The sequence below is a fragment of the Patagioenas fasciata genome, chromosome 22 (genome assembly GCF_037038585.1).
Source record: "Patagioenas fasciata isolate bPatFas1 chromosome 22, bPatFas1.hap1, whole genome shotgun sequence".
In the NCBI taxonomy this organism is placed as follows: domain Eukaryota; kingdom Metazoa; phylum Chordata; class Aves; order Columbiformes; family Columbidae; genus Patagioenas; species Patagioenas fasciata.
This window is the reverse complement of record NC_092541.1, coordinates 7,533,080-7,813,785: the sequence shown is the minus strand read 5'-3', so window position 1 is coordinate 7,813,785 and position 280,706 is coordinate 7,533,080. Positions and strand designations below refer to the sequence as shown.

Sequence of the window (280,706 nt, the reverse complement as noted above, 5' to 3'; positions counted from 1 at the left end):
GGATGTCACAATGGGCCCGAGTGACAAATGGGGTCTCCATGGTGTCACAATGGGCCCTGAAGACAAAGGGGGTCCCCTGAATGTCACAATGGGCCCTGAGGACAATGGGGGTTCCTGGAACGTCACAATGGGCCCTGGGGAGAAAGGGAGGTCCCCAGGATGTCACAATGGGCCCTGGAGACAATTGGGGGTTTTGGGATGTCACGATGGGCTCTGACGACAAGGGGAGGTGCCCAAGGTGTCACAATGGGTCCTCAGTGACAAGGGGGGTCCCTATAGTGTCACAATGGGCTCTGCAGACAATGGGGGGTCCTGGGATGTCACAATGGGCACCAGTGACAAAGGGGGTCCTCATGGTGCCACAATGGGCCCTGGGGAGTAAGTGGGGTCCTGGGATGTCACAATGGGTCCTGGGGACAAAGGGTGATCCTTTGATGTCACAAGGGGCCCTGGAGGCAAGGGGGTCCCCAGGATGTTACAATGGGCCCTGGGCACAAAGGGGGGTCCCCATAGTGTCACAATGGGTCCCCAGTGACAAGGGGGTCCCCACGGTGCCACGATGGGCCCTGGGGACAAGAGGGGGTCCCCATGGTGTCACAATGGACCCTGGGGTCAAAGGGGGTTCCCAGGACATCACAATGGGCTCTGGGGACAATGGGGATCCTGGGACATCACAATGAGCCCTGGGGACAAGGGGGGGTCCTGGGACGTCACAATGGGTCCTGGGGACAAAGCGGTTCCCCAGGATGTCACAATGGGCCCCGGGGACAAAGCAGGGTCCCGGGACGTCACAATGAGCCCTGGAGACAAAGGGATTCCCCAGGATGTCACAATGGGCCCTGGGGACAAAGGAGGTCCCCACAGTGTCACAATGGTCCCTGGGGACAAAGGAGATCCCCACAGTGTCACAATGGGCCCAGGGGACAAAAGGGGGACCCCAGGATGTCACAATGGGCCCAGGGGACAATGGGGGGTCCTGGGACGTTATAATGGGCCCTCGGGAAAAAGGGGGTCCACATGGTGCCACAATGGGCCCTGGGGACAACGGGGGTCCCAGGATGCCACAATGGACACTGGGGACAAGGGGGTCCCCAGGATGTCACAATGGGCCCTGGGGACAACGGTGGCTCCTGGGATGTCACAATGTGCCCTGGGGACACAGGTGGTCCCCAGGATGTCACAATGGGCCCTGGGGACAAAGTGGGGTCCTAAGATGTCACAATGGGCACTGGGGACAAAGGGGGTCCCCATGGTGCCACAATGGGCCTTGGGGACAATGGGGTCTCCCCAGTATGTCACAATGGGCCTTGGGGACAAAGGGGTGGCCCCTGAATGTGCATAATGGGCCCTGGGGACAAAGGCTGGTCGCCGGGATGTCTCAGTGGGCCCTGGGGACAATGGGGTGTCCTGGGATGTCACAATGGGGCCCAGTGACAAATGGGGTCTCCACGGTGTCACAATGGGCCCTGGAGTAAAGGGGCGTCCCCTGAATGTCACAATAGTCCCTGGGGACAAAGAGGAGTCCCCTGAATGTCATAATGGGCCCTGAGGACAAGGAGGGTCTCCACGGTGTCACAATGGGCCCTGGGGACAATGGGGGGTCCTGGGATGTCACAATAGGCCCTGGGGACAAAGGGGGTCCCCATGATTTCACAATGGGCCCAGGGGACAATGGGGCATCCTGGGACGTCACAATGGGCCCTGGGGACAAAGGGGGTCCCCATGGTGTCACAATGGCCCTGGGGATAAAGGGGGACCCCAGGATGTGTATAATGGGGCGTGGGGACAATGGGGGGTCCTGGGATGTCACAATGGGCTCTGGGGACAATAGGGGGTCCTGGGACGTCACAATGGGCCCTGGAGAAAAGGGGGGGTCCTGGGATGTCACAATAGGCCCTGGGGACAAAGGGGGTCTTCAGGATGTCACAATGGGCCCAGGGGACAAAGGGGGTCCCCAGGATTTCACAATAGGCCCTGGGGAAAAAGAGGGGTCCACAGGATGTGCACAATGGGCCCTGGGGACAAAGGGGGCTCCCCAGGATATCACAATGGGCTCTGGTGACACAGGGGTCCCCAAGATGTCACAACGGGTCCTGGGGACAAGGGGGGTCCCAAGGATGTCACAATGGGCACTGGAGACAAAGGGGGGGTCCCCACGGTGCCACGATGGGCCCTGGGGACAAGGGGGTCCCCAGGATGTAACAATGTGCCCTTGGGACAATGGGGGCTCCTGCGATGTCACAATGGGCCCTGGGGACAAAGGGAGGCCCCAGGATGTCACAATGGACCCTGGGGACAAAAGGGGTCCCCGGGATGTCACAATGGGCCCAGGGGACAACGAAGCATCCTGGGATGCCACAATGGGCCCGGGGAAAAAGGGGGGTCCCCAGGTTGTTCACAATGGGCCCTGGGGACAATGGGGGTCCTGGGATGTCACAATGAACCCTAGGGACAAAGGGGGTCCCCAGGATGTCACAATGGGCCCTGGGGACAAAGAGGGGTCCACAGGATGTCACAATAGGCCCTGGGGACAAAGGGGGTCCCCAGGATGTCACAACGGGCCCTGGGTACAAGGGGGGTCCCACCCTGTCACAATGAGCACTGGGGACAAAGGGGGTCCCCAGGATGTCACAATGGGCACTGGAGACAAAGGGGGGGTCTCCACGGTGCCACAATGGGCCCTGGGGACAAGAGGGTCCCCACGGTTTCACAATGGGCCCTGGGGACAAGGGGGATCCCCGCCCTGTCACAATGGGCCCTGGGGCCAAAGGGATCCCCAGGATGTCACAATGGGCCCTGGGGACTGCGGGGGGTACTAGGATGTCACAATGGGTCCTGGGGACAAAGGGGGTACCCAGGATGTCACAATGGGCCCTGGGGACAATGGGGGGTCCCTTGAAGGTCACAATGGGCCCATGGGACAAAGAGGGTGCCCACGGTGTCACAGTGGGCCCTGGCGACAAAGGGGGATCCCCAGGATGTCACAATGGGCCCCGGGGACAAAGTAAAATCCTGGAATGTCACAATGGTCCCCAGTGACAAAGGCGCTCCCCATGGTGCCACAATGGGCCCTGGGGACAAAGTGGGTCCCCAGGATTTCACAATGAGCACTGGGGACAAAGGGGGGTCCCAGGATGTCACAATGGGCCCTGGGGACAAGGGGGGGTTCCCATGGAGTCACAATGGGTCCTGGGGACAACGAGGCGTCCTGGGACGTCACAATGGGACTTGGGGACAAAGGGGGTCTTCCACAGTCTCACAATGGGCCCTAGAGACAAGGGGAGATCCCCAGGATGACACAATAGGCCCTGGGGACAAAGAAAAGTCCCCCTGAATGTCACAATGGGCCCTGGGGACAAGGGGGGTCCCCATGGTATCACAATAAGCCCTGGGGACAAAGTGGGGTCCTGGGATGTCACAACTGGCCCCAGTGACAAAGGGTGTCCCCATGGTGTCACAATGGGCCCTGGGGACAAGGGGGTCCCCAGGATGTCACAATGGGCTCATGGGATAAAGGGGGTACCCACGGTGTCACTATAGGCCCTGGGGACAACGGGGGGTCCCCACGGTGCCACGATGGGTCGTGTGGACAAGGGGGTCCCCAGGATGTTCACAACGGGCCCTGAGGACAAAGGGGGTCCCCACGGTGTCACAATGGTCCCTGGGGACAACTTGGGGTCCTGGGATGTCACAATGGGCCCTGGGGACAAAGGCGGTCCCCAGGATGTCACAATAAGCCCTGGGGACAAGGGGGGTCCCCAGGATGTCACAATGGGCACTGGGGACAAAGGGGGTACCCACGGTGCCACGATGGGCCCTGGGGACAAGGGGGTCCCCAGGATGTTCACAATGGGCCCTGGAGACAATGGGGTGTCCCCAGGATGTCACAATGGGCCCTGGGGACAAAGGGCGTCCCCAGGATGTCACAGTGGGCCCTGGGGACAAAGTGGTCCCCATGGTATCAGAATGGGCCCTGGGGACAAAGAGGGGTGCCCTGAATGTCACAATGGGCCCTGAGGACAAAGGGGGGTCCCCAGGATGTCGCAATGGGCCTTGGGGACAATGGGGGGTCCTAGGATGTCACAATGGGCCCGAGTGACAAATGGGGTCTCCATGGTGTCACAATGGGCCCTGAAGACAAAGGGGGTCCCCTGAATGTCACAATGGGCCCTGAGGACAATGGGGGTTCCTGGAACGTCACAATGGGCCCTGGGGAGAAAGGGAGGTCCCCAGGATGTCACAATGGGCCCTGGAGACAATTGGGGGTTTTGGGATGTCACGATGGGCTCTGACGACAAGGGGAGGTGCCCAAGGTGTCACAATGGGTCCTCAGTGACAAGGGGGGTCCCTATAGTGTCACAATGGGCTCTGCAGACAATGGGGGGTCCTGGGATGTCACAATGGGCACCAGTGACAAAGGGGGTCCTCATGGTGCCACAATGGGCCCTGGGGAGTAAGTGGGGTCCTGGGATGTCACAATGGGTCCTGGGGACAAAGGGTGATCCTTTGATGTCACAAGGGGCCCTGGAGGCAAGGGGGTCCCCAGGATGTTACAATGGGCCCTGGGCACAAAGGGGGGTCCCCATAGTGTCACAATGGGTCCCCAGTGACAAGGGGGTCCCCACGGTGCCACGATGGGCCCTGGGGACAAGAGGGGGTCCCCATGGTGTCACAATGGACCCTGGGGTCAAAGGGGGTTCCCAGGACATCACAATGGGCTCTGGGGAAAATGGGGATCCTGGGACATCACAATGAGCCCTGGGGACAAGGGGGGGTCCTGGGACGTCACAATGGGTCCTGGGGACAAAGCGGTTCCCCAGGATGTCACAATGGGCCCCGGGGACAAAGCAGGGTCCCGGGACGTCACAATGAGCCCTGGAGACAAAGGGATTCCCCAGGATGTCACAATGGGCCCTGGGGACAAAGGGGGTCCCCACAGTGTCACAATGGTCCCTGGGGACAAAGGAGATCCCCACAGTGTCACAATGGGCCCAGGGGACAAAGGGGGACCCCAGGATGTCACAATGGGCCCAGGGGACAATGGGGGGTCCTGGGACGTTATAATGGGCCCTCGGGAAAAAGGGGGTCCACATGGTGCCACAATGGGCCCTGGGGACAACGGGGGTCCCAGGATGCCACAATGGACACTGGGGACAAGGGGGTCCCCAGGATGTCACAATGGGCCCTGGGGACAACGGTGGCTCCTGGGATGTCACAATGTGCCCTGGGGACACAGGTGGTCCCCAGGATGTCACAATGGGCCCTGGGGACAAAGTGGGGTCCTAAGATGTCACAATGGGCACTGGGGACAAAGGGGGTCCCCATGGTGCCACAATGGGCCTTGGGGACAATGGGGTCTCCCCAGTATGTCACAATGGGCCTTGGGGACAAAGGGGTGGCCCCTGAATGTGCATAATGGGCCCTGGGGACAAAGGGTGGTCGCCGGGATGTCTCAGTGGGCCCTGGGGACAATGGGGTGTCCTGGGATGTCACAATGGGCCCCAGTGACAAATGGGGTCTCCACGGTGTCACAATGGGCCCTGGAGTAAAGGGGCGTCCCCTGAATGTCACAATAGTCCCTGGGGACAAAGAGGAGTCCCCTGAATGTCATAATGGGCCCTGAGGACAAGGAGGGTCTCCACGGTGTCACAATGGGCCCTGGGGACAATGGGGGGTCCTGGGATGTCACAATAGGCCCTGGGGACAAAGGGGGTCCCCATGATTTCACAATGGGCCCAGGGGACAATGGGGCATCCTGGGACGTCACAATGGGCCCTGGGGACAAAGGGGGTCCCCATGGTGTCACAATGGCCCTGGGGATAAAGGGGGACCCCAGGATGTGTATAATGGGGCCTGGGGACAATGGGGGGTCCTGGGATGTCACAATGGGCTCTGGGGACAATAGGGGGTCCTGGGACGTCACAATGGGCCCTGGAGAAAAGGGGGGGTCCTGGGATGTCACAATAGGCCCTGGGGACAAAGGGGGTCTTCAGGATGTCACAATGGGCCCAGGGGACAAAGGGGGTCCCCAGGATTTCACAATAGGCCCTGGGGAAAAAGAGGGGTCCACAGGATGTGCACAATGGGCCCTGGGGACAAAGGGGGCTCCCCAGGATATAACAATGGGCTCTGGTGACATAGGGGTCCCCAAGATGTCACAACGGGTCCTGGGGACAAGGGGGGTCCCAAGGATGTCACAATGGGCACTGGAGACAAAGGGGGGGTCCCCACGGTGCCACGATGGGCCCTGGGGACAAGGGGGTCCCCAGGATGTAACAATGTGCCCTTGGGACAATGGGGGCTCCTGCGATGTCACAATGGGCCCTGGGGACAAAGGGAGGCCCCAGGATGTCACAATGGACCCTGGGGACAAAAGGGGTCCCCGGGATGTCACAATGGGCCCAGGGGACAACGAAGCATCCTGGGACGCCACAATGGGCCCGGGGAAAAAGGGGGGTCCCCAGGTTGTTCACAATGGGCCCTGGGGACAATGGGGGTCCTGGGATGTCACAATGAACCCTAGGGACAAAGGGGGTCCCCAGGATGTCACAATGGGCCCTGGGGACAAAGAGGGGTCCACAGGATGTCACAATAGGCCCTGGGGACAAAGGGGGTCCCCAGGATGTCACAACGGGCCCTGGGTACAAGGGGGGTCCCACCCTGTCACAATGAGCACTGGGGACAAAGGGGGTCCCCAGGATGTCACAATGGGCACTGGAGACAAAGGGGGGGTCTCCACGGTGCCACAATGGGCCCTGGGGACAAGAGGGTCCCCACGGTTTCACAATGGGCCCTGGGGACAAGGGGGATCCCCGCCCTGTCACAATGGGCCCTGGGGCCAAAGGGATCCCCAGGATGTCACAATGGGCCCTGGGGACTGCGGGGGGTACTAGGATGTCACAATGGGTCCTGGGGACAAAGGGGGTACCCAGGATGTCACAATGGGCCCTGGGGACAATGGGGGGTCCCTTGAAGGTCACAATGGGCCCATGGGACAAAGAGGGTGCCCACGGTGTCACAGTGGGCCCTGGCGACAAAGGGGGATCCCCAGGATGTCACAATGGGCCCCGGGGACAAAGTAAAATCCTGGAATGTCACAATGGTCCCCAGTGACAAAGGCGCTCCCCATGGTGCCACAATGGGCCCTGGGGACAAAGTGGGTCCCCAGGATTTCACAATGAGCACTGGGGACAAAGGGGGGTCCCAGGATGTCACAATGGGCCCTGGGGACAAGGGGGGGTTCCCATGGAGTCACAATGGGTCCTGGGGACAACGAGGCGTCCTGGGACGTCACAATGGGACTTGGGGACAAAGGGGGTCTTCCACAGTCTCACAATGGGCCCTAGAGACAAGGGGAGATCCCCAGGATGACACAATAGGCCCTGGGGACAAAGAAAAGTCCCCCTGAATGTCACAATGGGCCCTGGGGACAAGGGGGGTCCCCATGGTATCACAATAAGCCCTGGGGACAAAGTGGGGTCCTGGGATGTCACAACTGGCCCCAGTGACAAAGGGTGTCCCCATGGTGCCACAATGGGCCCTGGGGACAAAGAGGGTCCCCAGGATGTCACAATGGGCTTTGGGGACAAGGCGGGGTCCCCAGGATGTCACAATGGGGTCTTGGGACAAAGGGGGTCCCCAGGATGTCACAATGGTCCCTGGGGACAATGGGGGGTCCTGGGACGTCACAATGGGCCCTGGGGACAAAGGCGGTCCCAGGGTGTCACAATAAGCCATGGGGACAAGGGGGGTCCCCAGGATGTCACAATGGGCCCTGGGGACAAAGGCGGTCCCCAGGATGTCACAATGGGCCCATGGGACAAAGGGGGTACCCATGGTGTCACAATGGGCCCTGGGGACAACTTGGGGTCCTGGGATGTCACAATGGGCCCCGGTGACAAAGGGGGTCCCCGTGGTGCCACAATGTGCCCCTGGGACAAAGGGGTCCCCAGGATGTCATAATGGGCACTGGGGACAAGGGGGGTCCCCAGGATGTCACAAGTGGCCCTGGGGATAAAGGGGGTCCCCATGGTGCCACAATGTGCCCCTGGGACAAAGGGGTCCCCAGGATGTCACAATAAGCCCTGGGGACAAGGGGGGTCCCCAGGATGTCAGAATGGGCCCTGGGGACAACGCGGGGTCCTGGGATGTCACAATGGGCCACGGGGACAAAGGCGATCCCCATGGTGTCACAATGGGCCCTGGGGACAAGGGGGTCCCCAGGATGTCACAATGGGCTCATGGGATAAAGGGGGTACCCACGGTGTCACTATAGGCCCTGGGGACAACGGGGGGTCCCCACGGTGCCACGATGGGTCGTGTGGACAAGGGGGTCCCCAGGATGTTCACAACGGGCCCTGAGGACAAAGGGGGTCCCCACGGTGTCACAATGGTCCCTGGGGACAACTTGGGGTCCTGGGATGTCACAATGGGCCCTGGGGACAAAGGCGGTCCCCAGGATGTCACAATAAGCCCTGGGGACAAGGGGGGTCCCCAGGATGTCACAATGGGCACTGGGGACAAAGGGGGTACCCACGGTGTCACTATAGGCCCTGGGGACAACGGGGGGTCCCCACGGTGCCACGATGGGCCCTGGGGACAAGGGGGTCCCCAGGATGTTCACAATGGGCCCTGGAGACAATGGGGTGTCCCCAGGATGTCACAATGGGCCCTGGGGACAAAGAGGGTCCCCAGGATGTCACAATCGGCCCTGGGCACAAAGGGGGGTGCACATAGTGTCAAAATGGGCCCTGGGGACAAAGTGGTCCCCATGGTATCAGAATGGGCCCTGGGGACAAAGAGGGGTGCCCTGAATGTCACAATGGGCCCTGAGGACAAAGGGGGGTCCCCAGGATGTCGCAATGGGCCTTGGGGACAATGGGGGGTCCTAGGATGTCACAATGGGCCCGAGTGACAAATGGGGTCTCCATGGTGTCACAATGGGCCCTGAAGACAAAGGGGGTCCCCTGAATGTCACAATGGGCCCTGAGGACAATGGGGGTTCCTGGAACGTCACAATGGGCCCTGGGGAGAAAGGGAGGTCCCCAGGATGTCACAATGGGCCCTGGAGACAATTGGGGGTTTTGGGATGTCACGATGGGCTCTGACGACAAGGGGAGGTGCCCAAGGTGTCACAATGGGTCCTCAGTGACAAGGGGGGTCCCTATAGTGTCACAATGGGCTCTGCAGACAATGGGGGGTCCTGGGATGTCACAATGGGCACCAGTGACAAAGGGGGTCCTCATGGTGCCACAATGGGCCCTGGGGAGTAAGTGGGGTCCTGGGATGTCACAATGGGTCCTGGGGACAAAGGGTGATCCTTTGATGTCACAAGGGGCCGTGGAGGCAAGAGGGTCCCCAGGATGTTACAATGGGCCCTGGGCACAAAGGGGGTCCCCATAGTGTCACAATGGGTCCCCAGTGACAAGGGGGTCCCCACGGTGCCACGATGGGCCCTGGGGACAAGAGGGGGTCCCCATGGTGTCACAATGGACCCTGGGGTCAAAGGGGGTTCCCAGGACATCACAATGGGCTCTGGGGACAATGGGGATCCTGGGACATCACAATGAGCCCTGGGGACAAGGGGGGGTCCTGGGATGTCACAATGGGTCCTGGGGACAAAGCGGTTCCCCAGGATGTCACAATGGGCCCCGGGGACAAAGCAGGGTCCTGGGACGTCACAATGGGCCCTGGGGACAAAGGGATTCCCCAGGATGTCACAATGGGCCCTGGGGACAAAGGGGGTCCCCACAGTGTCACAATGGTCCCTGGGGACAAAGGAGATCCCCACAGTGTCACAATGGGCCCAGGGGACAAAAGGGGGACCCCAGGATGTCACAATGGGCCCAGGGGACAATGGGGGGTCCTGGGACGTTATAATGGGCCCTCGGGAAAAAGGGGGTCCACATGGTGCCACAATGGGCCCTGGGGACAACGGTGGTCCCCAGGATGTCACAATGGGCCCTGGGGACAAAGTGGGGTCCTAAGATGTCACAATGGGCACTGGGGACAAAGGGGGTCCCCATGGTGCCACAATGGGCCTTGGGGACAATGGGGTCTCCCCAGGCTGTCACAATGGGCCTTGGGGACAATGGGGTCTCCCCAGGATGTCACAATGGGCCTTGGGGACAAAGGGGTGTCCCCTGAATGTGCATAATGGGCCCTGGGGACAAAGGGTGGTCGCCGGGATGTCTCAGTGGGCCCTGGGGACAATGGGGTGTCCTGGGATGTCACAATGGGCCCCAGTGACAAATGGGGTCTCCACGGTGTCACAATGGGCCCTGGAGTAAAGGGGGGTCCCCAGGATGTCACAATAGTCCCTGGGGACAAAGAGGAGTCCCCTGAATGTCATAATGGGCCCTGAGGACAAGGAGGGTCTCCACGGTGTCACAATGGGCCCTGGGGACAATGGGGGGTCCTGGGATGTCACAATAGGCCCTGGGGACAAAGGGGGTCCCCATGATTTCACAACGGGCCCAGGGGACAATGGGGCATCCTGGGACGTCACAATGGGCCCTGGGGACAAAGGGGGTCCCCATGGTGTCACAATGGCCCTGGGGATAAAGGGGGACCCCAGGATGTGTATAATGGGGCCTGGGGACAATGGGGGGTCCTGGGATGTCACAATGGGCTCTGGGGACAATAGGGGGTCCTGGGACGTCACAATGGGCCCTGGAGAAAAGGGGGGGTCCTGGGATGTCACAATAGGCCCTGGGGACAAAGGGGGTCTTCAGGATGTCACAATGGGCCCGGGGGACAAAGGGGGTCCCCAGGATGTCACAATACGCCCTGGGGAAAAAGAGGGCTCCCCAGGATATCACAATGGGCCCTGGGGACAAAGACGCGTCCACAGGATGTGCACAATGGGCCCTGGGGACAAAGGGGGCTCCCCAGGATATCACAATGGGCTCTGGTGACATAGGGGTCCCCAAGATGTCACAACGGGTCCTGGGGACAAGGGGGGTCCCAAGGATGTCACAATGGGCACTGGAGACAAAGGGGGGGTCCCCACGGTGCCACGATGGGCCCTGGGGACAAGGGGGTCCCCAGGATGTAACAATGTGCCCTTGGGACAATGGGGGCTCCTGCGATGTCACAATGGGCCCTGGGGACAAAGGGAGGCCCCAGGATGTCACAATGGACCCTGGGGACAAAAGGGGTCCCCGGGATGTCACAATGGGCCCAGGGGACAACGAAGCATCCTGGGACGCCACAATGGGCCCGGGGAAAAAGGGGGGTCCCCAGGTTGTTCACAATGGGCCCTGGGGACAATGGGGGTCCTGGGATGTTACAATGAACCCTAGGGACAAAGGGGGTCCCCAGGATGTCACAACGGGCCCTGGGTACAAGGGGGGTCCCACCCTGTCACAATGAGCACTGGGGACAAAGGGGGTCCCCAGGATATCACAATGGGCACTGGAGACAAAGGGGGGGTCTCCACGGTGCCACAATGGGCCCTGGGGACAAGGGGGATCCCCGCCCTGTCACAATGGGCCCTGGGGCCAAAGGGATCCCCAGGATGTCACAATGGGCCCTGGGGACTGCGGGGGGGTACTAGGATGTCACAATGGGTCTTGGGGACAAAGGGGGTACCCAGGATGTCACAATGGGCCCTGGGGACAATGGGGGGTCCCTTGAAGGTCACAATGGGCCCATGGGACAAAGAGGGTGCCCACGGTGTCACAGTGGGCCCTGGCGACAAAGGGGGATCCCCAGGATGTCACAATGGGCCCCGGGGACAAAGTAAAATCCTGGAATGTCACAATGGTCCCCAGTGACAAAGGCGCTCCCCATGGTGCCACAATGGGCCCTGGGGACAAAGTGGGTCCCCAGGATTTCACAATGGGCACTGGGGACAAAGGGGGGGTCCCAGGATGTCACAATGGGCCCTGGGGACAAGGGGGGGTTCCCATGGAGTCACAATGGGTCCTGGGGACAACGAGGCGTCCTGGGACGTCACAATGGGACTTGGGGACAAAGGGGGTCTTCCACAGTCTCACAATGGGCCCTAGAGACAAGGGGAGATCCCCAGGATGACACAATAGGCCCTGGGGACAAAGAGGAGTCCCCCTGAATGTCACAATGGGCCCTGGGGACAAGGGGGGTCCCCATGGTATCACAATAAGCCCTGGGGACAAAGTGGGGTCCTGGGATGTCACAACTGGCCCCAGCGACAAAGGGTGTCCCCATGGTGCCACAATGGGCCCTGGGGACAAACAGGGTCCCCAGGATGTCACAATGGGCTTTGGGGACAAGGCGGGGTCCCCAGGATGTCACAATGGGGTCTTGGGACAAAGGGGGTCCCCAGGATGTCACAATGGTCCCTGGGGACAATGGGGGGTCCTGGGACGTCACAATGGGCCCTGGGGACAAAGGCGGTCCCAGGGTGTCACAATAAGCCATGGGGACAAGGGGGGTCCCCAGGATGTCACAATGGGCACTGGGGACAAAGGGGGGTCCCCACGGTGCCATGATGGGCCCTGGCGACAAGGGGGTCCCCAGGATGTCACAATGGGCCCATGGGACAAAGGGGGTACCCATGGTGTCACAATGGGCCCTGGGGACAACTTGGGGTCCTGGGATGTCACAATGGGCCCCGGTGACAAAGGGGGTCCCCGTGGTGCCACAATGTGCCCCTGGGACAAAGGGGGTCCCCAGAATGTCATAATGGGCACTGGGGACAAGGGGGGTCCCCAGGATGTCACAAGTGGCCCTGGGGATAAAGGGGGTCCCCATGGTGCCACAATGTGCCCCTGGGACAAAGGGGTCCCCAGGATGTCACAATAAGCCCTGGGGACAAGGGGGGTCCCCAGGATGTCAGAATGGGCCCTGGGGACAACGCGGGGTCCTGGGATGTCACAATGGGCCACGGGGACAAAGGCGATCCCCATGGTGTCACAATGGGCCCTGGGGACAAGGGGGTCCCCAGGATGTCACAATGGGCTCATGGGATAAAGGGGGTACCCACGGTGTCACTATAGGCCCTGGGGACAACGGGGGGTCCCCACGGTGCCACGATGGGTCGTGTGGACAAGGGGGTCCCCAGGATGTTCACAACGGGCCCTGAGGACAAAGGGGGTCCCCACGGTGTCACAATGGTCCCTGGGGACAACTTGGGGTCCTGGGATGTCACAATGGGCCCTGGGGACAAAGGCGGTCCCCAGGATGTCACAATAAGCCCTGGGGACAAGGGGGGTCCCCAGGATGTCACAATGGGCACTGGGGACAAAGGGGGTACCCACAGTGTCACTATAGGCCCTGGGGACAACGGGGGGTCCCCACGGTGCCACGATGGGCCCTGGGGACAAGGGGGTCCCCAGGATGTTCACAATGGGCCCTGGAGACAATGGGGTATCCCCAGGATGTCACAATGGGCCCTGGGGACAAAGAGGGTCCCCAGGATGTCACAATCGGCCCTGGGCACAAAGGGGGGTGCACATGGTGTCAAAATGGGCCCTGGGGACAAAGGGCGTCCCCAGGATGTCACAGTGGGCCCTGGGGACAAAGTGGTCCCCATGGTATCAGAATGGGCCCTGGGGACAAAGAGGGGTGCCCTGAATGTCACAATGGGCCCTGAGGACAAAGGGGGGTCCCCAGGATGTCGCAATGGGCCTTGGGGACAATGGGGGGTCCTAGGATGTCACAATGGGCCCGAGTGACAAATGGGGTCTCCATGGTGTCACAATGGGCCCTGAAGACAAAGGGGGTCCCCTGAATGTCACAATGGGCCCTGAGGACAATGGGGGTTCCTGGAACGTCACAATGGGCCCTGGGGAGAAAGGGAGGTCCCCAGGATGTCACAATGGGCCCTGGAGACAATTGGGGGTTTTGGGATGTCACGATGGGCTCTGACGACAAGGGGAGGTGCCCATGGTGTCACAATGGGTCCTCAGTGACAAGGGGGGTCCCTATAGTGTCACAATGGGCTCTGCAGACAATGGGGGGTCCTGGGATGTCACAATGGGCACCAGTGACAAAGGGGGTCCTCATGGTGCCACAATGGGCCCTGGGGAGTAAGTGGGGTCCTGGGATGTCACAATGGGTCCTGGGGACAAAGGGTGATCCTTTGATGTCACAAGGGGCCCTGGAGGCAAGGGGGTCCCCAGGATGTTACAATGGGCCCTGGGCACAAAGGGGGGTCCCCATAGTGTCACAATGGGTCCCCAGTGACAAGGGGGTCCCCACGGTGCCACGATGGGCCCTGGGGACAAGAGGGGGTCCCCATGGTGTCACAATGGACCCTGGGGTCAAAGGGGGTTCCCAGGACATCACAATGGGCTCTGGGGACAATGGGGATCCTGGGACATCACAATGAGCCCTGGGGACAAGGGGGGGTCCTGGGACGTCACAATGGGTCCTGGGGACAAAGCGGTTCCCCAGGATGTCACAATGGGCCCCGGGGACAAAGCAGGGTCCTGGGACGTCACAATGGGCCCTGGAGACAAAGGGATTCCCCAGGATGTCACAATGGGCCCTGGGGACAAAGGGGGTCCCCACAGTGTCACAATGGTCCCTGGGGACAAAGGAGATCCCCACAGTGTCACAATGGGCCCAGGGGACAAAAGGGGGACCCCAGGATGTCACAATGGGCCCAGGGGACAATGGGGAGTCCTGGGACGTTATAATGGGCCCTCGGGAAAAAGGGGTTCCACATGGTGCCACAATGGGCCCTGGGGACAACGGGGGTCCCAGGATGCCACAATGGACACTGGGGACAAGGGGGTCCCCAGGATGTCACAATGGGCCCTGGGGACAACGGTGGCTCCTGGGATGTCACAATGGGCCCTGGGGACACAGGTGGTCCCCAGGATGTCACAATGGGCCCTGGGGACAAAGTGGGGTCCTAAGATGTCACAATGGGCACTGGGGACAAAGGGGGTCCCCATGGTGCCACAATGGGCCTTGGGGACAATGGGGTCTCCCCAGGATGTCACAATGGGCCTTGGGGACAAAGGGGTGTCCCCTGAATGTGCATAATGGGCCCTGGGGACAAAGGGTGGTCGCCGGGATGTCTCAGTGGGCCCTGGGGACAATGGGGTGTCCTGGGATGTCACAATGGGCCCCAGTGACAAATGGGGTCTCCACGGTGTCACAATGGGCCCTGGAGTAAAGGGGCGTCCCCAGGATGTCACAATAGTCCCTGGGGACAAAGAGGAGTCCCCTGAATGTCATAATGGGCCCTGAGGACAAGGAGGGTCTCCACGGTGTCACAATGGGCCCTGGGGACAATGGGGGGTCCTGGGATGTCACAATAGGCCCTGGGGACAAAGGGGGTCCCCATGATTTCACAATGGGCCCAGGGGACAATGGGGCATCCTGGGACGTCACAATGGGCCCTGGAGACAAAGGGGGTCCCCATGGTGTCACAATGGCCCTGGGGATAAAGGGGGACCCCAGGATGTGTATAATGGGGCCTGGGGACAATGGGGGATCCTGGGATGTCACAATGGGCTCTGGGGACAATAGGGGGTCCTGGGACGTCACAATGGGCCCTGGAGAAAAGGGGGGGTCCTGGCATGTCACAATAGGCCCTGGGGACAAAGGGGGTCTTCAGGATGTCACAATGGGCCCAGGGGACAAAGGGGGTCCCCAGGATGTCACAATAGGCCCTGGGGAAAAAGAGGGCTCCCCAGGATATCACAATGGGCCCTGGGGACAAAGAGGGGTCCACAGGATGTGCACAATGGGCCCTGGGGACAAAGGGGGCTCCCCAGGATATCACAATGGGCTCTGGTTACATAGGGGTCCCCAAGATGTCACAACGGGTCCTGGGGACAAGGGGGGTCCCAAGGATGTCACAATGGGCACTGGAGACAAAGGGGGGGTCCCCACGGTGCCACGATGGGCCCTGGGGACAAAAGGGGTCCCCAGGATGTAACAATGTGCCCTTGGGACAATGGGGGCTCCTGCGATGTCACAATGGGCCCTGGGGACAAAGGGAGGCCCCAGGATGTCACAATGGACCCTGGGGACAAAAGGGGTCCCCAGGATGTCACAATGGGCCCAGGGGACAACGAAGCATCCTGAGACACCACGATGGGCCCGGGGAAAAAGGGGGGTCCCCAGGTTGTTCACAATGGGCCCTGGGGACAATGGGGGTCCTGGGATGTCACAATGAACCCTAGGGACAAAGGGGGTCCCCAGGATGTCACAATGGGCCCTGGGGACAAAGGGGGTCCCCAGGATGTCACAATGGGCCCTGGGTACAAGGGGGGTCCCAGCCTGTCACAATGAGCACTGGGGACAAAGGGGGTCCCCAGGATGTCACAATGGGCACTGGAGACAAAGGGGGGGTCTCCACGGTGCCACAATGGGCCCTGGGGACAAGAGGGTCCCCACGGTTTCACAATGGGCCCTGGGGACAAGGGGGATCCCCGCCCTGTCACAATGGGCCCTGGGGCCAAAGGGATCCCCAGGATGTCACAATGGGCCCTGGGGACTGCGGGGGGTACTAGGATGTCACAATGGGTCTTGGGGACAAAGCGGGTACCCAGGATGTCACAATGGGCCCTGGGGACAATGGGGGGTCCCTTGAAGGTCACAATGGGCCCATGGGACAAAGAGGGTGCCCACGGTGTCACAGTGGGCCCTGGCGACAAAGGGGGATCCCCAGGATGTCACAATGGGCCCCGGGGACAAAGTAAAATCCTGGAATGTCACAATGGTCCCCAGTGACAAAGGCGCTCCCCATGGTGCCACAATGGGCCCTGGGGACAAAGTGGGTCCCCAGGATTTCACAATGAGCACTGGGGACAAAGGGGGGTCCCAGGATGTCACAATGGGCCCTGGGGACAAGGGGGGGTTCCCATGGAGTCACAATGGGTCCTGGGGACAACGAGGCGTCCTGGGACGTCACAATGGGACTTGGGGACAAAGGGGGTCTTCCACAGTCTCACAATGGGCCCTAGAGACAAGGGGAGATCCCCAGGATGACACAATAGGCCCTGGGGACAAAGAGGAGTCCCCCTGAATGTCACAATGGGCCCTGGGGACAAGGGGGGTCCCCATGGTATCACAATAAGCCCTGGGGACAAAGTGGGGTCCTGGGATATCACAACTGGTACCAGTGACAAAGGGTGTCCCCATGGTGCCACAATGGGCCCTGGGGACAAAGAGGGTCCCCAGGATGTCACAATGGGCTTTGGGGACAAGGCGGGGTCCCCAGGATGTCACAATGGGGTCTTGGGACAAAGGGGGTCCCCAGGATGTCACAATGGTCCCTGGGGACAATGGGGGGTCCTGGGACGTCACAATGGGCCCTGGGGACAAAGGCGGTCCCAGGGTGTCACAATAAGCCATGGGGACAAGGGGGGTCCCCAGGATGTCACAATGGGCACTGGGGACAAAGGGGGGTCCCCACGGTGCCATGATGGGCCCTGGCGACAAGGGGGTCCCCAGGATGTCACAATGGGCCCATGGGACAAAGGGGGTACCCATGGTGTCACAATGGGCCCTGGGGACAACTTGGGGTCCTGGGATGTCACAATGGGCCCCGGTGACAAAGGGGGTCCCCGTGGTGCCACAATGTGCCCCTGGGACAAAGGGGGTCCCCAGAATGTCATAATGGGCACTGGGGACAAGGGGGGTCCCCAGGATGTCACAAGTGGCCCTGGGGATAAAGGGGGTCCCCATGGTGCCACAATGTGCCCCTGGGACAAAGGGGTCCCCAGGATGTCACAATAAGCCCTGGGGACAAGGGGGGTCCCCAGGATGTCAGAATGGGCCCTGGGGACAACGCGGGGTCCTGGGATGTCACAATGGGCCACGGGGACAAAGGCGATCCCCATGGTGTCACAATGGGCCCTGGGGACAAGGGAGGCCCCAGGATGTCACAATGGACCCTGGGGACAAAAGGGGGACCCCAGGATGTCACAATGGGCCCAGGGGACAATGGGGGGTCCTGGGACGTTATAATGGGCCCTCGGGAAAAAGGGGGTCCACATGGTGCCACAATGGGCCCTGGGGACAACGGGGGGTCCCAGGATGCCACAATGGACACTGGGGACAAGGGGGTCCCCAGGATGTCACAATGGGCCCTGGGGACAACGGTGGCTCCTGGGATGTCACAATGGGCCCTGGGGACACAGGTGGTCCCCAGGATGTCACAATGGGCCCTGGGGACAAAGTGGGGTCCTAAGATGTCACAATGGGCACTGGGGACAAAGGGGGTCCCCATGGTGCCACAATGGGCCTTGGGGACAATGGGGTCTCCCCAGGCTGTCACAATGGGCCTTGGGGACAAAGGGGTGTCCCCTGAATGTGCATAATGGGCCCTGGGGACAAAGGGTGGTCGCCGGGATGTCTCAGTGGGCCCTGGGGACAATGGGGTGTCCTGGGATGTCACAATGGGCCCCAGTGACAAATGGGGTCTCCACGGTGTCACAATGGGCCCTGGAGTAAAGGGGCGTCCCCTGAATGTCACAATAGTCCCTGGGGACAAAGAGGAGTCCCCTGAATGTCATAATGGGCCCTGAGGACAAGGAGGGTCTCCACGGTGTCACAATGGGCCCTGGGGACAATGGGGGGTCCTGGGATGTCACAATAGGCCCTGGGGACAAAGGGGGTCCCCATGATTTCACAATGGGCCCAGGGGACAATGGGGCATCCTGGGACGTCACAATGGGCCCTGGGGACAAAGGGGGTCCCCATGGTGTCACAATGGCCCTGGGGATAAAGGGGGACCCCAGGATGTGTATAATGGGGCCTGGGGACAATGGGGGGTCCTGGGATGTCACAATGGGCTCTGGGGACAATAGGGGGTCCTGGGACGTCACAATGGGCCCTGGAGAAAAGGGGGGGTCCTGGGATGTCACAATAGGCCCTGGGGACAAAGGGGGTCTTCAGGATGTCACAATGGGCCCAGGGGACAAAGGGGGTCCCCAGGATATAACAATGGGCTCTGGTGACATAGGGGTCCCCAAGATGTCACAACGGGTCCTGGGGACAAGGGGGGTCCCAAGGATGTCACAATGGGCACTGGAGACAAAGGGGGGGTCCCCACGGTGCCACGATGGGCCCTGGGGACAAGGGGGGTCCCCAGGATGTAACAATGTGCCCTTGGGACAATGGGGGCTCCTGCGATGTCACAATGGGCCCTGGGGACAAAGGGAGGCCCCAGGATGTCACAATGGACCCTGGGGACAAAAGGGGTCCCCGGGATGTCACAATGGGCCCAGGGGACAACGAAGCATCCTGGGACGCCACAATGGGCCCGGGGAAAAAGGGGGGTCCCCAGGTTGTTCACAATGGGCCCTGGGGACAATGGGGGTCCTGGGATGTCACAATGAACCCTAGGGACAAAGGGGGTCCCCAGGATGTCACAATGGGCCCTGGGGACAAAGAGGGGTCCACAGGATGTCACAATAGGCCCTGGGGACAAAGGGGGTCCCCAGGATGTCACAACGGGCCCTGGGTACAAGGGGGGTCCCACCCTGTCACAATGAGCACTGGGGACAAAGGGGGTCCCCAGGATGTCACAATGGGCACTGGAGACAAAGGGGGGGTCTCCACGGTGCCACAATGGGCCCTGGGGACAAGAGGGTCCCCACGGTTTCACAATGGGCCCTGGGGACAAGGGGGATCCCCGCCCTGTCACAATGGGCCCTGGGGCCAAAGGGATCCCCAGGATGTCACAATGGGCCCTGGGGACTGCGGGGGGTACTAGGATGTCACAATGGGTCCTGGGGACAAAGGGGGTACCCAGGATGTCACAATGGGCCCTGGGGACAATGGGGGGTCCCTTGAAGGTCACAATGGGCCCATGGGACAAAGAGGGTGCCCACGGTGTCACAGTGGGCCCTGGCGACAAAGGGGGATCCCCAGGATGTCACAATGGGCCCCGGGGACAAAGTAAAATCCTGGAATGTCACAATGGTCCCCAGTGACAAAGGCGCTCCCCATGGTGCCACAATGGGCCCTGGGGACAAAGTGGGTCCCCAGGATTTCACAATGAGCACTGGGGACAAAGGGGGGTCCCAGGATGTCACAATGGGCCCTGGGGACAAGGGGGGGTTTCCATGGAGTCACAATGGGTCCTGGGGACAACGAGGCGTCCTGGGACGTCACAATGGGACTTGGGGACAAAGGGGGTCCCCATGGTGCCACAATGGGCCTTGGGGACAATGGGGTCTCCCCAGGCTGTCACAATGGGCCTTGGGGACAAAGGGGTGTCCCCTGAATGTGCATAATGGGCCCTGGGGACAAAGGGTGGTCGCCGGGATGTCTCAGTGGGCCCTGGGGACAATGGGGTGTCCTGGGATGTCACAATGGGCCCCAGTGACAAATGGGGTCTCCACGGTGTCACAATGGGCCCTGGGGACAAGGGGGGGTTCCCATGGAGTCACAATGGGTCCTGGGGACAACGAGGCGTCCTGGGACGTCACAATGGGACTTGGGGACAAAGGGGGTCTTCCACAGTCTCACAATGGGCCCTAGAGACAAGGGGAGATCCCCAGGATGACACAATAGGCCCTGGGGACAAAGAGGAGTCCCCCTGAATGTCACAATGGGCCCTGGGGACAAGGGGGGTCCCCATGGTATCACAATAAGCCCTGGGGACAAAGTGGGGTCCTGTTATATCACAACTGGCCCCAGTGACAAAGGGTGTCCCCATGGTGCCACAATGGGCCCTGGGGACAAAGAGGGTCCCCAGGATGTCACAATGGGCTTTGGGGACAAGGCGGGGTCCCCAGGATGTCACAATGGGGTCTTGGGACAAAGGGGGTCCCCAGGATGTCACAATGGTCCCTGGGGACAATGGGGGGTCCTGGGACGTCACAATGGGCCCTGGGGACAAAGGCGGTCCCAGGGTGTCACAATAAGCCATGGGGACAAGGGGGGTCCCCAGGATGTCACAATGGGCACTAGGGACAAAGGGGGGTCCCCACGGTGCCATGATGGGCCCTGGCGACAAGGGGGTCCCCAGGATGTCACAATGGGCCCATGGGACAAAGGGGGTACCCATGGTGTCACAATGGGCCCTGGGGACAACTTGGGGTCCTGGGATGTCACAATGGGCCCCGGTGACAAAGGGGGTCCCCGTGGTGCCACAATGTGCCCCTGGGACAAAGGGGGTCCCCAGAATGTCATAATGGGCACTGGGGACAAGGGGGGTCCCCAGGATGTCACAAGTGGCCCTGGGGATAAAGGGGGTCCCCATGGTGCCACAATGTGCCCCTGGGACAAAGGGGTCCCCAGGATGTCACAATAAGCCCTGGGGACAAGGGGGGTCCCCAGGATGTCAGAATGGGCCCTGGGGACAACGCGGGGTCCTGGGATGTCACAATGGGCCACGGGGACAAAGGCGATCCCCATGGTGTCACAATGGGCCCTGGGGACAAGGGGGTCCCCAGGATGTCACAATGGGCTCATGGGATAAAGGGGGTACCCACGGTGTCACTATAGGCCCTGGGGACAACGGGGGGTCCCCACGGTGCCACGATGGGTCGTGTGGACAAGGGGGTCCCCAGGATGTTCACAACGGGCCCTGAGGACAAAGGGGGTCCCCACGGTGTCACAATGGTCCCTGGGGACAACTTGGGGTCCTGGGATGTCACAATGGGCCCTGGGGACAAAGGCGGTCCCCAGGATGTCACAATAAGCCCTGGGGACAAGTGGGGTCCCCAGGATGTCACAATGGGCACTGGGGACAAAGGGGGTACCCACGGTGTCACTATAGGCCCTGGGGACAATGGGGGGTCCCCACGGTGCCACGATGGGCCCTGGGGACAAGGGGGTCCCCAGGATGTTCACAATGGGCCCTGGAGACAATGGGGTGTCCCCAGGATGTCACAATGGGCCCTGGGGACAAAGAGGGTCCCCAGGATGTCACAATCGGCCCTGGGCACAAAGGGGGGTGCACATGGTGTCAAAATGGGCCCTGGGGACAAAGGGCGTCCCCAGGATGTCACAGTGGGCCCTGGGGACAAAGTGGTCCCCATGGTATCAGAATGGGCCCTGGGGACAAAGAGGGGTGCCCTGAATGTCACAATGGGCCCTGAGGACAAAGGGGGGTCCCCAGGATGTCGCAATGGGCCTTGGGGACAATGGGGGGTCCTAGGATGTCACAATGGGCCCGAGTGACAAATGGGGTCTCCATGGTGTCACAATGGGCCCTGAGGACAATGGGGGTTCCTGGAACGTCACAATGGGCCCTGGGGAGAAAGGGAGGTCCCCAGGATGTCACAATGGGCCCTGGAGACAATTGGGGGTTTTGGGATGTCACGATGGGCTCTGACGACAAGGGGAGGTGCCCAAGGTGTCACAATGGGTCCTCAGTGACAAGGGGGGTCCCTATAGTGTCACAATGGGCTCTGCAGACAATGGGGGGTCCTGGGATGTCACAATGGGCACCAGTGACAAAGGGGGTCCTCATGGTGCCACAATGGGCCCTGGGGAGTAAGTGGGGTCCTGGGATGCCACAATGGGTCCTGGGGACAAAGGGTGATCCTTTGATGTCACAAGGGGCCCTGGAGGCAAGGGGGTCCCCAGGATGTTACAATGGGCCCTGGGCACAAAGGGGGTCCCCATAGTGTCACAATGGGTCCCCAGTGACAAGGGGGTCCCCATGGTGCCACGATGGGCCCTGGGGACAAGAGGGGGTCCCCATGGTGTCACAATGGACCCTGGGGTCAAAGGGGGTTCCCAGGACATCACAATGGGCTCTGGGGACAATGGGGATCCTGGGACATCACAATGAGCCCTGGGGACAAGGGGGGGTCCTGGGACGTCACAATGGGTCCTGGGGACAAAGCGGTTCCCCAGGATGTCACAATGGGCCCCGAGGACAAAGCAGGGTCCTGGGACGTCACAATGGGCCCTGGAGACAAAGGGATTCCCCAGGATGTCACAATGGGCCCTGGGGACAAAGGGGGTCCCCACAGTGTCACAATGGTCCCTGGGGACAAAGGAGATCCCCACAGTGTCACAATGGGCCCAGGGGACAAAAGGGGGACCCCAGGATGTCACAATGGGCCCAGGGGACAATGGGGGGTCCTGGGACGTTATAATGGGCCCTCGGGAAAAAGGGGTTCCACATGGTGCCACAATGGGCCCTGGGGACAACGGGGGTCCCAGGATGCCACAATGGACACTGGGGACAAGGGGGTCCCCAGGATGTCACAATGGGCCCTGGGGACAACGGTGGCTCCTGGGATGTCACAATGGGCCCTGGGGACACAGGTGGTCCCCAGGATGTCACAATGGGCCCTGGGGACAAAGTGGGGTCCTAAGATGTCACAATGGGCACTGGGGACAAAGGGGGTCCCCATGGTGCCACAATGGGCCTTGGGGACAAAGGGGTGTCCCCTGAATGTGCATAATGGGCCCTGGGGACAAAGGGTGGTCGCCGGGATGTCTCAGTGGGCCCTGGGGACAATGGGGTGTCCTGGGATGTCACAATGGGCCCCAGTGACAAATGGGGTCTCCACGGTGTCACAATGGGCCCTGGGGATAAAGGGGGGTCTCCAGGATGTCACAATGGGCCCAAGTGATGAGTGCCCACAGTGCCACTATGGGCCCTGGAGACAAGGGGGGTCCCCACGGTGTCACAATGGGCCCTGGGGACAAAGTGGGGTCCTGGAATGTCACAATGGGCCCAGAGGACAAAGGGGGTCCCCATGATGTCACAATGGGCACTGGAGACAGTGGGGGGTCCTGGGATGTCACAATGGGCCCTGGGGACAAAGTAAGGTCCTCGGCTGTCACAATGAGCCCTGGGGACAAGGGGGGTCCCCCAGAATTTCACAATGAGCACTGTGGACAAAGTGGGGTCCTGGGATGTCAAAATGGGCCCTGGGGACAAAGGGGGTCCCTTAATTGTCACAATGGGCCCTGGGGACAAGGGGGGTCCCCACGGTGTCACAATGGGCCCTGGGGACAAAGTGGGGTCCTGGAATGTCACAATGGGCCCAGAGGACAAAGGGGGTCCCCATGGTGCCACAGTGGGCCCTGGGGACAAAGGGGGTCCTGAGACGTCACAATGGGCCCTGGGGAAAAGGCAGGGTCCCCACGGTGTCACAATGGGCCCTGGGGACAATGGGGGGTCCTGGGATGTCACAATGGGCCCCAGTGACAAAGGGGGTCCCCATGGTGCGACAACGAGCTCTGGGGTTAAAGGGGGTCTCCAGGATGTCACAATGGGCCCTGGGGACAAAGGAAGTCCCCAGAATGCCACAATGGGTCCTGGAAAGAAGTGGGGTCCCCACGGTGTCACAATGGGCCTTGGGGACAAAGGGGGGTCCCCAGGATGCCACAATGGGCCCCGGGGACAAAGGGGTCCCCAGGATGTCACAATGGGTACTGGGGACAAAGGCGGGGTCCCCATGGTGTCACAATGGACCCAAGTGACAGGACGAGTCCCCACGGTACCACTATGGGCCCTGGAGACCAGGGGGTTCCCCGGATTTCACAATGGGCCCTGGGGACAAGGGGGGTCCCCAGGATGTCACAATGGGCACTGGGGACAACGAGGGGTCCTGGGACGTCACAATGAGCCCTGGGGAGAAAGGGGGGTCCCCACCCTGTCAGAAGGGACCCTGGGGACAAGGTGGGGTCCTGGGATGTCACAATGGGCCCTGGGGACAAAGGGGGTGTCCATGGTGCCACAATGGGCCCTGGGGATTAGGGGGGGGGGGTCCCCTCGGTGCCACGATGGGCCCTGGGGACAAAGGGGGTCCCCAGAATGTCACAATGGGCCCTGGGGACATTTGGGGTCCCCAGAATGTCACAATGGGCCCTGGGGACAATGGGGGATCCTGAGACGTCACAATGGGCCCTGGGGACAAAGTGGGTCCCCATGGTGTCACAACACCATGGGGACAATGCAGGGTCCCCAGATGTCACAATGGCCCCTGGGGACATTAGGGGTCCCCACGGTTTCACGATCTTAACCCTTGACACCCCCCAACTACTGGGTCCTTAGGGTTACTCCCGGGTCCCTCCTGAACTGAATCCCCGCCCGAACTCCTGGGTCTGATAGAGGGCACGAACATTTTAAGGGTTAACAAAACATAATTGGGTGCCCACTAACGAGCCAACACTTTAGGGCTGAGCCACACGAGCCCTTAGTTCAGAGCTTTAGGTGAACTCATGGTAAGGAAACCAGAACCCAGCAGTGCCAGGATCAGGAGTTTTACGGCACCAGCTGTGAACTCGAGGGGACGAGAGAACCGAGATTTACAGCAAAAAGGGGGCGCCAGGCTGGGTTCAACCGACCTGGAGCTTGGGTCCCAGTCCATTCAACACAAGGAGCCAAACCTGAGGAAGCTGAAGGAGCCTTCATCCAAAGAGCCCTCCTCCAGAGCACCAGGTGGCGCCGCGCAGGCGAACAGGGGGCGTCCAGGCGGAGACTACGGCAGTGATGAGCGGGAAAGGTTCTGGATGTGTGCGGGCGCTCCGGGGTCGTTGGGACACGAGCACCTCGCTGTATTTAAACGCAGCTCCTGCCGCTCGGAGCGGCGCACGAGGGGTGGAACCATCGCTCCCCTTGCGCCCGACGGCGAAACGAACGCAGCTGCTCTGGAGCCCTGCGGGGTGTGGAGGTTCATGGCTCCGGAGGCTGTAAAGTTGTTTCTGCGCCTCCGTTCCCCTCATGGTCCCCCCATTCCCTTCACACCGACCCTCAATCCACCCCCCACCCGACCCCCAGCTCCCCCCAGCCCCGACCCCCAGCTCCCCCCCACCGACCCCCAAATGCCCCCCCAACCCCCAATTCCTCCCCAGACTGACCCCCAATGCCCCCTCACACCGACCCCCAAGGCCGCCCCCGCACACCAACCCCCCAGTTCCCCCCTCAAACACCGACCCCCAATCCCCCCCCGGACCCTAATTCCCCCTCGCACTGACCCCCAACGCCCCCCACACCAACCCCTAATGCCCCTCACATCGACCCCCAAATCCTCCCCAGACTGACCCCTCAAATCCTCCCCAGACCAACCCCCAACTTCCCCCCCACACCGACCCCCAATTCCCCCTCACACCGACCCCCAATGTCCCCCCCCCCCACACCAGACCCCAATTCCCCCCCACACCGACCCCCAATTCCCCCCACACTGATCCCCAATGCCCCCCCCCACACCGACCCCCAATTCCTCCCCAGACTGACCCCCAATGCCCCCTCACACCGACCCCCAAGGCCCCCCCTGCACTGACCCCCCCACACCGACCCCCCAATTCCCCCCTCAAACACCGACCCCCAGTGCCCCCCCACTGGACCCTAATTCCCCCTCGCACCGACCCCCAATGCCCCCCCACACACTGACCCCCAGTTCCTGCCCCCCACACCAACCCCTAATGCCCCTCACATCGACCCCCAAATCCTCCCCACACTGACCCCTCAAATCCTCCCCACACCAACCCCCAACTTCCCCCCCCACCGACCCCCAATTCCCCCTCACACCGACCCCCCAAGCCCCCCCCACCGATCCCCAATTCCTCCCCACACCGACCCCCAATGTCCCGCTCACACCGACCCCCAGTTCCTCCCCCACACCGCCCCCCAATTCCCCCCTCACACCGACCCCAAATCCCCACCCCCACACTGCCCCCCAAATCCCCCCCTCACACCGACCCCCAATGTCCCCCCCCGGCCCCCCAATGCCCCTCACACCGACCCCAATTCCTCCCCCCACACCGACCCCCAATGCCCCTCCCGCCGACCCCCAGCTCCCCTCACAACCTCCACCAAAACGGCGGCGCCTCCCTCTCCTCCCTCCCGCCTTTTCCCGCCACACACTCCCGGACGTGACGCCGGCGAGGGGGCGTGGCCGGCGGCGAGGGGGCGTGGCCGCGGCGCCGGCGGGCGGGAAGCACCGGGGCGGGAAACGCCGGGTTAGGAGATCGCGTCCCCTCGGGTCCCTCGTGTCTCTTCATGTCCCATCGCGTCCCCTCGGGTCCCTCGTGTCCCTTCATGTCCCATCGTGTCCCCTCGCGTCCCTCGGGTCCCTTCATCGTCCCCTCGTGTCCCTCGGGTCCCCTCGTGTCCCCTCATCTCCTCAGCACCCCCGCTGGAGCCCGCCCGTCCCTCCCCTCCAGGAGAGACCCCGGGGCTGGGGCAGATCCGCCATCAATCCCCCCACAGACTTTTTCCCTCTTTCCTCCCCCTCTTCCCTCTTTTGCCCCCTTTTCCCCCTTTATCCCTCTTTCCCCCCTTTTTCCCTTTCCCCCCCTTTTTCCCTCTTTTTCCTCTTTCCCCCCCTTTCTCCTCTTTCCCCTCTTGCCCCCCTTTTCTCTCTTCCCCCTTTATCCCTCTTCCCCTCTTTTTCCCTCTTTCCCCTCTTTTCCCCCCTTTTTCCTCTTTCCCCTCTTTCCCTTTTTCCCTCTTTCCCCTCTTTTCCCCCCTTTATCCCTCTTTCCCCTCTTTTTCCCTTCCCCCCCTTTCACCCCCTTTTCCGTCTTTTCCCCCTTTTCCCTCTTTCCCCCCTTTTTCCATATTTTTCCTCTTTCCCCCTTTATCCCTGTTTCCCCCTTTTTCCCTCTTTCCCCCTTTTTTCCTTCTTCCCCTCTTTCCCCCCTTTTCCCTCTTTTTCCTCTTTCCCCCCTTTTCCCCCCTCTTCCCCTCTTCCCCCCTTTCCCTCTTTCCTCCCTTTTTCCCTCTTCCCCTCTTTCCCCCCTTTTCCCTCTTTTTCCTCTTCCCCCCTTTCCCCCCCTTTTCCCTCTTTTTTCCTCTTCCCCCCTTTCCCCCCCTTTTTCCCTCTTCCCCCTTTTCCCCCTTTTTTCCTTCTTTCCCTCCTTTTCCCTCTTCCCCTCTTTCCCCCCTTTCCCCCTCTTTTTCCTCTTTCCCCCTTTCCCCCCTCTTCCCCTTTTCCCCCCTTTTTCCCTCTTTCCCCCCTTTCCCCCTCTTCCCCTCTTTCCTCCCTTTTTCCCCCTTTTCCCTCTTTCCCCCTTTTTCCCCCTTTTCCCCCCTTTTCCCTCTTTCCCCGTTTCCCTCTCCCGTTTTCCCGTCCCTCCTCCCATTCCCGTGCAGCCCAACCCCTTCCCCCCTTTTCCCCAGAGCAGTTTTCATACAGATCCCCCCTTTCCCCCCAGCCCCGAACCCCCGGGGGTTTCTCAGCATCAGCAGCCACTTCACTCCCCCCAATTTAACTCTTTGTGTCCCTTTTCCAGGCTCTTTGGGAGCCCGGGTGTCCTGGGGCTGCTCTGGTTTTTGCTCCGGGGTGTTTGGAGCCCGGTGACCATGGACCTGTTTCCCTTGGGCGACGAGCTGCGTGGCTTTGCCCAGAGCCCCGGGCTGCTCTGCGGGGAAGCGCTGGACCTGAGCCTGGAGCCCAGTCTGAGCCTGGAGCCCGACCTGGAGCCCGACCTGAGCCTGGAGCCCAACCTGAGCCTGGAGCCCAACCTGGAGCCCAACCTGAGCCTGGAGCCCAGTCTGAGCCTGGAGCCCGACCTGGAGCCCAGCCTGAGCCTGGAGCCCAACCTGAGCCTTGAGCTCAGTATTTACTACTGATCAGTATTTAGTAATGATGGTCAGTATTTATTAATGATGATCAGTATTTATTAATGGTGATCAGTAATTATTAATAACGGCTAGTATTTATTAATGACGCTCAGTATTTATTAATGATGGTCAGTATTTATTAATGACGATCAGTATTAGTGGTGATCAGTAATTATTAATAACGGTATTTATTAATGACGATCAGTATTTATTAATGATGGTCAGTATTTATTAGGGACAATCAGCATCTATTAATGATGGTCAGTATTTATTAATGAGGATCAGCATTATTAATAAGGATCAATATTTATTAATGGTGATCAGTATTTATTAATAACGACCAGTGTTTATTAGTGATGGTCAGTATTTATTAATGGTGATCAGTATTTATTAATGATGGTCAGTATTTATTAAGGACGATCAGTATTTATTAATGGTGATCAGTAATTATTAATAACAGTCAGTATTTATTAATGACGATCACTATTTATTAATGATGGTCAGTATTTATTAATGACGATCAGTATTATTAATGATGATCATTATTTATTAATGATGATCAGTATTTATTAATAACAATCAGTATTTATTAGTGACAGTCAGCATTTATTAAGGACAGTCAGTATTTATGAATGGTGGTTAGTATTTATTAAGGACAGTCAGTATTTATTAATGATAGTCAGTATTTATTAAGGACAATCAGTATTTATTAATGATGGTCAGTTTTTATTAATGGTGATCAGTATTTATTAATAAGGATCAGTATTAATGATGATCAGTATTAATGATGATCAGTATTTATTAATGATGGTCAGTATTTATTAATGACAATCGGCATTATTAATAAGGATCAATATTTATTAATGGTGATCATTTATTAATAACGATCAGTATTTATTAGTGATGGTCAGTATTTATTAATGGCGATCAGTATTTATTAATGATGGTCAGTATTTATTAATAGCGATCAGTATTTATTAATGACAATCAGTATTTATTAATGACGGTCAGTATTTATTAATAACGATTGGTATTTATTAATGATGATCAGTATTTATTAATGATGGTCAGTATTTATTAATGATGATCAGCAATATGAATAAGGATCAATATTTATTAATGGTGATCAGCATTTATTAATAATGATCAGTATGTATTAATAACGATCAGTATTAATGATAACCAGTATTTATTAATGATGGTCAGTATTTATTAATGGCGATCAGTATTTATTAATAACGATCAGTATTAATGATGATCAGTATTCATTAATGATGATCAGTATTTATTAATGACAATCAGCATTATTAATAAAGACCAATATTTATTAATGGTGATCAGCATTTATTAATAATGATCAGTATTTATTAATGATGGTCAGTATTTATTAACGGCGATCAGTATTTATTAAGGATGATCAGTATTTACTAATGACGGTCAGTATTTATTAACGGTAGCTGGTATTTATCAACAATCGGTGTTGATTAACGGTCGCTATCTATTAATGATGAGCATTTATTAACGGCAGAGCAACCCCTGCCCGCCACCGTTGCTTCTCTCGTGCAGGGTGGGAACATCTACCGCCTGCCGACCGCGGCGCGGAGGAAAACGCCTGCGCCGGGCGGTGAGTGAACCCGTGGGAGCTCGAGGGCACGTTTGCCTTAAATCCTTGTTATTTAACCCTTTTGGCTTGAAACCTTTGAGACCGAACGCCGATTGATTCCACCGGGCAAGCTCCACCTGCCTGGAGCTTCAGTGCCGACTACGCCATCTGTTCTAAAAGCGCCGCGACTTTATCATGTTGATTTTTTTAACTATTTATCCTGATTTTTGTCACTTTAGCCACTTGGCGGCTGCTCCGGTTGAGGATGGCGGCGTCTCCATGTGCCGGAACCACGGGTGGTCGGTGGACGCCGAGAGGGGGCAGGTAACGGGCACCCATGGGTGCTGCTCATTGAGCGGGGATCTGAGCGAAGGCGGCGGGGGGGTTGGCGGTGCCGTCGAAGCCCTTTGCGGGGGTCGTTACCAAATTGTGCGTAACTGGATGATTTGTGAAAGTCGCTGCCGATTGAGTGGAGACGACGGGGTGAGAAAACGAGAAACAGGGAATCGCTGCGGTGTAAAGATTCGCGTTGCGCGCTCCCGCCCGGTTCGGGTCGTGTTTAGCGTAGCGGGTTTTATTATCCTCGTTATATAATGGAGAAATAATTGGGAAGAGCAGTTTGCAAAGCGCTTTGATATCCTCCAGCGCCACCAACGCTCCCGGTTCCGTTTGTGCTCAGGTGCGCGACGCGGGCGATGCAAACACCGCAAAACCATCGTTGGGAGATGGAAACGGCGCCTCCGAACCCCCGACGCTGTCCGAAAACCCCCCTGGTGATCCCGGTGTTGGTTCCGGTGACAAGGAACAAGGTGGGTGAGGAGTACTTGGATGGTTGTGCGATGATTCGGCAACCGGCGGCGCGGAGTCGCTTCCCGGAGCACCCGTGTGTGTGTCCCTGGCTGAACCAAGGGTGCTACGTGCCCCAGAACCCCCCAAATTACACCCAAATAACGCTATGGGGACGCGCTCGGCGGCCGCTACCCCAGGGACGGGCTCTGGGAGGCTCCAGGCTCCCGCTGGGTTATTGATCCGAAATACGGAACCCGGCGATCGCCTCGAGTTGGGTGAAAGGGAGGAAGCATCAGCAGGACCGGAGGGTCCCCAGACCCCTCATTTTGGGGTTCGCCGCTTGCTTTTGAGCCAAAAAAGGAGGAAAAGCAGATAAACGCCCGTGTGATTTTGTGCGTTTTCCACCTTTAACCCTTTTCTCGTTCGATGTTGCCCAGGTCACCGAAAATGCGTCTCCGGATGGGAAGATCTCGCAGCAAAAAAGGCGACGGAGGCCGAAACCCCTCGTGATCCCGACACCGGGATTGAAGCGCTTTCGGCCGCCCCGCGGGGTTAATTCGGTGCGATGCGGATGTCCCCACGTAGCGCTTTGGGGGGAACACCCCGCTTTATGGTTGTGGTTTACGGGGGGTTTATCTCAACCCGGGCCGAGCGATCCCGGTGTAAAACCGCCCGGTGAACCCGGTTTGGGTTCGGCGTCCCCTCGCTGGTTTGTGGTGGCAAACGCAGAGCTTGTGCTCCCCAAAAACCCCCAAAATGGGTGATTTTGTGGAATATGGGATGGAAACAACCCCCCCAGGGTTTCGCTGTGATATCGGGTGTAAAAACCACCCGAGTGCTGCGATCGACTGCAAAACCCCATTGGGATGATCCATCAGCGACCGATTTCACCAAAACGATGGGAATTGGGACAATTTGTGGTTGTGACGCCGAGGAACGGTCTCGGCACGATGATTTTGATCCTGAGCGTTGCTTTTCCCCTCTATTTCTCAATATCCCGCAGGCAGAATGGACGGCGACTTGGGATTGTGCCTGGTGAAGGACGCCCCCAAAATCAGCGTCCGGCCGTGAGTCCCCAAACCACCAAAAACGGGCGCAAAACGGGTGCGTCGCGCTTTTCCTGCCCCTCATTTGGCCCGCCAGGACCCATTGACGTCCATTCCGAACGGAACACGAGGCGCTGATGTCACCGGCGGCGCTGATGTCGCGGCGGAACCCCGGCAACGCTTTGTTGTTCCGAGCCCTCGCAGGGCGTCTCTCCCGCTCTGCCGCGTCTCGGAGCGAATCCCTGTGGTTTTCGGCCGAACCGCGCGGTTTCGGTGCCGATCGGAGCACGATGATGCCGTGAGCGCTCAGAACGCCCCCGTCCCCCCCGCCGCGCCGCCGCGGTCCCCGTCACCGCCTCCCGTCCCCTCTCCAGGCAGATCAACGTGGGGAGCGGCTTCCAGGCGGAGCTGCCGGCCCTGCGCGACCCAGCGCAGGCGCAGCAGGACGAGGAGCGCGCGGAGCTGGTCTGGAAGCCCTGGGGGGACATGGACACCGACCCGCAGGCGCCCGACCCAGGTATCGCACGCATTGGGTGCCTGGCCCACCCCACCTGGGCCCCGGGGGGGTCGTCGCTGCTCTTGGGGCTCCCAACGCTGCCTTTTGGGTAGAAATAGTGACGTTTCTCCGTGTCTTTCTTGCTCTCCGCTCCACCTGGTTGGCTCGTTTTCCGCTGTCCCGTATCGCGCCTTTTGTCCCCAAAACCCAACTTTTCCTTCTTGTATCGTACCCATTATCATGTCGCACCTTTTCTTGACCAACCCCAACGTTTCCATTGTCCTATCGCACCTTTTCTTGACAAAACCCAACTTTTCCTTGTTGTAGCGCGTCTTTTCTTGACATAAACCCAACTTTTCCTTCTCGTATCGTACCCATTGTTGTATCGCACCTTTTCTTGACGAAACCTGACGTTTCCATTGTCCTATCGCATCTTTTCTCAACAAAACCCAACTTTTCCTTGTCCTATCGCATCTTTTCTCAACAAAACCCAACTTTTCCTTGTCTTATCACGTCTTTTCTTGACAGAACCCAACGTTTCTGTTGTCCTATTGCATCTTTTCTTGACATACACCCAACTTTTCCTTGTCCTATTGGTTCTTATCTTGACCAACTCCAACTTTTCCTTGACCTATCGTGTCTTTTCTTGATAAAAGCCAACTTTTCCTTGTCCTATTGTCTTTTCTTGACATAAACCCAACTTTTCCTTGTCCTATCGCGTCTTTTCTTGACAAAACCCAACTTTTCCTTGTCCTATTGTCTTTTCTTGACATAAACCCAACGTTTCCATTGTCCTATTGTCTTTTCTCAACAAAACCCAACTTTTCCTTGTCCTATTGCACCTTTTCTTGACAAACCCAACTTTTCCTTGTCCTATCGTGTCTTTTCTTGACATAAACCCAACTTTTGCTTGTCCTATCACGTCTTTTCTCAACAAAACCCAACTTTTCCTTGTCCTATCACACCTTTTCTTGACAAACCCCAACATTTCCTTTATCATATCGCATCTTTTCTTGACCAACTCCAACTTTTCCTTGAATCGTACCCATTGTCGTATCACGCTTTTCCTTGAAAAACCCCAGCTTTTCCTTGTTGGATCCCATATTTCCACCCCCAAACCCCAACACCCCCATGTCACATCCCCCTTTCCCCAAACCCCAACACCCCCATGTCACATCCCCCTTTCCCCAAACCCCAACACCCCCATGTCACATCCCCCTTTCCCCAAACCCCAACACCCCCATGTCACATCCCCCTTTCCCCCAACACCCCCATGTCACATCCCCCTTTCCCCAAACCCCAACACCCCCATGTCACATCCCCCTTTCCCCCCCAAACCCCAACATCCCCACCTCATATCACCCCATTTCCCCCCCGAACCCCAACATCCCCATGTCCCATCACCCCGTTTCCCCCACCCCGTGTCGGTTGCAGTGTTGACCCTGCTGTCCATGGCAAGCTCCAGCACCATCCCCGGGAGCTCCAGCACCGTCCCCGGGAGCTCCAGCGCCATCCCCAGGAGCTCCAACGCCATCCTCAGGAGCTCCAGTGCCATCCCTGGAAACTCCAGCGCCATCCCCAGGAGCTCCAGTGCCATCCCCAGGAGCTCCAGTGCCATCCCCGGGAGCTCCAGTGCCATCCCCGGGAGCTCCAGTGCCATCCCTGGGAGCTCCAGTGCCATCCCTGGAAACTCGAGCGCCATCCTCGGGAGCTCCAGTGCCATCCCCGGGAGCTCCAGTGCCATCCCCGGGAGCTCCAGTGCCATCCCTGGGAGCTCCAGTGCCATCCCCGGGAGCTCCAGTGCCATCCTCGGGAGCTCCAGTGCTGTTCCCGGGAGCTCCAGTGCCATCCCCGGGAGCTCCAGTGCCATCCTCGGGAGCTCCAGTGCTGTCCCCGGGAGCTCCAGTGCCATCCTCGGGAGTGTGTGTGAAGATTGAGGAGAAAGCAGCTGAAATGGAGATGCCGGAGCCAGAGCCGCAGGCCGGGACTGAGCCACCACCAAAGTGCCTGAATAGTGAGGAGAAACCAGCTAAAATGGAGATTGTGGTGCCAGCACCAGAGCCACCGGCCAGGACCGAGCCGCCCCCAAAATGCGTTAAAATTGAGGAGAAAGCAGCTGAAATGGTGATTGTGGCACTGGAGCTGCAGGTGGGGACCGAGCCGCCCCCAAAATGCTTTGAAATCAAGGAGAAACCAGGTGAAATGGCGATGCCGGAGTCGGAGCTGCAAGCTGGGATGGAGCCGCCCCCAAAGCGCCTGAAAATTGAGGAGGAACCAGCCGAAATGGGGATTGCGGCACCGGAGCTGCAGGACGGGACCGAGCCACCACCAAAATACCTGAAAATTGAGGAGGAACCAGCCGAAACGGTGATTGCGGCACCGGAGCCACGGGCCGGGACCGAGCCGCCCCTGAAGCACTTGGAAATTGAGAAACCAACCGAAATGGCGATTGTGACGCCGGAACCGCCGGCTGAGACCGAGCCACCACCAAAATGCATGAAAATAGAGGAGAAACCAACCGAAATGGCGATGCTGGAGCCGCAGGCCAGGACCAAGCCACCCCTGAAGCGCTTAAGAATTGAAGGGGAACCAGCCGAAATGGTGATCCCGGAGCCGCAGGCCGGGACCGAGCCGCCCCTGAAGCGCTTTAAAATTGAGGAGAAACCAGCTGAAATGGTGATTGCAGCGCTGGTGCTGGAGCCGCAGGCCGGGACCAAGCAGCCCCCAAAACGCTGGAGAATTGAGGACAAACCATCCGAAATGGCGATGCCGGAGCCGCAAGCCGGGACCGAGCCGCCCCCGAAGCGCCTTAAAATCGAGGAACCAGCCGAAATGGGGATCGCGGCGCCGGAGCAGCGCCCGGGGTAGGTTTGCGCCCTCAGGAAACCCCCGCGCCGAAACCACCGTCGGCTTTCCCACCGGACGGCGCATCCAGAGGGGGTTTTTGGGGAGAAAAGGGGTGAATCTGCGCGTGTTTGAAGAAGCGACCACGGGGGGTTTGGTTTCTCGGCATCGGGTTTGATGGGAAGAGCTGGCACCCGATCGTCATCTCCGGCACCAGGGGGCGCACGGAACGGGGCCGGAATTGGGCTGAAATCCTGTGAGATTGGGAAAAAACGCCGCTGTGAGATCAACGGGCAGCGGCTGCTCGCGGTGGGAAGAACCGGAAAGGGAAATGGTGGCAAAATGGTGCCGTAAAGCGCCCGGATCTGAGCCGAGAAACAGGGGTTTTGGTGTTTTTCTTTCTATTTAACGCGCTTTCTGCTTTGCTTAATAAACTGGGTTCTGGAATGAGTTGAAGTTCGTTAATGCAGCGATTTGTGACAACGGGGGGGTTGAGTTGTTTGATTAATGAAAAGTTAATTAAGGGTCTTGTTACACCAGGAGGGACGGAAGGGGGATTTATTTTGGGAGGTCTTGAGATTTATTGCTGTCACGATACCGGGGCCGTTGTCGCTGCCCATCGCGATACTGGGGCTGTCGGTGCTGCCGTCGCGATACTGGGACCATCAGTGCTGCCCGTCATGATACTGGAGATGTTCGTTCTGCCCATCACGATACCAGGGCCCCGGTCACTGCCCATCACAATATCAGGGCCGTCGGTGCTGCCGTCACGATACCGGCTCCATCACTGCTGCCCGTCGTGATACCGGGGCTGTCAGTGCTGCTGTCGCGATACCGGGGCTGTCGGTGCCACCCATCGCGATACCGGGGCTGTCGGTGCCACCCATCGCGATACCAGGGCTGTCGGTGCCACCCATCGCGATACCGGGGCGATACCGGCCCCTCCTGGGGCAGCAGGGGTCCAGTACCAGCACGGTTTGGGGGTGGACCCGCTGGAAAGCAGCTCTGCGAGAAGGACTTGGGAGTTCTGGGTGACATCAGGTTGGCCACAAGTCACCAATGTGTCCTTGTGGTCACGAGGCCGAGGGTACCTGGGGGATATTTATTAAGAAGAGTGTGAGCAGCAGGTGAGAGAGGTGAATCCTCCCCCTCTGCTCCACCCTGGGGAAGCTGCATCTGCAGTTCTGGGTCCAGTTCTGGGCTCCCCAGTTGAAGAAGGACAAGGAGTTACTGGAGGGAGTGCAGTGGAGGGACACAGAGATGCTGAGGGGTCTGGAGCATCATTCTGATCAGGAGAGACTGAGAGAGATGGGGCTGTTGAGCTGGAGAAGAGAAGCTGAGAGGGATGTGATCAATGGGATCAATATCTCAGGTGGGTGTCAGGATGGAGCAGACTCTGTTCAGTGGTGCCCAGCGCCGGGGTGAGGGGCATCGGGCACAGACTGAAACCCAGGAGGCTCCATCTGAACGTAAGGAGAAACTTGCTTGCTGGGAGGTGCCAGAGCGCGGCCCAGGCTGCCCAGAGCGGGTGTGGAGTCTCCTTCTGTGAGACATTCAGACCCCTGGGATCCTGTGTGATCTGCTCTGGGACCCCGCGGGAGCAGGGGGGTTGGACTGGATGATCTCCAGAGATCCCTTCATCCCAACCCAGAATGGGGTTCTGAGGGAAGGAAGGGGAGAGAAGAGAAGAGAAGAGAAGAGAAGAGAAGAGAAGAGAAGAGAAGAGAAGAGAAGAAGAAGAGAAGAAGAAGAGAAGAAGAAGAGAAGAAGAAGAGAAGGAGGGGAGGGGAGGGGAGGGGAGGGGAGGGGAGGGGAGGGGAGGGGAGGGGAGGGGAGGGGAGGGGAGGGGAGGGGAGGGGAGGGGAGGGGAGGGGAAGGGAGGGGAAGGGAAGGGAAGGGAAGGGAAGGGAAGGGAAGGGAAGGGAAGGGAAGGGAAGGGAAGGGAAGGGAAGGGAAGGGAAGGGAAGGGAAGGGAAGGGAAGGGAAGGGAAGGGAAGGGAAGGGAAGGGAAGGGAAGGGAAGGGAAGGGAAGGGAAGGGAAGGGAAGGGAAGGGAAGGGAAGGGAAGGGAAGGGAAGGGAAGGGAAGGGAAGGGAAGGGAAGGGAAGGGAAGGGAAGGGAAGGGAAGGTCCCCTTTCCCAGATGCCTGGGTCCCCTCTCCAGGACTCCTGGGTCCTCTCTCCCGAAATCCTGGGTCCCTTGGGGCACTCCTGGGTCCCCCCCCAACTACTGGGTCCTTAGGGGTACTCCTGGGTCCCCTCTCCAGGATTCCTGGGTCCCTTGGGGCACTCCTGGGTCCCTCCCCAAATACTGGGTCCTTAGGGGCACTCCTGGGTCCCCTTTCCCAAACTCCTGGGTCCCTCCTGACCTGAATCCCCGCCTGAACTCCTGGGTCCCTTTCCCAGACTCCTGGGTCCTCTCTCCTGAACTCCTGGGTCCCTTGGGGCACTCCTGGGTCCCCCCCCAACTACTGGGTCCATAGGGGTACTCCTGGGTCCCTCCTGAACTGAATCCCCACCTGAACTCCTGGGTCCTCTCTCCTGAACTCCTGGGTCCCTTTCCCGAACTCCTGGGTCCCTTGGGGCACTCCTGGGTCCCCCCCCAACTACTGGGTCCTTACGGGCACTCCTGGGTCCCCTTTCCCGAACTCCTGGGTCCCTCCTGACCTGAATCCCCTCCTGAACTCCTGGGTCCCTCTCCCAGACGCCTGGGTCCCCTCTCCAGGACTCCTGGGTCCTCTCTCCCGAACTCCTGGGTCCCTTGGGGCACTCCTGGGTCCCCCCGCAACTACTGGGTCCTTAGGGGTACACCTGGGTCCCCTTTCCCAAACTCCTGGGTCCCTCCTGAACTGAATCCCCACCTGAACTCCTGGGTCCTCTCTCCTGAACTCCTGGGTCCCTTTCCCGAACTCCTGGGTCCCCCCCAACTACTGGGTCCTTAGGGGCACTCCTGGGTCCCCTTTCCCGAACTCCTGGGTCCCTCCTGACCTGAATCCCCTCCTGAACTCCTGGGTCCCTTTCCCAGACGCCTGGGTCCCCTCTCCAGGACTCCTGGGTCCTCTCTCCCGAACTCCTGGATCCCTTGGGGCACTCCTGGGTCCCCCCCCAACTACTGGGTCCTTAGGGGTACTCCTGGGTCCCCTTTCCTGAACTCCTGGGTCCCTCCTGAACTGAATTCCCGCCTGAACTCCTGGGTCCGCTCTCCTGAATGCCTGGGTCCCTTTCCAGAACTCCTGGGTCCCTTTCTGGAACTCCTGGGTCCCTTTCCCGGAACTCCTGGGTCCTCTCTCCTGAAATCCTGGGTCCCTTGGGGCACTCCTGGGTCCCTCCCCAAATACTGGGTCCTTAGGGGCACTCCTGGGTCCCCTTTCCCAAACTCCTGGGTCCCTCCTGAACTGAATCCCCACCTGAACTCCTGGGTCCTCTCTCCCCAACTCCTGGGTCCCTTGGGGCACTCCTGGGTCCCCCCCCAACTACTGGGTCCTTAGGGGTACTCCTGGGTCTCCTTTCCTGAACTCCTGGGTCCTTAGGGGCACTCCTGGGTCCCTCCTGACCTGAATCCCCGCCTGAACTCCTGGGTCCCTTTCCCAGACTCCTGGGTCCTCTCTCCTGAACTCCTGGGTCCCCCCCCAACTACTGGGTCCATAGGGGTACTCCTGGGTCCCTCCTGAACTGAATCCCCACCTGAACTCCTGGGTCCTCTCTCCTGAACTCCTGGGTCCCTTTCCCGAACTCCTGGGTCCCTTGGGGCACTCCTGGGTCCCCCCCCAACTACTGGGTCCTTAGGGGCACTCCTGGGTCCCGTTTCCCGAACTCCTGGGTCCCTCCTGACCTGAATCCCCTCCTGAACTCCTGGGTCCCTCTCCCAGACGCCTGGGTCCCCTCTCCAGGACTCCTGGGTCCTCTCTCCCGAACTCCTGGGTCCCTTGGGGCAGTCCTGGGTCCCCCCTCAACTACTGGGTCCTTAGGGGTACTCCTGGGTCCCCTTTCCCAAACTCCTGGGTCCCTCCTGAACTGAATCCCCACCTGAACTCCTGGGTCCTCTCTCCCGAACTCGTGGGTCCCTTGGGGCACTCCTGGGTCCCCCCTCAACTACTGGGTCCTTAGGGGTACTCCTGGGTCCCCTTTCCCGAACTCCTGGGTCCCTTGGGGCACTCCTGGGTCCCCCCTCAACTACTGGGTCTTTAGGGGCACTCCTGGGTCCCCTTTCCCGAACTCCTGGGTCCCTCCTGACCTGAATCCCCACCTGAACTCCTGGGTCCCCTCTCCAGGACTCCTGGGTCCTCTCTCTCGAACGCCTGGGTCCCTTGGGGCACTCCTTGGTCCCCCCCCAACTACTGGGTCCATAGGGGTACTCCTGGGTCCCTCCTGAACTGAATCCCCACCTGAACTCCTGGGTCCTCTCTCCTGAACTCCTGGGTCCCTTTCCCGAACTCCTGGGTCCCCCCCCAACTACTGGGTCCTTAGGGGCACTCCTGGGTCCCTCCTGACCTGAATCCCCTCCTGAACTCCTGGGTCCCTTTCCCAGACGCCTGGGTCCCCTCTCCAGGACTCCTGGGTCCTCTCTCCCGAAGTCCTGGGTCCCTTGGGGCACTCCTGGGTCCCCCCCCAACTACTGGGTCCTTAGGGGTACTCCTGGGTCCCCTTTCCTGAACTCCTGGGTCCCTTTCTGGAACTCCTGGGTCCCTTTCCCGGAACTCCTAGGTCCTCTCTCCTGAAATCCTGGGTCCCTTGGGGCACTCCTGGGTCCCTCCCCAAATACTGGGTCCTTAGGGGCACTCCTGGGTCCCCTTTCCCGAACTCCTGGGTCCCTCCTGACCTGAATCCCCTCCTGAACTCCTGGGTCCCTTTCCCAGACGCCTGGGTCCCCTCTCCAGGACTCCTGGGTCCTCTCTCCCGAACTCCTGGGTCCCTTGGGGCACTCCTGGGTCCCCCCCCAAGTACTGGGTCCTTAGGGGCACTCCTGGGTCCCCTTTCCCAAACTCCTGGGTCCCTCCTGAACTGAATCCCCACCTGAACTCCTGGGTCCTCTCTCCTGAATTCCTGGGTCCCTTGGGGCACTCCTGGGTCCCCCCCCAACTCCTGGGTCCTTAGGGGCACTCCTGGGTCCCCTTTCCCGAACTCCTGGGTCCCTCCTGACCTGAATCCCCTCCTGAACTCCTGGGTCCTCTCTCCCGAACTCCTGGGTCCCTTGGGGCCCTCCTGGGTCCCCCCCCCAACTACTGGGTCATTAGGGGTACTCCTGGGTCCCCTTTCCCGAACTCCTGGGTCCCTCCTGAACTGAATTCCCGCCTGAACTCCTGGGTCCCCTTTCCCGAACTCCTGGGTCCCTTGGGGCACTCCTGGGTCCCCCCTCAACTACTGGGTCCTTAGGGGCACTCCTGGGTCCCCTTTCCCGAACTCCTGGGTCCCTCCTGACCTGAATCCCCACCTGAACTCCTGGGTCCCCTCTCCAGGACTCCTGGGTCCTCTCTCTCGAACGCCTGGGTCCCTTGGGGCACTCCTTGGTCCCCCCCCAACTACTGGGTCCATAGGGGTACTCCTGGGTCCCTTTTGAACTGAATCCCCACCTGAACTCCTGGGTCCTCTCTCCTGAACTCCTGGGTCCCTTTCCCGAACTCCTGGGTCCCCCCCCAACTATTGGGTCCTTAGGGGCACTCCTGGGTCCCTCCTGACCTGAATCCCCTCCTCAACTCCTGGGTCCCCTCTCCAGGACTCCTGGGTCCTCCCTCCCGAACTCCTGGGTCCCTTGGGGCACTCCTGGGTCCCCCTCCAACTACTGGGTCCTTAGGGGTACTCCTGGGTCCCTTTCCAGAACTCCTGGGTCCCTTTCTGGAACTCCTGGGTCCCTTTCCCGGAACTCCTGGGTCCTCTCTCCTGAACTCCTGCGTCCCCTTTCCCGAACTCCTGGGTCCTTTGGGGCACTCCTGGGTCCCCCCTCAACTACTGGGTCCTTAGGGGCACTCCTGGGTCCCCTCTCCAGGATTCCTGGGTCCCTTGGGGCACTCCTGGGTCCCTCCCCAAATACTGGGTCCTTAGGGGTACTCCTGGGTCCCCTTTCCCAAACTCCTGGGTCCCTCCTGAACTGAATCCCCACCTGAACTCCTGGGTCCTCTCTCCCAAACTCCTGGGTCCCTTGGGGCACTCCTGGGTCCCGCCCCAACTACTGGGTCCTTAGGGGTACTCCTGGGTCCCCTTTCCTGAACTCCTGGGTCCTTAGGGCACTCCTGGGTCCCTCCTGACCTGAATCCCCGCCTGAACTCCTGGGTCCCTTTCCCAGACTCCTGGGTCCTCTCTCCTGAATTCCTGGGTCCCTTGGGGCACTCCTGGGTCCCCCCCCAACTACTGGGTCCTTAGGGGCACTCCTGGGTCCCCTTTCCCAAACTCCTGGGTCCCTCCTGAACTGAATCCCCACCTGAACTCCTGGGTCCTCTCTCCCAAACTCGTGGGTCCCTTGGGGCACTCCTGGGTTCCCCCTCAACTACTGGGTCCTTAGGGGTACTCCTGGGTCCCCTTTCCCGAACTCCTGGTTCCCTTGGGGCACTCCTGGGTCCCCCCTCAACTACTGGGTCCTTAGGGGTACTCCTGGGTCCCCTTTCCCGAACTCCTGGTTCCCTTGGGGCACTCCTGGGTCCCCCCCCAACTAATGGGTCCTTAGGGGCACTCCTGGGTCCCCTTTCCCGAACTCCTGGGTCCCTCCTGACCTGAATCCCCTCCTGAACTCCTGGGTCCCTTTCCCAGACGCCTGGGTCCCCTCTCCAGGACTCCTGGGTCCTCTCTCCAGGACTCCTGGGTCCCTTGGGGCACTCTTGGGTCCCCCCCCAACTACCGGGTCCTTAGGGGTACTCCTGGGTCCCCTTTCCCGAACTCCTGGGTCTCTCCTGAACTGAATTCCCGCCTGAACTCCTGGGTCCGCTCTCCTGAATGCCTGGGTCCCTTTCCAGAACTCCTGGGTCCCTTTCTGGAACTCCTGGGTCCCTTTCTGGAACTCCTGGGTCCTCTCTCCTGAACTCCTGCGTCCCCTTTCCCGAACTCCTGGGTCCCTCCTGAACTGAATCCCCACATGAACTCCTGGGTCCCCCCTCAACTACTGGGTCCTTAAGGGTACTCCTGGGTCCCCTTTCCCAAACTCCTGGGTCCTTTGGGGCACTCCTGGGTCCCCCCTCAACTACTGGGTCCTTAGGGGCACTCCTGGGTCCCTCCTGACCTGAATCCCCGCCTGAACTCCTGGGTCCCTTTCCCAGACTCCTGGGTCCTCTCTTCTGAACTCCTGGGTCCTTAGGGGTACTCCTGGGTCCCCTCTCCAGGATTCCTGGGTCCCTTGGGGCACTCCTGGGTCCCTCCCCAAATACTGGGTCCTTAGGGGCACTCCTGGGTCCCCTTTCCCAAACTCCTGGGTCCCTCCTGAACTGAATCCCCACCTGAACTCCTGGGTCCTCTCTCCCCAACTCCTGGGTCCCTTGGGGCACTCCTGGGTCCCCCCCCAACTACTGGGTCCTTAGGGGTACTCCTGGGTCCCCTTTCCTGAACTCCTGGGTCCTTAGGGGCACTCCTGGGTCCCTCCTGACCTGAATCCCCGCCTGAACTCCTGGGTCCCTTTCCCAGACTCCTGGGTCCTCTCTCCTGAACTCCTGGGTCCCTTGGGGCACTCCTGGGTCCCCCCCCAACTACTGGGTCCATAGGGGTACTCCTGGGTCCCTCCTGAACTGAATCCGCACCTGAACTCCTGGGTCCTCTCTCCTGAACTCCTGGGTCCCTTTCCCGAACTCCTGGGTCCCTTGGGGCACTCCTGGGTCCTCCACCAACTACTGGGTCCTTACGGGCACTCCTGGGTCCCCTTTCCCGAACTCCTGGGTCCCTCCTGACCTGAATCCCCTCCTGAACTCCTGGGTCCCTCTCCCAGACGCCTGGGTCCCCTCTCCAGGACTCCTGGGTCCTCTCTCCCGAACTCCTGGGTCCCTTGGGGCACTCCTGGGTCCCCCCCCAACTACTGGGTCCTTAGGGGTACTCCTGGGTCCCCTTTCCCGAACTCCTGGGTTCCTCCTGAACTGAATCCCCACCTGAACTCCTGGGTCCCCTTTCCCGAACTCCTGGGTCCCTTGGGGCACTCCTGGGTCCCCCCTCAACTACTGGGTCCTTAGGGGTACTCCTGGGTCCCCTTTCCAGAACTCCTGGGTCCCTCCTGAACTGAATTCCCGCCTGAACTCCTGGGTCCGCTCTCCTGAATGCCTGGGTCCCTTTCTAGAACTCCTGGGCCCCTTTCCCGGAACTCCTGGGTCCTCTCTCCTGAACTCCTGGGTCCCCTTTCCCGAACTCCTGGGTCCCTCCTGAACTGAATCCCCACCTGAACTCCTGGGTCCTCTCTCCCAGACGCCTGGGTCCCTTGGGGCACTCCTGGGTTCCCCCTCAACTACTGGGTCTTTAGGGGTACTCCTGGGTCCCCTTTCCCGAACTCCTGGGTCCCTTGGGGCACTCCTGGGTCCCCCCTCAACTACTGGGTCCTTAGGGGCACTCCTGGGTCCCCTTTCCCGAACTCCTGGGTCCCTCCTGACCTGAATCCCCACCTGAACTCCTGGGTCCTCTCTCCCAAACTCGTGGGTCCCTTGGGGCACTCCTGGGTCCCCCCTCAACTACTGGGTCCTTAGGGGTACTCCTGGGTCCCCTTTCCTGAACTCCTGGGTCTCTCCTGAACTGAATTCCCGCCTGAACTCCTGGGTCCGCTCTCCTGAATGCCTGGGTCCCTTTCCAGAACTCCTGGGTCCCTTTCCCGGAACTCCTGGGTCCTCTCTCCTAAACTCCTGCGTCCCCTTTCCCGAACTCCTGGGTCCCTCCTGACCTGAATCCCCGCCTGAACTCCTGGGTCCCTTTCCCAGACTCCTGGGTCCCCTCTACAGGATTCCTGGGTCCCTTGGGGCACTCCTGGGTCCCTCCCCAAATACTGGGTCCTTAGGGGCACTCCTGGGTCCTCTCTCCCCAACTCCTGGGTCCCTTGGGGCACTCCTGGGTCCCCCCCCAACTACTGGGTCCTTAGGGGCACTCCTGGGTCCCCTTTCCCGAACTCCTGGGTCCCTCCTGACCTGAATCCCCTCCTGAACTCCTGGGTCCCTCTCCCAGACGCCTGGGTCCCCTCTCCAGGACTCCTGGGTCCTCTCTCCCGAACTCTTGGGTCCCTTGGGGCACTCCTGGGTCCCCCCCCAACTACTGGGTCATTAGGGGTACTCCTGGGTCCCCTTTCCCGAACTCCTGGGTCCCTCCTGAACTGAATCCCCACCTGAACTCCTGGGTCCTCTCTCCCGAACTCGTGGGTCCCTTGGGGCACTCCTGGGTCCCCCCCCAACTACTGGGTCCTTAGGGGTACTCCTGGGTCCCCTTTCCCTAACTCCTGGGTCCCTTGGGGCACTACTGGGTTCCCCCTCAACTACTGGTTTCTTAGGGGCACTCCTGGGTCCCCTTTCCCGAACTCCTGGGTCCCTTGGGGCACTCCTGGGTCCCCCCTCAACTACTGGGTCCTTAGGGGCACTCCTGGGTCCCCTTTCCCGAACTCCTGGGTCCCTCCTGAACTGAATCCCCACCTGAACTCCTGGGTTCCCTCTCCAGGACTCCTGGGTCCTCTCTCTCGAACGCCTGGGTCCCTTGGGGCACTCCTTGGTCCGCCCCCAACTACTGGGTCCATAGGGGTACTCCTGGGTCCCTCCTGAACTGAATCCCCACCTGAACTCCTGGGTCCTCTCTCCTGAACTCCTGGGTCCCTTTCCCGAACTCCTGGGTCCCCCCCCTACTACTGGGTCCTTAGGGGCACTCCTGGGTCCCCTTTCCCGAACTCCTGGGTCCCTCCTGACCTGAATCCCCTCCTGAACTCCTGGGTCCTTTCCCAGACGCCTGGGTCCCCTCTCCAGGACTCCTGGCTCCTCTCTCCCGAACTCCTGGGTCCCTTGGGGCACTCCTGGGTCCCCCCCCAACTACTGGGTCCTTAGGGGTACTCCTGGGTCCCTCCTGAACTGAATTCCCGCCTGAACTCCTGGGTCCGCTCTCCTGAATGCCTGGGTCCCTTTCCAGAACTCCTGGGTCCCTCTCTGGAACTCCTGGGTCCCTTTCCCGGAACTCCTGGGTCCTTTCTCCTGAACTCCTGGGTCCCTCCTGAACTGAATCCCCACCTGAACTCCTGGGTCCTCTCTCCTGAACTCGTGGGTCCCTTGGGGCACTCCTGGGTCCCCACTCAACTACTGGGTCCTTAAGGGTACTCCTGGGTCCCCTTTCCCGAACTCCTGGGTCCTTTGGGGCACTCCTGGGTCCCTCCTGACCTGAATCCCCGCCTGAACTCCTGGGTCCCTTTCCCAGACTCCTGGGTCCTCTCTCCTGAACTCCTGGGTCCCTTGGGGCACTCCTGGGTCCCCCTCCCAACTACTGGGTCCTTAGGGGTACTCCTGGGTCCCCTCTCCAGGATTCCTGGGTCCCTTGGGGCACTCCTGGGTCCCTCCCCAAATACTGGGTCCTTAGGGGCACTCCTGGGTCCCCTTTCCCAAACTCCTGGGTCCCTTGGGGCACTCCTGGGTCCCCCCCCAACTACTGGGTCCTTAGGGGTACTCCTGGGTCCCCTTTCCCGAACTCCTGGGTCCCTTGGGGCACTCCTGGGTCACCCCCCAACTACTGGGTCCTTAGGGGTACTCCTGGGTCCCCTTTCCCGAACTCCTGGGTCCCTCCTGAACTGAATCCCCACCTGAACTCCTGGGTCCTCTCTCCCGAACTCGTGGGTCCCTTGGGGCACTCCTGGGTCCCCCCTCAACTACTGGGTCCTTAGGGGTACCCCTGGGTCCCCTTTCCCGAAGTCCTGGGTCCCTTGGGGCACTCCTGGGTCCCCCCCCAACTACTGGGTCCTTAGGGGTACTCCTGGGTCCCCTTTCCCGAACTCCTGGGTCCCTCCTGAACTGAATTCCCGCCTGAACTCCTGGGTCCGCTTTCCTGAATACCTGGGTACCTTTCCAGAACTCCTGGGTCCCTTTCCCGGAACTCCTGGGTCCTCTCTCCTGAACTCCTGAGTCCCCTTTCCCGAACTCCTGGGTCCTTTCGGGCACTCCTGGGTCCCCCCTCAACTACTGGGTCCTTAGGGGCACTCCTGGGTCCCTCCTGACCTGAAACCCCGCCTGAACTCCTGGGTCCCTTTCCCAGACTCCTGGGTCCTCTCTCCTGAACTCCTGGGTCCCTTGGGGCACTCCTGGGTCCTCCCCCAACTACTGGGTCCTTACAGGCACTCCTGGGTCCCCTTTCCCGAACTCCTGGGTCCCTCCTGACCTGAATCCCCACCTGAACTCCTGGGTCCCCTCTCCAGGACTCCTGGGTCCTCTCTCTCGAACGCCTGGGTCCCTTGGGGCACTCCTTGGTCCCCCCCCAACTACTGGGTCCATAGGGGTACTCCTGGGTCCCTCCTGAACTGAATCCCCACCTGAACTCCTGGGTCCTCTCTCCTGAACTCCTGGGTCCCTTTCCCGAACTCCTGGGTCCCCCCCCTACTACTGGGTCCTTAGGGGCACTCCTGGGTCCCCTTTCCCGAACTCCTGGGTCCCTCCTGACCTGAATCCCCACCTGAACTCCTGGGTCCCTTTCCCAGACGCCTGGGTCCCCTCTCCAGGACTCCTGGCTCCTCTCTCCCGAACTCCTGGGTCCCTTGGGGCACTCCTGGGTCCCCCCCCAACTACTGGGTCCTTAGGGGTACTCCTGGGTCCCCTTTCCAGAACTCCTGGGTCCCTCCTGAACTGAATCCCCTCCTGAACTCCTGGGTCCCTTTCCCAGACTCCTGGGTCCTCTCTCCTGAACTCCTGGGTATCTTGGGGCACTCCTGGGTCCCCCTCCCAACTACTGGGTCCTTAGGGGTACTCCTGGGTCCCCTCTCCAGGATTCCTGGGTCCCTTGGGGCACTCCTGGGTCCCTCCCCAAATACTGGGTCCTTAGGGGCACTCCTGGGTCCTCTCTCCCCAAATCCTGGGTCCCTTGGGGTACTCCTGGGTCCCCCCCCAACTACTGGGTCATTAGGGGTACTCCTGGGTCCCCTTTCCCGAACTCCTGGGTCCCTCCTGAACTGAATTCCCGCCTGAACTCCTGGGTCCCTTTCCCAGACTCCTGGGTCCCCTCTCCAGGATTCCTGGGTCCCTTGGGGCACTCCTGGGTCCCTCCCCAAATACTGGGTCCTTAGGGGCACTCCTGGGTCCTCTCTCCTGAACTCGTGGGTCCCTTGGGGCACTCCTGGGTCCCCCCCCAACTACTGGGTCCTTAGGGGTACTCCTGGGTCCCCTTTCCCGAACTCCTGGGTCCCTTGGGGCACTCCTGGGTCCCCCCTCAACTACTGGGTCCTTAGGGGCACTCCTGGGTCCTTCCTGACCTGAATCCCCACCAGAACTTTAGGGTCCCCTCTCCAGGACTCCTGGGTCCTCTCTCCCGAACTCCTGGGTCCCTTGGGGCACTCCTGGGTCCCCCCCCAACTACTGGGTCCATAGGGGTACTCCTGGGTCCCTCCTGAACTGAATCCCCACCTGAACTCCTGGGTCCTCTCTCCTGAACTGCTGGGTCCCTTTCCCGAACTCCTGGGTCCCCCCCCAACTACTGGGTCTTTAGGGGTACTCCTGGGTCCCCTTTCCCGAACTCCTGGGTCCCTCCTGACCTGAATCCCCTTCTGAACTCCTGGGTCCCTTTCCCAGACGCCTGGGCCCCCTCTCCAGGACTCCTGGGTCCTCTCTCCCGAACTCCCGGGTCCCTTGGGGCACTCCTGGGTCCCCCCCCAACTACTGGGTCCTTAGGGGTACTCCTGGGTCCCCTTTCCCGAACTCCTGTGTCCCTTGGGGCACTCCTGGGCCCCCCCCCAACTACTGGGTCCTTAGGGGTACTCCTGGGTCCCCTTTCCCGAACTCCTGGGTCCCTCCTGAACTGAATCCCCACCTGAACTCCTGGGTCCTCTCTCCCGAACTCGTGGGTCCCTTGGGGCACTCCTGGGTCCCCCCTCAACTACTGGGTCCTTAGGGGTACTCCTGGGTCCCCTTTCCCGAACTCCTGGGTCCCTTGGGGCACTCCTGGGTCCCCCCCCAACTACTGGGTCCTTAGGGGTACTCCTGGGTCCCCTTTCCCGAACTCCTGGGTCCCTCCTGAACTGAATCCCCACCTGAACTCCTGGGTCCTCTCTCCCGAACTCCCGGGTCCCTTGGGGCACTCCTGGGTCCCCCCCCAACTACTGGGTCCTTAGGGGTACTCCTGGGTCCCCTTTCCCGAACTCCTGTGTCCCTTGGGGCACTCCTTGGTCCCCCCCCAACTACTGGGTCCATAGGGGTACTCCTGGGTCCCTCCTGAACTGAATCCCCACCTGAACTCAATCCCCACCTGAACTCCTGGGTCCCCTCTCCAGGACTCCTAGGTCCTCCCTCCCGAACTCCTGGGTCCCTTGGGGCACTCCTGGGTCCCCCCCCAACTACTGGGTCCTTAGGGGTACTCCTGGGTCCCCTTTCCTGAACTCCTGGGTCCCTCCTGAACTGAATTCCCGCCTGAACTCCTGGGTCCGCTTTCCTGAATACCTGGGTACCTTTCCAGAACTCCTGGGTCCCTTTCTGGAACTCCTGGGTCCCTTTCCCGGAACTCCTGGGTCCTCTCTCCTGAACTCCTGCGTCCCCTTTCCCGAACTCCTGGGTCCTTTCGGGCACTCCTGGGTCCCCCCTCAACTCCTGGGTCCTTAGGGGCACTCCTGGGTCCCTCCTGACCTGAAACCCCGCCTGAACTCCTGGGTCCCTTTCCCAGACTCCTGGGTCCTCTCTCCTGAACTCCTGGGTCCCTTGGGGCACTCCTGGGTCCCCCTCCCAACTACTGGGTCCTTAGGGGTACTCCTGGGTCCCCTCTCCAGGATTCCTGGGTCCCTCGGGGCACTCCTGGGTCCCTCCCCAAATACTGGGTCCTTAGGGGCACTCCTGGGTCCCCTTTCCCAAACTCCTGGGTCCCTCCTGAACTGAATCCCCACCTGAACTCCTGGGTCCTCTCTCCCCAACTCCTGGGTCCCTTGGGGCACTCCTGGGTCCCCCCCCAACTACTGGGTCCTTAGGGGTACTCCTGGGTCCCCTTTCCTGAACTCCTGGGTCCTTAGGGGCACTCCTGGGTCCCTCCTGACCTGAATCCCCGCCTGAACTCCTGGGTCCCTTTCCCAGACTCCTGGGTCCTCTCTCCTGAACTCCTGGGTCCCTTGGGGCACTCCTGGGTCCCCCCCCAACTACTGGGTCCATAGGGGTACTCCTGGGTCCCTCCTGAACTGAATCCCCACCTGAACTCCTGGGTTCTCTCTCCTGAACTCCTGGGTCCCTTTCCCGAACTCCTGGGTCCCTCCTGACCTGAAACCCTCCTGAACTCCTGGGTCACTCTCCCAGATGCCTGGGTCCCCTCTCCAGGACTCCTGGGTCCTCTCTCCCGAACTCCTGGGTCCCTTGGGGCACTCCTGGGTCCCCCCCCAACTACTGGGTCCTTAGGGGTACTCCTGGGTCCCCTTTCCCGAACTCCTGGGTCCCTCCTGAACTGAATCCCCACCTGAACTCCTGGGTCCTCTCTCCCGAACTCGTGGGTCCCTTGGGGCACTCCTGGGTCCCCCCTCAACTACTGGGTCCTTAGGGGTACTCCTGGGTCCCCTTTCCCGAACTCCTGGGTCCCTCCTGACCTGAATCCCCACCTGAACTCCTGGGTCCTCTCTCCCCAACTCCTGGGTCTCTTGGGGCACTCCTGGGTCCCCCCCCAACTACTGGGTCCATAGGGGTACTCCTGGGTCCCTCCTGAACTGAATCCCCACCTGAACTCCTGGGTCCTCTCTCCTGAACTCCTGGGTCCCATGGGGTACTCCTGGGTCCCCCCCCCAACTACTGGGTCCTTAGGGGCACTCCTGGGTCCCTTTCCCGAACTCCTGGGTCCCCCCCCAACTACTGGGTCCTTAGGGGCACTCCTGGGTCCCCTTTCCCGAACTCCTGGGTCCCTCCTGACCTGAAACCCTCCTGAACTCCTGGGTCACTCTCCCAGATGCCTGGGTCCCCTCTCCAGGACTCCTGGGTCCTCTCTCCCGAACTCCTGGGTCCCTTGGGGCACTCCTGGGTCCCCCCCCAACTACTGGGTCCTTAGGGGTACTCCTGGGTCCCCTTTCCCGAACTCCTGGGTCCCTCCTGAACTGAATCCCCACCTGAACTCCTGGGTCCTCTCTCCCGAACTCGTGGGTCCCTTGGGGCACTCCTGGGTCCCCCCTCAACTACTGGGTCCTTAGGGGTACTCCTGGGTCCCCTTTCCCGAACTCCTGGGTCCCTCCTGACCTGAATCCCCACCTGAACTCCTGGGTCCTCTCTCCCCAACTCCTGGGTCTCTTGGGGCACTCCTGGGTCCCCCCCCAACTACTGGGTCCATAGGGGTACTCCTGGGTCCCTCCTGAACTGAATCCCCACCTGAACTCCTGGGTCCTCTCTCCTGAACTCCTGGGTCCCATGGGGTACTCCTGGGTCCCCCCCCCAACTACTGGGTCCTTAGGGGCACTCCTGGGTCCCTTTCCCGAACTCCTGGGTCCCCCCCCAACTACTGGGTCCTTAGGGGCACTCCTGGGTCCCCTTTCCCGAACTCCTGGGTCCCTCCTGACCTGAATCCCCTCCTGAACTCCTGGGTCCCTTTCCCAGACGCCTGGGTCCCCTCTCCAGGACTCCTGGGTCCCCTTTCCCGAACTCCTGGGTCCATCCTGACCTGAATCCCTGCCTGAACTCCTGGGTCCGCTCTCCCGAACGCCTGGGTCCCCATTCCTGAAAACCTGGGTCCGCTATCCCGAACTCCTGGGTCCCTCCTGAACTGAATCCCCGCCCCAACACGTGGGTCCGCTTTCCCGAATGCCTGGGTCCTTTTTCGGAACTCCTGGGTCCCTTTCCCGAACTCCTGGGTCCCTTTCCGGAACTCCTGGGTCCTCTCTCCCGAACTGCTGGGTCCCTCCTGAACTGAATCCCCGCCCAACGTCCTGGGTCCTCTGTGCAGGACTCCTGGGTCCCCTCTCTCGAACTCCTGGGTCCCTTGGGGCACTCCTGGGTCCCCCCCCAACTACTGGGTCTTTAGGGGTACTCCTGGGTCCCTCCTGAACTGAAACCCAACCTGAACTCCTGGGTCTTCTCTCCAGAACTCCTGGGTCCCGTCCCAACTACTGGGTCCTTAGGGGTACTCCTGGGTCCCCTTTCCCGAACTCCTGGGTCCCTCCTGAACTGAATCCTTGCCTGAACTCCTGGGTCTGCTCTCCCGAAGCTTAAGGAGGAGGTTGAGACGCTGAGGTCCATCAGGGAGTGCGAAAGGGAGTTCGACTGGTGGAGTAACACCCTGACGTGCCGGTCGGAAAGGCCCCAGGGAGGTACCCCCGAAAAGGAGATGGACCTCCTGCCCTCCCGGACAGAGGCGGAGGTCCTGAGACAGCCCCACCCTTGTCGCTGTCGGGCAGAGGTAAACGACCTAAAAGAAGATGAGGGTTGGAAGCTTATTCCAGTTCGGCATCACAGGCAGCCCCCCTCCCTGCCTGATTTGCCTCCCCAGGTGCTCCTCCGTAATAGGTTTGAGGCCCTGGATCTTGAAGAAGAGGTAGGTGAGGAGGTGGTGCCAAGCCTGCCTACAAGATCACATAGGAAGAGGCGGTTGACTACACAACTGAAGACTGCCTCTGATAAGAAAGACAGAAGGGTGATTGTAATAGGAAATTCCGTTCTGAAAGGAACAGAGGGCCCAATATGCAGGGTTGACCCTCATCTTAGGGAAGTCTGTAGTCTACCTGGAGCCCGGATCAAGGACATTGCTAGAGAGCTCCCCAGACTGGTGCACCCGACAGACTACTACCCGCTGCTGGTCTTCCAGACAGATGGGGAGGAAGCTGCTTCCCGTAGTCTGAGGGGAATGAAGAATGACTTCAAGGTCTTGGGAAGGATGGTGAAAGATTCAGGGGCTCAAGTGATCTTCTCTTCACTCCTTCCCTCTTCAAGTGACGATGTGGGGTGGAATGGGAAAATTCAATCTCTAAATGGTTGCCTCCAAGACTGGTGCTACAGGCAGGGCTTTGGTTTTTTTGATAATGGCTGGTTTTATAAGACTCCAGTCCGGACAGTGTTATGCGGGAAAGGCTTATCTCGCAGGGGCAAAAGGATGCTGGGGCAGGAATTAGCTGGGCTCATTTGGAGAGCTTTAAACTAGGCTCGAAGGGGGATGGGGCTGTAGTTGGGCTTGCCCCAGTGGGGCAGCATTCTAAAACAGATGAGGACCGGGTGGCCTCCTGTGCCCCTAGGGAGAAATTGGTGTGCTCTGCTCACTCCCTGAAATGCCTGTGCACCAATGCACGCAGCATGGGGAATAAGCAGGAGGAGTTAGAATCCTATGTTCGGTCGGGAGATTATGATCTGGTGGCAATTACAGAAACGTGGTGGGACAGTTCACATGGCTGGAATGTGGTCATGGATGGCTACGCCCTTTTCAGGAAAGACAGGCCAGCCAGGCGTGGTGGTGGAGCTGCTCTCTATGTGAGAGAGCAACTGCAATGTACTAAATTCTGCCCAGGAGCGGATGAGGAACGAGTTGAGAGTGTATGGGTCAGGATCAAGGGGCAGGCTGGCAGGGGTGATACGGTTGTAGGTGTCTAATACAGGCCACCAGATCAGGCTGAGGAAGTTGATGAGGCCTTCTATGCGCAGCTGAGAGTGGCCTCGCAGTCACAGGCCCTGGTTGTTGTGGGTGATTTTAACTTCCCTGATGTTTGCTGGAAGGACCATTCAGCCAGCCAGCACAGCCCAGGAGGTTCCTCCAGCGCATTGATGATAACTTCCTCATGCAGATGGTGGAGGAGCCGACCAGGAGAGGTGCACTGCTGGATCTCATCCTCACTAACAAAGAGGGTCTGGTCGAAGCAGTAAAGGTCGAGGGCTGCCTGGGTTGCAGTGACCACGAGATGGTGGAGTTCAGCATCTCGTGTGGCAGGAACAGAACAGCAAGTAGAATTGCAACCCTGGACTTTGGCAGGGCTAATTTCGGCCTTTTCAAGCAATTGCTGGGGGAAATCCCATGGGCAAGACTGCTTGAAGGAAAAGGGGCCCAAGAGAGCTGGATTGCATTCAGAGATTGCTTCTTCCATGCTCAGGATCAGAGCATCCCCACACGTAGGAAGTCGAGGAAGGGAGCCAGGAGGCCTGCGTGGTTGAATAGGGATCTGTTGGGTATGCTCAAGCAGAAGAGGCGAGTTTACAGGTCATGGAAGCAGGGGCTGGCCACTTGGGAGGAATATAAGGCTGCTGTTAGAGGATGCAGGAAGGCAGCTAGGGTAGCCAAGGCCTCCTTAGAATTACAGCTGGCGAGAGGGGTCAAGGACAGCAAGAAGAACTTTTCCAAATACACAGCAGATAAAACTAATACCAGAGGCAATGTAGGCCCACTGATGAATGAGGTGGGTGCCCTGGTGGCAGAAGACACAGAGAAGGCAGAATTGCGGAATGCCTTCTTTGTCTCTGTCTACTCCGCTGGAGGCTGTCCTGGGGAACCCTGTACCCCTGAGACCCCGGATGAAGCCAGGTTAATGGAGGAGTTTGCTTTAGTCGATGAGGACTGGGTTAGGGAACAATTAAATAGTCTGGACGTCCATAAATCCATGGGTCCAGATGGGATGCATCCGCGGGTGCTGAGGGAGCTGGCTGAAGTCATTGCTGGACCGCTATCCATCATTTTTGCCAAGTCTCGGGAAACGGGAGAGGTGCCCGAGGATTGGAGGAAAGCAAATGTCACTGCAGGCTTCAAAAAGGGCAAGAAGGAGGACCCGGGTAATTATAGACCGGTCAGCCTCACCTCTGTCCCTGGGAAAGTAATGGAACAGCTTATCCTTGGTGTCATCTCAAGGCACATCAGGGATAAGAGGGTCATTAGGGGCAGTCAGCACGGCTTTACCAAGGGGAAGTCATGCTTGACCAACCTCATAGCCTTTTATGAGAATGTACCAAGGTGGATGGATGATGGCAGAGCGGTGGATGTGGTCTACCTTGACTTCAGTAAAGCCTTTGACACAGTCTGCACAGCATCCTCACAGCTAAATTGAGGAGGTGTGGTCTAGACAATAGAGTAGTGAGGTGGGTTGCAAACTGGCTTAAAGAGAGAAGACAGAGAGTGGTGGTCAATGGTGCAGAGTCCAGTTGGAGGCCAGTATCTAGTGGAGTGCCTCAGGGGTCAGTACTGGGGCCAATATTATTCAATATATTCATTAACGATTTAGACGAGGGAATTGAGTGTACCATCAGCAAGTTTGCTGATGACACTAAGCTGGGAGGAGTGGCTGACACTGGAAGCTGTGCTGCCATCCAGAGACCTGGACAGGCTGGAGAGTTGGGCGGGGGATAACCTGATGGAATTTAACAAGGGAAAGTGTAGAGTCCTGCATCTGGGCAGGAACAACCCCAGGGTCAGTATAGGTTGGGGAATGACCTATTAGAGAGCAGTGTAGGGGAAAGTGACCTGGGGGTCCTGGTGGACAACAGGATGCCCATGAGCCAGCACTGTGCCCTTGTGGCCAGGAAGGCAATGGCATCCTTGGGTGTATAACAAGGGGGGTGGTCAGTAGATCGAGAGAGGTCCTCCTTCCCCTCTACTCCGCCCTGGTGAGACCCCATCTGGGATATTGTGTCCAGTTCTGGGCCCCTCAGTTCCAGAAGGACAGGGAACTGCTGGAGAGAGTCCAGCGTAGGGCAACAAAGATGATTAAGGGAGTGGAGCATCTCCCTTATGAAGAAAGGCTGAGGGAGCTGGGGCTCTTTAGTTTGGAGAAGAGGAGACTGAGGGGTGACCTTATTAATGTTTATAAATATATAAAGGGTGAGTGGCACGAGGATGGAGCCGGGCTCTTCTCGGTGGCAAACAATGATAGGACAAGGGGCAATGGGATCAAGCTGGAACACAAGAGGTTCCACTTAAATTTGAGAAAGAACTTCTTCCCAGTGAGGGTGGCAGAGCACTGGAACAGGCTGCCCAGGGAGGTTGTGGAGTCTCCTTCCCTGGAGACATTCAAACCCGCCTGGACACCTTCCTGTGCGACCTCACCTAGGCGTTCCTGCTCCAGCAGGGGGATTGGACTGGATGATCTTTCGAGGTCCCTTCCAATCCCAAACATACTGTGATACTGTGATACTGTGACCACAGCCCCCACGCTCGCCCCATGATGCTGCTGCTGCCAAGACACAGCACAGCACGTCACCGTGGGGCTCTGACCTCACAGTCACATTGGAATCACCACATCTGCACACTGCTGCATGGCCTTGTGCTACACCAGCACGGAAGGAACAGAAGTGGAGAAGGGTGCACCTATTTTGGGAGGCAGCACTGCCTGTGGGAGTGCACAGGCTCTCACTTCTTGCTTCCCAGAAATCAATCAATCAATCAATCAATCAATCAATACCAAAAGCTACATATTAATAGTAAATTTAAAAAAAAAAAAAAAAAGCCAACTTCAAGGGTCTTTACTTGTAGCTGTTTTTGTCAGGCAGCTCTCTGGGAAGAAACCAGCTTTTCCTGCTAGTTTGACCACAGCTTCAATGCCTTTAAAGCCACCACTTCTGACCTCTGCTGCTCCAACACAGCCTCACAGCCCAGCAAAATCATAGTGCAGGCAGAAAGCTTCACCATACAGAGATGGAGACAGTCAGGAATACGTTCCTCTCAAAAGCAGACACTGCAAACCACGAGAAACCCTGCACAGAGTTGGAGAAGGGTGGAGGAAACGGTGAGGAAGAAGCAGAGAGGGGCAGAGACAGAAGAGATGAAGAGGAAGAAGGACAGAGTAGGAAAGAGGAGGGAGCAGGGAGGGACTGGAGCACAAAACAGGACGAAATGACCCCAAGGGCCCAGCACTCACCACAGTTCCTGCTCTCTGCACTGCCAGGCAAGCTGTGGAGTTCAGGCCCTTCTGTCTGCCTGCCTTTCCCTCCCCCTGTAGCTCCAGTCGTTTGTCCATCCTGCACCTAAGAGAACACATGGGTGTCTGACAGCTCTCACAGCACGAGGCTCCCCAGACGCACCCCACACACACACTCACTATACGGCCGGACAGTGATTTTCCCCACTTACACAGGCCCTGCGGTGCACGTTTGTGATCTGCTCTGCTGAGGCTGCTCACAGGGACTCTTCCTCACCCAGAGGGGCAGCTGTCTCTGGTGCAGCTGCAGCAGCAGCTGTGGGGATCCCCTGCACTTCACCCTCCAGCTGCTTCCCCTTCTCCTGCTCTCTCCAGCTCCAGCCCCAGCAGCTCCTCTCCAGAAAGTGCCCCCTGCCCCCTTCCCCGCCCAGGAGAACAAGGCCAGAGCAGCCCACACACACCTGGGCCAGAGGCAGCAAGACATCTCCAGGGCCCCAGAGGGAGGAAAAAGGGCCCCAGGGCTGGGCCGGGCGCCGCTCGGCCTCGGGCAGCTCCACGGGCGCCATGGCAAAGCTCACGCTGGCCGCCTGCAGAGCAACCGCCTGCTCAGCCTGGGCTGCGCCACCATTGGTCGGGAGGGCTGTCAGTCTCCTCCCCTGAGCTGATCCTGCAGCTCATTGGCTGCCTGGGCAGTGATTCTCTCCTGCTTTGGGGCTCGCCCTGCCCTGAGGTGATACTCTCTCTGATTGGCTGCCTGAGGGGTTACTCCCTCCACAGTGTCCGCCTTCCCTGAGCTGCTGTTTCCTCTGATTGGCTGTCTGGGATTTCCCCACTGGCTCCCCCCACCAAATGATTGGTCAGACTATTTGTCAATCATCCCTGTGCTGCACTCCCACCAGGTGAGATTGGTGCAGCCAGCACAGCCCGCCCCTGAGGGCTGCCCAGTTTGTTCAACTGTCGCCAACTGTCCTGCAGGTCTCAAATCTCGATTGGCTGCTTACGTTTCAATCACATGACTTACCCCGCCTCCTCAAATGTGATTGGCTGCATTTCATCCCCTGGCTGTCCACAGACTTCCGGGCGGCTGTTGCCAGGCAGCGAGCTCCACCTGAAAATGAAGCTGTGGGCCCTGACCAAAGGCCGTGGGTGATGAAAGACACGTTGGGACCCTAAACATGAGGATTTGGCCCCAAGAGGGAGGCTCTGGGCACTCAGAAGGACGGGCAGATGCTACAGATGGCGCTTTGGGCCCTGCACACGAGGGCACCCTCTTGGCTCCACCCGAGCTGGGTTTGGTGCCCGTGACCCCACGTTCCAGCTCTGCTGTGCTTTCTGACCTCATGGGCCCTCTTGTCCTGCCCAACTTCTGCTGCCAAACCCTGCTGTGGGAAACAATCCCCTTGCCAAGAGAACAGCCCCGGGCAGGATCTCTCAGCAAAGCGTATTTTATAAACGATTTGGCAAGACCAGGTGTTCTACCCAAAGACAGCACAGGGAATGGGACAAAAAGCCCCCGCTTACACATCCACCAACCCCAGCTGCACATTCCCTGCCCTGCTCTCCAGCGCTTGGCACTGCAGGGGTTACAGACTCCCCAGGGCTGGCCTCAGTTTACCTGTCTCATTCATCTAATTAACAACCCTCTCACCTTATTGATTTATTTGAAATATGGATTCCTGGCTCTTTGGTTGCCCTTCCCCCTCGATTATCTTTTTAAACACAGTAATCAGTTTGGACTGTGAGCACCTTGGTGCCACCCTCGGTGTGCACGTGGGGACAGGCACAGTGGGGCACAGAAGGTGCTAAGGAGCCATCGACTGCCCCGTTGGAGGCTCCGGATCACGGGGGATGTGCGACTGCCACAGTGGGCATTGTGACGTCACTGGTGATGTCACCAAGGGCCCCGCCCAGGCACCCCTATAAAAGCAGGGCCGTGGGTGCAAAGCGGCATCCTCTGGCAGCACAGGGCAGCAGCCACCCCACCATGGCCCGGAACCGGCGAAGCAGGAGCCGCAGCCGCAGCCGCCGCCACGGCCGGCGCCGCTACCGGAGCCGCTCTGGCCGCCGCTCTGGGCGGAGCCGACGCCGGCGGTACAGGAGCAGCCGCCGCCGCAGGGGGACACGGCACCGCCGCCGCTGAGCCAACCCCAGCACTGGCGTCTGCGGAACCGGCAGAGCCTTGGCCACCGCCACCGCCACACCAGTGACCACCACGGCTCCACCAATGAACTGGAATGATGGCACGGGGCGTGCGTGTGTCTCTGGGGTCCCTGTGGCCAGCTGTGTGTCCCACGGGTGTGTGTCTGTGCTGGGGCACGTATCCCATGGCTGGCATGGCCAGGACAAGCACGTCTGCAGGATGGAGCTGCCCCAGCCTCCCTGCTCCTGTGCTGGCTCTGACTCGTGCCCATGACCCAGCCCGTCTCCACATCCCAGCCAGTCTCTGTGACCCAGGCCATCCATGTCCCAGCCTATCTCTATGTCCCAGCCCACCCCCGTGTCCCAGTCCATCTCCATGTCTCAGCAGCCTCTGCGCCCCCACCTGTCCTGGTTTTGGTAAAAAACAAGTTTCTCTTTTAGTGAATTTTGCCTGTCAGCCAAAGCCTTCATGTCAGCTGCATTTTCCTGGAGAACCAGACACATGTTTTGGCAAACCCAGCAATGGAATGGAAACTTATTGACAAGCACAGATGGACATCTCGCGAGAGGGGCAACGAGAAACCGGTGACCAACTGTGTATAACATTCCGTTCACGTGAATACTTCATATAAAAGCGGGAGATCACGAGAATCTCGTCCCTTTCCCTTCCCTTTTGCCTTTTTCCTTCCCTTCTGCTCATGGCCGACATCAGGAGAGGACCTTGCTGGTCGTCCCTGCGAACTGAGGCCAGTGAGAGACTGAATCCAGCTCCGGTTGGCTGCAGAGTCCAGTCCAGGACTTTGGGTGCTGGCTCTGCAGTTGCTCAGACTTACAAGATGGGTTTTGTATATTTGTATTATTTTCTCTGTTCTCATCAGTAGCATCAGTAAAACATCTTGAACTTTTCCAACTCTCTCCCCTCTGTGCTTCTTCCCCTCCCGATCGCCTGTGCTGAGTGGGAAGGGGGGAGAGGGAGGGGCAAAAGGGGGAAGTGGGGGGCAGAGGAGGTTGACAACACATCTGCCAGGGTTTGATTGTCACCCCGCAATCTTAACCCTCGACAGGGACAAAGGGGGACCCAGGATGTCACAATGGGCCCTGGGGACAACGGGGGGTCCTGGGATGTCACAATGAGCCCCAGTGACAAAGGGGTTCACCATGGTGCCACAATGGGCCCTGGGGACAAAGGGGGTCCTCATGGTACAACAATGGGCCCTGGGGACAAACGAGGTCCCAAGGATGTCACAATAGGCCCTGGGGAAAAAGAGGGGGTCCCCTGAATATCACAATGGGCTCTGGGGACAAGGGGGGGTCCCCCGGATGTCACAATGGCCTCTGGGGACAAAGGGGGTCCCCAGGATGTAACAATGGGCCCTGGGCACAAACGGGATCCCCATGATGTCACAATGGGCCTTGGAGACAAGGGGTGTCCTGCCCTGTCACAATGGTGCCTGGGGACAAAGGGGTCCCCAGGATGTCACAATGGGCCCTGGGGACAAGGGGGGTCATGGGATGTCACAATGGGTCCTGGGGACAAAGGGGTCCCCACGGTGTCACAATGGGCCCTGGGGACAAAGTGGAGTCCTGGTATGCCACAATGGGCCCCAGTGACAAAGGGGGTCCCCACGGTGTCACAATGGGCCCTTGAGACAACAGGGTCCCCAGGATGTCACAATGGGCCTGGGGACAAAGGGGGCTGCCCAGGATGTCACAATGGACTCTGGGGACAAGGGTGGGTCCTGGTATGTCACAATGGCCCCTGGGGACAAAGGGGGTCCCCAGGATGTCACAATGCGCCCTGGGGAAAATGGGGGGTCCTGGGATGTCACAATGGGCCCTGGGGACAAAGGGGGCTCCCCAGGATGTCACAATGGGCCCTGAGGACAAGAGGGGTCCCAAAGATGTCACAATTGGCACTGGAGAAAAAGGGGAGGGTCCCCGCGGTGCCACGATGGGCCCTGGGGACAAGGGGGTTCCCAGGATGTCACAATGGGCCCTGGGTACAATGGGGGGTCCTGGGATGTCACAATGGGCCCTGGGGACAAAGGGAGTCCCCAGGATGTCACAATGGGCCCTGGGGACAAAGGGGGTTCCCAGGATGTCACAATGGGCCCTGGGGACAAGGGGGTTCCCAGGATGTCACAATGGGCCCTGGGTACAATGGGGGGTCCTGGGATGTCACAATGGGCCCTGGGGACAAAGGGAGTCCCCAGGATGTCACAATGGGCCCTGGGGACAAAGGGGGTTCCCCTGAACGTCACAATGGGCCCTAAAGACAAAGGGGGGTCCCCAGGATGTCACAATGGGCACTGGAGAAAAAGGGGGGGTCCCCACGGTGTCACAATGAGCCCTGGGGACAATGGGGGATTCTGGGATGTCACAATAGGCCCTGGGGACAAAGGGGGTCCCCAGGATGTCACAATGGGTCCTGGGGACAACGGGGGTCCCCACAGTGTCAGAATGGGGCCGGGGGATAAAGGGGGACCGCAGGATGTGCATAATGGGGCCTGGGGACAATGGGGGGTCGTGGGATGTCACAATGGGCCTTGGGGAAAAAGAGGGGGTCCCCAGGATTTCACAATGGGCCCGGGGAACAATAGGGGGTTCTGGGATGTCACAATGGGACCTAGAGAAAAGGGGGGTCCCCAGGATGTCACAATAGGCCCTGGGGACAAAGAGGAGTCCCCTGAATGTCATAATGGGCCCTGAGGACAAGGAGGGTCTCCACGGTGTCACAATGGGCCCTGGGGACAAAGGGAGTCCCCAGGATATCACAATGGGCCCTGGGGACAAAGGGGGTCCCCATGGTGTCAGAATGGGCCCTGGGAACAAAGTGGGGTCCCCAGAATGTCACAATGGGCCCTGGGGACAATGGGGGGTCCTGGGATGTCACAATAGGCCCTGGGGACAAAGGGGGTCCCCATGATTTCACAATGGGCCCAGGGGACAATGGGGCATCCTGGGACGTCACAATGGGCCCTGGGGACAAAGGGGGTCCCCATGGTGTCACAATGGCCCTGGGGATAAAGGGGAACCCCAGGATGTGTATAATGGGGCCTGGGGACAATGGGGGGTCCTGGGATGTCACAATGGGCTCTGGGGACAATAGGGGGTCCTGGGACGTCACAATGGGCCCTGGAGAAAAGGGGGGGTCCTGGGATGTCACAATAGGCCCTGGGGACAAAGGGGGTCTTCAGGATGTCACAATGGGCCCGGGGGACAAAGGGGGTCCCCAGGATGTCACAATAGGCCCTGGGGAAAAAGAGGGCTCCCCAGGATATCACAATGGGCCCTGGGGACAAAGAGGGGTCCACAGGATGTGCACAATGGGCCCTGGGGACAAAGGGGGCTCCCCAGGATATCACAATGGGCTCTGGTGACATAGGGGTCCCCAAGATGTCACAACGGGTCCTGGGGACAAGGGGGGTCCCAAGGATGTCACAATGGGCACTGGAGACACAGGGGGGGTCCCCACGGTGCCACGATGGGCCCTGGGGACAAGGGGGTCCCCAGGATGTAACAATGTGCCCTTGGGACAATGGGGGCTCCTGCGGTGTCACAATGGGCCCTGGGGACAAAGGGAGGCCCCAGGATGTCACAATGGGCCCAGGGGACAACGATGCATCCTGGGACGCCACAATGGGCCCGGGGAAAAAGGGGGTTCCCCAGGTTGTTCACAATGGGCCCTGGGGACAATGGGGGTCCTGGCATGTCACAATGAACCCTAGGGACAAAGGGGGTCCCCAGGATGTCACAATAGGCCCTGGGGACAAAGGGGGTCCCCAGGATGTCACAACGGGCCCTGGGTACAAGGGGGTCCCACCCTGTCACAATGAGCACTGGGGACAAAGGGGGTCCCCAGGATATCACAATGGGCACTGGAGACAAAGGGGGGGTCTCCACGGTGCCACAATGGGCCCTGGGGACAAGAGGGTCCCCACGGTTTCACAATGGGCCCTGGGGACAAGGGGGATCCCCGCCCTGTCACAATGGGCCCTGGGGCCAAAGGGATCCCCAGGATGTCACAATGGGCCCTGGGGACTGCGGGGGGTACTAGGATGTCACAATGGGTCTTGGGGACAAAGGGGGTACCCAGGATGTCACAATGGGCCCTGGGGACAATGGGGGGTCCCTTGAAGGTCACAATGGGCCCATGGGACAAAGAGGGTGCCCACGGTGTCACAGTGGGCCCTGGCGACAAAGGGGGATCCCCAGGATGTCACAATGGGCCCTGGGGACAAAGTAAAATCCTGGAATGTCACAATGGTCCCCAGTGACAAAGGCGCTCCCCATGGTGCCACAATGGGCCCTGGGGACAAAGTGGGTCCCCAGGATTTCACAATGAGCACTGGGGACAAAGGGGGGTCCCAGGATGTCACAATGGGCCCTGGGGACAAGGAGGGGTTCCCATGGAGTCACAATGGGACCTGGGGACAACGAGGCGTCCTGGGACGTCACAATGGGACTTGGGGACAAAGGGGGTCTTCCACAGTCTCACAATGGGCCCTAGAGACAAGGGGAGATCCCCAGGATGACACAATAGGCCCTGGGGACAAAGAGGAGTCCCCCTGAATGTCACAATGGGCCCTGGGGACAAGGGGGGTCCCCATGGTATCACAATAAGCCCTGGGGACAAAGTGGGGTCCTGGGATGTCACAACTGGCCCCAGTGACAAAGGGTGTCCCCATGGTGCCACAATGGGCCCTGGGGACAAAGAGGGTCCCCAGGATGTCACAATGGGCTTTGGGGACAAGGCGGGGTCCCCAGGATGTCACAATGGGCTTTGGGGACAAGGCGGGGTCCCCAGGATGTCACAATGGGCACTGGGGACAAAGGGGGGTCCCCACGGTGCCATGATGGGCCCTGGCGACAAGGGGGTCCCCAGGATGTCACAATGGGCCCATGGGACAAAGGGGGTACCCATGGTGTCACAATGGGCCCTGGGGACAACTTGGGGTCCTGGGATGTCACAATGGGCCCCGGTGACAAAGGGGGTCCCCGTGGTGCCACAATGTGCCCCTGGGACAAAGGGGGTCCCCAGAATGTCATAATGGGCACTGGGGACAAGGGGGGTCCCCAGGATGTCACAAGTGGCCCTGGGGATAAAGGGGGTCCCCATGGTGCCACAATGTGCCCCTGGGACAAAGGGGTCCCCAGGATGTCACAATAAGCCCTGGGGACAAGGGGGGTCCCCAGGATGTCAGAATGGGCCCTGGGGACAACGCGGGGTCCTGGGATGTCACAATGGGCCACGGGGACAAAGGCGATCCCCATGGTGTCACAATGGGCCCTGGGGACAAGGGGGTCCCCAGGATGTCACAATGGGCTCATGGGATAAAGGGGGTACCCACGGTGTCACTATAGGCCCTGGGGACAACGGGGGGTCCCCACGGTGCCACGATGGGTCGTGTGGACAAGGGGGTCCCCAGGATGTTCACAACGGGCCCTGAGGACAAAGGGGGTCCCCACGGTGTCACAATGGTCCCTGGGGACAACTTGGGGTCCTGGGATGTCACAATGGGCCCTGGGGACAAAGGCGGTCCCCAGGATGTCACAATAAGCCCTGGGGACAAGGGGGGTCCCCAGGATGTCACAATGGGCACTGGGGACAACTTGGGGTCCCCAGGATGTTCACAACGGGCCCTGAGGACAAAGGGGGTCCCCACGGTGTCACAATGGTCCCTGGGGACAACTTGGGGTCCTGGGATGTCACAATGGGCCCTGGGGACAAAGGCGGTCCCCAGGATGTCACAATAAGCCCTGGGGACAAGGGGGGTCCCCAGGATGTCACAATGGGCACTGGGGACAAAGGGGGTACCCACGGTGCCACGATGGGCCCTGGGGACAAGGGGGTCCCCAGGATGTTCACAATGGGCCCTGGAGACAATGGGGTGTCCCCAGGATGTCACAATGGGCCCTGGGGACAAAGAGGGTCCCCAGGATGTCACAATCGGCCCTGGGCACAAAGGGGGGTGCACATGGTGTCAAAATGGGCCCTGGGGACAAAGGGCGTCCCCAGGATGTCACAGTGGGCCCTGGGGACAAAGTGGTCCCTATGGTATCAGAATGGGCCCTGGGGACAAAGAGGGGTGCCCTGAATGTCACAATGGGCCCTGAGGACAAAGGGGGGTCCCCAGGATGTCGCAATGGGCCTTGGGGACAATGGGGGGTCCTAGGATGTCACAATGGGCCCGAGTGACAAATGGGGTCTCCATGGTGTCACAATGGGCCCTGAAGACAAAGGGGGTCCCCTGAATGTCACAATGGGCCCTGAGGACAATGGGGGTTCCTGGAACGTCACAATGGGCCCTGGGGAGAAAGGGAGGTCCCCAGGATGTCACAATGGGCCCTGGAGACAATTGGGGGTTTTGGGATGTCACGATGGGCTCTGACGACAAGGGGAGGTGCCCATGGTGTCACAATGGGTCCTCAGTGACAAGGGGGGTCCCTATAGTGTCACAATGGGCTCTGCAGACAATGGGGGGTCCTGGGATGTCACAATGGGCACCAGTGACAAAGGGGGTCCTCATGGTGCCACAATGGGCCCTGGGGAGTAAGTGGGGTCCTGGGATGTCACAATGGGTCCTGGGGACAAAGGGTGATCCTTTGATGTCACAAGGGGCCCTGGAGGCAAGGGGGTCCCCAGGATGTTACAATGGGCCCTGGGCACAAAGGGGGGTCCCCATAGTGTCACAATGGGTCCCCAGTGACAAGGGGGTCCCCACGGTGCCACGATGGGCCCTGGGGACAAGAGGGGGTCCCCATGGTGTCACAATGGACCCTGGGGTCAAAGGGGGTTCCCAGGACATCACAATGGGCTCTGGGGACAATGGGGATCCTGGGACATCACAATGAGCCCTGGGGACAAGGGGGGGTCCTGGGACGTCACAATGGGTCCTGGGGACAAAGCGGTTCCCCAGGATGTCACAATGGGCCCCGGGGACAAAGCAGGGTCCTGGGACGTCACAATGGGTCCTGGGGACAAAGCGGTTCCCCAGGATGTCACAATGGGCCCTGGGGACAAAGGGGGTCCCCACAGTGTCACAATGGTCCCTGGGGACAAAGGAGATCCCCACAGTGTCACAATGGGCCCAGGGGACAAAAGGGGGACCCCAGGATGTCACAATGGGCCCAGGGGACAATGGGGGGTCCTGGGACGTTATAATGGGCCCTCGGGAAAAAGGGGGTCCACATGGTGCCACAATGGGCCCTGGGGACAACGGGGGTCCCAGGATGCCACAATGGACACTGGGGACAAGGGGGTCCCCAGGATGTCACAATGGGCCCTGGGGACAACGGTGGCTCCTGGGATGTCACAATGTGCCCTGGGGACACAGGTGGTCCCCAGGATGTCACAATGGGCCCTGGGGAGAAAGTGGGGTCCTAAGATGTCACAATGGGCACTGGGGACAAAGGGGGTCCCCATGGTAGCACAATGGGCCTTGGGGACAATGGGGTCTCCCCAGGATATCACAATGGGCCTTGGGGACAAAGGGGTGTCCCCTGAATGTGCATAATGGGCCCTGGGGACAAAGGGTGGTCGCCGGGATGTCTCAGTGGGCCCTGGGGACAATGGGGTGTCCTGGGATGTCACAATGGGCCCCAGTGACAAATGGGGTCTCCACGGTGTCACAATGGGCCCTGGAGTAAAGGGGCGTCCCCTGAATGTCACAATAGTCCCTGGGGACAAAGAGGAGTCCCCTGAATGTCATAATGGGCCCTGAGGACAAGGAGGGTCTCCACGGTGTCACAATGGGCCCTGGGGACAATGGGGGGTCCTGGGATGTCACAATAGGCCCTGGGGACAAAGGGGGTCCCCATGATTTCACAATGGGCCCAGGGGACAATGGGGCATCCTGGGACGTCACAATGGGCCCTGGGGACAAAGGGGGTCCCCATGGTGTCACAATGGCCCTGGGGATAAAGGGGGACCCCAGGATGTGTATAATGGGGCCTGGGGACAATGGGGGGTCCTGGGATGTCACAATGGGCTCTGGGGACAATAGGGGGTCCTGGGACGTCACAATGGGCCCTGGAGAAAAGGCGGGGTCCCCAGGATGTCACAATAGGCCCTGGGGACAAAGGGGGTCTTCAGGATGTCACAATGGGCCCAGGGGACAAAGGGGGTCCTGGGACATCACAATGGGCCCTGGGGACAAAGGCGGTCCCAGGGTGTCACAATAAGCCATGGGGACAAGGGGGGTCCCCAGGATGTCACAATGGGCACTGGGGACAAAGGGGGGTCCCCACGGTGCCATGATGGGCCCTGGCGACAAGGGGGTCCCCAGGATGTCACAATGGGCCCATGGGACAAAGGGGGTACCCATGGTGTCACAATGGGCCCTGGGGACAACTTGGGGTCCTGGGATGTCACAATTGGCCCCAGTGACAAAGGGGGTCCCCGTGGTGCCACAATGTGCCCCTGGGACAAAGGGGGTCCCCAGAATGTCATAATGGGCACTGGGGACAAGGGGGGTCCCCAGGATGTCACAAGTGGCCCTGGGGATAAAGGGGGTCCCCATGGTGCCACAATGTGCCCCTGGGACAAAGGGGTCCCCAGGATGTCACAATAAGCCCTGGGGACAAGGGGGGTCCCCAGGATGTCAGAATGGGCCCTGGAGACAACGCGGGGTCCTGGGATGTCACAATGGGCCACGGGGACAAAGGCGATCCCCATGGTGTCACAATGGGCCCTGGGGACAAGGGGGTCCCCAGGATGTCACAATGGGCTCATGGGATAAAGGGGGTACCCACGGTGTCACTATAGGCCCTGGGGACAACGGGGGGTCCTGGGACATCACAATGGGCCCTGGGGACAAAGGCGGTCCCAGGGTGTCACAATAAGCCATGGGGACAAGGGGGGTCCCCAGGATGTCACAATGGGCACTGGGGACAAAGGGGGGTCCCCACGGTGCCATGATGGGCCCTGGCGACAAGGGGGTCCCCAGGATGTCACAATGGGCCCATGGGACAAAGGGGGTACCCATGGTGTCACAATGGGCCCTGGGGACAACTTGGGGTCCTGGGATGTCACAATTGGCCCCAGTGACAAAGGGGGTCCCCGTGGTGCCACAATGTGCCCCTGGGACAAAGGGGGTCCCCAGAATGTCATAATGGGCACTGGGGACAAGGGGGGTCCCCAGGATGTCACAAGTGGCCCTGGGGATAAAGGGGGTCCCCATGGTGCCACAATGTGCCCCTGGGACAAAGGGGTCCCCAGGATGTCACAATAAGCCCTGGGGACAAGGGGGGTCCCCAGGATGTCAGAATGGGCCCTGGAGACAACGCGGGGTCCTGGGATGTCACAATGGGCCACGGGGACAAAGGCGATCCCCATGGTGTCACAATGGGCCCTGGGGACAAGGGGGTCCCCAGGATGTCACAATGGGCTCATGGGATAAAGGGGGTACCCACGGTGTCACTATAGGCCCTGGGGACAACGGGGGGTCCCCACGGTGCCACGATGGGTCGTGTGGACAAGGGGGTCCCCAGGATGTTCACAACGGGCCCTGAGGACAAAGGGGGTCCCCACGGTGTCACAATGGTCCCTGGGGACAACTTGGGGTCCTGGGATGTCACAATGGGCCCTGGGGACAAAGGCGGTCCCCAGGATGTCACAATAAGCCCTGGGGACAAGGGGGGTCCCCAGGATGTCACAATGGGCACTGGGGACAAAGGGGGTACCCACGGTGCCACGATGGGCCCTGGGGACAAGGGGGTCCCCAGGATGTTCACAATGGGCCCTGGAGACAATGGGGTGTCCCCAGGATGTCACAATGGGCCCTGGGGACAAAGAGGGTCCCCAGGATGTCACAATCGGCCCTGGGCACAAAGGGGGGTGCACATGGTGTCAAAACGGGCCCTGGGGACAAAGGGCGTCCCCAGGATGTCACAGTGGGCCCTGGGGACAAAGTGGTCCCCATGGTATCAGAATGGGCCCTGGGGACAAAGAGGGGTGCCCTGAATGTCACAATGGGCCCTGAGGACAAAGGGGGGTCCCCAGGATGTCGCAATGGGCCTTGGGGACAATGGGGGGTCCTAGGATGTCACAATGGGCCCGAGTGACAAATGGGGTCTCCATGGTGTCACAATGGGCCCTGAAGACAAAGGGGGTCCCCTGAATGTCACAATGGGCCCTGAGGACAATGGGGGTTCCTGGAACGTCACAATGGGCCCTGGGGAGAAAGGGAGGTCCCCAGGATGTCACAATGGGCCCTGGAGACAATTGGGGGTTTTGGGATGTCACGATGGGCTCTGACGACAAGGGGAGGTGCCCAAGGTGTCACAATGGGTCCTCAGTGACAAGGGGGGTCCCTATAGTGTCACAATGGGCTCTGCAGACAATGGGGGGTCCTGGGATGTCACAATGGGCACCAGTGACAAAGGGGGTCCTCATGGTGCCACAATGGGCCCTGGGGAGTAAGTGGGGTCCTGGGATGTCACAATGGGTCCTGGGGACAAAGGGTGATCCTTTGATGTCACAAGGGGCCCTGGAGGCAAGGGGGTCCCCAGGATGTTACAATGGGCCCTGGGCACAAAGGGGGGTCCCCATAGTGTCACAATGGGTCCCCAGTGACAAGGGGGTCCCCACGGTGCCACGATGGGCCCTGGGGACAAGAGGGGGTCCCCATGGTGTCACAATGGACCCTGGGGTCAAAGGGGGTTCCCAGGACATCACAATGGGCTCTGGGGACAATGGGGATCCTGGGACATCACAATGAGCCCTGGGGACAAGGGGGGGTCCTGGGACGTCACAATGGGTCCTGGGGACAAAGCGGTTCCCCAGGATGTCACAATGGGCCCCGGGGACAAAGCAGGGTCCCGGGACGTCACAATGAGCCCTGGAGACAAAGGGATTCCCCAGGATGTCACAATGGGCCCTGGGGACAAAGCGGGGTCCTGGGATGTCACAATGGGCCACGGGGACAAAGGCGATCCCCATGGTGTCACAATGGGCCCTGGGGACAAGGGAGGCCCCAGGATGTCACAATGGACCCTGGGGACAAAAGGGGGACCCCAGGATGTCACAATGGGCCCAGGGGACAATGGGGGGTCCTGGGACGTTATAATGGGCCCTCGGGAAAAAGGGGGTCCACATGGTGCCACAATGGGCCCTGGGGACAACGGGGGTCCCAGGATGCCACAATGGACACTGGGAACAAGGGGGTCCCCAGGATGTCACAATGGGCCCTGGGGACAACGGTGGCTCCTGGGATGTCACAATGTGCCCTGGGGACACAGGTGGTCCCCAGGATGTCACAATGGGCCCTGGGGACAAAGTGGGGTCCTAAGATGTCACAATGGGCACTGGGGACAAAGGGGGTCCCCATGGTGCCACAATGGGCCTTGGGGACAATGGGGTCTCCCCAGGCTGTCACAATGGGCCTTGGGGACAAAGGGGTGTCCCCTGAATGTGCATAATGGGCCCTGGGGACAAAGGGTGGTCGCCGGGATGTCTCAGTGGGCCCTGGGGACAATGGGGTGTCCTGGGATGTCACAATGGGCCCCAGTGACAAATGGGGTCTCCACGGTGTCACAATGGGCCCTGGAGTAAAGGGGCGTCCCCTGAATGTCACAATAGTCCCTGGGGACAAAGAGGAGTCCCCTGAATGTCATAATGGGCCCTGAGGACAAGGAGGGTCTCCACGGTGTCACAATGGGCCCTGGGGACAATGGGGGGTCCTGGGATGTCACAATAGGCCCTGGGGACAAAGGGGGTCCCCATGATTTCACAATGGGCCCAGGGGACAATGGGGCATCCTGGGACGTCACAATGGGCCCTGGGGACAAAGGGGGTCCCCATGGTGTCACAATGGCCCTGGGGATAAAGGGGGACCCCAGGATGTGTATAATGGGGCGTGGGGACAATGGGGGGTCCTGGGATGTCACAATGGGCTCTGGGGACAATAGGGGGTCCTGGGACGTCACAATGGGCCCTGGAGAAAAGGGGGGGTCCTGGGATGTCACAATAGGCCCTGGGGACAAAGGGGGTCTTCAGGATGTCACAATGGGCCCAGGGGACAAAGGGGGTCCCCAGGATATAACAATGGGCTCTGGTGACATAGGGGTCCCCAAGATGTCACAACGGGTCCTGGGGACAAGGGGGGTCCCAAGGATGTCACAATGGGCACTGGAGACAAAGGGGGGGTCCCCACGGTGCCACGATGGGCCCTGGGGACAAGGGGGTCCCCAGGATGTAACAATGTGCCCTTGGGACAATGGGGGCTCCTGCGATGTCACAATGGGCCCTGGGGACAAAGGGAGGCCCCAGGATGTCACAATGGACCCTGGGGACAAAAGGGGTCCCCGGGATGTCACAATGGGCCCAGGGGACAACGAAGCATCCTGGGACGCCACAATGGGCCCGGGGAAAAAGGGGGGTCCCCAGGTTGTTCACAATGGGCCCTGGGGACAATGGGGGTCCTGGGATGTCACAATGAACCCTAGGGACAAAGGAGGTCCCCAGGATGTCACAATGGGCCCTGGGGACAAAGAGGGGTCCACAGGATGTCACAATAGGCCCTGGGGACAAAGGGGGTCCCCAGGATGTCACAACGGGCCCTGGGTACAAGGGGGGTCCCACCCTGTCACAATGAGCACTGGGGACAAAGGGGGTCCCCAGGATGTCACAATGGGCACTGGAGACAAAGGGGGGGTCTCCACGGTGCCACAATGGGCCCTGGGGACAAGAGGGTCCCCACGGTTTCACAATGGGCCCTGGGGACAAGGGGGATCCCCGCCCTGTCACAATGGGCCCTGGGGCCAAAGGGATCCCCAGGATGTCACAATGGGCCCTGGGGACTGCGGGGGGTACTAGGATGTCACAATGGGCCCTGGGGACAATGGGGGGTCCCTTGAAGGTCACAATGGGCCCATGGGACAAAGAGGGTGCCCACGGTGTCACAGTGGGCCCTGGCGACAAAGGGGGATCCCCAGGATGTCACAATGGGCCCCGGGGACAAAGTAAAATCCTGGAATGTCACAATGGTCCCCAGTGACAAAGGCGCTCCCCATGGTGCCACAATGGGCCCTGGGGACAAAGTGGGTCCCCAGGATTTCACAATGAGCACTGGGGACAAAGGGGGGTCCCAGGATGTCACAATGGGCCCTGGGGACAAGGGGGGGTTCCCATGGAGTCACAATGGGTCCTGGGGACAACGAGGCGTCCTGGGACGTCACAATGGGACTTGGGGACAAAGGGGGTCTTCCACAGTCTCACAATGGGCCCTAGAGACAAGGGGAGATCCCCAGGATGACACAATAGGCCCTGGGGACAAAGAAAAGTCCCCCTGAATGTCACAATGGGCCCTGGGGACACGGGGGGTCCCCATGGTATCACAATAAGCCCTGGGGACAAAGTGGGGTCCTGGGATGTCACAACTGGCCCCAGTGACAAAGGGTGTCCCCATGGTGCCACAATGGGCCCTGGGGACAAAGAGGGTCCCCAGGATGTCACAATGGGCTTTGGGGACAAGGCGGGGTCCCCAGGATGTCACAATGGGGTCTTGGGACAAAGGGGGTCCCCAGGATGTCACAATGGTCCCTGGGGACAATGGGGGGTCCTGGGATGTCACAATGGGCCCTGGGGACAAAGGCGGTCCCAGGGTGTCACAATAAGCCATGGGGACAAGGGGGGTCCCCAGGATGTCACAATGGGCCCTGGCGACAAGGGGGTCCCCAGGATGTCACAATGGGCCCATGGGACAAAGGGGGTACCCATGGTGTCACAATGGGCCCTGGGGACAACTTGGGGTCCTGGGATGTCACAATGGGCCCCGGTGACAAAGGGGATCCCCGTGGTGCCACAATGTGCCCCTGGGACAAAGGGGGTCCCCAGAATGTCATAATGGGCACTGGGGACAAGGGGAGTCCCCAGGATGTCACAAGTGGCCCTGGGGATAAAGGGGGTCCCCATGGTGCCACAATGTGCCCCTGCGACAAAGGGGTCCCCAGGATGTCACAATAAGCCCTGGGGAAAAGGGGGGTCCCCAGGATGTCAGAATGGGCCCTGGGGACAACTTGGGGTCCTGGGATGTCACCATGGGCCACGGGGACAAAGGCGATCCCCATGGTGTCACAATGGGCCCTGGGGACAAGGGGGTCCCCAGGATGTCACAATGGGCTCATGGGATAAAGGGGGTACCCACGGTGTCACTATAGGCCCTGGGGACAACGGGGGGTCCCCACGGTGCCACGATGGGTCGTGTGGACAAGGGGGTCCCCAGGATGTTCACAACGGGCCCTGAGGACAAAGGGGGTCCCCACGGTGTCACAATGGTCCCTGGGGACAACTTGGGGTCCTGGGATGTCACAATGGGCCCTGGGGACAAAGGCGGTCCCCAGGATGTCACAATAAGCCCTGGGGACAAGGGGGGTCCCCAGGATGTCACAATGGGCACTGGGGACAAAGGGGGTACCCACAGTGTCACTATAGGCCCTGGGGACAACGGGGGGTCCCCACGGTGCCACGATGGGCCCTGGGGACAAGGGGGTCCCCAGGATGTTCACAATGGGCCTTGGAGACAATGGGGTGTCCCCAGGATGTCACAATGGGCCCTGGGGACAAAGAGGGTCCCCAGGATGTCACAATCGGCCCTGGGCACAAAGGGGGGTGCACATGGTGTCAAAATGGGCCCTGGGGACAAAGGGCGTCCCCAGGATGTCACAGTGGGCCCTGGGGACAAAGTGGTCCCCATGGTATCAGAATGGGCCCTGGGGACAAAGAGGGGTGCCCTGAATGTCACAATGGGCCCTGAGGACAAAGGGGGGTCCCCAGGATGTCGCAATGGGCCTTGGGGACAATGGGGGGTCCTAGGATGTCACAATGGGCCCGAGTGACAAATGGGGTCTCCATGGTGTCACAATGGGCCCTGAAGACAAAGGGGGTCCCCTGAATGTCACAATGGGCCCTGAGGACAATGGGGGTTCCTGGAACGTCACAATGGGCCCTGGGGAGAAAGGGAGGTCCCCAGGATGTCACAATGGGCCCTGGAGACAATTGGGGGTTTTGGGATGTCACGATGGGCTCTGACGACAAGGGGAGGTGCCCATGGTGTCACAATGGGTCCTCAGTGACAAGGGGGGTCCCTATAGTGTCACAATGGGCTCTGCAGACAATGGGGGGTCCTGGGATGTCACAATGGGCACCAGTGACAAAGGGGGTCCTCATGGTGCCACAATGGGCCCTGGGGAGTAAGTGGGGTCCTGGGATGTCACAATGGGTCCTGGGGACAAAGGGTGATCCTTTGATGTCACAAGGGGCCCTGGAGGCAAGGGGGTCCCCAGGATGTTACAATGGGCCCTGGGCACAAAGGGGGGTCCCCATAGTGTCACAATGGGTCCCCAGTGACAAGGGGGTCCCCACGGTGCCACGATGGGCCCTGGGGACAAGAGGGGGTCCCCATGGTGTCACAATGGACCCTGGGGTCAAAGGGGGTTCCCAGGACATCACAATGGGCTCTGGGGACAATGGGGATCCTGGGACATCACAATGAGCCCTGGGGACAAGGGGGGGTCCTGGGACGTCACAATGGGTCCTGGGGACAAAGCGGTTCCCCAGGATGTCACAATGGGCCCCGGGGACAAAGCAGGGTCCTGGGACGTCACAATGGGCCCTGGAGACAAAGGGATTCCCCAGGATGTCACAATGGGCCCTGGGGACAAAGGGGGTCCCCACAGTGTCACAATGGTCCCTGGGGACAAAGGAGATCCCCACAGTGTCACAATGGGCCCAGGGGACAAAAGGGGGACCCCAGGATGTCACAATGGGCCCAGGGGACAATGGGGAGTCCTGGGACGTTATAATGGGCCCTCGGGAAAAAGGGGTTCCACATGGTGCCACAATGGGCCCTGGGGACAACGGGGGTCCCAGGATGCCACAATGGACACTGGGGACAAGGGGGTCCCCAGGATGTCACAATGGGCCCTGGGGACAACGGTGGCTCCTGGGATGTCACAATGGGCCCTGGGGACACAGGTGGTCCCCAGGATGTCACAATGGGCCCTGGGGACAAAGTGGGGTCCTAAGATGTCACAATGGGCACTGGGGACAAAGGGGGTCCCCATGGTGCCACAATGGGCCTTGGGGACAATGGGGTCTCCCCAGGATGTCACAATGGGCCTTGGGGACAAAGGGGTGTCCCCTGAATGTGCATAATGGGCCCTGGGGACAAAGGGTGGTCGCCGGGATGTCTCAGTGGGCCCTGGGGACAATGGGGTGTCCTGGGATGTCACAATGGGCCCCAGTGACAAATGGGGTCTCCACGGTGTCACAATGGGCCCTGGAGTAAAGGGGCGTCCCCTGAATGTCACAATAGTCCCTGGGGACAAAGAGGAGTCCCCTGAATGTCATAATGGGCCCTGAGGACAAGGAGGGTCTCCACGGTGTCACAATGGGCCCTGGGGACAATGGGGGGTCCTGGGATGTCACAATAGGCCCTGGGGACAAAGGGGGTCCCCATGATTTCACAATGGGCCCAGGGGACAATGGGGCATCCTGGGACGTCACAATGGGCCCTGGGGACAAAGGGGGTCCCCATGGTGTCACAATGGCCCTGGGGATAAAGGGGGACCCCAGGATGTGTATAATGGGGCCTGGGGACAATGGGGGGTCCTGGGATGTCACAATGGGCTCTGGGGACAATAGGGGGTCCTGGGACGTCACAATGGGCCCTGGAGAAAAGGGGGGGTCCTGGCATGTCACAATAGGCCCTGGGGACAAAGGGGGTCTTCAGGATGTCACAATGGGCCCGGGGGACAAAGGGGGTCCCCAGGATGTCACAATAGGCCCTGGGGAAAAAGAGGGCTCCCCAGGATATCACAATGGGCCCTGGGGACAAAGAGGGGTCCACAGGATGTGCACATTGGGCCCTGGGGACAAAGGGGGCTCCCCAGGATATCACAATGGGCTCTGGTGACATAGGGGTCCCCAAGATGTCACAACGGGTCCTGGGGACAAGGGGGGTCCCAAGGATGTCACAATGGGCACTGGAGACAAAGGGGGGGTCCCCACGGTGCCACGATGGGCCCTGGGGACAAGGGGGTCCCCAGGATGTAACAATGTGCCCTTGGGACAATGGGGGCTCCTGCGATGTCACAATGGGCCCTGGGGACAAAGGGAGGCCCCAGGATGTCACAATGGACCCTGGGGACAAAAGGGGTCCCCGGGATGTCACAATGGGCCCAGGGGACAACGAAGCATCCTGGGACACCACAATGGGCCCGGGGAAAAAGGGGGGTCCCCAGGTTGTTCACAATGGGCCCTGGGGACAATGGGGGTCCTGGGATGTCACAATGAACCCTAGGGACAAAGGGGGTCCCCAGGATGTCACAATGGGCCCTGGGGACAAAGGGGGTCCCCAGGATGTCACAATGGGCCCTGGGTACAAGGGGGGTCCCACCCTGTCACAATGAGCACTGGGGACAAAGGGGGTCCCCAGGATGTCACAATGGGCACTGGAGACAAAGGGGGGGTCTCCACGGTGCCACAATGGGCCCTGGGGACAAGAGGGTCCCCACGGTTTCACAATGGGCCCTGGGGACAAGGGGGATCCCCGCCCTGTCACAATGGGCCCTGGGGCCAAAGGGATCCCCAGGATGTCACAATGGGCCCTGGGGACTGCGGGGGGTACTAGGATGTCACAATGGGTCCTGGGGACAAAGCGGGTACCCAGGATGTCACAATGGGCCCTGGGGACAATGGGGGGTCCCTTGAAGGTCACAATGGGCCCATGGGACAAAGAGGGTGCCCACGGTGTCACAGTGGGCCCTGGCGACAAAGGGGGATCCCCAGGATGTCACAATGGGCCCCGGGGAGAAAGTAAAATCCTGGAATGTCACAATGGTCCCCAGTGACAAAGGCGCTCCCCATGGTGCCACAATGGGCCCTGGGGACAAAGTGGGTCCCCAGGATTTCACAATGAGCACTGGGGACAAAGGGGGGTCCCAGGATGTCACAATGGGCCCTGGGGACAACGAGGCGTCCTGGGACGTCACAATGGGACTTGGGGACAAAGGGGGTCTTCCACAGTCTCACAATGGGCCCTAGAGACAAGGGGAGATCCCCAGGATGACACAATAGGCCCTGGGGACAAAGAGGAGTCCCCCTGAATGTCACAATGGGCCCTGGGGACAAGGGGGGTCCCCATGGTATCACAATAAGCCCTGGGGACAAAGTGGGGTCCTGGGATATCACAACTGGTACCAGTGACAAAGGGTGTCCCCATGGTGCCACAATGGGCCCTGGGGACAAAGAGGGTCCCCAGGATGTCACAATGGGCTTTGGGGACAAGGCGGGGTCCCCAGGATGTCACAATGGGGTCTTGGGACAAAGGGGGTCCCCAGGATGTCACAATGGTCCCTGGGGACAATGGGGGGTCCTGGGACGTCACAATGGGCCCTGGGGACAAAGGCGGTCCCAGGGTGTCACAATAAGCCATGGGGACAAGGGGGGTCCCCAGGATGTCACAATGGGCACTGGGGACAAAGGGGGGTCCCCACGGTGCCATGATGGGCCCTGGCGACAAGGGGGTCCCCAGGATGTCACAATGGGCCCATGGGACAAAGGGGGTACCCATGGTGTCACAATGGGCCCTGGGGACAACTTGGGGTCCTGGGATGTCACAATGGGCCCGGTGACAAAGGGGGTCCCCGTGGTGCCACAATGTGCCCCTGGGACAAAGGGGGTCCCCAGAATGTCATAATGGGCACTGGGGACAAGGGGGGTCCCCAGGATGTCACAAGTGGCCCTGGGGATAAAGGGGGTCCCCATGGTGCCACAATGTGCCCCTGGGACAAAGGGGTCCCCAGGATGTCACAATAAGCCCTGGGGACAAGGGGGGTCCCCAGGATGTCAGAATGGGCCCTGGGGACAACGCGGGGTCCTGGGATGTCACAATGGGCCACGGGGACAAAGGCGATCCCCATGGTGTCACAATGGGCCCTGGGGACAAGGGAGGCCCCAGGATGTCACAATGGACCCTGGGGACAAAAGGGGGACCCCAGGATGTCACAATGGGCCCAGGGGACAATGGGGGGTCCTGGGACGTTATAATGGGCCCTCGGGAAAAAGGGGGTCCACATGGTGCCACAATGGGCCCTGGGGACAACGGGGGTCCCAGGATGCCACAATGGACACTGGGGACAAGGGGGTCCCCAGGATGTCACAATGGGCCCTGGGGACAACGGTGGCTCCTGGGATGTCACAATGGGCCCTGGGGACACAGGTGGTCCCCAGGATGTCACAATGGGCCCTGGGGACAAAGTGGGGTCCTAAGATGTCACAATGGGCACTGGGGACAAAGGGGGTCCCCATGGTGCCACAATGGGCCTTGGGGACAATGGGGTCTCCCCAGGCTGTCACAATGGGCCTTGGGGACAAAGGGGTGTCCCCTGAATGTGCATAATGGGCCCTGGGGACAAAGGGTGGTCGCCGGGATGTCTCAGTGGGCCCTGGGGACAATGGGGTGTCCTGGGATGTCACAATGGGCCCCAGTGACAAATGGGGTCTCCACGGTGTCACAATGGGCCCTGGAGTAAAGGGGCGTCCCCTGAATGTCACAATAGTCCCTGGGGACAAAGAGGAGTCCCCTGAATGTCATAATGGGCCCTGAGGACAAGGAGGGTCTCCACGGTGTCACAATGGGCCCTGGGGACAATGGGGGGTCCTGGGATGTCACAATAGGCCCTGGGGACAAAGGGGGTCCCCATGATTTCACAATGGGCCCAGGGGACAATGGGGCATCCTGGGACGTCACAATGGGCCCTGGGGACAAAGGGGGTCCCCATGGTGTCACAATGGCCCTGGGGATAAAGGGGGACCCCAGGATGTGTATAATGGGGCCTGGGGACAATGGGGGGTCCTGGGATGTCACAATGGGCTCTGGGGACAATAGGGGGTCCTGGGACGTCACAATGGGCCCTGGAGAAAAGGGGGGGTCCTGGGATGTCACAATAGGCCCTGGGGACAAAGGGGGTCTTCAGGATGTCACAATGGGCCCAGGGGACAAAGGGGGTCCCCAGGATATAACAATGGGCTCTGGTGACATAGGGGTCCCCAAGATGTCACAACGGGTCCTGGGGACAAGGGGGGTCCCAAGGATGTCACAATGGGCACTGGAGACAAAGGGGGGGTCCCCACGGTGCCACGATGGGCCCTGGGGACAAGGGGGTCCCCAGGATGTAACAATGTGCCCTTGGGACAATGGGGGCTCCTGCGATGTCACAATGGGCCCTGGGGACAAAGGGAGGCCCCAGGATGTCACAATGGACCCTGGGGACAAAAGGGGTCCCCGGGATGTCACAATGGGCCCAGGGGACAACGAAGCATCCTGGGACGCCACAATGGGCCCGGGGAAAAAGGGGGGTCCCCAGGTTGTTCACAATGGGCCCTGGGGACAATGGGGGTCCTGGGATGTCACAATGAACCCTAGGGACAAAAGGGGTCCCCGGGATGTCACAATGGGCCCAGGGGACAAAGAGGGGTCCACAGGATGTCACAATAGGCCCTGGGGACAAAGGGGGTCCCCAGGATGTCACAACGGGCCCTGGGTACAAGGGGGGTCCCACCCTGTCACAATGAGCACTGGGGACAAAGGGGGTCCCCAGGATGTCACAATGGGCACTGGAGACAAAGGGGGGGTCTCCACGGTGCCACAATGGGCCCTGGGGACAAGAGGGTCCCCACGGTTTCACAATGGGCCCTGGGGACAAGGGGGATCCCCGCCCTGTCACAATGGGCCCTGGGGCCAAAGGGATCCCCAGGATGTCACAATGGGCCCTGGGGACTGCGGGGGGTACTAGGATGTCACAATGGGTCCTGGGGACAAAGGGGGTACCCAGGATGTCACAATGGGCCCTGGGGACAATGGGGGGTCCCTTGAAGGTCACAATGGGCCCATGGGACAAAGAGGGTGCCCACGGTGTCACAGTGGGCCCTGGCGACAAAGGGGGATCCCCAGGATGTCACAATGGGCCCCGGGGACAAAGTAAAATCCTGGAATGTCACAATGGTCCCCAGTGACAAAGGCGCTCCCCATGGTGCCACAATGGGCCCTGGGGACAAAGTGGGTCCCCAGGATTTCACAATGAGCACTGGGGACAAAGGGGGGTCCCAGGATGTCACAATGGGCCCTGGGGACAAGGGGGGGTTCCCATGGAGTCACAATGGGTCCTGGGGACAACGAGGCGTCCTGGGACGTCACAATGGGACTTGGGGACAAAGGGGGTCTTCCACAGTCTCACAATGGGCCCTAGAGACAAGGGGAGATCCCCAGGATGACACAATAGGCCCTGGGGACAAAGAGGAGTCCCCCTGAATGTCACAATGGGCCCTGGGGACAAGGGGGGTCCCCATGGTATCACAATAAGCCCTGGGGACAAAGTGGGGTCCTGTTATATCACAACTGGTACCAGTGACAAAGGGTGTCCCCATGGTGCCACAATGGGCCCTGGGGACAAAGAGGGTCCCCAGGATGTCACAATGGGCTTTGGGGACAAGGCGGGGTCCCCAGGATGTCACAATGGGGTCTTGGGACAAAGGGGGTCCCCAGGATGTCACAATGGTCCCTGGGGACAATGGGGGGTCCTGGGACGTCACAATGGGCCCTGGGGACAAAGGCGGTCCCAGGGTGTCACAATAAGCCATGGGGACAAGGGGGGTCCCCAGGATGTCACAATGGGCACTGGGGACAAGGGGGGTCCCCACGGTGCCATGATGGGCCCTGGCGACAAGGGGGTCCCCAGGATGTCACAATGGGCCCATGGGACAAAGGGGGTACCCATGGTGTCACAATGGGCCCTGGGGACAACTTGGGGTCCTGGGATGTCACAATGGGCCCTGGTGACAAAGGGGGTCCCTGTGGTGCCACAATGTGCCCCTGGGACAAAGGGGGTCCCCAGAATGTCATAATGGGCACTGGGGACAAGGGGGGTCCCCAGGATGTCACAAGTGGCCCTTGGGATAAAGGGGGTCCCCATGGTGCCACAATGTGCCCCTGGGACAAAGGGGTCCCCAGGATGTCACAATAAGCCCTGGGGACAAGGGGGGTCCCCAGGATGTCAGAATGGGCCCTGGGGACAACGCGGGGTCCTGGGATGTCACAATGGGCCACGGGGACAAAGGCGATCCCCATGGTGTCACAATGGGCCCTGGGGACAAGGGGGTCCCCAGGATGTCACAATGGGCTCATGGGATAAAGGGGGTACCCACGGTGTCACTATAGGCCCTGGGGACAACGGGGGGTCCCCACGGTGCCACGATGGGTCGTGTGGACAAGGGGGTCCCCAGGATGTTCACAACGGGCCCTGAGGACAAAGGGGGTCCCCACGGTGTCACAATGGTCCCTGGGGACAACTTGGGGTCCTGGGATGTCACAATGGGCCCTGGGGACAAAGGCGGTCCCCAGGATGTCACAATAAGCCCTGGGGACAAGGGGGGTCCCCAGGATGTCACAATGGGCACTGGGGACAAAGGGGGTACCCACGGTGTCACTATAGGCCCTGGGGACAACGGGGGGTCCCCACGGTGCCACGATGGGCCCTGGGGACAAGGGGGTCCCCAGGATGTTCACAATGGGCCCTGGAGACAATGGGGTGTCCCCAGGATGTCACAATGGGCCCTGGGGACAAAGAGGGTCCCCAGGATGTCACAATCGGCCCTGGGCACAAAGGGGGGTGCACATGGTGTCAAAATGGGCCCTGGGGACAAAGGGCGTCCCCAGGATGTCACAGTGGGCCCTGGGGACAAAGTGGTCCCCATGGTATCAGAATGGGCCCTGGGGACAAAGAGGGGTGCCCTGAATGTCACAATGGGCCCTGAGGACAAAGGGGGGTCCCCAGGATGTCGCAATGGGCCTTGGGGACAATGGGGGGTCCTAGGATGTCACAATGGGCCCGAGTGACAAATGGGGTCTCCATGGTGTCACAATGGGCCCTGAAGACAAAGGGGGTCCCCTGAATGTCACAATGGGCCCTGAGGACAATGGGGGTTCCTGGAACGTCACAATGGGCCCTGGGGAGAAAGGGAGGTCCCCAGGATGTCACAATGGGCCCTGGAGACAATTGGGGGTTTTGGGATGTCACGATGGGCTCTGACGACAAGGGGAGGTGCCCAAGGTGTCACAATGGGTCCTCAGTGACAAGGGGGGTCCCTATAGTGTCACAATGGGCTCTGCAGACAATGGGGGGTCCTGGGATGTCACAATGGGCACCAGTGACAAAGGGGGTCCTCATGGTGCCACAATGGGCCCTGGGGAGTAAGTGGGGTCCTGGGATGTCACAATGGGTCCTGGGGACAAAGGGTGATCCTTTGATGTCACAAGGGGCCGTGGAGGCAAGAGGGTCCCCAGGATGTTACAATGGGCCCTGGGCACAAAGGGGGTCCCCATAGTGTCACAATGGGTCCCCAGTGACAAGGGGGTCCCCACGGTGCCACGATGGGCCCTGGGGACAAGAGGGGGTCCCCATGGTGTCACAATGGACCCTGGGGTCAAAGGGGGTTCCCAGGACATCACAATGGGCTCTGGGGACAATGGGGATCCTGGGACATCACAATGAGCCCTGGGGACAAGGGGGGGTCCTGGGACGTCACAATGGGTCCTGGGGACAAAGCGGTTCCCCAGGATGTCACAATGGGCCCCGGGGACAAAGCAGGGTCCTGGGACGTCACAATGGGCCCTGGGGACAAAGGGATTCCCCAGGATGTCACAATGGGCCCTGGGGACAAAGGGGGTCCCCACAGTGTCACAATGGTCCCTGGGGACAAAGGAGATCCCCACAGTGTCACAATGGGCCCAGGGGACAAAAGGGGGACCCCAGGATGTCACAATGGGCCCAGGGGACAATGGGGGGTCCTGGGACGTTATAATGGGCCCTCGGGAAAAAGGGGGTCCACATGGTGCCACAATGAGCCCTGGGGACAACGGTGGTCCCCAGGATGTCACAATGGGCCCTGGGGACAAAGTGGGGTCCTAAGATGTCACAATGGGCACTGGGGACAAAGGGGGTCCCCATGGTGCCACAATGGGCCTTGGGGACAATGGGGTCTCCCCAGGATGTCACAATGGGCCTTGGGGACAAAGGGGTGTCCCCTGAATGTGCATAATGGGCCCTGGGGACAAAGGGTGGTCGCCGGGATGTCTCAGTGGGCCCTGGGGACAATGGGGTGTCCTGGGATGTCACAATGGGCCCCAGTGACAAATGGGGTCTCCACGGTGTCACAATGGGCCCTGGAGTAAAGGGGGGTCCTGGGATGTCACAATAGGCCCTGGGGACAAAGGGGGTCCGCATGATTTCACAACGGGCCCAGGGGACAATGGGGCATCCTGGGACGTCACAATGGGCCCTGGGGACAAAGGGGGTCCCCATGGTGTCACAATGGCCCTGGGGATAAAGGGGGACCCCAGGATGTGTATAATGGGGCCTGGGGACAATGGGGGGTCCTGGGATGTCACAATGGGCTCTGGGGACAATAGGGGGTCCTGGGACGTCACAATGGGCCCTGGAGAAAAGGGGGGGTCCTGGCATGTCACAATAGGCCCTGGGGACAAAGGGGGTCTTCAGGATGTCACAATGGGCCCGGGGGACAAAGAGGGCTCCCCAGGATATCACAATGGGCCCTGGGGACAAAGAGGGGTCCACAGGATGTGCACAATGGGCCCTGGGGACAAAGGGGGCTCCCCAGGATATCACAATGGGCTCTGGTGACATAGGGGTCCCCAAGATGTCACAACGGGTCCTGGGGACAAGGGGGGTCCCAAGGATGTCACAATGGGCACTGGAGACAAAGGGGGGGTCCCCACGGTGCCACGATGGGCCCTGGGGACAAGGGGGTCCCCAGGATGTAACAATGTGCCCTTGGGACAATGGGGGCTCCTGCGATGTCACAATGGGCCCTGGGGACAAAGGGAGGCCCCAGGATGTCACAATGGACCCTGGGGACAAAAGGGGTCCCCGGGATGTCACAATGGGCCCAGGGGACAACGAAGCATCCTGGGACGCCACAATGGGCCCGGGGAAAAAGGGGGGTCCCCAGGTTGTTCACAATGGGCCCTGGGGACAATGGGGGTCCTGGGATGTCACAATGAACCCTAGGGACAAAGGGGGTCCCCAGGATGTCACAACGGGCCCTGGGTACAAGGGGGGTCCCACCCTGTCACAATGAGCACTGGGGACAAAGGGGGTCCCCAGGATGTCACAATGGGCACTGGAGACAAAGGGGGGGTCTCCACGGTGCCACAATGGGCCCTGGGGACAAGAGGGTCCCCACGGTTTCACAATGGGCCCTGGGGACAAGGGGGATCCCCGCCCTGTCACAATGGGCCCTGGGGCCAAAGGGATCCCCAGGATGTCACAATGGGCCCTGGGGACTGCGGGGGTACTAGGATGTCACAATGGGTCTTGGGGACAAAGGGGGTACCCAGGATGTCACAATGGGCCCTGGGGACAATGGGGGGTCCCTTGAAGGTCACAATGGGCCCATGGGACAAAGAGGGTGCCCACGGTGTCACAGTGGGCCCTGGTGACAAAGGGGGATCCCCAGGATGTCACAATGGGCCCTGGGGACAAAGTAAAATCCTGGAATGTCACAATGGTCCCCAGTGACAAAGGCGCTCCCCATGGTGCCACAATGGGCCCTGGGGACAAAGTGGGTCCCCAGGATTTCACAATGGGCACTGGGGACAAAGGGGGGTCCCAGGATGTCACAATGGGCCCTGGGGACAAGGGGGGGTTCCCATGGAGTCACAATGGGTCCTGGGGACAACGAGGCGTCCTGGGACGTCACAATGGGACTTGGGGACAAAGGGGGTCTTCCACAGTCTCACAATGGGCCCTAGAGACAAGGGGAGATCCCCAGGATGACACAATAGGCCCTGGGGACAAAGAGGAGTCCCCCTGAATGTCACAATGGGCCCTGGGGACAAGGGGGGTCCCCATGGTATCACAATAAGCCCTGGGGACAAAGTGGGGTCCTGTTATATCACAACTGGCCCCAGTGACAAAGGGTGTCCCCATGGTGCCACAATGGGCCCTGGGGACAAAGAGGGTCCCCAGGATGTCACAATGGGCTTTGGGGACAAGGCAGGGTCCCCAGGATGTCACAATGGGGTCTTGGGACAAAGGGGGTCCCCAGGATGTCACAATGGTCCCTGGGGACAATGGGGGGTCCTGGGACGTCACAATGGGCCCTGGGGACAAAGGCGGTCCCAGGGTGTCACAATAAGCCATGGGGACAAGGGGGGTCCCCAGGATGTCACAATGGGCACTGGGGACAAAGGGGGGTCCCCACGGTGCCATGATGGGCCCTGGCGACAAGGGGGTCCCCAGGATGTCACAATGGGCCCATGGGACAAAGGGGGTACCCATGGTGTCACAATGGGCCCTGGGGACAACTTGGGGTCCTGGGATGTCACAATGGGCCCCGGTGACAAAGGGGATCCCCGTGGTGCCACAATGTGCCCCTGGGACAAAGGGGGTCCCCAGAATGTCATAATGGGCACTGGGGACAAGGGGGTCCCCAGGATGTCACAATGGGCTCATGGGATAAAGGGGGTACCCACGGTGTCACTATAGGCACTGGGGACAACGGGGGGTCCCCACGGTGCCACGATGGGTCCTGTGGACAAGGGGGTCCCCAGGATGTTCACAACGGGCCCTGAGGACAAAGGGGGTCCCCACGGTGTCACAATGGTCCCTGGGGACAACTTGGGGTCCTGGGATGTCACAATGGGCCCTGGGGATAAAGGCGGTCCCCAGGATGTCACAATAAGCCCTGGGGACAAGGGGGGTCCCCAGGATGTCACAATGGGCACTGGGGACAAGGGGGTACCCACAGTGTCACTATAGGCCCTGGGGACAACGGGGGGTCCCCACGGTGCCACGATGGGCTCTGGGGACAAGGGGGTCCCCAGGATGTTCACAATGGGCCCTGGAGACAATGGGGTGTCCCCAGGATGTCACAATGGGCCCTGGGGACAAAGCGGTTCCCCAGGATGTCACAATGGGCCCCGGGGACAAAGCAGGGTCCTGGGACGTCACAATGGGCCCTGGAGACAAAGGGATTCCCCAGGATGTCACAATGGGCCCTGGGGACAAAGGGGGTCCCCACAGTGTCACAATGGTCCCTGGGGACAAAGGAGATCCCCACAGTGTCACAATGGGCCCAGGGGACAAAAGGGGGACCCCAGGATGTCACAATGGGCCCAGGGGACAATGGGGGGTCCTGGGACGTCACAATGGGCCCTGGGGACAAAGGCGGTCCCAGGGTGTCACAATAAGCCATGGGGACAAGGGGGGTCCCCAGGATGTCACAATGGGCACTGGGGACAAAGGGGGGTCCCCACGGTGCCATGATGGGCCCTGGCGACAAGGGGGTCCCCAGGATGTCACAATGGGCCCATGGGACAAAGGGGGTACCCATGGTGTCACAATGGGCCCTGGGGACAACTTGGGGTCCTGGGATGTCACAATGGGCCCCGGTGACAAAGGGGGTCCCCGTGGTGCCACAATGTGCCCCTGGGACAAAGGGGGTCCCCAGAATGTCATAATGGGCACTGGGGACAAGGGGGGTCCCCAGGATGTCACAAGTGGCCCTGGGGATAAAGGGGGTCCCCATGGTGCCACAATGTGCCCCTGGGACAAAGGGGTCCCCAGGATGTCACAATAAGCCCTGGGGACAAGGGGGGTCCCCAGGATGTCAGAATGGGCCCTGGGGACAACGCGGGGTCCTGGGATGTCACAATGGGCCACGGGGACAAAGGCGATCCCCATGGTGTCACAATGGGCCCTGGGGACAAGGGGGTCCCCAGGATGTCACAATGGGCTCATGGGATAAAGGGGGTACCCACGGTGTCACTATAGGCCCTGGGGACAACGGGGGGTCCCCACGGTGCCACGATGGGTCGTGTGGACAAGGGGGTCCCCAGGATGTTCACAACGGGCCCTGAGGACAAAGGGGGTCCCCACGGTGTCACAATGGTCCCTGGGGACAACTTGGGGTCCTGGGATGTCACAATGGGCCCTGGGGACAAAGGCGGTCCCCAGGATGTCACAATAAGCCCTGGGGACAAGGGGGGTCCCCAGGATGTCACAATGGGCACTGGGGACAAAGGGGGTACCCACAGTGTCACTATAGGCCCTGGGGACAACGGGGGGTCCCCACGGTGCCACGATGGGCCCTGGGGACAAGGGGGTCCCCAGGATGTTCACAATGGGCCCTGGAGACAATGGGGTGTCCCCAGGATGTCACAATGGGCCCTGGGGACAAAGAGGGTCCCCAGGATGTCACAATCGGCCCTGGGCACAAAGGGGGGTGCACATGGTGTCAAAATGGGCCCTGGGGACAAAGGGCGTCCCCAGGATGTCACAGTGGGCCCTGGGGACAAAGTGGTCCCCATGGTATCAGAATGGGCCCTGGGGACAAAGAGGGGTGCCCTGAATGTCACAATGGGCCCTGAGGACAAAGGGGGGTCCCCAGGATGTCGCAATGGGCCTTGGGGACAATGGGGGGTCCTAGGATGTCACAATGGGCCCGAGTGACAAATGGGGTCTCCATGGTGTCACAATGGGCCCTGAAGACAAAGGGGGTCCCCTGAATGTCACAATGGGCCCTGAGGACAATGGGGGTTCCTGGAACGTCACAATGGGCCCTGGGGAGAAAGGGAGGTCCCCAGGATGTCACAATGGGCCCTGGAAACAATTGGGGGTTTTGGGATGTCACGACGGGCTCTGACGACAAGGGGAGGTGCCCATGGTGTCACAATGGGTCCTCAGTGACAAGGGGGGTCCCTATAGTGTCACAATGGGCTCTGCAGACAATGGGGGGTCCTGGGATGTCACAATGGGCACCAGTGACAAAGGGGGTCCTCATGGTGCCACAATGGGCCCTGGGGAGTAAGTGGGGTCCTGGGATGCCACAATGGGTCCTGGGGACAAAGGGTGATCCTTTGATGTCACAAGGGGCCCTGGAGGCAAGGGGGTCCCCAGGATGTTACAATGGGCCCTGGGCACAAAGGGGGTCCCCATAGTGTCACAATGGGTCCCCAGTGACAAGGGGGTCCCCATGGTGCCACGATGGGCCCTGGGGACAAGAGGGGGTCCCCATGGTGTCACAATGGACCCTGGGGTCAAAGGGGGTTCCCAGGACATCACAATGGGCTCTGGGGACAATGGGGATCCTGGGACATCACAATGAGCCCTGGGGACAAGGGGGGGTCCTGGGACGTCACAATGGGTCCTGGGGACAAAGCGGTTCCCCAGGATGTCACAATGGGCCCCGAGGACAAACCAGGGTCCTGGGACGTCACAATGGGCCCTGGAGACAAAGGGATTCCCCAGGATGTCACAATGGGCCCTGGGGACAAAGGGGGTCCCCACAGTGTCACAATGGTCCCTGGGGACAAAGGAGATCCCCACAGTGTCACAATGGGCCCAGGGGACAAAAGGGGGACCCCAGGATGTCACAATGGGCCCAGGGGACAATGGGGGGTCCTGGGACGTTATAATGGGCCCTCGGGAAAAAGGGGTTCCACATGGTGCCACAATGGGCCCTGGGGACAACGGGGGTCCCAGGATGCCACAATGGACACTGGGGACAAGGGGGTCCCCAGGATGTCACAATGGGCCCTGGGGACAACGGTGGCTCCTGGGATGTCACAATGGGCCCTGGGGACACAGGTGGTCCCCAGGATGTCACAATGGGCCCTGGGGACAAAGTGGGGTCCTAAGATGTCACAATGGGCACTGGGGACAAAGGGGGTCCCCATGGTGCCACAATGGGCCTTGGGGACAATGGGGTCTCCCCAGGATGTCACAATGGGCCTTGGGGACAAAGGGGTGTCCCCTGAATGTGCATAATGGGCCCTGGGGACAAAGGGTGGTCGCCGGGATGTCTCAGTGGGCCCTGGGGACAATGGGGTGTCCTGGGATGTCACAATGGGCCCCAGTGACAAATGGGGTCTCCACGGTGTCACAATGGGCCCTGGGGATAAAGGGGGGTCTCCAGGATGTCACAATGGGCCCAAGTGATGAGTGCCCACAGTGCCACTATGGGCCCTGGAGACAAGGGGGGTCCCCACGGTGTCACAATGGGCCCTGGGGACAAAGTGGGGTCCTGGAATGTCACAATGGGCCCAGAGGACAAAGGGGGTCCCCATGATGTCACAATGGGCACTGGAGACAGTGGGGGGTCCTGGGATGTCACAATGGGCCCTGGGGACAAAGTAAGGTCCTCGGCTGTCACAATGAGCCCTGGGGACAAGGGGGGGTCCCCAGAATTTCACAATGAGCACTGTGGACAAAGTGGGGTCCTGGGATGTCAAAATGGGCCCTGGGGACAAAGGGGGTCCCTTAATTGTCACAATGGGCCCTGGGGACAAGGGGGGTCCCCACGGTGTCACAATGGGCCCTGGGGACAAAGTGGGGTCCTGGAATGTCACAATGGGCCCAGAGGACAAAGGGGGTCCCCATGGTGCCACAGTGGGCCCTGGGGACAAAGGGGGTCCTGAGACGTCACAATGGGCCCTGGGGAAAAGGCGGGGTCCCCACGGTGTCACAATGGGCCCTGGGGACAATGGGGGGTCCTGGGATGTCACAATGGGCCCCAGTGACAAAGGGGGTCCCCATGGTGCGACAACGAGCTCTGGGGTTAAAGGGGGTCTCCAGGATGTCACAATGGGCCCTGGGGACAAAGGAAGTCCCCAGAATGCCACAATGGGTCCTGGAAAGAAGTGGGGTCCCCACGGTGTCACAATGGGCCTTGGGGACAAAGGGGGGTCCCCAGGATGCCACAATGGGCCCCGGGGACAAAGGGGTCCCCAGGATGTCACAATGGGTACTGGGGACAAAGGCGGGGTCCCCATGGTGTCACAATGGACCCAAGTGACAGGACGAGTCCCCACGGTACCACTATGGGCCCTGGAGACCAGGGGGTTCCCCGGATTTCACAATGGGCCCTGGGGACAAGGGGGGTCCCCAGGATGTCACAATGGGCACTGGGGACAACGAGGGGTCCTGGGACGTCACAATGAGCCCTGGGGAGAAAGGGGGGTACCCACCCTGTCAGAAGGGACCCTGGGGACAAGGTGGGGTCCTGGGATGTCACAATGGGCCCTGGGGACAAAGGGGGTGTCCATGGTGCCACAATGGGCCCTGGGGACTAGGGGGGGGGGGTCCCCTCGGTGCCACGATGGGCCCTGGGGACAAAGGGGGTCCCCAGAATGTCACAATGGGCCCTGGGGACATTTGGGGTCCCCAGAATGTCACAATGGGCCCTGGGGACAATGGAGGATCCTGAGACGTCACAATGGGCCCTGGGGACAAAGTGGGTCCCCATGGTGTCACAACACCATGGGGACAATGCAGGGTCCCCAGATGTCACAATGGCCCCTGGGGACATTAGGGGTCCCCACGGTTTCACGATCTTAACCCTTGACACCCCCCAACTACTGGGTCCTTAGGGTTACTCCCGGGTCCCTCCTGAACTGAATCCCCGCCCGAACTCCTGGGTCTGATAGAGGGCACGAACATTTTAAGGGTTAACAAAACATAATTGGGTGCCCACTAACGAGCCAACACTTTAGGGCTGAGCCACACGAGCCCTTAGTTCAGAGCTTTAGGTGAACTCATGGTAAGGAAACCAGAACCCAGCAGTGCCAGGATCAGGAGTTTTACGGCACCAGCTGTGAACTCGAGGGGACGAGAGAACCGAGATTTACAGCAAAAAGGGGGCGCCAGGCTGGGTTCAACCGACCTGGAGCTTGGGTCCCAGTCCATTCAACACAAGGAGCCAAACCTGAGGAAGCTGAAGGAGCCTTCATCCAAAGACCCCTCCTCCAGAGCACCAGGTGGCGCCGCGCAGGCGAACAGGGGGCGTCCAGGCGGAGACTACGGCAGTGATGAGCGGGAAAGGTTCTGGATGTGTGCGGGCGCTCCGGGGTCGTTGGGACACGAGCACCTCGCTGTATTTAAACGCAGCTCCTGCCGCTCGGAGCGGCGCACGAGGGGTGGAACCATCGCTCCCCTTGCGCCCGACGGCGAAACGAACGCAGCTGCTCTGGAGCCCTGCGGGGTGTGGAGGTTCATGGCTCCGGAGGCTGTAAAGTTGTTTCTGCGCCTCCGTTCCCCTCATGGTCCCCCCATTCCCTTCACACCGACCCTCAATCCACCCCCCACCCGACCCCCAGCTCCCCCCAAACCCCGACCCCCAGCTCCCCCCCACCGACCCCCAAATGCCCCCCCGACCCCCAATTCCTCCCCAGACTGACCCCCAATGCCCCCTCACACCGACCCCCAAGGGCCCCCTGCACTGACCCCCCCACACCGACCCCCCAATTCCCCCCTCAAACACCGACCCCCAGTGCCCCCCCACTGGACCCTAATTCCCCCTCGCACCGACCCCCAATGCCCCCCCACACACTGACCCCCAGTTCCTGCCCCCCACACCAACCCCTAATGCCCCTCACATCGACCCCCAAATCCTCCCCACACTGACCCCTCAAATCCTCCCCACACCAACCCCCAACTTCCCCCCCCACCGACCCCCAATTCCCCCTCACACCGACCCCCCAAGCCCCCCCCACCGATCCCCAATTCCTCCCCACACCGACCCCCAATGTCCCGCTCACACCGACCCCCAGTTCCTCCCCCACACCGCCCCCCAATTCCCCCCTCACACCGACCCCAAATCCCCACCCCCACACTGCCCCCCAAATCCCCCCCTCACACCGACCCCCAATGTCCCCCCCCGGCCCCCCAATGCCCCTCACACCGACCCCAATTCCTCCCCCCACACCGACCCCCAATGCCCCTCCCGCCGACCCCCAGCTCCCCTCACAACCTCCACCAAAACGGCGGCGCCTCCCTCTCCTCCCTCCCGCCTTTTCCCGCCACACACCCCCGGCACGTGACGCCGGCGAGGGGGCGTGGCCGGCGGCGAGGGGGCGTGGCCGCGGCGCCGGCGGGCGGGAAGCGCCGGGGCGGGAAACGCCGGGTTAGGAGATCGCGTCCCCTCGGGTCCCTCGTGTCTCTTCATGTCCCATCGCGTCCCCTCGGGTCCCTCGTGTCCCTTCATGTCCCATCGCGTCCCCTCGGGTCCCTCGTGTCCCTTCATGTCCCATCGTGTCCCCTCGCGTCCCTCGGGTCCCTTCATCGTCCCCTCGTGTCCCTCGGGTCCCCTCGTGTCCCCTCATCTCCTCAGCACCCCCGCTGGAGCCCGCCCGTCCCTCCCCTCCAGGAGAGACCCCGGGGCTGGGGCGGATCCGCCATCAATCCCCCCACAGACTTTTTCCCTCTTTCCTCCCCCTCTTCCCTCTTTTGCCCCCTTTTCCCCCTTTATCCCTCTTTCCCCCCTTTTTCCCTTTCCCCCCCTTTTTCCCTCTTTTTCCTCTTTCCCCCCCTTTCTCCTCTTTCCCCTCTTGCCCCCCTTTTCTCTCTTCCCCCTTTATCCCTCTTCCCCTCTTTTTCCCTCTTTCCCCTCTTTTCCCCCCTTTTTCCTCTTTCCCCTCTTTCCCTTTTTCCCTCTTTCCCCTCTTTTCCCCCCTTTATCCCTCTTTCCCCTCTTTTTCCCTTCCCCCCCTTTCACCCCCTTTTCCGTCTTTTCCCCCTTTTCCCTCTTTCCCCCCTTTTTCCATATTTTTCCTCTTTCCCCCTTTATCCCTGTTTCCCCCTTTTTCCCTCTTTCCCCCTTTTTTCCTTCTTCCCCTCTTTCCCCCCTTTTCCCTCTTTTTCCTCTTTCCCCCCTTTTCCCCCCTCTTCCCCTCTTCCCCCCTTTTCCCTCTTTCCTCCCTTTTTCCCTCTTCCCCTCTTTCCCCCCTTTTCCCTCTTTTTCCTCTTCCCCCCCTTTCCCCCCCTTTTCCCTCTTTTTCCTCTTCCCCCCTTTCCCCCCCTTTTTCCCTCTTCCCCCTCTTCCCCCTTTTTTCCTTCTTTCCCTCCTTTTCCCTCTTCCCCTCTTTCCCCCCTTTCCCCCTCTTTTTCCTCTTTCCCCCTTTCCCCCCTCTTCCCCTTTTCCCCCCTTTTTCCCTCTTTCCCCCCTTTCCCCCTCTTCCCCTCTTTTCCCTTTTTCCCCCTTTTCCCCCTTTCCCCCCTTTTTCCCCCTTTTCCCCCTTTTCCCTCTTCCCCCGTTTCCCTCTCCCGTTTTCCCGTCCCTCCTCCCATTCCCGTGCAGCCCAACCCCTTCCCCCCTTTTCCCCAGAGCAGTTTTCATACAGATCCCCCCTTTCCCCCCAGCCCCGAACCCCCGGGGGTTTCTCAGCATCAGCAGCCACTTCACTCCCCCCAATTTAACTCTTTGTGTCCCTTTTCCAGGCTCTTTGGGAGCCCGGGTGTCCTGGGGCCGCTCTGGTTTTTGCTCCGGGGTGTTTGGAGCCCGGTGACCATGGACCTGTTTCCCTTGGGCGACGAGCTGCGTGGCTTTGCCCAGAGCCCCGGGCTGCTCTGCGGGGAAGCGCTGGACCTGAGCCTGGAGCCCAGTCTGAGCCTGGAGCCCGACCTGGAGCCCGACCTGAGCCTGGAGCCCGACCTGAGCCTGGAGCCCAACCTGAGCCTGGAGCCCGACCTGAGCCTGGAGCCCAACCTGAGCCTGGAGCCCAACCTGAGCCTGGAGCCCGACCTGAGCCTGGAGCCCGACCTGAGCCTGGAGCCCGACCTGAGCCTGGAGCCCAACCTGAGCCTGGAGTCCGACCTGAGCCTTGAGCTCAGTATTTACTACTGATCAGTATTTAGTAATGATGGTCAGTATTTATTAATGATGATCAGTATTTATTAATGGTGATCAGTAATTATTAATAACGGCTAGTATTTATTAATGACGCTCAGTATTTATTAATGATGGTCAGTATTTATTAATGACGATCAGTATTAGTGGTGATCAGTAATTATTAATAACCGTATTTATTAATGACGATCAGTATTTATTAATGATGGTCAGTATTTATTAGGGACAATCAGCATTTATTAATGATGGTCAGTATTTATTAATGACGATCAGCATTATTAATAAGGATCAATATTTATTAATGGTGATCAGTATTTATTAATAACGACCAGTGTTTATTAGTGATGGTCAGTATTTATTAATGGTGATCAGTATTTATTAATGATGGTCAGTATTTATTAAGGACGATCAGTATTTATTAATGGTGATCAGTAATTATTAATAACAGTCAGTATTTATTAATGACGATCACTATTTATTAATGATGGTCAGTATTTATTAATGACGATCAGTATTATTAATGATGATCATTATTTATTAATGATGATCAGTATTTATTAATAACAATCAGTATTTATTAGTGACAGTCAGCATTTATTAAGGACAGTCAGTATTTATGAATGGTGGTTAGTATTTATTAAGGACAGTCAGTATTTATTAATGATAGTCAGTATTTATTAAGGACAATCAGTATTTATTAATGATGGTCAGTTTTTATTAATGGTGATCAGTATTTATTAATAAGGATCAGTATTAATGATGATCAGTATTTATTAATGATGGTCAGTATTTATTAATGACAATCGGCATTATTAATAAGGATCAATATTTATTAATGGTGATCATTTATTAATAACGATCAGTATTTATTAGTGATGGTCAGTATTTATTAATGGCGATCAGTATTTATTAATGATGGTCAGTATTTATTAATAGCGATCAGTATTTATTAATGACAATCAGTATTTATTAATGACGGTCAGTATTTATTAATAACGATTGGTATTTATTAATGATGATCAGTATTTATTAATGATGGTCAGTATTTATTAATGATGATCAGCAATATGAATAAGGATCAATATTTATTAATGGTGATCAGCATTTATTAATAATGATCAGTATGTATTAATAACGATCAGTATTAATGATAACCAGTATTTATTAATGATGGTCAGTATTTATTAATGGCGATCAGTATTTATTAATAACGATCAGTATTAATGATGATCAGTATTCATTAATGATGATCAGTATTTATTAATGACAATCAGCATTATTAATAAAGACCAATATTTATTAATGGTGATCAGCATTTATTAATAATGATCAGTATTTATTAATGATGGTCAGTATTTATTAACGGCGATCAGTATTTATTAAGGATGATCAGTATTTACTAATGACGGTCAGTATTTATTAACGGTGGCTGGTATTTATCAACAATCGGTATTGATTAACGGTCGCTATCTATTAATGATGAGCATTTATTAACGGCAGAACAACCCCTGCCCGCCACCGTTGCTTCTCTCGTGCAGGGTGGGAACATCTACCGCCTGCCGACCGCGGCGCGGAGGAAAACGCCTGCGCCGGGCGGTGAGTGAACCCGTGGGAGCTCGAGGGCACGTTTGCCTTAAATCCTTGTTATTTAACCCTTTTGGCTTGAAACCTTTGAGACCGAACGCCGATTGATTCCACCGGGCAAGCTCCACCTGCCTGGAGCTTCAGTGCCGACTACGCCATCTGTTCTAAAAGCGCCGCGACTTTATAATGTTGATTTTTTTACCTATTTATCCTGATTTTTGTCACTTTAGCCACTTGGCGGCTGCTCCGGTTGAGGATGGCGGCGTCTCCATGTGCCGGAACCACGGGTGGTCGGTGGACGCCGAGAGGGGGCAGGTAACGGGCACCCATGGGTGCTGCTCATTGAGCGGGGATCTGAGCGAAGGCGGCGAGGGGGACGGCGGTGCCGTCGAAGCCCTTTGCGGGGGTCGTTACCAAATTGTGCGTAATTGGATGATTTGTGAAAGTCGCTGCCGATTGAGTGGAGATGACGGGGTGAGAAAACGAGAAACAGGGAATCGCTGCGGTGTAAAGATTCGCGTTGCGCGCTCCCGCCCGGTTCGGGTCGTGTTTAGCGTAGCGGGTTTTATTATCCTCGTTATATAATGGAGAAATAATTGGGAAGAGCAGTTTGCAAAGCGCTTTGATATCCTCCAGCGCCACCGACGCTCCCGGTTCCGTTTGTGCTCAGGTGCGCGACGCGGGCGATGCAAACACCGCGAAACCATCGTTGGGAGATGGAAACGGCGCCTCCGAACCCCCGACGCTGTCCGAAAACACCCCCCTGGTGATCCCGGTGTTGGTTCCAGTGACAAGAAACAAGGTGGGTGAGGAGTACTTGGATGGTTGTGCGATGATTCGGCAACCGGCGGCGCCGGAGTCGCTTCCCGGAGCACCCGTGTGTGTGTCCCTGGCTGAACCAAGGGTGCTACGTGCCCCAGAACCCCCCAAATTACACCCAAATAACGCTATGGGGACGCGCTCGGCGGCCGCTACCCCAGGGACGGGCTCTGGGAGGCTCCAGGCTCCCGCTGGGTTATTGATCCGAAATACGGAACCCGGCGATCGCCTCGAGTTGGGTGAAAGGGAGGAAGCATCAGCAGGACCGGAGGGTCCCCAGACCCCTCATTTTGGGGTTCGCTGCTTGCTTTTGAGCCAAAAAAGGAGGAAAAGCAGATAAACGCCCGTGTGATTTTGTGCGTTTTCCACCTTTAACCCTTTTCTCGTTCGATGTTGCCCAGGTCACCGAAAATGCGTCTCCGGATGGGAAGATCTCGCAGCAAAAAAGGCGACGGAGGCCGAAACCCCTCGTGATCCCGACACCGGGATTGAAGCGCTTTCGGCCGCCCCGCGGGGTTAATTCGGTGCGATGCGGATGTCCCCACGTAGCGCTTTGGGGGGAACACCCCGCTTTATGGTTGTGGTTTACGGGGGGTTTATCTCAACCCGGGCCGAGCGATCCCGGTGTAAAACCGCCCGTTGAACCCGGTTTGGGTTCGGCGTCCCCTCGCTGGTTTGTGGTGGCAAACGCAGAGCTTGTGCTCCCCAAAAACCCCCAAAATGGGTGATTTTGTGGAATATGGGATGGAAACAACCCCCCCAGGGATTCGCTGTGATATCGGGTGTAAAAACCACCCGAGTGCTGCGATCGACTGCAAAACCCCATTGGGATGATCCATCAGCGACCGATTTCACCAAAACGATGGGAATTGGGACAATTTGTGGTTGTGACGCCGAGGAACGGTCTCGGCACGATGATTTTGATCCTGAGCGTTGCTTTTCCCCTCTATTTCTCAATATCCCGCAGGCAGAATGGACGGCGACTTGGGATTGTGCCTGGTGAAGGACGCCCCCAAAATCAGCGTCCGGCCGTGAGTCCCCAAACCACCAAAAACGGGCGCAAAACGGGTGCGTCGCGCTTTTCCTGCCCCTCGTTTGGCCCGCCAGGACCCATTGACGTCCATTCCGAACGGAACACGAGGCGCTGATGTCACCGGCGGCGCTGATGTCGCGGCGGAACCCCGGCAACGCTTTGTTGTTCCGAGCCCTCGCAGGGCGTCTCTCCCACTCTGCCGCGTCTCGGAGCGAATCCCTGTGGTTTTCGGCCGAACCGCGCGGTTTCGGTGCCGATCGGAGCACGATGATGCCGTGAGCGCTCAGAACGCCCCCGTCCCCCCCGCCGCGCCGCCGCGGTCCCCGTCACCGCCTCCCGTCCCCTCTCCAGGCAGATCAACGTGGGGAGCGGCTTCCAGGCGGAGCTGCCGGCCCTGCGCGACCCAGCGCAGGCGCAGCAGGACGAGGAGCGCGCGGAGCTGGTCTGGAAGCCCTGGGGGGACATGGACACCGACCCGCAGGCGCCCGACCCAGGTATCGCACGCATTGGGTGCCTGGCCCACCCCACCTGGGCCCCGGGGGGGTCGTCGCTGCTCTTGGGGCTCCCAACGCTGCCTTTTGGGTAGAAATAGTGACGTTTCTCCGTGTCTTTCTTGCTCTCCGCTCCACCTGGTTGGCTCGTTTTCCGCTGTCCCGTATCGCGCCTTTTGTCCCCAAAACCCAACTTTTCCTTCTCGTATCGTACCCATTATCATGTCGCACCTTTTCTTGACCAAACCCAACGTTTCCATTGTCCTATCGCACCTTTTCTTGACAAAACCCAACTTTTCCTTGTTGTAGCGCGTCTTTTCTTGACATAAACCCAACTTTTCCTTCTCGTATCGTACCCATTGTTGTATCGCACCTTTTCTTGACGAAACCTGACGTTTCCATTGTCCTATCGCATCTTTTCTCAACAAAACCCAACTTTTCCTTGTCCTATCGCATCTTTTCTCAACAAAACCCAACTTTTCCTTGTCTTATCACGTCTTTTCTTGACAGAACCCAACGTTTCTGTTGTCCTATTGCATCTTTTCTTGACATACACCCAACTTTTCCTTGTCCTATTGCGTCTTATCTTGACCAACTCCAACTTTTCCTTGACCTATCGTGTCTTTTCTTGATAAAAGCCAACTTTTCCTTGTCCTATTGTCTTTTCTTGACATAAACCCAACGTTTCCATTGTCCTATCACGTCTTTTCTCAACAAAACCCAACTTTTCCTTGTCCTATTGCACCTTTTCTTGACAAACCCAACTTTTCCTTGTCCTATCGTGTCTTTTCTTGACATAAACCCAACTTTTGCTTGTCCTATCGTGTCTTTTCTTGACAAAACCCAACGTTTCCATTGTCCTATCGTGTCTTTTCTTGACAAAACCCAACTTTTCCTTGTCCTATTGTCTTTTCTTGACATAAACCCAACGTTTCCATTGTCCTATCACGTCTTTTCTCAACAAAACCCAACTTTTCCTTGTCCTATTGCACCTTTTCTTGACAAACCCAACTTTTCCTTGTCCTATCGTGTCTTTTCTTGACATAAACCCAACTTTTGCTTGTCCTATCACGTCTTTTCTCAACAAAACCCAACTTTTCCTTGTCCTATCACACCTTTTCTTGACAAACCCCAACATTTCCTTTATCATATCGCATCTTTTCTTGACCAACTCCAACTTTTCCTTGAATCGTACCCATTGTCGTATCACGCTTTTCCTTGAAAAACCCCAGCTTTTCCTTGTTGGATCCCATATTTCCACCCCCAAACCCCAACACCCCCATGTCACATCCCCCTTTCCCCAAACCCCAACACCCCCATGTCACATCCCCCTTTCCCCAAACCCCAACACCCCCATGTCACATCCCCCTTTCCCCCAACACCCCCATGTCACATCCCCCTTTCCCCAAACCCCAACACCCCCATGTCACATCCCCCTTTCCCCCCCAAACCCCAACATCCCCACCTCATATCACCCCATTTCCCCCCCGAACCCCAACATCCCCATGTCCCATCACCCCGTTTCCCCCACCCCGTGTCGGTTGCAGTGTTGACCCTGCTGTCCATGGCGAGCTCCAGCACCGTCCCCGGGAGCTCCAGCGCCATCCCCGGGAGCTCCAGCACCGTCCCCGGGAGCTCCAGCGCCATCCCCAGGAGCTCCAACGCCATCCTCGGGAGCTCCAGTGCCGTCCCTGGGAGCTCCAGTGCCGTCCCTGGGAGCTCCAGTGCCATCCCCGGGAGCTCCAGTGCCATCCCCGGGAGCTCCAGTGCCATCCCCGGGAGCTCCAGTGCCGTCCCTGGGAGCTCCAGTGCCATCCCCAGGAGCTCCAGTGCCATCCCTGGGAGCTCCAGTGCCATCCCTGGAAACTCGAGCGCCATCCCCGGGAGCTCCAGTGCCATCCCTGGGAGCTCCAGTGCCATTCCTGGAAACTCGAGCGCCATCCTCGGGAGCTCCAGTGCCATCCTCGGGAGCTCCAGTGCCATCCCTGGGAGCTCCAGTGCCATTCCTGGAAACTCGAGCGCCATCCCCGGGAGCTCCAGTGCCATCCTCGGGAGCTCCAGTGCCATCCCTGGGAGCTCCAGTGCTGTTCCTGGGAGCTCCAGTGCTGTCCCCGGGAGCTCCAGTGCTGTCCCCGGGAGCTCCAGTGCCATCCCCGGGAGCTCCAGTGCCATCCTCGGGAGCTCCAGTGCTGTCCCCGGGAGCTCCAGTGCCGTCCCCGGAAGCTCCAGTGCCATCCTCGGGAGTGTGTGTGAAGATTGAGGAGAAAGCAGCTGAAATGGAGATGCCGGAGCCAGAGCCGCAGGCCGGGACTGAGCCACCACCAAAGTGCCTGAATATTGAGGAGAAACCAGCTAAAATGGAGATTGTGGTGCCAGCACCAGAGCCACCGGCCGGGACCGAGCCGCCCCCAAAATGCCTTAAAATTGAGGAGAAAGCAGCTGAAATGGTGATTGTGGCACTGGAGCTGCAGGTGGGGACCGAGCCGCCCCCAAAATGCTTTGAAATCAAGGAGAAACCAGGTGAAATGGCCATGCCGGAGTCGGAGCTGCAAGCTGGGATGGAGCCGCCCCCAAAGCGCCTGAAAATTGAGGAGGAACCAGCCGAAACGGTGATTGCGGCACCGGAGCTGCAGGACGGGACCGAGCCACCACCAAAATACCTGAAAATTGAGGAGGAACCAGCCGAAACGGTGATTGCGGCACCAGAGCCACGGGCCGGGACCGAGCCGCCCCTGAAGCACTTGGAAATTGAGAAACCAACCGAAATGGCGATTGTGACGCCGGAACCGCCGGCTGAGACCGAGCCACCACCAAAATGCATGAAAATAGAGGAGAAACCAACCGAAATGGCGATGCTGGAGCCGCAGGCCGGGACCAAGCCACCCCTGAAGCGCTTAAGAATTGAAGGGGAACCAGCCGAAATGGTGATCCCGGAGCCGCAGGCCGGGACCGAGCCGCCCCTGAAGCGCTTTAAAATTGAGGAGAAACCAGCTGAAATGGTGATTGCAGCGCTGGTGCTGGAGCCGCAGGCCGGGACCAAGCAGCCCCCAAAACGCTGGAGAATTGAGGACAAACCATCCGAAATGGCGATGCTGGAGCCGCAAGCCGGGACCGAGCCGCCCCCGAAGCGCCTTAAAATCGAGGAACCAGCCGAAATGGGGATCGCGGCGCCGGAGCAGCGCCCGGGGTAGGTTTGCGCCCTCAGGAAACCCCCGCGCCGAAACCACCGTCGGCTTTCCCACCGGACGGCGCATCCAGAGGGGGTTTTTGGGGAGAAAAGGGGTGAATCTGCGCGTGTTTGAAGAAGCGACCACGGGGGGTTTGGTTTCTCGGCATCGGGTTTGATGGGAAGAGCTGGCGCCCGATCGTCATCTCCGGCACCAGGGGGCGCACGGAACGGGGCCGGAATTGGGCTGAAATCCTGCGAGATTGGGAAAAAACGCCGCTGTGAGATCAACGGGCAGCGGCTGCTCGCGGTGGGAAGAACCGGAAAGGGAAATGGTGGCAAAATGGTGCCGTAAAGCGCCCCGATCTGAGCCGAGAAACAGGGGTTTTGGTGTTTTTCTTTCTATTTAACGCGCTTTCTGCTTTGCTTAATAAACTGGGTCTGGAATGAGTTGAAGTTCGTTAATGCAGCGATTTGTGACAACGGGGGGGTTGAGTTGTTTGATTAATGAAATGTTAATTAAGGGTCTTGTCACACCAGGAGGGATGGAAGGGGGATTTATTTTGGGAGGTCTTGAGATTTATTGCTGTCACGATACCGGGGCCGTCGGTGCCACCCATCACGATACCGGGGCTGTCGGTGCCACCCATCGCGCTACCAGGACCATCGTTGCTGCCCATCACGATACTGGGGCCGTCGTCACTGCTGTTGTGACGATACCAGCGCTGTTGTTGCCACCTGTCGCGATACCAGGACCATCAGTGCTCCCTATTGCGATACCGGGGCCGTCGGTGCCACCCTTCGCAATACCGGGGTCGTTGTTGCTGCCCATTGCGATACCGGGGCTGTCAGTGCTGCCCATCACGATACTGGAGCTGTTGGTTCTGCCCATCACGATACCAGGGCCCCTGTCACTGCCCATCACAATATCAGGGCCGTCAGTGCTGCCATCGCAATACCAGCTCCATCACTGCTGCCCGTCGCGATACCGGGGCTGTCGGTGCTGCTGTCGCGATACCGGGGCTGTTGGTGCTGCTGTCGCGATACCGGGGCCGTCGGTGCTGCTGTCGCGATACCGGGGCTGTTGTCGCTGCCCAACGGTGAGAGGAAAGCTGCGCTTGGAAGGGATTTCCTGTCCAGAGTCCTCATCATCTTGGCCATGCACAGCACAGTGAGATGTTCCCCATCGGAACAGAAACGGTAACTGGGGTCTGTGGAGAGCGCAGGGGGTAAAAGGGGTCTGGGAGGAAACTCTGCCTGAGGAAAAGTGAGACATCCCTTTTCCCTCTGTTTTAGAAACCCCAGCCAACTCGAGAGCATCTTGGGAGGGGTCGAGCTGCACTTACCCAGAGGACACAGCAGCTGGAGGAAGCCAGGAGAGATCGGCGTGGAGAGGACGAGCGCAAGGAGGCTGCAAAAGGGAGAGGAAAGAAATCACTGCCGCGGCCACTGCTGTTGCTGGGATGGGAGACGTGAGGGCCTGGGGAGCTGCGGTGGGGCAGCCGTGGCTGGCAGAGCAGCCCCACGCACCCCTCAGTAGGATGGGAATGAAGAATATGAGGAGCAAAAGTAAGAAAACTCATGGGCTAAGATAAAAAAACACAAGTGAGATAAGTAATTGAAAGAGGAAGAGAGAATAAAACGCAAGGCGTGATGCAAAGACTCGTGGGCTCCCACAAGCACAGGGAGATCCCGCAGACCCCGAGCAATGGCTGCCCTGCAACCCCCTTCCCTCCCTTCTTACTGATGAGCACCACGTTAGGGCGCTGTTGGTGCCACCCATCGCGATACCGGGGCTGTCGGTGCCACCCATCACGATACCGGGGCCGTCGGTGCCACCCATCGCGATACCGGGGCCGTCGGTGCCACCCATCGCGATACCGGGGCTGTCGGTGCCACCCATCGCGATACCGGGGCCGTCAGTGCCACCCATCGCGATACTGGGGCCATCATTGCTGCCCATCACGATACTGGGGCCGTCGTCACTGCTGTTGTGACGATACCAGCGCTGTTGTTGCCACCTGTCGCAATACCAGGACCATCAGTGCTCGCTATTGCGATACCGGGGCTGTCGGTGCCACCCATCGCGATACCGGGGCTGTCGGTGCCACCCATCGCGATACCGGGGCGATACCGGCCCCTCCTGGGGCAGCAGGGGTCCAGTACCAGCACGGTTTGGGGGTGGACCCGCTGGAAAGCAGCTCTGCGAGAAGGACTTGGGAGTTCTGGGTGACATCAGGTTGGCCACAAGTCACCAATGTGTCCTTGTGGTCACGAGGCCGAGGGTACCTGGGGGATATTTATTAAGAAGAGTGTGAGCAGCAGGTGAGAGAGGTGAATCCTCCCCCTCTGCTCCACCCTGGGGAAGCTGCATCTGCAGTTCTGGGTCCAGTTCTGGGCTCCCCAGTTGAAGAAGGACAAGGAGTTACTGGAGGGAGTCCAGTGGAGGGACACAGAGATGCTGAGGGGTCTGGAGCATCATTCTGATCAGGAGAGACTGAGAGAGATGGGGCTGTTGAGCTGGAGAAGAGAAGCTGAGAGGGATGTGATCAATGGGATCAATATCTCAGGTGGGTGTCAGGATGGAGCAGACTCTGTTCAGTGGTGCCCAGCGCCGGGGTGAGGGGCATCGGGCACAGACTGAAACCCAGGAGGCTCCATCTGAACGTAAGGAGAAACTTGCTTGCTGGGAGGTGCCAGAGCGCGGCCCAGGCTGCCCAGAGCGGGTGTGGAGTCTCCTTCTGTGAGACATTCAGACCCCTGGGATCCTGTGTGATCTGCTCTGGGACCCCGCGGGAGCAGGGGGGTTGGACTGGATGATCTCCAGAGGTCCCTTCATCCCAAACCAGAATGGGGTTCTGAGGGAAGGGGAGAGGAGGAAGGGGAGAGGAGGAAGGGGAGAGGAGGAAGGGGAGAGGAGGAAGGGCAGAGAAGAGAAGCTGGGGCTGTGAAACAGAGGGAAAAGGGATGTTTCACTCTTCCCCTCACAAAGTTCCCTGCCAGCCTCCAAATTCTTTTTGATCTCAGGGACCCCCCAGGGATCCCAGAAACCACTGAGACCCCCCCAGACCCACTCGCAAGAACCCCTGGGACCCCCCCCAAACCCAGGTTTTCCCCTTTCTCCCCTCCAGCCCCCCAGGGACCTCACAACCCACCCAGGACCCCCGAGGGGCAGCTGCATGGGGGGGGCTCTGACACCCCAAAAGTGATGGGGCGCATGGGGTGATGTGGACCCCCCTGTGGTGGTTTGGGGGTCCCCAAGTTGCCGTTCCCCCCACTTTACAGCTTTTGTACAAATTGTCTCTATATTCGTAGCTGGGGGAAAAAGCGCCCCCTCCCCAGTGCTGCTCCCACAAACCTGGGGGGGCCTGGGTGGGTCCTCTGGGTCCCCCCCACTGGCACGGGGGGAAAGGAAAGGATTTAGCACAGAAATCACAGCATCACAGTATCACGGTGTGTTTGGGATTGGAAGGGACCTCGAAAGCTCATCCAGTGCAATCCCCTGCTGGAGCAGGAACACCCAGGAGAGGTCGCACAGGAACATGTCCAGGGGGTTTGAACGTCTGCAGGGAAGGAGACCCCACAGCCCCCTGGGCAGCCTGGGCCAGGCTCTGCCACCCTCACTGAGAAGAAGTTCTTTCTCAAATTTAAGTGGAACCTCTTGTGTTCCAGCTTGATCCCATTGCCCCTCGTCCTATAATTGTTTGCCACCGAGAAGAGCCCGGCTCCATCCTCCTGGCACTCACCCTTTATATATTTATAAATATTAATGAGGTCACCCCTCAGTCTCCTCTTCTCCAAACTAAAGAGCCCAGCTCCCTCAGCCTTTCCTCACACGGGAGATGCTCCACTCCCTCCAGCATCTTGGTGGCTGCGCTGGACTCTCTCCAGCAGTTCCCTGTCCTTCTGGAGCTGAGGGGCCACAACTGGACACAATATTCCAGGTGTGGTCTCCCCAGGGCAGAGCAGAGGGGCAGGAGAACCTCTCTGACCCACTGACCACCCCCTTCTAACCCACCCCAGGTCCCATTGGCTTCCTGGCCACAAGGGCCCAGTGCTGGCTCATGGTCACCCTGCTGTGCCCAGGACCCCAGCTCCCTTTCCCTACCCTGCTCTCTAACAGCTCATTCCCCAGCCTATACTGACCCTGGGGTTGTTCCTGCCCAGGTGCAGCACTCTGCACTTCCCCTTGTTAAATCTCACCAGGTTATCCCCCCCAGCTCTCCAGCCTGTCCAGGTCTCTGATGGCAGCACAGCTTCCAGGGTCACCCACTCCTCCCAGCTTGGTGTCCCCAGCAAACCTGCTGACAGTCACTCAATTCCCTCATCCGAATCGTTAACGAATATATTGAATAATATTGGCCCCTGAGGCCCTGCACTGGATCCAGGCCTCAACCGGACTCTGCCCATTGACCACCACTCTCTGGCTTCTCCCTCTCAGCCAGTTTGCACCCCCCACTCCCCACTGCCCAGAGCACCCCTCCCCAGCTCAGCTGTGCGGATGCTGTGCAGACGGTGTCAGAGGCTTTGCTGAAGCCCAGGGAGCCCACACCCACCGCCCGCCCCCTCCATCCACCCGGGTACGTTCCCATGAACGGCGACGGGGTTGGTGGGGATGAACTGAGCTGAATCAAGAGATTGAGCCACGCGCTCAGAGCGATATCGGCTGTTCAACCGCTCAGTCACCGCATTTTTAAACTACAGAATGTAGATCACAGGGGTTTAATTACGGGAAATATTTAACTGTTTAATGATGGATTTTGAATGCGGAGAGGGACCAATGCAGTGGGGTTTAAGCACCACTGCCTCTGACGGACGTTTAATCCCAAGAAATTTAATGGGAAATTAATTTAATTTGGAATGTTCTTTAGCAAACTGTTCAGGTCACTTCTGAGATACAAAAAGTTTTTAAAGCAAAACATTAATCGCAGTAAATTTCCAACAACGCTCCCTTCCGTGAAACCAAAATTCAACAAAAACCTCTAAGAAACGTCAACATTTGTTGGTTTTTAGTTAACGCTCAAATGTCGCGTTTAATGTTACACATTTAATTTATACACTGGAGGCCTCGGTGCGGGGGAACTGGGGGGAGGGTGTGTTAAAGGGACATTGGGGGGCACATTTGGGGCTGTTTTGGGGTCAAAAAGGGGCATTGAGGTTCAGGGGGACTTGAGGGAGTCGCGGGGGGCGGGGACCGATCGGGGGTCCGGGGGGAGCCCCGCAGGGGGATTTGCTGGGGGAGGCAGGGTCAGCAGGGCCTCCCCTCCCCCGCAAAGGGACCCAGGGCCCCCCAAACCTGGTCCCTCCTGCCGGCTGCACCCCAACCCCCACAGCTCCCCTGCACCCCCAGACCCGCCCCGCGCCCCCCACAACCCCCGCACCAACCAAATCCGGCCCCGCCGCTCACCCGGGACGGAACTGGCGGCGATCGCGGTCCCAGCGCGGTGTGAGGAGGATTTTCAACCGCGGAACTGCGGGGGCGACCAGCGGGACCCCCCCACTGCCGCCCGGGGGCAACACGGCGACCGCCCGGGGGCAACACGGCGACCGCCCGGGGGCAACACGGCGACCGCCCGGCCCCGGCCAGCGGGGCCGCAGCCCCGGGCCCCCCGCCCGCCCCCGCAGCCGCTGCAGCCGCAGGAGCCGCCCGTGGCAGCGGCGCTCCGGCGGCAGCAGGGGACGAACCGCCACGGCCGGGCCGCCGCTCCCGGGGCGGGCTGCATGGTCACGCCCCCGGCACCGCCATTGGCCACACAGCCGGCCCGTCACCGTCCCTCGCACCCGTCCCGAGCCGCCATTGGCCTGGAGGCGGCCTCCTGATGCCCATTGGCTGTGCCGCTTCCAGCGGGAAGTCCCTCCCCTTCCCGACACGGCTCCGCGCCTGCGCAGTGCAGCCCCTGCGCAGCCCCGCGGTGGCGCCGTCGCCCCTTGCGGGCTCTCGCTGCTGTTTAATCCAATTCTTTAATTGTGTTCTTTAAACGCGGGATCATGAGAGCACAAGCGAAACAGCGCTGGGTGCGCGGGAGATTCGCTCGGCCCAACACGCACACCTTTAACAACAGGAAGTGTGTTAATTACAGTAAGTGTTCATAATGACCCCAGAACTGTGCATGTTCATGAGGTGATCTCAGAACCGTTTCCACAGCCCTGAGCCCCCTGTTCTCCTGCGCAGTGGCACTGGGTGCATTTGAGGAGGGGTCCTTGGGGTCTTTGGATGAAGGCTCCTCAGCCTCCTCACAGTGGGCTTTGCCCCTTTGGCTCATTGTGAGGAACTGGTGGGACCCAAGCGGCCAAGGCGGTTGAACCCGGCCTGGCGCCCCCTTTTTGCTGGAAATCTTGGCGATCTCGTCTCCTCAAGGTTGCAGCTGGTGCCGTGAAACTTCTGATCTCGGCATTTGATGAAGTTCAGCCGCAGGTGTTAGTGACGGGATCGGTTTTACAAGGTGTTCCCTTCTGGAACAGGTATGGGATGGGCCTTGGCTGGCTCTGCCCTGGGTACCACTGATCTGTTACAGTTGGATCCCTGGGTATCACTGATCTGTTACAGTTGGATCCCTGGGTATCACTGATCTGTTACAGCTGGATCCCTGGGTATCACTGACCTGTTACAGTTGGATCCCTGGGTATCACTGATCTGTTACGGTTGGATCCCTGGGTATCACTGACCTGTTACAGTTGGATCCCTGGGTATCACTGATCTGTTACGGTTGGATCCCTGGGTATCACTGATCTGTTACAGTTGGATCCCTGGGTGTCACTGATCTGTTACAGTTGGATCCCTGGGTGTCACTGATCTGTTACAGTTGGATCCCTGGGTATCACTGACCTGTTACGGTTGGATCCCTGGGTATCACTGACCTGTTACGGTTGGATCCCTGGGTATCACTGACCTGTTACGGTTGGATCCCTGGGTAACACTGACCTGTTACGGTTGGATCCCTGGGTATCACTGACCTGTTACGGTTGGATCCCTGGGTATCACTGACCTGTTACGGTTGGATCCCTGGGTATCACTGATCTGTTACGGTTGGATCCCTGGGTATCACTGATCTGTTACGGTTGGATCCCTGGGTATCACTGACCTGTTACGGTTGGATCCCTGGGTATCACTGACCTGTTACGGTTGGATCCCTGGGTATCACTGACCTGTTACGGTTGGATCCCTGGGTATCACTGATCTGTTACGGTTGGATCCCTGGGTATCACTGATCTGTTACGGTTGGATCCCTGGGTGTCACTGATCTGTTACGGTTGGATCCCTGGGTATCACTGACCTGTTACAGTTGGATCCCTGGGTGTCACTGATCTGTTACGGTTGGATCCCTGGGTATCACTGATCTGTTACGGTTGGATCCCTGGGTATCACTGACCTGTTACGGTTGGATCCCTGGGTATCACTGACCTGTTACGGTTGGATCCCTGGGTATCACTGACCTGTTACGGTTGGATCCCTGGGTATCACTGACCTGTTACGGTTGGATCCCTGGGTGTCACTGATCTGTTACGGTTGGATCCCTGGGTGTCACTGATCTGTTACGGTTGGATCCCTGGGTATCACTGACCTGTTACGGTTGGATCCCTGGGTATCACTGACCTGTTACGGTTGGATCCCTGGGTGTCACTGACCTGTTACGGCTGGATCCCTGGGTGTCACTGACCTGTTACAGCTGGATCCCTGGGTATCACTGACCTGTTACGGTTGGATCCCTGGGTATCACTGATCTGTTACGGTTGGATCCCTGGGTATCACTGACCTGTTACAGTTGGATCCCTGGGTGTCACTGATCTGTTACGGTTGGATCCCTGGGTATCACTGACCTGTTACGGTTGGATCCCTGTGTATCACTGACCTGTTACAGTTGGATCCCTGTGTATCACTGACCTGTTACGGTTGGATCCCTGTGTATCACTGACCTGTTACGGCTGGATCCCTGGGTATCACTGACCTGTTACGGTTGGATCCCTGGGTGTCACTGATCTGTTACAGTTGGATCCCTGGGTATCACTGATCTGTTACGGTTGGATCCCTTGGTATCACTGACCTGTTACAGTTGGATCCCTGGGTGTCACTGACCTGTTACGGTTGGATCCCTGGGTATCACTGATCTGTTACGGTTGGATCCCTGGGTATCACTGACCTGTTACGGTTGGATCCCTGGGTATCACTGACCTGTTACGGTTGGATCCCTGGGTATCACTGACCTGTTACGGTTGGATCCCTGGGTATCACTGACCTGTTACGGTTGGATCCCTGGGTATCACTGACCTGTTACGGTTGGATCCCTGGGTATCACTGACCTGTTACGGTTGGATCCCTGGGTATCACTGACCTGTTACGGTTGGATCCCTGGGTGTCACTGATCTGTTACGGTTGGATCCCTGGGTATCACTGACCTGTTACGGTTGGATCCCTGGGTGTCACTGACCTGTTACAGCTGGATCCCTGGGTGTCACTGACCTGTTACAGCTGGATCCCTGGGTATCACTGACCTGTTACGGTTGGATCCCTGGGTATCACTGATCTGTTACGGTTGGATCCCTGGGTATCACTGACCTGTTACGGTTGGATCCCTGTGTATCACTGACCTGTTACGGTTGGATCCCTGGGTATCACTGACCTGTTACGGTTGGATCCCTGTGTATCACTGACCTGTTACGGTTGGATCCCTGGGTATCACTGACCTGTTACGGTTGGATCCCTGGGTGTCACTGATCTGTTACGGTTGGATCCCTGGGTATCACTGATCTGTTACGGTTGGATCCCTGGGTATCACTGATCTGTTACGGTTGGATCCCTGGGTATCACTGACCTGTTACGGTTGGATCCCTGGGTGTCACTGACCTGTTACGGTTGGATCCCTGGGTGTCACTGATCTGTTACGGTTGGATCCCTGGGTATCACTGATCTGTTACGGTTGGATCCCTGGGTATCACTGATCTGTTACGGTTGGATTAACTTTAAGACAGTAACCAAACCTTATTCTTAAAGTTGATGTAGATTTACGATATATTCTTTTAAAGGTAGCTGTAACCAAGCCTTATTCTTAAAGTTGACATACATTTATGATATATTCTTCTAAAGCAGGTAGCTGTAGCCAAGCCTTATTCTTAAGGTTGACATACATTTACGATATATTCTTTATAGGTAGCTGTAACCAAGCCTTATTCTTAAAGCTGACATACATTTATGATATATTCTTCTAAAGCAGGTAGCTGTAGCCAAGCCTTATTCTTAAGGTTGACATACATTTACGATATATTCTTTATAGGTAGCTGTAACCAAGCCTTATTCTTAAAGCTGACATACATTTATGATATATTCTTCTAAAGCAGGTAGCTGTAGCCAAGCCTTATTCTTAAGGTTGACATACATTTACGATATATTCTTTATAGGTAGCTGTAACCAAGCCTTATTCTTAAAGCTGACATACATTTATGATATATTCTTCTAAAGCAGGTAGCTGTAACCAAGCTTTATTCTTAAGGTTGACATACATTTATGATATATTCTTTTAAAGCAGGTAGCTGTAACCAAGCTTTATTCTTAAGGTTGACATACATTTATGATTTATTCTTTTCAAGTTGGTACCTTAGAAATAACTGATAAACATGTGAATGTTGCTTAACATCTCTTAGACAGACAGTTTGTGTTAGAATAGGTGTGGGATGTGCTCATGGTTGTCAGGGGTTATAAGGAATATGTGTGTGACCAACTTGTATAAATAAGGTGCAGTCTGAATCAGCTGTTGGAAGCTCTGGGTGCGAACCCCGGGTTTCCCAGCGCTGGAATAAAGCACCGCATGGAGCTGCGCCCGTGGTTCCGTGTCCTGATCACTGACACCGCTGTCATCGCTGTCACAATGGGCCGTGGGGACAAAGGGGGTCCCCATGGTACAACAATGGGCCTTGGGGACAAATGAGGTCCCAAGGATGTCACAATGGGCCCTGGGGACAAAGCGAGGGTCCCTAGGATATCACAATGGGCTCTGGTGACAAAGGGGTCCCCAGAATGTCACAATGGGCTCTGGGGACAAGGGGGGTCCCACCCTGTCACAATGGGCCCTGGGGACAAAGAGGGGTCCCCAGGATGTCACAATAGGCTCTGGGGACAAAGGGGGCTCCCCAGGATGTCACAATGGGCTCTGCGGACAAAGGGGGTCCCCAGGATGTCACAATGGGCCCTGGGGACAAGGGGGGGTCCTGGGATGTCACAATGGGCCCTGGGGACAAAGGGCATCCTAAGGATGTCACAATGGGCCCTGGGGACAATGGGGGATCCCCAGGATGTCACAATGGGCCCTGGGAACAAGGGGGGTCCCACCCTGTCACAATGGGCCCTGGGGACAAAGGTGGGATCCCCATGGTGCCACGATGGGCCCTGGGGACAAAGGGGGGGTCCCCAGGATTTCATAATGGGCCCTGGGAACAATGGGGGGTCCTGGGACGTCACAATGGGCCCTGGGGACAAAGGGGGTGTCCCAGGATGTCACAATAGGCCCTGGGGACAAAGGTGGTTCCCCTGAACGTCACAATGGGCCCTGGGGACAAAGGGGGGTCCCCAGGACGTCACAATGGGCCCTGAGGAGAAAGGGGGGGTTCCCCCGGATTTCACAATGGGCCCTAAGGAAAATGGGGGGTCCTGGGACATCACAATGGGACTGGAGACAAGGGGGTTCCCCAGGATGTCACAATAGGCCCTGGGGACAAAGAGAGGTCCCCTGAATGTCACAATGGGCCCTGAGGACAAGCGGGGTCCCCACGGTGTCACAATGGGCCCTGGGGACAAAGGGGGTCCCCAGGATGTTCACAATGGACCCTGGGGACAAGGGGGGGTCCTCGGACATCACAATGGGCCCTGGAGACAAGGGGGGGTCCCCAGTATGTCACAATAGGCCCTGGGGACAAAGAGGGGTCTTGATGGTGTCACAATGGGCCCTGGGGACAAAGACGGTCCCCACGATATCACAATGGGCCCCGGGGGCCAAAGGTGGGTCCCCTGAATGTCACAATGCGCCCTGGGGACAATGGGGGGTCCAGGGATGTCACAATGGGCCCTGGGGACAAAGGGGGTCCCCAGGATGTTCACAATGGGCCCTGGGGACAAAGCGGGGGTCGCCAGGATATCACAATGGGCCCTGGGGACAAAGAGAGTCCCCAGGATGGCACAATGGGCCCTGGGGACAGGGGGGTCCCCACTGTGTCACAACGGGCCCTGGGGACAAAGGGGCGTCCTGTGATGTCACAATGAGCCCTGGAGACAAGGGGGGGTCCTGGAATGTCACAATGGGCCCTGGGACAATTGGGGGTCCCCAGGATGTCACAATGGACACTGGGGACAAGGGGATACCCAAGATGTCACAATGGGCCCTGGGGACAAAAAAGGTCCCCACCCTGTCACAATGGGCCCTTGGGACAAAGGGTGATCCCCAGGATGTCACAATGGGCCCTGGGGACAATGGGGGTCCCCACGGTGTCAGAACGGGCCCTGGGGACAAAGTGGAATCCTGGAATGTCACAATGGTCCCCAGTGACAAAGGCGGTCCCATGGTGCCACAATGGACCCTCGGGACAAAGGGAATCCCCAGGATTTCACAATGAACACTGGGGACAAGGGGGTCCTGGGACATTACTATGGACCCAGGGGACAAAGGGGGATCCCCAGGATGTCACAATGGGCTCTGGGGAAAATGGGGAGTCCTAGAATGTCACAATGGGCCCTGGGCACATAGTGGGTCCCCATGGTGTCACAATGGGCCCAAGTGACAAGAGTGGTCCCCAAGGTGACACTATGGGCCCTGGGGACAAGGGGGTCCCTCGGATATCACAATGGGCCCTGGGGACGAAGGAGGTCCCCATGGTGCCACAGTGGGTCCTGGGAAAAAACAGGGTCCCCAAGATGTCACTATGGGCCCTCGGGACAACGGGGGGTCCTGGGACGTCGCAATGGGCCCTGGGGACAAAGGGGATCCCTATGGTGTCACAATGGGCCCTTGGGACAATGGGGGGGTCCACAGGATGTCACAATGGGGTCTTGGGACAAAGAGGGTCCCCAGGATGTCACAATGGGCCCTGGGGACCACGGTGGGTCCTGGGATGTCACAATGGGCCCCAGTGACAAAGAGGGTCCCCATGGTGCCACAATGGACCCTGGGGACAAAGGGGGTCCCCAGGATGTCCCAATGGGCCCTGGGGACAAGGAGGGTCCCCACAGTGCCACGATGGGCCCTGCGGACAAGGGTGTCCACATGGTGTCACAATGGGTCCTGGGGACAAAGTGGGGTCCTGGGATGCCACAGTGGGCCCCAGTGACAAAGGGGGTCCCCATGGTGCCACGATGGGCCCTGCGGACAAGGGGTGTCCCTGAATGTCACAATGGGCCCTGGGGACAAGGGAGGTCCCCACAGTGTCACAATGGGCCCTGGGGACAAAGAGGCGTCCTGTGATGTCACAAGGGGCCCTGGAGACAAAGGGGGTCCACATGGTGCCACAATGGGCCCTGGGGACTAAGTGGGGTCCTGGGATGTCACAATGGGCCCTGGGGACAAAGGAGGTCCCCATGGTGCCACAATGGGCCTTGGGAACAATGGGGTCTCCCCAGGAGGTCACAATGGGCCCTGGGGACCTGGGGTATCCTGACGGTTTCACCATGGGCCATGGGGACAAACGGAGTCCCTAGAATGCCACAATGGGTCCTGGGAACAAGTGGCGTCCCCATGGTGTCGCAATGGGCCCTGGGGACAAAGGGGGGTCCCCAGGATGTCACAATGGGCCCTGGAGACAATGGGGGGTTTTGGGATGTCACGATGGGCTCTGAGGACAAGGGGGTTCCTGGGATGCCACAATGGGCACCAGTGACAAAGGGGGTCCCCATGGTGCCACAATGGGCCTTGGGGACAATGGGGTCTCCCCAGGAGGTCACAACGGGCCCTGGGGACATGAGTAACCTGACGGTGTCACAATGGGCCCTGGGGACAAAGGGGTGTCCCCTGAATGTCACAATGGGCCCTGGGGACAATGGGGGGTCCTGGGATGTCACAATGGGCCCCAGTGACAAATGGGGTCCCCATGGTGTCACCATGGGCCATGGGGACAAAGGGAGTCCCCAGAATGCCACAATGGGTCCTGGGAACAAGTGGGGTCCCCATGGTGTCACAATGGGCCCTGGGGACAAAGGGGGTCCCCAGAATGTCACAATGGGCACTGGGAACATAGGGGGGGTCCCCATGGTGTCACAACGGGCCCTGGAGACAAACGGGGTCCCCAAAATGTCACAATGGACCCTGGGAACAATGGGGGGTCCTGGGATGTCACAATGGGCCCCAGGGACAAATGTGGTCCCCCTGGTGTCTACAATGGGCCCTCGGGACAAAGTGGAGTCCTGGGATGTCACAATGGGCCCCAGTGACAAAGGGGGTCCCTATGGTGCCACAGTGAGTCCTGGGGACAAAGGGGGTGCCCAGAATGTCACAATGGGCCCTGCAGACAATGAGGGTTCCTGGGACGTCACAATGGGCCCCAGGAACAATAGGGTCCCTAAGATGTCACAATGGTCCCTGGGGTCCCCCGTCATCCCCAGGGCCCATTGTGACATCCTGGGGACGCCCTTGTCCCCAGTGCCTATTGTGACATCCTGGGGACCCCCTTTGTCCCCAGGGCCCATTGTGACGTCCCAGGACCCCCCATTGTCTCCAGGGCGCATTGTGACATCCAAGGACCCCCCCTTGTCCTCAGGGCCCATTGTGACATCCTGGGGACCCCTTTGTCCCCAGGGTCCATTGTGACATCCCAGGACCCCCCTTTTACCCCAGGGCCCATTGTGACACCATGGGGAACCCCCTTGTCACTGGGGACGCATTGTCACACAATGGGGACCCCCCCTTTGTCTCAGGTGCCCATTGTGACATCCTGGGGACCCCCTTTATCCCCAGGACCCATTGTGACGTCCCAGGACCCTCCATAGTCCCCAGAGCCCATTGTGACATCCTGGGGTCCCCCCTTTCCCCCAGGGCCCATTGTGACATCCTGGGGACCCCGTTTGTCCCCAGGGCCCATTGTGACATCCCAGGGCCCCACTTTGTCCCCAGGGCCCATTGTGACATCCTGGTGACTCCCTTTGTCCCCAGGGCCCATTGTGGCACCATGGGGACCCTCTTCGTCACTGGGGCCCATTGTCACATCCCAGGACCCCACTTTGTCTTAGAAGGTCACTGATCGGACTACTGGTACATCCTGACTCTGCTTTCTCAATAAACATTGAAGAACACCTGGGGTTTGTTTGCTCCAAGGGAAAACTTCCCTGCCACGGTTCCTGGTTCCCGGTCCTGTTTCCCGGTCCGGTTTGGCTTCGCTATCAGAACAGCTGCTGCCTCCACAGCCGCGCTCAGAGTCCCCGTTGTGACACTGGGATGGCGGGAGAAGGGGGGTGGCGGGGGCGGCAGCGGCGGCGATTGGGGGGGGGCAGTCGGGGCTGGGCGGACAAGCGGCGGCTGCTGCGGCTCCTCAGGCAGCGACAGCAGCAGCGATCGGGGGGACGTGGGGGGCGGACAAGCGGCGGCTGCTGCGGCTCCTCAGGCAGCGACAGCAGCAGCGATCGGGGGGACGTGGGGGGCGGACAAGCGGCGGCTCCTGCGGCTCCTCAGGCAGCGACAGCAGCAGCGATCGGGGGGACGTGGGGGGCGGACAAGCGGCGGCTGCTGCGGCTCCTCAGGCAGCGACAGCAGCAGCGATCGGGGGGACGTGGGGGGCGGACAAGCGGCGGCTCCTGCGGCTCCTCAGGCAGCGACAGCAGCAGCGATCGGGGGGACGTGGGGGGCGGACAAGCGGCGGCTCCTCCGGCCGCGGCCAGGACGTGGCTTCGCCGGCACCGGGGCCCGAGACCGCGCGCTGTGGGGCTGCGGGGCGGCTGTGGGGCCGGGGGTCTCCGGGGGTCCCGCAGCGGCCGCTGTGGGGCGGGATGGGGCGGCTGTGGAATTACCTGTGGGGCACTCATGGGGCTGCTGTAGGGGTCTTAAGAGGCATGTCTGGAGCACTTATGGGGCGACTATGGGGCAGGTGCTGGGCTGCTACAGCGGGACCTGTGGGGCAGCCATAGGGCTGCTATGGGGTTGGTTATGGGTCACAGATGGGAGGGGGCAGCTGGGTGTGGCCCCGCCTACATGGGGTGGGGTCAGTGCCGAGGGGCGGGTACTGAGAGGGCACGCCCACGGGGAGCCCCTCGGGGGGGCGGAGCCTCTGTGTCACGCCCCATGGGAGGTGGTCTGGGGGTGGGCATTCTCTGGGGCACGCCCCCATGGGAGGAGCCTCTTGGGGTAGGGAGAGGGTGCGGTCAACATGGCACGGCCCCAAGGGGGCGTGGCTTAGCTCGGGAAGAGGTGGAGCCGAGAAGGGGCTGCCCGACCCGGCTCTCCAGGCGGCTCTGAGACGGAGCGGAGCGGGCCGGGCGGGGCCGGGCCGGGCACTCCCCGGGGCCTCGCAGAAACAGCGGCGCAGCGAGTCCGCTCCGGGCTCCAACGGTGCGCGCACGTGGCCGCCGAGAGCGCCCCGTGCACCTCGCAGCGCCCATTTCTGCGCATGCGCATTGGGAAGCCCTCGAGACAACCCTTCCCCCGCGGCCCGCCCCTTCTCTTCCCTCTCCGCAATCTGATTGGCCAGCTAAGCACGTCAATTTCCATTCTCTCCGCCTATCATCACCCGTCCCCGTTTGTCCCGCGCTGCGCTCTGATCCGGTGTCTATTTACACTTAAATACATTTAAACTTCCATTTTAACACTCAGGTATCTTTTCAAATTTACAGATTTTGACATATTTACAATTATATATATTTAGACTGGGATATCGATTTACATTTATTAATAAATTAAAGGTATGTATACGGCTGTGAGTGGATATATATAGATGATATTTATTACCTTTTTAGACTATGTAACACGTAGTAATTATACAGAGCTCTGCCTACTCACACTTTTTTCTATTTTAAGTTCCTATCTAGATATTTTTTTCTTTTTCAAGTCCTTCACTTTTTAATCTACAAATAGATAAGATGTTTGTATTCTTAAAACCATCAACAGAAATTTTTTACATTCTAAAATCCTTTATATAACAGAGTAGAAAAGGGGTTTTATTTTAAAATCATTTTATATCTACATGAATACCATTCTGCAATATATAAATACAAACGACAGACTTCTCTCTGTTTGAAATTCTCACGCTCATATTTACAGGGTTTAATAAGTTTTATCCTCCCCCAGGAATTTTCAGGCATTTTTGGACTGTGACCCCCTCTTTTCAGGGGGACTCCCTTTTGAGCCCCACATTGTGGGGGATTTGAGGGATTTTCTTGCAGTCAGTGAACATTGTATGGAACTGAACTGAACTGAACAGGGCTCTGAGGCCTCTGTGTCCTGCAAGAGAGCAGGAGAGCAGGAGTGGAGCAGCCCCCGTGTCTACGTGACTGTGCAGCCTTCTTCAGTGTTGGAACCGAGCTGCTTCGCCTTCTGTTTGTCCACGTGCACACACACCATTCCTCACTGGAAAACAGGCAGAAACCTTTCCACACGCACCCAGGTCTGTGCACCCAGGCCTTGTCTATTCCTGTCGGGTTTGCTGGGCTCTGTCAGGCTCCTCTGGCTCTGTCGTGCTGTGACAGCCTCTGTCAGGCCCTGCCAGACTCCACTGTTCGCTGTCAGGCGCTGTCGGGATTTGTCGGCCCCTGTTGAGTTCTATCAGGCTCTGTCAAGCCCTGTTGGGCTCTGTCGCGCTTTGTCAGGCTCTGCCTGGCTTTATCATGTTCCATAAGTGCTCCAAAAACTGGATGCTCTTGCGATGCTTGTATTCACACAATTATCGCATATTCATCACAATTTGGGGGAATTTTTAGCATCAAACGCATCTATAGTAAGAAAAAATGTCATAAACCTAGGGTTAGACTGAGGTTAATAATTTCATGGTCTTTGCTGCCATCTAGCGTCCCTTAAGAGAATGCACAGAACACACATTCGGAGGTGCCTGCAGGTATGTGCCTGTTCTTGGACGAACCTGTGCGCGAAAGCCTTAGTGCCTATAAACGTTGGTCTGTCCACATGTGAGTGCCTTGATGTCAGCTCCATTTATGCTAAAGCTGGAGCATCATCGTTCAGACGTGTGCGTGTGTGCAGTGTGCCAAACATCCACGCACGTGTTTACCCTCAAGCATGTCAGTACATTTCACGTACGCCTTTCTGTCAATAGATGGGACTGGGCACGCTTGTGGAAGTGTGCGTGTGTGTGGCCACGTGTTTGCTTACACATCAGTGTGTAGCTGCGTGTGCGTGCACGCGGTGCTGGGTGCACATACCTGGGTGCCCCACAGGTCCCGCTGTAGCAGCCCAGCACCTGCCCCATAGTCGCCCCATAAGTGCTCCAGACATGCCTCTTAAGAGCCCCTACAGCAGCCCCATGAGTGCCCCACAGGTAATTCCACAGCCGCCCCATCCCGCCCCACAGCGGCCGCTGCGGGACCCCCGGAGACCCCCGGCCCCACACCCGCCCCGCAGCCCCACAGCGCGCGGTCTCGGGCCCCGGTGCCGGCGAAGCCACGTCCTGGCCGCGGCCGGAGGAGCCGCCGCTTGTCCGCCCCCCACGTCCCCCCGATCGCTGCTGCTGTCGCTGCCTGAGGAGCCGCAGCAGCCGCCGCTTGTCCGCCCCCCACGTCCCCCCGATCCCTGCTGCTGTCGCTGCCTGAGGAGCCGCAGCAGCCGCCGCTTGTCCGCCCCCCACGTCCCCCCGATCGCTGCTGCTGTCGCTGCCTGAGGAGCCGCAGCAGCCGCCGCTTGTCCGCCCCCCACGTCCCCCCGATCGCTGCTGCTGTCGCTGCCTGAGGAGCCGCAGCAGCCGCCGCTTGTCCGCCCCTCACGTCCCCCCGATCGCTGCTGCTGTCGCTGCCTGAGGAGCCGCAGCAGCCGCCGCTTGTCCGCCCCCCACGTCCCCCCGATCGCTGCTGCTGTCGCTGCCTGAGGAGCCGCAGCAGCCGCCGCTTGTCCGCCCCCCACGTCCCCCCGATCGCTGCTGCTGTCGCTGCCTGAGGAGCCGCAGCAGCCGCCGCTTGTCCGCCCCTCCACGTCCCCCCGATCGCTGCTGCTGTCGCTGCCTGAGGAGCCGCAGCAGCCGCCGCTTGTCCGCCCCCCACGTCCCGCCGATCGCTGCTGCTGTCGCTGCCTGAGGAGCCGCAGCAGCCGCCGCTTGTCCGCCCCCCCACGTCCCCCCGATCGCTGCTGCTGTCGCTGCCTGAGGAGCTGCAGCAGCCGCCGCTTGTCCGCCCCGCCACGTCCCCCCGATCGCTGCTGCTGTCGCTGCCTGAGGAGCCGCAGCAGCCGCCGCTTGTCCGCCCCCCACGTCCCCCCGATCGCTGCTGCTGTCGCTGCCTGAGGAGCCGCAGCAGCCGCCGCTTGTCCGCCCCCCCACGTCCCCCCGATCGCTGCTGCTGTCGCTGCCTGAGGAGCCGCAGCAGCCGCCGCTTGTCCGCCCAGCCCCGACTGCCCCCCCCCAATCGCCGCCGCTGCCGCCCCCGCCACCCCCCTTCTCCCGCCATCCCGGTGTCACAACGGGGACTTTGAGCGCGGCTGTGGAGGCAGCAGCTGTTCTGATAGCGAAGCCAAACCGGACCGGGAAACAGGACCGGGAACCAGGAACCGTGGCAGGGAAGTTTTCCCTTGGAGCAAACAAACCCCAGGTGTTCTTCAATGTTTATTGAGAAAGCAGAGTCAGGATGTACCAGTAATCTGATCAGTGACCTTCTAAGACAAAGTGGGGTCCTGGGATGTCACAATGGGCCCCAGTGACAAAGAGGGTCCCCATGGTGCCACAATGGGCCCTGGGGACAAAGGGAGTCACCAGGATGTCACAATGGGCCCTGGGGACAAGGGGGGTCCCACCCTGTAACAATGGGCCCTGGGGACAAAGTGGGGCCCTGGGATGTCACAATGGGCCCTGGGGACAAACGGGGTCCTGGGACGTCACAATGGGTCCTGGGGACAAAGAGGGGTCCCCAGGATGTCACAATGGGCACTTGAGAGAAAGGTGGGGTCCCCATTGTGTCACAATGCGTCCCCAGTGACAAGAGGGTTCCCCATGGTGTCACAATGGGCCCTGGGGACAAGGGGGGTCCCACCCTGTAACAATGGGCCCTGGGGACAAAGTGGGGCCCTGGGATGTCACAATGGGCCCTGGGGACAAACGGGGTCCTGGGACGTCACAATGGGCCCTGGGGACAAAGAGGGGTCCCCAGGATGTCACAATGGGCACTTGAGACAAAGGTGGGGTCCCCATTGTGTCACAATGCGTCCCCAGTGACAAGAGGGTTCCCCATGGTGTCACAATGGGCCCTGGGGACAATTGGGGGTCCTGGGATGTCACAATGGGCCGTGAGGACAACAGGGGGTCCCCACGGTGTCAAAATGGGCCCTGGTGACATACGGGGCAGCCCAGGATGTCACAATGGGCCCTGGGGACAAAGAGGGGTCCCCAGGATGTTCACAATGGGCCCTGGAGACAGTGGGGGGTCCAGAAGTGTCACAATGGGCCCTGGGGACAAAGGGGGCTCCCCAGGATGTCACAATGGGCTCTGGGGACAAAGGGGGTCCCCACGGTGTCACAATGCACCCTGGGGACAATGGGGGGTCCTGGGACATCACAATGGGCCCTGGGGACACAGGGGTCCCAAGGATGTGATAATGGGCTCTGGGGACAAGTGGGGTCCCCAGGATGTCACAATGGGCCCTGGGGAGAAAGGGGTGGTCCCCATGGTGTCACAATGGGCCCTAGTGACAAGGAGGGTCCCCACGGTTCCACGATGGGCCCTGGGGACAAGGGGGTCCACCAGATGTCACAATGGGCCCTGGGGAAAACAGGGGGTCCCCACGGTGTCACAATGGGCCCTGGGGACAAAGGGAGGTCCTAGGACGTCACAGTGGGCCCTGGGGACAAAGTGGGGTCCCCTGAATGTCACATTGGGACCTGCAGACAAAGGGGGGTCCTGGGATGTCACAATGGGCCCCAGTGACAAAGGGGGTCCCCAGGATGTCACAACAGGCCCTGGGGACAAAGAGGGCTCTCCTGAATGTCAAAATGGGCCCTGGGGACAAGGGGGGACCCCAGGATGCAACAACGGGCCCTGGGGACAAAGAGGGGTCCCCTGAATGTCACAAAGGGCCCTGGAGACAAGGGGTGTCCTGGGATGTCACAATGGGCCCCAGTGACAAAGGGCGTCCCTGTGGTGCCAAAATGGGCCCTGGGGACAAAGGGGGTCCCCAGGATGTCACAATGGGTCCTGGGGACAAAGGGAATCCCCATGGTGCCACAATGGACCCTAGTGACAAACGAGGTCCCCAGGATGTCACAACGGGCCCTGGGGACAAAGGGGGGTCCTGGGATGTCACAATGGGCCCTGGGGACAAAGATGAGTCCCCTAAATGTCACAATGGGCCCTGGAGACAGAGGGGCTCCCCATGGTGCCACAATGGGCCCTGAGGAAAAAGCGGGGTCGCCAGGATGTCACAATGGGCTCTTGGAAAAATGGAGGGTCCAGGGACGTCACAATGGGCCCTGGGGACAAAGGAGGTCCCCAGTATGTCACAATGACCCCTTGGGACAACGGGGCCATTGTGGACATCACAATGGGTCCTGGGAACAAAGTGGGGTCCCCAGGATGTCACAATGGGCCCTGGGGACAAAGGGGGTCCCCAGAATTTCACAATGGACCCTGGGGACAAAGGGAGTCCCCACACTGTCACAATAGGCCCTGGGGACAAAGGGTGTGCCCAGGATGTCACAATGGGTCCTGGGGACAAAGGGGGTCCCCAGGATTTCACAATGGGCCCTGGGGACAAAGGGGGTCCCCATGGTGCCACAATGGACCCTGGGGACAAAGGGCATCCCCATGGTGCCACAATGGACCCTAGTGACAAACGAGGTCCCCAGGATGTCACAACGGGCCCTAGGGACAAAGGGGGGTCCCCAGGATGTCAAAATAGGCCCTGGGGACAAAGGGGGGGCCTGGGACATCACAATGGGCCCTGGGGACAATGGGGGGTCCTGGGATGTCACAATGAGCCCTGGGCACAATTGGGGGGTCCTTAGATGTCACAACGGGCTCTGGGGACAAAGGGCGTCTCCAGGATGTCACAATGGGCCCTGGGGACAAAGTGGGGTCCTGAAATGTCACAATGGGCCCTGGGCACAAAGGGGGTTCCCAGGATGTCACAATGGGCTCTGAGGACAACGGGGATTCCAACGGTGTCACAATGGGCCCTTGGGACAAAGGCTGTCCCCTGAATGTCACAATGGGCCCTGGGGAACAAGGGGGTTCCCAAGATGTCACAATGGGCTCTGGGGACAAGGGGGGGTCCTGGGACATCACAGTGGGCCATGGGGAACAAGGGGGTCCCCAGGATGTCACAATGGGCTCTGGGGACAAAGGGGGGTCCCCATGGTGTCACAATGGGTCCCCAGTGACAAGGAGGTGTCCCCATGGTGTCACAATAGGCCCTGGGGACAAAGTGGGGTCCAAGAATGTCACAATGGGCCCTGGGGACAAAAGGGCTTGCCATGGTGCCACAATGGGCCCTGGGGTCAAAGGGGGTGTCCCCATGGTGCCACAACGGGCCCTGGGAGCAAGGGGGTGGCCAGGATGTCACAATGGGTCCTGGGGAAAATGGGGGGTGCCCAGGATGTCACAATGGACCCTGAGGACAATGAGGGTCCCCAGGATGTCACAATGGGCCCCAGGGACAATGGCGGGTGCCCAGGATGTGAGAATGAGTCCTGAGGACAAGGAGGGGTCCCCATGGTGTCACAATAGGCCCTGGGGACAAAGTGGGGTCCTAGAATGTCACAATGGGCCCTGGGGACAAAAGTGGTCCCCATGGTGCTACAATGGCTCCTGGGGACAAAGGGGGGTCCTGGGATGTCACAATGGGCACCGGGGACAATGGGGTGTCCCCATGGTGCCACAATGGGCCCTGGGAGCAAGGGGGTGGCCAGGATGTCACAATAGGTCCTGGGGACAATGGGGGGTCCTGGGACGTCACAATAGGCCCTGGGGTCAAGGAGGGATCCCCAGGATGTCACAATGGGCCCTGGGGACAAAGAGGGGTCACCTGAATGTCACAATGGGCCCTGGGGACAATGGGGGGTCCTGGGATGTCACAATGGGCCCTGGGGACAAGGGTGGGTCCCCAGGATGTCACAATGGGCCTTGGGAACAAGGGGTTCCCCCAGATAACACAATGGGCCCTGGGGACAATGTAAGGTCCTGGGCTGTCACAATGGACCCTGAGGACAAGGGGGGTCCCCAGGATGTCACAATGAAGTCCTGGGACAAAGGGGGTCCACAGGATGTCACAATGGGGCCTGGGGACCAGGGGGGGTCCTGGGATGTCACAATGGGCCCCAGTGACAAAGGGGGTCCCTATGGTGCCACAATGGGCCCTGGGGACAAAGGGGGTCCCCAGGATGTCACAATGGGCCCTGGGGACAAAGAGGGGTCCCCTGAATGTCACAATGGGCCCTGGGGACAAGGGGGTGCCGAGGATGTCACAATGGGCCCTGGGGACAATGGGGGGTCCTGGGATGTCACAATGGGCCCTGGGGACAAGGGTGGGTCCCCAGGATGTCACAATGGGCCTTGGGAACAAGGGGTTCCCCCAGATAACACAATGGGCCCTGGGGACAATGTAAGGTCCTGGGCTGTCACAATGGACCCTGAGGACAAGGGGGGTCCCCAGGATGTCACAATGAAGTCCTGGGACAAAGGGGGTCCCCAGGATGTCACAATGGGGCCTGGGGACCAGGGGGGGTCCTGGGATGTCACAATGGGCCCCAGTGACAAAGGGGGTCCCTATGGTGCCACAATGGGCCCTGGGGACAAAGGGGGTCCCCAGGATGTCACAATGGGCCCTGGGGACAAAGAGCGTCCCCAGCATGTCACAATGGGCTCTGGGGACAAAGGGGGTCCCCTGAATGTCACAATGGGCCCTGGGGACAATGGGGGGTCCTGGGATGTCACAATGAGCCCTGCAGACAAGGGTGGTACCCACGGTGTCACTATGGGCCCTGGGCACAACGGGGGGTCCCCATAGTGTCACAATGGGCCCTGGGGACAAGTGGGGTCCCCACGATGTCACAATGGGCCCTGGGGACAATGGGGGGTACCCAGGATGTGAGAATGAGTCCTGAGGACAAGGAGGGGTCCCCATGGTGTCACAATAGGCCCTGGGGACAAAGTGGGGTCCTAGAATGTCACAATGGGCCCTGGGGACAAGGGGGTATCCCCATGGTGCCACAATGACCCCCTGGGAGCAAGGGGGTGCCCAGGATGTCACAATGGACCCTGAGGACAAGCAGGGGTCTCCATGGTGTCACAATGGGCCCCCAGTGACAAGGGGGAGTCCCCATGGTGCCACAATACGCCGTGGGGAGAAACGGGTCCCCAGGATGTCACAATGGGCCCTGGGGACCAGGGGGGGTCCTGGGATGTCACAATGGGCCCCAGTGACAAAGTGGGTCCCTATGGTGCCACAATGGGCCCTGGGGACAAAGGGGGTCCCCTGGATGTCACAATGGGCCCTGGGGACAATGGGGGGTCCTGGGATGTCACAATGGGCCCTGGGGACAATGGGGTTGCCCAGGATGTCACAATGGGCCCTGGGGACAATGGGAGTCCCCAAGGTGTCAGAACGAGCCCTGGGGACAAAGTGAAATCCTGGAATGTCACAATGGCCCCCAGTGACAAAGGGGTTCCCCACGGTGTCACAATGGGCCCTGGGGACAAAAGGGGTCCCCAGGATTTCACAATAGCACTGGGGACAAAGGGGGGTCATGGGATGTCACAATGGGCCCTGGGGACAAGGGAGATCCCCATGGTGTCACAATAAGCCCTGGGGACAAAGTGGGGTCCTGGGATGTCACAATGGGCTCTGGGGACAAGGAGGGTCCCCAGGATGTCACAATGGGCCCTGGGGACAAAGGGCGTCCCCACGGTATCAGAATGGGCCCTGGGGACAAAGGGGGTCCCCTGAATATCACAATGGGCCCTGGGGACAGTGGGGGGTCCTGGGACGTCTCAATGGGCCCTGGGGACAAGGGGGGGTCCCCAGGATGTCACAATGGGCCCTGGGGACAAAGAGGGGTCCCCTGAATGTCACAATGGGCCCTGGGGACAAAGGGGGTCCCCTGGATGTCACAATGGGCCCTGGGGACAATGGGGGGTGTCCAGGATGTGAGAATGAGTCCTGAGGACAAGGGGGGGTGCCCATGGTGTCACAATGGGTCCCCAGTGACAAGGAGGGGTCCCCATGGTGTCACAATAGGCCCTGGGGACAAAGTGGGGTCCAAGAATGTCACAATGGGCCCTGGGGACAAAAGGGCTTGCCATGGTGCCACAATGGGCCCTGGGGTCAAAGGGGGTCCCCATGGTGCTACAATGGCCCTGGGGACAAAGGGGGGTCCAAGAATGTCACAATGGGTCCTGGGGACAAAGGGGGTGTCCCCATGGTGCCACAACGGGCCCTGGGAGCAAGGGCGTGGCCAGGATGTCACAATGGGTCCTGCGGAAAATGGGGGGTGCCCAGGAAGTCACAATGGACCCTGGGTACAAAGAGGCGTCCCCGGAATGTCACAATGGGCCCTGGGGACAAGGGGGTGCCCTGAATGTCACAATGGGCCCTGGGGACAATGGGGGTTCCTAAGACGTCACAATGGGCCCTGGGGACAAGGAGGGATCCCCAGGATGTCACAATGGGCCCTGGGGACAATGGGGGGTCCTGGGACGTCACAATGGGCCCCAGTGACAAGGGGGGGTCCCCAGGATGTCACAATGGGCCCTGGGGACAAAGGGGGTCCCCACGGTATCAGAATGGGCCCTGGGGACAAAGGGGGTCCCCTGAATATCACAATGGGCCCTGGGGACAGTGGGGGGTCCTGGGACGTCTCAATGGGCCCTGGGGACAAGGGGGGGTCCCCAGGATGTCACAATGGGCCCTGGGGACAAAGAGGGGTCCCCTGAATGTCACAATGACCCTGGGGACAAGGGGGTGCAGTGGATGTCACAATGGGCCCTGGGGACAATGGGGGGTGTCCAGGATGTGAGAATGAGTCCTGAGGACAAGGGGGGGTCCCCATGGTGTCACAATGGGTCCCCAGTGACAAGGAGGGGTCCCCATGGTGTCACAATAGGCCCTGGGGACAAAGTGGGGTCCAAGAATGTCACAATGGGCCCTGGGGACAAAAGGGCTTGCCATGGTGCCACAATGGGCCCTGGGGTCAAAGGGGGTCCCCATGGTGCTACAATGGCCCTGGGGACAAAGGGGGGTCCAAGAATGTCACAATGGGTCCTGGGGACAAAGGGGGTGTCCCCATGGTGCCACAACGGGCCCTGGGAGCAAGGGCGTGGCCAGGATGTCACAATGGGTCCTGCGGAAAATGGGGGGTGCCCAGGAAGTCACAATGGACCCTGGGTACAAAGAGGCGTCCCCGGAATGTCACAATGGGCCCTGGGGACAAGGGGGTGCCCTGAATGTCACAATGGGCCCTGGGGACAATGGGGGTTCCTAAGACGTCACAATGGGCCCTGGGGACAAGGAGGGATCCCCAGGATGTCACAATGGGCCCTGGGGACAATGGGGGGTCCTGGGACGTCACAATGGGCCCCAGTGACAAGGGGGGGTCCCCAGGATGTCACAATGGGCCCTGGGGACAAAGAGGGGTCCCCTGAATGTCACAATGGGCCCTGGGGACAAGGGGGTGCAGTGGATGTCACAATGGGCCCTGGGGACAATGGGGGGTCCTGGAATGTCACAATGGGCCCTGGGGACAATGGGGGTCCCCAAGATGTCACAATGGGCCCTGGGGACAATGGGAGTCCCCAAGGTGTCAGAACGAGCCCTGGGGACAAAGTGGAATCCTGGAATGTCACAATGGCCCCCAGTGACAAAGGGGTTCCCCATGGTGTCACAATGGGCCCTAGGGACATAAGGGGTCCCCAGGATTTCACAATAGCACTGGGGACAAAGGGGGGTCCTGGGATGTCACAATGGGCCCTGGGGACAAAGGGGGGTCCTGGGATGTCACAATGGGGCCCAGTGACAAAGAGGGTCCTCATGGTGCCACAATGGGCCCTGGGGACAAAGGGGGTCCCCTGGATGTCACGATGGGCCCTGGGGACAAAGAGCGTCCCCAGCATGTCACAATGGGCCCTTGGGACAAAGAGGGGTCCCCTGAATGTCACAATGGGCCCTGGGGACAAGGGGGTGCAGTGGATGTCTCAATGGGCCCTGGGGACAATGGGGGGTGTCCAGGATGTGAGAATGAGTCCTGAGGACAAGGGGGGGTCCCCATGGTGTCACAATGGGTCCCCAGTGACAAGGAGGTGTCCCCACGGTGTTACAATAGGCCCTGGGGACAAAGTGGGGTCCAAGAATGTCACAATGGGTCCTGGGGACAAAGGGGGTGTCCCCATGGTGCCACAACGGGCCCTGGGAGCAAGGGCGTGGCCAGGATGTCACAATGGGTCCTGCGGAAAATGGGGGGTGCCCAGGAAGTCACAATGGACCCTGGGTACAAAGAGGCGTCCCCGGAATGTCACAATGGGCCCTGGGGACAAGGGGGTGCCCTGAATGTCACAATGGGCCCTGGGGACAATGGGGGGTCCTAAGACGTCACAATGGGCCCTGGGGACAAGGAGGGATCCCCAGGATGTCACAATGGGCCCTGGGGACAATGGGGGGTCCTGGGACGTCACAATGGGCCCCAGTGACAAGGGGGGGTCCCCAGGATGTCACAATGGGCCCTGGGGACAAAGGGGGTCCCCACGGTATCAGAATGGGCCCTGGGGACAAAGGGGGTCCCCTGAATGTCACAATGGGCCCTGGGGACAGTGGGGGGTCCTGGGACGTCTCAATGGGCCCTGGGGACAAGGGGGGGTCCCCAGGATGTCACAATGGGCCCTGGGGACAAAGAGGGGTCCCCTGAATGTCACAATGACCCTGGGGACAAGGGGGTGCAGTGGATGTCACAATGGGCCCTGGGGACAATGGGGGGTGTCCAGGATGTGAGAATGAGTCCTGAGGACAAGGGGGGGTCCCCATGGTGTCACAATGGGTACCCAGTGACAAGGAGGGGTCCCCATGGTGTCACAATAGGCCCTGGGGACAAAGTGGGGTCCAAGAATGTCACAATGGGCCCTGGGGACAAAAGGGGTTGCCATGGTGCCACAATGGGCCCTGGGGTCAAAGGGGGTCCCCATGGTGCTACAATGGCCCTGGGGACAAAGGGGGGTCCTGGGATGTCACAATGGGTCCTGGGGACAAAGGGGGTGTCCCCATGGTGCCACAACGGACCCTGGGAGCAAGGGGGTGGCCCGGATGTCACAATGGGTCCTGCGGAAAATGGGGGGTGCCCAGGAAGTCACAATGGACCCTGGGTACAAAGAGGCGTCCCCGGAATGTCACAATGGGCCCTGGGGACAAGGGGGTGCCCTGAATGTCACAATGGGCCCTGGGGACAATGGGGGTCCTAAGACGTCACAATGGGCCCTGGGGACAAGGAGGGATCCCCAGGATGTCACAATGGGCCCTGGGGACAATGGGGGGTCCTGGGACGTCACAATGGGCCCCAGTGACAAGGGGGGGTCCCCAGGATGTCACAATGGGCCCTGGGGACAAAGAGGGGTCCCCTGAATGTCACAATGGGCCCTGGGGACAAGGGGGTGCAGTGGATGTCACAATGGGCCCTGGGGACAATGGGGGGTCCTGGAATGTCACAATGGGCCCTGGGGACAATGGGGGTCCCCAAGATGTCACAATGGGCCCTGGGGACAATGGGAGTCCCCAAGGTGTCAGAACGAGCCCTGGGGACAAAGTGGAATCCTGGAATGTCACAATGGCCCCCAGTGACAAAGGGGTTCCCCATGGTGTCACAATGGGCCCTAGGGACATAAGGGGTCCCCAGGATTTCACAATAGCACTGGGGACAAAGGGGGGTCCTGGGATGTCACAATGGGCCCTGGGGACAAAGGGGGGTCCTGGGATGTCACAATGGGGCCCAGTGACAAAGAGGGTCCTCATGGTGCCACAATGGGCCCTGGGGACAAAGGGGGTCCCCTGGATGTCACAATGGGCCCTGGGGACAAAGAGCGTCTCCAGCATGTCACAATGGGCCCTTGGGACAAAGAGGGGTCCCCTGAATGTCACAATGGGCCCTGGGGACAAGGGGGTGCAGTGGATGTCTCAATGGGCCCTGGGGACAATGGGGGGTGTCCAGGATGTGAGAATGAGTCCTGAGGACAAGGGGGGGTCCCCATGGTGTCACAATGGGTCCCCAGTGACAAGGAGGTGTCCCCACGGTGTTACAATAGGCCCTGGGGACAAAGTGGGGTCCAAGAATGTCACAATGGGCCCTGGGGACAAAAGGGCTTGCCATGGTGCCACAATGGGCCCTGGGGTCAAAGGGGGTGTCCCCATGGTGCCACAACGGGCCCTGGGAGCAAGGGGGTGGCCAGGATGTCACAATGGGTCCTGGGGAAAATGGGGGGTGCCCAGGATGTCACAATGGAGCCTGAGGACAATGAGGGTCCCCAGGATGTCACAATGGGCCCTGGGGACAAGGGGGTTCCCCTGGATGTCACAATGGGCTCTGGGGACAAGGAGGGTCCCCAGGATGTCACAATGGGCCCTGGAGACAAAGGCGGTCCCCACCATATCAGAATGGGCCCTGGGGACAATGGGGGGTCCCGTGAATGTCACAATGGGCCCTAGGGACAAGGGGGTGCCGAGGAGGTCACAATGGGCCCTGGAGACAAAGGGGGGTCCCCTGAATGTCACAATGGGCCCTGGTGACAAGGGGGGATCCCCAGGATGTCACAATGGGCCCTGGGGACAATGGGGGGTCCTGGGACGTCACAATGGGCCCTGGGGACAAGAGGGGGTCCTCAGGATGTCACAATGGGCCCTGGGGACAAAGAGGGGTCCCCTGAATGTCACAATGGGCCCTGGGGACAAGGGGGTGCCGAGGATGTCACAATGGGCCCTGGGGACAATGGGGGTCCTGGGACGTCACAATGGGCCTTGGGGACACAGAGGGGCCCTAGGACGTCACAATCAGCCCTGGGGACAAGGGGGGATCCCCTGAAAGTCACAATGAGCCCTGGGAACAGAGGGGGGTCCTGGGACGTCACAATGGGCCCTGGGGACAAGGGGGGGTCTCCAGGATGTCACAATGGGCCCTGGGGACAAAGAGGGGTCCCTAAAGTGTCACAATGGGCCCTGGGGACACAGAGGGGCCCTGGGACGTCACAATCAGCCCTGGGGACAAAGTGGGGTCCTGGGATGTCACAATGGGCCCCAGTGACAAAGGGGGTCCCCATGGTGCCACAATGGGCCGTGGGGACAAAAGGGGTGCCCAGGATGTCACAATGGGCCCTGGGGACCAGGGTGGGTCCTGCGATGTCACAATGGGCCCTGGGGACAAAGGGGGTCCCCTGTATGTCACAATGGGCTCTGGGGACAAAGGGGGGTCCTGCGATGTCACAATGAGCCCTGTGGTCAAGGGTGGTACCCACGGTGTCACAATGGGCCCTGGGAACAAGGCGGGGTCCCCATAGGGTCACAATGGGTCCTGGGGAAAATGGGGTCCCCAGGATGTCACAATGGGCCCTGGGGACAATGGGCGGTCCTGGGATGTCACAATGGGCCCCAGTGACAAAGGGGTTCCCTGAATGTTACAATGGGTCCGGAGGACAATGGGGGGTCCTGGGACATCACAATAGGCCCTGGGGACAAGGAGGGATCCCCAGGATGTCACAATGGGCCCTGGGGACAAGGGGGGTCCCCAGGATGTCGCAATGTGCCCTGGGTACAAAGAGGCGTCCCCTGAATGTCACAATGGGCCCTGGGGACAAGGGGGTGCAGTGGATGTCACAATGGGCCCTGGGGACAATGGGGGGTCCTGGAATGTCACAATGGGCCCTGGGGACAATGGGGGTCCCCAAGATGTCACAATGGGCCCTGGGGACAATGGGAGTCCCCAAGGTGTCAGAACGAGCCCTGGGGACAAAGTGGAATCCTGGAATGTCACAATGGCCCCCAGTGACAAAGGGGTTCCCCATGGTGTCACAATGGGCCCTAGGGACATAAGGGGTCCCCAGGATTTCACAATAGCACTGGGGACAAAGGGGGGTCCTGGGATGTCACAATGGGCCCTGGGGACAAAGGGGGGTCCTGGGATGTCACAATGGGGCCCAGTGACAAAGAGGGTCCTCATGGTGCCACAATGGGCCCTGGGGACAAAGGGGGTCCCCTGGATGTCACAATGGGCCCTGGGGACAAAGAGCGTCCCCAGCATGTCACAATGGGCCCTTGGGACAAAGAGGGGTCCCCTGAATGTCACAATGGGCCCTGGGGACAAGGGGGTGCAGTGGATGTCTCAATGGGCCCTGGGGACAATGGGGGGTGTCCAGGATGTGAGAATGAGTCCTGAGGACAAGGGGGGGTCCCCATGGTGTCACAATGGGTCCCCAGTGACAAGGAGGTGTCCCCACGGTGTTACAATAGGCCCTGGGGACAAAGTGGGGTCCAAGAATGTCACAATGGGCCCTGGGGACAAAAGGGCTTGCCATGGTGCCACAATGGGCCCTGGGGTCAAAGGGGGTGTCCCCATGGTGCCACAACGGGCCCTGGGAGCAAGGGGGTGGCCAGGATGTCACAATGGGTCCTGGGGAAAATGGGGGGTGCCCAGGATGTCACAATGGAGCCTGAGGACAATGAGGGTCCCCAGGATGTCACAATGGGCCCTGGGGACAAGGGGGTTCCCCTGGATGTCACAATGGGCTCTGGGGACAAGGAGGGTCCCCAGGATGTCACAATGGGCCCTGGAGACAAAGGCGGTCCCCACCATATCAGAATGGGCCCTGGGGACAATGGGGGGTCCCGTGAATGTCACAATGGGCCCTAGGGACAAGGGGGTGCCGAGGAGGTCACAATGGGCCCTGGAGACAAAGGGGGGTCCCCTGAATGTCACAATGGGCCCTGGTGACAAGGGGGGATCCCCAGGATGTCACAATGGGCCCTGGGGACAATGGGGGGTCCTGGGACGTCACAATGGGCCCTGGGGACAAGAGGGGGTCCTCAGGATGTCACAATGGGCCCTGGGGACAAAGAGGGGTCCCCTGAATGTCACAATGGGCCCTGGGGACAAGGGGGTGCCGAGGATGTCACAATGGGCCCTGGGGACAATGGGGGTCCTGGGACGTCACAATGGGCCTTGGGGACACAGAGGGGCCCTAGGACGTCACAATCAGCCCTGGGGACAAGGGGGGATCCCCTGAAAGTCACAATGAGCCCTGGGAACAGAGGGGGGTCCTGGGACGTCACAATGGGCCCTGGGGACAAGGGGGGGTCTCCAGGATGTCACAATGGGCCCTGGGGACAAAGAGGGGTCCCTAAAGTGTCACAATGGGCCCTGGGGACACAGAGGGGCCCTGGGACGTCACAATCAGCCCTGGGGACAAAGTGGGGTCCTGGGATGTCACAATGGGCCCCAGTGACAAAGGGGGTCCCCATGGTGCCACAATGGGCCGTGGGGACAAAAGGGGTGCCCAGGATGTCACAATGGGCCCTGGGGACCAGGGTGGGTCCTGCGATGTCACAATGGGCCCTGGGGACAAAGGGGGTCCCCTGTATGTCACAATGGGCTCTGGGGACAAAGGGGGGTCCTGCGATGTCACAATGAGCCCTGTGGTCAAGGGTGGTACCCACGGTGTCACAATGGGCCCTGGGAACAAGGCGGGGTCCCCATAGGGTCACAATGGGTCCTGGGGAAAATGGGGTCCCCAGGATGTCACAATGGGCCCTGGGGACAATGGGCGGTCCTGGGATGTCACAATGGGCCCCAGTGACAAAGGGGTTCCCTGAATGTTACAATGGGTCCGGAGGACAATGGGGGGTCCTGGGACATCACAATAGGCCCTGGGGACAAGGAGGGATCCCCAGGATGTCACAATGGGCCCTGGGGACAAGGGGGGTCCCCAGGATGTCGCAATGTGCCCTGGGTACAAAGAGGCGTCCCCTGAATGTCGCAATGGGCCCTGGGGACAATGGGGGGTCCTAAGACGTCACAATGGGCCCTGGGGACAAGGAGGGATCCCCAGGATGTCACAATGGGCCCTGGGGACAATGGGGGGTCCTGGGACGTCACAATGGGCCCCAGTGACAACGGGGGTCCCCAGGATGTCACAATGGGCCCTGGGGACAAAGAGGGGTCCCCTGAATGTCACAATGGGCCCTGGGGACAAGGGGGTGCAGTGGATGTCACAATGGGCCCTGGGGACGATGGGGGGTCCTGTAATGTCACAATGGGCCTTGGGGACAATGGGGGTCCCCAGGATGTCACAATGGGCCCTGGGGACAATGGGGTTGCCCAGGATGTCACAATGGGCCCTGGGGACAATGGGAGTCCCCAAGGTGTCAGAACGAGCCCTGGGGACAAAGTGAAATCCTGGAATGTCACAATGGCCCCCAGTGACAAAGGGGTTCCCCACGGTGTCACAATGGGCCCTGGGGACAAAAGGGGTCCCCAGGATTTCACAATAGCACTGGGGACAAAGGGGGGTCATGGGATGTCACAATGGGCCCTGGGGACAAGGGAGATCCCCATGGTGTCACAATAAGCCCTGGGGACAAAGTGGGGTCCTGGGATGTCACAATGGGCTCTGGGGACAAGGAGGGTCCCCAGGATGTCACAATGGGCCCTGGGGACAAAGGGGGGTCCTGGGATGTCACAATGGGCCCCAGTGACAAAGAGGGTCCTCATGGTGCCACAATGGGCCCTGGGGACAAAGGGGGTCCCCTGGATGTCACAATGGGCTCTGGGGACAAGGAGGGTCCCCAGGATGTCACAATGGGCCCTGTGGACAAAGAGCGTCCCCTGAATGTCACAATGGGCCCTGGGGACAAAGGGGGTCCCCACGGTATCAGAATGGGCCCTGGGGACAAGGGGGTGCAGTGGATGTCACAATGGGCCCTGGGGACAATGGGGGGTGTCCAGGATGTGAGAATGAGTCCTGAGGACAAGGGGGGGTCCCCATGGTGTCACAATGGGTCCCCAGTGACAAGGAGGGGTCCCCATGGTGTCACAATAGGCCCTGGGGACAAAGTGGGGTCCTGGGACGTCACAATGGGCCCCAGTGACAAGAGGGGGTCCCCAGAATGTCACAATGGGCCCTGGGGACAAACAGGGGTCCCCTGAATGTCACAATGGGCCCTGGGGACAAGGGGCTGCCGAGGATGTCACAATGGGCCCTGGGGACAATGGGGGGTCCTAGGACGTCACAATGGGCCCTGCGGACAAGGAGGGATCCCCAGGATGTCACAATGGGCCCTGGGGACAATGGGGGGTCCTGGGACGTCACAATGAGCCCTGCGGACAAGGGTGGTACCCAGGACGTCACAATGGGCCCTGGGGACAAGGGGGTTCCCCATAGTGTCACAATGGGTCCTGGGGACAACTGGGGTCCCCAGGATGTCACAATGGGTCCTGGGGACAATGGGGGGTCCTGGGACGTCACAATGGGCCCCAGTGACAAGGGGGGGTCCCCAGGATGTCAGAATGGGCCCTGGGGACAAAGAGGGGTCCCCTGAATGTCACAATGGGCCCTGGGGACAAGGGGGTGCAGTGGATGTCACAATGGGCCCTGGGGACAATGGGGGGTCCTGGAATGTCACAATGGGCCCTGGGGACAAAGGGGATGTCCCCATGGTGCCACAATGGGCCCTGGGAGCAAGGGGGTCCCCAGGATGTCACAATGGCTCCTGGGGACAATGGGAGGTGCCCAAGATGTCACAGTGGACCCTGAGGACAAGCAGGGGTCTCCATGGTGTCACAATGGGTCCCCAGTGACAAGGGGGGGTCCCCATGGTGTCACAATGGGCCCTGGGGACAAACGTGGTTCCCCTCAATATCAAAATGGGTCCTGGGGACAAAGTGGGCTCCTCGGATGTCACAATGGACACTGGGGACAACGGGAGGTCCTGGGACGTCACAATGGGCCCTGGGGACAAAGTTGGTCCCCACGATGTCTCAATGAGCCCCAGTGACAAAGGGGGGTACCCAGGATGTCACAATGGGCCGTGGGGACAATGAGGGGTCCTGGGACATCACAATGGGTCCTGGGGACAAGGGGGGGACCCCTGAATGTCACAATGGGCCCTGGGGACAATGTGGGGTCCTGGGATGTCACAATGGGCCCCAGTGACAAAGGGGGTCCCCTGAATGTCACAATGGGCCCTGGGGACAATGGGGGATCCTGGGACGTCAGAATGGGCCCTGGGGACACGGAGGGATCCCCAGGATGTCACAATGGGCCCTGGGGACAAGGAGGGATCCCCAGGATGTCACAATGGGCTCTAGGGACAATGGGGGGTCCTGGGAAGTCACAATGGGCCCTGGGGACAAGGGGGGGGGTCCCCTGAATGTCACAATGGGCCCTGGGGAGAAAGGGGGTCCCCAGGATGTCAAAATGGGCCTTGGCGACAAAGTGGGGTTCTTGGATATCACAATGTGACACAGTGACAAAGGGGGTCCCCGTGGTGCCACAATGATCCCTGGGGACAAAGGGAGGTCCCTAGGATGTCACAATGGGCCCTTGGGACAATGGGGTTCCTGGGATGTCACAACGGGTCCCCAGTGACAAATGGGGGTCCCCAGGATGTCTCAATGGGCCCTGAGGACAAAGGGAGGTCCCCGTGGTGTCACAAAGGGTCCCCAGTGACAAGGGAGGTCCCCACGGTGCCAGGATGGGTCCTGCGGACAAGGAGGTCCCCAGGATGTCACCATGGGCCCTGGGGACAAAGGGGGTCCCCAGGATGTCACAATGGGCCCTGGGGACAAAGAGACTCCCCAGGATGTCACAATGGGACCTGGGGACAAGGGGGTCCCCAGGAACTCACAATGGGCTCTGGGGACAATGGAGGTTCCCCAGGATGTTCACAATAGGCCCTGTGGACAAGGGGTGGTCCCCATGGTGTCACAATGGGTCCCCAGTGACAAGGGGGTCCCCAAGGTGTCACAATGGGCCCTGGGAACAATGGGGGGTCCTGGGACGTAACAATAGGCCCTAGGGACAAAGGGGGTCCCCACGGTGTTACTATGGTCCCGGGTGACAAAGGGGGATGCCCAGAATGTCACAATGGGCCCTGAGGACAAGGAGGGGTCTCCATGGTGTCACAATGGGTCCCCAGTGACAAGGAGGGTCCCCATGGTGTCACGATGGGTCCTGGGGACAAGGGGGTCCCCAGGATGTAAGAATGAACCCTGGGGACAATGGGGGGTCCTGGGACGTCACAATGGGTCCTGGGGACAAAGGGTGTCTCCAGGATGTCACAATGGGCTCTGGGAACAATGCAGGGTCCTGGGACGTCACAATGGGTCCTTAGGACAAAGAGGGGTCCCCAGGATGTCACAATGGGCCCTGGGGACAAAGAGGGGTCTCTAAAGTGTCACAATGGGCCCTGGGGACACAGAGGGGCCCTAGGACGTCACAATCAGCCCTGGGGACAAGGGGGGGGTCCCCTGAAAGTCACAATGAGCCCTGGGAACAGAGGGGGTCCCCAGGACGTCACAATGGGCCCTGGGAACAATGGGGGTCCCTTGAAGGTCACAATGGGCCCTGGGGACAATGGTGGGTGCCCTGAATGTCAAAATGGGCCCTGGGGACAAAGTGGGGGTCCGCAGGATGTCACAATGGGCACTGGGGACAAAGGGGGCGTCCCCATGGTGTCACAATGGGCCCAAGTGACAATGAGGGCACCCACGGTGCCACGATGGGTCCTGGGGACAAGGGGGTCCCCCAGATGTCACAATGGGCCCTGGGGACATTGGGGTTGCCCAGGATGTCACAATGGGCCCTGGGGACAATGGTGGGTCCCCTGAATGTCAAAATGGGCCCTGGGGACAAAGGGGGGTCGCAGGATGTCACAATGGGCACTGGGGACAAAGGGGGCGTCCCCATGGTGTCACAATGGGCCCAAGTGACAAGGAGGGCCCCACGGTGCCACGATGGGTCCTGGGGACAAGGGGGTCCCCTAGATGTCACAATGGGCCGTGGGGACAATGGGGTTGCCCAGGATGTCACAATGGACCCTGGGGACAATGGGGATCCCCAGGATGTCACAATGGGCCCTGGGGACAATGGGAGTGCCCAAGGTGTCAGAACGAGCCCTGGGGACAAAGTGGAATCCTGGAATGTCACAATGGCCCCCAGTGACAAAGGGGTTCCCCACGGTGTCACAATGGGCCCTGGGGACAAAAGGGGTCCCCAGGATTTCACAATAGCACTGGGGACAAAGGGGGGTCATGGGATGTCACAATGGGCCCTGGGGACAAGGGAGATCCCCATGGTGTCACAATAAGCCCTGGGGACAAAGTGGGGTCCTGGGATGTCACAATGGGCCCTGGGGACAAGGGAGATCCCCATGGTGTCACAATAAGCCCTGGGGACAAAGTGGGGTCCTGGGATGTCACAATGGGCTCTGGGGACAAGGAGGGTCCCCAGGATGTCACAATGGGCCCTGGGGACAAAGGGGGGTCCTGGGATGTCACAATGGGCCCCAGTGACAAAGAGGGTCCTCATGGTGCCACAATGGGCCCTGGGGACAAAGGGGGTCCCCTGGATGTCACAATGGGCTCTGGGGACAAGGAGGGTCCCCAGGATGTCACAATGGGCCCTGTGGACAAAGAGCGTCCCCTGAATGTCACAATGGGCCCTGGGGACAAAGGGGGTCCCCACGGTATCAGAATGGGCCCTGGGGACAAAGGGGGTCCCCTGAATGTCACAATGGGCCCTGGGGACAGTGGGGGGTCCTGGGACGTCTCAATGGGCCCTGGGGACAAGGGGGGGTCCCCAGGATGTCACAATGGGCCCTGGGGACAAAGAGGGGTCCCCTGAATGTCACAATGGGCCCTGGGGACAAGGGGGTGCAGTGGATGTCACAATGGGCCCTGGGGACAATGGGGGGTGTCCAGGATGTGAGAATGAGTCCTGAGGACAAGGGGGGGTCCCCATGGTGTCACAATGGGTCCCCAGTGACAAGGAGGGGTCCCCATGGTGTCACAATAGGCCCTGGGGACAAAGTGGGGTCCTGGGACGTCACAATGGGCCCCAGTGACAAGAGGGGGTCCCCAGAATGTCACAATGGGCCCTGGGGACAAACAGGGGTCCCCTGAATGTCACAATGGGCCCTGGGGACAAGGGGCTGCCGAGGATGTCACAATGGGCCCTGGGGACAATGGGGGGTCCTAGGACGTCACAATGGGCCCTGCGGACAAGGAGGGATCCCCAGGATGTCACAATGGGCCCTGGGGACAATGGGGGGTCCTGGGACGTCACAATGAGCCCTGCGGACAAGGGTGGTACCCAGGACGTCACAATGGGCCCTGGGGACAAGGGGGTTCCCCATAGTGTCACAATGGGTCCTGGGGACAAGTGGGGTCCCCAGGATGTCACAATGGGCCCTGGGGACAATGTGGGGTCCTGGGATGTCACAATGGGCCCCAGTGACAAAGGGGGTCCTCTGAATGTCACAATGGGTCCTGGGGACAATGGGGGGTCCTGGGACGTCAGAATGGGCCCTGGGGACAAGGAGGGATCCCCAGGATGTCACAATGGGCCCTGGGGACAATGGAGGGTCCTGGGACATCACAATGGGCCCTGGGGACAAGAGGGGGTCCCCTGGATGTCACAATGGGCTCTGGGGACAAGGGGGGTCCCCAGGATGTCACAATGGGCCCTGGGGACAAAGGGGGGTGTCGACGGTGTCACAATGGGCCCCAGTGTCAAAGGGGGTCCCCATGGTGCCACAATGGGCCCTGGAGACAAAGGGGGTCCCTTGGATGTCACAATGGGCTCTGGGGACAAGGAGGGTCCCCAGGATGTCACAATGGGCCGTGGGGACAAGGAGGGATCCCCAGGATGTCACAATGGGCCCTGGGGACAATGGGGGGTCCTTTGACTTCACAATGGGCCCTGGGGACAAAGAGGGGTCCCCTGAATGTCAGAATGGGCCCTGGGGACAATGTGGGGTACTGGGACGTCACAATGGGCCCCAGTGACAAGAGGGGGTCCCCAGGATGTCACAATGGGCCCTGGGAACAAAGGGGGTCCCCTGAATGTCACAATGGGCCCTGGGGACAAGGGGGTGCCGAGGATGTCACAATGGGCCCTGGGGACAATGGGGGGTCCTGGGACGTCACAATGGGCCCTGCGGACAAGGAGGGATCCCCAGGATGTCACAATGGGCCCTGAGGACAATGGGGGGTCCTGGGACGTCACAATGAGCCCTGCGGACAAGGGTGGTACCCAGGATGTCACAATGGGCCCTGGGAACAAGGGGGGGTCCCCATAGTGTCACAATGGGTCCTGGGGACAAGTGGGGTCCCCAGGATGTCACAATAGGTCCTGGGGACAATGTGGGGTCCTGGGATGTCACAATGGGCCCCAGTGACAAAGGGGCCCCCTGACTATCACAATAGGCCCTGGGGACAATGGGGTGTCCTGGGACGTCACAATGGGCCCTGGGGACAAGGAGGGATCCCCAGGATGTCACAATGGGCCCTGGGGACAATGGGGGGTCCTGGGACGTCACAATGGGCTCTGGGGACAAGGGGGGGTCCCCAGGATGTCACAATGTGCCCTGGGTTTCAAAGAGGCGTCCCCTGAATGTCACAATGGGCCCTGGGGACAATGGGGGGTCCTAAGACGTCACAATGGGCCCTGAGGACAAGGAGGGATCCCCAGGATGTCACAATGGGTCCTGGGGACAATGGGGGGTCCTGGGACGTCACAATGGGCCCCAGTGACAAGGGGGGGTCCCCAGGATGTCAGAATGGGCCCTGGGGACAAAGAGGGGTCCCCTGAATGTCACAATGGGCCCTGGGGACAATGGGGGGTCCTAAGACGTCACAATGAACCCTGGGGACAACGGGGGGTCCTGGGACGTCACAATGGGCCCCAGTGACAAGGGGGGGGTCCCCAGGATGTCACAATGGGCCCTGGGGACAAAGAGAGTCCCCTGAATGTCACAATGGGCCCTGGGGACAAGGGGGTGCAGTGGATGTCACAATGGGCCCTGGGGACAATGGGGGGTCCTGGAATGTCACAATGGGCCCTGGGGACAATGGGGGTCCCCAGGATATCACAATGGGCCCTGGGGACAATAGGAGGTTCTGGGATGTCACAATGGGCCCTGGGGACAATGAGGGTCCCCAGGATGTCACAATGGGCCCTGGGGACAATGGGGGGTGCCCAGGATGTGAGAATGAGTCCTGAGAAGAAGGGGGGGTCCCCATGGTGTCATAATGGGTCCCCAGTGACAAGGAGGGGTCCCCATGGTGTCACAATAGGCCCTGGGGACAAAGTGGGGTCCTAGAATGTCACAATGGGCCCTGGGGCAAAAGGGGTTGCCATGGTGCCACAATGGGCCCTGGGGTCAAAGGGGGTCCCCATGGTGCTACAATGGGCCCTGGGGACAAAGCGGGGTCCTGGGATGTCACAATGGTTCCTGGGGACAAAGGTGATGTCCTCATGGTGCCATAATGGGCCCTGGGAGCAAGGGGGTCCCCAGGATGTCACAATAGGTCCTGGGGACAATGGGAGGTGCCCAAGATGTCACAATGGACCCTGAGGACAAGCGGGGGTCTCCATGGTGTCACAATGGGTCCCCAGTGACAAGGGGGGGTCCCCATGGTGTCACAATGGGTCCTGGGGTCAATGGGAGGTGCCCAAGATGTCACAATGGACCCTGAGGACAAGCGGGGGTCTCCATGCCCGACAGATCCTGACAGGGCCCGAGCAAACCTGACAGGGCCCGACGGAGCCCGACAGGGCACGAGCATACCCGACAGGGCCTGACGGAGCCTGACAGGGAACGAAGGAGCCCGACAGGGCCCGAGCAAACCCGACAGGGCCCGACAGAGCCCAACAGGACCCGAGCAAACCCGACAGGGCCCGAGCAAACCCGACAGGGTTCGACAAAGCCTGACAGGGCTCGATGGAGCCCGACAGGGCCCTAGGAAACCCGACAGGGCCCGACGGAGCCTGACAGGGCCCGAGCAAACCCGACAGGGCCCGAGCAAACCTGACAGGGCACGAAGGAGCCCGACAGGGCCCGAGCAAACCCGACAGGGCCCGAGCAAACCCGACAGGGTTCGACAAAGCCTGACAGGGCTTGATGGAGCCCGACAGGGCCCGAGGAAACCCGACAGGGCCCGACGGAGCCTGACAGAGCCCGAGCAAACCCGACAGGGCTCGACGGAGCCCGATAGGGCCCGAGCAAACCCGACAGGGCCTGACGGAGCCCGACAGGGCCCGAGCAAACCCGAAAGGGCCCGACGAAGCCTGACAGGGCTCGATGGAGCCCGACAGGGCCCGAGGAAACCCGACAGGGCCCAACGGAGCCCGATAGGGCCCGAGCAAACCCGACAGGGCTCGATGGAGCCCGACAGGGCTCGAGCAAACCCGACAGGGTCCGACGAAGCCTGACAGGGCTTCAGCAAACCCGACATGGCCCGAGCAAACCCGACAGGGCCCGACGGAGCCCGACAGAGCCCGAGGAAACCAGACAGGGCCCGACGGAGCCCGACAGGGCCCGAGCAAACCCGACAGGGCCCGACAGAGCCCGACAGGGCCCGAGCAAACCCGAAAGGGCCCGACGGAGCCTGACAGGGCTCGATGGAGCCAGACAGGGCCCGAGGAAACCCGACAGGGCCTGATTGAACCCGATAGGGCCCGAGCAAACCCGACAGGGCCTGACGGAGCCTGACAGGGCCCGGGCAAACCCGACAGGGCACGCTGGAGCCCGACAGAGCCCGAGCAAACCCAACAGGGCCCGACAAGGCCCGACAGGGCCCGAGCAAACATGACACGTCCTGAAAAGCCTGACAGGGCCCGACGGAGCCCGCCAGGGCCCGAGCAAACCCGAAAGAGCCCGACGGAGCCTGACAGGGCTCAGTGGAGTCCGACAGGGCCCGAGGAAACCCAACAGGGCCCGACGGAATCCGACAGGGCCTGAGCAAACCCGACAGGGCCCGATCAAACCCGACAGGGCCCGAAGGAGCCTGACAAGGCCCGAGAAAACCTGACAGGGCTCGACGGAGCCCGACAGGGCCCGAGCACACTTGACAGGGTCCGACGAAGCCTGACAGGGCTTCAGAAAACCCGACAGGGCCCGAGCAAGCCGACAGGGCCCAACGGAGCCTGACAGGGCCCGAGGAAACCCGACAGGGCCCGACGGAGCCCGATAGGGCCCGAGCAAACCCGACAGGACCCGATGGAGCCCGACAGGGCTCGAGCAAACCCGACAGGGCCTGAGCAAATCCGACAGGGCCCGACGGAGCCCGACAGGGCCCGAGGAAACCCGAAAGGGCCCGACAAAGCCTGACAGAGCTCGATGGAGCCCGACAGGGCCCGAGGAAACCCGACAGAGCCCGACGGAGCCTGACAGGGCCCGAGCAAACCCGACAGGGCCCGAGCAAACCTGACAGGGCACGAAGGAGCCCGACAGGGCCCGAGCAAACCCGACAAGGCCCAACGGATCCCGACAGGGCCTGAGCAAACCTGACAGGGCCCGACGGAGCCCGACAGGGCACGAGCAAACCCGACAGGGCCTGACGGAGCCTGACAGGGCCCGAGCAAACCCGACAGGGCCCGAGCGAATCTGACAGGGCCCGACGGAGCCCGACAGGACGCGGGCAAACCCGACAAATCCCGAGCAAACCTGACAGGGCCTGACAAGGCCCGACAGGGCCTGAGCAAACCTGACAGGGCCTGACGGAGCCCGACAGGGCTCGAGCAAACCCGATAGGGCCTGACGGAGCCTGACAGGGCCCGAGCAAACCTGACAGGGCCCGAGAGAACCTGACAGGGCCCGACGGAGCCCGACAGGGCCCGAGGAAACCTGACAGGGGCTGACAAGGCCCGACAGGGCCTGAGCAAACCCGACAGGACCAGCCAAAGCCTGATAGGGTCCGATGGAGCCCGACAGGGCCCGAGCAAACCCGACAGGGCCCGAGCAAACCTGACAGGGCTCGATGGAGCCCGACAGGGCCCGAGGAAACCCGACAGGGCCTGACGGAGCCCGACAGGGCCCGAGCAAACCCGAAAGGGCCCGACGAAGCCTGACAGGGCTCGATGGAGCCCGACAGGGCCCGAGGAAACCGGACAGGGCCCGACGGAGCCCGATAGGGCCCGAGCAAACCCGACAGGGCCCGATGGAGCCCGACAGGGCTCGAGCAAACCCGACAGGGTCCGACGAAGCCTGACAGGGCTTCAGCAAACCCGACATGGCCCGAGCAAACCCGACAGGGCGCGACGAAGCCCAACAGAGCCCGAGGAAACCAGACAGGGCCCGACGGAGCCCGACAGGGCCCGAGCAAACCCGACAGGGCCCGAGCAAACCCGACAGGGCCCGAGCAAACCCGACAGGGTTCGACAAAGCCTGACAGGGCTTGATGGAGCCCGACAGGGCCTGAGGAAACCCAACAGGGCCCGACGGAGCCTGACAGAGCCCGAGCAAACCCGACAGGGCTCGACGGAGCCCGATAGGGCCGAGCAAACCCGACAGGGCCTGACGGAGCCCGACAGGGCCCGAGCAAACCCGAAAGGGCCCGACGAAGCCTGACAGGGCTCGATGGAGCCCGACAGGGCCCGAGCAAACCCGACAGGGCCCGACGGAGCCCGATAGGGCCCGAGCAAACCCGACAGGGCCCGATGGAGCCCGACAGGGCTCGAGCAAACCCGACAGGGTCCGACGAAGCCTGACAGGGCTTCAGCAAACCCGACATGGCCCGAGCAAACCCGACAGGGTTCGATGGAGCCCGACAGAGCCCGAGGAAACCAGACAGGGCCCAAAGGAGCCCGACAGGGCCCGAGCAAACCCGAAAGGGCCCGACGGAGCCTGACAGGGCTCGATGGAGCCCGACAGAGCCCGAGGAAATCCGACAGGGCCCGACGGAGCCCGATATGGCCCGAGCAAACCCGACAGGGCCTGATGGAGCCTGACAGGGCCCGGGCAAACCCGACAGGGCACGCTGGAGCCCGACAGAGCCCGAGCAAACCCGACAGGGCCCGACAAGGCCCGAGAGGGCCCGAGCAAACCTGACAGGACCTGACAAATTCTGACAGGGCCCGACGGAGCCTGACAGGGCCTGAGCAAACCCGAAAGAGCCCGACGGAGCCTGACAGGGCTCGATAGAGTCCGACAGGGCCCGAGGAAACCCGACAGGGCCCGACGGAACCTGAGAGGGCCCGACGGAACCCGAGAGGGCCCGAGGGAATCCGACAGGGCCCGACGGAGCCTGACAGGGCCCGAGCAAACCCGACAGGGCCCGACAGAGCCCGACAGTACCCGAGCAAACCCGACAGTGCCCGAGCAAACCCGACAGGGTTCGACAAAGCCTGACAGGGCTCGATGGAGCCCGACAGGGCCCGAGGAAACCCGACAGGGCCCAACGGAGCCTGACAGGGCCCGAGCAAACCCGACAGGGCACGCTGGAGCCCGACAGAGCCCGAGCAAACCCGACAGGGCCCGACAAGGCCCGACAGGGCCCGAGCAAACCTGACAGGACCTGACAAAGCCTGACAGGGCCCGACGGAGCCTAACAGGGCCTGAGCAAACCCGAAAGAGCCCGACGGAGCCTGACAGGGCTCGATAGAGTCCGACAGGGCCCGAGGAAACCCGACAGGGCCCGACGGAACCCGAGAGGGCCCGACGGAACCCGAGAGGGCCCGAGGGAATCCGACAGGGCCCGACGGAGCCTGACAGGGCCCGAGCAAACCTGACAGGGCCCGACAGAGCCCGACAGGACCCGAGCAAACCCGACAGGGCCCGAGCAAACCCGACAGGGTTCGACAAAGCCTGACAGGGCTCGATGGAGCCCGACAGGGCCCGAGGAAACCCGACAGGGCCCGACGGAGCCTGACAGGGTCCGAGCAAACCCGACAGGGCCCGAGCAAACCTGACAGGGCCCGACGGAGCCCGACAGGGCCCGAGCAAACCCGACAAGGCCCAACGGATCCCGACAGGGCCTGAGAAAACCTGACAGGGCCCGACGGAGCCCGACAGGGCCCGAGCAGGCCCGACGGAGCCCGACAGGGCACGAGCAAACCCGACAGGGCCTGACAGAGCCTGACAGGGCCCGAGCAAACGCGACAGGGCCCGAGCGAATCTGACAGGGCCCGACGGAGCCCGACAGGACGCGGGCAAACCCGACAGGTCCCGAGCAAACCCGACAGGGCCTGACAAGGCCCGACAGGGCCCGAGCAAATTTGACAGGGCCTGACGGAGCCCGACAGGGCTCGAGCAAACCCGATAGGGCCTGACGGAGCCTGACAGGGCCCGAGCAAACCTGACTGGGCCCGAGAGAACCTGACAGGGCCCGACGGAGCCCGACAGGGCGCGAGCAAACCCGACAGGGGCTGACAAGGCCCGACAGGGCCTGAGCAAACCCGACAGGACCCGCCAAAGCCTGATAGAGTCCGATGGAGCCCGACAGGGCCCGAGCAAACCCGACAGGGCCCGAGCAAACCTGACAGGGCTCGATGGAGCCTGACAGGGCCCGAGGAAACCCGACAGGGCGCGACGGAGCCTGACAGGGCCCGAGCAAACCCGACAGGGTTCGACGGAGCCTGACAGGGCCCGAGCAAACCCGACAGGGCCCGAGCAAACCTGACAGGGCACGAAGGAGCCCGACAGGGCCCGAGCAAACCCGACAAGGCCCAACGGATCCCGACAGGGCCTAAGAAAACCTGACAGGGCCCGACGGAGCCCGACAGGGCACGAGCAAACCCGACAGGGCCTGACAGAGCCTGACAGGGCCCGAGCAAACCCGACAGGGCCCGAGCGAATCTGACAGGGCCCGACGGAGCCCGACAGGGCGCGAGCAAACCTGACAGGGGCTGACAATGCCCGACAGGGCCTGAGCAAACCCGACAGGACCCGCCAAAGCCTGATAGGGTCCGATGGAGCCCGACAGGGCCCGAGCAAACCCGACAGGGCCCGAGCAAACCTGACAGGGCTCGATGGAGCCCGACAGGGCCCGAGGAAACCCGACAGGGCCTGACGGAGCGCAACAGGGCCCGAGCAAACCCGAAAGGGCCCGACGAAGCCTGACAGGGCTCGATGGAGCCCGACAGGGCCCGAGGAAACCCGACAGGGCCCGACGGAGCCCGATAGGGCCCGAGCAAACCCGACAGGGCCCGATGGAGCCCGACAGGGCTCGAGCAAACCCGACAGGGTCCGACGAAGCCTGACAGGGCTTCAGCAAACCCGACATGGCCCGAGCAAACCTGACAGGGCTTGACGAAGCCCAACAGAGCCCGAGGAAACCAGACAGGGCCCGACGGAGCCCTACAGGGCCCGATCAAACCCGACAGGGCCCGACGGAGCCCGACAGGGCCCGAGCAAACCCGAAAGGGCCCGACAGAGCCTGACAGGGCTCGATGGAGCCAGACAGGGCCCGAGGAAACCCGACAGGGCCTGATTGAGCCCGATAGGGCCCGAGCAAACCCGACAGGGCCTGACGGAGCCTGACAGGGGCCGGGCAAACCCGACAGGGCACGCTGGAGCCCGACAGAGCCCGAGCAAACCCGACAGGGCCCGACAAGGCCCGACAGGGCCCGAGCAAACCTGACACGTCCTGACAAAGCCTGACAGGGCCCGACGGAGCCCGGCAGGGCCCGAGCAAAACCGAAAGAGCCCGACAAAGCCTGACAGGGCTCAGTGGAGTCCGACAGGGCCCGAGGAAACCCGACAGGGCCCGATGGAACCCGACAGGGCCTGAACAAACCCGACAGGGCCCGAGCAAACCCGACAGGGCCCGACGGAGCCTGACAAGGCCCGAGAAAACCTGACAGGGCTCGACGGAGCCCGACAGGGCCCGAGCACACTTGACAGGGTCCGACGAAGCCTGACAGGCCTTCAGAAAACCCGACAGGGCCCGAGCAAACCGACAGGGCCCAACAGAGCCTGACAGGGCCAGAGGAAACCTGACAGGGCCCGAAGGAGCCCGACAGGGCCTGAGCAAATCCGACAGGGCCCGACGGAGCCCGACAGGGCCCGAGCAAACCCGAAAGGGCCCGACGGAGCCCGATATGGCCCGAGGAAACCCGACAGGGCCTGATGGAGCCTGACAGGGCCCGGGCAAACTCGACAGGGCACGCTGGAGCCCGACAGAGCCCAAGCAAACCCGACAGGGCCCGACAAGGCCCGACAGGGCCCGAGCAAACCTGACAGGACCTGACAAAGCCTGACAGGGCCCGACGGAGCCTGACAGGGCCTGAGCAAACTTGAAAGAGCCCGACGGAGCCTGACAGGGCTCGATAGAGTCTGACAGGGCCCGAGGAAACCCGACAGGGCCCGACGGAACCCGAGAGGGCCCGACGGAACCCGAGAGGGCCCGAGGGAATCCGACAGGGCCCGACGGAGCCTGACAGGGCCCGAGCAAACCCGACAGGGCCCGACAGAGCCCGACAAGACCCGAGCAAACCCGACAGGGCCCGAGCAAACCCGACAGGGTTCGACAAAGCCTGACAGGGCTCGATGGAGCCCGACAGGGCCCGAGGAAACCCGACAGGGCCCGACGGAGCCTGACAGGGCCCGAGCAAACCCGACAGGGCCCGAGCAAACCTGACAGGGCACGAAGGAGCCCGACAGGGCCCGAGCAAACCCGACAAGGCCCAACGGATCCCGACAGGGCCTGAGAAAACCTGACAGGGCCCGACAAAGCCCGACAGGGCACGAGCAAACCCGACAGGGCCTGACGGAGCCTGACAGGGCCCGAGCAAACCCGACAGGGCCCGAGCGAATCTGACAGGGCCCGACGGAGCCCGACAGGACGCGGCAAACCCGACAGATCCCGAGCAAACCCGACAGGGCCAGACAAGGCCCGACAGGGCCCGAGCAAACCTGACAGGGCCTGACGGAGCCCGACAGGGCTCGAGCAAACCCGATAGGGCCTGACGGAGCCTGACAGGGCCCGAGCAAACCTGACAGGGCCCGAGAGAACCTGACAGGGCCCGACGGAGCCCGACAGGGCGCGAGCAAACCCGACAGGAGCTGACAAGGCCCGACAGGGCCTGAGCAAACCCGACAAGACCCGCCAAAGCCTGATAGAGTCCGATGGAGCCCGACAGGGCCCGAGCAAACCCGACAGGGCCCGAGCAAACCTGACAGGGCTCGATGGAGCCCGACAGGGCCCGAGGAAACCCGACAGGGCGCGACGGAGCCTGACAGGGCCCGAGCAAACTCGACAGGGTTCGACGGAGCCCGATAGGGCCCGAGCAAACCCGACAGGGCCCGACGGAGCCCGACAGGGCTCGAGCAAACCCGAAAGGGCCCGACGGAGCCTGACAGGGCTCGATGGACCCCGACAGGGCCCGAGGAAACCCGACAGGGCCTGATTGAGCCCGATAGGGCCCGAGCAAACCCGACAGGGCCTGACGGAGCCTGACAGGGCCCGGGCAAACCCGACAGGGCACGCTGGAGCCCGACAGAGCCCGAGCAAACCCGACAGGGCCCAACAAGGCCCGACAGGGCCCGAGCAAACCTGACACGTCCTGACAAAGCCTGACAGGGCCTGACGGAGCCCGGCAGGGCCCGAGCAAACCCGAAAGAGCCCGACGGAGCCTGACAGGGCTCAGTGGAGTCCGACAGGGCCCGAGCAAACCCGACAGGGCCTGATGGAGCCTGACAGGGCCCGAGCAAACCCGACAGGGCCCGAGCAAATCTGACAGGGCCCGACGGAGCCCGACAGGACGCGGGCAAACCCGACAGGTCCCGAGCAAACCCGACAGGGCCAGACAAGGCCCGACAGGGCCCGAGCAAACCTGACAGGGCCTGACGGAGCCCGACAGGGCTCGAGCAAACCCGATAGGGCCTGACGGAGCCTGACAGGGCCCGAGCAAACCTGACAGGGCCCGAGAGAACCTGACAGGGCCCGACGCAGCCCGACAGGGCGCGAGCAAACCCGACAGGGGCTGACAAGGCCCGACAGGGCCTGAGCAAACCCGACAGGACCCGCCAAAGCCTGATAGAGTCCGATGGAGCCCGACAGGGCCCGAGCAAACCCGACAGGGCGCGACGGAGCCTGACAGGGCCCGAGCAAACCCGACAGGGTTCGACGGAGCCCGACAGGGCCCGAGCAAACCCGACAGGGTCCGACGAAGCCTGACAGGGCTTCAGCAAACCCGACAGGGCCCGAGCAAATCCGACAGGGCCCGACGGAGCCCGACAGGGCCCGAGGAAACCAGACAGGGCCCGACAGAGCCCGACAGGGCCCGAGCAAACCCGACAGGGCCCAAGCAAACCCATCAGGGTTCGACAAAGCCTGACAGGGCTTGATGGAGCCCGACAGGGCCCGAGGAAACCCGACAGGGCCAGACGGAGCCTGACAGAGCCCGAGCAAACCCGAAAGGGCCCGACGAAGCCTTACAGGGCTCGATGGAGCCCGACAGGGCCCGAGGAAACCCGACAGGGCCTGACGGAGCCCGACAAGGCCCGAGCAAACCCGAAAGGGCCCGACAAAGCCTGACAGGGCTCGATGGAGCCCGACAGGGCCCGAGCAAACCCGAAAGGGCCCGACGAAGCCTGACAGGGCTCGATGGAGCCCGACAGGGCCCGAGGAAACCCGACAGGGCCCGACGGAGCCCGATAAGGCCCGAGCAAACCCGACAGGGCCCGATGGAGCCCGACAGGTCTCGAGCAAACCCGACAGTGTCCAACGAAGCCTGACAGGGCTTAAGCAAACCCGACATGGCCCGAGCAAACCCGACAGGGCCTGACGGAGCCTGACAGGGGCCGGGCAAACCCGACAGGGCACGCTGGAGTCCGACAGAGCCCGAGCAAACCCGACAGGGCCCGACAAGGCCCGACAGGGCCCGAGCAAACCTGACACGTCCTGACAAAGCCTGACAGGGCCCGACGGAGCCCGGCAGGGCCCGAGCAAAACCGAAAGAGCCCGACAAAGCCTGACAGGGCTCAGTGGAGTCCGACAGGGCCCGAGGAAACCCGACAGGGCCCGACGGAACCCGACAGGGCCTGAACAAACCCGACAGGGCCCGAGCAAACCCGACAGGGCCCGACGGAGCCTGACAAGGCCCGAGAAAACCTGACAGGGCTCGACGTAGCCCGACAGGGCCCGAGCACACTTGACAGGGTCCGACGAAGCCTGACAGGCCTTCAGAAAACCCGACAGGGCCCGAACAAGCCGACAGGGCCCAACAGAGCCTGACAGGGCCTGAGGAAACCCGACAGGGCCCGAAGGAGCCCGACAGGGCCTGAGCAAATCCGACAGGGCCCGACGGAGCCCGACAGGGCCCGAGCAAACCCGAAAGGGCCCGACGGAGCCCGATAGGGCCCGAGCAAACCCGACAGGGCCTGATGGAGCCTGACAGGGCCCGGGCAAACTCGACAGGGCACGCTGGAGTCCGACAGAGCCCAAGCAAACCCGACAGGGCCCGACAAGGCCCGACAGGGCCCGAGCAAACCTGACAGGACCTGACAAAGCCTGACAGGGCCCGACGGAGCCTGACAGGGCCTGAGCAAACTTGAAAGAGCCCGACGGAGCCTGACAGGGCTCGATAGAGTCCGACAGGGCCCGAGGAAACCCGACAGGGCCCGACGGAACCCGAGAGGGCCCGACGGAACCCGAGAGGGCCCGAGGGAATCCGACAGGGCCCGACGGAGCCTGACAGGGCCCGAGCAAACCCGACAGGGCCCGACAGAGCCCGACAGGACCCGAGCAAACCCGACAGGGCCCGAGCAAACCCGACAGGGTTCGACAAAGCCTGACAGGGCTCGATGGAGCCCGACAGGGCCCGAGGAAACCCGACAGGGCCCGACGGAGCCTGACAGGGCCCGAGCAAACCCGACAGGGCCCGAGCAAACCTGACAGGGCACGAAGGAGCCCGACAGGGCCCGAGCAAACCCGACAAGGCCCAACGGATCCCGACAGGGCCTGAGAAAACCTGACAGGGCCCGACGGAGCCCGACAGGGCACGAGCAAACCCGACAGGGCCTGACAGAGCCTGACAGGGCCCGAGCAAACCCGACAGGGCCCGAGCGAATCTGACAGGGCCCGACGGAGCCCGACAGGACGCGGGCAAACCCGACAGGTCCCGAGCAAACCCGACAGGGCCAGACAAGGCCCGACAGGGCCCGAGCAAACCTGACAGGGCCTGACGGAGCCCGACAGGGCTCGAGCAAACCCGATAGGGCCTGACAGAGCCTGACAAGGCCCGAGCAAACCTGACAGGGCCCGAGAGAACCTGACAGGGCCCGACGGAGCCCGACAGGGCGCGAGCAAACCCGACAGGAGCTGACAAGGCCCGACAGGGCCTGAGCAAACCCGACAAGACCCGCCAAAGCCTGATAGAGTCCGATGGAGCCCGACAGGTCTCGAGCAAACCCGACAGTGTCCAACGAAGCCTGACAGGGCTTAAGCAAACCCGACATGGCCCGAGCAAACCCGACAGGGCCTGACGGAGCCTGACAGGGGCCGGGCAAACCCGACAGGGCACGCTGGAGCCCGACAGAGCCCGAGCAAACCCGACAGGGCCCGACAAGGCCCGACAGGGCCCGAGCAAACCTGACACGTCCTGACAAAGCCTGACAGGGCCCGACGGAGCCCGGCAGGGCCCGAGCAAAACCGAAAGAGCCCGACAAAGCCTGACAGGGCTCAGTGGAGTCCGACAGGGCCCGAGGAAACCCGACAGGGCCCGACGGAACCCGACAGGGCCTGAACAAACCCGACAGGGCCCGATCAAACCCGACAGGGCCCGACGGAGCCTGACAAGGCCCGAGAAAACCTGACAGGGCTCGACGTAGCCCGACAGGGCCCGAGCACACTTGACAGGGTCCGACGAAGCCTGACAGGCCTTCAGAAAACCCGACAGGGCCCGAGCAAACCGACAGGGCCCAACAGAGCCTGACAGGGCCAGAGGAAACCCGACAGGGCCCGAAGGAGCCCGACAGGGCGCGAGCAAACCCGACAGGAGCTGACAAGGCCCGACAGGGCCTGAGCAAACCCGACAAGACCCGCCAAAGCCTGATAGAGTCCGATGGAGCCCGACAGGGCCCGAGCAAACCCGACAGGGCCCGAGCAAACCTGACAGGGCTCGATGGAGCCCGACAGGGCCCGAGGAAACCCGACAGGGCGCGACGGAGCCTGACAGGGCCCGAGCAAACCCGACAGGGTTCGACGGAGCCCGACAGGGCCCGAGCAAACCCGACAGGGTCCGACGAAGCCTGACAGGGCTTCAGCAAACCCGAGAGGGCCCGAGCAAATCCGACAGGGCCCGACGGAGCCCGACAGGGCCCGAGGAAACCAGACAGGGCCCGACAGAGCCCGACAGGGCCCGAGCAAACCCGACAGGGCCCAAGCAAACCTGACAGGGTTCGACAAAGCCTGACAGGGCTTGATGGAGCCCGACAGGGCCCGAGGAAACCCGACAGGGCCCGACGGAGCCTGACAGAGCCCGAGCAAACCCGAAAGGGCCCGACGAAGCCTGACAGGGCTCGATGGAGCCCGACAGGGCCCGAGGAAACCCGACAGGGCCTGACAGAGCCCGACAGGGCCCGAGCAAACCCGAAAGGGCCCGACGAAGCCTGACAGGGCTCGACGGAGCCCGACAGGGCCCGAGCAAACCCGACAGGGCCCGACGGAGCCCGACAAGGCTCGAGCAAACCCGAAAGGGCCCGACGGAGCCTGACAGGGCTCGATGGAGCCCGACAGGGCCCGAGGAAACCCGACAGGGCCTGATTGAGCCCGATAGGGCCCGAGCAAACCCGACAGGGCCTGACGGAGCCTGACAGGGCCCGGGCAAACCCGACAGGGCACGCTGGAGCCCGACAGAGCCCGAGCAAACCCGACAGGGCCCGACAAGGCCCGACAGGGCCTGAGCAAACCTGACACGTCCTGACAAAGCCTGACAGGGCCTGACGGAGCCCGGCAGGGCCCGAGCAAACCCGAAAGAGCCCGACGGAGCCTGACAGGGCTCAGTGGAGTCCGACAGGGCCCGAGCAAACCCGACAGGGCCTGATGGAGCCTGACAGGGCCCGAGCAAACCCGACAGGGCCCGAGCGAATCTGACAGGGCCCGACGGAGCCCGACAGGACGCGGGCAAACCCGACAGGTCCCGAGCAAACCCGACAGGGCCAGACAAGGCCCGACAGGGCCCGAGCAAACCTGACAGGGCCTGACGGAGCCCGACAGGGCTCGAGCAAACCCGATAGGGCCTGACGGAGCCTGACAGGGCCCGAGCAAACCCGACAGGGCCCGAGCGAATCTGACAGGGCCCGACGGAGCCCGACAGGACGCGGGCAAACCCGACAGGTCCCGAGCAAACCCGACAGGGCCAGACAAGGCCCGACAGGGCCCGAGCAAACCTGACAGGGCCTGACGGAGCCCGACAGGGCTCGAGCAAACCCGATAGGGCCTGACGGAGCCTGACAGGGCCCGAGCAAACCTGACAGGGCCCGAGAGAACCTGACAGGGCCCGACGGAGCCCGACAGGGCGCGAGAAAACCCGACAGGAGCTGACAAGGCCCGACAGGGCCTGAGCAAACCCGACAAGACCCGCCAAAGCCTGATAGAGTCCGATGGAGCCCGACAGGGCCCGAGCAAACCCGACAGGGCCCGAGCAAACCTGACAGGGCTCGATGGAGCCCGACAGGGCCCGAGGAAACCCGACAGGGCGCGACGGAGCCTGACAGGGCCCGAGCAAACCCGACAGGGTTCGACGGAGTCCGACAGGGCCCGAGCAAACCCGACAGGGTCCGACGAAGCCTGACAGGGCTTCAGCAAACCCGACAGGGCCCGAGCAAATCCGACAGGGCCCGACGGAGCCCGACAGGGCCCGAGGAAACCAGACAGGGCCCGACAGAGCCCGACAGGGACCGAGCAAACCCGACAGGGCCCAAGCAAACCTGACAGGGTTCGACAAAGCCTGACAGGGCTTGATGGAGCCCGACAGGGCCCGAGGAAACCCGACAGGGCCCGACGGAGCCTGACAGAGCCCGAGCAAACCCGAAAGGGCCCGACGAAGCCTGACAGGGCTCGATGGAGCCCGACAGGGCCCGAGGAAACCCGACAGGGCCTGACGGAGCCCGACAGGGCCCGAGCAAACCCGACAGGGCCCGACGAAGCCTGACAGGGCTCGACGGAGCCCGACAGGGCCCGAGCAAACCCGACAGGGCCCGACGGAGCCCGACAGGGCTCGAGCAAACCCGAAAGGGCCCGACGGAGCCTGACAGGGCTCGATGGAGCCCGACAGGGCCCGAGGAAACCCGACAGGGCCTGATTGAGCCCGATAGGGCCCGAGCAAACCCAACAGGGCCTGACGGAGCCTGACAGGGCCCGGGCAAACCCGACAGGGCACGCTGGAGCCCGACAGGGCCCGAGCAAACCCGACAGGGCCCGACAAGGCCCGACAGGGCCTGAGCAAACCTGACACGTCCTGACAAAGCCTGACAGGGCCTGACGGAGCCCGGCAGGGCCCGAGCAAACCCGAAAGAGCCCGACGGAGCCTGACAGGGCTCAGTGGAGTCCGACAGGGCCCGAGCAAACCCGACAGGGCCTGATGGAGCCTGACAGGGCCCGAGCAAACCCGACAGGGCCCGAGCGAATCTGACAGGGCCCGACGGAGCCCGACAGGACGCGGGCAAACCCGACAGGTCCCGAGCAAACCCGACAGGGCCAGACAAGGCCCGACAGGGCCCGAGCAAACCTGACAGGGCCTGACGGAGCCCGACAGGGCTCGAGCAAACCCGATAGGGCCTGACGGAGCCTGACAGGGCCCGAGCAAACCCGACAGGGCCCGAGAGAACCTGACAGGGCCCGACGCAGCCCGACAGGGCGCGAGCAAACCCGACAGGGGCTGACAAGGCCCGACAGGGCCTGAGCAAACCCGACAGGACCCGCCAAAGCCTGATAGAGTCCGATGGAGCCCGACAGGGCCCGAGCAAACCCGACAGGGCGCGACGGAGCCTGACAGGGCCCGAGCAAACCCGACAGGGTTCGACGGAGCCCGACAGGGCCCGAGCAAACCCGACAGGGTCCGACGAAGCCTGACAGGGCTTCAGCAAACCCGACAGGGCCCGAGCAAATCCGACAGGGCCCGACGGAGCCCGACAGGGCCCGAGGAAACCAGACAGGGCCCGACAGAGCCCGACAGGGCCCGAGCAAACCCGAAAGGGCCCAAGCAAACCCGACAGGGTTCGACAAAGCCTGACAGGGCTTGATGGAGCCCGACAGGGCCCGAGGAAACCCGACAGGGCCCGACGGAGCCTGACAGAGCCCGAGCAAACCCGAAAGGGCCCGACGAAGCCTGACAGGGCTCGATGGAGCCCGACAGGGCCCGAGGAAACCCGACAGGGCCTGACGGAGCCCGACAAGGCCCGAGCAAACCCGAAAGGGCCCGACAAAGCCTGACAGGGCTTGATGGAGCCCGACAGGGCCCGAGCAAACTCGAAAGGGCCCGACGAAGCCTGACAGGGCTCGATGGAGCCCGACAGGGCCCGAGGAAACCCGACAGGGCCCGACAGAGCCCAATAAGGCCCGAGCAAACCCGACAGGGCCCGAGCGAATCTGACAGGGCCCGACGGAGCCCGACAGGACGCGGGCAAACCCGACAGGTCCCGAGCAAACCCGACAGGGCCAGACAAGGCCCGACAGGGCCCGAGCAAACCTGACAGGGCCTGACGGAGCCCGACAGGGCTCGAGCAAACCCGATAGGGCCTGACGGAGCCTGACAGGGCCCGAGCAAACCTGACAGGGCCCGAGAGAACCTGACAGGGCCCGACGCAGCCCGACAGGGCGCGAGCAAACCCGACAGGGGCTGACAAGGCCCGACAGGGCCTGAGCAAACCCGACAGGACCCGCCAAAGCCTGATAGAGTCCGATGGAGCCCGACAGGGCCCGAGCAAACCCGACAGGGCGCGACGGAGCCTGACAGGGCCCGAGCAAACCCGACAGGGTTCGACGGAGCCCGACAGGGCCCGAGCAAACCCGACAGGGTCCGACGAAGCCTGACAGGGCTTCAGCAAACCCGACAGGGCCCGAGCAAATCCGACAGGGCCCGACGGAGCCCGACAGGGCCCGAGGAAACCAGACAGGGCCCGACAGAGCCCGACAGGGCCCGAGCAAACCCGAAAGGGCCCAAGCAAACCCGACAGGGTTCGACAAAGCCTGACAGGGCTTGATGGAGCCCGACAGGGCCCGAGGAAACCCGACAGGGCCCGACGGAGCCTGACAGAGCCCGAGCAAACCCGAAAGGGCCCGACGAAGCCTGACAGGGCTCGATGGAGCCCGACAGGGCCCGAGGAAACCCGACAGGGCCTGACAAAGCCCGACAAGGCCCGAGCAAACCCGAAAGGGCCCGACAAAGCCTGACAGGGCTCGATGGAGCCCGACAGGGCCCGAGCAAACTCGAAAGGGCCCGACGAAGCCTGACAGGGCTCGATGGAGCCCGACAGGGCCCGAGGAAACCCGACAGGGCCCGACGGAGCCCGATAAGGCCCGAGCAAACCCGACAGGGCCCGATGGAGCCCGACAGGTCTCGAGCAAACCCGACAGTGTCCAACGAAGCCTGACAGGGCTTAAGCAAACCCGACATGGCCCGAGCAAACCCGACAGGGCCTGACGGAGCCTGACAGGGGCCGGGCAAACCCGACAGGGCACGCTGGAGCCCGACAGAGCCCGAGCAAACCCGACAGGGCCCGACAAGGCCCGACAGGGCCCGAGCAAACCTGACACGTCCTGACAAAGCCTGACAGGGCCCGACGGAGCCCGGCAGGGCCCGAGCAAAACCGAAAGAGCCCGACAAAGCCTGACAGGGCTCAGTGGAGTCCGACAGGGCCCGAGCAAACCCGAAAGGGCCCGACGAAGCCTGACAGGGCTCGACGGAGCCCGACAGGGCCCGAGCAAACCCGACAGGGCCCGACGGAGCCCGACAAGGCTCGAGCAAACCCGAAAGGGCCCGACGGAGCCTGACAGGGCTCGATGGAGCCCGACAGGGCCCGAGGAAACCCGACAGGGCCTGATTGAGCCCGATAGGGCCCGAGCAAACCCGACAGGGCCTGACGGAGCCTGACAGGGCCCGGGCAAACCCGACAGGGCACGCTGGAGCCCGACAGAGCCCGAGCAAACCCGACAGGGCCCGACAAGGCCCGACAGGGCCTGAGCAAACCTGACACGTCCTGACAAAGCCTGACAGGGCCTGACGGAGCCCGGCAGGGCCCGAGCAAACCCGAAAGAGCCCGACGGAGCCTGACAGGGCTCAGTGGAGTCCGACAGGGCCTGAGCAAACCCGACAGGGCCTGATGGAGCCTGACAGGGCCCGAGCAAACCCGACAGGGCCCGAGCGAATCTGACAGGGCCCGACGGAGCCCGACAGGACGCGGGCAAACCCGACAGGTCCCGAGCAAACCCGACAGGGCCAGACAAGGCCCGACAGGGCCCGAGCAAACCTGACAGGGCCTGACAGAGCCCGACAGGGCTCGAGCAAACCCGATAGGGCCTGACGGAGCCTGACAGGGCCCGAGCAAACCCGACAGGGCCCGAGCGAATCTGACAGGGCCCGACGGAGCCCGACAGGACGCGGGCAAACCCGACAGGTCCCGAGCAAACCCGACAGGGCCAGACAAGGCCCGACAGGGCCCGAGCAAACCTGACAGGGCCTGACGGAGCCCGACAGGGCTCGAGCAAACCCGATAGGGCCTGACGGAGCCTGACAGGGCCCGAGCAAACCTGACAGGGCCCGAGAGAACCTGACAGGGCCCGACGGAGCCCGACAGGGCGCGAGAAAACCCGACAGGAGCTGACAAGGCCCGACAGGGCCTGAGCAAACCCGACAAGACCCGCCAAAGCCTGATAGAGTCCGATGGAGCCCGACAGGGCCCGAGCAAACCCGACAGGGCCCGAGCAAACCTGACAGGGCTCGATGGAGCCCGACAGGGCCCGAGGAAACCCGACAGGGCGCGACGGAGCCTGACAGGGCCCGAGCAAACCTGACAGGGCCCGACAGAGCCCGACAGGGCCCGAGCAAACCCGACAGGGCCCAAGCAAACCTGACAGGGTTCGACAAAGCCTGACAGGGCTTGATGGAGCCCGACAGGGCCCGAGGAAACCCGACAGGGCCCGACGGAGCCTGACAGAGCCCGAGCAAACCCGAAAGGGCCCGACGAAGCCTGACAGGGCTCGATGGAGCCCGACAGGGCCCGAGGAAACCCGACAGGGCCTGACGGAGCCCGACAGGGCCCGAGCAAACCCGACAGGGCCCGACGAAGCCTGACAGGGCTCGACGGAGCCCGACAGGGCCCGAGCAAACCCGACAGGGCCCGACGGAGCCCGACAGGGCTCGAGCAAACCCGAAAGGGCCCGACGGAGCCTGACAGGGCTCGATGGAGCCCGACAGGGCCCGAGGAAACCCGACAGGGCCTGATTGAGCCCGATAGGGCCCGAGCAAACCCAACAGGGCCTGACGGAGCCTGACAGGGCCCGGGCAAACCCGACAGGGCACGCTGGAGCCCGACAGAGCCCGAGCAAACCCGACAGGGCCCGACAAGGCCCGACAGGGCCTGAGCAAACCTGACACGTCCTGACAAAGCCTGACAGGGCCTGACGGAGCCCGGCAGGGCCCGAGCAAACCCGAAAGAGCCCGACGGAGCCTGACAGGGCTCAGTGGAGTCCGACAGGGCCCGAGCAAACCCGACAGGGCCTGATGGAGCCTGACAGGGCCCGAGCAAACCCGACAGGGCCCGAGCGAATCTGACAGGGCCCGACGGAGCCCGACAGGACGCGGGCAAACCCGACAGGTCCCGAGCAAACCCGACAGGGCCAGACAAGGCCCGACAGGGCCCGAGCAAACCTGACAGGGCCTGACGGAGCCCGACAGGGCTCGAGCAAACCCGATAGGGCCTGACGGAGCCTGACAGGGCCCGAGCAAACCCGACAGGGCCCGAGAGAACCTGACAGGGCCCGACGCAGCCCGACAGGGCGCGAGCAAACCCGACAGGGGCTGACAAGGCCCGACAGGGCCTGAGCAAACCCGACAGGACCCGCCAAAGCCTGATAGAGTCCGATGGAGCCCGACAGGGCCCGAGCAAACCCGACAGGGCGCGACGGAGCCTGACAGGGCCCGAGCAAACCCGACAGGGTTCGACGGAGCCCGACAGGGCCCGAGCAAACCCGACAGGGTCCGACGAAGCCTGACAGGGCTTCAGCAAACCCGACAGGGCCCGAGCAAATCCGACAGGGCCCGACGGAGCCCGACAGGGCCCGAGGAAACCAGACAGGGCCCGACAGAGCCCGACAGGGCCCGAGCAAACCCGAAAGGGCCCAAGCAAACCCGACAGGGTTCGACAAAGCCTGACAGGGCTTGATGGAGCCCGACAGGGCCCGAGGAAACCCGACAGGGCCCGACGGAGCCTGACAGAGCCCGAGCAAACCCGAAAGGGCCCGACGAAGCCTGACAGGGCTCGATGGAGCCCGACAGGGCCCGAGGAAACCCGACAGGGCCTGACGGAGCCCGACAAGGCCCGAGCAAACCCGAAAGGGCCCGACAAAGCCTGACAGGGCTTGATGGAGCCCGACAGGGCCCGAGCAAACTCGAAAGGGCCCGACGAAGCCTGACAGGGCTCGATGGAGCCCGACAGGGCCCGAGGAAACCCGACAGGGCCCGACAGAGCCCGATAAGGCCCGAGCAAACCCGACAGGGCCCGAGCGAATCTGACAGGGCCCGACGGAGCCCGACAGGACGCGGGCAAACCCGACAGGTCCCGAGCAAACCCGACAGGGCCAGACAAGGCCCGACAGGGCCCGAGCAAACCTGACAGGGCCTGACGGAGCCCGACAGGGCTCGAGCAAACCCGATAGGGCCTGACGGAGCCTGACAGGGCCCGAGCAAACCTGACAGGGCCCGAGAGAACCTGACAGGGCCCGACGCAGCCCGACAGGGCGCGAGCAAACCCGACAGGGGCTGACAAGGCCCGACAGGGCCTGAGCAAACCCGACAGGACCCGCCAAAGCCTGATAGAGTCCGATGGAGCCCGACAGGGCCCGAGCAAACCCGACAGGGCGCGACGGAGCCTGACAGGGCCCGAGCAAACCCGACAGGGTTCGACGGAGCCCGACAGGGCCCGAGCAAACCCGACAGGGTCCGACGAAGCCTGACAGGGCTTCAGCAAACCCGACAGGGCCCGAGCAAATCCGACAGGGCCCGACGGAGCCCGACAGGGCCCGAGGAAACCAGACAGGGCCCGACAGAGCCCGACAGGGCCCGAGCAAACCCGAAAGGGCCCAAGCAAACCCGACAGGGTTCGACAAAGCCTGACAGGGCTTGATGGAGCCCGACAGGGCCCGAGGAAACCCGACAGGGCCCGACGGAGCCTGACAGAGCCCGAGCAAACCCGAAAGGGCCCGACGAAGCCTGACAGGGCTCGATGGAGCCCGACAGGGCCCGAGGAAACCCGACAGGGCCTGACGGAGCCCGACAAGGCCCGAGCAAACCCGAAAGGGCCCGACAAAGCCTGACAGGGCTCGATGGAGCCCGACAGGGCCCGAGCAAACTCGAAAGGGCCCGACGAAGCCTGACAGGGCTCGATGGAGCCCGACAGGGCCCGAGGAAACCCGACAGGGCCCGACGGAGCCCGATAAGGCCCGAGCAAACCCGACAGGGCCCGATGGAGCCCGACAGGTCTCGAGCAAACCCGACAGTGTCCAACGAAGCCTGACAGGGCTTAAGCAAACCCGACATGGCCCGAGCAAACCCGACAGGGCCTGACGGAGCCTGACAGGGGCCGGGCAAACCCGACAGGGCACGCTGGAGCCCGACAGAGCCCGAGCAAACCCGACAGGGCCCGACAAGGCCCGACAGGGCCCGAGCAAACCTGACACGTCCTGACAAAGCCTGACAGGGCCCGACGGAGCCCGGCAGGGCCCGAGCAAAACCGAAAGAGCCCGACAAAGCCTGACAGGGCTCAGTGGAGTCCGACAGGGCCCGAGGAAACCCGACAGGGCCCGACGGAACCCGACAGGGCCTGAACAAACCCGACAGGGCCGAGCAAACCCGACAGGGCCCGACGGAGCCTGACAAGGCCCGAGAAAACCTGACAGGGCTCGACGGAGCCCGACAGGGCCCGAGCACACTTGAGAGGGTCCGACGAAGCCTGACAGGCCTTCAGAAAACCCGACAGGGCCCGAGCAAGCCGACAGGGCCCAACAGAGCCTGACAGGGCCAGAGGAAACCCGACAGGGCCCGAAGGAGCCCGACAGGGCCTGAGCAAATCCGACAGGGCCCGACGGAGCCCGACAGGGCCCGAGCAAACCCGAAAGGGCCCGACGGAGCCCGATAGGGCCCGAGCAAACCCGACAGGGCCTGATGGAGCCTGACAGGGCCCGGGCAAACTCGACAGGGCACGCTGGAGCCCGACAGAGCCCAAGCAAACCCGACAGGGCCCGACAAGGCCCGACAGGGCCCGAGCAAACCTGACAGGACCTGACAAAGCCTGACAGGGCCCGACGGAGCCTGACAGGGCCTGAGCAAACTTGAAAGAGCCCGACGGAGCCTGACAGGGCTCGATAGAGTCCGACAGGGCCCGAGGAAACCCGACAGGGCCCGACGGAACCCGAGAGGGCCCGACAAAACCCGAGAGGGCCCGAGGGAATCCGACAGGGCCCGACGGAGCCTGACAGGGCCCGAGCAAACCCGACAGGGCCCGACAGAGCCCGACAGGACCCGAGCAAACCCGACAGGGCCCGAGCAAACCCGACAGGGTTCGACAAAGCCTGACAGGGCTCGATGGAGCCCGACAGGGCCCGAGGAAACCCGACAGGGCCCGACGGAGCCTGACAGGGCCCGAGCAAACCCGACAGGGCCCGAGCAAACCTGACAGGGCACGAAGGAGCCCGACAGGGCCCGAGCAAACCCGACAAGGCCCAACGGATCCCGACAGGGCCTGAGAAAACCTGACAGGGCCCGACGGAGCCCGACAGGGCACGAGCAAACCCGACAGGGCCTGACAGAGCCTGACAGGGCCCGAGCAAACCCGACAGGGCCCGAGCGAATCTGACAGGGCCCGACGGAGCCCGACAGGACGCGGGCAAACCCGACAGGTCCCGAGCAAACCCGACAGGGCCAGACAAGGCCCGACAGGGCCCGAGCAAACCTGACAGGGCCTGACGGAGCCCGACAGGGCTTGAGCAAACCCGATAGGGCCTGACGGAGCCTGACAGGGCCCGAGCAAACCTGACAGGGCCCGAGAGAACCTGACAGGGCCCGACGGAGCCCGACAGGGCGCGAGCAAACCCGACAGGAGCTGACAAGGCCCGACAGGGCCTGAGCAAACCCGACAAGACCCGCCAAATCCTGATAGAGTCCGATGGAGCCCGACAGGGCCCGAGCAAACCCGACAGGGCCCGAGCAAACCTGACAGGGCTCGATGGAGCCCGACAGGGCCCGAGGAAACCCGACAGGGCGCGACGGAGCCTGACAGGGCCCGAGCAAACCCGACAGGGTTCGACGGAGCCCGACAGGGCCCGAGCAAACCCGACAGGGTCCGACGAAGCCTGACAGGGCTTCAGCAAACCCGACAGGGCCCGAGCAAATCCGACAGTGCCCGACGGAGCCCGACAATGCCCGAGGAAACCAGACAGGGCCCGACAGAGCCCGACAGGGCCCGAGCAAACCCGACAGGGCCCAAGCAAACCTGACAGGGTTCGACAAAGCCTGACAGGGCTTGATGGAGCCCGACAGGGCCCGAGGAAACCCGACAGGGCCCGACGGAGCCTGACAGAGCCCGAGCAAACCCGAAAGGGCCCGACGAAGCCTGACAGGGCTCGATGGAGCCCGATAGGGCCCGAGCAAACCCGACAGGGCCCAAGCAAACCTGACAGGGTTCGACAAAGCCTGACAGGGCTCGATGGAGCCCGACAGGGCCCGAGGAAACCCGACAGGGCCCGACGGAGCCCGATAAGGCCCGAGCAAACCCGACAGGGCCCGATAGAGCCCGACAGGGCTCGAGCAAACCCGACAGTGTCCAACGAAGCCTGACAGGGCTTCAGCAAACCCGACAGGGCCCGAGCAAACCTGACAGGACCTGACAAAGCCTGACAGGGCCCGACGGAGCCTGACAGGGCCTGAGCAAACTTGAAAGAGCCCGACGGAGCCTGACAGGGCTCGATAGAGTCCGACAGGGCCCGAGGAAACCCGACAGGGCCCGACGGAACCCGAGAGGGCTCGACGGAACCCGAGAGGGCCCGAGGGAATCCGACAGGGCCCGACGGAGTCTGACAGGGCCCGAGCAAACCCGACAGGGACCGACAGAGCCCGACAGGACCCGAGCAAACCCGACAGGGCCCGAGCAAACCCGACAGGGTTCGACAAAGCCTGACAGGGCTCGATAAAGCCCGACAGGGCCCGAGGAAACCCGACAGGGCCTGACGGAGCCTGACAGGGCCCGAGCAAACCCAACAGGGCCCGAGCAAACCTGACAGGGCACGAAGGAGCCCGACAGGGCCCGAGCAAACCCGACAAGGCCCAACGGATCCCGACAGGGCCTAAGAAAACCTGACAGGGCCCGACGGAGCCCGACAGGGCACGAGCAAACCCGACAGGGCCTGACAGAGCCTGACAGGGCCCGAGCAAACCCGACAGGGCCCGAGCGAATCTGACAGGGCCCGACGGAGCCCGACAGGGCGCGAGCAAACCTGACAGGGGCTGACAATGCCCGACAGGGCCTGAGCAAACCCGACAGGACCCGCCAAAGCCTGATAGGGTTCGATGGAGCCCGACAGGGCCCGAGCAAACCCGACAGGGCCCGAGCAAACCTGACAGGGCTCGATGGAGCCCGACAGGGCCCGAGGAAACCCGACAGGGCCCGACGGAGCCCGATAGGGCCCGAGCAAACCCGACAGGGCCCGATGGAGCCCGACAGGGCTCGAGCAAACCCGACAGGGTCCGACGAAGCCTGACAGGGCTTCAGCAAACCCGACATGGCCCGAGCAAACCTGACAGGGCTTGACGAAGCCCAACAGAGCCCGAGGAAACCAGACAGGGCCCGACGGAGCCCTACAGGGCCCGATCAAACCCGACAGGGCCCGACGGAGCCCGACAGGGCCCGAGCAAACCCGAAAGGGCCCGACAGAGCCTGACAGGGCTCGATGGAGCCAGACAGGGCCCGAGGAAACCCGACAGGGCCTGACGGAGCCTGACAGGGGCCGGGCAAACCCGACAGGGCACGCTGGAGCCCGACAGAGCCCGAGCAAACCCGACAGGGCCCGACAAGGCCCGACAGGGCCCGAGCAAACCTGACACGTCCTGACAAAGCCTGACAGGGCCCGACGGAGCCCGGCAGGGCCCGAGCAAAACCGAAAGAGCCCGACAAAGCCTGACAGGGCTCAGTGGAGTCCGACAGGGCCCGAGGAAACCCGACAGGGCCCGACGGAACCCGACAGGGCCTGAACAAACCCGACAGGGCCCGAGCAAACCCGACAGGGCCCGACGGAGCCTGACAAGGCCCGAGAAAACCTGACAGGGCTCGACGGAGCCCGACAGGGCCCGAGCACACTTGACAGGGTCCGACGAAGCCTGACAGGCCTTCAGAAAACCCGACAGGGCCCGAGCAAACCGACAGGGCCCAACAGAGCCTGACAGGGCCAGAGGAAACCTGACAGGGCCCGAAGGAGCCCGACAGGGCCTGAGCAAATCCGACAGGGCCCGACAGAGCCCGACAGGGCCCGAGCAAACCCGAAAGGGCCCGACGGAGCCCGATATGGCCTGAGCAAACCCGACAGGGCCTGATGGAGCCTGACAGGGCCCGGGCAAACTCGACAGGGCACGCTGGAGCCCGACAGAGCCCAAGCAAACCCGACAGGGCCCGACAAGGCCCGACAGGGCCCGAGCAAACCTGACAGGACCTGACAAAGCCTGACAGGGCCCGACGGAGCCTGACAGGGCCTGAGCAAACTTGAAAGAGCCCGACGGAGCCTGACAGGGCTCGATAGAGTCCGACAGGGCCCGAGGAAACCCGACAGGGCCCGACGGAACCCGAGAGGGCCCGACGGAACCCGAGAGGGCCCGAGGGAATCCGACAGGGCCCGACGGAGCCTGACAGGGCCCGAGCAAACCCGACAGGGCCCGACAGAGCCCGACAAGACCCGAGCAAACCCGACAGGGCCCGAGCAAACCCGACAGGGTTCGACAAAGCCTGACAGGGCTCGATGGAGCCCGACAGGGCCCGAGGAAACCCGACAGGGCCCGACGGAGCCTGACAGGGCCCGAGCAAACCCGACAGGGCCCGAGCAAACCTGACAGGGCACGAAGGAGCCCGACAGGGCCCGAGCAAACCCGACAAGGCCCAACGGATCCCGACAGGGCCTGAGAAAACCTGACAGGGCCCGACAAAGCCCGACAGGGCACGAGCAAACCCGACAGGGCCTGACGGAGCCTGACAGGGCCCGAGCAAACCCGACAGGGCCCGAGCGAATCTGACACGGCCCGACGGAGCCCGACAGGACGCGGGCAAACCCGACAGATCCCGAGCAAACCCGACAGGGCCAGACAAGGCCCGACAGGGCCCGAGCAAACCTGACAGGGCCTGACGGAGCCCGACAGGGCTCGAGCAAACCCGATAGGGCCTGACGGAGCCTGACAGGGCCCGAGCAAACCTGACAGGGCCCGAGAGAACCTGACAGGGCCCGACGGAGCCCGACAGGGCGCGAGCAAACCCGACAGGAGCTGACAAGGCCCGACAGGGCCTGAGCAAACCCGACAAGACCCGCCAAAGCCTGATAGAGTCCGATGGAGCCCGACAGGGCCCGAGCAAACCCGACAGGGCCCGAGCAAACCTGACAGGGCTCGATGGAGCCCGACAGGGCCCGAGGAAACCCGACAGGGCGCGACGGAGCCTGACAGGGCCCGAGCAAACTCGACAGGGTTCGACGGAGCCCGACAGGGCCCGAGCAAACCCGAAAGGGCCCGACGAAGCCTGACAGGGCTCGATGGAGCCCGACAGGGCCCGAGGAAACCTGACAGGGCCCGACGGAGCCCGATAAGGCCCGAGGAAACCCGACAGGGCCCGATAGAGCCCGACAGGGCTCGAGCAAACCCGACAGTGTCCAACGAAGCCTGACAGGGCTTCAGCAAACCCGACATGGCCCGAGCAAACCCGACAGGGCCCGACGGAGCCTAACAGAGCCCGAGGAAACCCGACAGGGCCCGACGGAGCCCGACAGGGCCCGAGCAAACCCGACAGGGCCCGACGGAGCCCGACAGGGCTCGAGCAAACCCGAAAGGGCCCGACGGAGCCTGACAGGGCTCGATGGAGCCCGACAGGGCCCGAGGAAACCCGACAGGGCCTGATTGAGCCCGATAGGGCCCGAGCAAACCCGACAGGGCCTGACGGAGCCTGACAGGGCCCGGGCAAACCCGACAGGGCACGCTGGAGCCCGACAGAGCCCGAGCAAACCCGACAGGGCCCGACAAGGCCCGACAGGGCCCGAGCAAACCTGACACGTCCTGACAAAGCCTGACAGGGCCTGACGGAGCCCGGCAGGGCCCGAGCAAACCCGAAAGAGCCCGACGGAGCCTGACAGGGCTCAGTGGAGTCCGACAGGGCCCGAGCAAACCCGACAGGGCCTGATGGAGCCTGACAGGGCCCGAGCAAACCCGACAGGGCCCGAGCGAATCTGACAGGGCCCGAAGGAGCCCGACAGGACGCGGGCAAACCCGACAGGTCCCGAGCAAACCCGACAGGGCCAGACAAGGCCCGACAGGGCCCGAGCAAACCTGACAGGGCCTGACGGAGCCCGACAGGGCTCGAGCAAACCCGATAGGGCCTGACGGAGCCTGACAGGGCCCGAGCAAACCTGACAGGGCCCGAGAGAACCTGACAGGGCCCGACGCAGCCCGACAGGGCGCGAGCAAACCCGACAGGGGCTGACAAGGCGCGACAGGGCCTGAGCAAACCCGACAGGACCCGCCAAAGCCTGATAGAGTCCGATGGAGCCCGACAGGGCCCGAGCAAACCCGACAGGGCGCGACGGAGCCTGACAGGGCCCAAGCAAACCCGACAGGGTTCGACGGAGCCCGACAGGGCCCGAGCAAACCCGACAGGGTCCGACGAAGCCTGACAGGGCTTCAGCAAACCCGACAGGGCCCGAGCAAATCCGACAGGGCCCGACGGAGCCCGACAGGGCCCGAGGAAACCAGACAGGGCCCGACAGAGCCCGACAGGGCCCGAGCAAACCCGACAGGGCCCAAGCAAACCCGACAGGGTTCGACAAAGCCTGACAGGGCTTGATGGAGCCCGACAGGGCCCGAGGAAACCCGACAGGGCCCGACGGAGCCTGACAGAGCCCGAGCAAACCCGAAAGGGCCCGACGAAGCCTGACAGGGCTCGATGGAGCCCGACAGGGCCCGAGGAAACCCGACAGGGCCTGACGGAGCCCGACAGGGCCCGAGCAAACCCGAAAGGGCCCGACGAAGCCTGACAGGGCTCGATGGAGCCCGACAGGGCCCGAGGAAACCTGACAGGGCCCGACGGAGCCCGATAAGGCCCGAGGAAACCCGACAGGGCCCGATAGAGCCCGACAGGGCTCGAGCAAACCCGACAGTGTCCAACGAAGCCTGACAGGGCTTCAGCAAACCCGACATGGCCCGAGCAAACCCGACAGGGCCCGACGGAGCCTAACAGAGCCCGAGGAAACCCGACAGGGCCCGACGGAGCCCGACAGGGCCCGAGCAAACCCGACAGGGCCCGACGGAGCCCGACAGGGCTCGAGCAAACCCGAAAGGGCCCGACGGAGCCTGACAGGGCTCGATGGAGCCCGACAGGGCCCGAGGAAACCCGACAGGGCCTGATTGAGCCCGATAGGGCCCGAGCAAACCCGACAGGGCCTGACGGAGCCTGACAGGGCCCGGGCAAACCCGACAGGGCACGCTGGAGCCCGACAGAGCCCGAGCAAACCCGACAGGGCCCGACAAGGCCCGACAGGGCCCGAGCAAACCTGACACGTCCTGACAAAGCCTGACAGGGCCTGACGGAGCCCGGCAGGGCCCGAGCAAACCCGAAAGAGCCCGACGGAGCCTGACAGGGCTCAGTGGAGTCCGACAGGGCCCGAGCAAACCCGACAGGGCCTGATGGAGCCTGACAGGGCCCGAGCAAACCCGACAGGGCCCGAGCGAATCTGACAGGGCCCGAAGGAGCCCGACAGGACGCGGGCAAACCCGACAGGTCCCGAGCAAACCCGACAGGGCCAGACAAGGCCCGACAGGGCCCGAGCAAACCTGACAGGGCCTGACGGAGCCCGACAGGGCTCGAGCAAACCCGATAGGGCCTGACGGAGCCTGACAGGGCCCGAGCAAACCTGACAGGGCCCGAGAGAACCTGACAGGGCCCGACGCAGCCCGACAGGGCGCGAGCAAACCCGACAGGGGCTGACAAGGCGCGACAGGGCCTGAGCAAACCCGACAGGACCCGCCAAAGCCTGATAGAGTCCGATGGAGCCCGACAGGGCCCGAGCAAACCCGACAGGGCGCGACGGAGCCTGACAGGGCCCAAGCAAACCCGACAGGGTTCGACGGAGCCCGACAGGGCCCGAGCAAACCCGACAGGGTCCGACGAAGCCTGACAGGGCTTCAGCAAACCCGACAGGGCCCGAGCAAATCCGACAGGGCCCGACGGAGCCCGACAGGGCCCGAGGAAACCAGACAGGGCCCGACAGAGCCCGACAGGGCCCAAGCAAACCCGACAGGGCCCAAGCAAACCCGACAGGGTTCGACAAAGCCTGACAGGGCTTGATGGAGCCCGACAGGGCCCGAGGAAACCCGACAGGGCCCGACGGAGCCTGACAGAGCCCGAGCAAACCCGAAAGGGCCCGACGAAGCCTTACAGGGCTCGATGGAGCCCGACAGGGCCCGAGGAAACCCGACAGGGCCTGACGGAGCCCGACAAGGCCCGAGCAAACCCGAAAGGGCCCGACAAAGCCTGACAGGGCTCGATGGAGCCCGACAGGGCCCGAGCAAACCCGACAAGGCCCAACGGATCCCGACAGGGCCTGAGAAAACCTGACAGGGCCCGACAAAGCCCGACAGGGCACGAGCAAACCCGACAGGGCCTGATGGAGCCTGACAGGGCCCGAGCAAACACGACAGGGCCCGAGCGAATCTGACAGGGCCCGACGGAGCCCGACAGGACGCGGGCAAACCCGACAGATCCCGAGCAAACCCGACAGGGCCAGACAAGGCCCGACAGGGCCCGAGCAAACCTGACAGGGCCTGACGGAGCCCGACAGGGCTCGAGCAAACCCGATAGGGCCTGACGGAGCCTGACAGGGCCCGAGCAAACCTGACAGGGCCCGAGAGAACCTGACAGGGCCCGACGGAGCCCGACAGGGCCCGAGCAAACCCGACAGGGCCCAAGCAAACCTGACAGGGTTCGACAAAGCCTGACAGGGCTTGATGGAGCCCGACAGGGCCCGAGGAAACCCGACAGGGCCCGACGGAGCCTGACAGAGCCCGAGCAAACCCAAAAGGGCCCGACGAAGCCTGACAGGGCTCGATGGAGCCCGACAGGGCCCGAGGAAACCCGACAGGGCCTAATGGAGCCCGACAGGGCCCGAGCAAACCCGAAAGGGCCCGACGAAGCCTGACAGGGCTCGATGGAGCCCGACAGGGCCCGAGGAAACCTGACAGGGCCCGACGGAGCCCGATAAGGCCCGAGCAAACCCGACAGGGCCCGATAGAGCCCGACAGGGCTCGAGCAAACCCGACAGTGTCCAACGAAGCCTGACAGGGCTTCAGCAAACCCGACATGGCCCGAGCAAACCCGACAGGGCCCGACGGAGCCCAACAGAGCCCGAGGAAACCCGACAGGGCCCGACGGAGCCCGACAGGGCCCGAGCAAACCCGACAGGGCCCGACGGAGCCCGACAGGGCTCGAGCAAACCCGAAAGGGCCCGACGGAGCCTGACAGGGCTCGATGGAGCCCGACAGGGCCCGAGGAAACCCGACAGGGCCTGATTGAGCCCGATAGGGCCCGAGCAAACCCGACAGGGCCTGACGGAGCCTGACAGGGCCCGGGCAAACCCGACAGGGCACGCTGGAGCCCGACAGAGCCCGAGCAAACCCGACAGGGCCCGACAAGGCCCGACAGGGCCCGAGCAAACCTGACACGTCCTGACAAAGCCTGACAGGGCCTGACGGAGCCCGGCAGGGCCCGAGCAAACCCGAAAGAGCCCGACGGAGCCTGAAAGGGCTCAGTGGAGTCCGACAGGGCCCGAGCAAACCCGACAGGGCCTGATGGAGCCTGACAGGGCCCGAGCAAACCCGACAGGGCCCGAGCGAATCTGACAGGGCCCGACGGAGCCCGACAGGACGCGGGCAAACCCGACAGGTCCCGAGCAAACCCGACAGGGCCAGACAAGGCCCGACAGGGCCCGAGCAAACCTGACAGGGCCTGACGGAGCCCGACAGGGCTCGAGCAAACCCGATAGGGCCTGACGGAGCCTGACAGGGCCCGAGCAAACCTGACAGGGCCCGAGAGAACCTGACAGGGCCCGACGCAGCCCGACAGGGCGCGAGCAAACCCGACAGGGGCTGACAAGGCCCGACAGGGCCTGAGCAAACCCGACAGGACCCGCCAAAGCCTGATAGAGTCCGATGGAGCCCGACAGGGCCCGAGCAAACCCGACAGGGCGCGACGGAGCCTGACAGGGCCCGAGCAAACCCGACAGGGTTCGACGGAGCCCGACAGGGCCCGAGCAAACCCGACAGGGTCCGACGAAGCCTGACAGGGCTTCAGCAAACCCGACAGGGCCCGAGCAAATCCGACAGGGCCCGACGGAGCCCGACAGGGCCCGAGGAAACCAGACAGGGCCCGACAGAGCCCGACAGGGCCCGAGCAAACCCGACAGGGCCCAAGCAAACCCGACAGGGTTCGACAAAGCCTGACAGGGCTTGATGGAGCCCGACAGGGCCCGAGGAAACCCGACAGGGCCCGACGGAGCCTGACAGAGCCCGAGCAAACCCGAAAGGGCCCGACGAAGCCTTACAGGGCTCGATGGAGCCCGACAGGGCCCGAGGAAACCCGACAGGGCCTGACGGAGCCCGACAAGGCCCGAGCAAACCCGAAAGGGCCCGACAAAGCCTGACAGGGCTCGATGGAGCCCGACAGGGCCCGAGCAAACCCGAAAGGGCCCGACGAAGCCTGAAAGGGCTCGATGGAGCCCGACAGGGCCCGAGGAAACCCGACAGGGCCCGACGGAGCCCGATAAGGCCCGAGCAAACCCGACAGGGCCCGATGGAGCCTGACAGGTCTCGAGCAAACCCGACAGTGTCCAACGAAGCCTGACAGGGCTTAAGCAAACCCGACATGGCCCGAGCAAACCCGACAGGGCCTGACGGAGCCTGACAGGGGCCGGGCAAACCCGACAGGGCACGCTGGAGCCCGACAGAGCCCGAGCAAACCCGACAGGGCCCGACAAGGCCCGACAGGGCCCGAGCAAACCTGACACGTCCTGACAAAGCCTGACAGGGCCCGACGGAGCCCGGCAGGGCCCGAGCAAAACCGAAAGAGCCCGACAAAGCCTGACAGGGCTCAGTGGAGTCCGACAGGGCCCGAGGAAACCCGACAGGGCCCGACGGAACCCGACAGGGCCTGAACAAACCCGACAGGGCCCGAGCAAACCCGACAGGGCCCGACGGAGCCTGACAAGGCCCGAGAAAACCTGACAGGGCTCGACGGAGCCCGACAGGGCCCGAGCACACTTGAGAGGGTCCGACGAAGCCTGACAGGCCTTCAGAAAACCCGACAGGGCCCGAGCAAGCCGACAGGGCCCAACAGAGCCTGACAGGGCAAGAGGAAACCCGACAGGGCCCGAAGGAGCCCGACAGGGCCTGAGCAAATCCGACAGGGCCCGACGGAGCCCGACAGGGCCCGAGCAAACCCGAAAGGGCCCGACGGAGCCCGATAGGGCCCGAGCAAACCCGACAGGGCCTGATGGAGCCTGACAGGGCCCGGGCAAACTCGACAGGGCACGCTGGAGCCCGACAGAGCCCAAGCAAACCCGACAGGGCCCGACAAGGCCCGACAGGGCCCGAGCAAACCTGACAGGACCTGACAAAGCCTGACAGGGCCCGACGGAGCCTGACAGGGCCTGAGCAAACTTGAAAGAGCCCGACGGAGCCTGACAGGGCTCGATAGAGTCCGACAGGGCCCGAGGAAACCCGACAGGGCCCGACGGAACCCGAGAGGGCCCGACGGAACCCGAGAGGGCCCGAGGGAATCCGACAGGGCCCGACGGAGCCTGACAGGGCCCGAGCAAACCCGACAGGGCCCGACAGAGCCCGACAGGACCCGAGCAAACCCGACAGGGCCCGAGCAAACCCGACAGGGTTCGACAAAGCCTGACAGGGCTCGATGGAGCCCGACAGGGCCCGAGGAAACCCGACAGGGCCCGACGGAGCCTGACAGGGCCCGAGCAAACCCGACAGGGCCCGAGCAAACCTGACAGGGCACGAAGGAGCCCGACAGGGCCCGAGCAAACCCGACAAGGCCCAACGGATCCCGACAGGGCCTGAGAAAACCTGACAGGGCCCGACGGAGCCCGACAGGGCACGAGCAAACCCGACAGGGCCTGACAGAGCCTGACAGGGCCCGAGCAAACCCGACAGGGCCCGAGCGAATCTGACAGGGCCCGACGGAGCCCGACAGGACGCGGGCAAACCCGACAGGTCCCGAGCAAACCCGACAGGGCCAGACAAGGCCCGACAGGGCCCGAGCAAACCTGACAGGGCCTGACGGAGCCCGACAGGGCTCGAGCAAACCCGATAGGGCCTGACGGAGCCTGACAAGGCCCGAGCAAACCTGACAGGGCCCGAGAGAACCTGACAGGGCCCGACGGAGCCCGATAGGGCCCGAGCAAACCCGACAGGGCCTGATGGAGCCTGACAGGGCCCGGGCAAACTCGACAGGGCACGCTGGAGCCCGACAGAGCCCAAGCAAACCCGACAGGGCCCGACAAGGCCCGACAGGGCCCGAGCAAACCTGACAGGACCTGACAAAGCCTGACAGGGCCCGACGGAGCCTGACAGGGCCTGAGCAAACTTGAAAGAGCCCGACGGAGCCTGACAGGGCTCGATAGAGTCCGACAGGGCCCGAGGAAACCCGACAGGGCCCGACGGAACCCGAGAGGGCCCGACGGAACCCGAGAGGGCCCGAGGGAATCCGACAGGGCCCGACGGAGTCTGACAGGGCCCGAGCAAACCCGACAGGGCCCGACAGAGCCCGACAGGACCCGAGCAAACCCGACAGGGCCCGAGCAAACCCGACAGGGTTCGACAAAGCCTGACAGGGCTCGATGGAGCCCGACAGGGCCCGAGGAAACCCGACAGGGCCTGACGGAGCCTGACAGGGCCCGAGCAAACCCGACAGGGCCCGAGCAAACCTGACAGGGCACGAAGGAGCCCGACAGGGCCCGAGCAAACCCGACAAGGCCCAACGGATCCCGACAGGGCCTAAGAAAACCTGACAGGGCCCGACGGAGCCCGACAGGGCACGAGCAAACCCGACAGGGCCTGACAGAGCCTGACAGGGCCCGAGCAAACCCGACAGGGCCCGAGCGAATCTGACAGGGCCCGACGGAGCCCGACAGGGCGCGAGCAAACCTGACAGGGGCTGACAATGCCCGACAGGGCCTGAGCAAACCCGACAGGACCCGCCAAAGCCTGATAGGGTCCGATGGAGCCCGACAGGGCCCGAGCAAACCCGACAGGGCCCGAGCAAACCTGACAGGGCTCGATGGAGCCCGACAGGGCCCGAGGAAACCCGACAGGGCCTGACGGAGCGCAACAGGGCCCGAGCAAACCCGAAAGGGCCCGACGAAGCCTGACAGGGCTCGATGGAGCCCGACAGGGCCCGAGGAAACCCGACTGGGCCCGACGGAGCCCGATAGGACCCGAGCAAACCCGACAGGGCCCGATGGAGCCCGACAGGGCTCGAGCAAACCCGACAGGGTCCGACGAAGCCTGACAGGGCTTCAGCAAACCCGACATGGCCCGAGCAAACCCGACAGGGCCCGACGGAGCCCAACAGAGCCCGAGGAAACCCGACAGGGCCCGACGGAGCCCGACAGGGCCCGAGCAAACCCGACAGGGCCCGACGGAGCCCGACAGGGCTCGAGCAAACCCGAAAGGGCCCGACGGAGCCTGACAGGGCTCGATGGAGCCCGACAGGGCCCGAGGAAACCCGACAGGGCCTGATTGAGCCCGATAGGGCCCGAGCAAACCCGACAGGGCCTGACGGAGCCTGACAGGGCCCGGGCAAACCCGACAGGGCACGCTGGAGCCCGACAGAGCCCGAGCAAACCCGACAGGGCCCGACAAGGCCCGACAGGGCCCGAGCAAACCTGACACGTCCTGACAAAGCCTGACAGGGCCTGACGGAGCCCGGCAGGGCCCGAGCAAACCCGAAAGAGCCCGACGGAGCCTGACAGGGCTCAGTGGAGTCCGACAGGGCCCGAGCAAACCCGACAGGGCCTGATGGAGCCTGACAGGGCCCGAGCAAACCCGACAGGGCCCGAGCGAATCTGACAGGGCCCGACGGAGCCCGACAGGACGCGGGCAAACCCGACAGGTCCCGAGCAAACCCGACAGGGCCAGACAAGGCCCGACAGGGCCCGAGCAAACCTGACAGGGCCTGACGGAGCCCGACAGGGCTCGAGCAAACCCGATAGGGCCTGACGGAGCCTGACAGGGCCCGAGCAAACCTGACAGGGCCCGAGAGAACCTGACAGGGCCCGACGCAGCCCGACAGGGCGCGAGCAAACCCGACAGGGGCTGACAAGGCGCGACAGGGCCTGAGCAAACCCGACAGGACCCGCCAAAGCCTGATAGAGTCCGATGGAGCCCGACAGGGCCCGAGCAAACCCGACAGGGCGCGACGGAGCCTGACAGGGCCCAAGCAAACCCGACAGGGTTCGACGGAGCCCGACAGGGCCCGAGCAAACCCGACAGGGTCCGACGAAGCCTGACAGGGCTTCAGCAAACCCGACAGGGCCCGAGCAAATCCGACAGGGCCCGACGGAGCCCGACAGGGCCCGAGGAAACCCGACAGGGCCCAAGCAAACCCGACAGGGTTCGACAAAGCCTGACAGGGCTTGATGGAGCCCGACAGGGCCCGAGGAAACCCGACAGGGCCCGACGGAGCCTGACAGAGCCCGAGCAAACCCGAAAGGGCCCGACGAAGCCTTACAGGGCTCGATGGAGCCCGACAGGGCCCGAGGAAACCCGACAGGGCCTGACGGAGCCCGACAAGGCCCGAGCAAACCCGAAAGGGCCCGACAAAGCCTGACAGGGCTCGATGGAGCCCGACAGGGCCCGAGCAAACCCGACAAGGCCCAACGGATCCCGACAGGGCCTGAGAAAACCTGACAGGGCCCGACAAAGCCCGACAGGGCACGAGCAAACCCGACAGGGCCTGACGGAGCCTGACAGGGCCCGAGCAAACCCGACAGGGCCCGAGCGAATCTGACAGGGCCCGACGGAGCCCGACAGGACGCGGGCAAACCCGACAGATCCCGAGCAAACCCGACAGGGCCAGACAAGGCCCGACAGGGCCCGAGCAAACCTGACAGGGCCTGACGGAGCCCGACAGGGCTCGAGCAAACCCGATAGGGCCTGACGGAGCCTGACAGGGCCCGAGCAAACCTGACAGGGCCCGAGAGAACCTGACAGGGCCCGACGGAGCCCGACAGGGCGCGAGCAAACCCGACAGGAGCTGACAAGGCCCGACAGGGCCTGAGCAAACCCGACAAGACCCGCCAAAGCCTGATAGAGTCCGATGGAGCCCGACAGGGCCCGAGCAAACCCGACAGGGCCCGAGCAAACCTGACAGGGCTCGATGGAGCCCGACAGGGCCCGAGGAAACCCGACAGGGCGCGACGGAGCCTGACAGGGCCCGAGCAAACTCGACAGGGTTCGACGGAGCCCGACAGGGCCCGAGCAAACCCGACAGGGTCCGACGAAGCCTGACAGGGCTTCAGCAAACCCGACAGGGCCCGAGCAAATCCGACAGGGCCCGACGGAGCCCGACAGGGCCCGAGGAAACCAGACAGGGCCCGACAGAGCCCGACAGGGCCCGAGCAAACCCGACAGGGCCCAAGCAAACCTGACAGGGTTCGACAAAGCCTGACAGGGCTTGATGGAGCCCGACAGGGCCCGAGGAAACCCGACAGGGCCCGACGGAGCCTGACAGAGCCCGAGCAAACCCGAAAGGGCCCGACGAAGCCTTACAGGGCTCGATGGAGCCCGACAGGGCCCGAGGAAACCCGACAGGGCCTGACGGAGCCCGACAAGGCCCGAGCAAACCCGAAAGGGCCCGACAAAGCCTGACAGGGCTCGATGGAGCCCGACAGGGCCCGAGCAAACCCGAAAGGGCCCGACGAAGCCTGAAAGGGCTCGATGGAGCCCGACAGGGCCCGAGGAAACCCGACAGGGCCCGAGCAAACCCGACAGGGTTCGACAAAGCCTGACAGGGCTCGATGGAGCCCGACAGGGCCCGAGGAAACCCGACAGGGCCTGACGGAGCCTGACAGGGCCCGAGCAAACCCGACAGGGCCCGAGCAAACCTGACAGGGCACGAAGGAGCCCGACAGGGCCCGAGCAAACCCGACAAGGCCCAACGGATCCCGACAGGGCCTAAGAAAACCTGACAGGGCCCGACGGAGCCCGACAGGGCACGAGCAAACCCGACAGGGCCTGACAGAGCCTGACAGGGCCCGAGCAAACCCGACAGGGCCCGAGCGAATCTGACAGGGCCCGACGGAGCCCGACAGGGCGCGAGCAAACCTGACAGGGGCTGACAATGCCCGACAGGGCCTGAGCAAACCCGACAGGACCCGCCAAAGCCTGATAGGGTCCGATGGAGCCCGACAGGGCCCGAGCAAACCCGACAGGGCCCGAGCAAACCTGACAGGGCTCGATGGAGCCCGACAGGGCCCGAGGAAACCCGACAGGGCCTGACGGAGCGCAACAGGGCCCGAGCAAACCCGAAAGGGCCCGACGAAGCCTGACAGGGCTCGATGGAGCCCGACAGGGCCCGAGGAAACCCGACTGGGCCCGACGGAGCCCGATAGGACCCGAGCAAACCCGACAGGGCCCGATGGAGCCCGACAGGGCTCGAGCAAACCCGACAGGGTCCGACGAAGCCTGACAGGGCTTCAGCAAACCCGACATGGCCCGAGCAAACCCGACAGGGCCCGACGGAGCCCAACAGAGCCCGAGGAAACCCGACAGGGCCCGACGGAGCCCGACAGGGCCCGAGCAAACCCGACAGGGCCCGACGGAGCCCGACAGGGCTCGAGCAAACCCGAAAGGGCCCGACGGAGCCTGACAGGGCTCGATGGAGCCCGACAGGGCCCGAGGAAACCCGACAGGGCCTGATTGAGCCCGATAGGGCCCGAGCAAACCCGACAGGGCCTGACGGAGCCTGACAGGGCCCGGGCAAACCCGACAGGGCACGCTGGAGCCCGACAGAGCCCGAGCAAACCCGACAGGGCCCGACAAGGCCCGACAGGGCCCGAGCAAACCTGACACGTCCTGACAAAGCCTGACAGGGCCTGACGGAGCCCGGCAGGGCCCGAGCAAACCCGAAAGAGCCCGACGGAGCCTGACAGGGCTCAGTGGAGTCCGACAGGGCCCGAGCAAACCCGACAGGGCCTGATGGAGCCTGACAGGGCCCGAGCAAACCCGACAGGGCCCGAGCGAATCTGACAGGGCCCGAAGGAGCCCGACAGGACGCGGGCAAACCCGACAGGTCCCGAGCAAACCCGACAGGGCCAGACAAGGCCCGACAGGGCCCGAGCAAACCTGACAGGGCCTGACGGAGCCCGACAGGGCTCGAGCAAACCCGATAGGGCCTGACGGAGCCTGACAGGGCCCGAGCAAACCTGACAGGGCCCGAGAGAACCTGACAGGGCCCGACGCAGCCCGACAGGGCGCGAGCAAACCCGACAGGGGCTGACAAGGCGCGACAGGGCCTGAGCAAACCCGACAGGACCCGCCAAAGCCTGATAGAGTCCGATGGAGCCCGACAGGGCCCGAGCAAACCCGACAGGGCGCGACGGAGCCTGACAGGGCCCAAGCAAACCCGACAGGGTTCGACGGAGCCCGACAGGGCCCGAGCAAACCCGACAGGGTCCGACGAAGCCTGACAGGGCTTCAGCAAACCCGACAGGGCCCGAGCAAATCCGACAGGGCCCGACGGAGCCCGACAGGGCCCGAGGAAACCAGACAGGGCCCGACAGAGCCCGACAGGGCCCAAGCAAACCCGACAGGGCCCAAGCAAACCCGACAGGGTTCGACAAAGCCTGACAGGGCTTGATGGAGCCCGACAGGGCCCGAGGAAACCCGACAGGGCCCGACGGAGCCTGACAGAGCCCGAGCAAACCCGAAAGGGCCCGACGAAGCCTTACAGGGCTCGATGGAGCCCGACAGGGCCCGAGGAAACCCGACAGGGCCTGACGGAGCCCGACAAGGCCCGAGCAAACCCGAAAGGGCCCGACAAAGCCTGACAGGGCTCGATGGAGCCCGACAGGGCCCGAGCAAACCCGACAAGGCCCAACGGATCCCGACAGGGCCTGAGAAAACCTGACAGGGCCCGACAAAGCCCGACAGGGCACGAGCAAACCCGACAGGGCCTGATGGAGCCTGACAGGGCCCGAGCAAACACGACAGGGCCCGAGCGAATCTGACAGGGCCCGACGGAGCCCGACAGGACGCGGGCAAACCCGACAGATCCCGAGCAAACCCGACAGGGCCAGACAAGGCCCGACAGGGCCCGAGCAAACCTGACAGGGCCTGACGGAGCCCGACAGGGCTCGAGCAAACCCGATAGGGCCTGACGGAGCCTGACAGGGCCCGAGCAAACCTGACAGGGCCCGAGAGAACCTGACAGGGCCCGACGGAGCCCGACAGGGCCCGAGCAAACCCGACAGGGCCCAAGCAAACCTGACAGGGTTCGACAAAGCCTGACAGGGCTTGATGGAGCCCGACAGGGCCCGAGGAAACCCGACAGGGCCCGACGGAGCCTGACAGAGCCCGAGCAAACCCAAAAGGGCCCGACGAAGCCTGACAGGGCTCGATGGAGCCCGACAGGGCCCGAGGAAACCCGACAGGGCCTAATGGAGCCCGACAGGGCCCGAGCAAACCCGAAAGGGCCCGACGAAGCCTGACAGGGCTCGATGGAGCCCGACAGGGCCCGAGGAAACCTGACAGGGCCCGACGGAGCCCGATAAGGCCCGAGCAAACCCGACAGGGCCCGATAGAGCCCGACAGGGCTCGAGCAAACCCGACAGTGTCCAACGAAGCCTGACAGGGCTTCAGCAAACCCGACATGGCCCGAGCAAACCCGACAGGGCCCGACGGAGCCCAACAGAGCCCGAGGAAACCCGACAGGGCCCGACGGAGCCCGACAGGGCCCGAGCAAACCCGACAGGGCCCGACGGAGCCCGACAGGGCTCGAGCAAACCCGAAAGGGCCCGACGGAGCCTGACAGGGCTCGATGGAGCCCGACAGGGCCCGAGGAAACCCGACAGGGCCTGATTGAGCCCGATAGGGCCCGAGCAAACCCGACAGGGCCTGACGGAGCCTGACAGGGCCCGGGCAAACCCGACAGGGCACGCTGGAGCCCGACAGAGCCCGAGCAAACCCGACAGGGCCCGACAAGGCCCGACAGGGCCCGAGCAAACCTGACACGTCCTGACAAAGCCTGACAGGGCCTGACGGAGCCCGGCAGGGCCCGAGCAAACCCGAAAGAGCCCGACGGAGCCTGAAAGGGCTCAGTGGAGTCCGACAGGGCCCGAGCAAACCCGACAGGGCCTGATGGAGCCTGACAGGGCCCGAGCAAACCCGACAGGGCCCGAGCGAATCTGACAGGGCCCGACGGAGCCCGACAGGACGCGGGCAAACCCGACAGGTCCCGAGCAAACCCGACAGGGCCAGACAAGGCCCGACAGGGCCCGAGCAAACCTGACAGGGCCTGACGGAGCCCGACAGGGCTCGAGCAAACCCGATAGGGCCTGACGGAGCCTGACAGGGCCCGAGCAAACCTGACAGGGCCCGAGAGAACCTGACAGGGCCCGACGCAGCCCGACAGGGCGCGAGCAAACCCGACAGGGGCTGACAAGGCCCGACAGGGCCTGAGCAAACCCGACAGGACCCGCCAAAGCCTGATAGAGTCCGATGGAGCCCGACAGGGCCCGAGCAAACCCGACAGGGCGCGACGGAGCCTGACAGGGCCCGAGCAAACCCGACAGGGTTCGACGGAGCCCGACAGGGCCCGAGCAAACCCGACAGGGTCCGACGAAGCCTGACAGGGCTTCAGCAAACCCGACAGGGCCCGAGCAAATCCGACAGGGCCCGACGGAGCCCGACAGGGCCCGAGGAAACCAGACAGGGCCCGACAGAGCCCGACAGGGCCCGAGCAAACCCGACAGGGCCCAAGCAAACCCGACAGGGTTCGACAAAGCCTGACAGGGCTTGATGGAGCCCGACAGGGCCCGAGGAAACCCGACAGGGCCCGACGGAGCCTGACAGAGCCCGAGCAAACCCGAAAGGGCCCGACGAAGCCTTACAGGGCTCGATGGAGCCCGACAGGGCCCGAGGAAACCCGACAGGGCCTGACGGAGCCCGACAAGGCCCGAGCAAACCCGAAAGGGCCCGACAAAGCCTGACAGGGCTCGATGGAGCCCGACAGGGCCCGAGCAAACCCGAAAGGGCCCGACGAAGCCTGAAAGGGCTCGATGGAGCCCGACAGGGCCCGAGGAAACCCGACAGGGCCCGACGGAGCCCGATAAGGCCCGAGCAAACCCGACAGGGCCCGATGGAGCCTGACAGGTCTCGAGCAAACCCGACAGTGTCCAACGAAGCCTGACAGGGCTTAAGCAAACCCGACATGGCCCGAGCAAACCCGACAGGGCCTGACGGAGCCTGACAGGGGCCGGGCAAACCCGACAGGGCACGCTGGAGCCCGACAGAGCCCGAGCAAACCCGACAGGGCCCGACAAGGCCCGACAGGGCCCGAGCAAACCTGACACGTCCTGACAAAGCCTGACAGGGCCCGACGGAGCCCGGCAGGGCCCGAGCAAAACCGAAAGAGCCCGACAAAGCCTGACAGGGCTCAGTGGAGTCCGACAGGGCCCGAGGAAACCCGACAGGGCCCGACGGAACCCGACAGGGCCTGAACAAACCCGACAGGGCCCGAGCAAACCCGACAGGGCCCGACGGAGCCTGACAAGGCCCGAGAAAACCTGACAGGGCTCGACGGAGCCCGACAGGGCCCGAGCACACTTGAGAGGGTCCGACGAAGCCTGACAGGCCTTCAGAAAACCCGACAGGGCCCGAGCAAGCCGACAGGGCCCAACAGAGCCTGACAGGGCAAGAGGAAACCCGACAGGGCCCGAAGGAGCCCGACAGGGCCTGAGCAAATCCGACAGGGCCCGACGGAGCCCGACAGGGCCCGAGCAAACCCGAAAGGGCCCGACGGAGCCCGATAGGGCCCGAGCAAACCCGACAGGGCCTGATGGAGCCTGACAGGGCCCGGGCAAACTCGACAGGGCACGCTGGAGCCCGACAGAGCCCAAGCAAACCCGACAGGGCCCGACAAGGCCCGACAGGGCCCGAGCAAACCTGACAGGACCTGACAAAGCCTGACAGGGCCCGACGGAGCCTGACAGGGCCTGAGCAAACTTGAAAGAGCCCGACGGAGCCTGACAGGGCTCGATAGAGTCCGACAGGGCCCGAGGAAACCCGACAGGGCCCGACGGAACCCGAGAGGGCCCGACGGAACCCGAGAGGGCCCGAGGGAATCCGACAGGGCCCGACGGAGCCTGACAGGGCCCGAGCAAACCCGACAGGGCCCGACAGAGCCCGACAGGACCCGAGCAAACCCGACAGGGCCCGAGCAAACCCGACAGGGTTCGACAAAGCCTGACAGGGCTCGATGGAGCCCGACAGGGCCCGAGGAAACCCGACAGGGCCCGACGGAGCCTGACAGGGCCCGAGCAAACCCGACAGGGCCCGAGCAAACCTGACAGGGCACGAAGGAGCCCGACAGGGCCCGAGCAAACCCGACAAGGCCCAACGGATCCCGACAGGGCCTGAGAAAACCTGACAGGGCCCGACGGAGCCCGACAGGGCACGAGCAAACCCGACAGGGCCTGACAGAGCCTGACAGGGCCCGAGCAAACCCGACAGGGCCCGAGCGAATCTGACAGGGCCCGACGGAGCCCGACAGGACGCGGGCAAACCCGACAGGTCCCGAGCAAACCCGACAGGGCCAGACAAGGCCCGACAGGGCCCGAGCAAACCTGACAGGGCCTGACGGAGCCCGACAGGGCTCGAGCAAACCCGATAGGGCCTGACGGAGCCTGACAAGGCCCGAGCAAACCTGACAGGGCCCGAGAGAACCTGACAGGGCCCGACGGAGCCCGATAGGGCCCGAGCAAACCCGACAGGGCCTGATGGAGCCTGACAGGGCCCGGGCAAACTCGACAGGGCACGCTGGAGCCCGACAGAGCCCAAGCAAACCCGACAGGGCCCGACAAGGCCCGACAGGGCCCGAGCAAACCTGACAGGACCTGACAAAGCCTGACAGGGCCCGACGGAGCCTGACAGGGCCTGAGCAAACTTGAAAGAGCCCGACGGAGCCTGACAGGGCTCGATAGAGTCCGACAGGGCCCGAGGAAACCCGACAGGGCCCGACGGAACCCGAGAGGGCCCGACGGAACCCGAGAGGGCCCGAGGGAATCCGACAGGGCCCGACGGAGTCTGACAGGGCCCGAGCAAACCCGACAGGGCCCGACAGAGCCCGACAGGACCCGAGCAAACCCGACAGGGCCCGAGCAAACCCGACAGGGTTCGACAAAGCCTGACAGGGCTCGATGGAGCCCGACAGGGCCCGAGGAAACCCGACAGGGCCTGACGGAGCCTGACAGGGCCCGAGCAAACCCGACAGGGCCCGAGCAAACCTGACAGGGCACGAAGGAGCCCGACAGGGCCCGAGCAAACCCGACAAGGCCCAACGGATCCCGACAGGGCCTAAGAAAACCTGACAGGGCCCGACGGAGCCCGACAGGGCACGAGCAAACCCGACAGGGCCTGACAGAGCCTGACAGGGCCCGAGCAAACCCGACAGGGCCCGAGCGAATCTGACAGGGCCCGACGGAGCCCGACAGGGCGCGAGCAAACCTGACAGGGGCTGACAATGCCCGACAGGGCCTGAGCAAACCCGACAGGACCCGCCAAAGCCTGATAGGGTCCGATGGAGCCCGACAGGGCCCGAGCAAACCCGACAGGGCCCGAGCAAACCTGACAGGGCTCGATGGAGCCCGACAGGGCCCGAGGAAACCCGACAGGGCCTGACGGAGCGCAACAGGGCCCGAGCAAACCCGAAAGGGCCCGACGAAGCCTGACAGGGCTCGATGGAGCCCGACAGGGCCCGAGGAAACCCGACTGGGCCCGACGGAGCCCGATAGGACCCGAGCAAACCCGACAGGGCCCGATGGAGCCCGACAGGGCTCGAGCAAACCCGACAGGGTCCGAAGAAGCCTGACAGGGCTTCAGCAAACCCGACATGGCCCGAGCAAACCCGACAGGGCCCGACGGAGCCCAACAGAGCCCGAGGAAACCCGACAGGGCCCGACGGAGCCCGACAGGGCCCGAGCAAACCCGACAGGGCCCGACGGAGCCCGACAGGGCTCGAGCAAACCCGAAAGGGCCCGACGGAGCCTGACAGGGCTCGATGGAGCCCGACAGGGCCCGAGGAAACCCGACAGGGCCTGATTGAGCCCGATAGGGCCCGAGCAAACCCGACAGGGCCTGACGGAGCCTGACAGGGCCCGGGCAAACCCGACAGGGCACGCTGGAGCCCGACAGAGCCCGAGCAAACCCGACAGGGCCCGACAAGGCCCGACAGGGCCCGAGCAAACCTGACACGTCCTGACAAAGCCTGACAGGGCCTGACGGAGCCCGGCAGGGCCCGAGCAAACCCGAAAGAGCCCGACGGAGCCTGACAGGGCTCAGTGGAGTCCGACAGGGCCCGAGCAAACCCGACAGGGCCTGATGGAGCCTGACAGGGCCCGAGCAAACCCGACAGGGCCCGAGCGAATCTGACAGGGCCCGACGGAGCCCGACAGGACGCGGGCAAACCCGACAGGTCCCGAGCAAACCCGACAGGGCCAGACAAGGCCCGACAGGGCCCGAGCAAACCTGACAGGGCCTGACGGAGCCCGACAGGGCTCGAGCAAACCCGATAGGGCCTGACGGAGCCTGACAGGGCCCGAGCAAACCTGACAGGGCCCGAGAGAACCTGACAGGGCCCGACGCAGCCCGACAGGGCGCGAGCAAACCCGACAGGGGCTGACAAGGCGCGACAGGGCCTGAGCAAACCCGACAGGACCCGCCAAAGCCTGATAGAGTCCGATGGAGCCCGACAGGGCCCGAGCAAACCCGACAGGGCGCGACGGAGCCTGACAGGGCCCAAGCAAACCCGACAGGGTTCGACGGAGCCCGACAGGGCCCGAGCAAACCCGACAGGGTCCGACGAAGCCTGACAGGGCTTCAGCAAACCCGACAGGGCCCGAGCAAATCCGACAGGGCCCGACGGAGCCCGACAGGGCCCGAGGAAACCCGACAGGGCCCAAGCAAACCCGACAGGGTTCGACAAAGCCTGACAGGGCTTGATGGAGCCCGACAGGGCCCGAGGAAACCCGACAGGGCCCGACGGAGCCTGACAGAGCCCGAGCAAACCCGAAAGGGCCCGACGAAGCCTTACAGGGCTCGATGGAGCCCGACAGGGCCCGAGGAAACCCGACAGGGCCTGACGGAGCCCGACAAGGCCCGAGCAAACCCGAAAGGGCCCGACAAAGCCTGACAGGGCTCGATGGAGCCCGACAGGGCCCGAGCAAACCCGACAAGGCCCAACGGATCCCGACAGGGCCTGAGAAAACCTGACAGGGCCCGACAAAGCCCGACAGGGCACGAGCAAACCCGACAGGGCCTGACGGAGCCTGACAGGGCCCGAGCAAACCCGACAGGGCCCGAGCGAATCTGACAGGGCCCGACGGAGCCCGACAGGACGCGGGCAAACCCGACAGATCCCGAGCAAACCCGACAGGGCCAGACAAGGCCCGACAGGGCCCGAGCAAACCTGACAGGGCCTGACGGAGCCCGACAGGGCTCGAGCAAACCCGATAGGGCCTGACGGAGCCTGACAGGGCCCGAGCAAACCTGACAGGGCCCGAGAGAACCTGACAGGGCCCGACGGAGCCCGACAGGGCGCGAGCAAACCCGACAGGAGCTGACAAGGCCCGACAGGGCCTGAGCAAACCCGACAAGACCCGCCAAAGCCTGATAGAGTCCGATGGAGCCCGACAGGGCCCGAGCAAACCCGACAGGGCCCGAGCAAACCTGACAGGGCTCGATGGAGCCCGACAGGGCCCGAGGAAACCCGACAGGGCGCGACGGAGCCTGACAGGGCCCGAGCAAACTCGACAGGGTTCGACGGAGCCCGACAGGGCCCGAGCAAACCCGACAGGGTCCGACGAAGCCTGACAGGGCTTCAGCAAACCCGACAGGGCCCGAGCAAATCCGACAGGGCCCGACGGAGCCCGACAGGGCCCGAGGAAACCAGACAGGGCCCGACAGAGCCCGACAGGGCCCGAGCAAACCCGACAGGGCCCAAGCAAACCTGACAGGGTTCGACAAAGCCTGACAGGGCTTGATGGAGCCCGACAGGGCCCGAGGAAACCCGACAGGGCCCGACGGAGCCTGACAGAGCCCGAGCAAACCCGAAAGGGCCCGACGAAGCCTTACAGGGCTCGATGGAGCCCGACAGGGCCCGAGGAAACCCGACAGGGCCTGACGGAGCCCGACAAGGCCCGAGCAAACCCGAAAGGGCCCGACAAAGCCTGACAGGGCTCGATGGAGCCCGACAGGGCCCGAGCAAACCCGAAAGGGCCCGACGAAGCCTGAAAGGGCTCGATGGAGCCCGACAGGGCCCGAGGAAACCCGACAGGGCCCGAGCAAACCCGACAGGGTTCGACAAAGCCTGACAGGGCTCGATGGAGCCCGACAGGGCCCGAGGAAACCCGACAGGGCCTGACGGAGCCTGACAGGGCCCGAGCAAACCTGACAGGGCACGAAGGAGCCCGACAGGGCCCGAGCAAACCCGACAAGGCCCAACGGATCCCGACAGGGCCTAAGAAAACCTGACAGGGCCCGACGGAGCCCGACAGGGCACGAGCAAACCCGACAGGGCCTGACAGAGCCTGACAGGCCCCGAGCAAACCCGACAGGGCCCGAGCGAATCTGACAGGGCCCGACGGAGCCCGACAGGGCGCGAGCAAACCTGACAGGGGCTGACAATGCCCGACAGGGCCTGAGCAAACCCGACAGGACCCGCCAAAGCCTGATAGGGTCCGATGGAGCCCGACAGGGCCCGAGCAAACCCGACAGGGCCCGAGCAAACCTGACAGGGCTCGATGGAGCCCGACAGGGCCCGAGGAAACCCGACAGGGCCTGACGGAGCGCAACAGGGCCCGAGCAAACCCGAAAGGGCCCGACGAAGCCTGACAGGGCTCGATGGAGCCCGACAGGGCCCGAGGAAACCCGACTGGGCCCGACGGAGCCCGATAGGACCCGAGCAAACCCGACAGGGCCCGATGGAGCCCGACAGGGCTCGAGCAAACCCGACAGGGTCCGACGAAGCCTGACAGGGCTTCAGCAAACCCGACATGGCCCGAGCAAACCCGACAGGGCCCGACGGAGCCCAACAGAGCCCGAGGAAACCCGACAGGGCCCGACGGAGCCCGACAGGGCCCGAGCAAACCCGACAGGGCCCGACGGAGCCCGACAGGGCTCGAGCAAACCCGAAAGGGCCCGACGGAGCCTGACAGGGCTCGATGGAGCCCGACAGGGCCCGAGGAAACCCGACAGGGCCTGATTGAGCCCGATAGGGCCCGAGCAAACCCGACAGGGCCTGACGGAGCCTGACAGGGCCCGGGCAAACCCGACAGGGCACGCTGGAGCCCGACAGAGCCCGAGCAAACCCGACAGGGCCCGACAAGGCCCGACAGGGCCCGAGCAAACCTGACACGTCCTGACAAAGCCTGACAGGGCCTGACGGAGCCCGGCAGGGCCCGAGCAAACCCGAAAGAGCCCGACGGAGCCTGACAGGGCTCAGTGGAGTCCGACAGGGCCCGAGCAAACCCGACAGGGCCTGATGGAGCCTGACAGGGCCCGAGCAAACCCGACAGGGCCCGAGCGAATCTGACAGGGCCCGACGGAGCCCGACAGGACGCGGGCAAACCCGACAGGTCCCGAGCAAACCCGACAGGGCCAGACAAGGCCCGACAGGGCCCGAGCAAACCTGACAGGGCCTGACGGAGCCCGACAGGGCTCAAGCAAACCCGATAGGGCCTGACGGAGCCTGACAGGGCCCGAGCAAACCTGACAGGGCCCGAGAGAACCTGACAGGGCCCGACGCAGCCCGACAGGGCGCGAGCAAACCCGACAGGGGCTGACAAGGCGCGACAGGGCCTGAGCAAACCCGACAGGACCCGCCAAAGCCTGATAGAGTCCGATGGAGCCCGACAGGGCCCGAGCAAACCCGACAGGGCGCGACGGAGCCTGACAGGGCCCAAGCAAACCCGACAGGGTTCGACGGAGCCCGACAGGGCCCGAGCAAACCCGACAGGGTCCGACGAAGCCTGACAGGGCTTCAGCAAACCCGACAGGGCCCGAGCAAATCCGACAGGGCCCGACGGAGCCCGACAGGGCCCGAGGAAACCCGACAGGGCCCAAGCAAACCCGACAGGGTTCGACAAAGCCTGACAGGGCTTGATGGAGCCCGACAGGGCCCGAGGAAACCCGACAGGGCCCGACGGAGCCTGACAGAGCCCGAGCAAACCCGAAAGGGCCCGACGAAGCCTTACAGGGCTCGATGGAGCCCGACAGGGCCCGAGGAAACCCGACAGGGCCTGACGGAGCCCGACAAGGCCCGAGCAAACCCGAAAGGGCCCGACAAAGCCTGACAGGGCTCGATGGAGCCCGACAGGGCCCGAGCAAACCCGACAAGGCCCAACGGATCCCGACAGGGCCTGAGAAAACCTGACAGGGCCCGACAAAGCCCGACAGGGCACGAGCAAACCCGACAGGGCCTGACGGAGCCTGACAGGGCCCGAGCAAACCCGACAGGGCCCGAGCGAATCTGACAGGGCCCGACGGAGCCCGACAGGACGCGGGCAAACCCGACAGATCCCGAGCAAACCCGACAGGGCCAGACAAGGCCCGACAGGGCCCGAGCAAACCTGACAGGGCCTGACGGAGCCCGACAGGGCTCGAGCAAACCCGATAGGGCCTGACGGAGCCTGACAGGGCCCGAGCAAACCTGACAGGGCCCGAGAGAACCTGACAGGGCCCGACGGAGCCCGACAGGGCGCGAGCAAACCCGACAGGAGCTGACAAGGCCCGACAGGGCCTGAGCAAACCCGACAAGACCCGCCAAAGCCTGATAGAGTCCGATGGAGCCCGACAGGGCCCGAGCAAACCCGACAGGGCCCGAGCAAACCTGACAGGGCTCGATGGAGCCCGACAGGGCCCGAGGAAACCCGACAGGGCGCGACGGAGCCTGACAGGGCCCGAGCAAACTCGACAGGGTTCGACGGAGCCCGACAGGGCCCGAGCAAACCCGACAGGGTCCGACGAAGCCTGACAGGGCTTCAGCAAACCCGACAGGGCCCGAGCAAATCCGACAGGGCCCGACGGAGCCCGACAGGGCCCGAGGAAACCAGACAGGGCCCGACAGAGCCCGACAGGGCCCGAGCAAACCCGACAGGGCCCAAGCAAACCTGACAGGGTTCGACAAAGCCTGACAGGGCTTGATGGAGCCCGACAGGGCCCGAGGAAACCCGACAGGGCCCGACGGAGCCTGACAGAGCCCGAGCAAACCCGAAAGGGCCCGACGAAGCCTTACAGGGCTCGATGGAGCCCGACAGGGCCCGAGGAAACCCGACAGGGCCTGACGGAGCCCGACAAGGCCCGAGCAAACCCGAAAGGGCCCGACAAAGCCTGACAGGGCTCGATGGAGCCCGACAGGGCCCGAGCAAACCCGAAAGGGCCCGACGAAGCCTGAAAGGGCTCGATGGAGCCCGACAGGGCCCGAGGAAACCCGACAGGGCCCGAGCAAACCCGACAGGGTTCGACAAAGCCTGACAGGGCTCGATGGAGCCCGACAGGGCCCGAGGAAACCCGACAGGGCCTGACGGAGCCTGACAGGGCCCGAGCAAACCCGACAGGGCCCGAGCAAACCTGACAGGGCACGAAGGAGCCCGACAGGGCCCGAGCAAACCCGACAAGGCCCAACGGATCCCGACAGGGCCTAAGAAAACCTGACAGGGCCCGACGGAGCCCGACAGGGCACGAGCAAACCCGACAGGGCCTGACAGAGCCTGACAGGGCCCGAGCAAACCCGACAGGGCCCGAGCGAATCTGACAGGGCCCGACGGAGCCCGACAGGGCGCGAGCAAACCTGACAGGGGCTGACAATGCCCGACAGGGCCTGAGCAAACCCGACAGGACCCGCCAAAGCCTGATAGGGTCCGATGGAGCCCGACAGGGCCCGAGCAAACCCGACAGGGCCCGAGCAAACCTGACAGGGCTCGATGGAGCCCGACAGGGCCCGAGGAAACCCGACAGGGCCTGACGGAGCGCAACAGGGCCCGAGCAAACCCGAAAGGGCCCGACGAAGCCTGACAGGGCTCGATGGAGCCCGACAGGGCCCGAGGAAACCCGACTGGGCCCGACGGAGCCCGATAGGACCCGAGCAAACCCGACAGGGCCCGATGGAGCCCGACAGGGCTCGAGCAAACCCGACAGGGTCCGACGAAGCCTGACAGGGCTTCAGCAAACCCGACATGGCCCGAGCAAACCCGACAGGGCCCGACGGAGCCCAACAGAGCCCGAGGAAACCCGACAGGGCCCGACGGAGCCCGACAGGGCCCGAGCAAACCCGACAGGGCCCGACGGAGCCCGACAGGGCTCGAGCAAACCCGAAAGGGCCCGACGGAGCCTGACAGGGCTCGATGGAGCCCGACAGGGCCCGAGGAAACCCGACAGGGCCTGATTGAGCCCGATAGGGCCCGAGCAAACCCGACAGGGCCTGACGGAGCCTGACAGGGCCCGGGCAAACCCGACAGGGCACGCTGGAGCCCGACAGAGCCCGAGCAAACCCGACAGGGCCCGACAAGGCCCGACAGGGCCCGAGCAAACCTGACACGTCCTGACAAAGCCTGACAGGGCCTGACGGAGCCCGGCAGGGCCCGAGCAAACCCGAAAGAGCCCGACGGAGCCTGACAGGGCTCAGTGGAGTCCGACAGGGCCCGAGCAAACCCGACAGGGCCTGATGGAGCCTGACAGGGCCCGAGCAAACCCGACAGGGCCCGAGCGAATCTGACAGGGCCCGACGGAGCCCGACAGGACGCGGGCAAACCCGACAGGTCCCGAGCAAACCCGACAGGGCCAGACAAGGCCCGACAGGGCCCGAGCAAACCTGACAGGGCCTGACGGAGCCCGACAGGGCTCGAGCAAACCCGATAGGGCCTGACGGAGCCTGACAGGGCCCGAGCAAACCTGACAGGGCCCGAGAGAACCTGACAGGGCCCGACGCAGCCCGACAGGGCGCGAGCAAACCCGACAGGGGCTGACAAGGCGCGACAGGGCCTGAGCAAACCCGACAGGACCCGCCAAAGCCTGATAGAGTCCGATGGAGCCCGACAGGGCCCGAGCAAACCCGACAGGGCGCGACGGAGCCTGACAGGGCCCAAGCAAACCCGACAGGGTTCGACGGAGCCCGACAGGGCCCGAGCAAACCCGACAGGGTCCGACGAAGCCTGACAGGGCTTCAGCAAACCCGACAGGGCCCGAGCAAATCCGACAGGGCCCGACGGAGCCCGACAGGGCCCGAGGAAACCCGACAGGGCCCAAGCAAACCCGACAGGGTTCGACAAAGCCTGACAGGGCTTGATGGAGCCCGACAGGGCCCGAGGAAACCCGACAGGGCCCGACGGAGCCTGACAGAGCCCGAGCAAACCCGAAAGGGCCCGACGAAGCCTTACAGGGCTCGATGGAGCCCGACAGGGCCCGAGGAAACCCGACAGGGCCTGACGGAGCCCGACAAGGCCCGAGCAAACCCGAAAGGGCCCGACAAAGCCTGACAGGGCTCGATGGAGCCCGACAGGGCCCGAGCAAACCCGACAAGGCCCAACGGATCCCGACAGGGCCTGAGAAAACCTGACAGGGCCCGACAAAGCCCGACAGGGCACGAGCAAACCCGACAGGGCCTGACGGAGCCTGACAGGGCCCGAGCAAACCCGACAGGGCCCGAGCGAATCTGACAGGGCCCGACGGAGCCCGACAGGACGCGGGCAAACCCGACAGATCCCGAGCAAACCCGACAGGGCCAGACAAGGCCCGACAGGGCCCGAGCAAACCTGACAGGGCCTGACGGAGCCCGACAGGGCTCGAGCAAACCCGATAGGGCCTGACGGAGCCTGACAGGGCCCGAGCAAACCTGACAGGGCCCGAGAGAACCTGACAGGGCCCGACGGAGCCCGACAGGGCGCGAGCAAACCCGACAGGAGCTGACAAGGCCCGACAGGGCCTGAGCAAACCCGACAAGACCCGCCAAAGCCTGATAGAGTCCGATGGAGCCCGACAGGGCCCGAGCAAACCCGACAGGGCCCGAGCAAACCTGACAGGGCTCGATGGAGCCCGACAGGGCCCGAGGAAACCCGACAGGGCGCGACGGAGCCTGACAGGGCCCGAGCAAACTCGACAGGGTTCGACGGAGCCCGACAGGGCCCGAGCAAACCCGACAGGGTCCGACGAAGCCTGACAGGGCTTCAGCAAACCCGACAGGGCCCGAGCAAATCCGACAGGGCCCGACGGAGCCCGACAGGGCCCGAGGAAACCAGACAGGGCCCGACAGAGCCCGACAGGGCCCGAGCAAACCCGACAGGGCCCAAGCAAACCTGACAGGGTTCGACAAAGCCTGACAGGGCTTGATGGAGCCCGACAGGGCCCGAGGAAACCCGACAGGGCCCGACGGAGCCTGACAGAGCCCGAGCAAACCCGAAAGGGCCCGACGAAGCCTTACAGGGCTCGATGGAGCCCGACAGGGCCCGAGGAAACCCGACAGGGCCTGACGGAGCCCGACAAGGCCCGAGCAAACCCGAAAGGGCCCGACAAAGCCTGACAGGGCTCGATGGAGCCCGACAGGGCCCGAGCAAACCCGAAAGGGCCCGACGAAGCCTGAAAGGGCTCGATGGAGCCCGACAGGGCCCGAGGAAACCCGACAGGGCCCGACGGAGCCCGATAAGGCCCGAGCAAACCCGACAGGGCCCGATGGAGCCTGACAGGTCTCGAGCAAACCCGACAGTGTCCAACGAAGCCTGACAGGGCTTAAGCAAACCCGACATGGCCCGAGCAAACCCGACAGGGCCTGACGGAGCCTGACAGGGGCCGGGCAAACCCGACAGGGCACGCTGGAGCCCGACAGAGCCCGAGCAAACCCGACAGGGCCCGACAAGGCCCGACAGGGCCCGAGCAAACCTGACACGTCCTGACAAAGCCTGACAGGGCCCGACGGAGCCCGGCAGGGCCCGAGCAAAACCGAAAGAGCCCGACAAAGCCTGACAGGGCTCAGTGGAGTCCGACAGGGCCCGAGGAAACCCGACAGGGCCCGACGGAACCCGACAGGGCCTGAACAAACCCGACAGGGCCCGAGCAAACCCGACAGGGCCCGACGGAGCCTGACAAGGCCCGAGAAAACCTGACAGGGCTCGACGGAGCCCGACAGGGCCCGAGCACACTTGAGAGGGTCCGACGAAGCCTGACAGGCCTTCAGAAAACCCGACAGGGCCCGAGCAAGCCGACAGGGCCCAACAGAGCCTGACAGGGCAAGAGGAAACCCGACAGGGCCCGAAGGAGCCCGACAGGGCCTGAGCAAATCCGACAGGGCCCGACGGAGCCCGACAGGGCCCAAGCAAACCCGAAAGGGCCCGACGGAGCCCGATAGGGCCCGAGCAAACCCGACAGGGCCTGATGGAGCCTGACAGGGCCCGGGCAAACTCGACAGGGCACGCTGGAGCCCGACAGAGCCCAAGCAAACCCGACAGGGCCCGACAAGGCCCGACAGGGCCCGAGCAAACCTGACAGGACCTGACAAAGCCTGACAGGGCCCGACGGAGCCTGACAGGGCCTGAGCAAACTTGAAAGAGCCCGACGGAGCCTGACAGGGCTCGATAGAGTCCGACAGGGCCCGAGGAAACCCGACAGGGCCCGACGGAACCCGAGAGGGCCCGACGGAACCCGAGAGGGCCCGAGGGAATCCGACAGGGCCCGACGGAGTCTGACAGGGCCCGAGCAAACCCGACAGGGCCCGACAGAGCCCGACAGGACCCGAGCAAACCCGACAGGGCCCGAGCAAACCCGACAGGGTTCGACAAAGCCTGACAGGGCTCGATGGAGCCCGACAGGGCCCGAGGAAACCCGACAGGGCCTGACGGAGCCTGACAGGGCCCGAGCAAACCCGACAGGGCCCGAGCAAACCTGACAGGGCACGAAGGAGCCCGACAGGGCCCGAGCAAACCCGACAAGGCCCAACGGATCCCGACAGGGCCTAAGAAAACCTGACAGGGCCCGACGGAGCCCGACAGGGCACGAGCAAACCCGACAGGGCCTGACAGAGCCTGACAGGGCCCGAGCAAACCCGACAGGGCCCGAGCGAATCTGACAGGGCCCGACGGAGCCCGACAGGGCGCGAGCAAACCTGACAGGGGCTGACAATGCCCGACAGGGCCTGAGCAAACCCGACAGGACCCGCCAAAGCCTGATAGGGTCCGATGGAGCCCGACAGGGCCCGAGCAAACCCGACAGGGCCCGAGCAAACCTGACAGGGCTCGATGGAGCCCGACAGGGCCCGAGGAAACCCGACAGGGCCTGACGGAGCGCAACAGGGCCCGAGCAAACCCGAAAGGGCCCGACGAAGCCTGACAGGGCTCGATGGAGCCCGACAGGGCCCGAGGAAACCCGACTGGGCCCGACGGAGCCCGATAGGACCCGAGCAAACCCGACAGGGCCCGATGGAGCCCGACAGGGCTCGAGCAAACCCGACAGGGTCCGACGAAGCCTGACAGGGCTTCAGCAAACCCGACATGGCCCGAGCAAACCCGACAGGGCCCGACGGAGCCCAACAGAGCCCGAGGAAACCCGACAGGGCCCGACGGAGCCCGACAGGGCCCGAGCAAACCCGACAGGGCCCGACGGAGCCCGACAGGGCTCGAGCAAACCCGAAAGGGCCCGACGGAGCCTGACAGGGCTCGATGGAGCCCGACAGGGCCCGAGGAAACCCGACAGGGCCTGATTGAGCCCGATAGGGCCCGAGCAAACCCGACAGGGCCTGACGGAGCCTGACAGGGCCCGGGCAAACCCGACAGGGCACGCTGGAGCCCGACAGAGCCCGAGCAAACCCGACAGGGCCCGACAAGGCCCGACAGGGCCCGAGCAAACCTGACACGTCCTGACAAAGCCTGACAGGGCCTGACGGAGCCCGGCAGGGCCCGAGCAAACCCGAAAGAGCCCGACGGAGCCTGACAGGGCTCAGTGGAGTCCGACAGGGCCCGAGCAAACCCGACAGGGCCTGATGGAGCCTGACAGGGCCCGAGCAAACCCGACAGGGCCCGAGCGAATCTGACAGGGCCCGACGGAGCCCGACAGGACGCGGGCAAACCCGACAGGTCCCGAGCAAACCCGACAGGGCCAGACAAGGCCCGACAGGGCCCGAGCAAACCTGACAGGGCCTGACGGAGCCCGACAGGGCTCGAGCAAACCCGATAGGGCCTGACGGAGCCTGACAGGGCCCGAGCAAACCTGACAGGGCCCGAGAGAACCTGACAGGGCCCGACGCAGCCCGACAGGGCGCGAGCAAACCCGACAGGGGCTGACAAGGCGCGACAGGGCCTGAGCAAACCCGACAGGACCCGCCAAAGCCTGATAGAGTCCGATGGAGCCCGACAGGGCCCGAGCAAACCCGACAGGGCGCGACGGAGCCTGACAGGGCCCAAGCAAACCCGACAGGGTTCGACGGAGCCCGACAGGGCCCGAGCAAACCCGACAGGGTCCGACGAAGCCTGACAGGGCTTCAGCAAACCCGACAGGGCCCGAGCAAATCCGACAGGGCCCGACGGAGCCCGACAGGGCCCGAGGAAACCCGACAGGGCCCAAGCAAACCCGACAGGGTTCGACAAAGCCTGACAGGGCTTGATGGAGCCCGACAGGGCCCGAGGAAACCCGACAGGGCCCGACGGAGCCTGACAGAGCCCGAGCAAACCCGAAAGGGCCCGACGAAGCCTTACAGGGCTCGATGGAGCCCGACAGGGCCTGAGGAAACCCGACAGGGCCTGACGGAGCCCGACAAGGCCCGAGCAAACCCGAAAGGGCCCGACAAAGCCTGACAGGGCTCGATGGAGCCCGACAGGGCCCGAGCAAACCCGACAAGGCCCAACGGATCCCGACAGGGCCTGAGAAAACCTGACAGGGCCCGACAAAGCCCGACAGGGCACGAGCAAACCCGACAGGGCCTGACGGAGCCTGACAGGGCCCGAGCAAACCCGACAGGGCCCGAGCGAATCTGACAGGGCCCGACGGAGCCCGACAGGACGCGGGCAAACCCGACAGATCCCGAGCAAACCCGACAGGGCCAGACAAGGCCCGACAGGGCCCGAGCAAACCTGACAGGGCCTGACGGAGCCCGACAGGGCTCGAGCAAACCCGATAGGGCCTGACGGAGCCTGACAGGGCCCGAGCAAACCTGACAGGGCCCGAGAGAACCTGACAGGGCCCGACGGAGCCCGACAGGGCGCGAGCAAACCCGACAGGAGCTGACAAGGCCCGACAGGGCCTGAGCAAACCCGACAAGACCCGCCAAAGCCTGATAGAGTCCGATGGAGCCCGACAGGGCCCGAGCAAACCCGACAGGGTTCGACGGAGCCCGACAGGGCCCGAGCAAACCCGACAGGGTCCGACGAAGCCTGACAGGGCTTCAGCAAACCCGACAGGGCCCGAGCAAATCCGACAGGGCCCGACGGAGCCCGACAGGGCCCGAGGAAACCAGACAGGGCCCGACAGAGCCCGACAGGGCCCGAGCAAACCCGACAGGGCCCAAGCAAACCTGACAGGGTTCGACAAAGCCTGACAGGGCTTGATGGAGCCCGACAGGGCCCGAGGAAACCCGACAGGGCCCGACGGAGCCTGACAGAGCCCGAGCAAACCCGAAAGGGCCCGACGAAGCCTGACAGGGCTCGATGGAGCCCGACAGGGCCCGAGGAAACCCGACAGGGCCTGACGGAGCCCGACAGGGCCCGAGCAAACCCGAAAGGGCCCGACGAAGCCTGACAGGGCTCGATGGAGCCCGACAGGGCCCGAGGAAACCTGACAGGGCCCGACGGAGCCCGATAAGGCCCGAGCAAACCCGACAGGGCCCGATAGAGCCCGACAGGGCTCGAGCAAACCCGACAGTGTCCAACGAAGCCTGACAGGGCTTCAGCAAACCCGACATGGCCCGAGCAAACCCGAAAGGGCCCGACAAAGCCTGACAGGGCTCGATGGAGCCCGACAGGGCCCGAGCAAACCCGAAAGGGCCCGACGAAGCCTGAAAGGGCTCGATGGAGCCCGACAGGGCCCGAGGAAACCCGACAGGGCCCGACGGAGCCCGATAAGGCCCGAGCAAACCCGACAGGGCCCGATAGAGCCCGACAGGGCTCGAGCAAACCCGACAGTGTCCAACGAAGCCTGACAGGGCTTCAGCAAACCCGACATGGCCCGAGCAAACCCGACAGGGCCCGACGGAGCCCAACAGAGCCCGAGGAAACCCGACAGGGCCCGACGGAGCCCGACAGGGCCCGAGCAAACCCGACAGGGCCCGACGGAGCCCGACAGGGCTCGAGCAAACCCGAAAGGGCCCGACGGAGCCTGACAGGGCTCGATGGAGCCCGACAGGGCCCGAGGAAACCCGACAGGGCCTGATTGAGCCCGATAGGGCCCGAGCAAACCCGACAGGGCCTGACGGAGCCTGACAGGGCCCGGGCAAACCCGACAGGGCACGCTGGAGCCCGACAGAGCCCGAGCAAACCCGACAGGGCCCGACAAGGCCCGACAGGGCCCGAGCAAACCTGACACGTCCTGACAAAGCCTGACAGGGCCTGACGGAGCCCGGCAGGGCCCGAGCAAACCCGAAAGAGCCCGACGGAGCCTGACAGGGCTCAGTGGAGTCCGACAGGGCCCGAGCAAACCCGACAGGGCCTGATGGAGCCTGACAGGGCCCGAGCAAACCCGACAGGGCCCGAGCGAATCTGACAGGGCCCGACGGAGCCCGACAGGACGCGGGCAAACCCGACAGGTCCCGAGCAAACCCGACAGGGCCAGACAAGGCCCGACAGGGCCCGAGCAAACCTGACAGGGCCTGACGGAGCCCGACAGGGCTCGAGCAAACCCGATAGGGCCTGACGGAGCCTGACAGGGCCCGAGCAAACCTGACAGGGCCCGAGAGAACCTGACAGGGCCCGACGCAGCCCGACAGGGCGCGAGCAAACCCGACAGGGGCTGACAAGGCCCGACAGGGCCTGAGCAAACCCGACAGGACCCGCCAAAGCCTGATAGAGTCCGATGGAGCCCGACAGGGCCCGAGCAAACCCGACAGGGCGCGACGGAGCCTGACAGGGCCCAAGCAAACCCGACAGGGTTCGACGGAGCCCGACAGGGCCCGAGCAAACCCGACAGGGTCCGACGAAGCCTGACAGGGCTTCAGCAAACCCGACAGGGCCCGAGCAAATCCGACAGGGCCCGACGGAGCCCGACAGGGCCCGAGGAAACCAGACAGGGCCCGACAGAGCCCGACAGGGCCCGAGCAAACCCGACAGGGCCCAAGCAAACCCGACAGGGTTCGACAAAGCCTGACAGGGCTTGATGGAGCCCGACAGGGCCCGAGGAAACCCGACAGGGCCCGACGGAGCCTGACAGAGCCCGAGCAAACCCGAAAGGGCCCGACGAAGCCTTACAGGGCTCGATGGAGCCCGACAGGGCCCGAGGAAACCCGACAGGGCCTGACGGAGCCCGACAAGGCCCGAGCAAACCCGAAAGGGCCCGACAAAGCCTGACAGGGCTCGATGGAGCCCGACAGGGCCCGAGCAAACCCGAAAGGGCCCGACGAAGCCTGAAAGGGCTCGATGGAGCCCGACAGGGCCCGAGGAAACCCGACAGGGCCCGACGGAGCCCGATAAGGCCCGAGCAAACCCGACAGGGCCCGATGGAGCCTGACAGGTCTCGAGCAAACCCGACAGTGTCCAACGAAGCCTGACAGGGCTTAAGCAAACCCGACATGGCCCGAGCAAACCCGACAGGGCCTGACGGAGCCTGACAGGGGCCGGGCAAACCCGACAGGGCACGCTGGAGCCCGACAGAGCCCGAGCAAACCCGACAGGGCCCGACAAGGCCCGACAGGGCCCGAGCAAACCTGACACGTCCTGACAAAGCCTGACAGGGCCCGACGGAGCCCGGCAGGGCCCGAGCAAAACCGAAAGAGCCCGACAAAGCCTGACAGGGCTCAGTGGAGTCCGACAGGGCCCGAGGAAACCCGACAGGGCCCGACGGAACCCGACAGGGCCTGAACAAACCCGACAGGGCCCGAGCAAACCCGACAGGGCCCGACGGAGCCTGACAAGGCCCGAGAAAACCTGACAGGGCTCGACGGAGCCCGACAGGGCCCGAGCACACTTGAGAGGGTCCGACGAAGCCTGACAGGCCTTCAGAAAACCCGACAGGGCCCGAGCAAGCCGACAGGGCCCAACAGAGCCTGACAGGGCCAGAGGAAACCCGACAGGGCCCGAAGGAGCCCGACAGGGCCTGAGCAAATCCGACAGGGCCCGACGGAGCCCGACAGGGCCCGAGCAAACCCGAAAGGGCCCGACGGAGCCCGATAGGGCCCGAGCAAACCCGACAGGGCCTGATGGAGCCTGACAGGGCCCGGGCAAACTCGACAGGGCACGCTGGAGCCCGACAGAGCCCAAGCAAACCCGACAGGGCCCGACAAGGCCCGACAGGGCCCGAGCAAACCTGACAGGACCTGACAAAGCCTGACAGGGCCCGACGGAGCCTGACAGGGCCTGAGCAAACTTGAAAGAGCCCGACGGAGCCTGACAGGGCTCGATAGAGTCCGACAGGGCCCGAGGAAACCCGACAGGGCCCGACGGAACCCGAGAGGGCCCGATGGAACCCGAGAGGGCCCGAGGGAATCCGACAGGGCCCGACGGAGCCTGACAGGGCCCGAGCAAACCCGACAGGGCCCGACAGAGCCCGACAGGACCCGAGCAAACCCGACAGGGCCCGAGCAAACCCGACAGGGTTCGACAAAGCCTGACAGGGCTCGATGGAGCCCGACAGGGCCCGAGGAAACCCGACAGGGCCCGACGGAGCCTGACAGGGCCCGAGCAAACCCGACAGGGCCCGAGCAAACCTGACAGGGCACGAAGGAGCCCGACAGGGCGCGAGCAAACCCGACAAGGCCCAACGGATCCCGACAGGGCCTGAGAAAACCTGACAGGGCCCGACGGAGCCCGACAGGGCACGAGCAAACCTGACAGGGCCTGACAGAGCCTGACAGGGCCCGAGCAAACCCGACAGGGCCCGAGCGAATCTGACAGGGCCCGACGGAGCCCGACAGGACGCGGGCAAACCCGACAGGTCCCGAGCAAACCAGACAGGGCCAGACAAGGCCCGACAGGGCCCGAGCAAACCTGACAGGGCCTGACGGAGCCCGACAGGGCTCGAGCAAACCCGATAGGGCCTTACGGAGCCTGACAAGGCCCGAGCAAACCTGACAGGGCCCGAGAGAACCTGACAGGGCCCGACGGAGCCCGACAGGGCGCGAGCAAACCCGACAGGAGCTGACAAGGCCCGACAGGGCCTGAGCAAACCCGACAAGACCCGCCAAAGCCTGATAGAGTCCGATGGAGCCCGACAGGTCTCGAGCAAACCCGACAGTGTCCAACGAAGCCTGACAGGGCTTAAGCAAACCCGACATGGCCCGAGCAAACCCGACAGGGCCTGACGGAGCCTGACAGGGGCCGGGCAAACCCGACAGGGCACGCTGGAGCCCGACAGAGCCCGAGCAAACCCGACAGGGCCCGACAAGGCCCGACAGGGCCCGAGCAAACCTGACACGTCCTGACAAAGCCTGACAGGGCCCGACGGAGCCCGGCAGGGCCCGAGCAAAACCGAAAGAGCCCGACAAAGCCTGACAGGGCTCAGTGGAGTCCGACAGGGCCCGAGGAAACCCGACAGGGCCCGACGGAACCCGACAGGGCCTGAACAAACCCGACAGGGCCCGATCAAACCCGACAGGGCCCGACGGAGCCTGACAAGGCCCGAGAAAACCTGACAGGGCTCGACGGAGCCCGACAGGGCCCGAGCACACTTGACAGGGTCCGACGAAGCCTGACAGGCCTTCAGAAAACCCGACAGGGCCCGAGCAAACCGACAGGGCCCAACAGAGCCTGACAGGGCCCGAGGAAACCCGACAGGGCCTGACGGAGCCCGACAGGGCCCGAGCAAACCCGAAAGGGCCCGACGAAGCCTGACAGGGCTCGACGGAGCCCGACAGGGCTCGAGCAAACCCGAAAGGGCCCGACGGAGCCTGACAGGGCTCGATGGAGCCCGACAGGGCCCGAGGAAACCCGACAGGGCCTGATTGAGCCCGATAGGGCCCGAGCAAACCCGACAGGGCCTGACGGAGCCTGACAGGGCCCGGGCAAACCCGACAGGGCACGCTGGAGCCCGACAGAGCCCGAGCAAACCCGACAGGGCCCGACAAGGCCCGACAGGGCCTGAGCAAACCTGACACGTCCTGACAAAGCCTGACAGGGCCTGACGGAGCCCGGCAGGGCCCGAGCAAACCCGAAAGAGCCCGACGGAGCCTGACAGGGCTCAGTGGAGTCCGACAGGGCCCGAGCAAACCCGACAGGGCCTGATGGAGCCTGACAGGGCCCGAGCAAACCCGACAGGGCCCGAGCGAATCTGACAGGGCCCGACGGAGCCCGACAGTACGCGGGCAAACCCGACAGGTCCCGAGCAAACCCGACAGGGCCAGACAAGGCCCGACAGGGCCCGAGCAAACCTGACAGGGCCTGACGGAGCCCGACAGGGCTCGAGCAAACTCGATAGGGCCTGACGGAGCCTGACAGGGCCCGAGCAAACCTGACAGGGCCCGAGAGAACCTGACAGGGCCCGACGCAGCCCGACAGGGCGCGAGCAAACCCGACAGGGGCTGACAAGGCCCGACAGGGCCTGAGCAAACCCGACAGGACCCGCCAAAGCCTGATAGAGTCCGATGGAGCCCGACAGGGCCCGAGCAAACCCGACAGGGCGCGACGGAGCCTGACAGGGCCCGAGCAAACCCGACAGGGTTCGACGGAGCCCGACAGGGCCCGAGCAAACCCGACAGGGTCCGACGAAGCCTGACAGGGCTTCAGCAAACCCGACAGGGCCCGAGCAAATCCGACAGGGCCCGACGGAGCCCGACAGGGCCCGAGGAAACCAGACAGGGCCCGACAGAGCCCGACAGGGCCCGAGCAAACCCGACAGGGCCCAAGCAAACCCGACAGGGTTCGACAAAGCCTGACAGGGCTTGATGGAGCCCGACAGGGCCCGAGGAAACCCGACAGGGCCCGACGGAGCCTGACAGAGCCCGAGCAAACCCGAAAGGGCCCGACGAAGCCTGACAGGGCTCGATGGAGCCCGACAGGGCCCGAGGAAACCCGACAGGGCCTGACGGAGCCCGACAAGGCCCGAGCAAACCCGAAAGGGCCCGACAAAGCCTGACAGGGCTCGATGGAGCCCGACAGGGCCCGAGCAAACTCGAAAGGGCCCTGAGAAGCCTGACAGGGCTCGATGGAGCCCGACAGGGCCCGAGGAAACCCGACAGGGCCCGACGGAGCCCGATAAGGCCCGAGCAAACCCGACAGGGCCCGATGGAGCCCGACAGGTCTCGAGCAAACCCGACAGTGTCCAACGAAGCCTGACAGGGCTTAAGCAAACCCGACATGGCCCGAGCAAACCCGACAGGGCCTGACGGAGCCTGACAGGGGCCGGGCAAACCCGACAGGGCACGCTGGAGCCCGACAGAGCCCGAGCAAACCCGACAGAGCCCGACAAGGCCCGACAGGGCCCGAGCAAACCTGACACGTCCTGACAAAGCCTGACAGGGCCCGACGGAGCCCGGCAGGGCCCGAGCAAAACCGAAAGAGCCCGACAAAGCCTGACAGGGCTCAGTGGAGTCCGACAGGGCCCGAGGAAACCCGACAGGGCCCGACGGAACCCGACAGGGCCTGAACAAACCCGACAGGGCCCGAGCAAACCCGACAGGGCCCGACGGAGCCTGACAAGGCCCGAGAAAACCTGACAGGGCTCGACGGAGCCCGACAGGGCCCGAGCACACTTGAGAGGGTCCGACGAAGCCTGACAGGCCTTCAGAAAACCCGACAGGGCCCGAGCAAGCCGACAGGGCCCAACAGAGCCTGACAGGGCCAGAGGAAACCCGACAGGGCCCGAAGGAGCCCGACAGGGCCTGAGCAAATCCAACAGGGCCCGACGGAGCCCGACAGGGCCCGAGCAAACCCGAAAGGGCCCGACGGAGCCCGATAGGGCCCGAGCAAACCCGACAGGGCCTGATGGAGCCTGACAGGGCCCGGGCAAACTCGACAGGGCACGCTGGAGCCCGACAGAGCCCAAGCAAACCCGACAGGGCCCGACAAGGCCCGACAGGGCCCGAGCAAACCTGACAGGACCTGACAAAGCCTGACAGGGCCCGACGGAGCCTGACAGGGCCTGAGCAAACTTGAAAGAGCCCGACGGAGCCTGACAGGGCTCGATAGAGTCCGACAGGGCCCGAGGAAACCCGACAGGGCCCGACGGAACCCGAGAGGGCCCGAGGGAATCCGACAGGGCCCGACGGAGCCTGACAGGGCCCGAGCAAACCCGACAGGGCCCGACAGAGCCCGACAGGACCCGAGCAAACCCGACAGGGCCCGAGCAAACCCGACAGGGTTCGACAAAGCCTGACAGGGCTCGATGGAGCCCGACAGGGCCCGAGGAAACCCGACAGGGCCCGACGGAGCCTGACAGGGCCCGAGCAAACCCGACAGGGCCCGAGCAAACCTGACAGGGCACGAAGGAGCCCGACAGGGCCCGAGCAAACCCGACAAGGCCCAACGGATCCCGACAGGGCCTGAGAAAACCTGACAGGGTTCGACGGAGCCCGACAGGGCACGAGCAAACCCGACAGGGCCTGACAGAGCCTGACAGGGCCCGAGCAAACCCGACAGGGCCCGAGCGAATCTGACAGGGCCCGACGGAGCCCGACAGGACGCGGGCAAACCCGACAGGTCCCGAGCAAACCCGACAGGGCCAGACAAGGCCCGACAGGGCCCGAGCAAACCTGACAGGGCCTGACGGAGCCCGACAGGGCTTGAGCAAACCCGATAGGGCCTGACGGAGCCTGACAGGGCCCGAGCAAACCTGACAGGGCCCGACGGAGCCCGACAGGGCGCGAGCAAACCCGACAGGAGCTGACAAGGCCCGACAGGGCCTGAGCAAACCCGACAAGACCCGCCAAAGCCTGATAGAGTCCGATGGAGCCCGACAGGGCCCGAGCAAACCCGACAGGGCCCGAGCAAACCTGACAGGGCTCGATGGAGCCCGACAGGGCCCGAGGAAACCCGACAGGGCGCGACGGAGCCTGACAGGGCCCGAGCAAACCCGACAGGGTTCGACGGAGCCCGACAGGGCCCGAGCAAACCCGACAGGGTCCGACGAAGCCTGACAGGGCTTCAGCAAACCCGACAGGGCCCGAGCAAATCCGACAGTGCCCGACGGAGCCCGACAATGCCCGAGGAAACCAGACAGGGCCCGACAGAGCCCGACAGGGCCCGAGCAAACCCGACAGGGCCCAAGCAAACCTGACAGGGTTCGACAAAGCCTGACAGGGCTTGATGGAGCCCGACAGGGCCCGAGGAAACCCGACAGGGCCCGACGGAGCCTGACAGAGCCCGAGCAAACCTGAAAGGGCCCGACGAAGCCTGACAGGGCTCGATGGAGCCCGACAGGGCCCGAGGAAACCCGACAGGGCCTGACGGAGCCCGACAGGGCCCGAGCAAACCCGAAAGGGCCCGACAAAGCCTGACAGGGCTCGATGGAGCCCGACAGGGCCCGAGGAAACCCGACAGGGCCCGATGGAGCCCGATAAGGCCCGAGCAAACCCGACAGGGCCCGATAGAGCCCGACAGGGCTCGAGCAAACCCGACAGTGTCCAACGAAGCCTGACAGGGCTTCAGCAAACCCGACATGGCCCGAGCAAACCCGACAGGGCCCGACGAAGCCCAACAGAGCCCGAGGAAACCAGACAGGGCCCGACGGAGCCCGACAGGGCCCGAGCAAACCCGACAGGGCCCGACGGAGCCCGACAGGGCTCGAGCAAACCCGAAAGGGCCCGATGGAGCCTGACAGGGCTCGATGGAGCCCGACAGGGCCCGAGGAAACCCGACAGGGCCTGATTGAGCCCGATAGGGCCCGAGCAAACCCGACAGGGCCTGACGGAGCCTGACAGGGCCCGGGCAAACCCGACAGGGCACGCTGGAGCCCGACAGAGCCCGAGCAAACCCGACAGGGCCCGACAAGGCCCGACAGGGCCCGAGCAAACCTGACACGTCCTGACAAAGCCTGACAGGGCCTGACGGAGCCCGGCAGGGCCCGAGCAAACCCGAAAGAGCCCGACGGAGCCTGACAGGGCTCAGTGGAGTCCGACAGGGCCCGAGCAAACCCGACAGGGCCTGATGGTGCCTGACAGGGCCCGAGCAAACCCGACAGAGCCCGAGCGAATCTGACAGGGCCCGACGGAGCCCGACAGGACGCGGGCAAACCCGACAGGGCCCGAGCAAACCCGACAGGGCCAGACAAGGCCCGACAGGGCCCGAGCAAACCTGACAGGGCCTGACGGAGCCCGACAGGGCTCGAGCAAACCCGATAGGGCCTGACGGAGCCTGACAGGGCCCGAGCAAACCTGACAGGGCCCGAGAGAACCTGACAGGGCCCGACGGAGCCCGACAGGGCGCGAGCAAACCCGACAGGGGCTGACAAGGCCCGACAGGGCCTGAGCAAACCCGACAGGACCCGCCAAAGCCTGATAGAGTCCGATGGAGCCCGACAGGGCCCGAGCAAACCCGACAGGGCCCGAGCAAACCTGACAGGGCTCGATGGAGCCCGACAGGGCCCGAGGAAACCCGACAGGGCGCGACGGAGCCTGACAGGGCTTGAGCAAACCCGACAGGGTTCGACGGAGCCCGACAGGGCCCGAGCAAACCCGACAGGGTCCGACGAAGCCTGACAGGGCTTCAGCAAACCCGACAGGGCCCGAGCAAATCCGACAGGGCCCGACGGAGCCCGACAGGGCCCGAGGAAACCAGACAGGGCCCGACAGAGCCCGACAGGGCCCGAGCAAACCCGACAGGGCCCAAGCAAACCCGACAGGGTTCGACAAAGCCTGACAGGGCTTGATGGAGCCCGACAGGGCCCGAGAAAACCCGACAGGGCCCGACGGAGCCTGACAGAGCCCGAGCAAACCCGAAAGGGCCCGACGAAGCCTGACAGGGCTCGATGGAGCCCGACAGGGCCCGAGGAAACCCGACAGGGCCTGACGGAGCCTGACAGGGCCCGAGCAAACCCGAAAGGGCCCGACGAAGCCTGACAGGGCTCGATGGAGCCCGACAGGGCCCGAGCAAACCCGAAAGGGCCCGACGAAGCCTGACAGGGCTCGATGGAGCCCGACAGGGCCCGAGGAAACCCGACAGGGCCCGACGGAGCCCGATAAGGCCCGAGCAAACCCGACAGGGCCCGATGGAGCCCGACAGGGCTCGAGCAAACCCGACAGTGTCCAACGAAGCCTGACAGGGCTTAAGCAAACCCGACATGGCCCGAGCAAACCCGACAGGGCCTGACGGAGCCTGACAGGGGCCGGGCAAACCCGACAGGGCACGCTGGAGCCCGACAGAGCCCGAGCAAACCCGACAGGGCCCGACAAGGCCCGACAGGGCCCGAGCAAACCTGACACGTCCTGACAAAGTCTGACAGGGCCCGACGGAGCCCGGCAGGGCCCGAGCAAAACCGAAAGAGCCCGACAAAGCCTGACAGGGCTCAGTGGAGTCGGACAGGGCCCGAGGAAACCCGACAGGGCCCGACGGAACCCGACAGGGCCTGAACAAACCCGACAGGGCCCGAGCAAACCCGACAGGGCCCGACGGAGCCTGACAAGGCCCGAGAAAACCTGACAGGGCTCGACAGAGCCCGACAGGGCCCGAGCACACTTGACAGGGTCCGACGAAGCCTGACAGGCCTTCAGAAAACCCGACAGGGCCCGAGCAAACCGACAGGGCCCAACAGAGCCTGACAGGGCCAGAGGAAACCCGACAGGGTTCGAAGGAGCCCGACAGGGCCTGAGCAAATCCGACAGGGCCCGACGGAGCCCGACAGGGCCCGAGAAAACCCGAAAGGGCCCGACGGAGCCCGATAGGGCCCGAGCAAACCCGACAGGGCCTGATGGAGCCTGACAGGGCCCGGGCAAACTCGACAGGGCACGCTGGAGCCCGACAGAGCCCAAGCAGACCCGACAGGGCCCGACAAGGCCTGACAGGGCCCGAGCAAACCTGACAGGACCTGACAAAGCCTGACAGGGCTCGACGGAGCCTGACAGGGCCTGAGCAAACTTGAAAGAGCCCGACAAAGCCTGACAGGGCTCGATAGAGTCCGTCAGGCCCTGTCGGGTTTGCTCGGGCCCTACGGGCTCCGTCGAGCCCTGTCGGGTTTGCTCGGGCCTTGTCAGGCTCCGTCGGGCCCTGTCGGGTTTCCTCGGGCCCTGTCGGGCTCCATCAAGCCCTGTCAGGCTTTGTCGAACCCTGTAGGGTTTGCTCGGGCCCTGTCGGGTTTGCTCGGGCCCTGTCGGGCTCTGTCGGGCCCTGTCTGGTTTCCTCGGGCCCTGTCGGGCTCCGTCGGGCCCTGTCGGGTTTGCTCGGACCCTGTCGGGTTTGCTGAAGCCCTGTCAGGCTTCGTCGGACCCTGTCGGGTTTGCTCGGGCCCAGTCGGGCTCCGTCGAACCCTGTCGGGTTTGCTCGGGACATGTCAAACTCCGTCGCACCCTGTCGGGTTACCTCGGGCCCTGTCGGGCTCCATCGGACCCTATCAGGCTTTGTCGGGTCCTGTCGGGTTTGCTCAGGCCCTGTCGGGCCTTGTCAGCCCCTGTCGGGTTTGCTCGCGCCCTGTCGGGCTCCGTCGGGCCCTGTCAGGCTTTGTCGAACCCTGTCGGGTTTGCTCAGGCCCTGTCGGGTTTGCTCGGGCCCTGTCGGGCTCCGTTGGGCCCTGTTGGTTTGCTCGGGCCTTGTCGGGTTTTCTGAAGCCCTGTCAGGCTTCGTCGGACCCTGTCGAGTGTGCTCGGGCCCTGTCGGGCTCCGTCGAGCCCTGTCAGGTTTTCTCGGGCCTTGTCAGGCTCCGTCGGGCCCTGTCGGGTTTCCTCGGGCCCTGTCGGGTTTGCTCAGGCCCTGTCGGATTCCGTCGAGCCCTGTCGGGTTGCCTAGGACCCTGTCGGACTCCACTGAGCCCTGTCAGGCTCCGTCGGGTCTTTCGGGTTTGCTCGGGCCCTGGCGGGCTCCGTCGGGCCCTGTCAGGCTTTGTCAGGACGTGTCAGGTTTGCTCGGGCCCTGTCGGGCCTTGTCGGGCCCTGTCGGGTTTGCTCGGGCTCTGTCGGGCTCCAGCGTGCCCTGTCGGGTTTACCCGGGCCCTGTTAGGCTCCGTCAGGCCCTGTCGGGTTTGCTCGGGCCCTATCGGGCTCAATCAGGCCCTATCGGGTTTCCTCGGGCCCTGTCGGGCTCCATCAAGCCCTGTCAGGCTCCGTCGGGCCCTTTCGGGTTTGCTCAGGCCCTGTCCGTCTCCGTCGGGCCCTGTCGGGTTTTCTCGAGCCTTGTCGGGCTCCGTCGGGCCCTGTCTGGTTTCCTCGGGCTCTGTCGGGCTCCGTCGGCCCTGTCGGGTTTGCTCGGGCCATGTCGGGTTTACTGAAGCCCTGTCAGGCTTCGTCGGACCCTGTCGGGTTTGCTCGAGCCCTGTCGGCCTCCATCGGGCCCTGTCAGGTTTGCTCGGGCCCTATCGGGCTCTGTCGGGCCCTGTCGGGTTTGCTCGGGCCCTGTCGGGCTCCGTCAGGCCCTGTCGGGTTTGCTCGGGCTCTGTCAGGCTCCGTCGGGCCCTCTCGGGTTTCCTCGGGCCCTGTCGGGCTCCATCAAGCCCTGTCAGGCTTTGTCGAAACCTGTCGGGTTTCCTCGGGCCCTGTCGGGCTCCATCAAGCCCTGTCAGGCTTTGTCGAACCCTGTCGGGTTTGCTCGGGCACTGTCGGGTTTGCTCGGGCCCTGTCGGGCTCTGTCGGGCCCTGTCTGGTTTCCTCGGGCCCTGTCGGGCTCCGTCGGACCCTGTCGGGTTTGCTCGGGTCCTGTCGGGTTTGCTCAGGCCCTGTCGGGTTTGCTGAAGCCCTTTCAGGCTTCGTCGGACCCTGTCAGGTTTGCTCGGGCCCTGTCGGGCTCCGTCGAACCCTGTCGGGTTTGCTCGGGCCCTGTCGGGCTCGATCGAGCCCTGTCAGGTTTGCTCGGGCCCTGTCGGGTTTGCTCGGGCCCTGTCGGGCTCCATCGGACCCTATCAGGCTTTGGCGGGTCCTGTCAGGTTTGCTCAGCCCCTGTCGGGCCTTGTCAGCCCCTGTCAGGTTTGCTCGCGCCCTCTCGGGCTCCGTCGGGCCCTGTCAGGTTCTCTCGGGCCCTGTCAGTTTTGCTCGGGCCCTGTCAGGCTCCGTCAGGCCCTATCGGGTTTGCTCGAGCCCTGTCGGGCTCCGTCAGGCCCTGTCAGGTTTGCTCGGGCCCTGTCGGGCCTTGTCAGGCCCTGTCGGGTTTGCCCGCGTCCTGTCGGGCTCCGTCGGGCCCAGTCAGATTCGCTCGGGCCCTGTCGGGTTTGCTCGGGCCGTGTCAGGCTCCGTCAGGCCCTGTCGGGTTTGCTTGTGCCCTGTCGGGCTCCGTCGGGCCCTGTCAGGTTTGCTCAGGCCCTGTCGGGATCCGTTGGGCCTTGTCGGGTTTGCTCGGGCCCTATCGGGCTCAATCAGGCCCTGTCAGGTTTGCTCGGGCCCTGTCGGGTTTGCTCGGGCCCTGTAAGGCTCCGTCGAGCCCTGTCGGGTTTGCTCGGGCCCTGTCAGGCTCCGTCGGGCCCTGTCGGGTTTCCTCGGGCCCTGTCGGGCTCCATCGAGCCCTGTCAGGCTTTGTCGAACCCTGTCGGGTTTGCTCGGGCCCTGTCGGGTTGGCTCGGGTCCTGTCGGGCTCTGTCGGGCCCTGTCGGGTTTGCTCGGGCCCTGTCAGGCTCCGTCAGGCCCTGTCGGATTTCCTCGGGCCCTCTCGGGTTCCGTCGGGCCCTCTCGGGTTCCGTCGGGCCCTGTCAGGTTTGCTCGGGCCCTGTCGGGCCTTGTCGGGCCCTGTTGGGTTTGCTCGGGCTCTGTTGGGCTCCAGCGTGCCCTATCGGGTTTGCCCGGACCCTGTCGGGCTCCATCAGGCCCTGTCGGGTTTGCTCGGGCCCTGTAGGGCTCTGTCGGGCCCTGTCTGGTTTCCTCGGGCCCTGTCGGGCTCCGTCGGGCCCTGTCGGGTTTGCTCGGGCCCTGTCGGGTTTGCTGAAGCCCTGTCAGGCTTCGTCGGACCCTGTCGGGTTTGCTCGGGCCCTGTCGGGCTCCGTCGAACCCTGTCGGGTTTGCTCGGGCCCTGTCAAACTCCGTCGCGCCCTGTCGGTTTACCTCGGGCCCTGTCGGGCTCCATCGGACCCTATCAGGCTTTGTCGGGTCCTGTCGGGTTTGCTCAGGCCCTGTCGGGCCTTGTCAGCCCCTGTCGGGTTTGCTCGCGCCCTGTCGGGCTCCGTCGGGCCCTGTCAGGTTCTCTCGGGCCCTGTCAGGTTTGCTCGGGCCCTGTCAGGCTCCGTCAGGCCCTATCGGGTTTGCTCGACCCCTGTCGGGCTCCGTCAGGCCCTGTCAGGTTTGCTTGGGCCCTGTCAGGCTCCGTCGGGCCCTTTCGGATTCCCTCGGGCCCTCTCGGGTTCTGTCGGGCCCTCTCGGGTTTGCTCGGGCCCTGTCGGGTTTCCTTGGGCCCTGTCGGACTCTATCGAGCCCTGTCAGGCTCCGTCGGGCTCTTTCGGGTTTGCTCAAGCCCTGTCGGGCTCCGTCGGCCCCTGTCAGGCTTTGTCAGGTCCTGTCAGGTTTTCTCGGGCCGTGTCGGGCCTTGTCGGGCCATGTCGGGTTTGCTCGGGCTCTGTCGGGCTCCAGCGTGCCCTGTCGGGTTTGCCCGGGCCCTATCGGGCTCCGTGGGGCCCTGTCGGGTTTCCTCGGGCCCTGTCGGGCTCCATCGAGCACTGTCAGGCTCTGTCGGGCCCTTTCGGGTTTGCTCGGGCCCTGTCGGGCTCCGTCGGGCCCTGTCGGATTTGCTCAGGCCCTGTCGGGTTTGCTCGAGCCCTGTCGGGCTCCATCGGGTCCTGTCGGGTTTCCTCGGGCCCTATCGGGCTCCGTCGGGCCCTGTCGGGTTTCCTCGGGCCCTGTCGGGCTCCATCGAGCCCTGTCAGGCTCCGTCGGGCCCTTACGGGTTTGCTCGGGCCCTGTCGGGCTCCGTCGGGCAACGTCGGGTTTGCTCGGGCCCTGTCGGGTTTGCTCGGGCCCTGTCAGGCTTTGTCAAGCCCTGTCGGGTTTGCTAGGGCCCTGTCGGGCTCCGTCGGGCCCTGTCTGGTTTCCTCAGGCCCTGTCGGGCTCCGTCGGGCCCTGTCGGGTTTGCTCAGGCCCTGTCGGGTTTGCTAGGGCCCTGTCGGGCTCCGTCGGGCGCTGTCTGGTTTCCTCAGGCCCTGTCGGGCTCCGTCGAGCCCTGTCGGGTTTGCTCGGGCCCTGTCAGGCTCCGTCGCGCCCTGTCGGGTTTCCTCGGGCCCTGTCGGGCTCCATCGAGCCCTGTCGGGTTTGCTCGGGCCCTGTCGGGCTCCATCGGACCCTGTCAGGCTTTGTCGGGTCCTGTTGGGTTTGCTCAGGCCCCGTCGGGCCTTGTCAGGCCCTGTCGGGTTTGCTCGGGCCCTGTCGGGTTTGCCCGCGTCCTGTCGGGCTCCGTCGGGCCCTGTCAGGTTTGCTCAGGCCCTGTCGGGATCCGTTGGGCCCTGTCGGGTTTGCTCGGGCCCTGTCGGGCTACTTCGTGCCCTGTCAGGTTTGCTCGGGCCCTGTCGGGTTTGCTCGGGCCCTGTCAAGCTCCGTCGAGCTTTGTCAGGTTTGCTCGGGCCCTGTCGGGTTTGCTCGGGCCCTGTAAGGCTCCGTCGAGCCCTGTCGGGTTTGCTCGGGCCCTGTCAGGCTCCGTCGGGCCCTGTCGGGTTTCCTCGGGCCCTGTCGGGATCCATCGAGCCCTGTCATGCTTTGTCGAACCCTGTCGGGTTTGCTCGGGCCCTGTCGGGTTTGCTCGGGTCCTGTCGGCCTCTGTCGGGCCCTGTCGGGTTTGCTCGGGCCCTGTCAGGCTCCGTCGGGCCCTGTCGGATTTCCTCGGGCCCTGTCGGGTTTTGTCGGGCCCTGTCGGGCTCCATCGGACCCTGTCAGGCTTTGTCAGGTCCTGTCAGGTTTGCTCGGGCCCTGTCGGGCCTTGTCGGGCCCTGTCGGGTTTGCTCGGGCTCTGTCGGGCTCCAGCGTGCCCTGTCGGGTTTGCCTGGGCTCTGTCAGGCTCCATCAGGCCCTGTCGGGTTTGCTCGGGCCCTATCGGGTTCAATCAGGCCCTGTCGGGTTTCCTCGGGCCCTGTCGGGCTCCATCGAGCCCTGTCAGGCTCCGTCGGGCTCTCTCGGGTTTGCTCAAGCCCTGTCGGGCTCCGTCGGGCCCTGTCAGGCTTTGTCAGGTCGTGTCAGGTTTGCTCGGGCCCTGTCGGGCCTTGTCGGGCCCTGTCGGGTTTGCTCGGGCTCTGTCGGGCTCCAGCGTGCCCTGTCGGGTTTGCTCGCGCCCTGTCGGGCTCCGTCAGGCCCTGTCGGGTTTGCTCGGGCCCTATCGGGCTCGTGGGGCCTTGTCGGGTTTCCTCGGGCCCTGTCGGGCTCCATCGAGCCCTGTCAGGCTCCGTCGGGCCCTTTCGGGTTTGCTCGGGCCCTGTCGGGCTCCGTCGGGCCCTGTCGGATTTGCTCAGGCCCTGTCGGGTTTGTTCGAGCCCTGTCGGGCTCCATCGGGCCCTGTCGGGTTTGCTCGGGCCCTGTCGGGCTCCGTCGGGCCCTGTCGGGTTTCCTCGGGCCCTGTCGGGCTCCATCGAGCCCTGTCAGGCTTCGTCGGGCCCTTTCAGGTTTGCTCGGGCCCTGTCGGGCTCCGTCAGGCCCTGTCAGGTTTGCTTGGGCCCTGTCAGACTCCGTCGGGCCCTGTCGGATTCCCTCGGGCCCTCTCGGGTTCCGTCGGGCCCTCTCGGGTTTGCTCGGGCCCTGTCGGGTTTCCTTGGGCCCTGTCGGACTCTATCGAGCCCTGTCAGGCTCCGTCGGGCTCTTTCGGGTTTGCTCAAGCCCTGTCGGGCTCCGTCGGCCCCTGTCAGGCTTTGTCAGGTCCTGTCAGGTTTGCTCGGGCCGTGTCGGGCCTTGTCGGGCCATGTCGGGTTTGCTCGGGCTCTGTCGGGCTCCAGCGTGCCCTGTCGGGTTTGCCCGGGCCCTATCGGGCTCCGTGGGGCCCTGTCGGGTTTCCTCGGGCCCTGTCGGGCTCCATCGAGCACTGTCAGGCTCTGTCGGGCCCTTTCGGGTTTGCTCGGGCCCTGTCGGGCTCCGTCGGGCCCTGTCGGATTTGCTCAGGCCCTGTCGGGTTTGCTCGAGCCCTGTCGGGCTCCATCGGGTCCTGTCGGGTTTCCTCGGGCCCTATCGGGCTCCGTCGGGCCCTGTCGGGTTTCCTCGGGCCCTGTCGGGCTCCATCGAGCCCTGTCAGGCTCCGTCGGGCCCTTACGGGTTTGCTCGGGCCCTGTCGGGCTCCGTCGGGCCCTGTCGGGTTTGCTCGGGCCCTGTCGGGTTTGCTCGGGCCCTGTCAGGCTTTGTCAAGCCCTGTCGGGTTTGCTAGGGCCCTGTCGGGCTCCGTCGGGCCCTGTCTGGTTTCCTCAGGCCCTGTCGGGCTCCGTCGGGCCCTGTCGGGTTTGCTCAGGCCCTGTCGGGTTTGCTAGGGCCCTGTCGGGCTCCGTCGGGCGCTGTCTGGTTTCCTCAGGCCCTGTCGGGCTCCGTCGAGCCCTGTCGGGTTTGCTCGGGCCCTGTCAGGCTCCGTCGCGCCCTGTCGGGTTTCCTCGGGCCCTGTCGGGCTCCATCGAGCCCTGTCGGGTTTGCTCGGGCCCTGTCGGGCTCCATCAGACCCTGTCAGGCTTTGTCGGGTCCTGTTGGGTTTGCTCAGGCCCCGTCGGGCCTTGTCAGGCCCTGTCGGGTTTGCTCGGGCCCTGTCGGGTTTGCCCGCGTCCTGTCGGGCTCCGTCGGGCCCTGTCAGGTTTGCTCAGGCCCTGTCGGGATCCGTTGGGCCCTGTCGGGTTTGCTCGGGCCCTGTCGGGCTACTTCGTGCCCTGTCAGGTTTGCTCGGGCCCTGTCGGGTTTGCTCGGGCCCTGTCAAGCTCCGTCGAGCTTTGTCAGGTTTGCTCGGGCCCTGTCGGGTTTGCTCGGGCCCTGTAAGGCTCCGTCGAGCCCTGTCGGGTTTGCTCGGGCCCTGTCGGGATCCATCGAGCCCTGTCATGCTTTGTCGAACCCTGTCGGGTTTGCTCGGGCCCTGTCGGGTTTGCTCGGGTCCTGTCGGCCTCTGTCGGGCCCTGTCGGGTTTGCTCGGGCCCTGTCAGGCTCCGTCGGGCCCTGTCGGATTTCCTCGGGCCCTGTCGGGTTTTGTCGGGCCCTGTCGGGCTCCATCGGACCCTGTCAGGCTTTGTCAGGTCCTGTCAGGTTTGATCGGGCCCTGTCGGGCCTTGTCGGGCCCTGTCGGGTTTGCTCGGGCTCTGTCAGGCTCCAGCGTGCCCTGTCGGGTTTGCCTGGGCTCTGTCAGGCTCCATCAGGCCCTGTCGGGTTTGCTCGGGCCCTATCGGGTTCAATCAGGCCCTGTCGGGTTTCCTCGGGCCCTGTCGGGCTCCATCGAGCCCTGTCAGGCTCCGTCGGGCCCTGTCAGGCTTTGTCAGGTCGTGTCAGGTTTGCTCGGGCCCTGTCGGGCCTTGTCGGGCCCTGTCGGGTTTGCTCGGGCTCTGTCGGGCTCCAGCGTGCCCTGTCGGGTTTGCTCGCGCCCTGTCGGGCTCCGTCAGGCCCTGTCGGGTTTGCTCGGGCCCTATCGGGCTCGTGGGGCCTTGTCGGGTTTCCTCGGGCCCTGTCGGGCTCCATCGAGCCCTGTCAGGCTCCGTCGGGCCCTTTCGGGTTTGCTCGGGCCCTGTCGGGCTCCGTCGGGCCCTGTCGGATTTGCTCAGGCCCTGTCGGGTTTGTTCGAGCCCTGTCGAGCTCCATCGGGCCCTGTCGGGTTTGCTCGGGCCCTGTCGGGCTCCGTCGGGCCCTGTCGGGTTTCCTCGGGCCCTGTCGGGCTCCATCGAGCCCTGTCAGGCTTCGTCGGGCCCTTTCAGGTTTGCTCGGGCCCTGTCGGGCTCCGTCAGGCCCTGTCGGGTTTGCTCGGGCCCTATCGGGCTCCATCGGGCCCTGTCGGGTTTCCTTGGGCCCTGTCGGGCTCCATCGAGCCCTGTCAGGCTTTGTCGGGTCCTGTCGGGTTTGCTCGGGCCCTATCGGGCTCCGTCGAGCCCTGTCGGGTTTGCTCGGGCCTTGTCAGGCTCCGTCGGGCCCTGTCGGGTTTCCTCGGGCCCTGTCGGGCTCCATCAAGCCCTGTCAGGCTTTGTCGAACCCTGTAGGGTTTGCTCGGGCCCTGTCGGGTTTGCTCGGGCCCTGTCGGGTTTGCTCGGGCCCTGTAAGGCTCCGTCGAGCCCTGTCGGGTTTGCTCGGGCCCTGTCAGGCTCCGTCAGGCCCTGTCGGGTTTCCTCGGGCCCTGTCGGGCTCCATCGAGCCCTGTCAGGCTTTGTCGAACCCTGTCGGGTTTGCTCGGGCCCTGTCGGGTTGGCTCGGGTCCTGTCGGGCTCTGTCGGGCCCTGTCGGGTTTGCTCGGGCCCTGTCAGGCTCCGTCAGGCCCTGTCGGATTTCCTCGGGCCCTCTCGGGTTCCGTCGGGCCCTCTCGGGTTCCGTCGGGCCCTGTCAGGTTTGCTCGGGCCCTGTCGGGCCTTGTCGGGCCCTGTTGGGTTTGCTCGGGCTCTGTTGGGCTCCAGCGTGCCCTATCGGGTTTGCCCGGACCCTGTCGGGCTCCATCAGGCCCTGTCGGGTTTGCTCGGGCCCTGTAGGGCTCTGTCGGGCCCTGTCTGGTTTCCTCGGGCCCTGTCGGGCTCCGTCGGGCCCTGTCGGGTTTGCTCGGGCCCTGTCGGGTTTGCTGAAGCCCTGTCAGGCTTCGTCGGACCCTGTCGGGTTTGCTCGGGCCCTGTCGGGCTCCGTCGAACCCTGTCGGGTTTGCTCGGGCCCTGTCAAACTCCGTCGCGCCCTGTCGGTTTACCTCGGGCCCTGTCGGGCTCCATCGGACCCTATCAGGCTTTGTCGGGTCCTGTCGGGTTTGCTCAGGCCCTGTCGGGCCTTGTCAGCCCCTGTCGGGTTTGCTCGCGCCCTGTCGGGCTCCGTCGGGCCCTGTCAGGTTCTCTCGGGCCCTGTCAGGTTTGCTCGGGCCCTGTCAGGCTCCGTCAGGCCCTATCGGGTTTGCTCGACCCCTGTCGGGCTCCGTCAGGCCCTGTCAGGTTTGCTTGGGCCCTGTCAGGCTCCGTCGGGCCCTTTCGGATTCCCTCGGGCCCTCTCGGGTTCTGTCGGGCCCTCTCGGGTTTGCTCGGGCCCTGTCGGGTTTCCTTGGGCCCTGTCGGACTCTATCGAGCCCTGTCAGGCTCCGTCGGGCTCTTTCGGGTTTGCTCAAGCCCTGTCGGGCTCCGTCGGCCCCTGTCAGGCTTTGTCAGGTCCTGTCAGGTTTTCTCGGGCCGTGTCGGGCCTTGTCGGGCCATGTCGGGTTTGCTCGGGCTCTGTCGGGCTCCAGCGTGCCCTGTCGGGTTTGCCCGGGCCCTATCGGGCTCCGTGGGGCCCTGTCGGGTTTCCTCGGGCCCTGTCGGGCTCCATCGAGCACTGTCAGGCTCTGTCGGGCCCTTTCGGGTTTGCTCGGGCCCTGTCGGGCTCCGTCGGGCCCTGTCGGATTTGCTCAGGCCCTGTCGGGTTTGCTCGAGCCCTGTCGGGCTCCATCGGGTCCTGTCGGGTTTCCTCGGGCCCTATCGGGCTCCGTCGGGCCCTGTCGGGTTTCCTCGGGCCCTGTCGGGCTCCATCGAGCCCTGTCAGGCTCCGTCGGGCCCTTACGGGTTTGCTCGGGCCCTGTCGGGCTCCGTCGGGCAACGTCGGGTTTGCTCGGGCCCTGTCGGGTTTGCTCGGGCCCTGTCAGGCTTTGTCAAGCCCTGTCGGGTTTGCTAGGGCCCTGTCGGGCTCCGTCGGGCCCTGTCTGGTTTCCTCAGGCCCTGTCGGGCTCCGTCGGGCCCTGTCGGGTTTGCTCAGGCCCTGTCGGGTTTGCTAGGGCCCTGTCGGGCTCCGTCGGGCGCTGTCTGGTTTCCTCAGGCCCTGTCGGGCTCCGTCGAGCCCTGTCGGGTTTGCTCGGGCCCTGTCAGGCTCCGTCGCGCCCTGTCGGGTTTCCTCGGGCCCTGTCGGGCTCCATCGAGCCCTGTCGGGTTTGCTCGGGCCCTGTCGGGCTCCATCGGACCCTGTCAGGCTTTGTCGGGTCCTGTTGGGTTTGCTCAGGCCCCGTCGGGCCTTGTCAGGCCCTGTCGGGTTTGCTCGGGCCCTGTCGGGTTTGCCCGCGTCCTGTCGGGCTCCGTCGGGCCCTGTCAGGTTTGCTCAGGCCCTGTCGGGATCCGTTGGGCCCTGTCGGGTTTGCTCGGGCCCTGTCGGGCTACTTCGTGCCCTGTCAGGTTTGCTCGGGCCCTGTCGGGTTTGCTCGGGCCCTGTCAAGCTCCGTCGAGCTTTGTCAGGTTTGCTCGGGCCCTGTCGGGTTTGCTCGGGCCCTGTAAGGCTCCGTCGAGCCCTGTCGGGTTTGCTCGGGCCCTGTCAGGCTCCGTCGGGCCCTGTCGGGTTTCCTCGGGCCCTGTCGGGATCCATCGAGCCCTGTCATGCTTTGTCGAACCCTGTCGGGTTTGCTCGGGCCCTGTCGGGTTTGCTCGGGTCCTGTCGGCCTCTGTCGGGCCCTGTCGGGTTTGCTCGGGCCCTGTCAGGCTCCGTCGGGCCCTGTCGGATTTCCTCGGGCCCTGTCGGGTTTTGTCGGGCCCTGTCGGGCTCCATCGGACCCTGTCAGGCTTTGTCAGGTCCTGTCAGGTTTGCTCGGGCCCTGTCGGGCCTTGTCGGGCCCTGTCGGGTTTGCTCGGGCTCTGTCGGGCTCCAGCGTGCCCTGTCGGGTTTGCCTGGGCTCTGTCAGGCTCCATCAGGCCCTGTCGGGTTTGCTCGGGCCCTATCGGGTTCAATCAGGCCCTGTCGGGTTTCCTCGGGCCCTGTCGGGCTCCATCGAGCCCTGTCAGGCTCCGTCGGGCTCTCTCGGGTTTGCTCAAGCCCTGTCGGGCTCCGTCGGGCCCTGTCAGGCTTTGTCAGGTCGTGTCAGGTTTGCTCGGGCCCTGTCGGGCCTTGTCGGGCCCTGTCGGGTTTGCTCGGGCTCTGTCGGGCTCCAGCGTGCCCTGTCGGGTTTGCTCGCGCCCTGTCGGGCTCCGTCAGGCCCTGTCGGGTTTGCTCGGGCCCTATCGGGCTCGTGGGGCCTTGTCGGGTTTCCTCGGGCCCTGTCGGGCTCCATCGAGCCCTGTCAGGCTCCGTCGGGCCCTTTCGGGTTTGCTCGGGCCCTGTCGGGCTCCGTCGGGCCCTGTCGGATTTGCTCAGGCCCTGTCGGGTTTGTTCGAGCCCTGTCGGGCTCCATCGGGCCCTGTCGGGTTTGCTCGGGCCCTGTCGGGCTCCGTCGGGCCCTGTCGGGTTTCCTCGGGCCCTGTCGGGCTCCATCGAGCCCTGTCAGGCTTCGTCGGGCCCTTTCAGGTTTGCTCGGGCCCTGTCGGGCTCCGTCAGGCCCTGTCAGGTTTGCTTGGGCCCTGTCAGACTCCGTCGGGCCCTGTCGGATTCCCTCGGGCCCTCTCGGGTTCCGTCGGGCCCTCTCGGGTTTGCTCGGGCCCTGTCGGGTTTCCTTGGGCCCTGTCGGACTCTATCGAGCCCTGTCAGGCTCCGTCGGGCTCTTTCGGGTTTGCTCAAGCCCTGTCGGGCTCCGTCGGCCCCTGTCAGGCTTTGTCAGGTCCTGTCAGGTTTCCTCGGGCCGTGTCGGGCCTTGTCGGGCCATGTCGGGTTTGCTCGGGCTCTGTCGGGCTCCAGCGTGCCCTGTCGGGTTTGCCCGGGCCCTATCGGGCTCCGTGGGGCCCTGTCGGGTTTCCTCGGGCCCTGTCGGGCTCCATCGAGCACTGTCAGGCTCTGTCGGGCCCTTTCGGGTTTGCTCGGGCCCTGTCGGGCTCCGTCGGGCCCTGTCGGATTTGCTCAGGCCCTGTCGGGTTTGCTCGAGCCCTGTCGGGCTCCATCGGGTCCTGTCGGGTTTCCTCGGGCCCTATCGGGCTCCGTCGGGCCCTGTCGGGTTTCCTCGGGCCCTGTCGGGCTCCATCGAGCCCTGTCAGGCTCCGTCGGGCCCTTACGGGTTTGCTCGGGCCCTGTCGGGCTCCGTCGGGCCCTGTCGGGTTTGCTCGGGCCCTGTCGGGTTTGCTCGGGCCCTGTCAGGCTTTGTCAAGCCCTGTCGGGTTTGCTAGGGCCCTGTCGGGCTCCGTCGGGCCCTGTCTGGTTTCCTCAGGCCCTGTCGGGCTCCGTCGGGCCCTGTCGGGTTTCCTCAGGCCCTGTCGGGCTCCGTCGGGCCCTGTCGGGTTTGCTCAGGCCCTGTCGGGTTTGCTAGGGCCCTGTCGGGCTCCGTCGGGCGCTGTCTGGTTTCCTCAGGCCCTGTCGGGCTCCGTCGAGCCCTGTCGGGTTTGCTCGGGCCCTGTCAGGCTCCGTCGCGCCCTGTCGGGTTTCCTCGGGCCCTGTCGGGCTCCATCGAGCCCTGTCGGGTTTGCTCGGGCCCTGTCGGGCTCCATCAGACCCTGTCAGGCTTTGTCGGGTCCTGTTGGGTTTGCTCAGGCCCCGTCGGGCCTTGTCAGGCCCTGTCGGGTTTGCTCGGGCCCTGTCGGGTTTGCCCGCGTCCTGTCGGGCTCCGTCGGGCCCTGTCAGGTTTGCTCAGGCCCTGTCGGGATCCGTTGGGCCCTGTCGGGTTTGCTCGGGCCCTGTCGGGCTACTTCGTGCCCTGTCAGGTTTGCTCGGGCCCTGTCGGGTTTGCTCGGGCCCTGTCAAGCTCCGTCGAGCTTTGTCAGGTTTGCTCGGGCCCTGTCGGGTTTGCTCGGGCCCTGTAAGGCTCCGTCGAGCCCTGTCGGGTTTGCTCGGGCCCTGTCGGGATTCATCGAGCCCTGTCATGCTTTGTCGAACCCTGTCGGGTTTGCTCGGGCCCTGTCGGGTTTGCTCGGGTCCTGTCGGCCTCTGTCGGGCCCTGTCGGGTTTGCTCGGGCCCTGTCAGGCTCCGTCGGGCCCTGTCGGATTTCCTCGGGCCCTGTCGGGTTTTGTCGGGCCCTGTCGGGCTCCATCGGACCCTGTCAGGCTTTGTCAGGTCCTGTCAGGTTTGATCGGGCCCTGTCGGGCCTTGTCGGGCCCTGTCGGGTTTGCTCGGGCTCTGTCAGGCTCCAGCGTGCCCTGTCGGGTTTGCCTGGGCTCTGTCAGGCTCCATCAGGCCCTGTCGGGTTTGCTCGGGCCCTATCGGGTTCAATCAGGCCCTGTCGGGTTTCCTCGGGCCCTGTCGGGCTCCATCGAGCCCTGTCAGGCTCCGTCGGGCTCTTTCGGGTTTGCTCAAGCCCTGTCGGGCTCCGTCGGGCCCTGTCAGGCTTTGTCAGGTCGTGTCAGGTTTGCTCGGGCCCTGTCGGGCCTTGTCGGGCCCTGTCGGGTTTGCTCGGGCTCTGTCGGGCTCCAGCGTGCCCTGTCGGGTTTGCTCGCGCCCTGTCGGGCTCCGTCAGGCCCTGTCGGGTTTGCTCGGGCCCTATCGGGCTCGTGGGGCCTTGTCGGGTTTCCTCGGGCCCTGTCGGGCTCCATCGAGCCCTGTCAGGCTCCGTCGGGCCCTTTCGGGTTTGCTCGGGCCCTGTCGGGCTCCGTCGGGCCCTGTCGGATTTGCTCAGGCCCTGTCGGGTTTGTTCGAGCCCTGTCGGGCTCCGTCGGGCCCTGTCGGGTTTGCTCGGGCCCTGTCGGGCTCCGTCGGGCCCTGTCGGGTTTCCTCGGGCCCTGTCGGGCTCCATCGAGCCCTGTCAGGCTTCGTCGGGCCCTTTCAGGTTTGCTCGGGCCCTGTCGGGCTCCGTCAGGCCCTGTCGGGTTTGCTCGGGCCCTATCGGGCTCCATCGGGCCCTGTCGGGTTTCCTTGGGCCCTGTCGGGCTCCATCGAGCCCTGTCAGGCTTTGTCGGGTCCTGTCGGGTTTGCTCGGGCCCTATCGGGCTCCGTCGAGCCCTGTCGGGTTTGCTCGGGCCTTGTCAGGCTCCGTCGGGCCCTGTCGGGTTTCCTCGGGCCCTGTCGGGCTCCATCAAGCCCTGTCAGGCTTTGTCGAACCCTGTAGGGTTTGCTCGGGCCCTGTCGGGTTTGCTCGGGCCCTGTCGGGTTTGCTCGGGCCCTGTAAGGCTCCGTCGAGCCCTGTCGGGTTTGCTCGGGCCCTGTCAGGCTCCGTCGGGCCCTGTCGGGTTTCCTCGGGCCCTGTCGGGCTCCATCGAGCCCTGTCAGGCTTTGTCGAACCCTGTCGGGTTTGCTCGGGCCCTGTCGGGTTTGCTCGGGTCCTGTCGGGCTCTGTCGGGCCCTGTCGGGTTTGCTCGGGCCCTGTCAGGCTCCGTCAGGCCCTGTCGGATTTCCTCGGGCCCTCTCGGGTTCCGTCGGGCCCTGTCAGGTTTGCTCGGGCCCTGTCGGGCCTTGTCGGGCCCTGTTGGGTTTGCTCGGGCTCTGTCGGGCTCCAGCGTGCCCTATCGGGTTTGCCCGGACCCTGTCGGGCTCCATCAGGCCCTGTCGGGTTTGCTCGGGCCCTGTAGGGCTCTGTCGGGCCCTGTCTGGTTTCCTCGGGCCCTGTCGGGCTCCGTCGGGCCCTGTCGGGTTTGCTCGGGCCCTGTCGGGTTTGCTGAAGCCCTGTCAGGCTTCGTCGGACCCTGTCGGGTTTGCTCGGGCCCTGTCGGGCTCCGTCGAACCCTGTCGGGTTTGCTCGGGCCCTGTCAAACTCCGTCGCGCCCTGTCGGGTTACCTCGGGCCCTGTCGGGCTCCATCGGACCCTATCAGGCTTTGTCGGGTCCTGTCGGGTTTGCTCAGGCCCTGTCGGGCCTTGTCAGCCCCTGTCGGGTTTGCTCGCGCCCTGTCGGGCTCCGTCGGGCCCTGTCAGGTTCTCTCGGGCCCTGTCAGGTTTGCTCGGGCCCTGTCAGGCTCCGTCAGGCCCTATCGGGTTTGCTCGACCCCTGTCGGGCTCCGTCAGGCCCTGTCAGGTTTGCTTGGGCCCTGTCAGACTCCGTCGGGCCCTGTCGGATTCCCTCGGGCCCTCTCGGGTTCCGTCGGGCCCTCTCGGGTTTGCTCGGGCCCTGTCGGGTTTCCTTGGGCCCTGTCGGACTCTATCGAGCCCTGTCAGGCTCCGTCGGGCTCTTTCGGGTTTGCTCAAGCCCTGTCGGGCTCCGTCGGCCTCTGTCAGGCTTTGTCAGGTCCTGTCAGGTTTGCTCGGGCCGTGTCGGGCCTTGTCGGGCCATGTCGGGTTTGCTCGGGCTCTGTCGGGCTCCAGCGTGCCCTGTCGGGTTTGCCCGGGCCCTATCGGGCTCCGTGGGGCCCTGTCGGGTTTCCTCGGGCCCTGTCGGGCTCCATCGAGCACTGTCAGGCTCTGTCGGGCCCTTTCGGGTTTGCTCGGGCCCTGTCGGGCTCCGTCGGGCCCTGTCGGATTTGCTCAGGCCCTGTCGGGTTTGCTCGAGCCCTGTCGGGCTCCATCGGGTCCTGTCGGGTTTCCTCGGGCCCTATCGGGCTCCGTCGGGCCCTGTCGGGTTTCCTCGGGCCCTGTCGGGCTCCATCGAGCCCTGTCAGGCTCCGTCGGGCCCTTACGGGTTTGCTCGGGCCCTGTCGGGCTCCGTCGGGCCCTGTCGGGTTTGCTCGGGCCCTGTCGGGTTTGCTCGGGCCCTGTCAGGCTTTGTCAAGCCCTGTCGGGTTTGCTAGGGCCCTGTCGGGCTCCGTCGGGCCCTGTCTGGTTTCCTCAGGCCCTGTCGGGCTCCGTCGGGCCCTGTCGGGTTTGCTCAGGCCTTGTCGGGTTTGCTAGGGCCCTGTCGGGCTCCGTCGGGCGCTGTCTGGTTTCCTCAGGCCCTGTCGGGCTCCGTCGAGCCCTGTCGGGTTTGCTCGGGCCCTGTCAGGCTCCGTCGCGCCCTGTCGGGTTTCCTCGGGCCCTGTCGGGCTCCATCGAGCCCTGTCGGGTTTGCTCGGGCCCTGTCGGGCTCCATCGGACCCTGTCAGGCTTTGTCGGGTCCTGTTGGGTTTGCTCAGGCCCCGTCGGGCCTTGTCAGGCCCTGTCGGGTTTGCTCGGGCCCTGTCGGGTTTGCCCGCGTCCTGTCGGGCTCCGTCGGGCCCTGTCAGGTTTGCTCAGGCCCTGTCGGGATCCGTTGGGCCCTGTCGGGTTTGCTCGGGCCCTGTCGGGCTACTTCGTGCCCTGTCAGGTTTGCTCGGGCCCTGTCGGGTTTGCTCGTGCCCTGTCAAGCTCCGTCGAGCTTTGTCAGGTTTGCTCGGGCCCTGTCGGGTTTGCTCGGGCCCTGTAAGGCTCCGTCGAGCCCTGTCGGGTTTGCTCGGGCCCTGTCAGGCTCCGTCGGGCCCTGTCGGGTTTCCTCGGGCCCTGTCGGGATCCATCGAGCCCTGTCATGCTTTGTCGAACCCTGTCGGGTTTGCTCGGGCCCTGTCGGGTTTGCTCGGGTCCTGTCGGCCTCTGTCGGGCCCTGTCGGGTTTGCTCGGGCCCTGTCAGGCTCCGTCGGGCCCTGTCGGATTTCCTCGGGCCCTGTCGGGTTTTGTCGGGCCCTGTCGGGCTCCATCGGACCCTGTCAGGCTTTGTCAGGTCCTGTCAGGTTTGCTCGGGCCCTGTCGGGCCTTGTCGGGCCCTGTCGGGTTTGCTCGGGCTCTGTCGGGCTCCAGCGTGCCCTGTCGGGTTTGCCTGGGCTCTGTCAGGCTCCATCAGGCCCTGTCGGGTTTGCTCGGGCCCTATCGGGTTCAATCAGGCCCTGTCGGGTTTCCTCGGGCCCTGTCGGGCTCCATCGAGCCCTGTCAGGCTCCGTCGGGCTCTTTCGGGTTTGCTCAAGCCCTGTCGGGCTCCGTCGGGCCCTGTCAGGCTTTGTCAGGTCATGTCAGGTTTGCTCGGGCCCTGTCGGGCCTTGTCGGGCCCTGTCGGGTTTGCTCGGGCTCTGTCGGGCTCCAGCGTGCCCTGTCGGGTTTGCTCGCGCCCTGTCGGGCTCCGTCAGGCCCTGTCGGGTTTGCTCGGGCCCTATCGGGCTCGTGGGGCCTTGTCGGGTTTCCTCGGGCCCTGTCGGGCTCCATCGAGCCCTGTCAGGCTCCGTCGGGCCCTTTCGGGTTTGCTCGGGCCCTGTCGGGCTCCGTCGGGCCCTGTCGGATTTGCTCAGGCCCTGTCGGGTTTGTTCGAGCCCTGTCGGGCTCCATCGGGCCCTGTCGGGTTTGCTCGGGCCCTGTCGGGCTCCGTCGGGCCCTGTCGGGTTTCCTCGGGCCCTGTCGGGCTCCATCGAGCCCTGTCAGGCTTCGTCGGGCCCTTTCAGGTTTGCTCGGGCCCTGTCGGGCTCCGTCAGGCCCTGTCGGGTTTGCTCGGGCCCTATCGGGCTCCATCGGGCCCTGTCGGGTTTCCTTGGGCCCTGTCGGGCTCCATCGAGCCCTGTCAGGCTTTGTCGGGTCCTGTCGGGTTTGCTCGGGCCCTATCGGGCTCCGTCGAGCCCTGTCGGGTTTGCTCGGGCCTTGTCAGGCTCCGTCGGGCCCTGTCGGGTTTCCTCGGGCCCTGTCGGGCTCCATCAAGCCCTGTCAGGCTTTGTCGAACCCTGTAGGGTTTGCTCGGGCCCTGTCGGGTTTGCTCGGGCCCTGTCGGGTTTGCTCGGGCCCTGTAAGGCTCCGTCGAGCCCTGTCGGGTTTGCTCGGGCCCTGTCAGGCTCCGTCGGGCCCTGTCGGGTTTCCTCGGGCCCTGTCGGGCTCCATCGAGCCCTGTCAGGCTTTGTCGAACCCTGTCGGGTTTGCTCGGGCCCTGTCGGGTTTGCTCGGGTCCTGTCGGGCTCTGTCGGGCCCTGTCGGGTTTGCTCGGGCCCTGTCAGGCTCCGTCAGGCCCTGTCGGATTTCCTCGGGCCCTCTCGGGTTCCGTCGGGCCCTGTCAGGTTTGCTCGGGCCCTGTCGGGCCTTGTCGGGCCCTGTTGGGTTTGCTCGGGCTCTGTCGGGCTCCAGCGTGCCCTATCGGGTTTGCCCGGACCCTGTCGGGCTCCATCAGGCCCTGTCGGGTTTGCTCGGGCCCTGTAGGGCTCTGTCGGGCCCTGTCTGGTTTCCTCGGGCCCTGTCGGGCTCCGTCGGGCCCTGTCGGGTTTGCTCGGGCCCTGTCGGGTTTGCTGAAGCCCTGTCAGGCTTCGTCGGACCCTGTCGGGTTTGCTCGGGCCCTGTCGGGCTCCGTCGAACCCTGTCGGGTTTGCTCGGGCCCTGTCAAACTCCGTCGCGCCCTGTCGGGTTACCTCGGGCCCTGTCGGGCTCCATCGGACCCTATCAGGCTTTGTCGGGTCCTGTCGGGTTTGCTCAGGCCCTGTCGGGCCTTGTCAGCCCCTGTCGGGTTTGCTCGCGCCCTGTCGGGCTCCGTCGGGCCCTGTCAGGTTCTCTCGGGCCCTGTCAGGTTTGCTCGGGCCCTGTCAGGCTCCGTCAGGCCCTATCGGGTTTGCTCGACCCCTGTCGGGCTCCGTCAGGCCCTGTCAGGTTTGCTTGGGCCCTGTCAGACTCCGTCGGGCCCTGTCGGATTCCCTCGGGCCCTCTCGGGTTCCGTCGGGCCCTCTCGGGTTTGCTCGGGCCCTGTCGGGTTTCCTTGGGCCCTGTCGGACTCTATCGAGCCCTGTCAGGCTCCGTCGGGCTCTTTCGGGTTTGCTCAAGCCCTGTCGGGCTCCGTCGGCCTCTGTCAGGCTTTGTCAGGTCCTGTCAGGTTTGCTCGGGCCGTGTCGGGCCTTGTCGGGCCATGTCGGGTTTGCTCGGGCTCTGTCGGGCTCCAGCGTGCCCTGTCGGGTTTGCCCGGGCCCTATCGGGCTCCGTGGGGCCCTGTCGGGTTTCCTCGGGCCCTGTCGGGCTCCATCGAGCACTGTCAGGCTCTGTCGGGCCCTTTCGGGTTTGCTCGGGCCCTGTCGGGCTCCGTCGGGCCCTGTCGGATTTGCTCAGGCCCTGTCGGGTTTGCTCGAGCCCTGTCGGGCTCCATCGGGTCCTGTCGGGTTTCCTCGGGCCCTATCGGGCTCCGTCGGGCCCTGTCGGGTTTCCTCGGGCCCTGTCGGGCTCCATCGAGCCCTGTCAGGCTCCGTCGGGCCCTTACGGGTTTGCTCGGGCCCTGTCGGGCTCCGTCGGGCCCTGTCGGGTTTGCTCGGGCCCTGTCGGGTTTGCTCGGGCCCTGTCAGGCTTTGTCAAGCCCTGTCGGGTTTGCTAGGGCCCTGTCGGGCTCCGTCGGGCCCTGTCTGGTTTCCTCAGGCCCTGTCGGGCTCCGTCGGGCCCTGTCGGGTTTGCTCAGGCCCTGTCGGGTTTGCTAGGGCCCTGTCGGGCTCCGTCGGGCGCTGTCTGGTTTCCTCAGGCCCTGTTGGGCTCCGTCGAGCCCTGTCGGGTTTGCTCGGGCCCTGTCAGGCTCCGTCGCGCCCTGTCGGGTTTCCTCGGGCCCTGTCGGGCTCCATCGAGCCCTGTCGGGTTTGCTCGGGCCCTGTCGGGCTCCATCGGACCCTGTCAGGCTTTGTCGGGTCCTGTTGGGTTTGCTCAGGCCCCGTCGGGCCTTGTCAGGCCCTGTCGGGTTTGCTCGGGCCCTGTCGGGTTTGCCCGCGTCCTGTCGGGCTCCGTCGGGCCCTGTCAGGTTTGCTCAGGCCCTGTCGGGATCCGTTGGGCCCTGTCGGGTTTGCTCGGGCCCTGTCGGGCTACTTCCTGCCCTGTCAGGTTTGCTCGGGCCCTGTCGGGTTTGCTCGGGCCCTGTCAAGCTCCGTCGAGCTTTGTCAGGTTTGCTCGGGCCCTGTCGGGTTTGCTCGGGCCCTGTAAGGCTCCGTCGAGCCCTGTCGGGTTTGCTCGGGCCCTGTCAGGCTCCGTCGGGCCCTGTCGGGTTTCCTCGGGCCCTGTCGGGATCCATCGAGCCCTGTCATGCTTTGTCGAACCCTGTCGGGTTTGCTCGGGCCCTGTCGGGTTTGCTCGGGTCCTGTCGGCCTCTGTCGGGCCCTGTCGGGTTTGCTCGGGCCCTGTCAGGCTCCGTCGGGCCCTGTCGGATTTCCTCGGGCCCTGTCGGGTTTTGTCGGGCCCTGTCGGGCTCCATCGGACCCTGTCAGGCTTTGTCAGGTCCTGTCAGGTTTGCTCGGGCCCTGTCGGGCCTTGTCGGGCCCTGTCGGGTTTGCTCGGGCTCTGTCGGGCTCCAGCGTGCCCTGTCGGGTTTGCCTGGGCTCTGTCAGGCTCCATCAGGCCCTGTCGGGTTTGCTCGGGCCCTATCGGGTTCAATCAGGCCCTGTCGGGTTTCCTCGGGCCCTGTCGGGCTCCATCGAGCCCTGTCAGGCTCCGTCGGGCTCTTTCGGGTTTGCTCAAGCCCTGTCGGGCTCCGTCGGGCCCTGTCAGGCTTTGTCAGGTCGTGTCAGGTTTGCTCGGGCCCTGTCGGGCCTTGTCGGGCCCTGTCGGGTTTGCTCGGGCTCTGTCGGGCTCCAGCGTGCCCTGTCGGGTTTGCTCGCGCCCTGTCGGGCTCCGTCAGGCCCTGTCGGGTTTGCTCGGGCCCTATCGGGCTCGTGGGGCCTTGTCGGGTTTCCTCGGGCCCTGTCGGGCTCCATCGAGCCCTGTCAGGCTCCGTCGGGCCCTTTCGGGTTTGCTCGGGCCCTGTCGGGCTCCGTCGGGCCCTGTCGGATTTGCTCAGGCCCTGTCGGGTTTGTTCGAGCCCTGTCGGGCTCCATCGGGCCCTGTCGGGTTTGCTCGGGCCCTGTCGGGCTCCGTCGGGCCCTGTCGGGTTTCCTCGGGCCCTGTCGGGCTCCATCGAGCCCTGTCAGGCTTCGTCGGGCCCTTTCAGGTTTGCTCGGGCCCTGTCGGACTCCGTCAGGCCCTGTCGGGTTTGCTCGGGCCCTATCGGGCTCCATCGGGCCCTGTCGGGTTTCCTTGGGCCCTGTCGGGCTCCATCGAGCCCTGTCAGGCTTTGTCGGGTCCTGTTGGGTTTGCTCGGGCCCTATCGGGCTCCGTCGAGCCCTGTCGGGTTTGCTCGGGCCTTGTCAGGCTCCGTCGGGCCCTGTCGGGTTTCCTCGGGCCCTGTCGGGCTCCATCAAGCCCTGTCAGGCTTTGTCGAACCCTGTAGGGTTTGCTCGGGCCCTGTCGGGTTTGCTCGGGCCCTGTCGGGCTCTGTCGGGCCCTGTCTGGTTTCCTCGGGCCCTGTCGGGCTCCGTCGGGCCCTGTCGGGTTTGCTCGGACCCTGTCGGGTTTGCTGAAGCCCTGTCAGGCTTCGTCGGACCCTGTCGGGTTTGCTCGGGCCCAGTCGGGCTCCGTCGAACCCTGTCGGGTTTGCTCGGGACCTGTCAAACTCCGTCGCACCCTGTCGGGTTACCTCGGGCCCTGTCGGGCTCCATCGGACCCTATCAGGCTTTGTCGGGTCCTGTCGGGTTTGCTCAGGCCCTGTCGGGCCTTGTCAGCCCCTGTCGGGTTTGCTCGCGCCCTGTCGGGCTCCGTCGGGCCCTGTCAGGCTTTGTCGAACCCTGTCGGGTTTGCTCAGGCCCTGTCGGGTTTGCTCGGGCCCTGTCGGGCTCCGTTGGGCCCTGTCGGTTTGCTCGGGCCTTGTCGGGTTTTCTGAAGCCCTGTCAGGCTTCGTCGGACCCTGTCGAGTGTGCTCGGGCCCTGTCGGGCTCCGTCGAGCCCTGTCAGGTTTTCTCGGGCCTTGTCAGGCTCCGTCGGGCCCTGTCGGGTTTCCTCGGGCCCTGTCGGGTTTGCTCAGGCCCTGTCGGATTCCGTCGAGCCCTGTCGGGTTGCCTCGGACCCTGTCGGACTCCACTGAGCCCTGTCAGGCTCCGTCGGGCTCTTTCGGGTTTGCTCGGGCCCTGGCGGGCTCCGTCGGGCCCTGTCAGGCTTTGTCAGGACGTGTCAGGTTTGCTCGGGCCCTGTCGGGCCTTGTCGGGCCCTGTCGGGTTTGCTCGGGCTCTGTCGGGCTCCAGCGTGCCCTGTCGGGTTTACCCGGGCCCTGTTAGGCTCCGTCAGGCCCTGTCGGGTTTGCTCGGGCCCTATCGGGCTCAATCAGGCCCTGTCGGGTTTCCTCGGGCCCTGTCGGGCTCCATCAAGCCCTGTCAGGCTCCGTCGGGCCCTTTCGGGTTTGCTCAGGCCCTGTCGGGCTCCGTCGGGCCCTGTCGGGTTTTCTCGAGCCTTGTCGGGCTCCGTCGGGCCCTGTCTGGTTTCCTCGGGCTCTGTCGGGCTCCGTCGGCCCTGTCGGGTTTGCTCGGGCCATGTCAGGTTTACTGAAGCCCTGTCAGGCTTCGTCGGACCCTGTCGGGTTTGCTCGAGCCCTGTCGGCCTCCATCGGGCCCTGTCAGGTTTGCTCGGGCCCTATCGGGCTCTGTCGGGCCCTGTCGGGTTTGCTCGGGCCCTGTCGGGCTCCGTCAGGCCCTGTCGGGTTTGCTCGGGCTCTGTCAGGCTCCGTCGGGCCCTCTCGGGTTTCCTCGGGCCCTGTCGGGCTCCATCAAGCCCTGTCAGGCTTTGTCGAAACCTCTCGGGTTTCCTCGGGCCCTGTCGGGCTCCATCAAGCCCTGTCAGGCTTTGTCGAACCCTGTCGGGTTTGCTCGGGCACTGTCGGGTTTGCTCGGGCCCTGTCGGGCTCTGTCGGGCCCTGTCTGGTTTCCTCGGGCCCTGTCGGGCTCCGTCGGACCCTGTCGGGTTTGCTCGGGTCCTGTCGGGTTTGCTCAGGCCCTGTCGGGTTTGCTGAAGCCCTTTCAGGCTTCGTCGGACCCTGTCGGGTTTGCTCGGGCCCTGTCGGGCTCCGTCGAACCCTGTCGGGTTTGCTCGGGCCCTGTCAGGCTCCGTCCCGCCCTGTCGGGTTTCCTCGGTCCCTGTCGGGCTCGATCGAGCCCTGTCAGGTTTGCTCGGGCCCTGTCGGGTTTGCTCGGGCCCTGTCGGGCTCCATCGGACCCTATCAGGCTTTGGCGGGTCCTGTCGGGTTTGCTCAGCCCCTGTCGGGCCTTGTCAGCCCCTGTCAGGTTTGCTCGCGCCCTCTCGGGCTCCGTCGGGCCCTGTCAGGTTCTCTCGGGCCCTGTCAGTTTTGCTCGGGCCCTGTCAGGCTCCGTCAGGCCCTATCGGGTTTGCTCGAGCCCTGTCGGGCTCCGTCAGGCCCTGTCAGGTTTGCTCGGGCCCTGTCGGGCCTTGTCAGGCCCTGTCGGGTTTGCCCGCGTCCTGTCGGGCTCCGTCGGGCCCAGTCAGATTCGCTCGGGCCCTGTCGGGTTTGCTCGGGCCGTGTCAGGCTCCGTCAGGCCCTGTCGGGTTTGCTTGTGCCCTGTCGGGCTCCGTCGGGCCCTGTCAGGTTTGCTCAGGCCCTGTCGGGATCCGTTGGGCCTTGTCGGGTTTGCTCGGGCCCTATCGGGCTCAATCAGGCCCTGTCAGGTTTGCTCGGGCCCTGTCGGGTTTGCTCGGGCCCTGTAAGGCTCCGTCGAGCCCTGTCGGGTTTGCTCGGGCCCTGTCAGGCTCCGTCGGGCCCTGTCGGGTTTCCTCGGGCCCTGTCGGGCTCCATCGAGCCCTGTCAGGCTTTGTCGAACCCTGTCGGGTTTGCTCGGGCCCTGTCGGGTTTGCTCGGGTCCTGTCGGGCTCTGTCGGGCCCTGTCGGGTTTGCTCGGGCCCTGTCAGGCTCCGTCAGGCCCTGTCGGATTTCCTCGGGCCCTCTCGGGTTCCGTCGGGCCCTCTCGGGTTCCGTCGGGCCCTGTCAGGTTTGCTCGGGCCCTGTCGGGCCTTGTCGGGCCCTGTCGGGTTTGCTCGGGCTCTGTCGGGCTCCAGCGTGCCCTGTCGGGTTTGCCTGGGCTCTGTCAGGCTCCATCAGGCCCTGTCGGGTTTGCTCGGGCCCTATCGGGTTCAATCAGGTTCTGTCGGGTTTCCTCGGGCCCTGTCGGGCTCCATCGAGCCCTGTCAGGCTCCGTCGGGCTCTTTCGGGTTTGCTCAAGCCCTGTCGGGCTCCGTCGGGCCCTGTCAGGCTTTGTCAGGTCGTGTCAGGTTTGCTCGGGCCCTGTCGGGCCTTGTCGGGCCCTGTCGGGTTTGCTCGGGCTCTGTCGGGCTCCAGCGTGCCCTGTCGGGTTTGCTCGCGCCCTGTCGGGCTCCGTCAGGCCCTGTCGGGTTTGCTCGGGCCCTATCGGGCTCGTGGGGCCTTGTCGGGTTTCCTCGGGCCCTGTCGGGCTCCATCGAGCCCTGTCAGGCTCCGTCGGGCCCTTTCGGGTTTGCTCGGGCCCTGTCGGGCTCCGTCGGGCCCTGTCGGATTTGCTCAGGCCCTGTCGGGTTTGTTCGAGCCCTGTCGGGCTCCATCGGGCCCTGTCGGGTTTGCTCGGGCCCTGTCGGGCTCCGTCGGGCCCTGTCGGGTTTCCTCGGGCCCTGTCGGGCTCCATCGAGCCCTGTCAGGCTTCGTCGGGCCCTTTCAGGTTTGCTCGGGCCCTGTCGGACTCCGTCAGGCCCTGTCGGGTTTGCTCGGGCCCTATCGGGCTCCATCGGGCCCTGTCGGGTTTCCTTGGGCCCTGTCGGGCTCCATCGAGCCCTGTCAGGCTTTGTCGGGTCCTGTCGGGTTTGCTCGGGCCCTATCGGGCTCCGTCGAGCCCTGTCGGGTTTGCTCGGGCCTTGTCAGGCTCCGTCGGGCCCTGTCGGGTTTCCTCGGGCCCTGTCGGGCTCCATCAAGCCCTGTCAGGCTTTGTCGAACCCTGTAGGGTTTGCTCGGGCCCTGTCGGGTTTGCTCGGGCCCTGTCGGGTTTGCTCGGGCCCTGTAAGGCTCCGTCGAGCCCTGTCGGGTTTGCTCGGGCCCTGTCAGGCTCCGTCGGGCCCTGTCGGGTTTCCTCGGGCCCTGTCGGGCTCCATCGAGCCCTGTCAGGCTTTGTCGAACCCTGTCGGGTTTGCTCGGGCCCTGTCGGGTTTGCTCGGGTCCTGTCGGGCTCTGTCGGGCCCTGTCGGGTTTGCTCGGGCCCTGTCAGGCTCCGTCAGGCCCTGTCGGATTTCCTCGGGCCCTCTCGGGTTCCGTCGGGCCCTGTCAGGTTTGCTCGGGCCCTGTCGGGCCTTGTCGGGCCCTGTTGGGTTTGCTCGGGCTCTGTCGGGCTCCAGCGTGCCCTATCGGGTTTGCCCGGACCCTGTCGGGCTCCATCAGGCCCTGTCGGGTTTGCTCGGGCCCTGTAGGGCTCTGTCGGGCCCTGTCTGGTTTCCTCGGGCCCTGTCGGGCTCCGTCGGGCCCTGTCGGGTTTGCTCGGGCCCTGTCGGGTTTGCTGAAGCCCTGTCAGGCTTCGTCGGACCCTGTCGGGTTTGCTCGGGCCCTGTCGGGCTCCGTCGAACCCTGTCGGGTTTGCTCGGGCCCTGTCAAACTCCGTCGCGCCCTGTCGGTTTACCTCGGGCCCTGTCGGGCTCCATCGGACCCTATCAGGCTTTGTCGGGTCCTGTCGGGTTTGCTCAGGCCCTGTCGGGCCTTGTCAGCCCCTGTCGGGTTTGCTCGCGCCCTGTCGGGCTCCGTCGGGCCCTGTCAGGTTCTCTCGGGCCCTGTCAGGTTTGCTCGGGCCCTGTCAGGCTCCGTCAGGCCCTATCGGGTTTGCTCGACCCCTGTCGGGCTCCGTCAGGCCCTGTCAGGTTTGCTTGGGCCCTGTCAGACTCCGTCGGGCCCTGTCGGATTCCCTCGGGCCCTCTCGGGTTCCGTCGGGCCCTCTCGGGTTTGCTCGGGCCCTGTCGGGTTTCCTTGGGCCCTGTCGGACTCTATCGAGCCCTGTCAGGCTCCGTCGGGCTCTTTCGGGTTTGCTCAAGCCCTGTCGGGCTCCGTCGGCCTCTGTCAGGCTTTGTCAGGTCCTGTCAGGTTTGCTCGGGCCGTGTCGGGCCTTGTCGGGCCATGTCGGGTTTGCTCGGGCTCTGTCGGGCTCCAGCGTGCCCTGTCGGGTTTGCCCGGGCCCTATCGGGCTCCGTGGGGCCCTGTCGGGTTTCCTCGGGCCCTGTCGGGCTCCATCGAGCACTGTCAGGCTCTGTCGGGCCCTTTCGGGTTTGCTCGGGCCCTGTCGGGCTCCGTCGGGCCCTGTCGGATTTGCTCAGGCCCTGTCGGGTTTGCTCGAGCCCTGTCGGGCTCCATCGGGTCCTGTCGGGTTTCCTCGGGCCCTATCGGGCTCCGTCGGGCCCTGTCGGGTTTCCTCGGGCCCTGTCGGGCTCCATCGAGCCCTGTCAGGCTCCGTCGGGCCCTTACGGGTTTGCTCGGGCCCTGTCGGGCTCCGTCAAGCCCTGTCGGGTTTGCTCGGGCCCTGTCGGGTTTGCTCGGGCCCTGTCAGGCTTTGTCAAGCCCTGTCGGGTTTGCTAGGGCCCTGTCGGGCTCCGTCGGGCCCTGTCTGGTTTCCTCAGGCCCTGTCGGGCTCCGTCGGGCCCTGTCGGGTTTGCTCAGGCCCTGTCGGGTTTGCTAGGGCCCTGTCGGGCTCCGTCGGGCGCTGTCTGGTTTCCTCAGGCCCTGTCGGGCTCCGTCGAGCCCTGTCGGGTTTGCTCGGGCCCTGTCAGGCTCCGTCGCGCCCTGTCGGGTTTCCTCGGGCCCTGTCGGGCTCCATCGAGCCCTGTCGGGTTTGCTCGGGCCCTGTCGGGCTCCATCGGACCCTGTCAGGCTTTGTCGGGTCCTGTTGGGTTTGCTCAGGCCCCGTCGGGCCTTGTCAGGCCCTGTCGGGTTTGCTCGGGCCCTGTCGGGTTTGCCCGCGTCCTGTCGGGCTCCGTCGGGCCCTGTCAGGTTTGCTCAGGCCCTGTCGGGATCCGTTGGGCCCTGTCGGGTTTGCTCGGGCCCTGTCGGGCTCCGTCGCGCCCTGTCGGGTTTCCTCGGGCCCTGTCGGGCTCCATCGAGCCCTGTCGGGTTTGCTCGGGCCCTGTCGGGCTCCATCGGACCCTGTCAGGCTTTGTCGGGTCCTGTTGGGTTTGCTCAGGCCCCGTCGGGCCTTGTCAGGCCCTGTCGGGTTTGCTCGGGCCCTGTCGGGTTTGCCCGCGTCCTGTCGGGCTCCGTCGGGCCCTGTCAGGTTTGCTCAGGCCCTGTCGGGATCCGTTGGGCCCTGTCGGGTTTGCTCGGGCCCTGTCGGGCTACTTCGTGCCCTGTCAGGTTTGCTCGGGCCCTGTCGGGTTTGCTCGGGCCCTGTCAAGCTCCGTCGAGCTTTGTCAGGTTTGCTCGGGCCCTGTCGGGTTTGCTCGGGCCCTGTAAGGCTCCGTCGAGCCCTGTCGGGTTTGCTCGGGCCCTGTCAGGCTCCGTCGGGCCCTGTCGGGTTTCCTCGGGCCCTGTCGGGATCCATCGAGCCCTGTCATGCTTTGTCGAACCCTGTCGGGTTTGCTCGGGCCCTGTCGGGTTTGCTCGGGTCCTGTCGGCCTCTGTCGGGCCCTGTCGGGTTTGCTCGGGCCCTGTCAGGCTCCGTCGGGCCCTGTCGGATTTCCTCGGGCCCTGTCGGGTTTTGTCGGGCCCTGTCGGGCTCCATCGGACCCTGTCAGGCTTTGTCAGGTCCTGTCAGGTTTGCTCGGGCCCTGTCGGGCCTTGTCGGGCCCTGTCGGGTTTGCTCGGGCTCTGTCGGGCTCCAGCGTGCCCTGTCGGGTTTGCCTGGGCTCTGTCAGGCTCCATCAGGCCCTGTCGGGTTTGCTCGGGCCCTATCGGGTTCAATCAGGCCCTGTCGGGTTTCCTCGGGCCCTGTCGGGCTCCATCGAGCCCTGTCAGGCTCCGTCGGGCTCTTTCGGGTTTGCTCAAGCCCTGTCGGGCTCCGTCGGGCCCTGTCAGGCTTTGTCAGGTCGTGTCAGGTTTGCTCGGGCCCTGTCGGGCCTTGTCGGGCCCTGTCGGGTTTGCTCGGGCTCTGTCGGGCTCCAGCGTGCCCTGTCGGGTTTGCTCGCGCCCTGTCGGGCTCCGTCAGGCCCTGTCGGGTTTGCTCGGGCCCTATCGGGCTCGTGGGGCCTTGTCGGGTTTCCTCGGGCCCTGTCGGGCTCCATCGAGCCCTGTCAGGCTCCGTCGGGCCCTTTCGGGTTTGCTCGGGCCCTGTCGGGCTCCGTCGGGCCCTGTCGGATTTGCTCAGGCCCTGTCGGGTTTGTTCGAGCCCTGTCGGGCTCCATCGGGCCCTGTCGGGTTTGCTCGGGCCCTGTCGGGCTCCGTCGGGCCCTGTCGGGTTTCCTCGGGCCCTGTCGGGCTCCATCGAGCCCTGTCAGGCTTCGTCGGGCCCTTTCAGGTTTGCTCGGGCCCTGTCGGACTCCGTCAGGCCCTGTCGGGTTTGCTCGGGCCCTATCGGGCTCCATCGGGCCCTGTCGGGTTTCCTTGGGCCCTGTCGGGCTCCATCGAGCCCTGTCAGGCTTTGTCGGGTCCTGTCGGGTTTGCTCGGGCCCTATCGGGCTCCGTCGAGCCCTGTCGGGTTTGCTCGGGCCTTGTCAGGCTCCGTCGGGCCCTGTCGGGTTTCCTCGGGCCCTGTCGGGCTCCATCAAGCCCTGTCAGGCTTTGTCGAACCCTGTAGGGTTTGCTCGGGCCCTGTCGGGTTTGCTCGGGCCCTGTCGGGCTCTGTCGGGCCCTGTCTGGTTTCCTCGGGCCCTGTCGGGCTCCGTCGGGCCCTGTCGGGTTTGCTCGGACCCTGTCGGGTTTGCTGAAGCCCTGTCAGGCTTCGTCGGACCCTGTCGGGTTTGCTCGGGCCCAGTCGGGCTCCGTCGAACCCTGTCGGGTTTGCTCGGGACCTGTCAAACTCCGTCGCGCCCTGTCGGGTTACCTCGGGCCCTGTCGGGCTCCATCGGACCCTATCAGGCTTTGTCGGGTCCTGTCGGGTTTGCTCAGGCCCTGTCGGGCCTTGTCAGCCCCTGTCGGGTTTGCTCGCGCCCTGTCGGGCTCCGTCGGGCCCTGTCAGGCTTTGTCGAACCCTGTCGGGTTTGCTCAGGCCCTGTCGGGTTTGCTCGGGCCCTGTCGGGCTCCGTTGGGCCCTGTCGGTTTGCTCGGGCCTTGTCGGGTTTTCTGAAGCCCTGTCAGGCTTCGTCGGACCCTGTCGAGTGTGCTCGGGCCCTGTCGGGCTCCGTCGAGCCCTGTCAGGTTTTCTCGGGCCTTGTCAGGCTCCGTCGGGCCCTGTCGGGTTTCCTCGGGCCCTGTCGGGTTTGCTCAGGCCCTGTCGGATTCCGTCGAGCCCTGTCGGGTTGCCTCGGACCCTGTCGGACTCCACTGAGCCCTGTCAGGCTCCGTCGGGCTCTTTCGGGTTTGCTCGGGCCCTGGCGGGCTCCGTCGGGCCCTGTCAGGCTTTGTCAGGACGTGTCAGGTTTGCTCGGGCCCTGTCGGGCCTTGTCGGGCCCTGTCGGGTTTGCTCGGGCTCTGTCGGGCTCCAGCGTGCCCTGTCGGGTTTACCCGGGCCCTGTTAGGCTCCGTCAGGCCCTGTCGGGTTTGCTCGGGCCCTATCGGGCTCAATCAGGCCCTGTCGGGTTTCCTCGGGCCCTGTCGGGCTCCATCAAGCCCTGTCAGGCTCCGTCGGGCCCTTTCGGGTTTGCTCAGGCCCTGTCGGGCTCCGTCGGGCCCTGTCGGGTTTTCTCGAGCCTTGTCGGGCTCCGTCGGGCCCTGTCTGGTTTCCTCGGGCTCTGTCGGGCTCCGTCGGCCCTGTCGGGTTTGCTCGGGCCATGTCAGGTTTACTGAAGCCCTGTCAGGCTTCGTCGGACCCTGTCGGGTTTGCTCGAGCCCTGTCGGCCTCCATCGGGCCCTGTCAGGTTTGCTCGGGCCCTATCGGGCTCTGTCGGGCCCTGTCGGGTTTGCTCGGGCCCTGTCGGGCTCCGTCAGGCCCTGTCGGGTTTGCTCGGGCTCTGTCAGGCTCCGTCGGGCCCTCTCGGGTTTCCTCGGGCCCTGTCGGGCTCCATCAAGCCCTGTCAGGCTTTGTCGAAACCTGTCGGGTTTCCTCGGGCCCTGTCGGGCTCCATCAAGCCCTGTCAGGCTTTGTCGAACCCTGTCGGGTTTGCTCGGGCACTGTCGGGTTTGCTCGGGCCCTGTCGGGCTCTGTCGGGCCCTGTCTGGTTTCCTCGGGCCCTGTCGGGCTCCGTCGGACCCTGTCGGGTTTGCTCGGGTCCTGTCGGGTTTGCTCAGGCCCTGTCGGGTTTGCTGAAGCCCTTTCAGGCTTCGTCGGACCCTGTCGGGTTTGCTCGGGCCCTGTCGGGCTCCGTCGAACCCTGTCGGGTTTGCTCGGGCCCTGTCAGGCTCCGTCCCGCCCTGTCGGGTTTCCTCGGTCCCTGTCGGGCTCGATCGAGCCCTGTCAGGTTTGCTCGGGCCCTGTCGGGTTTGCTCGGGCCCTGTCGGGCTCCATCGGACCCTATCAGGCTTTGGCGGGTCCTGTCGGGTTTGCTCAGCCCCTGTCGGGCCTTGTCAGCCCCTGTCAGGTTTGCTCGCGCCCTCTCGGGCTCCGTCGGGCCCTGTCAGGTTCTCTCGGGCCCTGTCAGTTTTGCTCGGGCCCTGTCAGGCTCCGTCAGGCCCTATCGGGTTTGCTCGAGCCCTGTCGGGCTCCGTCAGGCCCTGTCAGGTTTGCTCGGGCCCTGTCGGGCCTTGTCAGGCCCTGTCGGGTTTGCCCGCGTCCTGTCGGGCTCCGTCGGGCCCAGTCAGATTCGCTCGGGCCCTGTCGGGTTTGCTCGGGCCGTGTCAGGCTCCGTCAGGCCCTGTCGGGTTTGCTTGTGCCCTGTCGGGCTCCGTCGGGCCCTGTCAGGTTTGCTCAGGCCCTGTCGGGATCCGTTGGGCCTTGTCGGGTTTGCTCGGGCCCTATCGGGCTCAATCAGGCCCTGTCAGGTTTGCTCGGGCCCTGTCGGGTTTGCTCGGGCCCTGTAAGGCTCCGTCGAGCCCTGTCGGGTTTGCTCGGGCCCTGTCAGGCTCCGTCGGGCCCTGTCGGGTTTCCTCGGGCCCTGTCGGGCTCCATCGAGCCCTGTCAGGCTTTGTCGAACCCTGTCGGGTTTGCTCGGGCCCTGTCGGGTTTGCTCGGGTCCTGTCGGGCTCTGTCGGGCCCTGTCGGGTTTGCTCGGGCCCTGTCAGGCTCCGTCAGGCCCTGTCGGATTTCCTCGGGCCCTCTCGGGTTCCGTCGGGCCCTCTCGGGTTCCGTCGGGCCCTGTCAGGTTTGCTCGGGCCCTGTCGGGCCTTGTCGGGCCCTGTCGGGTTTGCTCGGGCTCTGTCGGGCTCCAGCGTGCCCTGTCGGGTTTGCCTGGGCTCTGTCAGGCTCCATCAGGCCCTGTCGGGTTTGCTCGGGCCCTATCGGGTTCAATCAGGCCCTGTCGGGTTTCCTCGGGCCCTGTCGGGCTCCATCGAGCCCTGTCAGGCTCCGTCGGGCTCTTTCGGGTTTGCTCAAGCCCTGTCGGGCTCCGTCGGGCCCTGTCAGGCTTTGTCAGGTCGTGTCAGGTTTGCTCGGGCCCTGTCGGGCCTTGTCGGGCCCTGTCGGGTTTGCTCGGGCTCTGTCGGGCTCCAGCGTGCCCTGTCGGGTTTGCTCGCGCCCTGTCGGGCTCCGTCAGGCCCTGTCGGGTTTGCTCGGGCCCTATCGGGCTCGTGGGGCCTTGTCGGGTTTCCTCGGGCCCTGTCGGGCTCCATCGAGCCCTGTCAGGCTCCGTCGGGCCCTTTCGGGTTTGCTCGGGCCCTGTCGGGCTCCGTCGGGCCCTGTCGGATTTGCTCAGGCCCTGTCGGGTTTGTTCGAGCCCTGTCGGGCTCCATCGGGCCCTGTCGGGTTTGCTCGGGCCCTGTCGGGCTCCGTCGGGCCCTGTCGGGTTTCCTCGGGCCCTGTCGGGCTCCATCGAGCCCTGTCAGGCTTCGTCGGGCCCTTTCAGGTTTGCTCGGGCCCTGTCGGACTCCGTCAGGCCCTGTCGGGTTTGCTCGGGCCCTATCGGGCTCCATCGGGCCCTGTCGGGTTTCCTTGGGCCCTGTCGGGCTCCATCGAGCCCTGTCAGGCTTTGTCGGGTCCTGTCGGGTTTGCTCGGGCCCTATCGGGCTCCGTCGAGCCCTGTCGGGTTTGCTCGGGCCTTGTCAGGCTCCGTCGGGCCCTGTCGGGTTTCCTCGGGCCCTGTCGGGCTCCATCAAGCCCTGTCAGGCTTTGTCGAACCCTGTAGGGTTTGCTCGGGCCCTGTCGGGTTTGCTCGGGCCCTGTCGGGCTCTGTCGGGCCCTGTCTGGTTTCCTCGGGCCCTGTCGGGCTCCGTCGGGCCCTGTCGGGTTTGCTCGGACCCTGTCGGGTTTGCTGAAGCCCTGTCAGGCTTCGTCGGACCCTGTCGGGTTTGCTCGGGCCCAGTCGGGCTCCGTCGAACCCTGTCGGGTTTGCTCGGGACCTGTCAAACTCCGTCGCGCCCTGTCGGGTTACCTCGGGCCCTGTCGGGCTCCATCGGACCCTATCAGGCTTTGTCGGGTCCTGTCGGGTTTGCTCAGGCCCTGTCGGGCCTTGTCAGCCCCTGTCGGGTTTGCTCGCGCCCTGTCGGGCTCCGTCGGGCCCTGTCAGGCTTTGTCGAACCCTGTCGGGTTTGCTCAGGCCCTGTCGGGTTTGCTCGGGCCCTGTCGGGCTCCGTTGGGCCCTGTCGGTTTGCTCGGGCCTTGTCGGGTTTTCTGAAGCCCTGTCAGGCTTCGTCGGACCCTGTCGAGTGTGCTCGGGCCCTGTCGGGCTCCGTCGAGCCCTGTCAGGTTTTCTCGGGCCTTGTCAGGCTCCGTCGGGCCCTGTCGGGTTTCCTCGGGCCCTGTCGGGTTTGCTCAGGCCCTGTCGGATTCCGTCGAGCCCTGTCGGGTTGCCTCGGACCCTGTCGGACTCCACTGAGCCCTGTCAGGCTCCGTCGGGCTCTTTCGGGTTTGCTCGGGCCCTGGCGGGCTCCGTCGGGCCCTGTCAGGCTTTGTCAGGACGTGTCAGGTTTGCTCGGGCCCTGTCGGGCCTTGTCGGGCCCTGTCGGGTTTGCTCGGGCTCTGTCGGGCTCCAGCGTGCCCTGTCGGGTTTACCCGGGCCCTGTTAGGCTCCGTCAGGCCCTGTCGGGTTTGCTCGGGCCCTATCGGGCTCAATCAGGCCCTGTCGGGTTTCCTCGGGCCCTGTCGGGCTCCATCAAGCCCTGTCAGGCTCCGTCGGGCCCTTTCGGGTTTGCTCAGGCCCTGTCGGGCTCCGTCGGGCCCTGTCGGGTTTTCTCGAGCCTTGTCGGGCTCCGTCGGGCCCTGTCTGGTTTCCTCGGGCTCTGTCGGGCTCCGTCGGCCCTGTCGGGTTTGCTCGGGCCATGTCAGGTTTACTGAAGCCCTGTCAGGCTTCGTCGGACCCTGTCGGGTTTGCTCGAGCCCTGTCGGCCTCCATCGGGCCCTGTCAGGTTTGCTCGGGCCCTATCGGGCTCTGTCGGGCCCTGTCGGGTTTGCTCGGGCCCTGTCGGGCTCCGTCAGGCCCTGTCGGGTTTGCTCGGGCTCTGTCAGGCTCCGTCGGGCCCTCTCGGGTTTCCTCGGGCCCTGTCGGGCTCCATCAAGCCCTGTCAGGCTTTGTCGAAACCTGTCGGGTTTCCTCGGGCCCTGTCGGGCTCCATCAAGCCCTGTCAGGCTTTGTCGAACCCTGTCGGGTTTGCTCGGGCACTGTCGGGTTTGCTCGGGCCCTGTCGGGCTCTGTCGGGCCCTGTCTGGTTTCCTCGGGCCCTGTCGGGCTCCGTCGGACCCTGTCGGGTTTGCTCGGGTCCTGTCGGGTTTGCTCAGGCCCTGTCGGGTTTGCTGAAGCCCTTTCAGGCTTCGTCGGACCCTGTCGGGTTTGCTCGGGCCCTGTCGGGCTCCGTCGAACCCTGTCGGGTTTGCTCGGGCCCTGTCAGGCTCCGTCCCGCCCTGTCGGGTTTCCTCGGTCCCTGTCGGGCTCGATCGAGCCCTGTCAGGTTTGCTCGGGCCCTGTCGGGTTTGCTCGGGCCCTGTCGGGCTCCATCGGACCCTATCAGGCTTTGGCGGGTCCTGTCGGGTTTGCTCAGCCCCTGTCGGGCCTTGTCAGCCCCTGTCAGGTTTGCTCGCGCCCTCTCGGGCTCCGTCGGGCCCTGTCAGGTTCTCTCGGGCCCTGTCAGTTTTGCTCGGGCCCTGTCAGGCTCCGTCAGGCCCTATCGGGTTTGCTCGAGCCCTGTCGGGCTCCGTCAGGCCCTGTCAGGTTTGCTCGGGCCCTGTCGGGCCTTGTCAGGCCCTGTCGGGTTTGCCCGCGTCCTGTCGGGCTCCGTCGGGCCCAGTCAGATTCGCTCGGGCCCTGTCGGGTTTGCTCGGGCCGTGTCAGGCTCCGTCAGGCCCTGTCGGGTTTGCTTGTGCCCTGTCGGGCTCCGTCGGGCCCTGTCAGGTTTGCTCAGGCCCTGTCGGGATCCGTTGGGCCTTGTCGGGTTTGCTCGGGCCCTATCGGGCTCAATCAGGCCCTGTCAGGTTTGCTCGGGCCCTGTCGGGTTTGCTCGGGCCCTGTAAGGCTCCGTCGAGCCCTGTCGGGTTTGCTCGGGCCCTGTCAGGCTCCGTCGGGCCCTGTCGGGTTTCCTCGGGCCCTGTCGGGCTCCATCGAGCCCTGTCAGGCTTTGTCGAACCCTGTCGGGTTTGCTCGGGCCCTGTCGGGTTTGCTCGGGTCCTGTCGGGCTCTGTCGGGCCCTGTCGGGTTTGCTCGGGCCCTGTCAGGCTCCGTCAGGCCCTGTCGGATTTCCTCGGGCCCTCTCGGGTTCCGTCGGGCCCTCTCGGGTTCCGTCGGGCCCTGTCAGGTTTGCTCGGGCCCTGTCGGGCCTTGTCGGGCCCTGTCGGGTTTGCTCGGGCTCTGTCGGGCTCCAGCGTGCCCTGTCGGGTTTGCCTGGGCTCTGTCAGGCTCCATCAGGCCCTGTCGGGTTTGCTCGGGCCCTATCGGGTTCAATCAGGTTCTGTCGGGTTTCCTCGGGCCCTGTCGGGCTCCATCGAGCCCTGTCAGGCTCCGTCGGGCTCTTTCGGGTTTGCTCAAGCCCTGTCGGGCTCCGTCGGGCCCTGTCAGGCTTTGTCAGGTCGTGTCAGGTTTGCTCGGGCCCTGTCGGGCCTTGTCGGGCCCTGTCGGGTTTGCTCGGGCTCTGTCGGGCTCCAGCGTGCCCTGTCGGGTTTGCTCGCGCCCTGTCGGGCTCCGTCAGGCCCTGTCGGGTTTGCTCGGGCCCTATCGGGCTCGTGGGGCCTTGTCGGGTTTCCTCGGGCCCTGTCGGGCTCCATCGAGCCCTGTCAGGCTCCGTCGGGCCCTTTCGGGTTTGCTCGGGCCCTGTCGGGCTCCGTCGGGCCCTGTCGGATTTGCTCAGGCCCTGTCGGGTTTGTTCGAGCCCTGTCGGGCTCCATCGGGCCCTGTCGGGTTTGCTCGGGCCCTGTCGGGCTCCGTCGGGCCCTGTCGGGTTTCCTCGGGCCCTGTCGGGCTCCATCGAGCCCTGTCAGGCTTCGTCGGGCCCTTTCAGGTTTGCTCGGGCCCTGTCGGACTCCGTCAGGCCCTGTCGGGTTTGCTCGGGCCCTATCGGGCTCCATCGGGCCCTGTCGGGTTTCCTTGGGCCCTGTCGGGCTCCATCGAGCCCTGTCAGGCTTTGTCGGGACCTGTCGGGTTTGCTCGGGCCCTATCGGGCTCCGTCGAGCCCTGTCGGGTTTGCTCGGGCCTTGTCAGGCTCCGTCGGGCCCTGTCGGGTTTCCTCGGGCCCTGTCGGGCTCCATCAAGCCCTGTCAGGCTTTGTCGAACCCTGTAGGGTTTGCTCGGGCCCTGTCGGGTTTGCTCGGGCCCTGTCGGGTTTGCTCGGGCCCTGTAAGGCTCCGTCGAGCCCTGTCGGGTTTGCTCGGGCCCTGTCAGGCTCCGTCGGGCCCTGTCGGGTTTCCTCGGGCCCTGTCGGGCTCCATCGAGCCCTGTCAGGCTTTGTCGAACCCTGTCGGGTTTGCTCGGGCCCTGTCGGGTTTGCTCGGGTCCTGTCGGGCTCTGTCGGGCCCTGTCGGGTTTGCTCGGGCCCTGTCAGGCTCCGTCAGGCCCTGTCGGATTTCCTCGGGCCCTCTCGGGTTCCGTCGGGCCCTGTCAGGTTTGCTCGGGCCCTGTCGGGCCTTGTCGGGCCCTGTTGGGTTTGCTCGGGCTCTGTCGGGCTCCAGCGTGCCCTATCGGGTTTGCCCGGACCCTGTCGGGCTCCATCAGGCCCTGTCGGGTTTGCTCGGGCCCTGTAGGGCTCTGTCGGGCCCTGTCTGGTTTCCTCGGGCCCTGTCGGGCTCCGTCGGGCCCTGTCGGGTTTGCTGAAGCCCTGTCAGGCTTCGTCGGACCCTGTCGGGTTTGCTCGGGCCCTGTCGGGCTCCGTCGAACCCTGTCGGGTTTGCTCGGGCCCTGTCAAACTCCGTCGCGCCCTGTCGGGTTACCTCGGGCCCTGTCGGGCTCCATCGGACCCTATCAGGCTTTGTCGGGTCCTGTCGGGTTTGCTCAGGCCCTGTCGGGCCTTGTCAGCCCCTGTCGGGTTTGCTCGCGCCCTGTCGGGCTCCGTCGGGCCCTGTCAGGTTCTCTCGGGCCCTGTCAGGTTTGCTCGGGCCCTGTCAGGCTCCGTCAGGCCCTATCGGGTTTGCTCGACCCCTGTCGGGCTCCGTCAGGCCCTGTCAGGTTTGCTTGGGCCCTGTCAGACTCCGTCGGGCCCTGTCGGATTCCCTCGGGCCCTCTCGGGTTCCGTCGGGCCCTCTCGGGTTTGCTCGGGCCCTGTCGGGTTTCCTTGGGCCCTGTCGGACTCTATCGAGCCCTGTCAGGCTCCGTCGGGCTCTTTCGGGTTTGCTCAAGCCCTGTCGGGCTCCGTCGGCCTCTGTCAGGCTTTGTCAGGTCCTGTCAGGTTTGCTCGGGCCGTGTCGGGCCTTGTCGGGCCATGTCGGGTTTGCTCGGGCTCTGTCGGGCTCCAGCGTGCCCTGTCGGGTTTGCCCGGGCCCTATCGGGCTCCGTGGGGCCCTGTCGGGTTTCCTCGGGCCCTGTCGGGCTCCATCGAGCACTGTCAGGCTCTGTCGGGCCCTTTCGGGTTTGCTCGGGCCCTGTCGGGCTCCGTCGGGCCCTGTCGGATTTGCTCAGGCCCTGTCGGGTTTGCTCGAGCCCTGTCGGGCTCCATCGGGTCCTGTCGGGTTTCCTCGGGCCCTATCGGGCTCCGTCGGGCCCTGTCGGGTTTCCTCGGGCCCTGTCGGGCTCCATCGAGCCCTGTCAGGCTCCGTCGGGCCCTTACGGGTTTGCTCGGGCCCTGTCGGGCTCCGTCAAGCCCTGTCGGGTTTGCTCGGGCCCTGTCGGGTTTGCTCGGGCCCTGTCAGGCTTTGTCAAGCCCTGTCGGGTTTGCTAGGGCCCTGTCGGGCTCCGTCGGGCCCTGTCTGGTTTCCTCAGGCCCTGTCGGGCTCCGTCGGGCCCTGTCGGGTTTGCTCAGGCCCTGTCGGGTTTGCTAGGGCCCTGTCGGGCTCCGTCGGGCGCTGTCTGGTTTCCTCAGGCCCTGTCGGGCTCCGTCGAGCCCTGTCGGGTTTGCTCGGGCCCTGTCAGGCTCCGTCGCGCCCTGTCGGGTTTCCTCGGGCCCTGTCGGGCTCCATCGAGCCCTGTCGGGTTTGCTCGGGCCCTGTCGGGCTCCATCGGACCCTGTCAGGCTTTGTCGGGTCCTGTTGGGTTTGCTCAGGCCCCGTCGGGCCTTGTCAGGCCCTGTCGGGTTTGCTCAGGCCCTGTCGGGTTTGCCCGCGTCCTGTCGGGCTCCGTCGGGCCCTGTCAGGTTTGCTCAGGCCCTGTCGGGATCCGTTGGGCCCTGTCGGGTTTGCTCGGGCCCTGTCGGGCTCCGTCGCGCCCTGTCGGGTTTCCTCGGGCCCTGTCGGGCTCCATCGAGCCCTGTCGGGTTTGCTCGGGCCCTGTCGGGCTCCATCGGACCCTGTCAGGCTTTGTCGGGTCCTGTTGGGTTTGCTCAGGCCCCGTCGGGCCTTGTCAGGCCCTGTCGGGTTTGCTCGGGCCCTGTCGGGTTTGCCCGCGTCCTGTCGGGCTCCGTCGGGCCCTGTCAGGTTTGCTCAGGCCCTGTCGGGATCCGTTGGGCCCTGTCGGGTTTGCTCGGGCCCTGTCGGGCTACTTCGTGCCCTGTCAGGTTTGCTCGGGCCCTGTCGGGTTTGCTCGGGCCCTGTCAAGCTCCGTCGAGCTTTGTCAGGTTTGCTCGGGCCCTGTCGGGTTTGCTCGGGCCCTGTAAGGCTCCGTCGAGCCCTGTCGGGTTTGCTCGGGCCCTGTCAGGCTCCGTCGGGCCCTGTCGGGTTTCCTCGGGCCCTGTCGGGATCCATCGAGCCCTGTCATGCTTTGTCGAACCCTGTCGGGTTTGCTCGGGCCCTGTCGGGTTTGCTCGGGTCCTGTCGGCCTCTGTCGGGCCCTGTCGGGTTTGCTCGGGCCCTGTCAGGCTCCGTCGGGCCCTGTCGGATTTCCTCGGGCCCTGTCGGGTTTTGTCGGGCCCTGTCGGGCTCCATCGGACCCTGTCAGGCTTTGTCAGGTCCTGTCAGGTTTGCTCGGGCCCTGTCGGGCCTTGTCGGGCCCTGTCGGGTTTGCTCGGGCTCTGTCGGGCTCCAGCGTGCCCTGTCGGGTTTGCCTGGGCTCTGTCAGGCTCCATCAGGCCCTGTCGGGTTTGCTCGGGCCCTATCGGGTTCAATCAGGCCCTGTCGGGTTTCCTCGGGCCCTGTCGGGCTCCATCGAGCCCTGTCAGGCTCCGTCGGGCTCTTTCGGGTTTGCTCAAGCCCTGTCGGGCTCCGTCGGGCCCTGTCAGGCTTTGTCAGGTCGTGTCAGGTTTGCTCGGGCCCTGTCGGGCCTTGTCGGGCCCTGTCGGGTTTGCTCGGGCTCTGTCGGGCTCCAGCGTGCCCTGTCGGGTTTGCTCGCGCCCTGTCGGGCTCCGTCAGGCCCTGTCGGGTTTGCTCGGGCCCTATCGGGCTCGTGGGGCCTTGTCGGGTTTCCTCGGGCCCTGTCGGGCTCCATCGAGCCCTGTCAGGCTCCGTCGGGCCCTTTCGGGTTTGCTCGGGCCCTGTCGGGCTCCGTCGGGCCCTGTCGGATTTGCTCAGGCCCTGTCGGGTTTGTTCGAGCCCTGTCGGGCTCCATCGGGCCCTGTCGGGTTTGCTCGGGCCCTGTCGGGCTCCGTCGGGCCCTGTCGGGTTTCCTCGGGCCCTGTCGGGCTCCATCGAGCCCTGTCAGGCTTCGTCGGGCCCTTTCAGGTTTGCTCGGGCCCTGTCGGACTCCGTCAGGCCCTGTCGGGTTTGCTCGGGCCCTATCGGGCTCCATCGGGCCCTGTCGGGTTTCCTTGGGCCCTGTCGGGCTCCATCGAGCCCTGTCAGGCTTTGTCGGGTCCTGTCGGGTTTGCTCGGGCCCTATCGGGCTCCGTCGAGCCCTGTCGGGTTTGCTCGGGCCTTGTCAGGCTCCGTCGGGCCCTGTCGGGTTTCCTCGGGCCCTGTCGGGCTCCATCAAGCCCTGTCAGGCTTTGTCGAACCCTGTAGGGTTTGCTCGGGCCCTGTCGGGTTTGCTCGGGCCCTGTCGGGCTCTGTCGGGCCCTGTCTGGTTTCCTCGGGCCCTGTCGGGCTCCGTCGGGCCCTGTCGGGTTTGCTCGGACCCTGTCGGGTTTGCTGAAGCCCTGTCAGGCTTCGTCGGACCCTGTCGGGTTTGCTCGGGCCCAGTCGGGCTCCGTCGAACCCTGTCGGGTTTGCTCGGGACCTGTCAAACTCCGTCGCGCCCTGTCGGGTTACCTCGGGCCCTGTCGGGCTCCATCGGACCCTATCAGGCTTTGTCGGGTCCTGTCGGGTTTGCTCAGGCCCTGTCGGGCCTTGTCAGCCCCTGTCGGGTTTGCTCGCGCCCTGTCGGGCTCCGTCGGGCCCTGTCAGGCTTTGTCGAACCCTGTCGGGTTTGCTCAGGCCCTGTCGGGTTTGCTCGGGCCCTGTCGGGCTCCGTTGGGCCCTGTCGGTTTGCTCGGGCCTTGTCGGGTTTTCTGAAGCCCTGTCAGGCTTCGTCGGACCCTGTCGAGTGTGCTCGGGCCCTGTCGGGCTCCGTCGAGCCCTGTCAGGTTTTCTCGGGCCTTGTCAGGCTCCGTCGGGCCCTGTCGGGTTTCCTCGGGCCCTGTCGGGTTTGCTCAGGCCCTGTCGGATTCCGTCGAGCCCTGTCGGGTTGCCTCGGACCCTGTCGGACTCCACTGAGCCCTGTCAGGCTCCGTCGGGCTCTTTCGGGTTTGCTCGGGCCCTGGCGGGCTCCGTCGGGCCCTGTCAGGCTTTGTCAGGACGTGTCAGGTTTGCTCGGGCCCTGTCGGGCCTTGTCGGGCCCTGTCGGGTTTGCTCGGGCTCTGTCGGGCTCCAGCGTGCCCTGTCGGGTTTACCCGGGCCCTGTTAGGCTCCGTCAGGCCCTGTCGGGTTTGCTCGGGCCCTATCGGGCTCAATCAGGCCCTGTCGGGTTTCCTCGGGCCCTGTCGGGCTCCATCAAGCCCTGTCAGGCTCCGTCGGGCCCTTTCGGGTTTGCTCAGGCCCTGTCGGGCTCCGTCGGGCCCTGTCGGGTTTTCTCGAGCCTTGTCGGGCTCCGTCGGGCCCTGTCTGGTTTCCTCGGGCTCTGTCGGGCTCCGTCGGCCCTGTCGGGTTTGCTCGGGCCATGTCAGGTTTACTGAAGCCCTGTCAGGCTTCGTCGGACCCTGTCGGGTTTGCTCGAGCCCTGTCGGCCTCCATCGGGCCCTGTCAGGTTTGCTCGGGCCCTATCGGGCTCTGTCGGGCCCTGTCGGGTTTGCTCGGGCCCTGTCGGGCTCCGTCAGGCCCTGTCGGGTTTGCTCGGGCTCTGTCAGGCTCCGTCGGGCCCTCTCGGGTTTCCTCGGGCCCTGTCGGGCTCCATCAAGCCCTGTCAGGCTTTGTCGAAACCTCTCGGGTTTCCTCGGGCCCTGTCGGGCTCCATCAAGCCCTGTCAGGCTTTGTCGAACCCTGTCGGGTTTGCTCGGGCACTGTCGGGTTTGCTCGGGCCCTGTCGGGCTCTGTCGGGCCCTGTCTGGTTTCCTCGGGCCCTGTCGGGCTCCGTCGGACCCTGTCGGGTTTGCTCGGGTCCTGTCGGGTTTGCTCAGGCCCTGTCGGGTTTGCTGAAGCCCTTTCAGGCTTCGTCGGACCCTGTCGGGTTTGCTCGGGCCCTGTCGGGCTCCGTCGAACCCTGTCGGGTTTGCTCGGGCCCTGTCAGGCTCCGTCCCGCCCTGTCGGGTTTCCTCGGTCCCTGTCGGGCTCGATCGAGCCCTGTCAGGTTTGCTCGGGCCCTGTCGGGTTTGCTCGGGCCCTGTCGGGCTCCATCGGACCCTATCAGGCTTTGGCGGGTCCTGTCGGGTTTGCTCAGCCCCTGTCGGGCCTTGTCAGCCCCTGTCAGGTTTGCTCGCGCCCTCTCGGGCTCCGTCGGGCCCTGTCAGGTTCTCTCGGGCCCTGTCAGTTTTGCTCGGGCCCTGTCAGGCTCCGTCAGGCCCTATCGGGTTTGCTCGAGCCCTGTCGGGCTCCGTCAGGCCCTGTCAGGTTTGCTCGGGCCCTGTCGGGCCTTGTCAGGCCCTGTCGGGTTTGCCCGCGTCCTGTCGGGCTCCGTCGGGCCCAGTCAGATTCGCTCGGGCCCTGTCGGGTTTGCTCGGGCCATGTCAGGCTCCGTCAGGCCCTGTCGGGTTTGCTTGTGCCCTGTCGGGCTCCGTCGGGCCCTGTCAGGTTTGCTCAGGCCCTGTCGGGATCCGTTGGGCCTTGTCGGGTTTGCTCGGGCCCTATCGGGCTCAATCAGGCCCTGTCAGGTTTGCTCGGGCCCTGTCGGGTTTGCTCGGGCCCTGTAAGGCTCCGTCGAGCCCTGTCGGGTTTGCTCGGGCCCTGTCAGGCTCCGTCGGGCCCTGTCGGGTTTCCTCGGGCCCTGTCGGGCTCCATCGAGCCCTGTCAGGCTTTGTCGAACCCTGTCGGGTTTGCTCGGGCCCTGTCGGGTTTGCTCGGGTCCTGTCGGGCTCTGTCGGGCCCTGTCGGGTTTGCTCGGGCCCTGTCAGGCTCCGTCAGGCCCTGTCGGATTTCCTCGGGCCCTCTCGGGTTCCGTCGGGCCCTCTCGGGTTCCGTCAGGCCCTGTCAGGTTTGCTCGGGCCCTGTCGGGCCTTGTCGGGCCCTGTTGGGTTTGCTCGGGCTCTGTCGGGCTCCAGCGTGCCCTATCGGGTTTGCCCGGACCCTGTCGGGCTCCATCAGGCCCTGTCGGGTTTGCTCGGGCCCTGTAGGGCTCTGTCGGGCCCTGTCTGGTTTCCTCGGGCCCTGTCGGGCTCCGTCGGGCCCTGTCGGGTTTGCTCGGGCCCTGTCGGGTTTGCTGAAGCCCTGTCAGGCTTCGTCGGACCCTGTCGGGTTTGCTCGGGCCCTGTCGGGCTCCGTCGAACCCTGTCGGGTTTGCTCGGGCCCTGTCAAACTCCGTCGCGCCCTGTCGGGTTACCTCGGGCCCTGTCGGGCTCCATCGGACCCTATCAGGCTTTGTCGGGTCCTGTCGGGTTTGCTCAGGCCCTGTCGGGCCTTGTCAGCCCCTGTCGGGTTTGCTCGCGCCCTGTCAGGCTCCGTCAGGCCCTATCGGGTTTGCTCGACCCCTGTCGGGCTCCGTCAGGCCCTGTCAGGTTTGCTTGGGCCCTGTCAGGCTCCGTTGGGCCCTGTCGGATTCCCTCGGGCCCTCTCGGGTTCCGTCGGGCCCTCTCGGGTTTGCTCGGGCCCTGTCGGGTTTCCTTGGGCCCTGTCGGACTCGATCGAGCCCTGTCAGGCTCCGTCGGGCTCTTTCGGGTTTGCTCAAGCCCTGTCGGGCTCCGTCGGCCCCTGTCAGGCTTTGTCAGGTCCTGTCAGGTTTGCTCGGGCCGTGTCGGGCCTTGTCGGGCCCTGTCGGGTTTGCTCGGGCTCTGTCGGGCTCCAGCGTGCCCTGTCGGGTTTGCCCGGGCCCTATCGGGCTCCGTGGGGCCCTGTCGGGTTTGCTCGGGCCCTGTCGGGTTTGCTCGGGCCCTGTCGGGCTCCATCGAGCACTGTCAGGCTCTGTCGGGCCCTTTCGGGTTTGCTCGGGCCCTGTCGGGCTCCGTCGGGCCCTGTCGGATTTGCTCAGGCCCTGTCGGGTTTGCTCGAGCCCTGTCGGGCTCCATCGGGTCCTGTCGGGTTTCCTCGGGCCCTATCGGGCTCCGTCGGGCCCTGTCGGGTTTCCTCGGGCCCTGTCGGGCTCCATCGAGCCCTGTCAGGCTCCGTCGGGCCCTTACGGGTTTGCTCGGGCCCTGTCGGGCTCCGTCGGGCCCTGTCGGGTTTGCTCGGGCCCTGTCGGGTTTGCTCGGGCCCTGTCAGGCTTTGTCAAGCCCTGTCGGGTTTGCTAGGGCCCTGTCGGGCTCCGTCGGGCCCTGTCTGGTTTCCTCAGGCCCTGTCGGGCTCCGTCGGGCCCTGTCGGGTTTGCTCAGGCCCTGTCGGGTTTGCTAGGGCCCTGTCGGGCTCCGTCGGGCGCTGTCTGGTTTCCTCAGGCCCTGTCGGGCTCCGTCGAGCCCTGTCGGGTTTGCTCGGGCCCTGTCAGGCTCCGTCGCGCCCTGTCGGGTTTCCTCGGGCCCTGTCGGGCTCCATCGAGCCCTGTCGGGTTTGCTCGGGCCCTGTCGGGCTCCATCGGACCCTGTCAGGCTTTGTCGGGTCCTGTTGGGTTTGCTCAGGCCCCGTCGGGCCTTGTCAGGCCCTGTCGGGTTTGCTCGGGCCCTGTCGGGTTTGCCCGCGTCCTGTCGGGCTCCGTCGGGCCCTGTCAGGTTTGCTCAGGCCCTGTCGGGATCCGTTGGGCCCTGTCGGGTTTGCTCGGGCCCTGTCGGGCTACTTCGTGCCCTGTCAGGTTTGCTCGGGCCCTGTCGGGTTTGCTCGGGCCCTGTCAAGCTCCGTCGAGCTTTGTCAGGTTTGCTCGGGCCCTGTCGGGTTTGCTCGGGCCCTGTAAGGCTCCGTCGAGCCCTGTCGGGTTTGCTCGGGCCCTGTCAGGCTCCGTCGGGCCCTGTCGGGTTTCCTCGGGCCCTGTCGGGATCCATCGAGCCCTGTCATGCTTTGTCGAACCCTGTCGGGTTTGCTCGGGCCCTGTCGGGTTTGCTCGGGTCCTGTCGGCCTCTGTCGGGCCCTGTCGGGTTTGCTCGGGCCCTGTCAGGCTCCGTCGGGCCCTGTCGGATTTCCTCGGGCCCTGTCGGGTTTTGTCGGGCCCTGTCGGGCTCCATCGGACCCTGTCAGGCTTTGTCAGGTCCTGTCAGGTTTGCTCGGGCCCTGTCGGGCCTTGTCGGGCCCTGTCGGGTTTGCTCGGGCTCTGTCGGGCTCCAGCGTGCCCTGTCGGGTTTGCCTGGGCTCTGTCAGGCTCCATCAGGCCCTGTCGGGTTTGCTCGGGCCCTATCGGGTTCAATCAGGCCCTGTCGGGTTTCCTCGGGCCCTGTCGGGCTCCATCGAGCCCTGTCAGGCTCCGTCGGGCTCTTTCGGGTTTGCTCAAGCCCTGTCGGGCTCCGTCGGGCCCTGTCAGGCTTTGTCAGGTCGTGTCAGGTTTGCTCGGGCCCTGTCGGGCCTTGTCGGGCCCTGTCGGGTTTGCTCGGGCTCTGTCGGGCTCCAGCGTGCCCTGTCGGGTTTGCTCGCGCCCTGTCGGGCTCCGTCAGGCCCTGTCGGGTTTGCTCGGGCCCTATCGGGCTCGTGGGGCCTTGTCGGGTTTCCTCGGGCCCTGTCGGGCTCCATCGAGCCCTGTCAGGCTCCGTCGGGCCCTTTCGGGTTTGCTCGGGCCCTGTCGGGCTCCGTCGGGCCCTGTCGGATTTGCTCAGGCCCTGTCGGGTTTGTTCGAGCCCTGTCGGGCTCCATCGGGCCCTGTCGGGTTTGCTCGGGCCCTGTCGGGCTCCGTCGGGCCCTGTCGGGTTTCCTCGGGCCCTGTCGGGCTCCATCGAGCCCTGTCAGGCTTCGTCGGGCCCTTTCAGGTTTGCTCGGGCCCTGTCGGACTCCGTCAGGCCCTGTCGGGTTTGCTCGGGCCCTATCGGGCTCCATCGGGCCCTGTCGGGTTTCCTTGGGCCCTGTCGGGCTCCATCGAGCCCTGTCAGGCTTTGTCGGGTCCTGTCGGGTTTGCTCGGGCCCTATCGGGCTCCGTCGAGCCCTGTCGGGTTTGCTCGGGCCTTGTCAGGCTCCGTCGGGCCCTGTCGGGTTTCCTCGGGCCCTGTCGGGCTCCATCAAGCCCTGTCAGGCTTTGTCGAACCCTGTAGGGTTTGCTCGGGCCCTGTCGGGTTTGCTCGGGCCCTGTCGGGCTCTGTCGGGCCCTGTCTGGTTTCCTCGGGCCCTGTCGGGCTCCGTCGGGCCCTGTCGGGTTTGCTCGGACCCTGTCGGGTTTGCTGAAGCCCTGTCAGGCTTCGTCGGACCCTGTCGGGTTTGCTCGGGCCCAGTCGGGCTCCGTCGAACCCTGTCGGGTTTGCTCGGGACCTGTCAAACTCCGTCGCGCCCTGTCGGGTTACCTCGGGCCCTGTCGGGCTCCATCGGACCCTATCAGGCTTTGTCGGGTCCTGTCGGGTTTGCTCAGGCCCTGTCGGGCCTTGTCAGCCCCTGTCGGGTTTGCTCGCGCCCTGTCGGGCTCCGTCGGGCCCTGTCAGGCTTTGTCGAACCCTGTCGGGTTTGCTCAGGCCCTGTCGGGTTTGCTCGGGCCCTGTCGGGCTCCGTTGGGCCCTGTCGGTTTGCTCGGGCCTTGTCGGGTTTTCTGAAGCCCTGTCAGGCTTCGTCGGACCCTGTCGAGTGTGCTCGGGCCCTGTCGGGCTCCGTCGAGCCCTGTCAGGTTTTCTCGGGCCTTGTCAGGCTCCGTCGGGCCCTGTCGGGTTTCCTCGGGCCCTGTCGGGTTTGCTCAGGCCCTGTCGGATTCCGTCGAGCCCTGTCGGGTTGCCTCGGACCCTGTCGGACTCCACTGAGCCCTGTCAGGCTCCGTCGGGCTCTTTCGGGTTTGCTCGGGCCCTGGCGGGCTCCGTCGGGCCCTGTCAGGCTTTGTCAGGACGTGTCAGGTTTGCTCGGGCCCTGTCGGGCCTTGTCGGGCCCTGTCGGGTTTGCTCGGGCTCTGTCGGGCTCCAGCGTGCCCTGTCGGGTTTACCCGGGCCCTGTTAGGCTCCGTCAGGCCCTGTCGGGTTTGCTCGGGCCCTATCGGGCTCAATCAGGCCCTGTCGGGTTTCCTCGGGCCCTGTCGGGCTCCATCAAGCCCTGTCAGGCTCCGTCGGGCCCTTTCGGGTTTGCTCAGGCCCTGTCGGGCTCCGTCGGGCCCTGTCGGGTTTTCTCGAGCCTTGTCGGGCTCCGTCGGGCCCTGTCTGGTTTCCTCGGGCTCTGTCGGGCTCCGTCGGCCCTGTCGGGTTTGCTCGGGCCATGTCGGGTTTACTGAAGCCCTGTCAGGCTTCGTCGGACCCTGTCGGGTTTGCTCGAGCCCTGTCGGCCTCCATCGGGCCCTGTCAGGTTTGCTCGGGCCCTATCGGGCTCTGTCGGGCCCTGTCGGGTTTGCTCGGGCCCTGTCGGGCTCCGTCAGGCCCTGTCGGGTTTGCTCGGGCTCTGTCAGGCTCCGTCGGGCCCTCTCGGGTTTCCTCGGGCCCTGTCGGGCTCCATCAAGCCCTGTCAGGCTTTGTCGAAACCTGTCGGGTTTCCTCGGGCCCTGTCGGGCTCCATCAAGCCCTGTCAGGCTTTGTCGAACCCTGTCGGGTTTGCTCGGGCACTGTCGGGTTTGCTCGGGCCCTGTCGGGCTCTGTCGGGCCCTGTCTGGTTTCCTCGGGCCCTGTCGGGCTCCGTCGGACCCTGTCGGGTTTGCTCGGGTCCTGTCGGGTTTGCTCAGGCCCTGTCGGGTTTGCTGAAGCCCTTTCAGGCTTCGTCGGACCCTGTCGGGTTTGCTCGGGCCCTGTCGGGCTCCGTCGAACCCTGTCGGGTTTGCTCGGGCCCTGTCAGGCTCCGTCCCGCCCTGTCGGGTTTCCTCGGGCCCTGTCGGGCTCGATCGAGCCCTGTCAGGTTTGCTCGGGCCCTGTCGGGTTTGCTCGGGCCCTGTCGGGCTCCATCGGACCCTATCAGGCTTTGGCGGGTCCTGTCGGGTTTGCTCAGCCCCTGTCGGGCCTTGTCAGCCCCTGTCAGGTTTGCTCGCGCCCTCTCGGGCTCCGTCGGGCCCTGTCAGGTTCTCTCGGGCCCTGTCAGTTTTGCTCGGGCCCTGTCAGGCTCCGTCAGGCCCTATCGGGTTTGCTCGAGCCCTGTCGGGCTCCGTCAGGCCCTGTCAGGTTTGCTCGGGCCCTGTCGGGCCTTGTCAGGCCCTGTCGGGTTTGCCCGCGTCCTGTCGGGCTCCGTCGGGCCCAGTCAGATTCGCTCGGGCCCTGTCGGGTTTGCTCGGGCCGTGTCAGGCTCCGTCAGGCCCTGTCGGGTTTGCTTGTGCCCTGTCGGGCTCCGTCGGGCCCTGTCAGGTTTGCTCAGGCCCTGTCGGGATCCGTTGGGCCTTGTCGGGTTTGCTCGGGCCCTATCGGGCTCAATCAGGCCCTGTCAGGTTTGCTCGGGCCCTGTCGGGTTTGCTCGGGCCCTGTAAGGCTCCGTCGAGCCCTGTCGGGTTTGCTCGGGCCCTGTCAGGCTCCGTCGGGCCCTGTCGGGTTTCCTCGGGCCCTGTCGGGCTCCATCGAGCCCTGTCAGGCTTTGTCGAACCCTGTCGGGTTTGCTCGGGCCCTGTCGGGTTTGCTCGGGTCCTGTCGGGCTCTGTCGGGCCCTGTCGGGTTTGCTCGGGCCCTGTCAGGCTCCGTCAGGCCCTGTCGGATTTCCTCGGGCCCTCTCGGGTTCCGTCGGGCCCTCTCGGGTTCCGTCGGGCCCTGTCAGGTTTGCTCGGGCCCTGTCGGGCCTTGTCGGGCCCTGTTGGGTTTGCTCGGGCTCTGTCGGGCTCCAGCGTGCCCTATCGGGTTTGCCCGGACCCTGTCGGGCTCCATCAGGCCCTGTCGGGTTTGCTCGGGCTCTGTAGGGCTCTGTCGGGCCCTGTCTGGTTTCCTCGGGCCCTGTCGGGCTCCGTCGGGCCCTGTCGGGTTTGCTCGGGCCCTGTCGGGTTTGCTGAAGCCCTGTCAGGCTTCGTCGGACCCTGTCGGGTTTGCTCGGGCCCTGTCGGGCTCCGTCGAACCCTGTCGGGTTTGCTCGGGCCCTGTCAAACTCCGTCGCGCCCTGTCGGGTTACCTCGGGCCCTGTCGGGCTCCATCGGACCCTATCAGGCTTTGTCGGGTCCTGTCGGGTTTGCTCAGGCCCTGTCGGGCCTTGTCAGCCCCTGTCGGGTTTGCTCGCGCCCTGTCGGGCTCCGTCGGGCCCTGTCAGGTTCTCTCGGGCCCTGTCAGGTTTGCTCGGGCCCTGTCAGGCTCCGTCAGGCCCTATCGGGTTTGCTCGACCCCTGTCGGGCTCCGTCAGGCCCTGTCAGGTTTGCTTGGGCCCTGTCAGGCTCCGTCGGGCCCTGTCGGATTCCCTCGGGCCCTCTCGGGTTCCGTCGGGCCCTCTCGGGTTTGCTCGGGCCCTGTCGGGTTTCCTTGGGCCCTGTCGGACTCTATCGAGCCCTGTCAGGCTCCGTCGGGCTCTTTCGGGTTTGCTCAAGCCCTGTCGGGCTCCGTCGGCCTCTGTCAGGCTTTGTCAGGTCCTGTCAGGTTTGCTCGGGCCGTGTCGGGCCTTGTCGGGCCATGTCGGGTTTGCTCGGGCTCTGTCGGGCTCCAGCGTGCCCTGTCGGGTTTGCCCGGGCCCTATCGGGCTCCGTGGGGCCCTGTCGGGTTTCCTCGGGCCCTGTCGGGCTCCATCGAGCACTGTCAGGCTCTGTCGGGCCCTTTCGGGTTTGCTCGGGCCCTGTCGGGCTCCGTCGGGCCCTGTCGGATTTGCTCAGGCCCTGTCGGGTTTGCTCGAGCCCTGTCGGGCTCCATCGGGTCCTGTCGGGTTTCCTCGGGCCCTATCGGGCTCCGTCTAGCCCTGTCGGGTTTCCTCGGGCCCTGTCGGGCTCCATCGAGCCCTGTCAGGCTCCGTCGGGCCCTTACGGGTTTGCTCGGGCCCTGTCGGGCTCCGTCGGGCCCTGTCGGGTTTGCTCGGGCCCTGTCGGGTTTGCTCGGGCCCTGTCAGGCTTTGTCAAGCCCTGTCGGGTTTGCTAGGGCCCTGTCGGGCTCCGTCGGGCCCTGTCTGGTTTCCTCAGGCCCTGTCGGGCTCCGTCGGGCCCTGTCGGGTTTGCTCAGGCCCTGTCGGGTTTGCTAGGGCCCTGTCGGGCGCCGTCGGGCGCTGTCTGGTTTCCTCAGGCCCTGTCGGGCTCCGTCGAGCCCTGTCGGGTTTGCTCGGGCCCTGTCAGGCTCCGTCGCGCCCTGTCGGGTTTCCTCGGGCCCTGTCGGGCTCCATCGAGCCCTGTCGGGTTTGCTCGGGCCCTGTCGGGCTCCATCGGACCCTGTCAGGCTTTGTCGGGTCCTGTTGGGTTTGCTCAGGCCCCGTCGGGCCTTGTCAGGCCCTGTCGGGTTTGCTCGGGCCCTGTCGGGTTTGCCCGCGTCCTGTCGGGCTCCGTCGGGCCCTGTCAGGTTTGCTCAGGCCCTGTCGGGATCCGTTGGGCCCTGTCGGGTTTGCTCGGGCCCTGTCGGGCTACTTCGTGCCCTGTCAGGTTTGCTCGGGCCCTGTCGGGTTTGCTCGGGCCCTGTCAAGCTCCGTCGAGCTTTGTCAGGTTTGCTCGGGCCCTGTCGGGTTTGCTCGGGCCCTGTAAGGCTCCGTCGAGCCCTGTCGGGTTTGCTCGGGCCCTGTCAGGCTCCGTCGGGCCCTGTCGGGTTTCCTCGGGCCCTGTCGGGATCCATCGAGCCCTGTCATGCTTTGTCGAACCCTGTCGGGTTTGCTCGGGCCCTGTCGGGTTTGCTCGGGTCCTGTCGGCCTCTGTCGGGCCCTGTCGGGTTTGCTCGGGCCCTGTCAGGCTCCGTCGGGCCCTGTCGGATTTCCTCGGGCCCTGTCGGGTTTTGTCGGGCCCTGTCGGGCTCCATCGGACCCTGTCAGGCTTTGTCAGGTCCTGTCAGGTTTGCTCGGGCCCTGTCGGGCCTTGTCGGGCCCTGTCGGGTTTGCTCGGGCTCTGTCGGGCTCCAGCGTGCCCTGTCGGGTTTGCCTGGGCTCTGTCAGGCTCCATCAGGCCCTGTCGGGTTTGCTCGGGCCCTATCGGGTTCAATCAGGCCCTGTCGGGTTTCCTCGGGCCCTGTCGGGCTCCATCGAGCCCTGTCAGGCTCCGTCGGGCTCTTTCGGGTTTGCTCAAGCCCTGTCGGGCTCCGTCGGGCCCTGTCAGGCTTTGTCAGGTCGTGTCAGGTTTGCTCGGGCCCTGTCGGGCCTTGTCGGGCCCTGTCGGGTTTGCTCGGGCTCTGTCGGGCTCCAGCGTGCCCTGTCGGGTTTGCTCGCGCCCTGTCGGGCTCCGTCAGGCCCTGTCGGGTTTGCTCGGGCCCTATCGGGCTCGTGGGGCCTTGTCGGGTTTCCTCGGGCCCTGTCGGGCTCCATCGAGCCCTGTCAGGCTCCGTCGGGCCCTTTCGGGTTTGCTCGGGCCCTGTCGGGCTCCGTCGGGCCCTGTCGGATTTGCTCAGGCCCTGTCGGGTTTGTTCGAGCCCTGTCGGGCTCCATCGGGCCCTGTCGGGTTTGCTCGGGCCCTGTCGGGCTCCGTCGGGCCCTGTCGGGTTTCCTCGGGCCCTGTCGGGCTCCATCGAGCCCTGTCAGGCTTCGTCGGGCCCTTTCAGGTTTGCTCGGGCCCTGTCGGACTCCGTCAGGCCCTGTCGGGTTTGCTCGGGCCCTATCGGGCTCCATCGGGCCCTGTCGGGTTTCCTTGGGCCCTGTCGGGCTCCATCGAGCCCTGTCAGGCTTTGTCGGGTCCTGTCGGGTTTGCTCGGGCCCTATCGGGCTCCGTCGAGCCCTGTCGGGTTTGCTCGGGCCTTGTCAGGCTCCGTCGGGCCCTGTCGGGTTTCCTCGGGCCCTGTCGGGCTCCATCAAGCCCTGTCAGGCTTTGTCGAACCCTGTAGGGTTTGCTCGGGCCCTGTCGGGTTTGCTCGGGCCCTGTCGGGCTCTGTCGGGCCCTGTCTGGTTTCCTCGGGCCCTGTCGGGCTCCGTCGGGCCCTGTCGGGTTTGCTCGGACCCTGTCGGGTTTGCTGAAGCCCTGTCAGGCTTCGTCGGACCCTGTCGGGTTTGCTCGGGCCCAGTCGGGCTCCGTCGAACCCTGTCGGGTTTGCTCGGGACCTGGCAAACTCCGTCGCGCCCTGTCGGGTTACCTCGGGCCCTGTCGGGCTCCATCGGACCCTATCAGGCTTTGTCGGGTCCTGTCGGGTTTGCTCAGGCCCTGTCGGGCCTTGTCAGCCCCTGTCGGGTTTGCTCGCGCCCTGTCGGGCTCCGTCGGGCCCTGTCAGGCTTTGTCGAACCCTGTCGGGTTTGCTCAGGCCCTGTCGGGTTTGCTCGGGCCCTGTCGGGCTCCGTTGGGCCCTGTCGGTTTGCTCGGGCCTTGTCGGGTTTTCTGAAGCCCTGTCAGGCTTCGTCGGACCCTGTCGAGTGTGCTCGGGCCCTGTCGGGCTCCGTCGAGCCCTGTCAGGTTTTCTCGGGCCTTGTCAGGCTCCGTCGGGCCCTGTCGGGTTTCCTCGGGCCCTGTCGGGTTTGCTCAGGCCCTGTCGGATTCCGTCGAGCCCTGTCGGGTTGCCTCGGACCCTGTCGGACTCCACTGAGCCCTGTCAGGCTCCGTCGGGCTCTTTCGGGTTTGCTCGGGCCCTGGCGGGCTCCGTCGGGCCCTGTCAGGCTTTGTCAGGACGTGTCAGGTTTGCTCGGGCCCTGTCGGGCCTTGTCGGGCCCTGTCGGGTTTGCTCGGGCTCTGTCGGGCTCCAGCGTGCCCTGTCGGGTTTGCCCGGGCCCTGTTAGGCTCCGTCAGGCCCTGTCGGGTTTGCTCGGGCCCTATCGGGCTCAATCAGGCCCTGTCGGGTTTCCTCGGGCCCTGTCGGGCTCCATCAAGCCCTGTCAGGCTCCGTCGGGCCCTTTCGGGTTTGCTCGAGCCCTGTCGGGCTCCGTCGGGCCCTGTCGGGTTTTCTCGAGCCTTGTCGGGCTCCGTCGGGCCCTGTCTGGTTTCCTCGGGCTCTGTCGGGCTCCGTCGGCCCTGTCGGGTTTGCTCGGGCCATGTCGGGTTTACTGAAGCCCTGTCAGGCTTCGTCGGACCCTGTCGGGTTTGCTCGAGCCCTGTCGGCCTCCATCGGGCCCTGTCAGGTTTGCTCGGGCCCTATCGGGCTCTGTCGGGCCCTGTCGGGTTTGCTCGGGCCCTGTCGGGCTCCGTCAGGCCCTGTCGGGTTTGCTCGGGCTCTGTCAGGCTCCGTCGGGCCCTCTCGGGTTTCCTCGGGCCCTGTCGGGCTCCATCAAGCCCTGTCAGGCTTTGTCGAAACCTGTCGGGTTTCCTCGGGCCCTGTCGGGCTCCATCAAGCCCTGTCAGGCTTTGTCGAACCCTGTCGGGTTTGCTCGGGCACTGTCGGGTTTGCTCGGGCCCTGTCGGGCTCTGTCGGGCCCTGTCTGGTTTCCTCGGGCCCTGTCGGGCTCCGTCGGACCCTGTCGGGTTTGCTCGGGTCCTGTCGGGTTTGCTCAGGCCCTGTCGGGTTTGCTGAAGCCCTTTCAGGCTTCGTCGGACCCTGTCGGGTTTGCTCGGGCCCTGTCAGGCTCCGTCCCGCCCTGTCGGGTTTCCTCGGGCCCTGTCGGGCTCGATCGAGCCCTGTCAGGTTTGCTCGGGCCCTGTCGGGTTTGCTCGGGCCCTGTCGGGCTCCATCGGACCCTATCAGGCTTTGGCGGGTCCTGTCGGGTTTGCTCAGCCCCTGTCGGGCCTTGTCAGCCCCTGTCAGGTTTGCTCGCGCCCTCTCGGGCTCCGTCGGGCCCTGTCAGGTTCTCTCGGGCCCTGTCAGTTTTGCTCGGGCCCTGTCAGGCTCCGTCAGGCCCTATCGGGTTTGCTCGAGCCCTTTCGGGCTCCGTCAGGCCCTGTCAGGTTTGCTCGGGCCCTGTCGGGCCTTGTCAGGCCCTGTCGGGTTTGCCCGCGTCCTGTCGGGCTCCGTCGGGCCCAGTCAGATTCGCTCGGGCCCTGTCGGGTTTGCTCGGGCCGTGTCAGGCTCCGTCAGGCCCTGTCGGGTTTGCTTGTGCCCTGTCGGGCTCCGTCGGGCCCTGTCAGGTTTGCTCAGGCCCTGTCGGGATCCGTTGGGCCTTGTCGGGTTTGCTCGGGCCCTATCGGGCTCAATCAGGCCCTGTCAGGTTTGCTCGGGCCCTGTCGGGTTTGCTCGGGCCCTGTAAGGCTCCGTCGAGCCCTGTCGGGTTTGCTCGGGCCCTGTCAGGCTCCGTCGGGCCCTGTCGGGTTTCCTCGGGCCCTGTCGGGCTCCATCGAGCCCTGTCAGGCTTTGTCGAACCCTGTCGGGTTTGCTCGGGCCCTGTCGGGTTTGCTCGGGTCCTGTCGGGCTCTGTCGGGCCCTGTCGGGTTTGCTCGGGCCCTGTCAGGCTCCGTCAGGCCCTGTCGGATTTCCTCGGGCCCTCTCGGGTTCCGTCGGGCCCTCTCGGGTTCCGTCGGGCCCTGTCAGGTTTGCTCGGGCCCTGTCGGGCCTTGTCGGGCCCTGTTGGGTTTGCTCGGGCTCTGTCGGGCTCCAGCGTGCCCTATCGGGTTTGCCCGGACCCTGTCGGGCTCCATCAGGCCCTGTCGGGTTTGCTCGGGCCCTGTAGGGCTCTGTCGGGCCCTGTCTGGTTTCCTCGGGCCCTGTCGGGCTCCGTCGGGCCCTGTCGGGTTTGCTCGGGCCCTGTCGGGTTTGCTGAAGCCCTGTCAGGCTTCGTCGGACCCTGTCGGGTTTGCTCGGGCCCTGTCGGGCTCCGTCGAACCCTGTCGGGTTTGCTCGGGCCCTGTCAAACTCCGTCGCGCCCTGTCGGGTTACCTCGGGCCCTGTCGGGCTCCATCGGACCCTATCAGGCTTTGTCGGGTCCTGTCGGGTTTGCTCAGGCCCTGTCGGGCCTTGTCAGCCCCTGTCGGGTTTGCTCGCGCCCTGTCGGGCTCCGTCGGGCCCTGTCAGGTTCTCTCGGGCCCTGTCAGGTTTGCTCGGGCCCTGTCAGGCTCCGTCAGGCCCTATCGGGTTTGCTCGACCCCTGTCGGGCTCCGTCAGGCCCTGTCAGGTTTGCTTGGGCCCTGTCAGGCTCCGTCGGGCCCTGTCGGATTCCCTCGGGCCCTCTCGGGTTCCGTTGGGCCCTCTCGGGTTTGCTCGGGCCCTGTCGGGTTTCCTTGGGCCCTGTCGGACTCTATCGAGCCCTGTCAGGCTCCGTCGGGCTCTTTCGGGTTTGCTCAAGCCCTGTCGGGCTCCGTCGGCCTCTGTCAGGCTTTGTCAGGTCCTGTCAGGTTTGCTCGGGCCGTGTCGGGCCTTGTCGGGCCATGTCGGGTTTGCTCGGGCTCGGTCGGGCTCCAGCGTGCCCTGTCGGGTTTGCCCGGGCCCTATCGGGCTCCGTGGGGCCCTGTCGGGTTTCCTCGGGCCCTGTCGGGCTCCATCGAGCACTGTCAGGCTCTGTCGGGCCCTTTCGGGTTTGCTCGGGCCCTGTCGGGCTCCGTCGGGCCCTGTCGGATTTGCTCAGGCCCTGTCGGGTTTGCTCGAGCCCTGTCGGGCTCCATCGGGTCCTGTCGGGTTTCCTCGGGCCCTATCGGGCTCCGTCGGGCCCTGTCGGGTTTCCTCGGGCCCTGTCGGGCTCCATCGAGCCCTGTCAGGCTCCGTCGGGCCCTTACGGGTTTGCTCGGGCCCTGTCGGGCTCCGTCGGGCCCTGTCGGGTTTGCTCGGGCCCTGTCGGGTTTGCTCGGGCCCTGTCAGGCTTTGTCAAGCCCTGTCGGGTTTGCTAGGGCCCTGTCGGGCTCCGTCGGGCCCTGTCTGGTTTCCTCAGGCCCTGTCGGGCTCCGTCGGGCCCTGTCGGGTTTGCTCAGGCCCTGTCGGGTTTGCTAGGGCCCTGTCGGGCTCCGTCGGGCGCTGTCTGGTTTCCTCAGGCCCTGTCGGGCTCCGTCGAGCCCTGTCGGGTTTGCTCGGGCCCTGTCAGGCTCCGTCGCGCCCTGTCGGGTTTCCTCGGGCCCTGTCGGGCTCCATCGAGCCCTGTCGGGTTTGCTCGGGCCCTGTCGGGCTCCATCGGACCCTGTCAGGCTTTGTCGGGTCCTGTTGGGTTTGCTCAGGCCCCGTCGGGCCTTGTCAGGCCCTGTCGGGTTTGCTCAGGCCCTGTCGGGATCCGTTGGGCCCTGTCGGGTTTGCTCGGGCCCTGTCAGGCTCCGTCGGGCCCTTACGGGTTTGCTCGGGCCCTGTCGGGCTCCGTCAAGCCCTGTCGGGTTTGCTCGGGCCCTGTCGGGTTTGCTCGGGCCCTGTCAGGCTTTGTCAAGCCCTGTCGGGTTTGCTAGGGCCCTGTCGGGCTCCGTCGGGCCCTGTCTGGTTTCCTCAGGCCCTGTCGGGATCCGTTGGGCCCTGTCGGGTTTGCTCGGGCCCTGTCGGGCTACTTCGTGCCCTGTCAGGTTTGCTCGGGCCCTGTCGGGTTTGCTCGGGCCCTGTCAAGCTCCGTCGAGCTTTGTCAGGTTTGCTCGGGCCCTGTCGGGTTTGCTCGGGCCCTGTAAGGCTCCGTCGAGCCCTGTCGGGTTTGCTCGGGCCCTGTCAGGCTCCGTCGGGCCCTGTCGGGTTTCCTCGGGCCCTGTCGGGATCCATCGAGCCCTGTCATGCTTTGTCGAACCCTGTCGGGTTTGCTCGGGCCCTGTCGGGTTTGCTCGGGTCCTGTCGGCCTCTGTCGGGCCCTGTCGGGTTTGCTCGGGCCCTGTCAGGCTCCGTCGGGCCCTGTCGGATTTCCTCGGGCCCTGTCGGGTTTTGTCGGGCCCTGTCGGGCTCCATCGGACCCTGTCAGGCTTTGTCAGGTCCTGTCAGGTTTGCTCGGGCCCTGTCGGGCCTTGTCGGGCCCTGTCGGGTTTGCTCGGGCTCTGTCGGGCTCCAGCGTGCCCTGTCGGGTTTGCCTGGGCTCTGTCAGGCTCCATCAGGCCCTGTCGGGTTTGCTCGGGCCCTATCGGGTTCAATCAGGCCCTGTCGGGTTTCCTCGGGCCCTGTCGGGCTCCATCGAGCCCTGTCAGGCTCCGTCGGGCTCTTTCGGGTTTGCTCAAGCCCTGTCGGGCTCCGTCGGGCCCTGTCAGGCTTTGTCAGGTCGTGTCAGGTTTGCTCGGGCCCTGTCGGGCCTTGTCGGGCCCTGTCGGGTTTGCTCGGGCTCTGTCGGGCTCCAGCGTGCCCTGTCGGGTTTGCTCGCGCCCTGTCGGGCTCCGTCAGGCCCTGTCGGGTTTGCTCGGGCCCTATCGGGCTCGTGGGGCCTTGTCGGGTTTCCTCGGGCCCTGTCGGGCTCCATCGAGCCCTGTCAGGCTCCGTCGGGCCCTTTCGGGTTTGCTCGGGCCCTGTCGGGCTCCGTCAGGCCCTGTCGGATTTGCTCAGGCCCTGTCGGGTTTGTTCGAGCCCTGTCGGGCTCCATCGGGCCCTGTCGGGTTTGCTCGGGCCCTGTTGGGCTCCGTCGGGCCCTGTCGGGTTTCCTCGGGCCCTGTCGGGCTCCATCGAGCCCTGTCAGGCTTCGTCGGGCCCTTTCAGGTTTGCTCGGGCCCTGTCGGACTCCGTCAGGCCCTGTCGGGTTTGCTCGGGCCCTATCGGGCTCCATCGGGCCCTGTCGGGTTTCCTTGGGCCCTGTCGGGCTCCATCGAGCCCTGTCAGGCTTTGTCGGGTCCTGTCGGGTTTGCTCGGGCCCTGTCGGGCCTTGTCTGGCCCTGTCGGGTTTGCTCGGGCCCTGTCGGGTTTGCCCACGTCCTGTCGGGCTCCGTCGGGCCCTGTCAGATTCGCTCGGGCCCTGTCGGGTTTGCTCGGGCCCTGTCAGGCTACGTCAGGCTCTGTCGAGTTAGCTCGTGCCCTGTCGGGCTCCGTCGGGCCCTGCCAGGTTTGCTTGGGCCCTGTCGGGATCCGTTGGGCCCTGTCGGGTTTGCTCGCGCCCTGTCAGGCTCCGTCAGGCCGTGTCTGGTTTGCTCGTGCCCTGTCGGGCTCCGTCGGGCCCTGTCGGTTTGCTCGGGCCCTGTCGGGTTTTCTGAAGCCCTGTCAGGCTTCGTCGGACCCAGTCGAGTGTGCTAGGGCCCTGTCGGGCTCCGTCGAGCCCTGTCAGGTTTTCTCGGGCCTTGTCAGGCTCCGTCGGGCCCTGTCGGGTTTCCTCGGGCCCTGTCGGACTCCACTGAGCCCTGTCAGGCTCTGTCGGGCTCTTTCGGGTTTGCTCGGGCCCTGGCGGGCTCCGTCGGGCCCTGTCAGGCTTTGTCATGACGTGTCACGTTTGCTCGGGCCCTGTCGGGCCTTGTCGGGCCCTGTCGGGTTTGCTCGGGCTCTGTCGGGCTCCAGCGTGCCCTATCGGGTTTGCCAGAGCCCTGTCAGGCTCCGTCAGGCCCTGTCGGGTTTGCTCGGGCCCTATCAAGCTCAATCAGGCCCTGTCGGGTTTCCTCGGGCCCTGTCGGGCTCCATCGAGCCCTGTCAGGCTCCATCGGGCCCTTTCGGGTTTGCTCGGGCCCTGTCGGGCTCCGTCGGGCCCTGTCGGGTTTGCTCGGGCCCTGTCGGGCTCCGTCGGGCCCTGTCTGGTTTGCTCGGGCTCTGTCGGGCTCTGTCGGGCCCTGTCGGGTTTGCTCGGGCCATGTCGGGTTTGCTGAAGCCGTGTCAGGATTCGTCAGACCCTGTCGGGTTTGCTCGAGCCCTGTCAGGCTCTGTCGGGCCCTGTCGGGTTTCCTCGGGCCCTGTCGGGCTCCATCGAGCCCTGTCACGCTTCGTCGGGCTCTTTCGGGTTTCCTCGGGCCCTGTCGGGCTCCGTCAGGCCCTGTCGGGTTTGCTCGGGCCTTATCGGGCTCCGTCGAGCCCTGTCGGGTTTGCTCAGGCTCTGTCAGGCTCCGTCGGGCCCTGTCGGGTTTCCTCGGGCCCTGTCGGGCTCCATCAAGCCCTGTCAGGCTTTGTCGAACCCTGTCGGGTTTGCTCGGGCCCTGTCGGGTTTGCTCGGGCCCTGTCGGGCTCTGTCGGGCCCTGTCTGGTTTCCTCGGGCCCTGTCGGGCTCCGTTGGGCCATGTTGGTTTGCTCGGGCCCTGTCGGGTTTTCTGAAGCCCTGTCAGGCTTCGTCGGACCCTGTCGAGTGTGCTCGGGCCCTGTCGGGCTCCGTCGAGCCCTGTCAGGTTTTCTCGGGCCTTGTCAGGCTTTGTCGGGCCCTGTCGGGTTTGCTCGGGCCCTGTCGGGTTTGCTCAGGCCCTGTCGGGTTCCGTCGGGCCCTGTCGGGTTTCCTCGGACCCTGTCGGACTCCACTGAGCCCTGTCAGGCTCCGTCAGGCTCTTTCGGGTTTCCTCGAGCCCTGCCGGGCTCCGTCGGGCCCTGTCGGGCTTTGTCGGGCCCTGTCGGGTTTGCTCGGGCTCTGTCGGGCTCCAGCGTGCCCTGTCAGGTTTGCCCGGGCCCTGTCAGGCTCCGTCAGGCCCTGTCGGGTTTGCTCGGGCCCTATCGGGCTCAATCAGGCCCTGTCGGGTTTCCTCGGGCCCTGTCGGGCTTTGTTGGGCCCTGTCTGGTTTCCTCGGGCTCTGTTGGGCTCCGTCGGGCCCTGTCGGGTTTGCTCGAGCCCTGTCGGGCTCCGTCGGGCCCTGTCGGGTTTCCTCGGGCCCTGTCGGGCTCCATCGAGCCCTGTCAGGCTTCGACGGGCCCTGTCGGGTTTGCTCGTGCCCTGTCGGGCTCCGTCGGGCCCTGTCAGGTTTGCTCAGGCCCTGTCGGGATCCGTTGGGCCTTGTCGGGTTTGCTCGGGCCCTGTCGGGCTCCTTCGTGCCCTGTCAGGTTTGCTCGGGCCCTGTCGGGTTTGCTCGGGCCCTGTCGGGCTCCATCGAGCCCTGTCAGGCTTTGTCGAACCCTGTCGGGTTTGCTCGGGCCCTGTCGGGTTTGCTCGGGCCCTGTCGGGCTCCATCGAGCCCTGTCAGGCTTTGTCGAACCCTGTCGGGTTTGTTCGGGCCCTGTCGGCTTTGCTCGGGCCCTGTCGGGCCTTGTCGGGCCCTGTCGGGTTTGCTCGGGACCTGTCGGGTTTGCTCGGGCCCTGTCAGGCTTTGTCAAGCCCTGTCGGGTTTGCTAGGGCCCTGTCGGGCTCCGTCGGGCCCTTTCTGGTTTCCTCAGGCCCTGTCGGGCTCCGTCGGGCCCTGTCGGGTTTCCTCAGGCCCTGTTGGGTTTGCTAGGGCCCTGTCGGGCTCCGTCGGGCCCTGTCTGGTTTCCTCAGGCCCTGTCGGGCTCCGTCGAGCCCTGTCGGGTTTGCTCGGGCCCTGTCAGGCTCCGTCGCGCCCTGTCGGGTTTCCTAGGGCCCTGTCGGGCTCCATCGAGCCCTGTCGGGTTTGCTCGGGCCCTGTCGGGCTCCATCGGACCCCGTCAGGCTTTGTCGGGTCCTGTCGGGTTTGCTCGCGCCCTGTCAGGCCTTGTCAGGCCCTGTCGGGTTTGCTCGGGCCCTGTCGGGTTTGCCCGCGTCCTGTGAGGCTCCGTCGGGCCCTGTCAGATTCTCTCGGGCCCTGTCGGGTTTGCTCGGGCCCTGTCAGGCTCCGTCAGGCCCTGTCGGGTTTGCTCGGGCCCTGTCGGGCTCTGTCGGGCCCTGTCAGGTTTGCTCAGGCCCTGTCGGGATCCGTTGGGCCCTGTCGGGTTTGCTCGGGCACTGTCGGCCTCCGTCGGGCCCTGTCAGGCTTTCTCGAACCCTGTCGGGTTTGCTCAGGCCCTGTCGGGTTTGCTGAAGCCCTGTCAGGCTTCGTCGGACCCTGTCGGGTTTGCTCGGGCCCTGTCGGGCTCCGTCGAACCCTGTCGGGTTTGCTCGGGCCCTGTCAGGCTCCGTCAGGCCCTATCGGGTTTCCTCGGGCCCTGTCGGGCTCCATCGAGCCCTGTCAGGTTTGCTCTGGCCCTGTCGGGCCTTGTCTAGGCCCTGTCGGGTTTGCTCGGGCCCTGTCGGGTTTGCTCAGGCCCTGTCGGGTTCCGTCGGGCCCTGTCGGGTTTCCTCAGGCCCTGTCGGACTCCACTGAGCCCTGTCAGGCTCCGTCGGGCTCTTTCAGGTTTGCTCGGGCCCTGGCGGGCTCCGTCGGGCCCTGTCAAGCTTTGTCAGGACGTGTCAGGTTTGCTCGGGCCCTGTCGGGCCTTGTCAGGCCCTGTCGGGTTTGCTCGGGCTCTGTCGGGCTCCAGCGTGCGCTGTCGGGTTTGCCTGGGCCCTGTCAGGCTCCGTCAGGCCCTGTCGGGTTTGCTCGGGCCCTATCGGGTTCAATCAGGCCCTGTCGGATTTCCTCCGGCCCTGTCTGGCTCCATCGAGCTCTGTCAGGCTCCGTCGGGCCCTGTCGGGTTTGCTCGGGCCCTGTCGGGCTCCGTCGGGCCCTGTCAGGTTTGCTCGGGCCCTGTCGGGCTCCATCGAGCCCTGTCAGGCTTCGTCGGGCCCTTTCGGGTTTCCTCGGGCCCTGTCGGGCTCCGTCAGGCCCTGTCGGGTTTCCTCGGGCCCTGTCGGGCTCCGTCGAGCCCTGTCGGGTTTGCTCGGGCTCTGTCAGGCTCCGTCGGGCCCTGTCGGGTTTCCTCGGGCCCTGTCGGGCTCCATCAAGCCCTGTCAGGTTTGTCGAACCCTGTCGGGTTTGCTCAGGCCCTGTCGGGTTTGCTCGGGCCCTGTCGGGCTCTGTCGGGCCCTGTCTGGTTTCCTCGGGCCCTGTCGGGCACCGTCGGGCCCTGTCGGGTTTGCTCGGGCCCTGTCGGGTTTGCTGAAGCCCTGTCAGGCTTCGTCGGACCCTGTCGGGTTTGCTCGGGCCCTGTCAGGCTCCGCCGGGCCCTGTCGGGTTTGCTCGGGCCCTGTCGGGCTCCGTCGAACCCTGTCGGGTTTGCTCGTGCCCTGTCGGGCTCCGTCGGGCCCTGTCAGGTTTGCTCAGGCCCTGTCGGGATCCGTTGGGCCTTGTCGGGTTTGCTCGGGCCCTGTCGGGCTCCTTCGTGCCCTGTCAGGTTTGCTCGGGCCCTGTCGGGTTTGCTCGGGCCCTGTCGGGCTCCATCGAGCCCTGTCAGGCTTTGTCGAACCCTGTCGGGTTTGCTCGGGCCCTGTCGGGTTTGCTCGGGCCCTGTCGGGCTCCATCGAGCCCTGTCAGGCTTTGTCGAACCCTGTCGGGTTTGCTCGGGCCCTGTCGGGTTTGCTCGGGCCCTGTCAGGCCTTGTCGGGCCCTGTCGGGTTTGCTCGGGACCTGTCGGGTTTGCTCGGGCCCTGTCAGGCTTTGTCAAGCCCTGTCGGGTTTGCTAGGGCCCTGTCGGGCTCCGTCGGGCCCTTTCTGGTTTCCTCAGGCCCTGTCGGGCTCCGTCGGGCCCTGTCGGGTTTGCTCAGGCCCTGTCGGGTTTGCTCGGGCCCTGTCGGGCTCCGTCGGGCCCTGTCTGGTTTCCTCAGACCCTGTCGGGCTCCGTCGAGCCCTGTCGGGTTTGCTCGGGCCCTGTCAGGCTCCGTCGCGCCCTGTCGAATTTCCTAGGGCCCTGTCGGGCTCCATCGAGCCCTGTCGGGTTTGCTCGGGCCCTGTCGGGCTCCATCGGACCCCGTCAGGCTTTGTCGGGTCCTGTCGGGTTTGCTCGCGCCCTGTCGGGCCTTGTCAGGCCCTGTCGGGTTTGCTCGGGCCCTGTCGGGTTTGCCCGCGTCCTGTGGGGCTCCGTCGGGCCCTGTCAGATTCGCTCGGGCCCTGTCGGGTTTGCTCGGGCCCTGTCAGGCTCCGTCAGGCCCTGTCGGGTTTGCTCGGGCCCTGTCAGGCTCCGTCGGGCCCTGTCAGGTTTGCTCAGGCCCTGTCGGGATCCGTTGGGCCCTGTCGGGTTTGCTCGGGCACTGTCGGGCTCCGTCGGGCCCTGTCAGGCTTTGTCGAACCCTGTCGGGTTTGCTCAGGCCCTGTCGGGTTTGCTCGGGCCCTGTCGGGCTCTGTCGGGCCCTATCGGGTTTCCTCGGGCCCTGTCGGGCTCCGTCGGGCCCTGTCGGGTTTGCTCGGGCCCTGTCGGGTTTGCTGAAACCCTGTCAGGCTTCGTCGGACCCTGTCGGGTTTGCTCGGGCCCTGTCGGGCTCCGTCGAACCCTGTCGGGTTTGCTCGGGCCCTGTCAGGCTCCGTCAGGCCCTATCGGGTTTCCTCGGGCCCTGTCGGGCTCCATCGAGCCCTGTCAGGTTTGCTCTGGCCCTGTCGGGCCTTGTCTAGGCCCTGTCGGGTTTGCTCGGGCCCTGTCGGGTTTGCTCAGGCCCTGTCGGGTTCCGTCGGGCCCGTCGGGTTTCCTCGGGCCCTGTCGGACTCCACTGAGCCCTGTCAGGCTCCGTCGGGCTCTTTCAGGTTTGCTCGGGCCCTGGCGGGCTCCGTCGGGCCCTGTCAGGCTTTGTCAGGACGTGTCAGGTTTGCTCGGGCCCTGTCGGGCCTTGTCGGGCCCTGTCGGGTTTGCTCGGGCTCTGTCGGGCTCCAGCGTGCGCTGTCGGGTTTGCCTGGGCCCTGTCAGGCTCCGTCAGGCCCTGTCGGGTTTGCTCGGGCTCTGTCGGGCTCCAGCGTGCCCTATCGGGTTTGCCAGAGCCCTGTCAGGCTCCGTCAGGCCCTGTCGGGTTTGCTCGGGCCCTATCAAGCTCAATCAGGCCCTGTCGGGTTTCCTCGGGCCCTGTCGGGCTCCATCGAGCCCTGTCAGGCTCCATCGGGCCCTTTCGGGTTTGCTCGGGCCCTGTCGGGCTCCGTCGAGCCCTGTCGGGTTTGCTCGGGCTCTGTCAGGCTCCGTCGGGCCCTGTCGGGTTTCCTCGGGCCCTGTCGGGCTCCATCAAGCCCTGTCAGGTTTGTCGAACCCTGTCGGGTTTGCTCAGGCCCTGTCGGGTTTGCTCGGGCCCTGTCGGGCTCTGTCGGGCCCTGTCTGGTTTCCTCGGGCCCTGTCGGGCACCGTCGGGCCCTGTCGGGTTTGCTCGGGCCCTGTCGGGTTTGCTGAAGCCCTGTCAGGCTTCGTCGGACCCTGTCGGGTTTGCTCGGGCCCTGTCAGGCTCCGCCGGGCCCTGTCGGGTTTGCTCGGGCCCTGTCGGGCTCCGTCGAACCCTGTCGGGTTTGCTCGTGCCCTGTCGGGCTCCGTCGGGCCCTGTCAGGTTTGCTCAGGCCCTGTCGGGATCCGTTGGGCCTTGTCGGGTTTGCTCGGGCCCTGTCGGGCTCCTTCGTGCCCTGTCAGGTTTGCTCGGGCCCTGTCGGGTTTGCTCGGGCCCTGTCGGGCTCCATCGAGCCCTGTCAGGCTTTGTCGAACCCTGTCGGGTTTGCTCGGGCCCTGTCGGGTTTGCTCGGGCCCTGTCGGGCTCCATCGAGCCCTGTCAGGCTTTGTCGAACCCTGTCGGGTTTGCTCGGGCCCTGTCGGGTTTGCTCGGGCCCTGTCAGGCCTTGTCGGGCCCTGTCGGGTTTGCTCGGGACCTGTCGGGTTTGCTCGGGCCCTGTCAGGCTTTGTCAAGCCCTGTCGGGTTTGCTAGGGCCCTGTCGGGCTCCGTCGGGCCCTTTCTGGTTTCCTCAGGCCCTGTCGGGCTCCGTCGGGCCCTGTCGGGTTTGCTCAGGCCCTGTCGGGTTTGCTCGGGCCCTGTCGGGCTCCGTCGGGCCCTGTCTGGTTTCCTCAGACCCTGTCGGGCTCCGTCGAGCCCTGTCGGGTTTGCTCGGGCCCTGTCAGGCTCCGTCGCGCCCTGTCGAATTTCCTAGGGCCCTGTCGGGCTCCATCGAGCCCTGTCGGGTTTGCTCGGGCCCTGTCGGGCTCCATCGGACCCCGTCAGGCTTTGTCGGGTCCTGTCGGGTTTGCTCGCGCCCTGTCGGGCCTTGTCAGGCCCTGTCGGGTTTGCTCGGGCCTTGTCGGGTTTGCCCGCGTCCTGTGGGGCTCCGTCGGGCCCTGTCAGATTCGCTCGGGCCCTGTCGGGTTTGCTCGGGCCCTGTCAGGCTCCGTCAGGCCCTGTCGGGTTTGCTTGGGCCCTGTCAGGCTCCGTCGGGCCCTGTCAGGTTTGCTCAGGCCCTGTCGGGATCCGTTGGGCCCTGTCGGGTTTGCTCGGGCACTGTCGGGCTCCGTCGGGCCCTGTCAGGCTTTGTCGAACCCTGTCGGGTTTGCTCAGGCCCTGTCGGGTTTGCTCGGGCCCTGTCGGGCTCTGTCGGGCCCTATCGGGTTTCCTCGGGCCCTGTCGAGCTCCGTCGGGCCCTGTCGGGTTTGCTCGGGCCCTGTCGGGTTTGCTGAAACCCTGTCAGGCTTCGTCGGACCCTGTCGGGTTTGCTCGGGCCCTGTCGGGCTCCGTCGAACCCTGTCGGGTTTGCTCGGGCCCTGTCAGGCTCCGTCAGGCCCTATCGGGTTTCCTCGGGCCCTGTCGGGCTCCATCGAGCCCTGTCAGGTTTGCTCTGGCCCTGTCGGGCCTTGTCTAGGCCCTGTCGGGTTTGCTCGGGCCCTGTCGGGTTTGCTCAGGCCCTGTTGGGTTCCGTCGGGCCCGTCGGGTTTCCTCGGGCCCTGTCGGACTCCACTGAGCCCTGTCAGGCTCCGTCGGGCTCTTTCAGGTTTGCTCGGGCCCTGGCGGGCTCCGTCGGGCCCTGTCAGGCTTTGTCAGGACGTGTCAGGTTTGCTCGGGCCCTGTCGGGCCTTGTCGGGCCCTGTCGGGTTTGCTCGGGCTCTGTCGGGCTCCAGCGTGCGCTGTCGGGTTTGCCTGGGCCCTGTCAGGCTCCGTCAGGCCCTGTCGGGTTTGCTCGGGCTCTGTCGGGCTCCAGCGTGCCCTATCGGGTTTGCCAGAGCCCTGTCAGGCTCCGTCAGGCCCTGTCGGGTTTGCTCGGGCCCTATCAAGCTCAATCAGGCCCTGTCGGGTTTCCTCGGGCCCTGTCGGGCTCCATCGAGCCCTGTCAGGCTCCATCGGGCCCTTTCGGGTTTGCTCGGGCCCTGTCGGGCTCCGTCGAGCCCTGTCGGGTTTGCTCGGGCTCTGTCAGGCTCCGTCGGGCCCTGTCGGGTTTCCTCGGGCCCTGTCGGGCTCCATCAAGCCCTGTCAGGTTTGTCGAACCCTGTCGGGTTTGCTCAGGCCCTGTCGGGTTTGCTCGGGCCCTGTCGGGCTCTGTCGGGCCCTGTCTGGTTTCCTCGGGCCCTGTCGGGCACCGTCGGGCCCTGTCGGGTTTGCTCGGGCCCTGTCGGGTTTGCTGAAGCCCTGTCAGGCTTCGTCGGACCCTGTCGGGTTTGCTCGGGCCCTGTCAGGCTCCGCCGGGCCCTGTCGGGTTTGCTCGGGCCCTGTCGGGCTCCGTCGAACCCTGTCGGGTTTGCTCGTGCCCTGTCAGGCTCCGTCGGGCCCTGTCAGGTTTGCTCAGGCCCTGTCGGGATCCGTTGGGCCTTGTCGGGTTTGCTCGGGCCCTGTCGGGCTCCTTCGTGCCCTGTCAGGTTTGCTCGGGCCCTGTCGGGTTTGCTCGGGCCCTGTCGGGCTCCATCGAGCCCTGTCAGGCTTTGTCGAACCCTGTCGGGTTTGCTCGGGCCCTGTCGGGTTTGCTCGGGCCCTGTCGGGCTCCATCGAGCCCTGTCAGGCTTTGTCGAACCCTGTCGGGTTTGCTCGGGCCCTGTCGGGTTTGCTCGGGCCCTGTCAGGCCTTGTCGGGCCCTGTCGGGTTTGCTCGGGACCTGTCGGGTTTGCTCGGGCCCTGTCAGGCTTTGTCAAGCCCTGTCGGGTTTGCTAGGGCCCTGTCGGGCTCCGTCGGGCCCTTTCTGGTTTCCTCAGGCCCTGTCGGGCTCCGTCGGGCCCTGTCGGGTTTGCTCAGGCCCTGTCGGGTTTGCTCGGGCCCTGTCGGGCTCCGTCGGGCCCTGTCTGGTTTCCTCAGACCCTGTCGGGCTCCGTCGAGCCCTGTCGGGTTTGCTCGGGCCCTGTCAGGCTCCGTCGCGCCCTGTCGAATTTCCTAGGGCCCTGTCGGGCTCCATCGAGCCCTGTCGGGTTTGCTCGGGCCCTGTCGGGCTCCATCGGACCCCGTCAGGCTTTGTCGGGTCCTGTCGGGTTTGCTCGCGCCCTGTCGGGCCTTGTCAGGCCCTGTCGGGTTTGCTCGGGCCCTGTCGGGTTTGCCCGCGTCCTGTGGGGCTCCGTCGGGCCCTGTCAGATTCGCTCGGGCCCTGTCGGGTTTGCTCGGGCCCTGTCAGGCTCCGTCAGGCCCTGTCGGGTTTGCTCGGGCCCTGTCAGGCTCCGTCGGGCCCTGTCAGGTTTGCTCAGGCCCTGTCGGGATCCGTTGGGCCCTGTCGGGTTTGCTCGGGCACTGTCGGGCTCCGTCGGGCCCTGTCAGGCTTTGTCGAACCCTGTCGGGTTTGCTCAGGCCCTGTCGGGTTTGCTCGGGCCCTGTCGGGCTCTGTCGGGCCCTATCGGGTTTCCTCGGGCCCTGTCGGGCTCCGTCGGGCCCTGTCGGGTTTGCTCGGGCCCTGTCGGGTTTGCTGAAACCCTGTCAGGCTTCGTCGGACCCTGTCGGGTTTGCTCGGGCCCTGTCGGGCTCCGTCGAACCCTGTCGGGTTTGCTCGGGCCCTGTCAGGCTCCGTCAGGCCCTATCGGGTTTCCTCGGGCCCTGTCGGGCTCCATCGAGCCCTGTCAGGTTTGCTCTGGCCCTGTCGGGCCTTGTCTAGGCCCTGTCGGGTTTGCTCGGGCCCTGTCGGGTTTGCTCAGGCCCTGTCGGGTTCCGTCGGGCCCGTCGGGTTTCCTCGGGCCCTGTCGGACTCCACTGAGCCCTGTCAGGCTCCGTCGGGCTCTTTCAGGTTTGCTCGGGCCCTGGCGGGCTCCGTCGGGCCCTGTCAGGCTTTGTCAGGACGTGTCAGGTTTGCTCGGGCCCTGTCGGGCCTTGTCGGGCCCTGTCGGGTTTGCTCGGGCTCTGTCGGGCTCCAGCGTGCGCTGTCGGGTTTGCCTGGGCACTGTCAGGCTCCGTCAGGCCCTGTCGGGTTTGCTCGGGCTCTGTCGGGCTCCAGCGTGCCCTATCGGGTTTGCCAGAGCCCTGTCAGGCTCCGTCAGGCCCTGTCGGGTTTGCTCGGGCCCTATCAAGCTCAATCAGGCCCTGTCGGGTTTCCTCGGGCCCTGTCGGGCTCCATCGAGCCCTGTCAGGCTCCATCGGGCCCTTTCGGGTTTGCTCGGGCCCTGTCGGGCTCCGTCGGGCCCTGTCGGGTTTGCTCGGGCCCTGTCGGGCTCCGTCGGGCCCTGTCTGGTTTCCTCGGGCTCTGTCGGGCTCCGTCGGGCCCTGTCGGGTTTGCTCGGGCCATGTCGGGTTTGCTGAAGCCGTGTCAGGATTCGTCAGACCCTGTCGGGTTTGCTCGAGCCCTGTCAGGCTCTGTCGGGCCCTGTCGGGTTTCCTCGGGCCCTGTCGGGCTCCATCGAGCCCTGTCACGCTTCGTCGGGCCCTTTCGGGTTTCCTCGGGCCCTGTCGGGCTCCGTCAGGCCCTGTCGGGTTTGCTCGGGCCTTATCGGGCTCCGTCGAGCCCTGTCGGGTTTGCTCAGGCTCTGTCAGGCTCCGTCGGGCCCTGTCGGGTTTCCTCGGGCCCTGTCGGGCTCCATCAAGCCCTGTCAGGCTTTGTCGAACCCTGTCGGGTTTGCTCGGGCCCTGTCGGGTTTGCTCGGGCCCTGTCGGGCTCTGTCGGGCCCTGTCTGGTTTCCTCGGGCCCTGTCGGGCTCCGTTGGGCCATGTTGGTTTGCTCGGGCCCTGTCGGGTTTTCTGAAGCCCTGTCAGGCTTCGTCGGACCCTGTCGAGTGTGCTCGGGCCCTGTCGGGCTCCGTCGAGCCCTGTCAGGTTTTCTCGGGCCTTGTCAGGCTTTGTCGGGCCCTGTCGGGTTTGCTCGGGCCCTGTCGGGTTTGCTCAGGCCCTGTCGGGTTCCGTCGGGCCCTGTCGGGTTTCCTCGGACCCTGTTGGACTCCACTGAGCCCTGTCAGGCTCCGTCAGGCTCTTTCGGGTTTCCTCGAGCCCTGCCGGGCTCCGTCGGGCCCTGTCGGGCTTTGTCGGGCCCTGTCGGGTTTGCTCGGGCTCTGTCGGGCTCCAGCGTGCCCTGTCAGGTTTGCCCGGGCCCTGTCAGGCTCCGTCAGGCCCTGTCGGGTTTGCTCGGGCCTTATCGGGCTCAATCAGGCCCTGTCGGGTTTCCTCGGGCCCTGTCGGGCTCCATCGAGCCCTGTCAGGCTCCGTCGGGCCCTTTCGGGTTTGCTCGGGCCCTGTCGGGCTCCGTCGGGCCCTGTCGGGTTTGCTCGGACCCTGTCGGGCTTTGTTGGGCCCTGTCTGGTTTCCTCGGGCTCTGTTGGGCTCCGTCGGGCCCTGTCGGGTTTGCTCGGGCCATGTCGGGTTTGCTGAAGCCCTGTCAGGCTTCGTCGGACCCTGTCGGGTTTGCTCGAGCCCTGTCGGGCTCCATCGGGCCCTGTCGGGTTTGCTCGGGCCCTATCGGGCTCCGTCGGGCCCTGTCGGGTTTCCTCGGGCCCTGTCGGGCTCCATCGAGCCCTGTCAGGCTTCGACGGGCCCTGTCGGGTTTGCTCGTGCCCTGTCGGGCTCCGTCGTGCCCTGTCAGGTTTGCTCAGGCCCTGTCGGGATCCGTTGGGCCTTGTCGGGTTTGCTCGGGCCCTGTCGGGTTTTCTCGGGCCCTGTCGGGCTCCATCGAGCCCTGTCAGGCTTTGTCGAACCCTGTCGGGTTTGCTCGGGCCCTGTCGGGTTTGCTCGGGCCCTGTCGGGCTCCATCGAGCCCTGTCAGGCTTTGTCGAACCCTGTCGGGTTTGTTCGGGCCCTGTCGGCTTTGCTCGGGCCCTGTCGGGCCTTGTCGGGCCCTGTCGGGTTTGCTCGGGACCTGTCGGGTTTGCTCGGGCCCTGTCAGGCTTTGTCAAGCCCTGTCGGGTTTGCTACGGCCCTGTCGGGCTCCGTCGGGCCCTTTCTGGTTTCCTCAGGCCCTGTCGGGCTCCGTCGGGCCCTGTCGGGTTTGCTCAGGCCCTGTTGGGTTTGCTAGGGCCCTGTCGGGCTCCGTCGGGCCCTGTCTGGTTTCCTCAGGCCCTGTCGGGCTCCGTCGAGCCCTGTCGGGTTTGCTCGGGCCCTGTCAGGCTCCGTCGCGCCCTGTCGGGTTTCCTAGGGCCCTGTCGGGCTCCATCGAGCCCTGTCGGGTTTGCTCGGGCCCTGTCGGGCTCCATCGGACCCCGTCAGGCTTTGTCGGGTCCTGTCGGGTTTGCTCGGGCCCTGTCGGGATCCGTTGGGCCCTGTCGGGTTTGCTCGGGCACTGTCGGGCTCCGTCGGGCCCTGTCAGGCTTTCTCGAACCCTGTCGGGTTTGCTCAGGCCCTGTCGGGTTTGCTGAAGCCCTGTCAGGCTTCGTCGGACCCTGTCGGGTTTGCTCGGGCCCTGTCGGGCTCCGTCGAACCCTGTCGGGTTTGCTCGGGCCCTGTCAGGCTCCGTCAGGCCCTATCGGGTTTCCTCGGGCCCTGTCGGGTTTGCCCGCGTCCTGTGAGGCTCCGTCGGGCCCTGTCAGATTCTCTCGGGCCCTGTCGGGTTTGCTCGGGCCCTGTCAGGCTCCGTCAGGCCCTGTCGGGTTTGCTCGGGCCCTGTCGGGCTCTGTCGGGCCCTGTCAGGTTTGCTCAGGCCCTGTCGGGATCCGTTGGGCCCTGTCGGGTTTGCTCGGGCACTGTCGGGCTCCGTTGGGCCCTGTCAGGCTTTCTCGAACCCTGTCGGGTTTGCTCAGGCCCTGTCGGGTTTGCTGAAGCCCTGTCAGGCTTCGTCGGACCCTGTCGGGTTTGCTCGGGCCCTGTCGGGCTCCGTCGAACCCTGTCGGGTTTGCTCGGGCCCTGTCAGGCTCCGTCAGGCCCTATCGGGTTTCCTCGGGCCCTGTCGGGCTCCATCGAGCCCTGTCAGGTTTGCTCTGGCCCTGTCGGGCCTTGTCTAGGCCCTGTCGGGTTTGCTCGGGCCCTGTCGGGTTTGCTCAGGCCCTGTCGGGTTCCGTCGGGCCCTGTCGGGTTTCCTCAGGCCCTGTCGGACTCCACTGAGCCCTGTCAGGCTCCGTCGGGCTCTTTCAGGTTTGCTCGGGCCCTGGCGGGCTCCGTCGGGCCCTGTCAAGCTTTGTCAGGACGTGTCAGGTTTGCTCGGGCCCTGTCGGGCCTTGTCAGGCCCTGTCGGGTTTGCTCGGGCTCTGTCGGGCTCCAGCGTGCGCTGTCGGGTTTGCTGGGCCCTGTCAGGCTCCGTCAGGCCCTGTCGGGTTTGCTCGGGCCCTATCGGGTTCAATCAGGCCCTGTCGGATTTCCTCCGGCCCTGTCTGGCTCCATCGAGCTCTGTCAGGCTCCGTCGGGCCCTGTCGGGTTTGCTCGGGCCCTGTCGGGCTCCGTCGGGCCCTGTGGGGTTTGCTCGGGCCCTGTCGGGCTCCGTCGGGCCCTGTCGGGTTTCCTCGGGCCCTGTCGGGCTCCATCGAGCCCTGTCAGGCTTCGTCGGGCCCTTTCGGGTTTCCTCGGGCCCTGTCGGGCTCCGTCAGGCCCTGTCGGGTTTCCTCGGGCCCTGTCGGGCTCCGTCGAGCCCTGTCGGGTTTGCTCGGGCCCTGTCAGGCTCCGTCGCGCCCTGTCGAATTTCCTAGGGCCCTGTCGGGCTCCATCGAGCCCTGTCGGGTTTGCTCGGGCCCTGTCGGGCTCCATCGGACCCCGTCAGGCTTTGTCGGGTCCTGTCGGGTTTGCTCGCGCCCTGTCGGGCCTTGTCAGGCCCTGTCGGGTTTGCTCGGGCCCTGTCGGGTTTGCCCGCGTCCTGTGGGGCTCCGTCGGGCCCTGTCAGATTCGCTCGGGCCCTGTCGGGTTTGCTCGGGCCCTGTCAGGCTCCGTCAGGCCCTGTCGGGTTTGCTCGGGCCCTGTCAGGCTCCGTCGGGCCCTGTCAGGTTTGCTCAGGCCCTGTCGGGATCCGCTGGGCCCTGTCGGGTTTGCTCGGGCACTGTCGGGCTCCGTCGGGCCCTGTCAGGCTTTGTCGAACCCTGTCGGGTTTGCTCAGGCCCTGTCGGGTTTGCTCGGGCCCTGTCGGGCTCCGTCGGGCCCTGTCGGGTTTGCTCGGGCCCTGTCGGGCTCCGTCGGGCCCTGTCGGGTTTCCTCGGGCCCTGTCGGGCTCCATCAAGCCCTGTCAGGCTTTGTCGAACCCTGTCGGGTTTGCTCAGGCCCTGTCAGGTTTGCTCGGGCCCTGTCGGGCTCTGTCGGGCCCTGTCTGGTTTCCTCGGGCCCTGTCGGGCACCGTCGGGCCCTGTCGGGTTTGCTCGGGCCCTGTCGGGTTTGCTGAAGCCCTGTCAGGCTTCGTCGGACCCTGTCGGGTTTGCTCGGGCCCTGTCAGGCTCCGCCGGGCCCTGTCGGGTTTGCTCGGGCCCTGTCGGGCTCCGTCGAACCCTGTCGGGTTTGCTCGTGCCCTGTCGGGCTCCGTCGGGCCCTGTCAGGTTTGCTCAGGCCCTGTCGGGATCCGTTGGGCCTTGTCGGGTTTGCTCGGGCCCTGTCGGGCTCCTTCGTGCCCTGTCAGGTTTGCTCGGGCCCTGTCGGGTTTGCTCGGGCCCTGTCGGGCTCCATCGAGCCCTGTCAGGCTTTGTCGAACCCTGTCGGGTTTGCTCGGGCCCTGTCGGGTTTGCTCGGGCCCTGTCGGGCTCCATCGAGCCCTGTCAGGCTTTGTCGAACCCTGTCGGGTTTGCTCGGGCCCTGTCGGGTTTGCTCGGGCCCTGTCAGGCCTTGTCGGGCCCTGTCGGGTTTGCTCGGGACCTGTCGGGTTTGCTCGGGCCCTGTCAGGCTTTGTCAAGCCCTGTCGGGTTTGCTAGGGCCCTGTCGGGCTCCGTCGGGCCCTTTCTGGTTTCCTCAGGCCCTGTCGGGCTCCGTCGGGCCCTGTCGGGTTTGCTCAGGCCCTGTCGGGTTTGCTCGGGCCCTGTCGGGCTCCGTCGGGCCCTGTCTGGTTTCCTCAGGCCCTGTCGGGCTCTGTCGAGCCCTGTCGGGTTTGCTCGGGCCCTGTCAGGCTCCGTCGCGCCCTGTCGAATTTCCTAGGGCCCTGTCGGGCTCCATCGAGCCCTGTCGGGTTTGCTCGGGCCCTGTCGGGCTCCATCGGACCCCGTCAGGCTTTGTCGGGTCCTGTCGGGTTTGCTCGCGCCCTGTCGGGCCTTGTCAGGCCCTGTCGGGTTTGCTCGGGCCCTGTCGGGTTTGCCCGCGTCCTGTGGGGCTCCGTCGGGCCCTGTCAGATTCGCTCGGGCCCTGTCGGGTTTGCTCGGGCCCTGTCAGGCTCCGTCAGGCCCTGTCGGGTTTGCTCGGGCCCTGTCAGGCTCCGTCGGGCCCTGTCAGGTTTGCTCAGGCCCTGTCGGGATCCGTTGGGCCCTGTCGGGTTTGCTCGGGCACTGTCGGGCTCCGTCGGGCCCTGTCAGGCTTTGTCGAACCCTGTCGGGTTTGCTCAGGCCCTGTCGGGTTTGCTCGGGCCCTGTCGGGCTCTGTCGGGCCCTATCGGGTTTCCTCGGGCCCTGTCGGGCTCCGTCGGGCCCTGTCGGGTTTGCTCGGGCCCTGTCGGGCTCCATCAAGCCCTGTCAGGTTTGTCGAACCCTGTCGGGCTCCGTCGAACCCTGTCGGGTTTGCTCGTGCCCTGTCAGGCTCCGTCGGGCCCTGTCAGGTTTGCTCAGGCCCTGTCGGGATCCGTTGGGCCTTGTCGGGTTTGCTCGGGCCCTGTCGGGCTCCTTCGTGCCCTGTCAGGTTTGCTCGGGCCCTGTCGGGTTTGCTCGGGCCCTGTCGGGCTCCATCGAGCCCTGTCAGGCTTTGTCGAACCCTGTCGGGTTTGCTCGGGCCCTGTCGGGTTTGCTCGGGCCCTGTCGGGCTCCATCGAGCCCTGTCAGGCTTTGTCGAACCCTGTCGGGTTTGCTCGGGCCCTGTCGGGTTTGCTCGGGCCCTGTCAGGCCTTGTCGGGCCCTGTCGGGTTTGCTCGGGACCTGTCGGGTTTGCTCGGGCCCTGTCAGGCTTTGTCAAGCCCTGTCGGGTTTGCTAGGGCCCTGTCGGGCTCCGTCGGGCCCTTTCTGGTTTCCTCAGGCCCTGTCGGGCTCCGTCGGGCCCTGTCGGGTTTGCTCAGGCCCTGTCGGGTTTGCTCGGGCCCTGTCGGGCTCCGTCGGGCCCTGTCTGGTTTCCTCAGACCCTGTCGGGCTCCGTCGAGCCCTGTCGGGTTTGCTCGGGCCCTGTCAGGCTCCGTCGCGCCCTGTCGAATTTCCTAGGGCCCTGTCGGGCTCCATCGAGCCCTGTCGGGTTTGCTCGGGCCCTGTCGGGCTCCATCGGACCCCGTCAGGCTTTGTCGGGTCCTGTCGGGTTTGCTCGCGCCCTGTCGGGCCTTGTCAGGCCCTGTCGGGTTTGCTCGGGCCCTGTCGGGTTTGCCCGCGTCCTGTGGGGCTCCGTCGGGCCCTGTCAGATTCGCTCGGGCCCTGTCGGGTTTGCTCGGGCCCTGTCAGGCTCCGTCAGGCCCTGTCGGGTTTGCTCGGGCCCTGTCAGGCTCCGTCGGGCCCTGTCAGGTTTGCTCAGGCCCTGTCGGGATCCGTTGGGCCCTGTCGGGTTTGCTCGGGCACTGTCGGGCTCCGTCGGGCCCTGTCAGGCTTTGTCGAACCCTGTCGGGTTTGCTCAGGCCCTGTCGGGTTTGCTCGGGCCCTGTCGGGCTCTGTCGGGCCCTATCGGGTTTCCTCGGGCCCTGTCGGGCTCCGTCGGGCCCTGTCGGGTTTGCTCGGGCCCTGTCGGGTTTGCTGAAACCCTGTCAGGCTTCGTCGGACCCTGTCGGGTTTGCTCGGGCCCTGTCGGGCTCCGTCGAACCCTGTCGGGTTTGCTCGGGCCCTGTCAGGCTCCGTCAGGCCCTATCGGGTTTCCTCGGGCCCTGTCGGGCTCCATCGAGCCCTGTCAGGTTTGCTCTGGCCCTGTCGGGCCTTGTCTAGGCCCTGTCGGGTTTGCTCGGGCCCTGTCGGGTTTGCTCAGGCCCTGTCGGGTTCCGTCGGGCCCGTCGGGTTTCCTCGGGCCCTGTCGGACTCCACTGAGCCCTGTCAGGCTCCGTCGGGCTCTTTCAGGTTTGCTCGGGCCCTGGCGGGCTCCGTCGGGCCCTGTCAGGCTTTGTCAGGACGTGTCAGGTTTGCTCGGGCCCTGTCGGGCCTTGTCGGGCCCTGTCGGGTTTGCTCGGGCTCTGTCGGGCTCCAGCGTGCGCTGTCGGGTTTGCCTGGGCCCTGTCAGGCTCCGTCAGGCCCTGTCGGGTTTGCTCGGGCTCTGTCGGGCTCCAGCGTGCCCTATCGGGTTTGCCAGAGCCCTGTCAGGCTCCGTCAGGCCCTGTCGGGTTTGCTCGGGCCCTATCAAGCTCAATCAGGCCCTGTCGGGTTTCCTCGGGCCCTGTCGGGCTCCATCGAGCCCTGTCAGGCTCCATCGGGCCCTTTCGGGTTTGCTCGGGCCCTGTCGGGCTCCGTCGGGCCCTGTCGGGTTTGCTCGGGCCCTGTCGGGCTCCGTCGGGCCCTGTCTGGTTTCCTCGGGCTCTGTCGGGCTCCGTCGGGCCCTGTCGGGTTTGCTCGGGCCATGTCGGGTTTGCTGAAGCCGTGTCAGGATTCGTCAGACCCTGTCGGGTTTGCTCGAGCCCTGTCAGGCTCTGTCGGGCCCTGTCGGGTTTCCTCGGGCCCTGTCGGGCTCCATCGAGCCCTGTCACGCTTCGTCGGGCCCTTTCGGGTTTCCTCGGGCCCTGTCGGGCTCCGTCAGGCCCTGTCGGGTTTGCTCGGGCCTTATCGGGCTCCGTCGAGCCCTGTCGGGTTTGCTCAGGCTCTGTCAGGCTCCGTCGGGCCCTGTCGGGTTTCCTCGGGCCCTGTCGGGCTCCATCAAGCCCTGTCAGGCTTTGTCGAACCCTGTCGGGTTTGCTCGGGCCCTGTCGGGTTTGCTCGGGCCCTGTCGGGCTCTGTCGGGCCCTGTCTGGTTTCCTCGGGCCCTGTCGGGCTCCGTTGGGCCATGTTGGTTTGCTCGGGCCCTGTCGGGTTTTCTGAAGCCCTGTCAGGCTTCGTCGGACCCTGTCGAGTGTGCTCGGGCCCTGTCGGGCTCCGTCGAGCCCTGTCAGGTTT

At 63.8% G+C, this 280,706-nt stretch overlaps 1 protein-coding gene across 1 annotated transcript; it reads right to left on the bottom strand.

The window, feature by feature from the left end:
* Positions 1-100,956: 100,956 nt before the first annotated feature.
* LOC139829646 (uncharacterized) lies at positions 100,957-206,433 on the bottom strand. The gene is made up of 5 exons (XM_071818118.1): positions 206,425-206,433; positions 105,443-105,663; positions 102,202-102,324; positions 101,382-101,446; positions 100,957-101,246 (listed from the first exon to the last, which is right to left on the bottom strand). Exons 1-5 carry the CDS (start codon positions 206,431-206,433, stop codon positions 100,957-100,959), a joined length of 708 nt encoding a protein of 235 aa, XP_071674219.1.
* Positions 206,434-280,706: the final 74,273 nt, after the last annotated feature.

Coding starts and splice junctions, on each gene's coding strand:
- LOC139829646 (XM_071818118.1), bottom strand. Junction 102,325..105,442: donor CGCCGCCAGTTCCGTCCCGG/GTGAGCGGCGGG, acceptor AATATCCCCCAG/GTACCCTCGGCCTCGTGACC. Junction 101,447..102,201: donor TCCACCCCCAAACCGTGCTG/GTACTGGACCCC, acceptor TCCCTTTTGCAG/CCTCCTTGCGCTCGTCCTCT.